Source organism: Trichosurus vulpecula, chromosome 5 (genome assembly GCF_011100635.1).
Source record: "Trichosurus vulpecula isolate mTriVul1 chromosome 5, mTriVul1.pri, whole genome shotgun sequence".
Classification (NCBI taxonomy): domain Eukaryota; kingdom Metazoa; phylum Chordata; class Mammalia; order Diprotodontia; family Phalangeridae; genus Trichosurus; species Trichosurus vulpecula.
In genome coordinates, this window is record NC_050577.1 from 56,761,425 (window position 1) to 57,018,473 (window position 257,049).

General features: G+C 39.3%; 2 protein-coding genes across 2 annotated transcripts; one reads left to right on the top strand and one right to left on the bottom strand.

Moving 5' to 3' along the window:
* Positions 1-34,885: 34,885 nt before the first annotated feature.
* On the bottom strand, positions 34,886-150,178 carry ST8SIA6 (ST8 alpha-N-acetyl-neuraminide alpha-2,8-sialyltransferase 6). Its single transcript, XM_036761210.1, has 8 exons — positions 149,952-150,178; positions 149,550-149,648; positions 97,318-97,410; positions 79,039-79,125; positions 49,782-49,923; positions 47,663-47,775; positions 38,842-38,934; positions 34,886-35,354 (listed from the first exon to the last, which is right to left on the bottom strand). Exons 1-8 carry the CDS (start codon positions 150,176-150,178, stop codon positions 34,886-34,888), a joined length of 1,323 nt encoding a protein of 440 aa, XP_036617105.1.
* Positions 150,179-252,146: 101,968 nt separating this feature from the next.
* On the top strand, positions 252,147-253,507 carry LOC118849637 (fructose-bisphosphate aldolase A-like). Its single transcript, XM_036758560.1, has one exon. It carries the CDS (start codon positions 252,212-252,214, stop codon positions 253,304-253,306), a length of 1,095 nt encoding a protein of 364 aa, XP_036614455.1. The 5' UTR covers positions 252,147-252,211; the 3' UTR covers positions 253,307-253,507.
* Positions 253,508-257,049: the final 3,542 nt, after the last annotated feature.

Sequence of the window (257,049 nt, forward strand, 5' to 3'; positions counted from 1 at the left end):
AGATGTGGTGATTGCACATATATAACCTATATACAATTGCTTACCATTTTACAAAATCTTGTAAAAATGAATTCTAAAAAGTGTCTTTACACATAATTGGGAACAAAATAAAATACTATTAAGAAAAAAAAAGAAAAGAGATGTGCAAGGTCACGGTTTGTGAAATGGGTGGAGAAAGTGTTCTCTGCTTCATGCTTATTTCTTGTTACTTACCCTGCATCCTATTTTAAGTAAATGTCCTTTGGCACAACTGGAGATGAAAGTTACATAATTATAAATATCAAGATGGTTCCCAAGAAGAGATATGAGGAGACACTCTCCCCACCACACACATACATACCCTTTGCAGAAGTGGGAGGGGGAGGGTGATCCATGGTTGTGGAATATTGTCTATATTATCTGATTTTTTTTCCTCTTCTCTCTCTTAATTTTTTTTCCTTTATAAGAACATTCTTTATTTTAATGGATTACTCTTTCGAAGGTGGGAAATCAGGAGGAATTATAGGTGATGGAAAAACAAAAGATATCAATAAAGGTCTTTGGTATTACTTAATGTCTTGTTAAAATGACCTTTGATATTACTATGATGTCTTATGATCAAATATGATTGACCCAGGAAGATTAAAAGAGGAAAAAATTGGGAGTCCTGTATAGTGGCTGAACAGATGGATTACTGTAACCATTTCTAAAAACCTTAAATGCATTTTACATTTCCCCACCTATACAACAGGGCAGGAGAGAAGGAGATAACAAGGTGTATTTATTTGTTTGGATACTTCATAGAATATAAATGAACATCTTGTGTAATACACATGATGAATCACGCTCAAATTATTGGTAATATAAAATATGAATCTCTAGAGTATTTTGTGAAATGTACCGTTAATATTCATAGCTATCATTGTATTGAGATGATAAACTAATTTGCATACTCAAGGCTAGCAATGTACATTCCGCTGCTATGCTTGTAACTTCCAAATATACAGTTTGGCCAGTGGTGGAATCCCACTAAGGTATTTCTCATCTCACCCTTCTTGATTGGCTAGGGTTCATCGCTTGGGGTTCACTCACATGATTGGCCAGTGTTAACATAATCAAGACACTCCACAAGCATGAACCATGTCAACAAAAGGACAGAGACCCAATATCTGGCAGGATCGATCAGGTGTTGCCATGGCCTTCACCAAGACTATAAGAACCCTATTCCACAATGACCTAGTAAAACAGTTCAACCGGAGGTCATTGGCGTTTATAGACATGGATTAATATAAAATTGACTTAGAGATGGGGAGAAGTGTGCAGGCATGGAAATCCCAGATTAGGTCTTTCTCAGGGACCATGATCCTGGACAAAGATTGTCCTACCTTACAACAACATAAGAGCATATATCCTTTCAAGACCATGAGAGCTTTGTAGCACTGCATGACATGTCTCTGTCTTTAAAGTAATATCTCAATGATGTTCTTATTTGCTCGAACAAATCTTTGGTAGCTTTGCAATATTTTTGATCCCCTAATAAATGCATTGAGGGTAAGTCCACTTACTACTTTCAGTATCAGAAACCTAAATATAAGTTAATTAACTAAGAAAATCCTCTAATGATAATAATAGCTAACATTTATATAGTGCCTACTATGTGCCAGGTAATATGCTAAACACTTCATAATTGTTATTCCCTAATGAACCAAGATGATAATTTTTATCCTTTCTTTGTGAGGCTGCCTGGTATGGTGGAAAGCTTGGATGCTAGAGGCAGCTGGCAGCACAATGGACAGAGCATTAGATGTGTGTCGTGAAGATCTGAATTCAAATTAGGCCTCAGATACTTACTAACTGTGTGAGCCCGTTTCCCCCACTGTAAAGAAGGAGACAATAACAGCAACTCCCTTGCAGGATTGTTGTCAGGATCAAATGAGATAATATTTGTAAAAAGCCCTTAGGACAGTGCCTGTCACATAGTAGGTTCTATATCAATGGTTATTCCACTTTCCTTACCTCTCCATCCCCTCCCTAGAGTCAGAAGATCTGGGTTCAAACCTTGGCTTTTCTACTTACCAGTTGGATAATGGTAGACTGGTCAGTTTCCTAATCTGTAAAATGGTCATGATATTTTTGCCTTCTTCCTCATAGGATTGCTATTCCCCTCAGTTTATGTTTATAGTTATGTACCTATGCTTTCAAAACCATTTATAAGGGACTCAAAAAATATTACAGGGCTAACAAGGACATGTCAAAATAAAACAGGATTATCATGCATATATCTTAGTTTATATCTGTCCCAACATAAGCTAAATTCAACTTTTTTCTGTCTATGTGCTTATGTTCAGACTGATTCTACCAACATCATGGTTAGACCAAGAGATCTCTGTTCTCAACTGTACCTCTCTTTCAATATAACTTCTGTGGTTCTATGATATTGAAATTTTTACCAAAATGTAACATTGTCAACTGGCAATGATGACTTGCCATGCTAAAATCCATTAGCTTCTTTCGGGAAGGACCAGTTTAAAATGTGGTTTCTTTGAACTGCATTGCAACGTATCAGAAGGTTCTCTTTCCATTTCCTTTTCATACCCTCAGATGGGGAGAAATTACTTAGGGCTAAACCTTAGCCCAAAGAAAGCTTTTGTCCTTGAATTTTTCCATTTCCCAATAAGTTTATTGAACCCTTACTAATTTCTTCATATAACAGGAGACACACTTCATGGGATGAAATATAAGCAAGGGTTCAGAGATATATTCTTGACATTCTAGAAGAAGATCCTCTAATCTAAAGATCAAAGAATTATAAGATTCAAAGTTGGAGAGACTCTTATCAATCTTTCAAGGAAAACTTGGAGAGATTCAGTGACTAGTCAAAAGTCACAAAATAAATAAGTGAGATGACCAGGATTTGAACTCAGGTCTTCCAAATCCAATTCAGTCTTCCTTCTACTATGCCATGCATAGGGGCCCCTCACAACCTGGCAGATATGATCCTGTGTAACTACCAAATGGTTTGAAAATTTTCTCCCTGACCATGGTGCATCCTATCCGGAATGGTCCTAGAATTCAAGTTCCCTGAAGACAGGGATATTTTGTTGCTGTAGTTGTATCTCAGTACATAGTATAGTTCCTGGCACATAATAAGTGCTTAATAAATGCAAAAATGAATGAATCCATGGTTATTTTCATATATAGATAATGGGAACCTCATTTCCTCTTGAAAGAAAAAAAAAGGAGAGTGAGTGGGAAGGGGAGAAAAGAAAGAAGGATGGAAGAAAGTGAAGTAGGGAGTAGGGACTACTAGGAAGTAGGGCTGTTGGCATTTTGGAGCCTAAAAAGCCCGAGTCGCCTCTAAATCCAATACCTTCAATAGATGGTGAGCTACAACTAACCCATGTCACCATTTGGTAACCTGGAAGGGTTGGTTTAACTCTGCGTGAAAATTATATCGTGGTGAGTGTCAGCGATGCTAATTTGTAGAATATACAGAATTTATAGTTTGTTAACAGTACTGGGAATACAATGGAAGAATCAGTTTATTGCAACAAATATATTAATATCTACTTTTTATTTATTCACAATGTGCTTTTGACAGAATACTGAATTTACCAGCTACTCTGCACCAAAAAAGAGATGATATGATATTAGGTTTTCACATCCAGTACTGAAATCCATTCCTTAATTCATAATGTAGGGAAAAGTACAAATTTGATTCAAGAACAGGGCAGGTGATTTGGAGATTCCTGTGATGATCAAACATATATGTCCCCCGATATTCACTTTCTTCAATAAACAGTCTTATAAGAAAATAAGACAGGTCTCCCTTCTTTCATTCACCAAATATTTATTTTCCAACTAGTGGATGAAATGAAATGACAAAGGAGGACAATCTATTGAAGGCAAGATTGAGCTGAAGACCTCAGTGGCCGCAAACATCATCTTTTCACCTCTGTTTCTCTGCTCTGATTGAAATGAGTTTTAGCCATTGCAATTCAGTCCCTAGAGGGCCCTAGAGGATAGTAAATCCATGTTTAAAAAAAATAACATTCACACACAAAAATCCCACTGCATATATGAGTCTGAGTTGATTTTCGATGACAGCTTGTCTCCATTTAGACAAGTTCAAGAATCAGTACCATAGATGCTAAATTACTTTTCTCCATCCTATAAAATGGAAAAAAAATGCAGCCATCTTCAAGCAGAATCCCTTCACCTTGCAATTTATTCACATTTTTTGTTGTTCCCCCTCCCAGAATCCTAAAGTCTTTCTTAGCTTCCATGATTTCAGCAGGCACTTCACCACTCACCTTTATTTGTCCTTGTAGAATTGTAATCACCCACAGGGCTATGCTTCTGGATAGCAGTTTTTGCTTTCTTTTGGGCTGGGAAAGTGAAATGTGACTAAAAGAGACAGTGGATTGAGTAGTGGTTCTGGAGATAAAGGACCTAAGTTCAAATCTCCTTTCTGGCAATCCTGGTTCGACCTTTGCTACATCATTTAATCTCCTTGGGGCTAAGGTCCCTACTCTATCAAATGATGGGAAAATGGGCTAGATGACCTCCAGCTCTAGCTGTATAATCTTCTGAAGAGTGACCTGCAATCGATGACCAAGCTTGGAAATTTAAGTGTCTAATCCATGTGTTTCAACTTCCTCCATGGATCAGATACTTCTGAAAAACTACTAGAATTGTTAAGAGAAAGAGACTAACCGAAGGCTTCTCAGAGCTTCTCTTGATGTCCACTTTCACATTTTGGGCTGGGAAATCCAAGTAGAGGACTTTGGGAGATTGGAGGGTGCTAAAAAAAATCCAAGTTCTAATGGGGTTTGGGGCAATGTCAGTGATATAAATAAAGCAAATGATTTAGAGCAAGGATTTATCGAAAATAAATCATTCTGCTAATCCTTGCCTCAGGTTAGAAAGGAAGCTGAGTAGGGCTCAGAGAGCCTCAGAGAAAGGCATTCCTCCTCATTTATGTTGATGTATTGAAATTATCCCTGAGACTCAAGATATGAAAGTCTCTGCGATCTGTATTTCTTAGGTGAGGAGGTAGTGTGGATAATGAAGCCCTACCCTCTTTTGGTGTGTATGTGTGTGTGTGTGTGTGTGTGTGTGTGTGTGTGTGTGTGTGTGTATTGGTGTGCACATTAGGTGAGTGAAGGATAACAAATGAGTTTGACATTCATGAAAGTTGGCTTATAATTATAATCACTACAGATGAATATCCAAATGTATGGGAGCAATCTATTTTGTTTTAACCCTGTAGATGTTATTCCTTTCATGCAATCAGCAGATAAAGCTTTTATTCCAGGGGTCATGATGTGTGTGTAGGTATCAGCATCTTAAGGCCTAGACAGAAAAGTGGCAAGTAAGATAGCTAGAAATTGTGTTCTTAGTTCCCTGTCCATTAAAAGCAAGAGGGCCCAGCAATGTTCTGCCTTCCTCAGAGAGCCAGAGCCAGAGAGGAAGAGTCAGATGAGACATGAGACCAATGAGGGTAAAGTATTTTGGAGACCTAAAAGTGTTCTGTCAATTTTGGCAGTTGCCATGATTACTGATGGGGGCAGTGACAGCCGCAATGGCAGGATTTCCTTCAGTCAAGGTAGAAGGAACACAGTGCCCAGCTCACAGGACAGGGCTTAATAAATGCTTTTTAAAATTCATTCACCAAGTCCAGTCTTCCTGAAATAGTCACACTTGCATTTATCTGTGACCTTGCAAAAGTCACAACCTCCAGGGACATTAGTTCTTCCTCTGTAAAATGATGTCTTTGGTACTAAATAAATGCTTATTGACACTGGTCTCCTGGTTATTCCACAACTAAAATACTTCATCTCTGGCTCCAGACATTCTCTCTGACTGCCTCACCCCAGCTCTTCCTTCTCCCCTTTGACTACTGACCTCTTGGGCTTCCTTTTAGTCTCAACTAAAATCCCATCTTCTACAGGAAGCCTTCCCCAACCTCTCTTAATTCTCTTTGTTAATTATTTCCTGTTCATCCTGTATATTGTTTACTTTGTATATATTTGTTTGTATATTGTCTCCTCTATTCGATTGTAAGCTCCTCGAGGTCCAAGACTGTCTTTTGTCTCTTTTTTGTATCCCCAGTGCTTCCCATAGTGCCTGGCACATAGTAGGTACTTAATAAATGCTTATCTATTAATTAACTGCTAGATGGCACTTGAAGTTCTTTCCAGCTCTAATTCTATAAGTTTATGATCCTGGATAGAATTCAAGATTTGCAAAACACTTTACATACATGATATCATTTGAGTTTCCCAACAATGTCATTAGAGAAGTGTGATCGTTATTCCTCTTCCTCCCCCTGCCCCGCTTTTTATTGGCCCTAGGGTTTTCATTATACAAAGTTCCTGGTGGGGAAATCCACTCTCCCCTGCAATGTTTAGTCTTAGAAGTCACCTGGAGCACTTGGAGGGTCAGTGACTTGCTCAGGGTCACACAGCCAGTATGTGACAAAGGCAGGACTTTGGTCCTGGCCTTTCCGATTCTTAGGCTGACTTTACTTCCACTGTGCCATGTTGCCCCTCCTGTTTTTAATAGATGAAGAAACTGAGATTCAAGTTAGGTGACTTGTCCAGGGTCACACAGCTAGGTAAGTGCCTAAGGTAGCATTTTAACTCAGGTCTCCTTGATCCCAAGTGCAGCACCCTATCCACTGAGCCATGTAATAACATATGATGTAGGTGCCAATTAATATGCCTAGTTTCAGTTTCTTAGCCCCTGAAAGTTTCACTTTGATTCTTAGGCTCCATTGCGCAAGATTCTTCAATCCTCTCCTTCTGCTTGGCAATGCTTATTCTGGGGCCAGCAGTGGGATTAGATTGCAAATCCTTCATCCCTGAGTTGACCATTAACAAAAACTTTTCTTTAAGTGGATTACCTACTGTCTTGGAATTTAAAAGTTTGGTTCTGGGAGTCTGAAGCAAATAATGGCCATTGTCAAGATCCTCAATTAAAAATCAGTGGTTGTTCCAATCACAGTTTGTTGTTGAGTCTGCTTCTTCTAGTCCCCATTTGGGGTTTTATTGCCAAAGATACTGGAGTGGTTTGTCATTTCCTTCTCCAGTTCATTTTATAGATGAAAAAACTGAGGCAAACAGGGTAAACTGTCTCACACAGCTAATAAGTATCTGAGGCTTGATCAGAACTCAAGTCTTCCTCACTTTAGGCCAGGTACTCTATCTGCTGTACCACCAAGCTGCCTTCTCCAATCACAGTTCTTAATTAAATATGTGTAATGGGGGTTTGTGCATGGGCCGGATCCCCATCACATGATGATAAAAGTTAGGTAATAGACAAAAATGGAAATATTCAAGAGAGAGCTAGTCCTATTTTCACTTTTAGATTGTGCTGTTGTTTGAATCTGGAACCCTGTAAGTGAATGAATGGTGGAGGACTTTGCCAATTACACAACCAAGGGTCTTTATTGAATCTGTGTGTTTGTATTCCTTTGAAGTTTGAAGAAGTCAACAGAGGTATGCTAATTTGGCCAATATATCTAAGCTCAAATTTCAACGTCTAAATAAGAAGCATAGATTTATTTCTAAGTAGACAACTAAACACAGAGATCTCTTGGACCCAAGGACTTCTACATAATGTATAGTTACTATGGTATTTTAACCACACAATTCCTACCTTGTTAATACCCAAAGGCAAATGGAAAATACACACAGGCAGGCACTCCTTCTGTCCATCCTAGATATAGTCAATAGAAATTTCTGCAATACAACCATAGTAGTGTATCTATGACAGCTGGCAAGATTAAATTTAACTTGGGAGGAATAAATGTGATTGAATTGAAGATTGCTACATTTTCCAGGGAATGGCTAATATACAGTCAATATTCGATGAGGAATAGCTGCTAAAATGATGTGGGATAATGCCTGTGTTTGAAATAAAAAGATTCAGAGATAACCAAAGCGGCGCATAAGGTGCAAGAGAGGGAAAAAAATATCTTTAAAAGATACATGTATCTTGATTAAAAATGGAATCAAGTGGGGCAGTGTCTACAAAAAAAGCCAGCTAGTCCCATCTGAAACTGCCACTTATTCATTATTTACATCATTACATTTTGTGTGTGATATGTATTTGTTCCACATTTCAGGAAAAAAAAGGAGAAACACAAAAGGGAATCATGGGTATGTGAGACACACATTCACATACATACAAGACAGACAGAGAGAGATTGATCGAAAATGAATAGATGTTTGCAAAGACATTTCTTATGCTGTATTGGGACCATCTAGTCCAACTATTTCTTAACAGATAAGAAAACTTGGAGCCGAAGAGTATGAGTTACTTCTTCAAGGTTATACTGATCGATCTAACCATGGTAGAATTGTACCTAGGTCCTCTGGGTACAGGGGTAGCTAGGTGGGGCAGTAGAAAGAGGGCTGGGTAGATGGGTCAGGAAGACTAATCTTTCTGAGTTCAAATTTGGCTTCAGACACTTACTAGCTATTTGACCTTAGGCATATCACTTAACCCTGTTTGTCTCAGTTTCCTCATCTGTAAAATGAGCTTGAGAAGGAAATGGCAAACCCTTCCAGTATTTTTGCCAAGAAAAGCCCAAAGGGGGTCACGAAGAGTGGGACATGACTAAAATGACTGAACAACCTCTGACTCCAAACCTATAATACTACGGGGCTCTTAATGACACTATGACCTCATGTCTCAGATGAGGGGAGACCGTAGCACAAACACTGGTTGGGCATGTGAATATTACTAATTAAGGTTTCATAAGGTGCTTTGCATGTAAGACAGTCCCAAAAGTCTAAGTTCAGCCTGAAGCTTTGGGAGCTTTAGTAGCACTACAATTTTTGAAATTTCCTGTATTATCTTGTTTGACTTCAACCACCCTCTGATGAGGAACCACAGGCATTACTGTCCTCATTTTATAGACCAAGAAACAGAATTAGAGAAGTTAAGTATGTTGCACATGTGACTTAAATTCATGTCTTTCCTGATTTTATAAATTGTTAATATGTCATTAGAGAGGACCATAGAGAAGGCAATCTAACAATGTAATAGCCTATCTTGACTCTTAGAGGACCCATGATGAGACATACTCCTTTCCTTGTGGTAAAGAGGGGATGCCCTATAAGTGGGATAAGAGAAGATATTAGAGAAGGTAAACACAGTTTGTTTTACATACATATGATGACGTTCAGTTGTGTCTTCATGAACCTATTTGGGTTTTCTTGGCAAAGATACTGGAGTAGTTTGCCATTTCCTTCTGCAGCTCATTTTACAGATGAATAAACTGAGGCAAACAGGGTTAAGTGACTTGGCCAGGGTCATACAACTACTAAGTGTCTGAGGCCAGATTTAACCTCAGGAATATAAAGTCTTCTTGACTCCAGACCCAGTATTCTATCCACTGCACTACCTAGCTGTCAATTTATTATACTTAACTACAATTCTTTGTTAAAATAAAAATTCTAGAGGTGGTAGAGTTATTGGGAAATGATGTTAGTGCAAAAAAATCCATAATAAAACTTCAAAGATCCTTTCCAGCTCTAAATCTATGATATTATGAATCTTTTTAATAAAATGAGAAAGAAATCCAAACTTTTAATCCATTTGGGAAACTATACTCTTTTAAACCCATTCATCTTCCAGACCACTAGGACTAGTGAGTCAGTTTTAAAGTTTGGGATGGTGAGCAATTAGTCTGTCTACTTAGCTGAAATACACCTGATTATTCCATTTGAGCTATCTGGCATAATTGATTGTAGGCACAAAAATGCCTGCCCAGAAAATTTGGCACGAGCTTTAGCTGAGAAAAAGTGTGAAGTGTTTTGTAGCCATCAGGCACCTGAAATGCCACTTAAGATTAGAAGTGTGGCTATCACTACTTGGACAGGCACAGTTCTTCCAATCAGAAGTCCTTTATTTGAGGAGATGCTTTAAGACTTCCCAAATGTGTGGCAGCTGCCCCATCTCCCTAGGACAGTTTCTTCAGTTGCCTAGGGCACTGGAAGTGTTAAGTGACTTGCCCAGCCAGGGTCACACAAGTGGTCTGTGTGAGGGGGACTTGGACCCTGGTCTTCCTGACTTGGAGTCCAGCTCACTATCCATTATGGAGAGGGAGGGAAAGAGGAGGGAGAAAGAAAAAGAGAGGGAGGGGGAGGGGGAAGGGAAGTGAGAGGGAGAGAGAGAACAAATTTAGTGGATGAATAAATAAGGAAGGAAGGAAGGGAGAGAAGCAAAGAAGGAATAGAGGGAGGAAGGAAGGAAAAGAGGGAAGGAAAGAAGGAAGGCAGGAAGGAAGGAAGGAAAAAAGGGAAGGAAGAAGGAAAGGAGGGAAGGAGGAAGGAAGGAAGGGAGAAAGGGAGAAAGGAAAGAAGGATGTGAGGGAGGAAGAAAGGAAGGGAAGAAGGAAGAAGCAAACATGTTCAAATCATCTGCAAAAGGAACTTCTAACTTTGAAAAATCTAGGAACTCCAATGGACAAAATGACCAACCACAGTTCCAGTGGACTCACTATGAAACAAGCTACCTACCTCCAGATGGAGAAGTGATGAATTCTGAGTGAAGACTGAACTATCTCGGTCTCTATCTCTTGATCTCTGTGTCTCTCTGTTTTTGTCTCTCTTCCTGTCTATTATATAGAGCATATAGTCAACGTGGAAATCTATTTTGTTTGATTATACATGTTTGTATTGGGTTTTATTTTTCTTACTTTCTCATATGGTGAGGTGGGGAGCAAGGGGAAGGTGGGAGGTAGAGAATTCAGATGTAAAAATAAAATAAAATTGAATTTAAAAAAAGGAAGTGCTAAGGTTTCTGTTTCCTTGCCTGGCTCTATTAAAACAGAAACTATGAAAGGCCATTAGCACCTACAGAACTGAAACAGCACCATGTGGTGCTAAGAGCTCCTTGAATTGCTAAAAAGGAGTCAGTCAAAACAGCAAGAAACTTGACTGTGCCCTGGACTGAGGCTCATGAGTATCAACTTGAAAGAGAAGGTAATACTATTCCACTGAGCATCTGATCAAGGAGAGAGCTAAAAGAGCCCTCACCTCATACAGGGCTTCTAGCTCTCGGATGCCTCCTGGCATTTGATCGAATGGCTGGAGATATGGGCCTGAGTAGGATAAGTTAGGCACTCAGATCCCTGGAGTCTATGAGCTCTCTGAAAGAAATGGGCACTAATCCTTTATTTCAATATGCATCCTGTGTTCTTTTAGTGTTTAATGAGTGTATAAAGATCATTTGGAGGTTCGATTGGTCCTTTAAAAAATTTGGCAAAGCTTCTCCTAAAAAATGCAGAGCCCAGAGGCTATGGTCTGACATGGTCTGACAAAGACTAAATGCTTCGTTAAGTGAGGAATGGTACTCCTAAACATGATTTCTTATTAAATTGGGGAGGGCTGGGGGAGGGTGCAGGGGCTACATTTGAATACTTCTCTGAAATTGTAATAAAAAGAAATGGAGAAAATATTTGGCGTACAAACATTCATTTTGCCTGCCATTTCTCAAGAACTTCACTAATGGGCAAAGATAGATCAACCTATATTGATGAAAATGACTCCCATTTATATACAGACTTCAAATATATTCAATAGAAAATGAATCCCTGTCTAGAGAACAGAAAATGAGGTGAAGGTAGCACTTTACCTGATTAATATAATGCTGTCAGCCCAAGAAGATATTTTGCAGGGGGGGGGTGAAAGGGACGAATTTTATCCATTAGGACTGTCTCGTTGATCAAATGACCAGAAAATGGTTCTTTCTTCATTTTTTAGTCAGTCAAAAAAATGCTTTTAAAGCACTTACTATGTGCCAGGCACTGAGCTGAGTAGAGGGACAGCTCCTACTACAGTCCCATTCTAATTGAGATAACATTCATGAGCTAGTTTTATATAAGATAGCTAGAGAGATGAATAGATAGAGGAAGAGAGAAAGAGAAAAGAAAGAAAGAAAGAAAGAAAGAAAGAAAGAAAAAATAAAGAAAAAGAGAGAAAGAGAGAAGGAAGGAAAGAAAGGAAGAAAGGAAGAAAGGAAGGAAGGAAGGAAGAAAGAAAGAAAGAAAGAAAGAAAGAAAGAAAGAAAGAAAGAAAGAAAGAAAGAGAAAGAAAAAGAAAAAGAGAGAGAAGGAAGGAAGGAAGAAAGAAAGAGAGAAAAAGAATAAAGGAAGGAAAGAAGACAAAGGAAGAAGAAGGAAGGAATGAAGGAAGAAGGAAAGAGCAGATTGACCCATTTATTAATTTATAGAAAAGATGTAAGAGAATCTCAAGGAGAGTGTGAAAAGCCTCCTGCCAAAGAGGGGGGTGGGGTGTAGCTGAGCCTTGAAGGAGATCAGGCAAACTAAGAGGCTGGAGTGAGGGTGAGGGAAGTGAGGGAGAGAATTCCAGGCATAGGGGACAGCAAGTGAAAAAGTATGGACATGAGAAGTGGAGTGTCATGTGTGAGGAACAGGGAAAAGTTCAGGGCAATTGGATTGTGGAATCTACATATGGCAGTAAAGTGTAAGAAGACTAGAAATTTCGAGGATGCCCATCAATTGGAGAATGGCTGAATAAGTTGTGATATGTGATCGCGATGGAATACTACTGTTCTATGAGAAATGATGAGCTCGATGATCTTAGAAAAACATGGATAGACTTGCATGAAATAATAAAGAGTGAAATGAGAAGAACCAAGAGAACATTGTATACAGTAACAGCAATATTGTTTTAAGAACAACCATGAGCCAATAAGTAATTTTGACTGTTAAATAAACTACGAAGGACATATGAAGGAAGACTCTATATCCAAAGAAAGAAGTGATAAATAGAAGTATGTATAGAATGAGCTTACACACACACACACATTCACACAGCATATATATGTATATACATACATACATACATACATACATACATACATACATATATATATATATATATAGAGAGAGAGAGAGAGAGAGAGAGAAATATACACAAATACATATTTTTATCTAATCTCTAGCCATCGGCGGCGGGGGGGGGGGGGGGGGGGAGATAAAAAAATGTACCTGATAACTGTTACGTATTTAAAAGGAATAGCAAGTTGTACATAATAGATTTACAGTTTCATGCATAATCATCTTTCTTTTGTTGGTGTATAACGTTATGGAAATGCTTGTTTTATTCCATAAATTAAAAATAAAAGAAATAAAATTTTTAAAAAGAGACTGGAAAGGTAGGAAGGGGCCAAATTATATATGGTGTCATGTGCCCCAGTAAGGGTTAATACATAAGAAAGGAACTCCTGAAGTTCAGATCTTGTATTCCTCATTTTTTGTCTGTTTTTGTTTTTTTTTTTGCAAGGAAGAGGACTTGGTAGCATCCGTTACTATGAAATCTCAGAAGCTGAATTGTGATTCTTCTGTGGCAAAAATAATGTTTTGATTTTAAAAAAAAGAGTAGTAGAAATAATTTATATTTTTCTCTCACTGCTCCTTTGAGCCAGTCCTGCTCTCATAGACTACCCATAACCAATTTTCAGCTACTCAATTATTATGCTTTGAAGAAAGCATTGGCTGCATCTAAATTCCAACTTGTTTTAAAACTGCCTTTTCCCTTGGTTTGCTACCTTTTTGGAATGAGGAAATAAACTTTGGAGATAGGGAAGAAAACTCCAGATCTTACCTGGGAAACCCTTTTGAATTCTGGCAGGTTATTTGTACCTGCCACGGAAGAAAGGAACTGGCTTTAATCAATGGTAGATGCAATGGAGGTGGAAGAAGTCAAAGGTTATGATAGGTGGAAGTGAAGAAGTAGCACAGAAATAAAAAAAGTCAAGTGGAACAAGATTTCTGCCACCTTGGGAGTCAGTCTGCTTTGATTTTTCTAAAGACACATAAAGTGTTAGTATCAGAAATGCAGTTACAATGATGGTTATTAATGAAAAATATTTTGTTGGCCAATGTAGCTTAGATGGATGGATCCTGTTTCTCAGTGTGTTGTATTATATATGTGCCTATAACTTTGTTATCTCCCAAGGGACTGAGTTAAAAACGTAAATTGCCTATTTTTTTTTCCATTTGCAGCCTATGGCAAGGATGAGAGTCCTAGAATATTAATTAGAAGCTATGTGGCTAGAAGGGGCAGCTAGGTGGCTCAGTGGATAGAGCATGGGGCCTGGAGTCAGGAAGACCTGAGTTCCAATCCAGCCTCAGAAACTTCCTAGCTATGTGACCCTGGGCAAGTCACTTAATACTGTTGGCCCCAGTTTCCTCATCTGTAAAAGTAATTGGAGAAGGAGATGGCAAAGTACTCCAATATCTTTGCCAAGAAAACCCCAAATGGGGTTACAAAGAGTCAGATAAATTGAACAACATAATGTGTCTATATGCAGCAAGAGAGACACCGTGAAACCATAATGGGAAGAATTCTTTGCATACAATATGAGAAGGAAAGCCCAGAAAATATGAAACAGAGGGGCCTGTTGATTTTCCCCCTCTAGAAATAGTTAGGAATGAAGTAGATGGTCTTCTTGGGAGGCTTCCTCTGTAGTCCTTTCTGAAACGATTAGGCTAATGGTAATTATAACTGGCATTTATTTATATTTTAAGATGTGCAAAGTGCCATATATATATATATATTACCTCATATAAATGAAGAAACTGAGTCTTGAAGAGGGAAAATAATTTACCCACAGTTATACAGTTCTGGTGAGTCCCAGAGAGATTTTGAACCCAAGGCTCTCCCATCTCCAACTACAGCATTCTTTCCACTCTGCTATCTACCCTTGGGATCTTTACCACCGATATATGAATCTGTAGTTGCAGGATTTAGGATTAAAATTCTTTAAGAGTTTTGTGAGTCTCCATTTCTTAGAATCAAAGTGTCTTCCTTCAAAGCCACTTCTTCATGATGCTTCCCTGACATCCCCTTTCCCCACTGCCCCGGCTAATACTGGCCCCCATTACCTTGATTTTGTATATATTTTGTATAAACTTGTATACATGCTGTCTCTCAAAGATAGAATATATACTTCTTGAGGGCAGGGAGAGTATTTTTTTAAGTCTCTAACATCTAGCATAGTACCTGGCACGTACATTAATAAGCATTAAACCAACGCTTATTATCGATTTGAATTGTTGGAAACCTATCTCTTGGCAACAGCTTCATGTCTGAATTGGAAAGGTTGGACTAGGTGGCCTCTGAGTCTCTTTCTAGCCCTAAATCTTATGATGAAGCCTTAAGTAATATCACTGATAGGTTCTATGAGACATATTTAACTTCTCCTATTCTGTAAGAAGAAATCAGAGACTTTGAAAGACACATTGATCCTGTCGTAATAAAAGTATAAAAATGACTCACTGAAGGAAACTTAAATGGAATCTTAGAAAAGGTAATTGACTCTGTCTCTGTCTGTCTGTCCTTTAACTGCCTGATTCTTCTAAAGTTCTTTATAGCTCTAAATCCTAAGATCAAGACTTAAGTACTATCACTGATGGGTTCTATGATTCCTATTAAACTTCTCCTAGGCTTTAAGGAAGAAATCACAGATCTTGAAAGGTGCATTGATCCTGTTCCCTCCTCCCACCACCATCTCTTTCTCTCTCCTCCTTTGTATTTCTCTATATCTATTCCTATCTTTGTCTCCATCTCTCTGTCTCTTCTCTGATTTAAATCTAGAAGGTAGTGTGGGTTCGTATAGCAAATGGCTCAAGGATGAATCACATGTGAGCAATAAACCTTCATGGACTGTCTCCTCAAAGTATATCCTAGGGAAATTTAAAGGTCAATTGGCTGACACAATGCAAAAATTTAGTTTAAAATGCCAAATTTCTTTTAAGAAAAGAATGTACAAGTCAACAATATATCTGAAAAAGTTAATGCTGGTCTAGAGTGAAATCCTAACCCAATGGTTTCTAGCTCAACTTACTCTCATATTCTGTTTTTGGACAGTTAGCAATGAATGAGCCACCCAGGTACCACCTTCTGTGACATTGGAATATTGCCTGTGCCTTTTTATTAAGCAGTGTCCGATGTTTGACAATATGAAATTCTTGGAAAAGCTGATTTCTGAAAGCTACTTTCAGAGGCAAATGCTGAGCTATCCTATTGGACAGACCCAAAATAAGCATCTCCAAGATAATTAACCTATGGATGCTTCTTAAATGAAATGGAATGATCTGAAAACTTGGCAACAACTAAACGCCTCAGAAAAAATTGCATAAATTGTTTAGCAGCTTTTTAAAAAGCAATCAGCAAAAGTCCAGAAACAAGAAGCAAAGATAACAACAGCTTTTTAGGCTTTAGGAGATGCATCCAAACTCTTAATACCAGGCTTTGACAGTAAGGCAGACAAGCTAGAGACAATGAAACCATTTAAAGTCATAAATGTGTCACCTAAGAGGGAGAAATATTTAAGCAACAGAGAAAACAAGCCTCAATGCCTCCTCCCGAGCAGACTGACACCCAGTATTATAATTAAGAGGAGCAACATTTTTCACCCAGCGAATTTTTTTTCTCCTGATCAGCATGAGGGCTATAATTACTCTAACAGCTTTGGTGTCTATCCTTTTATTCTAATAAGACATATTTTGACAGTTTTAAAATATTTAACACAAGAGATGGTTTGGTCTTTAAAACTCCTGGCAAATATGAGTCAATTAATCTGTACAGAATGTCTGTAGGGTAGGTAGTACGATCCCTTTTTCACGATGGGGGAAAAAAGGCAAAGTAATGAAACACATTTAAGGCCACATGAGGAAGCTTCCTAGAAAAGATCTGGGGAATTTCTGGTTTTCTGTTGGGTGCTTAGACTACATTTCCCTCTCCCAAATTATTCATTTTTTTTCTAGAGGATTGCATAGAGAGCAAAGAAAAAGCCGTTTAGAACACAGCCAGAAAACATTCATAACCCAGGGAATTCTCCCCGTGAAATTAGCATGGAAGCTGTGTACCACCATTTTCTAGGCCCTTAAAGGGGCAGATAAATTACAAACCTGACATTTAGAAGTCAAATTCTCGAGCTAACGTCTCCACCTTCTCTCCGCCCCACTTCTCCCTAGCTTGATTAAAACATTCTAATCTCAGGGGCTTGAGAGCAAACTTTCGAGAAGTTATTACCATAGTGATAAAAATTGGAAAGATGGCTTTTGCTTGGGGATGCTCATTTTAAGGGTACTAGGCTCCAAGCTGCAGGTAGTTTCTGCAGAAGAAACTCGGCATTACCAACCAGCTGTGTGTATATTGCTCCATTTTTAGAAAGGCAGACCTCCCGAGCACCTAACTAAAATGCCACAGTTCTGGGAGGTCCCCAGCCCCTTTGTTTTAGAGTGGAGGTTATTAAAAAGTGCCACCTATATTCACTCAAAGCTCAGTAGGTCCAGGATACCTACTGATAAAGCGAAAAGCCTTAAAAGCTATTTCTAAGCCTTCACACATGAGCAAACATTTCACTTCACTTCTTGATGGAAATTAATTTAGGCATTGTCCTGTAAGAAAAACAAATAGCACAGGTGCCTACCTATTACATTCTGATTTGACTGTGCAGTACCCAGCAAAGGAGGGGGGTGGGCGGGATGCGTGCCATTTCTGTTTCAATGGTTGTATCACCAAAGCTGTCACTAGCCAAAATTGCACCTGAGGCAAATTCATAAGATTATAGATCCAGATCTGGGAAGGACCTCAGAGGCTAACTAGTACAGCATGCCTCATTTTACAAACGAGGAAACTGAGACCGAGAGAGGCTGAGTGACTTGCCCGAGGTCACACAGGTAGTGTATTGGTGGGGGAGGTAGCAGAGAATGGCCCACTCCAGTGTGGTTGGTATGGGGGCAGGAGGCAGTCCGTCCCTCCAGGGAGTTCCCAGAAAGGCAGCTGAACGCTGACCTCCAGAGTGAGGTAAAGTGTGGAGATTGGTGCCTCCAAGGGAAAGGAGCATGGAAGTCCATCTCCTGTGAAGGAAGCATTCTTCTCTTGGCCCTGGATGTCAATCTACTGGGATGAAGTCTGATTTGCTCTTGTTAGCTATGGCTCTATTTACCATACTGTTATAACTCACAGCAAGGGCTGAACTTAGATAAAGCTTGATTCTGGAATTGTGAAAAAACTTCCTCTAATGACTAATTTTATTAGAGATTGTTATCACTTGATACTATAGACCGAAAGCAGTATTGGGGAAGTCTGGGGTCTAGTTCTTCTTTTTCACCATTGTTAACTATTGCTGTTCAAATCACTATTAATATTAGCTTTCAGTACTAGCTTTTGTTTGTCTTTCTCATTAAAATGGTATGTGTGGTGGTAAGTAGATTCCTTTTATTAAAAAGTCTATAAGAACCGAGGTAATGATTACCTATATGAAAACCTTTTCAATCCTCCCTACTATTAACATCCCTCCCCCAACACTTAGCTTTTAATTTGTACACATTTAAATGTGTACATAGTTTCCTGCTAATAGAATAGAGACAGTTGGATGGTACACTGGATGCAGCATTGGGCCTGAAATCAGGAAGATCTGAGTTCAAGTCAGGCTTCAGACTCACACTAACTGTGTGACTCTAGGTAAGTCACCAAACCTCTTTCAGCCTCAGTTTCTAGATAGCACCTATCTCACAGGGTTGTTGTAAGAATCAAATGAGATAATATTTGTAAAGCACCTGGCACATAGTAGGTGCTTAATAAATGCTTGTTCCTCAACCCTCACCTTCCCTAGCATGTAAGCTCTTTGAGGGCAAGGTCGGTTCACTTTTCTTTTCGTAACTCCAGTTAACAAGTACAAAGCCTAGCACATACTAAGGTTCTAATAAGAGCTTGTAGATGGATTGCTGCCACAAAGTCATTTAGTATGGCAGGAGACAAAGAATGGGAGAATGAGATATGGCTATTTTACTGTTTGTTGGATATCTCATATAAGTTTAAAGCAAATTAAACACAGAGTGCAGAAAATAAACCAATTTGTCCCCTTAAAATCAATTCATTAAAGGAGCTCCCAATAAAGACTACTGGTGATACTAACAAGGACTGATGGATCCCTGAAGTACTCTGTCACCTTGAAGACTTAGTAGGTCTTGAAAATCTCAGCTACAACTAGAGAGTAATAAGCTTGGCTGATAATGTCCCTTTATTGGGAAGAGTTCCGTTTCTGAACTCATCATGGCAAAGTTAGAGGATTAAACAGTACCAGTCTAAAATCCTCTAAGGGAAAGGTAGGGAATAAAACTTTTCCACAACTGAGAAGGCTAAGACTTTGCATAGAAAACCTTTTCTGCCATAGAAAGAAAGCCCCTTCTGAATGGGACCTTCATGCCCAATGTTGAGCTAATAAAATAGCAACACAATTTTGGAGACACAGAAAGCCAAAGGGGGAGCAACATGTAAGAAGCTTCCCACAGCTGATGGGAAAGTGGATTCAAAATGCAGGATGAACCAGTCAGAGGATGGATATATTCCTTTCCCCTCAATACTATTTTCACGAGATTGTTACTGTTTTTTAATTTTACTCTATACGCCTGAGGATTTTGTTTTCTTTCCTGGGCTTCTTTCTTCTAATGTTGCAACACTTCAGTCCTGAAATACTTTGAGGCCTTTTCAATAAGTTATCACTTTCATTTTTCTTGAACATCTCTAAACCCTCTCCAACAATATTTCTGGCCAAGAGAGAGAAGGGATTTATTTGGATGCTCCTTGGAACTTTCCGATGTATGTAGTTTTCCTTAAATTTAGACACAAGGGGTGGCACGCATCTAATTGTGATCATTTCCCTTTTCCTTTTCTCCTTTGCCCTCATTCCTCTTGTCCTTTATGATTTTTCTAATAACAAACAATAACCATTGCCGTCTTGAAGATGCTGTGGTTTTTGAAGCAGTAAGGCAAGACTGGGGTAGTGGGAAAAGCACCATCTTGGGGTCAGAAGGTCTGGATTTTGGTTGGCTTTTTTGTTCAGCTGCAGGTATGATTTTAGTTGACTTGTGAATACCCCCAGTTATTAACCCTCTATTCCTCTTGAAATTACTTTGCCTTTACTTGCTTGTGTATATGTTGTATCCTTCAAGTAGAATGTAATCTCCTTGGGGTCAGGGACTGATTTCTGTCTAGAACCAGGCCATCCTAGCACTTCCAAGTCATGTTGCCTGTACTCTGGTCATCTTCCTCCTCCTACCCAGAACCTCTCCCACCCCCCAATCCTTACCACTTGAGCTCCCTTTTTTTTTAAGGTATTATGTTTCCCTGTTAGGATGTGACCATCTTGCTTCCTTGCATTTTTATTTCCTGAACTTAGCACAGTACTTAATTAGTATTTTTTCATTCATTCATTCATTGTCTAACATAGTGTCTTGCATGTGAAAGAGATGCTTAAATAAATGTTTGTTGAATTGGATTGAATTGACTTCTCTGGACTTGTCTTTCCATCTGAAATATGAGGACACTGGTGTAGATGATCTGTGACTTGAAAATTAAACCTGTCTCTCTATGCACACCCCAGTAAGGGGTGTTATAAGGCTTAAATGAGATAACGGATGTAAAGCACTTTGCCAACCTTAAAGCTCTCTATAAATGCCATTTGTTATTAGCTCTCAATCACCAGGCCTCCAATCCAGTGATGACTTCATTCCCTGGGTCTTCTACCTCACGCTCCTGCTTGAGCTCAAGCAATGTTTATATGGGGGTGTACTGATAAATGTTTAACAACCAGGCTGTGGGATGGTGGGAGGTGTAGACATGTATACTTTTAATTTTAATATGCACCATTAAAATTTTCTCCATCATTTTCCTAAGTATAGACAGAAAACAAAACAATAAAATAGGACCTGATTTGTAATGATCACTTATTTCCAAGATGTAAATGCTCACACTGGAAATTTAAAGGAGGCTCTTGAAAAATGATTGCACATCCGGTGTAATACTGCCCAGCTCTAGGGTCAAGTCAGAAGAAATGGGGAGAAATCCAGATGGACCAGCATTGTGAGCATTATTAATTAGTCAGCGTATTCTCTGTGTAACTCACTCAGAATGGTCTGCTGAAGGTAAAGTTGTTTGGACTCCAAATTAAGACTTGTCACCAGGGCCTCAGATACCTGGCTGAGAATCCCTGATGAAGGCAGATAACATGTATAACATGAAAATCCCATTCCTGCCCCTAGAATGTACTACTTTTTAAAAAATCATTACACATCGCATCAGAGACAATTTGGCATTCTCGATTCTTATTATGGGCTTCATGAAAAAAGGATGGAAATTCCAGCACAGGAAATCTATGAGTTGACAATTAGTCAACAATATTTTTGGAGCGCCATTGAATGGCACAGGTGAAAGCAGTCCACAAGGCACAACGCTATGTCAGGCTTTGAAGTATATATGATATCACATCAATACTTCTCTGTTTCTGTTTTCAGCTAACCCAGAGTTAACAGGGTTGTTAGGCTACGACCAGTAGTGGAATATGTTTGAAAGCAGGTAAAAGAATAACCAAAAGTGTATGCAATGAATACTCCAAAAATGTCGAATTATTGGCTAACAAAGCTGCATCAAAATGCAACAAAGTGCATGCATTTTCATGTATGGGGTAAGTCCCTATGGTTTCATGAAAGCCATTTTAAAAAATGAAGACTGATTAAAGAGAGCTTCCTGTCGTCTTTCCCTTTATTTGGGAAAAAATACCATCAAGGTTGAGGAGTACTGTTTAATTATAAACTCTGTGTGAGAGAGAGAGATTGAGGGGTGAAGAGAAAGAGAGAAAGAGAGAGAGAGAGAGAGAGAGAGAGAGAGAGAGAGAGAGAGAGAGAGGGAGAGAGAAGAAGAGAGGGAGAGAGAGACAGAGAGAGGGAGAGACAGGGACAGAGAGAGGGAGAAAGAGAGACAGAAAGAGGGAGAAACAGAGACAGAGACACAGAGAGAGACAAACAAGAGAGAAGGGTAGGGAGACAGAGACACAGAGAGAGAGACAGACAGACAGAGACAGAGACACAGAGAGAAAGTCATTCAGACAAGGCTTCTGCTGGTTGCTTTGAGGGTAGAGAAGAGACAGTAATTTTCTGAAGACACTGGGAGTTATAGTTCATTCCGACTCAGGAGCAGACAAAGCTTTATTGTAAGATCAGATCTGGAGGGCAGAGTTTTCCATTGGCAGTGGGAGCTTTAAAAAAATGTCAGCCTACAGAGTCGGGGGAGCTGAAGAGGGAGTAGGAAAGTGTCCACCGTGGCAGGAGCATATGGAGCATGCTTTCCAGGGTGCTGACTTTAAGACTTGGAGCAGCTGCAGCTTCTTCCTTTCCCTGGCTCGTCACTCCATATATTAGGAGGATCCAGCCTGGAGTGACTGAGCTCTGCTTACTAAGAGAAAGCCGGAATAGTGGTGAAATGTCTCCGCTCTTCATGTTTCCCTTCTCTTTTATTGCCATATGCAACAGGCAGCTCCTACTGTGTTCCTTTGCTGTTTTAAATTTTGCTGCTGTATTTTTTATGATGATTTGCTAACTAAAGAGAAGGTAATTTTAATTAACCCTGAGTTGGTGTTTTTGCTACAAGGAATGTGATAGGGAAAGAAGGAGTGGTAAGTCAGCCTGTGGATATACACAGAGTATAACTGACCTGAACCTCTCTTTCCTAGCCTAGCAATCAGAAAACTGTCTGGCATGGATGGGAGTGTGTGTGTTTATGTGTGTGTGTGGGGGATGGGGGGGGGTCAGGTAGGATCTTTACACATTTTAATAATAATAGGTATTTTAAAGCTTTTTAAAATTTTTGAGGCAGTCAGGGTTAAGTGATTTGCCCAGGGTGACACAACTATTAAGTGTGTGAGGCAGGATTTGAACTCAGGTCCTCCTGATTCCAGGGCTGGTGCACTAGCTACTGTACCACCTAGCTGTCCCTAAGCTTTCTAACACTGAAGAGAAAAGAAGCCACCTAGAATCAGGACACTTGCCCTAGAGTAAAACCCCTCATGAGCAAATTTCTTCTCCCCTCAACTAAGAGGTCTCTCTGAACAAAGGGCCTATGGAGTTTTCTTCACCCTATATGATAGAGAGGGAGGGTGAGTAGAAGCTGAGACCTCAAGGGGAGGTCACACCCTGAACTGTCTCAAGCAAGCAGAAACAGAAGTGGTCAGATAAGAATGTAACTACTCCCCCAAGGGGAGAGAGAGGGCTTCATATCTCCTGGTAGATAAAGATATACCACATAAAATCTTGTGTGTGTGTATACATTTGTTGTTGTTCAGTCGTGTCCAACTCTTTGTGACCTCGTTTGGAGTTTTCTTGGCAAAGATGTTGGAGCGGTTTGCCATTTCCTTCTCCAGCTCATTTTACAGATGAAGAAACTGAGGCAGACAGGGTTAAGTGACTGGCCCAGGGTTACAAAGCCAGTAAGTATCTCAGGACTGATTTGATCTCATGAAGATGAGTCTTCCTGACTCCACCCTGGCACTCTATCTACTGAACCACTTAAGTGCCCTTGTATATACACATATATATGTGATTAGCATGACATTATCCAAGAAAAAAAATGTCCAGTGCAATTAATTCATCTTAGATCCCGGCATTAGATGAGGAAGTTCTATGCATACTGAACAAGGTTTTATGGATTGAGGATCCCACTAAAGACAACTAATGCCTTTACCAGGAAAGCTTACACACAACCTAAACTTTTTATTGGAAATACAGATGTTAGTTATCATGCAATTCTACAAGTTAGGTACATTAACTGATGATGAAAAGTAAATAGGTAGTGAACTGAACCAGGAAGATCAGAATATACATACAGGACAAATTGACAGACAGTGAGGTCCTAAGACAGGCTCACTGAAGCAATGCACATTAGTCACAACACAGCACCACTACACACGTGTAAGAAATGCGCCACAGCAGGATATATAAGCGTCTACCGTATAGTGCATGGAAATGTGCTCATCACAAGCAGAAAGCACATTTTAAAACAATCACTCAAAAATCAGCTTCGAACAATGGAGAGCTGCAGACCAATAAGAAGTCGTAATAGCAGATGGCCCGGCTTGGCACAAAGATTAAAAGAATGGAAATTTACCTCTTTGAGTGACACCTTTGAACCAAGCCTAAAATGAAGAGTTTACAAGCAAGTTCTTTGGATAGCAGCCACAGATGCTAAATAAGGGACAAGCTTCAGGTGGGCTAACATGGAATGTATTCTCTGTTTCTCCTAATGTTGCTTCCCCACACTAGCATTCCTCAAGTTGGGCTTGTGCTGACTTGTGGCATGTGAATCCCCAGCCACCCTCCTTCTATCACTCAAGTAACAGTGAAAATTCTGAAATCGATGAGAGAGCTAATGCAAAGACATTATGGAACCAAGTCCTAACTACTTCTACCCTAAAACTCTAAAAAGAATTTTCATAAATTAAAATTGTCACAGCAATCAAATGGGAAAAACTACAGCCAGCTTTAAAATATTCCAATATGGTATCATTTAAAAATAAACTTACATATGACATTCTCCATGTTCCTTAGAGAATGATTTACTCTAGTGTGCTTTCTTGCTTTCACTCTGTAATTATCACAATTTTTAGTATTCTAGTGAAGAAAAAGTGATGTTCCAGTTGGCTAGAAAACATCTTTTGGAAAATGCTTGACTAAATATACCATCTTGGGAAAAGGTGGTCTGAATACTTAGATCTATTCAATCTTCTGTCAGCAAAGTGGTCCAATCCATACAGATGCTAGCAGTTGATTTCAAAAAGCACCAACAAAACCAGCCAAAAGCTAAATGAAACAAGGCTGGGCCCTTATAAACGAACAGTCTCAGGCACCTCAAAGAGGCAATTAAAGAAAATGAGCTTGATGCAATATGAAGTCATTTTCCATTTTTTTTTGTAAAAGCTCATTACTTAAGTGAACTTTATTGGATCACCTCACAGGGCTAATGGAGGCTTCTCTTTTGTGCTATAAACGAAAACCCATTTATGTGTCAAAAATACATTAAAATGAAAATAATCAAAAGAAACCACACAGGCTATGAACCACACGAATATGACCAAACTGAGATTGTACTTAATCAAAATGAGCACATCAGAGCTTCTGGAAAAAGGACCTTTTAGGAAGCCATAATGGACTGGCTGAGCCCAGAATTTAAAGGTGATACGGATAATTTCAGCATGCTGACCCAGTCCTTTCTTTCCTCAACTATTTCCACTCTACCTGGTGACAGTATTATGACAAGGAGAAAATATGGAGTGTGGGGAGGTAGTTTTGTTTGCTTACTTTTTTTTGGATATGCTTACAATTTACATAAATAGGCATAATATATAGAAAGCAGAACATGAATCCAGCAATCAAACCAAAAGGCATTTAATGTCCCAATACAAACACTGGCCTTTTCTCTCTGTAGCTTCCAAGTTGGCCTAATTTCTGATACAACCATCCATCTTTTCTTCAAGGACATGAACTTTTACTATTCAAAAGAGATGATTTCATTTTAATAAAACATTCAAACATGAAAAATTCAACTTTATGCCACTTAGCATAGACAATAAACTGCCCAAGGGCATAGACTGCCTTGGACTTCTTAGTATCCCCAAGGTCTAGCAGAGTGCTGGATACAACATAGTACGTACTCAACTAATATTTGATGATAACAATGCTTTGCCCATGAGATAACACAGTTAACTCCTCAGGGAAGGGACTACTTTCTGTGTTTTGAAGAATGTTCAAACTCATTTGTGTAGCTAATCAAATGCAAAACATATCTTGGCGCAGGACAGCTTAGAGTTCACAAAAACGACATCAAATCAAACCACTAGTGTTGAAACATACAGAAAATCTTCCCATAGAAGTCACCACCTGAAATGGGAAAAAAAAAGTTAAACTTTAAAAAGCAGATTTTGCTTGGGTGTCTCCCCACATTGCCCATTTTTTTTGTTTGCACACTTGTAGAAAATGGAATCTCTCTGACATGTTGCTACTGCTCTTTTTGACATACAATGAGGACACATCATATCGGAGCCTCTTACCTAGCCGCAGCATTGGACCATGTTGTAAAATGAGAATTGCAGAATCACAAACTGGAGAGTTGACCTCAAGCCTAAAATTGTCCTCTTTGGAGCTTCCACCCATTTCTCCTGGTTCTGCCCTTTGGGACTAAAGAGAACAAATCTCATCTCTCCTCCACATGACAGTCCTTAAAATGTGGAAAGACAGATAGCATGCCCATCCTGACTCTTCTCTCCTCCAGGCTGAACATTTCCACCTCCTTCAAACAGTCTTCATATGCCATGGATTTAAAACCTTTCACCATCTCAGTTCCTCTCCTCTGGACATTGTCCAGCTTACCCATGTCCTTCAATTGTAGTGCTCAGAACAGGACACAAGACTCCACTCAATGTCTGATGACATGGGATTCTTATAGGTCTGATGAATCTTTATAGGAAATATTTCTCATGAGTAAACAAGTTCTCTTTGGCGGAGTCTATGGCCAGCATGCATCATCTGAGTGCTCCAGTGCTGAGAAGACATGGAGCTTTTAGAGGTTGGGGCTTATGTAAACTAGAGGTGGGAGTAATAGAATATATTTCCCTACAACACCAGAAAATTGCTATCCATTTACTATTTTAAAGATACTAACCTGTGAAAATGCCTAAAAAATAATTGCTACTAATATTGCATTTACAATGTCTTAAAATCTTTCCACCACCCCTTTAGAAACCAGGTGAATTCATAAATTAACTTCAGAGGCTAAAACTTTGGTTCTTTTAAAATAAAACTGAATACAAAATTGACACATTTAATTAATAATTAAATTAAAATTCATTAAAAGATAAAAGGATTACATAACAAAAAGCATCTCCAAAATAAAAAGAAAAGAGATTGTGACAAAAATGTGATGTAGATTTATTCAAAATTTAGATTTTAGATGAATGTTAATCTTCAATAGGGAAATGGTCAAGGGATAGGAATGAACAATTATTGAAGCAGAAAATAGAATTATTAATAAGCACATGAAAATCTTTTCTACTTTTTTAGATAATTGGAGAAATGCTAATCAAAATTACTGAGGTAGTATCCTGCACCACATAGATGAGCAAAAATTGCTAAAAATAAAATAACATGATACAATATAATATAATACATAAAATAATATAATACATAAAAATAAATTCAATGATGGTGGGACTGGGAAGAAAAAGGTCTCTATATATATGGTTGGTGAGACCTTAAATTACTATAAGCTTTTTGCAAAGCAATCTGGAAATAGACGACATCACAAAACTAATCATACTTTTAGATTTAGCTATCACATTTCTGAGATCATATCCTAAGAATACTATTAAAATAAAGAAGGACCTGTCTACATAAAAATATTCAAAACTCTTTGATTTTAAATAGCAAAACAACTGGGAACAACCTATATACCTAATAATTGGGGAATAGAGGAAAAAACTAAAGAATGTTCATGTAATAGAATGCTATTTGCTATAAAAAATATTTGAAGACTACAAAGAGATGTGGAAAGCTTCATATAAAGAAATGCAAAGTGAGGGAGAAATAGATATACAAATTAAGTACAACTGTATTTTAAAAATAAAAATAAACCTTTTAAGTACATAGAGGATAAGTTATGCTATAGTTCTAATTTTGTTTAGAATTATATTGTTTGTTTTAGTAAAATAAAATTTATTTATTCTATATAGATTTATATTTATTTTACTAGATTATTTATTTGTATTTCTTAAGAAATTAGTTTATAATTAATTATAAATTAGTTTATATTATGACTATATTATAATATAATTTTATAAGTATATTACAATGTAGTTATAATATAATTAGTTAAAAGACCAAGTAGTTTTAAAATTTGCACAACGGGACACTAATGCATTGTTGGTGGAGTTGTGAACGGATCTAACCATTCTGGAGAGCAATTTGGAACTTTGCCCAAAGGGCTATAAAACTGTGCATACCCTTTGATCTAGTAATACCATTGCTAGATTTATACCCCAAAGTCATCCAAAAAAGTGAAAAGGACCTATTTGTACAAAAATATTTATAGCAGCTCTTTTTGTGGTGGCTAAGAATTGGAAATCAAGGGGATAACTATTAATTGGGGAATGGCTAGGCAAGCTGTGGTATATGATTGTAATGCAATATTATTGTGCTATAAGAAATGACATGCAGGATGATTTCAGAAAAAACCTGGAAAGACTTACATGAACTGATGCAAAGTGCAGTGAACAGAACCAGGAGAATGTCATCCACAGTAATAGCAACATTGTTCAATGAAGAATTGTGAATGAGTTAGCTATTCTTAGCAATAAAGCGACTCAAGACAATCCCAAAGGACTAAAGATGAAGCATACTATCTGCCTCCAGAGAAAAAACTGATATTGTTTGAATACAGACTGAAGTGTGCTATTTTTCACTTTCTTTCTTTAATTTTTTTCTTTTATTAGATTCTTCTTGTGCAAAATGACTAATATGGAAATTTTCACATGATTGCATGTGTATTACCTATATCAGATTGCTTACTGTCTCAGGAAGAGGGAAGGCAGGGAGGAAGGTGGGGATAGAATTTGGAACTCAAAACTTTAAATAAAAATGTTTAAAAATTGAGAAAAATTGCCCAATATCAACTCAACTCCATCATGTGGGATCCCTGTTGGTCTACTGCACCATGATTAGTAAAATGGTCCAAAAAAAATTGGGCTACAAAAGAGATGCTGAGGATGTGTATGTGTGTGTGTGTGTGTGTGTGTGTGTGTGTGTGTGTGGTTTAGAGCTATCCTAAGGGATCATGTATAGAAAGTACTCTATTTATGTGTACAATATTTATGTGTGATTAAGTAAAAGAAATTAGTTGAGTAGATATAATACTATTCAGAACATAAAGATGACCAGAATTTGAAAAAGACATTTGTCACCAGCAACTACTTTTGGATATGGATCCAGCTGTCACTGAGCTTCTACTATATGTAAAACGTTATATTAGATGTTGAGCAGACTTAAAATTAGGGAAATTTAGAGCAAAGTCATCTGAGTATATGTGGGTGTTGAGGTAAAGTAGATAAGCAGTCAGTCAGCAGGCATTCATCAAGTATCAGGCACTGTGCTAAAGACTGGGACCAGACACACATGCCATGCCTTAGAGAATCGAGCCTGTATTCTTGTGAAGGTTGTGGGGAGATGATAGGCAGGTCTGGAGAAACACCAATGCAAGAGGTTCATTTTGACCAGGGGGATGTAGGAGGAACAGGTGGCCCATCTCTTCTCAGTCCTCCACTGGTGGCGTTCTGGAGAGTCCTTTCTCCAGATTGCTGTAGCCTGCTCTTGAAACACTATTTTAAGAAGAGAATTGCTCTCACTTCACAGAAAGACTGTGGAGGCCATGCCCACTCCAAATATCCAAGTAAACATCAGGAAATGTCCTTGGGGCCATATCCCCTCTGCTGATTCTCTTATCCATTAGAGGCAATCAATCCAGGATAGAAATATCAATAGCACCAAGGTAATAGATTAAGTTGGTGGTCTCAGCCAGATCTTGGGCCAGATCTTGGCCATGATATCATTTCCAAACATCTAGTTGGCTATCACCACCTGAGTCAACTGAAATATCCAAATTTTGTTCAAATTTATGTCCAAAAATAAAATCCTCATCCAGTTTCCCAAACCCATTCTTCCATCTAATCTTCCACCGTTTGTAGATGAGGCAACCAAGAAGAAGCCTGGGTAATTTATTTGATGACATCACTATTCTTCCAGTCATTGTTGTTGTTTGTCCTTTGTTTTCAAAGAGGCCCAATGACATCATGGGGTGATGACTAGCACATGAATTGGATTTGAGTGAGGCAGAGTTGCAGAAAGTCATCAGCCTCACTCTCTACAGAGTCAATTCCAGTGACAAGACAAAAGTCAGGACAACTGGTGATGGCCCAAGATGCAGTGGATGGCATCTTTGATGGCTGACCAGGCTCTAAGTGCTCCACAGCACCCGCTTCAGTTACCTTCATGGCCATTGGGACAAATTGTTCTCATCTGAATGCTTGGGGTAGAACATCCCCCTAATTCACCCATGGATCTGAGCCCATCGGTCACCCTCAATTTAGTTTAGCCCACCTGCTGAGAAGGTTTTGCTGGGGTGTGGCTGCTGCATATACTATAGCTACTCAGAGCCACAGGTGAGAGTTGAGTGAAGGTGTTCACCATTACTGAGGGTCACACAGCCAGATGACTCAAACCTGGGCCTATCCAGAGATCACATGTGCATATCTACTATTATCTGGTCTTATTTAGCAAAGTAATGAAAGAGTTTGATCATTAAAGGTTAGATGACTTTTTTCAAGACTGACAGCTTGGTCTAGAAGACCAAGGCATGCAATCTCATTCCCTCCTCTCTAACCCTCCACATGTAATCATCACCTAAATCCTGACCATGCTTTTCATATGGCAACCACCTTAATTTGGGCATTCATCACTTCTCCCTTAGGATATTGTCATACCTTCGTCATTGATCTTCCTGTTTCCAACCTCTCTCCTCTATGGTCCAATAAATCTTTCTAATGAACCATGTGGATTACTTTACTCTCCTGCTCAAAAACCCTTCACTGACTCCCCTACAGGGCTAGAGGCTAAAAAAATGAACCACTTAAAATGGCATTTAATTAAGGCTCTCCATCTTCTGGCACCTTATTTTTTTCAACCTTATCCCATACTTCTTTCTTTCAAGTACATATCATTCCAGTTGCACTGATCACATCCTGACCTCTCCTCTCTCCACACATTTACCCACATCATTCCCTATGCCTCGCCACATCTGCCCCCGTGAAGCCCCTTTCCTTCTTTCAAGGGTTAGATGAGGTAGATGCTCTGGGCTCTGTGAAGCCTTTTCTGATGCTTGTAGCTAACAGGGCTCCTTCCTCTCCGAATCTTTGCTTCTGCTCTTTTTACCTCTGCTAGGCCCTTGTCATATTCTAACTTCTGGTATAAAGCAATCAAGCAAGCAACAATTGAGTGCTTACTATATGCCAAACACTTAGTTCAAAGACCAAGACAAAACAGTCTTGAGATTATATTCTATTGGAAGAAAAGTAGGTACACACTTACAAGTGGGTGGGTATGCTGGAGAACAGCTGGGAATTTTCCCACTGGCACCTGTACTGCTGCTGCTGCAGGTGAACTCATAGAAGTTCAGTTAAAACTGTTCTGAAGGACCAATTCCTGGCTCAGAAGGTGAGGGGGACTTTGGGAGCTTCCATAGCAGAGGCAGGGCACAGCTGAGGAGGTGTGGGTGGCTATGGTTGTGTTGGAGGCAAGCCTTATGAGAGAAGGCATCATAATGTAGTGGACAGAGTACTGGACTTGGGAGTCAGGGTTCAAGGCCTACGTCTGGCAATTAATAACTAGTGACCCTGGGTAAGCCACTTCACTTCTCTAGCCATTTCCTCATCAGTAAAATGAGGGGCTTACACTCATTGACCATTAAGGTCCCTTCCAGCATGAATCTATGATTGGGAGGGTGGTCTTTCCATTCTCTGATTTACTGTTCCCATATCCCTTGGGGTCAATCCATGGCTCTCACTCTAGAGATCACTGCCCTAGAGAATGGACAGCTCCGCTGGAGCTCTATGTTAGTCTGTTTCACTGCGGGCAGCATATCAGAGCGGGGAGCCTGGTATGAATTGGTCAGACTGCTTAGACAGGCAGCCAAGGGTAAGGGTGTTGTCAGCCTAGGCTAATTAAGCCTGCATCTGAGAGTATGTTCCTGAGGCTCTACTCGTTCCTATTTCCCAGGGAAAACAAAGGCTGCCTAATAGCCAGATTTACCTACTGGCCTCAGGAGCAACACAGCTCAATTATTTAATAGAGAGACATCCAATGCTGACATGGACATCAGAGGTAGCCAGAATGGCTGCAAAGTCAGGGTCTGAAGTCAGTGCTTCTGCATTGATAATTCAAATCCCAGGAAGTTTTTCAAACCTTAGTTAATACTACTTATTCATCTAACCACTATTTAACAACAAGAACATTTCGTTCTACTTGTAATGAAAATGGCGAGCACCTATGAGTATGTGTGAGAATTAATTTTCGTCAGAAAATGAAAACTCATTTTTTATTATCTAGTCTCTTTAGTTTATTAAAATCTGAGAGAATTAGTGTGCCACAAAATTACAACACCAGAGAAAATTATTTTCATGCTCATTTTTTTGGCATGATATACTTGCACATACTTAATCCCCTGACCCCCCAGGGTACTGATAGTACTTGGCCCAAATAATGAAAGATGCCCAAAGAGATTATAAACATTGGACACCAGTCTTGGTTCAATTATATCTGTTCCAAATACTTTCCCAGAAAATGTCACATGGGTGGAATAAATCACTGGTTCATAACATGAAAAAAATTGGAGAATTCACTTATCAAAACACTTTGATCTTCTTGCTTTTACAAAGGCCAATCTCTTTTTCTGGCTTAGCTCTTGGGCTACATTAGCAATTTGTCAAATCTAGTCCCATAATCTGCCTCCAGGTTCTTCAGGAGTGTAATTTTCAGTTAAAGGACCAATGGTGCCCTCAGAATATCGTACTAACAAGAACTAACATCTGTATACTGGGTTTGCTGGGAGAATTTTTCTGTGGTTATAATCTATTAAAACTCCCATTTGTCTAGTGAACACATCAATATGAGTCTTGGTGTTCTTCTTCCTCCTCTTGATCATGCAGATCCCTTTACTGCATTCAAGAGTCAAGCACTACCTTCTATCTACACAAAGGCTTTCCTGGTTCTTCCAAATGCTAGTGCCCTCCCTTCCTAAACTACCTTAGAATTATTCTGTATACAGACATATTTCTGTACTTATATGAGAGGCAGGATGACATAGTAAGAACATAGGGTAATAATCTATAAGGATTGGGAAGACCTGGGTTGATGTCCTGTCTCTGGCATATACTGGTTATGGGATCCACTGTAAGTGACTTAGCCTTTCAGTTGTTCTAGGCAACTCCCTAAAACTCTAAGTTATAGAGAAAACACCAACCTGCATTAGGGGAGGGAGTTTCCTCCTTCATGAATTCCAGTGAAGCCACAGATTTCAGCCTCTATCTTCTATATGCTTATATATGTATATGCTGTCTTCCCAAATAGGACATAAGTTAATTCAGAACAGGGACTATCTCTTTTTTGTCTCTGTATCTCAAGCACCTAGGATGGTGCCTGGCACATAGTAGGAACTTAACAAATACTCATGGATTGATTGGCAAGATTAATGAAAAATAGAGATATTTCATTTAAAAAAATTCAGTTCAGCATCTTAGTCGATGGGTTCCTGATTAATATAGTAACAACAAAAGCAATAAATTCTAATGAAGACCTATTCTGACACCTCATGGTGATGTGGAGGTGACCCTGAATTCTCTAGGGTTATATGAATGGAGCATAAGCTTTCTGAAGTAGGAAATATTTTTAGTGTGGGTTTGGCAGTGGATTGTGTGTAATGTCATCCAAGGAGAGACTCATTAAGAGAAAGCTGTCCACAAGGTGATGAGGTTTTGGGGGCTGAATTAACCACCAAGGTGTTGAGAGAGTTTTATCTGCACGAGAGGGAAGAGTACTCATACTAATGAAATCAAGGATCTTTACATGTATTAATAAACTTCTATATGCATAGCTTTTAAGAATTCACTTTTTGATCAAACAGCTCATTTTGTTCTTATGGGTTGTTTCATGACATGAGACATGCCCTAGGAAGAGCAGGCATGGAAGGTCTGCCCAGACTGATAAGTTCAGACATCCATTCAAGTGTTTGAGTGATGTTCCTATGAGGAAGGTAAGACAAGCATTATTACAACCCTATTTCACAGATGAAGAAATGGGGCATAGAGAGGTCAGTCTGTAAACAACATTTATCAAGGATTTGCTGGAAGAGAAGCTCAAATACAAAATATTCAAGATTTAGCAAAAAATTTCCTAACAATGGAATATCCAAAAGGACAATGAATTGCCTTGTTGATATGTTCTAGTGAGGATTCCTTTTGGGGATGGATTGCACGAAATTGCTGCAGAGGTCCCTTCCAACTCCCTAATTTTGTGATTTAAGTTTTACTGTCCCCCTTGGCTAAAATCCCCCAAGGGGAAGAGAAGAAGAAAACAGGAGACAAAGACCAAAATGATGGAAGGAGCAAGTAGAAAGCCTAAACCAGGGGTGGGGAACCTGTGGCCTCAAGGCCATATGTGGCCCTCTAGGTCCTCATGTGTGGTTCTTTGACTGAATCCAAATTTCACAGAACAAATCCCCTTAATAAAAGGACTTGTTCTGTAAAACTTGGACTCAGTCAAAAGGCCGCACCCAAGGACCTAGAAGGCCACTTGAGGCCTTGGGCTCCCCATCCTTGGCACCATTTGACAATGGGGGCAACCATAAATTAACAAGATTAACTTAAGTGGGCACAAGACCTGACCCCTCCACCATGAGGCACCTTCATCTATCAGTCATGGGGTCTTACCTCAGTGCTCTCCTCTTTGTCAGACAGACAGACAGACATAGAGAATAAGCTCACAACAGGATAGCTAAAGGAGCCCCCAAACACAGGATACTCAATTGCTCTTTGCCTGGAGCAAAATTAAGGTGTGTGAATACAGGGTGAGGAGAGTTTAGAATTTAAAAGATAAACGTTCCTTTTCTCTTGTTATATACTTCCCACTTGTGTGGATGGGTGCTATTTGCTTACCGAGGGAAGAATGGATCTCATGAATACAGAGAATGCTCTCCTTTAAATATTAACTCCATTTCAAGCTCTTTTTATCTTAAATTCAGGGGGCAGCTGGGTGGTGCAGTGGATAGAGCATGGGCTTTGGAGTCAGAAGACCTGAATTCAAATCCAGCCTCACACACTTACTGGGTGTGACTGGGCAAGTCGCTTAATCCCAACTGCCTTAAACAAACAAACAAGCAAACAAGCCCACCAACCCTATCTTAAATTAAGACACTGTGACCTACCTTGTTCAAGCTGCTTCACATTTACTAAATTGTAACTTGAGGACACCTTTCCCATGAAGCTGAAGAATTTCTCTATATTCTATGGGCATTGCATGGAAACCAGGTTTCGGTAATTCATTGTCATAGTAGTGATGGCTGATGGGGGTGTCATTTGTGGTCTTGGAGAAAGGCCAAAATCCATACAACTTCACATTCTCACACAGTTCAATAGCAGCACTTGTGATCATTAAGCCAGAGGACAAACGAAACGCATTCACACCTTTAGTTCTCCAGAACTGGGCCAGGCTTTTCAGATACTTGGGATGAAAAAATATAGCCTTCTGTTTGGCTTTAAAACCACGGAGTGTGTGGTATACTTCAAAAGAGACATCGGTATTTCTTCTAAAAGAAAATGCCGGCAGGATAAGGAATGCCTCTCCATAGGTTGCGATGCTGTTCAGAAACGCTGATTTATTTACGTTTAATTCACCATACCTGACCAAACAAAATGAAACGAAACGTGACCACTAAAACCGGTCATTTTAGTAACACTTTGGACTTTTTTTCTTTGACTCAGACACTGAACATTTATAATAATGAATAACAAATGAGGCATATAATAGACTTAAAGAAAATTAATTAGAGTCCATTGCCTGCTCACTGTCAAAAGCAAGGACGTTCATCTGTCCGTGTCAGAATTCTTAGGGTTTTCATTCTATTTCCTCGCCTGACTTCTCAGACATCCTAGGGAAAAGCACTGTCCACCTCTTCCCCCTCCCAACTCTCTTACTGTTTCCTAGCTGAAGATCCTAAAAGATGATAGGTTAAGGACAGGGGCTGAACCTATAATTTCAGTAGGAGGCACTCCTACACTAGGTGTCAACAGTGGATAGAGCACTGGGTCTAGAATCAGGAAGATCTGAGTGCAAATCCAACCTCAAACACATCTTAGCTGTGTAACCCTAGGCAAGTCACTTTAACTTGTCTGCCTCAGTTTCCTCAGCTGTAAAATGGGGATAATAATAGCACCCACTTCACAGAGTTCTTGTGAGGATCAGGAGAGATAATACTTGTAAAGTACTCAGCACAAAGTAAGCAATCCCTTTTCTGCAATTTATAGTCCTGGAGAGTTGCCTAGAAGGTGGAGAGATTAGGTGATTTGCTCCAGGGACCACAGTCAGTACAGGGCGGAGGTGAGACCTGCCTTCAGGTGGAGGCTGTCTTTGAGGCAGACTCTCTATCCATTGTACCTTCCAGCTACTCTCCATGAGATGATCATACTTACATAATTTCTCAAATTCCAATTCCTTCATGAACGTTTCTTCAATATACCATTCAATAAGTCATTTATCTCACCCCCAACAATCGTGGGTGCTCTCCCCATGGATAGGCGAAAACATCACCTTAACATACCCTAAACTTAAGAAATGTAATCACTGATAGCTTCATCCTTGTAATGGCAAGCAAAGTGGGACTTTTTGCTGTTTTTTCTTTTGGAGTGCTTCTCAGCACTAAAGCAACCAAGTGCCTTTGATTGAGCCTTGCCTTTGGTTGAATCAAGAGTTGGTCGATGACCTGCTTAAGTCACAAGAAAGCCTAAGTCACATGAGTTTGAGTCACGTGGTTGACTCTGACCCTGAAGAAGTGTATATATACTCTGAAATTAACATTTTGCTTTGGGGGCTCACTCATTGGGAGAGTGGTCATGTGATTTGGCCAGATGAGACTCTGAGTACCCGTTAAGGAGCCCCCTGGCTTTGACAATCCAGATGTTGGTGCTTCTCTCTCTGGTAACTTTGTAGGTATTGGTATGGACTTTCTGTTGATTTGTATCATTTGCCCTGTTTATATAATCTCTGCTAGTAACTTCTGTTTGTGTTTTCTCTGAAGTTCAGGGTGCTGACTTTTTCCCCTGAACTAAGTGAATGATATATGTATGCTTAATTAAAGTGAGATTGTAAACCCCTTTAAGTTGCTTTCCTTCAGAAAAGCAGATCAAAGAACCTGTGCTAGCAGCCCTCCTGCATGGTGGTGTTGTTGGTCTTACACCTCCACAGCAGCTGTTAGTAACATTGGTGTTATAATCCCTTTTTCCTCTAGGGTTATACTATTTCTCTAAAAGATCTTGCTATCGAGAGGCTTTGCCTGTACTGATTTTTGCCTGTTTCAGAAATCAAGCTCTCAGAGAACAAATAGCAAAACCTCATTTGTTCCTTTATGTTCTTGTTCAAACAATTAACAAACAAGATTAGAGGATGAGAAGGATCTCCCAGAGGGCAATGAAGATGTGTACAATAGGCACTATAGGGCTGTAAAATATTACAAACCATGGATTATAAATGAGAAACCATGTGTAGGCTGCCACCTAAGAAGCTATTGTCTATAAATAGGAATGGCCAACTAGTGATAGTGAGAGATAACCAATGGAAAGGTTGTAGGCTCCACTGGTATCCTTATGATGTCAAGACAAGCTCATGAGGAAGGTCTTCATTATATTGAGTGGGCGTCTGTGGACAATTTATGGGAAGACAAGAATCACACATACACAATGTGGAGTCACATCTTTGGAAGTAATGCCCATACTGGTGATCCAATTATAGATCAAATTGAGTATTGAATATTGAGAGAATAAAAGAGAGAGTAAAAGTTTATTCTATAGAGCTTACTCTCTCCTTTGAATTTTAGTCAGTCAATCAAGAAAATTTTCTAGTAGTTAAACTCTATAGGGAAAGCATGGAAATTTGTTTTCAAGTACAAACAAATCAAAGAGGGAGTAGGGATTTGTTTTGCTTGATTCTTCCAAGGCTCACTCTCTGGCTGGAAGGTATTAATATGTTTAGCTGTGACAGCATCAGTGTGCAACACAGTCTCCTGATGGTCTAAAATCAGAGTTGGCACCATCTCTAAAGACTCCTAATTGATGAGCAATGAACAGAACTGCCTAGGCACTGGGAGAATTAGCCCGAGTAAGATGCTTGTGTAACTTTTGATGGATGACAGAGGGGAAAGAAAGGAAAAAAAAAGCTTTAAAACATGAACAAAAAATCTTTAGCTTTAATGGTATGATTTCTAAATATTGTGTCCCAGAACTAAACAAGGCTTTCAAATGAAGAGTTTTATGGATAGGAGCAACGTTAAAAGGTTTTATCATTTTTGTCAGCCTGCAGAGCTCCCATTGATGTCTTAATTGGTTTGTTGTATGGTTGAGACAAGACCTGAAAGAAATAAGGTTAAATGACTTGCCCAGGATCATACCATTCACGAATGTCAGTGGTAGGATTTGAATCCATGTTTTTCTGACACCAAATCCAGAACTGTACCATGTTGTCTCTAGAGAAAATGTTTACAAGATGAAAAGTTGCGCTAAAAGTATATATGAAATTGATGACATTATGCTATCATTACCAAAAAGAATGAACTCATTTTCATTTGTATGAGCAACATTTAATCATAGGATCACAAGTTTGAGAGTTGGAAGAGACCTCAGATGTTGCCTGGGCCAACTCCATAATTTTACAGATGAGGAAACTGAGGCCCAGAAAAAAATCAGGGACTTGCCAAATATCACACAAATAGCATGTGGGAGAGGCAGCTTTTGAACTCAGGTCCTTTGACTCCCAAATCAGCTCTCTCTCCCTTGCTGTGTGCTGCCTCCAGCCTATAAAGTCAGAATAAAAATAAAACCTTTATGAAAAAACAACCAATGAACCACATCAAAAAAATCCTACTTATGTTTGTCCATATTCATAAAGGGCCACTGGGGCATTCTTGCCATCATCAATCAGCCCCAAGTAAACTCTGGCCAAAAACTGATGTAACAGACTGTGAAAAAATGTTCTTGAAAAAATTATATGTCATGGGGGCTTTGGTTTTCCTTTTTTAATTAGGGGATGGTGGTGAGAGGGAGAGAAAATAAATGCTTATAAAAATGATAAAATATTTAAATTAAAAAAAAGGAAAAAAATTATGTAATGGTACTTACTTCCGTCCAATGATGCTGGGATTAACAGTGACCAGATTGGTTTTATTGCCAACATCTCTGCTAATATTTCCCGTGATTGGGGGGAGATTACATCTGAAATTTAGGGGAAAAATTATTTTTAAAACATTATAAAATAGGAAATCGATGATATCTTTACTTTTTCACAAAAGAGTACCTCTCCCTTCTGGGGTCCCATCAAACTTCACTTCAATTAGAAACTCTTTAAAGAGTAATTTTTCATTCGACTACAGAGTGACTTACAAAAGCTTTGGATTCTAGTGACTTGTATTTATATCAAAGTGTAAAGTGTAAGGGATGAGCAAAATTGAAAGACATAAGCATAAAGGGAGAAAAATGGGAACAGATAAAAAGAATGGGAATAACAATCACATGTTGACTATTTTTTGAAAGATTCCAAACACTTTTGGGGGGAAATGTCTCTTCCTGGAAGTACAGTGGCCACTCACAGTCTGACTCCCCTGCTGGTCATCATGGAAGCTTTGATCCATTCCATCTCTGACCTGGGCTGGTTGACCTCCTCTTAAGCAGCCTAATGACCTTGACCCATTTCCAGGGCCTCGCCATATTGGTGCCAGACTCATTGAGGACAATGAAATTGACTTTAGCCTTGCTTAGAACTCCTGAATTCAAACAATCCACCAGCCTCCAGTAAAAGGGACTATAGGTGTGGACTAACATGGCCTGTGGCTCTGAACACTTTAATCAGCAATCTCACTTGCTTTCATCAGACTCTTTTGCTTTTGTTTTCTTAGATGTGACTTTTTCCCCCTCCAAAAATCAATTCTAAGTCATAATGAACAGACATACTGGTGCTCTCATTCACATTTCAGTGTGAGCATAGACAGACCTACTCATTTTGTTACATTTAGTGAATTGTTCAAGAAGTGAAAAGGAAATGAGGCCGGTTGTTGGTTGAGAATGTGAAAGAATAGAGGGTCTGAATGTTCTTTTTGTACCCCTAAGGTACTAAATGAATCAGAAATACATTGGATAGATCCTCTATGGAGGCCATATGGGAAAACAAGAACAAGATTTGCACAATGGATGCATGAATTGTGGCCTCCATCAAATGGACACTTTGGATACCACAGAACCACCAAAATTAAAAAAAATTTAAACTTCCAGTTAATTTTATCTTTCCTACTGTCCATCTCATGTTTTAAGTTGGGTAAAGAACATTTAGCACCATTTATTGACTTTCAAGTATAACATATCTTGAAACCTTCACTTAATGAATACAGAAAGCAACTTAGAAGCCTTGGGAAACATTTGAGTTTTACATCTTTAACTGTACTATGTTTGAGACTATTATATCACCACCTTCCCATATTTATGAAATTGTAATACAAATTGGAACCAACCCTAACTTGCATTTTTCTTATAGCAAAATATGATGCCTTCCACCTGGAGTACTAGACTTGGAGTCAGGAACTTCTGGGTCATAGTTTAGATGTGTGACCCTAAGCAAATCATTCAATATTTCTGAGCTCCAATTTTCCCAACTGTACAAATAGAAATCATAATAATACCTAACTTCAAGGCTTGGCTTTGGTGTCACCTCCTACCTGAAGCCTTTTCTGATTCCCCTGGTTTTTACTGCTCTCCACTTCCCAGTCACTTTGTATTTATGTATCTGAGTAGATAGATAGATAGACAGCAGATATTTCCACGGAAGAATGTAGACTCTTTGATAGTTGGGACTACTTCATTTCTGTTTCTTAGCATAATACTAGGTACATAGTAGGTGCTTAATAAATGTCCACTGAACTCAATTGTAAAAGATATGGATTATAAAAATCATCAGCCTTTAAGACTTTGTTGTGCACAGCAATCGGTGCAGGAGGGGTGGACTGCTAGCAGCATTATCCAACCACATCTGTGACTCACTGCTCTCCATTTGTGATTTCAGCAGCTGGCCAGCACTTGGCAGGTCTGCCTGACAGCAGTATTTCTGGCAACCGTCAAAATGCCACGGCAATAAAATGGAACACCTTAGGGAAAGGGAAGTTTTACTAATGTATGGCAGCGACAGTAATGGATCTGGCTGGCATACCTCTCGAGGAAAATCGACTGTTCACTGCTGGTCCAAATTCTTGTAGAAAGATGAAGACAAGACCTATTTCCAACATGGTATCATGCCAGGATGTTCCAGAAAATCCCTGCTCTAATGATTCATCATGACATACAGGTGACCTTGGATTCTCGAAAGGCCTTTCATTCAGAGTGCAAGCTCTGGCTGGTCCTACAAAGCTGGGGAAGTTTAAAGTATGGACCTAGCAAAAGGAAGTATGTTTTGTTCAAACATCAGCCTGGATGAGTACAGAGAAACTTATTTCCAGGAGACTTGTTTGGTCAAAATTACGAAGGAAATTGATAAAAAAAAAATTTTTAAATTGATAAAAACACAAAACACTCAGTTCTGCTTTTGCTATAACAGTGGTAAAGTCACTGAAAGGGTAGCAGAGTGTACTAAGAACCACCAACTTCTTGGACTATCTACATGTATTAATTTAACTATTGGCAGCCTTACTGTGCAAGTTTGTACAAGGATAAACAAGTTGATATGCCACTCGGAGGAAGTGGTTGATATTCACTTTGGCATGCTTGCAATAAATGAATCCAGGAGACATAAATCCATTTCAGCTAGATGAAAGGAAGGCTCATAGGTTCTCTTAGGAGAGGCAAAGAAATGATTAATTTATGGAATTAGTTTCACCTTGGACCTAAAGACAAAAAAATAGCATTTCATCGGAGATTTAGTCATCTTGCCTTATACAAAGATGATATGCAAAAGCAATCTGGCTACCACAAACAATCCCAGGATGGTAGCTTATGCTCCAAAAGCTGTTGTAGAGGAGGAAGGAAAGGAAATCCATTAAAGACTATGGAAGATTATCTAAATAGAGGCAATATATACTCTGATACTTGGTGACTTCAAGGCAAAGGTGGGCACAGAAGATGATGACAAAAAATATACTAAAATAGCATGAGATAAAGAGAACTGTGGCTTTCAAACTACTCAGAAACTTCACTCCTGTAAAATGCGAAGATTATCTTTAAGAAGAAATGAACAAGGCAGTGGACACAGTAAGCAAGAAACATAAAAATATGGTTGAGTCATTCATTAGTTACAACAAATGCCCAAACCAACATTAAACTAGAAGACTAAAGAGAAGACACTGTAAGCAATTACAGTAATTCCAACCAAATCTATTTTTAAAAAACTGTTAACTCTTAAAAGTGATAGATGAACAAAAGCCATTGATTTTATCACTATTTCTTAAAGAAGTTTAAGTGGTGCAAAATAATTGCTCCACAACAAGGAGGCCAAATAAGCCCAGTAAATATCTTAGCCAGCAAATACCTGATTTCTTTGAGAAACAGAGAGACACGGCAGTCAGGGGGGCACACTGGTTCAAAATACAAATACATCTGTAAAAGATGGAAAAGTATGAGTGATGTTGCTTCAAAAAATGGTGAGAATTAGTTGAGGAAAAAATGAGCCTGCAGAGTTTTTGGTCTGAGACCCAGCCAGGCCAAATTACCTTTAGAACATTGGTATATTAATCTCTAGGGAGGCCACAAAGAGAGAGGAAATGGAATAGATTTGCTGACATTTCCATGACAATCTATTTTTATCAGTGATGACAGTGGAACCACCACACAGTGTCTGGAATATAGTAGGCACTTCATAAATATTTGGTGATTTGACTTGGATACCATCACCTCAGTGCCAATATCTTTAGTGAGGAAGTATCAATGGCACTTAAGAAGATGAAGTCGGGAAGACAGTCTGGACTAGATCAAATGCATAGAAAAGAAATCTATACTGCAAGGATCAGCTTTGAAGAAATGTGAGGAAAAATTTTTAAGATACATAAATAATGGGGATATTCCAAAAAAATAAAAAAATTATAGACAGTACTTTTAACAAAAGACAATTATAAAGACATCAGTAACTATTGGCACAGCTATCTACTTTCTCAGCTTTCTAAAATATTTGCAAGAATGGTCTATGAATGAATTAAGAATATCTTTGATGAAAATACTAGAAGAGAATAAACAGCCTTTGGCAGATGACTTTGTCTATAGGTTACATCTTCATAGTAATAGGATTGGTTAAGGAGTATCAAGTACACAAACTGTGACAATGTCTATTTGCTTTTGAATACAAGAATAGTTGACTCAGTAAAGCAAAATACAGCAAAAAGCACTCTTCTCACACAAGGGTTCATCCACACATATGATAGACAACACACAAAAATCCATGACAGATTCAACCATGTAAATTACTTCGGACAACAAGTTGCTGAGTATTAGGAACAAGTGACAAGTAAAGTAAGGAGTCACATGCTCACCAACTTGTTCTTCAATCTTGCACAAAGTCCAAATATGAAGAATTCCTCATTAATGAGTTTTCCAAATGCTAATATTCATAGGTGATAGATGAACAAAAGCCATTGATTTTATCACTATTTCTTAAAGTTCAAGTTAACTGTGAACAGTGCCTTACACGTTGTAGGCATTTAATAAGTGCCTGTTTAATTCAAGTTAATTGAATCCTAGAACACTGTAGGAAATACTCACTGAGACATCTGGGCTCTAAAAAGAGACCAGTTTATTAATTCACATTAGAAAAACAAAGTGGGAAAACAACGCATATAACCCAGATTATCACAAAATGTGAACAGATAGCTCATCTTGGACAGGTACTAGAGATAAACAATAATGCAGGTATTTAATTGAATGGAAGGATGAGACTGGACTGGATCCCATTTGGAAAATGATGTAAGACTTTCAATGACTGCAATTTGCTTGCCAACTTTTAAACACCGGTTTTCTCCCAGTCATGGAATAAGGCTATACATAGCTGAATACCATTTCCAGGAAGATTCAAAGGGCAGTGGATACTTGGTGGGTATAATTAGATCGCTGCATATTACAAATGATAACTTGAACTCAAGCAATAGTGGGAAGAAGACCAGCCTTGGCATCACAAAGACCTGGGTTCAAGTCCTGCCCATGACACACACTAACTGTATGGTCATGGATATATTCCTTCATCTTTCAGTGCCACTCTCTGGGACTCCAAGTTAGAGACAAATTGCTGATCTGCCTCAGTAAAGGGACTTTCCATAGGTAGGAACAAAAAAAGTCAGGAAGAAATTTGTGTGACTGGCTGGAAAAGGAGGTAGCTTGGTCATGTTGAGAGGGCAAGGGATAACAAGATGCTGTACTAAGGGGCTGCAATGGTTTTCCCAAATATCTAAAGAATCGCAGAGTGGCTTTCAGTATTGGGTAAATCCTTTATGAAGGCTATTCAGAAAGACAGAAAAAGTTAAACAAGATTAGCAGGCATGGATGGGGTATGACCTACACAATAACAAGATCACAGATCTACTGAATTACTTAAATAACAGTATCCCTGAGGTAACAGCAAGTAGGTTGATAAGAAAAAGAATAACATTCAGTGACTCTGATGGGCAACTAAAGGGCAGAGTTCACCATAACCTTAGCATCCATCTAACTAGTCCAACTTACTTATGTGATAGATGAGGAAACAGACTTGGAGAGGCTAAATGATTTGCCAAAGATCACTGGCCCTAAAGAGATTGGTTGGTAGTGTTGAATTACTTGTTCCCTAAACACCTACAATTTGAAGTAAAAAAAAAAGGAAAATAATTTTCAGACTGCTCTATACATTTATCCTGGGCCAAACTAGACCTTATATCTCTAAAAGCTCTGAACTTAAGAGATCTTTCAAAAGAAAAAAAGCTAACACAATTCCAGCAGCCCTCATTCTAGCTCTCATTATCACTCCATGGAGCTGTCCAGGGCTCAGAGCCATTGCTAACTTCAAAGGGAGCAGTGTGTATGTTCAGATTGATTTCAGAGGCAGCCTAAGTGGATTAAAGAAACTGACTCCTTTAGCTTTGATTTGTTTTTAAAAATTAAGAAATGATCATTACCTTTATACGAAAATGTCTTTATTTCCAAGGTTTAGTGTGAAATGAAATGAAAATTTAAAAAGAAATTTTCCTCAATTATGTCATGGGAATTATCAAAAAGTCTTCTGTAAGAGTAACTATTTTTCTTTATTATAGCTTTCTTTCATATGAAATATTTTGGGTTACTGGGGCAAAGCTGTGACCACTCCAACTGGAAGCTTGAGGTAGAGTCCTTGATTCATGTTGGAGCAGTGTCAAATTCTTTTAGACTTTCAGTTTCATTGATGTGTTTTGTTTTCGCATTGTGTTCACTTACAGGTTATTCCTCCTTAGTAAGAAGTCTCTTAGAACAAAGTAAAACAGTTAAAAAACAACAACTAAGAATAAAGTAAGCTCAACTGAAAGTTCATATAACACAGGTTCAAGTTCAAAGCCAGTTTTTGATGGAATGACCTGATAGTTTAAAAAAACTAACTAATAAAATACTGACCTCAACTGAAAGTTCATGCAACACAGGATCAAGTTCAAAGCCAGTTTTTGATGGAGTGACCTGACTAGGAAAGCAGGGAAATGAGAATAAGTTTACTGATCAGGGACATGCAGAAACTGTCACCAGAAAATACTAGTTGGAGTTCAAGGAATTGAGAGGTTAACAACATATGGCAGTGAGATGTGGAGCTGGCAATGGCCATTCATAGGGAATTAATCACTTGAATAACTGCCACCTGCAGGTTGTCCTTGTGCCTGGTAACTGCTTGTCATAGCTTATATTTCTATAAATTCCAATTAGATGCTATGGGAGCAGGACCTGGACACCTTCTACCACTAGTATTGTGCCATAGTCAGACCACATCTAGAGTACTATGTTCGATTTTGCCCATCGAATTTTATAAAGGAAACTGACAAACTAGACTGTGTCAAGAAGAAGGTGGACAGTCTGATAATAGGAAAGGAGACCAAGACCCATTGGTATTGGTTGCAAAAACTAGGGATGTTCAAGCCTGGAGAAAACTTAGAGGGGATGTGAGAGTAGGCTTCAAGAATTTTAAGAGCTATCAAGTGGAAAATATCTACCTATCAGTCTATCATTTGTTATCCATTCATCCATCAATCAATCTATCTATCAGTGTATCATTTGTCATCCACCTATCTATCTATCTATCTATCTATCTGTCATCTAATGAGCTGCCTTGGGAGGAAGTAGTGATTAAACTATCTATAGAATGCACAGAGCTTCACAAACCTTAAAAGTGCTATATAAATGTCAATTATTACTTATTATAATTACTAGATTCCTCCTCATTGGAAATCTTTAAACAGAGGCTGAATGAACATTTATTAGGCATGTTACAACGAGGACTTCTCAGGTAAAGACAGGTTGGATAACCTCTGAGGTCCCTTCCAATGCTAACATTCTATGACTTGTATTCCCATGAGGATCTGTGCAATGAAGCAGGGGTGCTGAAAGTTACTGAAAAGGGGGATCTAGGAATTGTCACCAAAGAAAATAAGCTGGATTTTAAATGACAGAGAGAATAATGCAATGGAACAGGATGTGTGGTTACTAGTGGCCAGTATGCAGTAATTATATGCTTATGGAAGCAGAAGCCTTTAGCAGCTCTTTGGCTGCTGCCTATGATCTCTCCATATTCTGTAAATGTACCACAAGTGTTGTGGTATAAGGTATTCTTATCCCAATGATTATGGGGGGATATCCCTTACTAAGAACCGAGGAGTGAGTTCAACTTGAAGAAATCAGATAAGCAGCTCTTAGACCAAATCTGCTAAGCTCCCCATTTTGACTTGTAATGTGTCTGAGCTCTTGAGAAGATCAAGGACATGGCTGTGGACCCACAGAAGCATTCGGGGAACACTCACCTCACACACTATTTGCCCTTTTAATTGCTTCAGATACACATACAACGAAGACATGAGAAGAAAGATCCCAGGAGGCCTAAATCACTACACCTAGGCAGGTGTACCATCCTGGTGCACCTCTGTTGGCCTTTGCTTCTAAACTCTTTGTCTCCATGATTCCAGATGGTTTGTTAGAGATATTGGTACTGTCCTTCATTGCTACTCTTACATAAATATTCTCTGCCATATAGGCTAGGTGCAGATAGAAGCAGGCAGGGTTCATCTTTGTGGCTAGGCCCCTAGCTATATTTGTCCACTCCCTTCTCCATCAGGCACTTCGAAATTATAACTACATCATTAATATACTGGTCATTAATCATATAAAACTCATTCAGTAATTGTAGAGTTGTCAGGTATATTGACAACACCTTTGGTCCCAGATTTATAAATAAGGTTTAAAATCACAGGGGACATGCTTATGGGAAAGCATCTAGTTTTCATTTGCTTGAAAGAGGTGGATCAAATTGATAAGCTTACAATAACTCTTGTAATATCTAAAAAATATTCGTTTAAAAAATGACATGATTGATAAGAAAATTGTGGCTTTCTCATTCTGAAAAAGGTTGATAATTTAGTCAAAATAAGGTCTCCCCAGACAGATGAGCCACCATCTCAACACATGTAGGAAACTGAAGTATTTTGTAGCATACCCTATCAAAATTATGAGCACATCTACTGGCTCATTTTGGGTTTTGCAGGAAAATTTCAAGTCCTATGGTTACAGAATCCTCATGTGCATTTATCAAGATTGACCTAGTCAGGGTAAGCAAAGGATAATGTCATGTGACTGCAAAGTGTCTGGATCTTTTTAGAACTGAAATTGGTACACACGCTGAACAAATTTCAGACTGTATCGTCTTGATGTTGCCCTCTGGAAAATACTCCACATTTAAACACATCTTTGGATTCAAAGATGGAAATACAGATGTTCTTACCTAAAAACAAAGTCAGACTTATCTATTTCAGCTCCACAGATAGAGTTCCTCAGGATTCCCCCATTTCCAACCACTGCACACTGATTAAAGGGACGCCCCACAAATGGTTGTGACTGTTAAAAGGAAGTTACAGAGGAGAACATTTTTTTTTCAGTTGTAGACTCACAAAAGTCATCAGTTCAGTGCTCGTGGCTTAACTCTGTAGGAGATTAATTGAATACAGTATGCAGAGTGAGCTAATGGTTGTGAGAAAATACCAACAACCAGCTTAGAGACTTAAGAAGAACCACAGCTTTGGATGGATGGATTTTTCCTGAGAGAAATAACATTTGGCATTATTTATTACTATGTAAATAGAACAGGAAGGGAGAAAACTTTTTTCCTAAGCTCCCAAAAAGGCTAAGATAGGGTGATAAATAAAACATATTAAACACTCTTCTACTTGTAGACATAAAATTGATTTTTATCTAGTAAAAGGTAGGTATGGTTCCTGAATGAGATCTTTAGGCTCAATTATGCCATCAGATATATAAATACCCATCTTGCAAAAAATTTCAAGGATTTAAAAAAAACTATGTGCTGAACTATTCCAAATTAATTTTCAAGGCCTAATATTGGTTTTATATAAACAACTTTCTCTTTTTTTCCTTCTTGGCTCCCTCATCAATTCACCTAGACTTGTTCCTCCTCTCATCCTGAACCCTACCAGAGTTAGAAAACAATTCTCTTGAAAAAGAGCAGTTCAACTGGTCAGTCTCCTTATAGTACTATATCTTCCTTTAGCAGTAATGAATACCATAGGTCCTCTGTTAATGAACCACTAACACTATCTGAAAATGGATATTTTATTTATTTGTGCGTTGAGTGGGACATAGCTGCAAGTTGTTCTGAATTCAGAACCAACTCACAGATAAAATACCTTGTCCTAACTGTTCAAGAGTGAAGTAAGTAGAACCAGTTATAGGAAGAAAGTTCTGACTCTGTCAACCCCTCCAAAGCTCTCTGTTTCTCTTCTGTTACTCCCTTCTCTCCATTTACCAGCATGTCATCTGGGATGGCTTGGGATTCATTCTAGCCTTTCCCTAACCCTGAGTTATTTCTGGTTCAGATATTTGTGATGATCTTTTTTTCTAAGGAGCAGCAGGTTCTGAGGAAGCTAGAACTTGGCTCGAGGTGGTTTTGAGGCTAGTAAACTGACTCTAACTTCCTTGGGCTGGCATATAGTAGCCTCAAACTTGGCTTGCCAAAGATTTGTAGTTTCTGGTGCTTGGAAGAAGTTAGATCAATCTCTAGAGTTGTAGAATGTGTGCACATGCCAGCATGTGTGTGTGTCTCTGTGGGTGCATGTATGTTTGTGCATGTGTATTCTCATACTATCTCTTCCAATAGCACATAAACTCTTTGAGGGCAGAAACAATTTTTTTTGTATCTAGCATAATACCTAGACTCATTAGAGCATACTAGCTGCCAGCTTGCTTGCTTGATTGTGTGTGCATGTGTGTGTATATGTGTCAGCAGTAAAAGAGGATGCTTTCTAAGACAAACTTCCTCACTGTTGAAAAGATAAGTTTGGATCTAAACTTGAATTTACAGTTTCTTACAACCTATTACCTGGAAGGGCAGTGTATTGAGAAAGTGGTAATCTGACAGTCATCCACTGGGAGCTGCCAAATTTTCCATCTTTACTTTCCAGAATAAAAGCAAGACAAAGAATATAAATCTACAGTTCTCTGGGCAAGGTATGATTTTGCTCCCAGCATAGGAAATAGGGAAAAGCCCATTTCAGATTTAAAAAGGCCACTTTCACAGCATAAGATAGTGACCCAAAGAACAATGAGCTGCGAGGGAAGTCCCAACTGACCCATCTTATTCAAGAGTGATGAGGCAGTAAGACTGGAGGATAGAGGAAACTTAGAATTATTTAAGCTACATAAAAGTGTTTCCAACATATCCACAGAGCATTAAAAAACTGCCTTTAAAAAATGGTCCACCTTAAATCTAGCAGGCAGTACTATTACTCATACAATAGTACTCATTTAGTTTAAGCTCTGACTTAATGTTTTAAAACATTTCATCTTTGTATCATGTTCCAAACAACCCACTAACCAACTTCACTTACCACTGGTAGCATTCGAAAAATGCCCTTTTCAATAGGGAAGCTGGCCCTCTCTGCTTCATAACTCATGTTACTCCCAAGTGGAGTGTTATTTTGAGAAATGACAAGGTTGTGCGTGGCATCACAGCAAGAAGCAAGTTTTGACCTGCAGAGGACGAGCAAAAGCAAACCAAGGCAAAGAATCAGGAAAACAACAGGAAATAATGGTCAGTCCAAAAAAGGGATGATTATCACAGTGACTTTCAGGAGGGCGATGTGGCCCTTTCCACCATTCCCTTTTGTCTCCATTGTTCCTAATGAGTACTTGAGGGAGAAACTGTGAGAAAATGGGACCAAAGGTAGTAACGAGATAAAGGGGGTCAGATAGGTCAGCTTGTTCACTGACATACTGAAGCAATTCCCACTTAAGTGCTAGCTGTAAGTGGAAGCTACTTTTTAATATTATTTTCATTGATAGCTTCTGTTTTTACATCACCTTTATTTCATCTGTTGAAGAACCTAGGGATGTTCAGCCGGTAGCCGAGAAGACTCTGGGGAGACATAGCTATCTTCAAGTATCTGTGACGGACTGTCATGTGGAAGGCAAATAGATTTCTGTTTGACCTCAGAGGACAGAACCAGGAGCAAGAGTTTACAGTTGCAAATTTAGACTCAACGTCAGGAAAAAGGTCCTAACTCTTGCAGTCATCCTAAAGATGGGGCTGCCTCAGGAGGCAGTGAGTTCTCCCTCCTTCGAGTTCTTCAAGCCAAGGTGGAGAGGCCACTTCTCAGGCAGATTATAGTAGGGATTCTTTGCATGTACAGATTGGGATAGCTAGTTAGCTAAAAATAATAATAGCTACCATTTATATAACACTTTAGAGTTTGCAAAACACTTCATATATGTGATCTCATTTGATCCCCATAACAGGAAGGTGCTATTACCCCCATTTTACAGTTGAGGAAACTGAATCTGAGAGAGGTGAAGTGACTTGCCCAGTGTCACACAGTTAATGAGTTCCCGAGGCAGGATTTGAATTCAAATCTTTCTGACTCCAATACTCTGTCTCCACTGTGTCATCTATTTGCCCAACTAAAGGTTGCCCAGCTAGATAGCTGCTGAGGTCCCTTCCCACTCTCAAATTCTTTGATTTTGTGATTCTTAATGTATCCTTCCCCCTCCCCAAATTACCAAGTGAGACTTCCTTAGTAATAAATATTTGAAGAGAAAGAGGAAAAAAAATCCCAGTTCAACAAAACCATTTCTTACAGTGCCATTATATTCCATTACATTAATGGACCACAATTTATTCTGTCATTTCCCAATCAATCGACATTTACTTTGTGCAATCTATGTTTTTATAATATTATTTTAACTTTAAGGGAAGAGAGAAAATGAGGTATTTCTCTCCTAATGCAGAAATGACATTTGAAATCAAATGAGCATAGTAAAAAAAATAGCCAAAATGATATTTAACTATTGAATGGCCCCCTGAAAATAGGCCATATTTAACACAGTATGGTTTGAAAAAGGCATTTTAAAATGAGCTATCTTGTATAACTTGACTAAAAATAGAATTTCAATAAAACTATTGGTATTTGGGAAAATGCAGTCAATTCAGTATTATACTGAGATCAATGGGTCCTGCCCCTTTATCTCTGACAGATGAGTATCTAAACCATCCAAGAGAGATATCTGCTGTTAAGGATCTGTAGGGCCAGAGATTCCATAATGATAATCCACACCAGTATTTTATCATCCTGGCAGGTGAGAAGTTTTTCCTTAGCTGGCCCTGAAAAGTCTCTTAATTTAGGTTGGCAGTTTTGTCTAGTTCCATCTTGTCTAGAATAGAGAATTGATCAGCATTCCCTTTTATAAAAAGCTCTTCTATACTCAAAGCCAGTGATTGAGTCATTCCTTTGTCTTCAAACAATTTTTCATCCCTCCAATCAACTTTGTTGCTTTCTCTTATTTCCACGTCCCTTAAAAGAGTATAGTAAGTAAAATGGCATGTAATAATCTCATGCTGATCAGAGTAGGAAAGAGTGAATGACATGCAGGATGATTTCCTGGCTCTTTTGTTCAAATCTGCCCTTTAATGTACTCTACTATCATGCTGACTTAAAAAACTCCAATTATACATTGCTGACTCAAAATAAGCCTGTGGTCAATGACCCTCAGGTGGATTTCTACATATACCTGCCTAGCCAGTCCCTCTGTGTCCATATAGAATCACAGATTAGTACAACTGTAAGGAACATTAGAAACTGAATTCACCTCTTCATTTTAGAGCCAAGGAAATCTCTATTTGTTGGGGAGAGGACTGTCCCTTAAACAGATAACTCTTGAACTCTTTCTTACTTAGTTTCATCTCATTTTAAGGGGCCATTTCTAATTTTCTAGGGCATTTTGAACTGTATTCCTCTCATAAAGTATCAGCAATTGTTATAGAATAAATAGGCTGCATTGTGGAGCTCTGGAAAGATATTATTTGAATGCAATGGCCAGTGTTTTGAACTTTGGATATGCTATGATAATGTCAATGTCATCCAGTGAATTATTATTTGAAGAAAAATTATTTTTGCTCATTGAAATATCATAATCTGCTTCATAACATCTTTTCAAATTTTTGAACCTAAAATTTCCAAAAGATGGTTTATGGAGAATAAAGCAAAGTACACTCCAATTGGCATATTACCTGGTCAAAAGTAATTGCTATAATACAGTTATAATTTTATAATTTTTTATAATATTTTATAATACTGTTATAATTTTAAAATTGCTATAATACAGTTTTAAAATTATAACTGTTAATTAAATTTAATTAGAATAGAGTTGTTAAAAAACATTTGACCCTGTTTACCACTCTCTCTCTCCTCCTTGATATTCTTTTCTCTCTAGGTTTTCAGGACACTATCCTTTCCTGGTTCTCCTCTTATCTGACTGTTCCTCCTCTGTCTCCTTTGCTAGATCCTCCTCCAGATCATGTGCTCTAATTGTGGGTGTTCCTCAGGATTCAGTCCTGGACCTTCTTCTCTTCTTTCTCTATACTATTTCAGCTACTATCTTGGTGATCTCATCAGCTCCCATGGATTTAATTATGCTTATGATCCTCAAATCCACCTTTCCTGCTCCAAATCTCTGCTGAGCTTGTCTTTCTGACATCTCAAACTTTATGTCCAGCAGACATCTAAAAGTCCCTTTGTCTAAAACAGAACTCATTATCTTTCTCCCTAAACCCTCTGTCCCCTCCCTTCCCTATGACTGCAGAGAACAACACCATCTTCCCAGTCCCTCAGGCTTATAACCCAGGAGTCATCCTAGACTTATCACTACCTCTCACACCGCCCCTCCCCATATGCAAGCTGTTGGCAAGGCCTGCTGATTTCACCTTTGCAACGTCTCTCAAATATGTCCTTTCTCTCATCAGATACTGCCCCACTCTCGTGCAGGCTCTCATCACCTACACCTTGGTTTTTGCAATAGTTTGTTAATGGGTCTGCCTATTTCAGATTCATTATCCATTCAGCCACTGGCCCCATCTATCTCCTACCTATAAAATAAACTTCATCGGCTTCCTATTGTCTCCAGGAGCAAATACAAAATGCTCTGTTTGGCATTCAAAGCTCTTAATAACCTGGCCCCTTCCTACCTTTCCATTCTTCTTTTACTTTACACCCTAACATGTGCTCTCCAGTGAGAATGGCCTCCTGGTTGTAGATAGATATAGATAGATGTAGATATACAAAAGCAAAAAATGCACATCACATTAGCTCCCAGGAACCAATTACCATGTACTTCTCCTGCCCTAACCTCTTTCTTAACCTTCAGATTCTCATCTCCAAATACCTATTAGATATCTTGAACTGAATGTCTTAAACCCAACACACACTAAATGGGTCTCATTCTCCTTCCCCTCAAGCCCTCCCCTGTTTCAAATGTTCCTATTATGGTGGAAAGCAGCCTCACCCTTTCAGTCCCCCAGGCTCACAGAATAGGCCTGAGTATCATCCTCAACTCCTCACTCCCATTCCCCATTTCTAACCTATTGCTAAATCTTGTCAATTTTACCTTTGTAATATTTCTCCCATGACACTGGTATGAGCCTTCATTGCCTCATATCATACTACAATGGCCTGTTGGTTAGTTCCCTTGCCTCTACTCATTCTAGTCCATCCTCTAGAAAGCTGTCAAAGTGATCTTCCTAAAATTCAGGTCTGACCTTATTATTCTACCCCTCTTCTCATAATTCCGTAAATTCCAGTGGTTCCCTATCACTTCCAGGATCAAATATAAAATCCTACTCTAGATATCTCCCATCTCCATGCATTTTCATTGACTTTTTCACATGGCCAGAATTCTCCCCCTTCTCATCTCAGTCTCCTGGCTTCATTGGCTTCCTTCATTTCTCAGATAAAATCTAGAAGTCTTTCCTGAACCCCTATAGTGATAATGCCTTCTCTTTCTTGATCATCTCTAATTTATCCTCTATGTATTCTGCTTTGTAAATAGTTGTTTGAATGTTGTCCCCCACATTAGATTTTGAGTTCCTTGAGAGCAGAGACTATCTTTTGCTTTTGTGTGCCTAGCATTAAGCACAGTGCCTGACACATAATGGGTGCTTAATAAATCCTTGTTCACTTGACTTGAAAGTATATAGAAAATAACAAAAAGTAATTTAAAGAGGGAGGGTATGGATGAAAATGGAATTAAACTTTCATCTTCCTTTGGGAGATACAATCACATATGTGTACACACATATGTAAGTACCATCATATATGTGTATGCACACATATATATATGCACATAAGTATTGTATATGTATTATACACAGACACACATATATGTTTATATATACACATATATATCATCAGAGAAACCCATGTAGCAGAAAATATAATTGCTTGTTCCCTTAAAAGATTACCACACAAAAAGATTTTTAGAAGCACCTAACTACATATAGCATTGTGCCAGGTGCTATTTAAAGAGAATTACAATAAAAGTAATTTCTGAAATCTAAAATTAATTCTCAGACTCATGGAACTTCTGCATTCTGGGGCAGACCTATGAATTTACATTAGGAAATGTAGGTAATATAAAAACAAAAGATATATAATAAGATTAACATAAGCAGAAATATTATTCAACTTTTCCCTCTCTATTTCTATGTGCTCCTCAAAGTGGATGTATTCTCTTCTCTATTATGATGCTAATCTAATGAGCTCAGTTTTAGATGTGTGGAGCTTGGGGTGGCAAAGGGCCATCTCAGTGGAGATGCCCATCAAGCAGCTAGACAGGAAGGAACTCAGTGAAAAGATGGGGAGTTGGATGTATTTATTTGATTGGGAATCATTGCATTGAGGTGCTAATTAAGGTCCTGGGGATATATGATGTCCTCACGGCAGAACAGGTAGAGAGAGAAGAGAAGACTTGCCAAGAAAAGAACCTTAAGACAACCAAGTAGATGGAGGAATGTAAAGAAGAGAAGGAGATGGAGAAGGACCGGACAGATTGGTTGGAGGAGAATGAGAGGAAATTAACATCAAGGAAGCTAAAGGAGAGCAAGGGTATCCAGAAGGGGGGGCAGTGTTCAAGTGTCAGGTGATATGGAAAGTCCAGTAAGATGATAACTGAGAAAAGGTCAAATCAGAAGTTACTGTTGACTTGGAGATGGTAGTTTCAGGAGTGGGGTGGGAATGGCCAATCAATAAGCATTTATTAAGGCTTATTATGTGGCCAGGTTACTGTGTTAAGTGTTGGGAATACGAATACAAGCAGAATAACAGTCCCTGACTGCAAAGAGCTCACATTCCAAAGGGAGGCAGGGAAGACAATACATAAAAGGAAAATGAAAAGCAGGAGGTGGAGGCCAGTGCAGGTGGGGTGGGTAGAAAGAGAAGAAGGTGGTAGAAAAAGTGCAGAGATTCTGAAGAGTAATGAAAGCCTGACTGCTGGCCTGAGTGTCAGCCTATCAGAGGCAGAAGATATTCCCAATGTGTAAAGTCCAATGGTGAAGTGCACTTTGAGGATGGATGCTTATAGGGTTTATAGATAGAGAAAATCCAGAGAAAGGTAGCAGGGACGGGACGCTGAGAAGTACATAAACACATAAATGGTGAAGAATGTGACTACTTACAGAACTTCAGTGATGGAGGGAAGAAGAGAGGACCACAGTGTGACAGGGTGACAAGATATACAGAAATGACCTTTAAATTTATACCTGGCAGTAAACAGGATGAATTTGCATATTTTCTTTATATTTGAATATAAAATACATTTTTATATTCAGGTTATTAATGTTCCAACAAAAATCTTTTAGTCAATTTAACAATATTATAACTGTAGGTACATTCCTTATCCCATTTGGCTAACAAGTTCCCATTAAGATATGATTTAATAAGGTTATGGAGTTCATTACAAAGCTCATCATACCAAAAAAGTGGAAAGAACATTTTCAAGATTTCCTGTCTTTTCGAGGTCATCCAACTTACAGCTTTTTTAAAAAAAATCTGAATTCAGAGAAATTTATCGAGGTTATTAAATTTGCTTTTTAAAAGCCCAGGTAATTCAGATAATGAACAGAGTTAGTTTTTGCCTTTTGTATGAGGTTCAACTCTCGAAGCATACCATTTCTTCCACAATTCTCTTATCTGAGAGGTAAAAACTTAGAAGTATTCCTTCTAAATTTTGATACAAGTGCAAATGCTCACATGTGATTTCTAGAGTTGATGGATCCTTCAAGTTCAAGAACTTCCATTTATCTTTGGGAACTTTCAATCTTAATGCTATCTATACATTTCTTATTATAATCCTTATTAATATGATACATTAATTTACCATCTGATGAAATACTAGGATTTCTGGGGCATTTTGATGGCTCATAGGAACAAAGAAATGGAATAAATGAAATTGACCCTGTTCTTAAAAATCCAGTATACTTGGACACTATCCCCCAGAGCCATTTAGGCTGGAGCTCAGCAACTCCATTCCTTTTCTTTCTTTATGTGATCAACAACACCACTTGAAGGGGACATATAAGCCATCAATTCATACTACCAATTGGAAAACATCATATTAGGGCACTTCTAGAGTTATAAGGATTGGTCTGTCACCAGGGCCCCAATATGTTGAATCAAAATTAACCAGACTCTCATCTAAAGTGATCTAGTCATAGAACCAGGAGAACGTTATACACAGTAACAGCAATATTGTAATGACAGTCAACCATTCAAGACTTAACTACTCTGATTACTACAATGATTCATGACAATTCCAAAGGGCTCATGATGAAAAAAATGCTGTCTACCTCCAGAGAGAGAACTTATGAACCCTGAGTAAAGACTGAAGCATATTTTCTTTCACTTTCGTTATTTTCTTGGTTTTTTTCTTTTGCAACATTCTAATGTTGAAATGTTTTGCATGACTTCATATGTATAATGGGTATCATTTCTTGCTTTCTCAAAGGGTGGGGGAGGGAGAGGTGGAGAATTTGGAATTGAACAATTAAAAATAAATAAAGTGATCTAATCAATCCCTGGGAATGAAGTCTTGACCACTGTCTCTGTGATATGTCTGCTGGGGCGGATAACATGATGAAAGGCCTTAAAATCAGCTTCTGGGCAAGCTGTCTCCCTCATCGACTTTTTCCACCTTGCCTACACCAAGCACACATATACCCAGTAAGGTCAATAATGTAGTGCTTCCACTGAATCCCTCTCTGTATCACAGAGGTAGCTAGGTATCAAAGTTGATAGAGTGCTAAATTTGAAATCAGAAAGACCCGAGTTTGAAATCTGCCTCAAACACGAATAAGTCACCTAAACTTTTTCTGTCTCCATGTTTCCTCATTTCTAAAATAGAGATGATAATAGCACCTGGGTCACAGGGTTATTGTGTAGATCAAACCAAAGGGGATAATAAAGTGCTATGTGAATATCAGTTTTTGTTTTTTCACCCTGTGTCTCCTTCTCCCCCATGGAAAATGAATAACTTTCCTCCTCCCCCAATCTTTCCACATAATAGAAATAAGGAGTAGATTCCCTCTTCAGGAAGATTGTCTAGTTTCTGGTGTACCTCACTGTATTTTTCATTTCTATCACTGTATTACCAGCATGTAGCAGAGTGTCCTGCAAATAGCAGGTGATTAATAAATGCTTAGACTCTTAGAATCCCTAGGGACTCCACCTCAGACTTTAGTTTCCTTGCCACATTCTTTGGGAACCTTTTCTTGGTCCCCATAGCTACTACAACTGTCCCCTCTAAGGTTAACTTCCATCTACCCTGGATGATTCTCTTCTATATCTATTTATTTACAAATTGTCTTCCTCATTAGAAAGTAAGTTTCTTGAGGGCAAAGAGTCATTGCTTTTCTTTGGATCCTCAGAACTTAGACACATGGTATATACTTAATAAATTCATGTTGATTGATTGTTAAATTCCAGGGTTCTGAAAGCTCTAATGTACTTTTCAAAGTGCTTGGTTTCATAATCCTTAGGGTCCCTGTCATGTAAATTTTAAAGAAGGAATGGATACAGTGCTGGATTTAGAGCCAAGATAGACCTGAGTTGTAATCAAACGCACCTGTGTGACCCTGGGCAAGTCACTTAACTTCCTCATCTCAATTTCCTCATCTGTAAAATGAGGATGATAATAATACCTTTCTCACGGACTAGTTATGAGGATCAAATGAGATAATGTATGCAAAGTACTATGTCGACTTTAAAGCATTAAATAAATGTTTGCTATCACCACCACCACCACCACCACCTTCATCATCAGTAGTAGTAGTCGCGCTGCTGCTGCTTCTAGTGGTGACAGTAGTAGTAGTAGTAGTAGTAGTGATATTCCTCCTAATCCTGGCACGATACTTTAGGTGGACACAGCGGGTTTTTAAATAAATGTTTAATGAACTAATGAATGCATAAATATCCAACTTTCACAGAGTGGTTATGTGTTAGGAAAATATAGTTCAAAACATTTTGCTTTATTTGATAAAAAGAGATGTGGAGAATCATATTATACCACCACAAACACTTAATTAGCACTCCTTTGAGAAACAAATATATTTTATTACATCTGGGGCAATTTCAAAAAGAAAATAAAACTATATATTTAAATTATAGCTGCTTGGTATTTCCTTTTGTTATGGCTATTCATTATAAGCCTCAAGTCAAAATTCTTCATTGGTCTTAATGGAATGCTTCCTAGATCTCCATGAAATGTTAATGACTGCTTCAGGTTTGCATTCTACAAGTAAGGGAAGGATGCTTAGAATGCTAACAACGTCCACATTTCGTCCTTCAGTTCATGGATAGCTCTTATGTATCATCAAGCTCTCCAGGATTTCTGAATGAGGTTTAGTGCAGCTAAGGGAAATATATAGGCAGCGGGAACTCTCCACAGGTATACTAGTTGGTCAGCTTATTTCCACCTCATAGCACAAGTGTTCTCACAAAATTTCAAGGAAAAAATAGTTTTCTATTTAAGGTTTTTACAGAGTATGCTTTAATTTGCTTTGCTCATAGGACCAAATGTTTTAGGGTGATTAGCACTGTTTTTCCTCAATATTAATTCTATGGCTACTGTTAGACCTGGATTCTAATTTTGTGTTGCAACAATCCGGCTAGCAGCTGCTGTGGGGGGTGTAAAATCAACAACAACCAGTTCACAGAACGCTGCCAAAGCCCGGGTTCTTTTGATCTGCTTTACTAAGGAAAGCAACGTTAAGGGGTTGACAAGCTCACTTTAATTCAGCATACAAATACCATTCACTTAGTTCAGGGGGAAAAGCCAGCACCCTGAACTTCAGAGCAAAATACAAACAAATTACAAACATCGACAGATAGGCCAAATACAATTCATAGTTACCAACATCTAAGTTCAGCCCAGGAGCTCATAACAAGGGCTGGCCCAGAGTCACGCACACCACCATGGCTGTGGGTCAGAGCCCCCAAAAAGAGAAAGCCAACCCCTGGTTTTATATCTTTTTCAGGGTCAAGGGTGAGTCACACCTGTGACTCACCCATGTGATCTAAAATCATCACAAAGAGGCGACTTAAACCCGGGTGGTCTAAAAGCCTCTGATATCACAAACAAGTCACTCAAACCCATGTAAACTAGGCTTTCCCTTGAGGCAAGGAGGTCATCAAGGACTCCTAATTTAATCAAGGAAATAAAGGCCAAACTCTTAAAGGGCACTTGCTTGAACTAAGTGCTAACAGCCCATTTTGATTGCAAACACATCTTGCCTCTGTTACTTACAGGCTGTGAGTATGAGCAAGGCACTTGCTTTCTTCCAGACTCAGTGCCCTCATTTGTAAAAGGGGGATAATAAAACACGTAGTATCTACCTCATAGAGGGAGTTGTTGGGGACAAATGATATAGTGCAGGGTGTCCTAAAAATCTTAATGCAGTTTTAGGCTATGTATTGCCAAACCTTAAGGTACTACATAAATGTCAGCTAACAAGAATAATACTAAGCATCTAGTGATGGGTCCTCCTATCAAATATATGTCCCTGATTCTCAGGTTAATCACAGCACAACTGTCACATGCTGAGAAAACCACAGTTCTGAATAATTATTGTGACAAGCCATACTCTTTCCTACCCCTAGGGATAACTTTGTTTTTACTGAGTCCTATGAGTGTGGACTACTGGCTCCTGGCTACTACTTGTTAAACTGAATGTCAGTACATTATCTCTGATCCTAAATTCTTTCATTCAGCTGTCACACAAGAAAGCTGCATGATACAGTAGTTGAGGCCAGAGGTGAGGTAGCTCTCCTAGGCTGGAGAAGCTACAGAAATCTACTCTGTGCATTATCTACATTCTGTGTTAGAGGCTTTTTGGTACTTGCTTCATATCCAGTGCTACATAGAGAGCCTTAGCTACAAAGACAAAACTACCCTCAAGGAGGCTATGGGGGATACAACATGTGAACAGATAAGTAAATACCAACATGACCTAAGTTGAAAAAGAAGAAGAGAGGAAAGACTTCTCTGAGGAAGTGTTCCCTGGGCTGAGGCTTGAAGAAAGCTAGGGTCTCATGGGTACCTAGTTACAATGTTTTCCATATAATGATGGCAGATCGAATTCTTGAATAGGAGAAATTCAGAGAAACATAGAAGGATGTGCACCAACTACTGCAAAATGAAATCAGCAGAACCTAGAACAGTATACACAACTGCAACAATGTGAATGAAACAAATGGAACTCTGAGTGACTAAAAAACCAACGAAAACCTCATAGAACAAATACTGAAACATACATGATCCTCTTTGCAGCATGGAGGGGTGAGAATAGTAGGACAAAAGACATACACATTGTCTGACATGGCCATTGCATCAATTACCTTTTTGCTTAATTGGTTTACTTTGTCATGATGAAGATTCAATCTGGAGGAAGGGTTTGAAATGCATCCGATAAGAAGATAAAAGCTATTAGTTAAACATACTTTAACAAACAGGCCACATTTTGGTCTAGAACAGAGAAGCTGCAGTGGTGTAGAGGACTCTCGCAATCCATGCAGACCAGCAAGTTGTTCTGCAGCTTGTAGCCCTAAGTTTCCTGGGGCTTAAGTAAACTTGTCTAGGCTCTCACAGCTAGTGGATGTCACAGGCAAGTCTTGAACCCAAGGTCTGATCCCAAGACCAGTTCTCTATTTGGTATATCCCACTACTTCTCCAACAGGGTACTTATATATGTCTGAAAGAATAGAAAACTTACCCATGGAGAGGGAGAAGAGTAAGTCAGTCAACAAGCATTTATTAAGCACTTACTATGTGTTAGGTAGGGCTAGGGCTACAAAACCATTCTGTGTCCCAAACAAAAAGAAATGGGATTCCTTGGCAGACAGGTGCAGGCCAGACATAATTCCTACTAAGCAGAGCAGTTAAACATAAAATGCTATCAAAAGAGGCCATAGAATCTCTTTCCCTAGAGTTATTTAAATAGAGGAGATAGACCCAATTGTCAGAGAAGCTTTGGATACAGTCTTGCGTGAATGCATAAGGATGATTTAGATGACCTCTCAAGGTCCCTTCCAGCTCTATGATAGTCTTCTGTAGTTTCGAAATTGCTAAGTTGAAGTCAATTCTGAATTACTTAAGTGTGAAAAAACAAGCTCTAAAAATACAAAATTCAACCATTAAAATGAATTTTTGAGATTTCTGAATATAGATTAGATTTTAGACAAAAAAAAATTTCAGGTCACTAGCTTTATTGTTGGTCAATGTATGAACAAACTGTGGAAGGCATTTCTCCCCTCTTTTGTGACTGAGTTGTTTGTACTTTTATTTAGTTAAATATTCAGTGGAAGGATAGTGAAGGTAGGAGGGGGAACAGGCAAGGAGGACCCAAAAGCCTTTCTTTGTAGAAACTGGCAGAATGTTTTGGAGCCTGAATTAACTATCTGAAGCTTCTGAAAAGGGATTTTTACAATTAAAGTGCTGAATCCATCTTATCTATAATTACAGCAGCTTATTGCCAAAGGAAGTGCTCCCTAGGATAAATGTTCCTGGTACAATTTCTGTTTATGCCATACTTTCTTTTGCAAGAGGTCTCATTATTTCTTAAACCTTCACTGGCAATACCAAACACTAATTGTGGACTTCATTCAAAAATAATGAACAGGGAATTTGTGTGTAAGCACAGTTATGGGGGCAATGTTGCTGGATGTTTCATAGAGGTGAAGGGACAGAGCTAATAATAGCTAACATTTATATAGTATTTACTGTGTGTCAGGCGCAGTGCTAAGCACTTTACATTATCATCTCACTTGATCCTCCCAACAATCCTGGGAGGTGAGTGCTATTTTAACTGACATTTACAAAAGAGGTTAAATGACTCGCCCAGGGTCGCACAGATAAGCGCCTGAGGCTGATTTGAACTCAGGTCTTCCTGACTCCAGGCCCAGTGCTCTATCTACTGTGTCACCTAGCTGTGCCAGACTGGCAATTCTACCTCTGGCTCCCGGTATCTGCTCCTTTGGGGGGAGCTCAGTAGGTCTGCTCTTTCCCCAACCTTTCTTTGAACAGCAAAGCCAACTTAAAGAGAGGAGAGACAAGCCATACACTCTGCTCATGAAGAGAGACAAGCTTTTCTACTGAATAAAGTACACTTGAGAGCAGTAACCTAAAAAGATGAAAAGTATATGACTTTCTGGCCCAAGCGGTCTATTTTCAATCATGAAAAGATCAAAGAGAGTGCAAATGGAGCACACTAAAAAGGACGGATGGTCCCTTCATAAATTCCATGTTACTCTAAGTCTGAAGAGAATCATGAGGCCAAGAGCAGGGATTATGAATGATTATAAACTCTCTCATGACATTGGACTGGAATCGAAAAATGACCATCTCATCACTCCCTCATAGCTGTACTTTATCTGTGATAATAGCTAGCCATTAACAGGGAAATGTTACAGAATTACAGGGTCTCAGGGCTGGGAGGGGCTGTAGAGGCCACCTAGACCAATCCATCTGGAGTCTTTTCTCTCCTATCCTAAGCAAGTAGGTACTCTGCCTCTGTTTAAGAACTCCAGGATAAGGTGACTCATGGCCCCTCAAGGAAGCCTACTCTATTTTTGGATAACTGAAATTATTAAGAAGTTTTTTTTCCTTTCATATGTATTAATGTCTCTTTATAATAAGAATTATTAACCTAGGGTCCATGAACGTTTGTTTTATTATTTTTTGGAGGCAACTGGGGTTAAGTGACTTGCCCAAGGTCACACAGCTAGTAAGTTGTGTTGGTAAGAAAAATGGGCTCTTAGCACTTAGTTCAACCAAGTGCCTTTGAAGAGTTTGGCTTTTGTTTCCTTTGAGTAATTCAGTGTATTTCATTGAACCTTACTAGGTGCTAAGCCCCAGGCCGAAACCCCTATTAGGGGTTTGGATGTGGATTGGTAACTAAGGTGGGGCCCAAGGTGGGGCTAACTCAGGGGAGGGCCTAGTTTACACATGAGTTAGAGTGACATGTCTGGGACAGCAGAGGCTTTTAGACCACGTGGGTTTAAGTAGCTTCTTTGTGACAATTCTAGGTCATGTGGGTAAGCCACATGTGTGACTCACCCCTGACCCTGAAAAAAAATATAAAACCAGGGGTTGACTTTCTCTTCTTTGGAGCTCTTACCCACAGCAGTGGTGGTGTGCATGACTCTGGGCTGGCTCTCATTATGAGCTCCTGGGCTGAACCTAGATGTTGGTAACTATGAATTTGTATTTGGTCTGTCTGTTGATGTTTGTACTTTGTATTTTGCTCTGAGGTTCAGGGTGCTGGCTTTTTCCCCTGAGTTAAGTGAATGATATTTGTATGCTGAATTAAAGTAAGCTTGTCAACCCCATAACGCTGCTTTCCTTAGTAAAGCAGATCAAAAGAACCTGTGCTTTTGCAGCGTGTTGGCAACTTTCTGGGTGCTGATTGTTGGTGGATCTTACACCCCCACCGAAGCTGCTAGCCAGATTGTTGAAACATAAGTGTCTGAGGCCAGATTTGAACTTGGGAAGATGAGTCTTCCTGATATTATGGCACCAAACTATTCAACTATCTCTAAGTAAGCAACACAAGCTATAGGCAAGTTAACCTAACACTGTCAGTTTCTGCATCTCTAAAATAAGGATAATAATGCTTGGACTTCTTATCCCAGACTGGTGGTAAGGATATTGCTTTGTCAGCCAAAGTATGTTACATAAAGGTGAGCTTGTGATATGACGATTATTATTGTATATGAAGAATATCTTGTTCTCATCATCACTTTGATTTCCCTATTTCCGCTGTCATTTCAACACAATTTCAGCAGAAGGTAAATCTTTATAACTATTGTTATAGAACTGCAAAGTTAAAATTCTACAGTGCTATGTGGCATATCAGTGATGGATTCAGGTGCAACCATTTCTCTACATTGCACATATTAAGTCTGTTATAGAAGAGAAATGAAGAGTAAGATCAAGGGGTATTCGGATAAACCACTATTTTATTTCATAGGCTAACATGTTATAAATTATTTTGTTGTTGTTCGTCCTTCATTTTTGAAAAGGACCAATGACATCACGAGGATGATGACTACTTGTGCATGAATTGGATTTAAGTGAGGCAGAAGTGCTCAAAGTCGTCATTCATACTCTTTCCTCCAGAGTCATCCAAGTCCAGTGGCAAGACAAAAGTCAAGACAAGCGCTGATGGCTTGGAATGCATGGATGACTTTGTTCTTTCTAAATTAAGGTCTTTCCCAGATTTCAGTTTGTCTGAGGCAACAATCATTCAATGACTAAGGGCTAGCTAAGAATGGAGACAAAAGATGGCCCAAAGGCAATCCGTGCTATTAAAAGAACAATGATCCAAGATTTCCAGTGGCATGCAGGGATTTCACTGGCATCAAAATATGCACTGTGTCAGAAAATGTCGGCTCTTTAGTCACCAGCTCCTCTTAAAAGGAGCTCGTCCAAAATCGAATAAAATAAATAAGATTGGACTAGCCTGGTGGAATGTAGGTTCCTTGAAGGGTTGATTCACTTTTGTCTTTGTAGTTTCGCCACCTAATATAGTAAATTGTATACAAATAGGTATTTAATAAAGGTTTACTGTTGTTAGAACATTGAAAGAAATTGTTTTGACCCTGAAGATACTAACCATTGTGGAATTATGTTCAACTGGAGGCCAAGGTAACATCTTTCTTTTGGTTATGCCTGCTTTATGTTAATTCCTGATTCTCTAATCTTTGTCAGGAGAGTGACTTCACATTTTCTGGCTCTCTGCAGGCATTTCAAACATCTGTATGAGTCCTTTACTACAGCTTTTTGTCCTGGTCCTGTGAATCACTGCTAGCACAACTGAATGGTCTGTATTTGAATGTGGTACCAGGACGAGTTCTGTGTATGTGTGTGTATATGAGACTCTTCAGGGATAAAATAATATTTCACCAGAAAAAGATGAGCAGCCCCCTCTAGAGTTCAGGTTGAGGGCAATAAGTAGGTTGGGAACCCAGGGAGGTGTGGGACTATGTCTACTTGGTCAGACTGGGTTTCCCAAAGGAAGTGGTGCATACCTGGCCCTTTAGAGAATAATACAAGTCTCACCTCAGAAAATGGCAGCTCCATAATCCTCTTTGTGGCTCCATTTTCCCATCATCAACACTGCCCATTTCCCTAGAGATCATGGAATGATAGAATTTCAAGCTGGAAGGAGCTCAGAGGTTGTCTAGTCCAACTCCTTCATTCTACAGATAAGGGAAATGAGGTCCACCAAAGTTGATGTGACTTACCCAAATTCATGTACATAAGAAATAACAGCACCAGGCTTGGGATCCAAGTTTTCTCAGTCCAAATCTACTTCTCTTGAAGGTCAACTGAGCTCTCTCTTCCCCTCACCCCAGTCTCAACTGGGATCCTAGGACCTCTTGGTTCACATCATACTTGGACTATTGCAATCGACTCTTCATTTTTCACTGACTCCAGTCTCTTCCCCATCTAGTCCATCTTATATTCCACCAATAGACTGATCTTCTTAAAGAATTGATTTTATTATGTTTATCACATCACCTCCAAACTGCCAATGGCTTCTTATTGACTACAGCAGTCATGTCAGACTCAAATAGAAATGGATTCCATGGTCTCATGTTGACTTTCTAAGACTACAAATTAACATTATCTATGTTGTATTGCATTTCTATTTATTTTGTTAAACATTTCCCAATTATTTCTTAATGTAGTTCAGGCTGCACTCAGCTGTGAGTTGGATACTTCTAGACAGGATAAAGTCCAAACTACTTGCATCCCCGACAATTTGACCACATCCTACTTCTGCAAAATCTCTCTGTTCTAACCAGATTGTCCCTGATATTATGGCACCAAACTATTCAATTATCTCTAAGTAAGCAACACAAGCTATAGGCAAGTTAACATAACACTGTCAGTTTCTTCATCTCTAAAATAAGGATAATAATGCTTGGACTTCTTATCCCAGACTGGTGGGATTACCATTTTTTCCACCTACGTCAATTCAACTCATCCTTCAAGGTTTAGTGGAACCGGTTTCATCTCTACCACCTCAGCCCACAGTGACCAATCCCTCCTCCAAACTACTAGAGCTCTTCAATTCAGTTAACAGACATTTATTAAATGCCTAACCAAAATGTGCAAAGCATATAGTAGGTGCCAGGAATAAAAAGACTTAAAAAGGAAGAGCCTTTGTCCTTAAAAGTTCATATCCTAGTCAAGAAATATAACATGTTCCCAGACATGCATATATACTACAAAATAATTTGAAAAGGGAGAAAACACTAGCAATGAGGATATTTAGGAAAACTGAATAGAAGAAATGAGGGCATCTGAGCTGACATTTCTGGGAGGCACTCATTCAATTCAATTCACTGATTATTATTAATCTCCACATTAGTACCTAGAGCAACCTGGTTCACAGCCTTCCAGTATCAGCTGACTTTTAAAATATAAATTTGTCTATATTGCCAATGTCTTGTAATTTTCAATATCTCCTGTGGTATCCAATAGGGCCTTGCACATAGTAGGAACCATGCAACTATTTGGTGATTCATTGATAATTGCTCATTGTTTATGGGCGCTCTTCAGTCAATAACAGTTCAGTCCAATAGACGTTTATCAGATGCCTATTACTGTATGTGCAAGGTGCCAGGCTGGGGATACAAAGCAAAACAATCTCTGCCCTCAGGAAAACACACACAGTTCAACTCAAATAAGTTCACCTCACTCTTAATTGGCAGCCTTAGACTAGAATTTTGGGGCCAGTGTTCTTTCCACTTAGATGTGAGTTTGTTACCAGACTCCAGATTTCTGCTGGCTCTTGTTTCCTTTTTCATCATTTTCCCCCTCAATAACCCTCTAAGCAGAGGTGTGCTGGAGTCAGCTTGATCAGAGACATCGTTAAATTTCCAGTGTGAACATTTATATCTTTGAAATCAGTAAACCTTACAAATTGGGGCTTGATTTAGTGTTTTCTTGATTGCCTACACTTAAGAAAACGGTGGGAAAAAATGAGGATTGATTTTTAAATTTTAATAGGGAGATGAAATTTGATTTCAGTGTCATGTTAATAATGCAGATAAAACTTAAAAGTGTGTCCTGAATGTATTTTTCCCCCAGAGAGCCAGTACCAGCACATTGCTGCCTCTAAACCTTATAGTCTTATAATACTCCTTCCTGGGTATACAATGTTATACCAGATACATACAAACACCCTTCCCCAACAAAAGAAAAAGGGATTATTTCTAGTGGCAAAATTGGGATATATGTATGTACATATATATCCATTGTTCTTAATTATAAAATAGCAATTTTGAATGCCTATTAAAATATGTTAGCATAGTTTTGTGTATTATGTTAATAGGCTAAGAGGATGGTGAAGAAGGGGGAGGGGTATGAAGGGCCAGCACAGGTGGAAAAAAGGAATATTATGTGGGAAGAGAAAGAAAGAATCTGACAAAGTGGAGAGAAGATGGATAGCACCAAAACTCTCAATGTTTAGTTCCCTAAGCTTTGAGGGGAAGGCATTAGGCCAAAACAGATTCAAAGTTGCTGTCATAGGCAGATTAAAAAGTGATCTTTAAGAGGTCATTTGGTCAGTGTCAGTAAGGCTCCCATACCCTCCAAATTTCCCCCCCAATTCCCCATGACATACTGTCTGAAATTCTACCATCAAATTCTCTTATTTGGGTTCAAGCAGTGACCACTCCAATCATCTTCTTTTTAAAATGGAGATGCCCTGTCAGCCCTCAGTAATCATGCTACCTTGGAATGAATCTGTTTATTAGGTCATTTTCCTACAGAACAGTTGGCTGAGGCCAAGAAGGAAAGTTTTGATGGAGAGAAAAAGGAGGGATAATTTTGTAGCATCAGGCATTGATTTTCCAAGGGAAGACTTGAGAAGGATGTTGCATCAGGGCTCCCTGTCCCTACAGGAGACAAATAGGGAGGTAAAAGGAGCAAAAAACCGCCTTATTACCTGAAATGGTAAAATGTTTAAGGAGTTTCCTTGACCCTGTTGCCCAATCTGGGCAGATATACTTTTCATTCCAAGAGGTGAGGAGTTCAGAATGAATGAGTGAATGAGCATTTATTAAGTGCTTAACTAGGCTTATTATGCCAAGACCTGAAGATACAAACAAAAAAAGTGAGACAGTCCCTTCCCTCAAGAAGTTCACACTAAATAGGGGGAGATAGCACATTAAAAAAAAAGTTCTGCTGCAGGGCAGATGGAGAGTTCCAGAATGACTAAGGGCAGAGGAACAGAATACTGGCAACAGCAAAAACAGATTTCTGCCCCAGCTCTAAGACTCACACATTTCTAGATTTCAAAAGTCACTGGAAAGATCAGCTCATACATAATCTAAGTAGATTATAAGCACCATAGCAAAAAGGGCTATGGAGGGGAATGCTGGGTGAGGAGTCTAGTGAAATGAGAAATAGAGAAGTGATGAATAGCCAATGTTGGAATGCTGGAGAAAGATGTAGGTCTTGGGATATCAGGAAAAAGAGAGCTTAAGTAACATAATATATCTATATAGAAACTGTGAGTGATAGAATGAGGAAATAACAATCTTAATAGAAAAGTATACTATGGAAAGGCTTATCTGACATGGAAGCCCAAAGCATTGTAATTAATATTTGAACATAACAATGTGGGAGATAAGTTTGGGAATAAAGCCTAGGAGACTGGTGAATCACAAGAGAGACAGAGAGCATTATATTCAGCGAGCACAATCTATAGTCTGGAAACCAGGGGGAGGAAACAATACCTAAAAGAAGAAAGGCCACTTTCTATTACTAAATGTGGCAGAAGTAATGACACGGTACTGGCTGCATCTCTTCAAAATGCATGGGCTCACTACATGGCAGGACAAACAGGAGATGGAACACAGGATATTAACGATGAAAAATGGTCCTTGGACAGAAGGCTCTTGGACAGGAAGCTTTTTCAACCTGACCACTGCCCCCAATGCTCATATCATAAATACACCTATCTCCTTAAATTAAAATAAAATGAAACATTTATAACCTAAGCCAGCCTCAGAGCCACCCTCTAGGAATGCCAAGCACCAAGGCACAGAGAGTGAATGAAGGGAGATAAAACAGTTAAGAGAAGAGGCAATAACAACAGTCCTCCTCCAAGGAGGAGCTGTTGTTTCTCTCCAAGATATACGTGGCTATAGAGAGGAAGAGGGGGATGAATGGTATTAGTAAAATGACAAATACTGGACCGGGAATTCTAAACATTTTTTTCTTTAAGATACGCATCAGAAAATACAAGAAAATTTTGGCAGCTAACTACATTTGGGTGTGCAGTTCTATGATCTCTTGGAAGTATCTTAAATTATTAATTATTCAGTGGCTTTGTAGTAATGTTATTAAGCTACAAAAATTTGCATAAGCGATAAGGTAAGCAAATCTGTTTGTTTGATTTTTCTCCTCCTAGAGTCCAGGACATATAAAAGTTAAGAAAGCAAAACCTAGTTTATTATTAAAAGAGGTAATAAATTTGCTTGTGCAATATTTGAATCTTTTTCAATGCTTCCAGTGTAGGAAAGAAGATAAGGGAATAACTTATAGTGAAATTTAACTTATGAAATTCTAAGGGATTATAGTATTGCCTAATTTGGCAATAAACTTCAATTGCTTCTATATACCAGTCATTGGAACAGATAATGCAGACACAGAAAAACAGCTGTTAGGCTAAGGTAGTTTGAAAGATATCTAGTTTCCTCCTTCTCTTAGAAAGCTCCTGTATTTATCTATGATGGCATCGTGTAACGGTGCCAAACATTCTTGGTGCTGCTTATCCACTAAATCTATGATTGATAAGGTGCAGGAACCATCCATCCTAACACATATCCATAAAACAGTGAGATTTCAAAAAGATGTGCAACAATATTAGAATGCCCAAAGGGCATTTCAAAGCAATCTGTTTCTGAAAAGAAACATACTCGTCAAGAGTGAGGAATATACTATTGGTCTTGGTCCTAGAAGTGATTGGTGCCTGTAATTTGTTGCCCAAATAACTACACCTCTTTTAAATTGGAGAACTACCCAAGAATGCTAATGTAATAATTAGTATGCAAGTAACCAAGGGAATCTGGTTAGACTAATTACTGAAGCTCATAGGTCTTCAGCTTGGCATAAAAGCCTACCCACCCCAAAACTTCTAGAGCTTCAGAAAAGAGCTTTCAAGTGTGAAGGAGAGAAAAAGCCAGTCTTTCAAGCATCTGAATTTAAATTGAACCATCTCTGGGTCATGCTCAAGGAAATAAGTATCATTCAGATTCTGAAAATGAGAGAAAGGAAATTTGAAGAGCTGTGGTTTTCCCCCCTGCATTCACCCCAGGTAAATTTGGAATAGGCTGTTACAGTAGCATTTGTCTTTACTGAGAAAACTGCAAAATGACAGAAGATCCTGGAAGGTTGATGCCCAAACATCAGAAAATGATGAAAAACCGAATTTTTCTGACTTCAGTCATTCTCTAGCTAAATGTGACTCTGAGAATACAAATGTTTCAATTTTACAAGAGGCCAGTTCCACAGAAGAGCTTCATAAATAGTACTTTGTCTCAAGAGGACAAGCAAAAAACCTGGTCCTAGTTAACATGTCCAGACTTGTGAAGGCCTATGCTACCTGGAAGAAGACCTCAGAGGTTGTTTAATCCAAACTCCCACCCAGCGATGTGTTAGTAATTGTTTAAAAACCAGATCTCTTGGGAAAAAAATGTTACAGAAAGATACAGTTTTAAGTTTAATCTGCATCAACATTGTCTCCGTCACTTTACTAAGTTTATATAATCAATAGAACAATAAATCAAGCCTTGACTTCCAAGATTTTTCACACTGAAAATTTAATAATCAGCCTTGAGGCTATTTGAGCATATTTGGCATATCCCTGCTCCCACTCATTTCAGAAATCTAGAGATTCATGGAGGGAATCATATCCCTCCTGCTCCATGTGTGCTGGCTGTCCCAAGCTGGCCCTGCAGTCTTAGAACGCTAGTGACTATAGCACACAGGGCCCAGCCTCTTGTCCTGCCTCATCCACTATTGACTCTAGCCTGTCTGTCCTAAATACCTGCCTTTTCCTATACTCCTACCAGGGGTTATTCTAGTGGAATTGGGCCTACATTTAGAGTAGATTATTGTTTTTCAGCCATTTCAGTTGTGTCCAACTCTTTTGTAACCCCATTTGGGGTTTTCTTGACAAAACACTGGAGTGGTTTGCCATTTCCTTCTCCAGATCATTTGAGGAAACTGAGGCAAACAGGGTGAAGTGACTTGCCCAGGATCACACAGCTAGTTAGCGTCTGAGGCCACATTTGAACTCATGTTTTCCTGACTCCAGGTTCTGTGTTCCATCCACTGTGCCACACAGCTGCCTAGATTCAGAAGATTTGAGTTCAAATCTCAGCTCTGTTACTTATTTCTGTGATCAAAGGCAAACAGTTTAATCTCTCTGCAACTCAGTTTCTTCATCTGTAAAGTGAGGGGGTTGGACTAGATGGCCTCTGAGGGCTATTCTAGATCCTTGAAGAGTTACAATCCTACAATCCTAGCTTGCCTGACTCAGTGCCTAGAATTGTGACTAGCTCATAGGAGCTTAATAAATGCTTATTGAATGAATGACCTAAATTCACAGAACCTTATAAAGGTGGAATTTTAGAATTAGAAGATATCTAATAAGTTTTGCTGAAGTTTTCCTCTTTCCTTCATCTTTTTCCCCACTTATTCTTTAAAAAGAAAATCCTTGGTTATAAACATTGGCTTTCTGAAATGGGACGGGCAGGGACAGAAGGGGGAAATCTATGTGTTATAAAAACAAAAAATATCAATAAAAACTACTTTTTTAAAAAAGAAGAGATCTTAAAGTTTATAGTCTGATCTCCCACCCCATACAGAAATCGTCTCTCCATCATCTCTGAAAGATGATCAGCTGACCTCTACATGACATTTGTGGTAACTGAATGCTCACTCAGGTAGGACTCATTCCACTGCTCAACAGTGTTAACTGTTAGAAAGCTCTTCCCTCTATTAAGTGAGACTTGTCTCCCTGTCACTTCCCCTTAGTGGTCCCAGCTCTTCAGCCTCACTGAATGAGGCTCATTCCTTTTCCACATGATAACTGCTCAGATATTTGAAGACAGCTATCATGTCGAACCTAAATGTTTTCTCTTTCAGGCCAAGCATCCACATTCCTTTCCATTGGTCTCCAGATCCTCACAAACCTGACTTCTCTTCTTTTAATGCACTCTGTCTCTCTTAAAATCTGGCTTGCAGAATTGAACACAAGACCACAGACGTGGTCTGATGAGGGCAGGGCACAGTGACCCACTAGCCACAATTTTAAAGCAATGTGGTCACAGTGTAGGCTCATAGAGTACTCGTGAACCAACTGAAACCTAGGTCCTTTTTTCCCCAGAAACTGATTTTTGAATCCAAATGTAGTTGCTTAAACCAATCCCAATTAAATGTAACCTCATGAGCCTGTCAAGCTACTTTTCAACCTCTATTCTGTCATCCACCGTATTACTAGCCTCTTGCTATGAGGCATTCTTTTGGGCCCAGGACTCTCATTCTCCCTGTTCCCAGGGCCTTAAGCTTTGATGTGCATACCACGCTGAACTTAGCTCACCCAGGACCTGAACCTAATTTGTCTGCTTTCCTTGAATGGTCTACTTCTTCTATCCTTCCCCAAGTATCAAGCTGTGCCTTTAAAGGTATCAACTAGAAAGTCTGATAAACCAACCCATGTACGTGTGTTAGAAGGCCAGAAGGTCTTTCAACCCTTCAACACTTACCTGATGATGATCAAACCCTTCTTCCAACAGGCTCACTTAATAGTAGCTTTCTCGAGACAATGACCCTGCCTTTCTTTATCTGTTATGTTAGGGGAATGACTTTAATGGTGAGAATTTCTTATCAACCGTGTAGTCATTCAGCTACAGGACCTTTCTATCTGGGTGTCCCATTGTCAGTTCAAACTCAGCTTGAGTCCAAAATGGAACCCATCATCTTTCTCCTCGAAAGAGTTTCCTTCCCAGGCTTCCCCATATCCACCAGTGTCACCATTATTATCCTAGTCACTCCAGGCTGGAAACCTCGGAGACATCTTTGACTTTTCCTTATCCTTCATTCCATACATCCAAGAATCACCAAGTCTCATTGACTCTTTCTTTGAAAGGTCTCTTTGGTTGATCTCTTTCCTCTCCTACCAATATCACTCCAGCTAGAATGATAACATCGATTCAGCACTAGTTCAAACCTCATTATCTCACTATTGGCTTCTTAAAAGAACCAAACTCCTTGCTTCTTGTCAGTCCCCTCACCAAGGGGAGTGGATTGAATATTGAACTTAAAATAAGGAAAATCTATGTTCAACTCCCACGTCAGACACTCTCTCACTACGTTACCACGGGAAAGTGTCTCTCTGGGCCTTCAGGTGTTAGATGAGGACCAGAGTTAACACCTGCTTCAAAGGGGTTGTTAGGTCAATCTGCAAGACAAGGTAAATAATAGCTCCTTCTTCACAAAATCAAACAAGATAATATATGCATACATATTGTAAACCCTAAATCAATATTAAATATAAATTGGTTTTGCTCTACCTTACACTAATGGAGGCAGCATATTCTTTGCAAAATTGTAATTCAGTCAAATCATTCCTCTGCTCAAAAAGCTGTAATGATTCCCTACCATCCTACATGATCAACTTCAAACTTCCTTTTCTGGAATAATCTTATCAATCTAATTTTATCTTAAACTTCTCATACCTGGTGAGGTCAAACTGATTTTGTTCCCTCTAAACACCCTGTATTGACTCCCAGTTCTTTGCTCTGGTAAATTCTTTCTTCACCTTAAAAGCCTCTAGACTAAGATCCTCCATGAGGTCAGGTCTCCTTGTGGCCACTCTAGCCCACGTTGTTCTGCTGTTTACTTGGGTAATTGTCATCTGTTCAGCCAGTTGGCACAGTGGATACAGCACTGAATCTGGAGTCAAGAAGACAAGTCAAAACCTGACTTAAGATATTTACTACTTGTGTGACCTCGGGCAAGTCACTTAACCACTATTTGCCTCAGTTTCCTCATCTGTAAAATGGGAGTTATAATAGCACCCACTCTGAAGGTTTATTGTGAGGATCAAATGAGATTATATTTGTAAAGCACTTAGAATGGTAGCTGGCATGCAGAACATGCTCTTTAAAGGCTAGCTATTAAGGTGATTATTTTGTCACAATCGTCTACTTAACTACTTAATGTGAATGTATCAAGTTTCTTCAACCAGATCCAAAGTTCCTGGAAATCAGGGAGGCCTTATCTTATATGTCCTCTGTAAATGCTCGATGGCATTTATCACAGTACTGTGTACATAGTAAGGAGATAATAAAACCTGCAAAATGGACTCAAGATTTGCAAATTTTGTCAGCATGCAGATTATCAAGAACAAATATATTTTTATATATCTCCATCAAACACATCAATAGGCCTTTCAAAATTTTCAAATGGGTCCCAAGAATGAGATTTTGGAATTTTCAATAACAGGAGTGAGATAAAATCAGTCTTTATCCACTTTCCAATACTGTACTATGAAACGATAACAGTTTCTTTAGAGGAGAACGGTTACATTAGACTAGGGGCAAAACCAATCATTTTTAAAGCTAATATTGAAAACACTTACCTGACGATGATCAGTATGAATTGCTTCCTCACCCCTAATGTCATGTCTTATCATACGCTGTATAAACTGTCACAATAATACCTTTTCACAGTTTCTTTAATCAGTTATTTTTGTTTTGTTTTTTTGCTATGGGGTCATGATGTAAATAGAAGTTGTATAGTTAAAATTCTCATTTTTAAAATGTTCTTTTTCATTTTTTTAGTGCAAAGTTTTTGATGATATGATAAATAGATGATTATACATTTAAATAATTTTTATTTTATATATAATTTTAAATTAAGACCATTTTTCCTAGCACATATACATACATGTACAATGACTCTAAAAGGGAGGGTAAGGTATAAGTTTCCATCTGTACAAAGTCATGCTCTATTTTGGGAAAGTAGTCAATCACACTTTGCTTCATGAGTCAAGGTATGGAAATGGTGGCATAAAGATTGATTTAGAAAATGGATACCTAGGGCGGAGCCAAGATGGCGGCTGGTAAGCAGGGACTAGAGTGAGCTCTGTACCGAGTCCCTCCAAAAACCTATAAAAATGGCAATTCTAGAACCAATTCTAGAATGGCAGAACCCACAGAACAGCAGAGGGAAGCAGGGCTCCAGTCCAGGACAGCCTGGATGATCTCTGGGTGAGGTCTATTCCACACGGAGCTGGGAGCTGGGAGCTGGGAGCTGGGAGCTGGGAACGGAGTGGAGCAGAGCCCAGCCTGAGCCGCGTGGAACAACCAAACTTGGAGTCGGGTGGATGGGGCCCCTAGCGCCCTGAATATGTGAGCTGCGGCAGTTACCAGACCCCTCAACCCACGAACACCAAAGACTGCGGAGAAGGTTAGTGGGAAAAGCTGCGGGAGTGGAAGGAGTTCTCTCAACTTCCAGCCCCAGGGGCAGCGGTGGTGGGGCAGCTACAGTTGCTGCTGCTTCTGGCCCCATGCCCACCTGGTGGGAGGAATTAAGTGGTGGATCAGAGCAGGAGTGCAACAGCCTGCTGAATATCTAAGCCCAGCCCGGGCTGGGGGTTCTTGGGGAAGGAGTAGTGTGGGTCTGACAGAGCTGGCACCACCCCCCCAAACGTGGAACATAGAACTCGTTAGTCTACAAGCAGTCATACCCCACTGAAAAACTCAAGGGTCAAGTTAGTTGGTTGGGAATATGGCCAGGCAGCGAAAGCACACCCAGATTCAGTCTCAGACTTTGGATTCTTTCTTTGGTGACAAAGAAGACCAAAACATACAGCCTAAAGAAGACAACAAAGTCATAAAGCCTACAACAAAAGCCTCCAAGAAAAACATGAACTGGCCCCAGGCCACAGAAGAACTCAAAAAGGAGTTGGAAAAGCAAGTTAGAGAAGCAGAGGAAAAATTGGGAAGAGAAATGAGAAGGATGCGAGAAAACCATGAAAAACAAGTCAATGACTTGCTAAAGGAGACCCAAAAAAATACTGAAAAATACGCTGAAGAAAACAACACCTTAAAAAACAGACTAACTCAAATGGCAAAAGAGCTCCAAAAAGCCAATGAGGAGAAGAATGCCTTGAAAGGCAGAATTAGCCAAATGGAAAAGGAGGTCCAAAAGACCACTGAAGAAAATACTACTTTAAAAATTAGATTGGAGTAAGTGGAAGCTAGTGACTTTATGAGAAATCAGGATATTATAAAACAGAACCAAAGGAATGAAAAAATGGAAGACAATGTGAAATATCTCCTTGGAAAAACCACTGACCTGGAAAATAGATCCAGGAGAGATAATTTAAAAATTATTGGACTACCTGAAAGCCATGATCAAAAAAAGAGCCTAGATATCATCTTTCAAGAAATTATCAAGGAGAACTGCCCTGATATTCTAGAGCCACAGGGCAAAATAGAAATTGAAAGAATCCATCGATTGCCTCCTCAAATAGATGCCAAAAAGAAATCTCCTAGGAATATTGTCACCAAATTCCAGACCTCCCAGATCAAGGAGAAAATACTGCAAGCACCCAGAAAGAAACAATTTGAGTATTGTGGAAACCCAATCAGAATAACCCAAGATCTAGCAGCTTCTACATTAAGAGATCGAAGGGCTTGGAATGCGATATTCCGGAGGTCAATGGAGCTAGGATTAAAACCTCGAATCACCTACCCAGCAAAACTGAGTATCATGTTCCAAGGCAAAATATGGATTTTCAATAAAATAGAGGACTTTCAAGCTTTCTCAGTGAAAATACCAGAACTGAATAGAAAATTTGACTTTCAAACACAAGAATCAAGAGAAGCATGAAAAGGTAATCAAGAAACGGAAATTGCAAGGGACTTACTAAAGTTGAACTGTTTTGTTTACATTCCTACATGGAAAGATGATGTGTATGATTCATGAGACCTCAGTATTAGGGTAGTTGAAGGGAATATGCATATATATATATATATATGTTTATGTGTATATATATATAAGTGAATGTGTATGTATGTATATATCTATGTGTATATGTATGTATGTGTATATATATATATGTGTTTATATGTATATATATATATATATATGTAAAAAAGAGAGAGCAGACACACGGTGAGTTGAAGATGAAGGGAAGATATCTAAAAGAAATAAAATGAAATTAAGGGATGAGAGAGCAACATACTGAGAGAGGGAGATAGGGAGAGATAGAATGGGGTGGATTATCTTGTATAAAGGTGGCAAGAGGAAGCAGTTCTGTGGGAGGAGGGGAGAGGGCAGGTGAGGGGGGAATGAGTGAACCTTGCTCTCATCAGATTTGGCCTGAGGGGGAATACCATACATACTCAGTTGGGTATCTTACCCCACAGGAAAGAAGAGGGAGGAAGATAAAAAAAAAATAAAAGGGGGGGGATGATGGAGGGGAGGGCAGATGGGGGTGGAGGCAATCAAAACAAACACTTTGGAAAGCGGACAGGGTCAAGGGAGAAAATTCAATAAAGCGGAATGGGTTGGGAAGGAGCAAAATGTAGTTAGCCTTTCACAACATGAGTATTGTGGAAGGGTTATACATAATGATACATGTGTGGCCTAGGTTGAATTGCTCGACTTCTTAGGGAGGGTGGGTGGGAAGGGAAGAGGGAAGGGAATTTGGAACTCAAAGTTTTAAAATCAGATGTTCAAAAAAAAAAGTTTTTGGCATGCAACTAAAAAATAAGATACACAGGCAATGGGGCGTAGAAATTTATCTTGCCCTACAAGAAAGGAAGGGAAAAGGGGATGAGAGGGGAGGGGGGTGATAGAGGGGAGGGCTGACTGGGGAACAGGGCAACCAGAATATAAGCCATCTTGGAGTGGGGGGGAGGGTAGAAATGGGAGAAAATTTGTAATTCAAACTGTTGTGAAAATCAATGCTGAAAACCAAATATGTTAAATAAATAAATTTAAATTAAAAAAAAAAAGAAAAAAAAAGAAAATGGTTACCTGTACAGATGAAAAAGGAAATATACAGGAAAAAGTGAAGAAAGAAAACTTCAAAGATGAGAATCTGTATTTATATTTTAAAATAACGTAATTTTTTAAGAAAGAAAAAAACCCTAATTGGTCTCAAAAGTTATTATCATACTGCCAAAGAAAGATAAAGAAGTTTGAGTTCTTTAATGATAAAGTTTTTACCTGAATTTCTTATATTCTTCAGGTTGTCGTTGCCATTTGCAGTTCTGTACATTTGTAATAATTTCAAGGTAATAATCTTCCGAATACCTAAAAGTGAGAAACGTAAAGGGAACTGAGTATGAAAATCTTAGTGTTCAAACACACAAGTACATAAGGACCATTACATTAAATTAATTGACTGCACAACTTAACTCCAAACCTGCTGATAGAAAGCAGAGTGTCCTTTAATGTAATTATGATATGCTTGGACAGCTGGATGGTGCAATGGATAGCACACTGGGCTTGGAATCAGGAAGACTCATCTTATGAATTCAAATACAGCCTCAGACACTTAATAGCTGTGGGACCTTGGGCAACTAACTTAACCCTGTTTGCCTCAGTTTCTTCATCTGTAAAATGAACTGGAGAAGGAAATGACAAACCACTCTAGTATCTTTGCCAAGAGAACTCCAAAATGGGGCCATGAAGAATCAGATATGACTGAACAACAACAATCATGATGTGGCTGAGTAGTCATGATTACGTGTCTTCTGATCTTTGCACATTATAAGACAAACATCTAAGAGCATTCTAAATAACTAAAACCATGTCTGCACACACAAGTATATGCATATCTCAAGGTTATTTGGCAATGCACCTTTCATTTTAATTCAGTGAGAAATAAATACAAATACTTAATAGACATTTACCAATAATAGACTGGTTAGTAACATCTCCTTTCACAGTTAGCATTTACATAGTCATTATTTTCAGACACATAAAATTTTTCAAATGCATAATACCAAATTGTTTAATTTTGATCCACAACATAAAAATCAAGAATATTTTTTAAATTTTGAATTGTCTTAGGGACAATTTAAACACACTCACACATCTCTTCCCCAAAACTGTCAATTCTTGAAAAACAAATCAGGCAACCTCTAACTCTCCTTTGTAACCAAGGAGTGGTAAGAGTGCTGAACTTGGAATCACAGGACCTGGTTTTGAATTATAGCTTTCCCAATTATTATTTATATGACATTGGACAAATCACCTGACAACACTGGGCCTCAGTTTCCCCTTCTGTAAAGTGAGCAGTTGGATTAGATGATCTCTAGGGTTCCCTCTAGCTCTACTTATGAACCTATCAGGATGGCTAAGCAAAACAGTTGGAAACACTGACCAAGCCTGACAGGTTATGCCTCGTGGCACAGCTATAGTCCACCACCTGTCTGAAGACTGTTTGTGCTAATATGCTTTTAAATAAACCTATGAACACATCTGATAAGCTTTCATCACATTTCCTTAGTCCTATGTTTAAATCTAAATCTAAAACGCTCTCTCAAGGAGCAAACTGTAAAATGCACAGTGCCTGGCACATAGTAAGCACTATATAAAAGTCAGCTATTATTATTTTAATTCCACCTGATACTTCTACTCCATAGACTTCTAATAATAGCCCACATGTATATAGTAGCACTTTAAAGTTTATTCAGGTTTTATAGATATTATCTCATTTGATCCTCACAACAACACTGAGAGGTCAATAGCATTATCCCCCTATTACAGTAGAAGAAACCAGGGCTAAAAGAGGTTGAGTGACTTGTTTAAAGTCACGCAGCTAGTAAGTGGCTGAGGCTGGATTTGAAATGAGTTGTTCCTAACTCTAGGTCCAGTATTCTCTCCACTAGCTAGCTGCCTCAAGTACGGACTCTACAAGTAGGTAGTGCAAAAACCACTGGATGAAGAAACTGAGGCATGGTGAGGTTAAATAACTTGCCCAGAGTCACAGAGCTACTAAGTGATGGGGCCAAGATTAGAATTTGAGGCTTTTAGTTTCCAGCTCCATTCTGATAAACCAGATCCAGAACTAATTACCTTAGGAAGTTAGAGACAATGACGTCAGTTAATTAGTTAGCTTTTGCATAAATGCTTTCACACCTACAGTAGTAGCATACTTACAGAATAGTACCATTTTCCCTTTAAAGCCCTGCTTGTCTCTTATAGCTGGTTTCATGAGTAGCCTCCAAATTATCATCCATCACCAACTGGAAACCCATTGTAGCTAGCTGTCTCTAGTTTAACAGGAACATTTAAGGCCGGAAGCCAATCATTTTGAGGCTGTCTAATTTGGCTCATTTGCAATTCACATAAAACAGCTTTTGAATATATTGTCATAGAGAAAAAGGAAGCAATCTAGTCACCACACAATGGGGCAGCCCACCCCACCACAAATGAAGAAGCTCTCCTGCCTAGTCCTCCTGAAGGGAGTTACTTCCCTGTGGCTGGTGGAATCAAAGCATCGGTTAGCTACCCTGAAAAAGAACCTTTGTCCTTTCACATTGGAGATAGCTACAATGAAGGAGATTAAAGAACAAGGTGCAAGAAGGGATTTTTTCCCCTGTTTTTGCCATTTTCTGTTGAAAACAGACCAGCAAATAGCTTCATTTGGGAAATTAAGACCACAATTACACTGTTGTTAAGCATGCAGTAAGGCTAGCCTCAGAGCAAAGTCACATATGGGGAGAGAGAATTGTTCACCCTGTAAATGGTATCATATGTGTTCCATCCATTTTTGTCCCTTCATGCTCTCAGTACTAGGGTCTTATAATAAAGTCAGACGTATTCTCCAAAAGAACCATTTTTAAGGCATGGGACAAGATACAAATTATATGTAAGAATATAGCAAACTTTTAAAAAATCATATATTTAAAGGAAATGCTAATAAATACCTTCAAAATAAACCATAGCATATAAATGCTATCTTTACTATTAACATTTGTTGAAAAAAGGTTGAAAGTTCTAAAAAAGGTTTTCAATGTCTCCAGGGAGATACAACTTATTTGATCAAGACATTTAACTTTTAAATGAGATAAAATGTGTAAAGTTATTTGCATACTATAAAGCATCTTACAAACTAATTTTACAGTTATTTTCCTACAGAAGAACTTAACCCAGGCCCAAGGCCACTCTGTTTTGGACATCTGTCCCCAAACTCTCCAAGGGCCAAAAATCTTGGGAAGAGAGAAAAGGTTGCAGATAAGGCCTGGAAGACACAATGTGGAGGGCCAATGATCAAACATTTCCCCCCAAAATAATGCCAGCAACAAAAAAATCCCCATAACATTCCATAATTATATGAAAAGATTTGAGAAGATGCACCTTTCTCTTTTCATTGTGGTGGGGATTAGAGATACAGAATGTTGCATATACTGTCAGACAGGGTCACTGGTTTGTTTACTTTTGTTACCTGGCTTGTTAAACTGCTTTTCTCCTCTAGCTTTTAAAATCTTTCTTACACATGTTGGCTCACAGGGTATCATGGAACAGAAGGGGGGATGCGTTTGGAAGCTGATATGATATAAAAAAGAAGAGGTTTCAACAAAACTAAAATTAGGTTAGAATTATATTACCTTTTGAAAAATAGTCTGACAGGAGCATGATTCTTTTATGTAATAATTATCAAATATATGTTTATTTTTAACTCCAGAAAAGATTTTGAAATGTCATGACTCTTGAAAGTCACTAGGCACATCATTTCATTTCTCTATTTCTCAGTTTCCCCCTATACGTATAAAATGTCAACTTTAGAGTAGTTGTGTTTTACTTGTGAACCTTGGACTTGGCCCACATAGTAAAAACTTAATAATTGTTTTTTCCCCTTCATCTTCAGGTCTCTTCTTTCTTAGGTTTTATGTATTATTCTTCACTCCCTTGAGTGAGAAGAACCACTTATTTATCTGAAGAGTAGAATGTCAGACACTATAATTTATTTATTTGGGATGGCGAGGTGGCCCAGCAGATAGAGTACTGGGACTTGGCCTAGAGTCAGGAAGACTTGAGCTCAAATCCGGCTTCAGACACTTACTAGTTGTGTGATCCTGGGCAAATCAACCTCTGTTTTGCCTCAGTTTCCTTGTCTGTAAAATGGGGAGAATAATGCCTTGCAGGGTTGTTGTGAGGATCACAGGAGATTATGATTGTAATGTGCTCATCAGAGGACCGGGCATGTAGTAAGTGCTGCATAAATGTTAGCTAGGAGGAGAAGGAGAAGTAGGGGGAGAAAAAAAGAGGAGAAGAAAGAGGAATTTCCTCATCAGTGGAAGACCAGCCATACTGAGTCTGTTGGGTTCTGAATGCAAGTTCTGAAGCTATATTCTAGCGTGACATAGAACAGCTATTTGTTGTTGTTCAGTTGTTTCAGTGTGTGACTCTTCGTGACCCCATTTGAGATTTTCTTGGCAGGGATTTGCCATTTCTTTCTCCAGTTCATTTTACAATTAAGGAAGCTGAGACAGACAGAGGATAATTGATTTCCTCAGAGTCCCACAGCTAGTAAGTGTCTGATGCTGGATTTGAGCTCAGGTCTTCCTAAATCCAGGCCTGGTGCTCTATAAGGGCACCACCCAGCTGCCCAGAACTGCTCTCCCCTAAGCTAAATTCCAGAAATGAAGACAATAAATATAACTTTTTCCCATTCAATGAGCTCAATAACCACTTGTGAGGGATGTAGGAGACAAGATTCATTCTTGGAATGGCGGTCAGGTTAGAGTTCCAGTTCTGCAGTTCTATGATTCCAAGTTTTTTGTCGTTCAATGCAATAGATATGTGTGTAAAGAATGCATCGATGAGAATAAAGGCAGTGTAGGTTGGTAAAAGGGTCCTGGATCTGGAGCCAGAGGACCTGGGCTCATGTTCTACTTATTACTTGCATGGCAAGTCAGCCTTGACCTCTCTTGGCCTCAGTTTTATCCTCTGTAAAATGAGAGAGGCTGAAATAGACTAGATGCCCCTAGCTGCTATAAATCTATGATCTGAGGGGAGCTAACCAAATGTAAGTGTGAGGGGGAGACAGGGAGTAGAATTAGGGTAAGTATGTGCAATGTAATTGAACACTTAATATCACCTCTTTTCTTGGCTGATAAAAGAAAGGGGATAGACAATGCATCTCCCAGATAGGGATGGGGATCTGATACCTCTATTTTATATACACCACCCAACTACTCTATTTTTTACGCCAAAGTCTGTCAGAGATAATTTATTAATATGCAAACATTCCTGCTTAGAGAAAGTTCCAAATGGGCAAAGGCAACTGCTTTCCATATACTATGTATACCCAAGTTATCTGAGTATAGCACATTGAAATAGCTCCAGGGATTCACTCATCAAGATAGTGATACAGATTCTATTCCACAGCTCTAATTGGAGCCAACAAAGTTTAATATTGCATTATCTGAGAAAGCTACACATTTATACGTAGCACTAGAACATTAACCCTTTCATTGCCTGAAAATTCACCACTGAAGGAGGTACCTGGGGCAAACGCAACAAAGTACGCTTTGGAAAAATGTCAGTTGACATGAAATGGTCCCTTAAGTGATGGTGCTGGGGTAGGGAGATATCAAAGAAGGTTTGCTGTTGGGGAGTATGGGAGGAACATGTTGGGACTGGGCTGGAGATTACATTAGAAGATGACCAAGTCACTTTTTATTTTAATTAATTATCATTGTTAACTTTGTAAAAATCTGTGCTATTTCTAGCTTTGGAAGAGCTAGAAGTTCTTTTGGGTTTTGGGGTTTTTTTGGTCTGATCATGTGATTTCATCATCTAAGGGAGCTCCCAGAGAAGAAATCCCCCATACCAAAGTAGATCTACATTTAGATTGTAAGCTACACGAGGATAGGGAGTGTCTTTTACCACTTCTTGCATCCCCAGCTCTTAGCACAGTGCCTGACACATAGTAGGTGCTTAATAAATGTTTATTGATTGGTTGATACACTCTGCAACTTAGAGCCTAATAGAGCTGTCTGGGATCAAAGTCATATAGCCAGTCTGTGATTGAGGCATGGTCTTCCTGACTTAGAGATAAGTTTTCCATCTGCTATATCATGGCTGCCCCTCACCATGGTACCCCCTGCAGTTCCATGCTGCCTAACTTTGATAGAGTCCTACCCAACTTATGGCCTAGCATGATGAAATCTATCAAACTGAAACTGAGCTAATGAACTGATATCACTGTCATTCTCACTAACTAATCAATCCCCGATATTTTGTCCTGAAAACCAATAAAAAGCAATATGTTGCTGGGATGAAAAAACTGAAATAACACCAAGAGGGGCCTGTTAGCCTAGATATGAGTCGAGAAATGTTGATGCCACCTTTTGGGCACATTTCTGAATATCTAAATGGGGCCATGTTTTTTTTTTCAATAATGAGAACTGTATTCTACCAGGAAGAAGATAATAGTTCATTGATCTTACACCATCCATTTTAGCTTTAGGACTCTCTTGGCTGTGAGAAGTCTAACAAAAAATAGCAGAGATGACATTATGTCCTCTTCCAAAGAAGAAACAGGTTGGTTGAAAGCCTCCTATGGTGGTAAATATCCAGGAGTTGACTGGAGTTATCCATCAGGTGATTGGTTGTCTGGATAGGTTCCTCCTCAACTCACCCAACAGGAATAATAATTACCATTGTCAGAAATACTAATTCACATATATTTGGCATATTTTAAAGTGAGGAGTTTAAAATGAAACAACTGAGTCTCAGAGAAGTTGTCACAAGGTAGACATTCTACTCAGAGTATATGGCAGTACTAGGGATCGTATCAAGGTCTTTTGACTTCAAGTCATGTACCCTGAATATTTCAAAGGCTTTTAATATCAAAACTATTTATGGGAATGAGGATATAAAAGCCACCTATGACAATAATGTCATGCTCCTACAAAAGGAATATGGAGATTCCTTAATTAATTTCTACTGTTGATTGCCCAGCTGTTCTTTTGGGAACTGTTGTACAACATAGTGCTGCCTCAGCAAACACTTTTTAAAGCAGCCTAATTAAAATGTATAAAGAAATAGGAAAAGTAGATTGTGTTTTAAGGCTGGGAGGCTTTTGAAAAGTTTCATGTCCTCAAAATCATGTCATTCTTTTTTATTATGTTTGTGGCTTATGAATCATGTTCTCATGAAAGCTAAGGGAATAGCAAATGAGTAGTAAATAAACTCTAACTTTATTAAGATGGCACAGTACAGTTTAAGCTTAACACAAAGAAAAGGGAGAAACTGTTTTTTATCTCAGCTATTTCGGAAATGAAGATGATTTCTAAATTTTTGTAAAGGATAAGAGGGGAAAAAATGTTTTACAAAAATGTAGTTTGGGTATATCAAATGAAGGAGGCTAAAAGCTGAGAGACTCTTCAGAAAACTCAACACATAGAGAATAATTTCTAAAAGAGGACACTCAAAAGACACTGAATGTCACAGGCACCAAATGATATCATAGAAAATGTAATCAACTATGACATAACAGAAAGGAAATGACTAATTATAAATGTGATCATCATTTTTAATGAGCTGTCTGTATACAATCAGGCCACTGACTAGTTAGAGGAAGAGGTCAAAGTAGACATCAATTTATAAAGCTAAAGGAATAGAAACTAAAGACAGCACTGAGTCTAGCTGCCTTAGTTCCAACCTTGACTTTTTAGAAAACATAGATGCAAATGCAAAACTGATTTGGAGGGCCTTCTAATTGACAAAATGTTTCTGAGGAGGAAGACAGAAGACAGGGCTGTCTTACAAAACCATGAGGAGAAAATGGATCTTCAGACAACATCACGTGATATTCACCTCTGCCAACAGTCTTGCCAACAGTATTTGCATGTCCTGGCCCAGAAAGACCAGGCCCCACTTGGGGTTTAGATCTTGTTGTTCAGTTGTTTCAGTCATGTCCAACTCTTTTTGATCCCATTTAGGGCAAAGATGCTAGAGTGGTTTGCCATTCTTTCTTTAGCTCATTTTTTTACAGATGAAGAAACTGAGGCAAACAGGTTAACTGACTTGCCCAGGGTCACAGAGCTAATAAGTATCTGAGGCTGGATTTGAACTCAGTTCTTCCTATCTCTAGGGCCAGCACACTATCCACTGCACCACCTAGCTGCCTGATCTAGTGGAGACCACATCTAAATAGGTACATGATGTTGATTGAATACTTTCCTGCCCTTTGCCTAGGCTTGGGGAATTAGGGTTGAAAAGTAGCTGGGGAGTTTCAAAACAGGTGGAAACTAAAAGTATAATGCAAAATCATAAAATCATGATCATAAAACATAATCAAAATTATAAAAAGAGAAACCATGTGAATAAGTCAATAACTTAGAAAGAGCCAGACTCATGAAGTGGTGTTAGAGAAAGAAGCACAAACAAAACCAAAAATTCACAAGGACCAGCAAGAGGAAAAGATCGGGATTTAAAGTGCAAGAATCCAGTGCCAGGTGAGAGATGAGGAACTGTGTTACACAAAGAGCATGGATTTGTTTTTTACACTCAAAAGCTCCATGAGGACACATGAGTCTGAAGTTAATACCATGTACTATTTGGCTCCATTCCCTTGATTTGACATCATAATTAACCTCCACAAAATTTATAAGGCAACAAATAGTATAGGTTACATGGAAAGGAAAGGACAACAAGTAGACATAAAATAGAACAGATCTGCTGGAATTTCTATACTGATATATCCTCATCGGCAATAATAGTGAAATTGTCACATTTGAACCCATCCATTTCAGTGTTGAGGAAGTGAGGTTAGTCCCTAAGAAGCTGAATTTGGGAAGAGAACTTGAGTGAATTCATATAGAAGAAATTGATGCTGCAAATATTACAATCTTGGCCACTGGCACTCGGGAATCAATTTTCAAGATAATTCAAAGAGAATATTCTTTTATCAAAATGAAAAAAGGAAGCTGTGTAGACATTAACAATTAATGAGCCATAAACCTGTTTTCTAATCTCTACAAAATCTTTATGAGAATGGACAATATTAAGAGTATCTATCCATGAAAATATGTGAAAAGAACAAGTAGGCTTTTGCCAATGACTTTTTACAGAGATCACACAACTGATGGAGTGTTATGGATGACATAAAATTGTGTTATGGCTATTGTTTGCTGATTATTAAAAAATGGCTCCAGAGAAAAAAATCCTTTTCTAAAGGCCTTCCTGAAGCATGGTATATTCATACCTATGCCAGACTGATGTAAGATTCTGTGACATGCAACTTTGGACCTGACTTTGTTCAATGATCTGAAGAAATTTTTTATCATCAAGTGATGTATAAAACAGTGAACATATTTTTACCCAAGATATTTGCCAAAATCATGGAGGATTTCCTTCATAGGAAGTATTTCCTATTGATGCTAAAGTTTTTCAAATATTCTATATATTATTAAATCACATAGCACTAATTGCATCAAGTCTTAGAATATTTAAAAATCCCTTCAGTAAAATCTATAATTCAAGAGATCAATTTAACCATCCACGCTACAAGAAGAAAGTGAATGAAAGATATTGATATCCAGACTATAACTTGCAAATATAGCACCGAACACCCTATTGAATTTATCTGTCTATTTATCATCGATCTATTGATCTATCATTGATCTATTGATCTATCTCTGTTGTATATCCATCATCTTTCTCTACTCTCTCTATTTCTCTATCTTTATCATCCATCATCCATCTTTATTCTACCTATCTATGAACTTGCATATGTATACATATATGGAGAACGAAAATGACCTATGCGTAGATAGATTGGTCTCAATAAAGATACAGGCCTTGGACATACACTGCAGAGAAACACTGGGTCGGGCCAAAAGTTGACTAGGAGAAAGAGATAAAACTGGATCCAATTTGGAAAACTGTCTAGAGCTTTTAGTGATCAAAAGCTACTCTTGGTAAGAGCATAATCAAAGGAAAAATAAAAGAAAGAGAAGAGAGTCAGGAAAGCATTTTTAAACGAACAGAAGAGAAGGAATGCCAGAAGGAACTGCAGAGAAGCAAGACAGCTTTGAAAGTTACATGTTGTATACTGATCATATTGCTTAACTTCTCAATGGGTTGGGGAGGAGCTGGAAAGAGGGAGAAAATTTGGAAAGCAATAATTTTTTACAAAGAAAGGTAAGATAAAGTGTAATTATAAAAGGGGCAGCTAGGTGATACAGTGGTTAGAGTGCTGGGCCTGGAGTCAGGATGGTGTCAGAGACTTACTGGCTGTGTGACTGTGGGCAAGTCACTTAACCCTGTTTGCCTCTGTTTCCTCATCTGTAAAAATGAGCAGGAGAAGGAAATGGCAAATCACTCCTGTATCTTTGCCAAGAAAACTCCAAGTGGGGTCAAGAAGAGTTAGACACAACTGAAAAACGATTGAACAACAATAATTATAAAAAAGTAAGTTACATGTTGAATTTATTATATATGTTAAAGGAAAAATAAGTGTAGTAGACATCCATGATTCTATGTATAATCATTTTTTTGTTCATCTTCATCTGGAAATGGTATTTTTATTTAGGGTTTGTTAAGTTCAGAATAAAAATATATCCATTTTTCAGAAATGAAGCTAGACAATCCTTGTGCTGCACTGATACTCTTGGGACAGGAAAAGTACCCATGAAAGGCTTCTACTACATTGGGTGGCCCTTCTATGGAGACAAAACAAAAGGTCATAGATGGGAAGCCCACAAGAGGAGAATATACAGACATTCTAGTCTATAGCAGTGGAGGCACAGTCCACACTGGTGAGATCATGGATCCATCAGAGTAGATTCCTATTTTACCAACTAAGTTTTTCTTTTTCTTAGTTTTGCTGTCTGATAAGGAATAACTACAAATGATAATTGAATAGGAAGTTATCAGAGTAAGTATTCTAACATGAAGAAGCCTTAAGATTGAATACTGTAACTACAGGAAATAAGTATTAGCCAATACTAAATTCCATTTCTATTAATAGACAGTTCTATTTAAGTGATGATCCACTTCAGTCTTTAGCACTGCAGTCATGATGAACAGAAGAACTCCAACCCTCATCCCTGAAACATTGCTATCTGCCCTGCTGCTGAAGCTCCCTCTTTAGGGGTGGGAGGTGGGGGGATATGCCCTATTGTCCTACTAGGTGAGGAACTGCAAATGTGCCCAGACCATGCTTCATACACCATTTAGCCATCTCCTCCAGATAATTCTGTCATCCTCTCTGCCCCACTCTTTCTGTATATCCTTTCTCCACCCCATCTATGTTTTCCAACTCTTGTTTGAGGAATTGTAATTAAATCAATATAATAGCTAGCATTTCTGTAGTGCTTTAAGGTTTGCAAAGTACTTTACAATTATTATCTCATTTCACCCTTAAAATAATTTGGGGAGGGAGGTACTGCTATTATCCCCATTTTACAGATGAGGAAACTGAGACAGAAAGGGGTTATAAGTGGCCAGCCATTGTTCCTAGAAAGGGTATGACAGTTAATTGCTGTAAGGTTCCACTCACCATCCTAGAGACTCCTAAGTCCAAAACTCCTTTCCTTGGCCGCCACTCTGTTATCTATGTTACCTACTAATATTAGAATATAAGATCCTTGAAGACAGGGACTGTCTCATTTTTCTTTTTGATTCCCCAGCACCTAACACCAGTGCCTAGCCTATCGATCAATCAGTAAACATTTATTAAGTACTGACTATGTGCTAGGCACTGTGCTAAACACTGATGATACAAAAAGAGGTGAAAGCTTCTCAAGGAGTTTAAAATCTAACAGGGGAGATGGCAACGCAAACAAATATGTACAAAACAAACCATATATAGGATAAATAGGAAATAATTTACAGAGTGAAGACACTAGAATTAAGAAGAGTTGGGGAAGGCTTCCTGTAGAAGGTGGGATTTCAGCTGGGACTTAAAGGAAGTTGGGGAGGTCAGTGGTCAGAAGAGAGGAGGGAGAGCATTCCAAATATAGAAGATAGCCAGACAGAATGTGAAGACCAAGAGATGGCTTGTGGACCAGCCATAGGCTAATGTCACTGGATCAAAGAATACATGTAGGGGAGTAAGGTGTAAGAAGACTAGAAAGGTAGGAGAGGGACACATTATGAAAGGCTTTGAATGCCATACAGTAGGGGTTTAATAAATGTTTTTTCATTCATTCATCCATTCAGTACAATAGGAATTGGAAGTTTCTTTAGAGTACAGATGATCAGTTAGCAAAAAGCAAATAGCATTTTTGTCTTTTGAGAACCGACTACACCTTTGCCACATTATGAGCAGTTTCCAGACTCATCTCCTTCTCCCAACAGGTACTTCATTTTTCTAGGATAGCCATTTGAATTTTGAAAAAGAAAGCAACCGCAAATCATCATGTCTTATAGTCACAAAAAAGCTACAGTTGCTGATGAAGACATGGTGTTTCTTCATCACCTCCATCATGACTGCCAGAGTAGCGAGAGCTCTAGTCCTATGAATGGCTAGGAGAATATAATTATTTACATAATTCACCAAACAGAACCTTAGTTCTTTGATCTGTAAAATGAAGAATTGGACTCCATGCTGGCCCAAGTTCCTTCTAGTTTGGAAATATTTTGTGTTCTTGAACCAGCATGAATCAAGACGGTTAAATCATTGCTCAGCAGAGTTTGGGTTACCTTTGTTCTATATAAAATAAAGGAAAAAAAATTCAAGAATTTGTATCATGATCTCTAGATCAGCTTCTCTGATCCATCCTGAGCTTTTCAGAGCAGAAATCAGACTGGTAAAGCTGCCTGGAGAAGCTTGCCATGCATGGTCTTAAGAGTATTATATGGTTGCCACCACTAGTGATAACTTGTTGGCTTCAGTTTTTTCTGACTTGTTTACTGGTCATTACCAGTAAAATGGAGAACTGCATAATGAACCAAATTGTGGGAATTTGTCAAATGAAACCATGCTAAGGATGCCATGAGAAATCATGAAATTGGTGTTAGGATAAAGTAGCAGTCTTTCATTGAGAAATACTTTATCCTTAAAAGTTGGCCCCAGAGGGCAGCTATCAGCTCTTATTGAAGAAGAGATTAAAGGAAAAAAGGCACATGCACATGCATTGAGGAGCCATTAGGCTACCACAGAGGTACACAAGGGAGGGAAGCCAAAGCTATATATTACTGTGTGCCAGAGAAATCCTACAGATGATCAAAAGTCTTCCTTGTTCACAGACAATGAAAATTGAGGAATTCTTGCTTTCTCTGCAGGCTGTCAAGTGATATACAAGCTTTTTAGTTTTGGGGGGAGGGGAAGTTTCAGCCACTATAATTTATGCCTCCTCTCTTCAAATAGTATTTCAGGCTGTGCTGCATTCTTCTGGGCTCTGAAAAATTGTGAAGAACATTTAAAGGCTACTCTTCAATGTACACTGTAGTCAACTGGGAATGATGCTTCTTTTCTGATGCAATTCAATTTAATTCAACACACTTTTATTTAAGACCCACTGGGTGCATAGCAGTGTGCTCAGCCCTGGGGAAAAGAAGATGAAGTATGATCTAGTCCCTTGCCTCAGGAAAATCCCAATCTAATGGGATTATCCAATATACATGCAAAAAAGAATGACACCCAGGCAGAAAGTGATAAGGGCAAAGAAGGGATCCAGACAAAGCATTCCAGGAGAACTTGAGGAGAGTGTGATCATTTTCAGCTGGAGGGCTCAGGGAATGCTTCAGGGAGGAAGTGATGCCTGTGCTGGGCTTTGAAGGAAGAGAAGAATTTTACAAAGTGGAAGATCTATTAAACATTAGCAATGAGAATAACCAGAATCTTTACAGCTGGATCCTTAAGAAGATATCAACTGGCAGCAAGCCTTTATTAAGTACTTCATATGTGCCAGGGACTGAGCTAAGCACTGGAGATACAAAGAAAAAGGGGAAAAGAAACAGTTCCCGCTTTTAAGAAATATTCTAATGAGAGAGAATTGTTCAATAGAAAAAGCAGTGACTGTGGAGTGAGAAGACCTGGGTTCAATTTAATACCCTGTTTGACCTTGGGCAAGACACTTAACTGAAACAAGTGCTTCAGCTTCTTCACATGTAAAATAAAGGGGTTAGAGTAAGAGTTCTCTGAAATCTCTTCCAGCACATATACAGAAACAGGAACAGAAAGGATATGTGCAAAATAGAAGGTTGTGTGTTCTGACCATTTTCAATGCCTCTCGACAGAACACCTTCCCCAAAAGCTTGCCACAAAACTGGCACCCAAAAGAGCGGCAGTCACTGGCATGGCCAAGAGGGTCAGTCTAATTATACATGCAAACGGTGGGAGCGGGGGAGATATAAAAAATTCATCCTCCTGAGACCCAAGTTCTGCTGTGTAAATTGAAAAAGAGAAAGGAAACAATAGGTCAAGGTAGAAAAAGAGAGAAATGAGAGAAAAGCTGCCAAGTAGAAGAAAAAGAACTTATCACTAGAGGGTCAGCCCTTCTGTGCCATCAGCCTTGAGAGAAGCTAATTCATTTGTCTAGAACAATGAGAGTCAAGGGGGACAGCTGAAGTACCCAGTGTAATTTTAAAAGAAGAGAGAAAAGAATTACATTTTGAGAGTTGGAAAAGGATAAAAATAAAATAAAGAAAATGACTTGATGTTATGTTTCACTTAATAAGTATCAAGAGTTGGGATACAGAATACCACTGTTGATGTTCAGTTGCTTTTCAGTTACGTCTGACTCTTTGTGACCCCGTTTGGGGTTTTCTTGGCAGAGATACTGGAGTGGTTTGCCGTTTCCTTCTCCAGTTCATTTTACAGATGAGGAAACCGAGGCAAAAAGTGTGAAATAACTTGCCCAGGGTCACACAGCTAGTAAATGTCTGAAGCCAGATTTGAAGTCAGAAAGATGACTCTTTCTGATTCCAGGCCTGGAAGTCTATCCAGTGTACCACCTAGCTGTCCAAGAATAATACTGGGGGTAGGGGCAGGGCCGTGTTAGGAAAAATACTAAGAAAACTAAAGAAGTCTAAGAAGAGAAAGAAAAGTTAATAGTAGAACAAACATAATAGGCTTATAAAGTTTATAATAATGATGTTTATGAAGTGTTTTCCTTATAGCAATTCTGTAAACATCATTGGCCTCATTTTTAAAGATAAGGAAGCTGAGGATCACAGACACTGTGCTACCTGCCAGTGATCATGAGTCCTTGTCTGCCAATGCTAGTTCTAGAATTCCAGCACTGAATGAAACAAGAGGACGCTTGAGTGTTCATTGGTGACATTAATAAAACCACCCCTACTCAGGACTTTAGAGGTAGGATGAAAAGCACCTCAATACCTGAGAAATACCTACCCAAAAAGAGGATGTAGATTACTGGGTTTGGGGGGACAGCTAGGTGGCACCATAGTGGATAGAGTGCCAGGCCTGGAGTCAGGAAGACTCAACTTCCTGAGTTCAAATCTTGCCTCAGACACTTACTAGCTGTGTGACCTTGGGCAAGTCACTTAACCCTGTTTGCCACAGTTTCATCATCTGTAAAATGAGCTGGAGAAGTAAATAGCAAACTACTCCATTATCTCTGCCAAGAAAACCCCAAATGGGTTACAAAGAGTTGGACATGACTGAAATGACTGAACAAAATAATAATAATAATACTGGATTTGAACTCAGAGGACCTGGGTTCTGAAGCTCATTGCCTTCATGATACTGGACAAATCATTTGACCTCCATGGGGTCAGTTTCTCATTTGTGTAACCCCACTTCTGCCTAAACCTGGAAAGGCTTTACTGGAGGAATACCCCATATACACCACGTATGTGGAGGAAAACATGACTCCTGACTGGTTGAAAGGCGTCCCTGAGCTGGGGCACTATATAAGGTAAGAGATGCACTTTGGAGGAGGAGGTTGAGAAAGGCAGTCAAGAAAGGCAAACTGTGACTTCTGAATGGTGGACAGGATCTTCTCTGAGCCACAGACCTCACAGTGGGAAAACTGGTCCCCACGATGTCCTTTGATTCTCAGTGCCTAGAACCCCAGAGACCCGTACAGACGAATTCCCCTCGGTGAAATCATGACATCCTCCTTGCACCCAGAAGAAGAATTCACTTATTCCTGTGTATCCCTTGGACTATTCTAATCTTGTGACTTCCCTGATTTCTGCCTACTGCTTGCTCTGATGAAGTTTACCATCTGACAGTAATGGTCTTTTGTGTAAACAAAGTTTAGTGAAAGGGAGCTAAGTAAGCAACAGTAAGCGAGTGTTACTTTCCCTCTGAGGGCAGTCAGGGAAAGTGTCTTTTCTTCTGAGCCCTTTGTAGGAGAATCACCCAGTCTCACTGGTCTGGGATCCTGCTTGCACCTCCCTCACTAAGTTGCTGGTGGGCTTGGCACGGCACTCAAGTAGATATTATAGTTTCCCTTGGAGCCAGGATGGGCCAGAGGCTCAAGATGATATCTAGCCATACAACATGTGGTCCATCTTATACGGTATGGCCCAACCACACAGACTCTACATCTATAAACAGAGGGAAATCTCTCAGGTGGAATCGGAGACTCCTTCCAGGTCTCACTGGATGATCCTATGAGTGGCATTCCCTTTCTCCAACCCTTTTCTCTTATTGCCAACTGTTTTCACTTTAGTTTTTCCTGGAGAAAAAAGAGCCCCAGTATCCCCACTGTACATGTTTCTAGTGGTCAAACTTGCTATTATAACTTTGGGGAGGCAAAGAAAACATAGTTTCAGTTTTGGTAAACGTAGAAAAAAAACTGTGTTGCCTCATAGAAAGGGACGTGTTGATATGAGAAAGAGAAAATGCAGAAACTTTAAAAGAGTACGACAAAAATGGATAAATTATTATTTTTAAGAAAATAAAATGATTCCTTATCAGTATACAAAAGAAGGGCCTCCACTGCTGGGCTCTACAACCTCTAGCCTTGGTCACAGCATGCATAATTTCTGACAACAGAAAATGAAACTGAAAAATTAGTCTCTTGTGTGCCAAATAACACTTTCATAGCAATCAGCAATTCATGGGAGCTCCGCATAGACCTTTGCTAAGCAGACGACCAGCAAAGGCTAATTATACAAGCTATTTGAAAATCAGGACTGTAATGGAAAGGCATCCCCCCAAAGACTAGCTGGGGAAAGGTTTTCTCATCAAACATATCACAATAGAAGAAAAAACAGCAAGGGAAAGTGAAGAGAGAACATGAGAGACTATGCACATACACTCTAATCATCTCATTGATGTTAAGCATTTTTGTTCAAGATGGGAATTTAAAAAAATTGTAAAATCCCTGCCTTTAATATTGTTTTTTCTAGTATTAGCTTTTCTTCCTCACATATTCAGGTCTGACTTAAAGCCATTTGATCTGTACAAAAGTTCATTGTTCTGATCCTGGGACCATGGGTCATCTTTGGGATATGACACAATAGAAATGTCAATGAGAGTGAGGGATGATAACAATATCCACTAATATTTATATTCACACCCATATACACTATACAATATATCATATATGTATACATATATATTTATGTACAATCTTATTTGCAAATATGGGAGCAACCCTATGGTATTGTTGTCATTTCAATTGTGTCTGAGTCTTTGGGACCCCATTTGGGGTTTTTCTTGGCAAAAATACTGGAGTGGTTTGCCATTTCCTTCTCCAGCTCATTTTACAGATGATGAAACTGTGGCAAACAGGGTGAAGTGACTTGCCCAGAGTCACACAGCTAGTACGTGTCTGACGCCACATTAGCACTCAGGTTCTCCTGACTCCAGGTCCAGCCCTCTATCCACTGCAAGCTGCTCTTAACCCTAACAGATAAGTGTTAATATTCCCATTTAATAGATCAGCAAACTGAGGTTAAAAAGAGCCCAAGTTGCCTTGCTCAGTGTCACAGGGCTAAGTAGCATCTGATTCAAGGTAAGAAACCTCACTTTCCTGACTCCAAGTCTAGTGCTCCAGCCACAATGCCATCTAACTACAGCCTCACATCCCAGTGTCCAGTCATGTTCCAGAGAAATGTTTTAATAAGGATTTTTAAAAATTTTAAACAATGTTTTAATAGGGACTTTTAAAGGATTTTTAAAATTTTAATGTGAATTCCTGGTAAAATTCTAGATTAGATGATTTTAAAAGCTAATTTGTGAGCACTTAGTAAGTCAAGATATGAAATACAAAATAAATCATTTACATTTAAAAGCACATTCATTGTTGGTGGAGTTGTGAATTACTCTAGAAAAATTTGGTATAATACAGAATACCACTAAGTTGTACATACCTTAATCCACAGTTGTACATATCTTTGATTCCCTATTATCACTACTATGCATACAACCCAAGGGAGGTCCAAAATGAAGGGAAGGAGGTGGCGCTCAACTCATATATGAACAGTGCCATATACTTTATACAGACATATGATAGATTCTCTAGCCATACATTCATATGCTTGTACTAATCTGCACATTATATACCTATATACATTTCAATACATGATAATAAAAGATGGAAAGTGGAAACTTACCTTTTCTTTTTCATAAACGAAGACCAAAGTGTTTCTTGTAGGTTTTTGCATTCTGGTGGCAGGTGGAGAGGCTTTTTTATACCCAGATTTGTGCTGTTTCATAGAAGAAATAAATGGGAAGGGGAAAAGGGTGGAAAACAACAGAATTAAACATTAGAAAGCTTTTTCTTAATGCTACATTCTTTGTTAATAAAACAGGATTTAATTTTTGGAAGCATGACCAAATGAAGCCTCTTTTCACTTCCATGATTAGGCTCTCCATAAAAAAAAGGGATAGTGATACAGTCACCTGTGGCAGTCTTGACTTTAAGATAAATTCAGTTCACATTATGAGCTAAATTATACAGACATGTAAATTAGAAAAGCAATTTATAAAAGAAAGAGGCTTTGAAATATTGGATTTGCTAAAAAATATATTTACATATTTTGATAAGGAACAAATTTTTTTTATTTGCAAGTAAAAAAAGTAATTTAACACATTATATATTATACTGTTCCTTTGTGCGTGGACAATGAGCTGGGCCCAGAAGAAAATGGGAGGAGGAGGGCAAAACAGATTGTCTTTGGGAAATTGTACAGTGCTTTTTAATGATCCCAAAAGAAAAGTCCATCTTTTTAACCACCAAATTCCTCCTATGACTCGGGACAGCTTTGAGTCACGAATTCCAATGTCTCTGAAGAGTTAATACCAAGGATTATCTGAGGGCAATGGTTCTGCACGAGATAGGTTTTATCACCAAAGGGTAGACCACTAGGTGATGGATTTTTTTCCAGCCACAACAACTCATAAAAATGGTCCATCAGAGTTGTTATCAGCATGGGTGAGGAATTCATGAGCCCTTCCTAAGATAGTTTTGTCCTTTGCTTTGAAAGATGATGCTATGGACTATAAGCTATGAACACCTATGCAGGTGAGGCTGAAGAGACTAAGTCTTTTCTATATCTCTTTTTTAAAAAACAACCCAAAAACTAGATCTATGATTTCATTGGTATAGCGAACTCCCAATGAAGAAATTCCCTTTATCAATGAAGATGGATTTCTGCTCTGCAACTTACAGATATCTGGGGCCCTAAGACCTGACTAGAGTCACACAGTCGACATGTCAGAGAAAGGATCTGAATCTGGTGAGGATGTGAATGCCTGTGAGGCTAGCCCTCTAACCATTAAATCATGCTGCCCTCTCTATATTTAGCATAAATAAATTCTGTCCTTTGCCTAGTTAAAATCTGAAGGATTTGTTTGTTATTTGCAGCATGGTCTCCTAAATTCTGTGGCTGGTAATTATAGCTCACATTTATATACACATATACTCATTTATAAACAAATATATATGATTTGTGTTTATGTAGTGCTTCAAAGTTTTCCAAGTACTTTTCTTACAGCCTTCCTGGGAGGTAAATAGTAGAAAACATTATGAGTTCTATTTGATCAAGGAAGAAACTGAAGTCTACAGGAATGACATGACTTGCTCAGGGTAATGGCGAGAAATCAAATGCCCTCTGTTCTATATTACATTGCCCCTTCTATGCAAAATGAACAAATACCTTCATTCCTATCTTTTTATTTCAATAACACAACAATGATTTCCACGATATCAACACCAGAAAATATATTTTAAAAAAAACAGAAATTGGAGCCAACAACCTATCCCTGGTAATGAGCCGCTAAGTGGTACCATTGTTAGAGTTCTGAAGCTGTAGTCCAGAAGACTAATCTCCCTGAGTTCACATCTGGCCTCAGACACTTACTAACTCTGTGATCCTGGCCAAGTCACTTCACCCTGTTTGCCTCAGTTTCCTCATCTGTAAAATGAGCCGGAGAAGGAAAAGGCAAAACACTCCAGTATCTTTGCCAAGAAAACCCCAAATGGAGTCATGAAGAGCCAGACATGACTGAAAACTACTGCAGAACAATTCCCAATAATGCAATGCATTTCATGTTGCCTCCTAAGATCCTCTCAACCCATTCTTTCTCTGTCTTCTGGAGACCTAGAGAGAAGGGCTTGGTATCTCCCTTTCTAGACATGAATAACTCCATCTTAGGGCTATCCTCCAGGTCAGGCAAAAAATTAGCAGCTACATCCATTTCTTGAAATTTGAGCCTACTCCGTCCCATACCAGTGTGGAAGCATATTTAAAACCTTTTTTATTCAACTAAAAATATTTTAATAAAATAAATATATAATATGAAGAATACATTGCAATATCAATATTTACAATATATAAAATAATCACGGTCATAATATTAATATGATTTTTGTTCAGTCACATCCAACTCTTTGTGACCCAATCTGGGATTCCTTTGGCAAAGACACTGGAGTGGTTTGCTACCTCCTTCTCCAGTCATATTTTATCAACTAAAAATATTAAGAAATAATATTTTCTCCTATTTAAAAACTTTCCATACTTTCCCCTTTAAGGAAGTGTATAACAGGTCAAGAATAAAGGCTAAGGTAGAAGAATAAACATCTCTTTGCTTTTAAGAGTATTGCCATCTTTGTCCCCTGAAGCGATAGGCTGCAATGACCTCCCCCTTCTCCATTGAGGAAGGCCTATGATGGTGATCAAAAAAGAGAAATTCTTTAAATCTCTGAGGGGCTGAGTCAAGGAAAGAATTGAGTGGTTTTACTTATTATCCTTGTTCTGCAGTGTTAATCCCAAGCTGTATTTTTAAACACATTTTGACCTTTTTCTTTTTCAAGATTCATTTAAATGTTATCTCAAATTGTCTCATGCCAGAGAGACGTCCAAGGACATGGGGGGAGTCTTCCAGTTGAATATTTCCCCTCCAATCTAGAAGTACTCAGATTTAGATTACTGTTAAATTAAACAGAATTGTTTCTGGAAGACTTATGCCTAAAACACTGGGGAGAGTATAATTATTTTTTTCTTTGACACCAGAGGAAACCAGTATAGGGCATTCTGCTCAGCTCACAAAGCCAACACTTTGCCCAATTCCTCTTGAAAGACCAACCACAGATTGAAACTGGTCACCATCTTCCATTTGCAAGGTTAACCAAGACAAAAACAATAAAAGTGTTCTCAGGTTGGAGGGAATTGCTCCATCTGAATTCTCTAGGTGCTTTGTTTTCATGAATAAAACTTCTGACCTGCACTTGTAGGCTGTAGCTTCCCCTGCTTCCCCGCAATCTTTACTCTCTTCCTCTCCTTCTCTCTGCTCCCTTCACAGATCTGACTGCCTGTCATATACTGCCCCCACCAACCCCCCTGAGTCCTGTAATTACTTTCATAAAGTTTTTAGGGATTTCATCTTTCTAACATACTGCGTCTTTCAAACAGCACCAAAAACCCAATGTTTTAATAACCAACCAGCAATAGAATTGAGTTCTTTTTTTGTATTATTTATGAAACTTACATACAGACACTAACAATACCTAGCATCATCTCACCCTGCTCTGAAGTCAGACAATAACCTGGGAAATGGATAATACTCTATGCAAACCTGCCTCACCAAAGTCCCCTAAAATGGAAAGTAGGCCTTTCACTGGCTGCAGACAGGAAGTGTTTCCTCCACCTATATCTCACTCTTCAAGTTCTTCCCTTCTCTCAGACCCAAGGTCTATGGGGAAAAAGTAGGAACACCCCCCCAAAACTCCTAAAGCTTAGCAGTGGCAGGGGCTAGCTCCTTCCTCTCACCCGGAACTGTGAGTTGTGATAGTAATGAATAGCAGTAGGAAGGGAAATCTCTTTTACTCCCTATTCCTTCTGAATGACCCATTTCCCTATCCCAACTGCCTTCTCCCATCCCTTTCCCCCTCACTCCAACGGATCTCTCTGGGGCCCATTCCCCTTGATATGACTACAGAATTACACAACTTTAAACTATGTGAAGACCTAATAATAAAAACCCCCAAACCAAGACATTTAAATCCATTAAATCCACAGAACACTGGATGATGATTTCTTTCCTTTGAAAGTCCTATTCGATGCCTCCCCATGGTGTGGAGGTAGCCCTATCATGTTGGCAAGGCTTTGGGCCTGTAGAATCATCATCAAGAGGTTGTATCTGTTTTCTGAGGACCGGCCTAAGTACAGAGAAGCACCTTAGGTAGGATGGCCACCTGTCTTTGGCCATGAAGACCAATGAAACAAAGTAGTGCATAGTTAAGAAGTACTACTGATGCTTGTAACAAGCAAACAAACAAATAAAAAGAACTCAAAAGAGGTAATGCAAGCATCATTATTCCCATTTCATCTGAGAGGAACTGCGGACTCACCCAGCTAGTAAGAGCAAGGCCTCAAACTCCATCATTTTCCCTGTGCCCCGCTGGAAAGAGGCTAAGTGAATATGCAAACATCTGGAGATAGATTACTGCCTGCTATTAACTTCCCATTGTACAAGACTTTAATCTACTCTAATCTCCTTATTTATGGCATTTGGTAAGTAAATGTGTTAGCAATATCAGAGAAAGCAAGGATGTTCACCTGGCTTTCAGGCCTAAGGGGGTATAATTAACAGGCTTATTTACAGGAAAGCAGAGCAGAGAGGAATTACTGGTGTTTCTGAAATTAGTCCCATCATTCTACAAACCTAGGGTGAAAAACCAAGCAGGAGCAAGAACAGGAAGGGCAGCAAGGTCCTTTGGGCTCCTTTCCCTCTGCCTGTTTCTGCTTCCAGCACTGCCCAGCCAGGAGAAGTGTCCAGGAGACTCTCTTCAGTGTGTACCCTATGACAAGTCACATCTGTTTATGACCCTAAAAGCAAGCAGCTTGAGGACTCAAGACTCCTAAATGTTGTCAGTTTTGAGTCATTTCTGTCGTGTCTGACTCTCCATGACCACATTTGGGGTTTTCTTGGCAAAGGTACTGGAGTGGTTCACCATTTCCTTCTCCAGCTTCTTTCACAGATAAGGAACTGAGGAAAACAGGGTGAAATTACTTACCTAGGGTCACACAGCTGGTACGAGTCTGAGGCCAGATTTGAACTCAGGAAAACTCCTCTTCCTGACTCCAGGCCTGGCACTCTGATCACTGTGCCACCCACCTGACCCCAGACTCCTGAATTCCCAGAGAAAATTCGACAATAATGATTTCAAAGTCATAGATTTAGAGCTGGAAGATCATCTAAACCAATCCTCTCATTTTTTCAGATAAGGAAACTGAGGCCCAGAGAATCATCTGCCCAAGAACACACAAGTTGTTAAGTGTCAGAACTGGGATTCAAATTTAGGTCTGATTCCATGGCCAATAGTTCTGAGATTAAGTTTTAGGGAAGATTCAAAAAAAAACAAAAAATGAAAGAAGGATTAACGGGAAATTCCCTCTTTCTTCTTATGGTCAGATTTCTAAACTCTGAGATATGTTAGAAATTTACCTTTTGAGACGGTGTGCAAGCTCCATAATGGGTTTTTTGACAGTTTTTGTATATTTGTGTTTTTTGTAATTGTAGTCTTTCTTTGGATGATTCAACCAACTGCAAGACCCAAGGCAAACAATGCAATTAAAATAGTAATCCATATTTACACACACCTTTTTAAAGTATACAAAGTACTTTCCCCACAAAACTTTGATGAGTTATAAATCCTTTAATCAAACTAAAAACAATCACTCTCAATTCTTTTGGGGGGGGATGGGGTGAAGGAAATCTATTCTACAGAAGAAATGCAAGGCAAAGGTTGCCATCTCCATCCTATCACCTGTTGAGTTCCTCCTTGAAATCTATGGAATATTCAAAATAAGGTGAATTGCCTCAGAGGCATGAAAAGAGTTAATAGAAATTAACTTACTCTAATATGGGTGTATAAGGGGAGTGTTGGGGGCGGGGCTTCTTTTGGTGACCTTTGGTGGGCCAGTTAGATGTGACTGTGGACCTAACCAACCTCTAGGTATATTGGCCTGTGCAATCATGAATGGCAATGTTTCTTTTGGGACACCCTGTTTCCCCACCAGGTGATAGTTCCAGCAGATGTCACTTGCTTAGTGGAAAAGCAACAAGGAGCAGTTTTGGAAGCAGAGGAATGAGGGTTGTGGAGGCAGAGTAGAGGAGCAGTTGGGTACAATTTTTGTTACCAGGAGATACAGCTATAAGACTCCTTCCAACCATGACTCTAAACAAGAAGTATGACTTGTCCAGAGAATGTTCCATTTCCTGCCAACATAGCAGTCTGCAAAAGATTGTATTCCTTTGTGTAAGCAGTGGAGAATGAATCTATTACTTTGTTTACCCTTATTTGATGTACTCTTCTGACCCATTCTGTGGCTATCTTTCCCCTCCCAACTCTGCATCTGACTTTCCAGACTTTTGACATTTTACCCTGGAACCTCCCTGATCACCTGGGGTCTGCTCACCCTGGAACATCCATCATCCATTGTAGCCTTCTCCCCCTGGAACATTCTCAGACATTCTGGCTCCATTCTCTGATTGGTGAGTTCCTCCCAGGACCTCCATTTTCGGGGACAAGTCTAGGCAGTAAACCTTTCTTTCCTCTCCCATATCTGATTCTGGTTTTCTAGAATTGGTCTGTCATGCCCCCATGCAGGTATCCTCCCCCCTCCTCTTTTCCCTTGTGGGGTATTGTCTTCCCCCATTAGAAGGTAAGCTCCTTGGGGGCAGGGACTGTCTTATATTTATATCCTCAGCACAGCACTTGTCACATTCGTTACTGCTGTTCAGTCGTTTTTCAGTCATGTCCAACTCTTGGTGTTTTCTTGGCAAAGATACTAGGGTGGTTTGCCATTGCCTCCTCACTCTCCACTGCCCATGGGCAGCTTGTCACACGGTAAACACTAAATAAAGCTTGTTGCCTTGCTTTGCCTTGGGATGGCAAGGGATCCCAGACTTGAGTTCAATGCTTGATACTGTCCAACTATAATCTCTATGGATGATCACTTTAAAAAATATTTTCATTTGTTATCCTAACATTGAAAAGACCATTTACATCAGGTTTGAAAATCTGTCTTTGGTTAGCACAATAGATTAATCATAGTTAAGAATAAAGTGATTAATATTTAATGACTAGGGCCTAGTCACTGGTAGGGCTAGAAAACACCTCCTGTTAGTAACAGGAAGTCATATTTCTATTGTGTTATTGGCTATGGAGAAAGACTGACCAAAAATTTGATATGTGATGTCTATAATTCCAAGTCCAATATCTCCCCTAAAGAGGAGAGTGGTTGTCCAACCAAGGTGGAACTCTAGTCTCCTTGAAACATGGGGTGGGGCATTAAACATCTATTTATACCTTATCTATAAATCTCTGTTTTATTCTGGCTTCTTGGGTCTTTGTTACCCTGTCCCATATTACACAGGCTAATGTTAAGCAAGGGTAGCTAGGTGGTGCGGTGTGTCAGGCCTGGAGTCAGGAGGATCTAAATTCAAATTTGGCCTCAGACATTTTCTGACTGTGTAACCCTAGGCAAGTCACTTTACCCTGTTTTCCTCAGTTTCCTCATGTGTAAAAATGAGCTGGAAAAGGAAATGGCAAATCATTCCAGTATCTTTGCCAAGAAAACCCCAAATAGAGTCATGAAAAGTCAGACAAGGCTAAAACGACTTAACGACAACAACAAATGTTACACAAACTGTCTCTATGAGCCTCAGTTTCCTATCTGTAAATTGATATCAGTGTAAAACAAAACTGAAGCCTGTGCAAAGTGCATCATAGCTGATTCATTTCCCATGTGGAAGAGGATGAGGAGCCTGCTTCTGGGAGAGTCATGATGATGCTTAATGCAGGTGTCCTGGAAGACCTTTGGAAGATCTGTAGACATTGTAAATGATTCTGGTATGCTAACCACATGGTAGACAGCAGCCTTTTATCAGTTGCAGGTGTGGAGCCAGAACTGGAGACACCTTTGAAAGGCCTTCACCAGTCTTGGCCCACCCTGCTTTTGGCTTGACTCCTTTGTTTATTGTATCTGGTGAGAGACAATGCTGAAAGGGGAGAGATTCTTGAGCCCTCTCCCTCTGGGGTCAGCCTGCAGCACCATCAAAATGAACCTTTTCTTGGTGCGTGTTTGTTTTTTCATTTAAGATGGAGGAACTAAAAGCTATGACTTTGGGAATTTTGAAAGGCCAGGAGAGTCTGGGTGTCCAGACAGTGAACTCTAAGAGTGAAGTCCATGCCAGTTTTTGCAGCCAGCCGAGTATCAATAGCCCCAAGAATACAGGACCCACCTTCAGAACTTTCCCAGCTGTAGCTAATAGAGGCCTTATCTGGCAGAATGACTGAGTTAGGGTAGGGGAGAGTGTGGCCCTCAGGTGTTGGGGGAAATTTTTGTACTTTTGTCATTGATATATATTTGAAACTAAGATCTCTTTATAAAAGCTGGCTGATGTAAAATGTTTGAATGGAGTTGGGGCACAAGTCACCATTGGCTGATAGTGTGGGGAATACACCCAGTTGGAATTCTAATGCCAGTCCCCTCAAAGCTACCCCAAGGGCCCTGAAGGTAAAATATAGCTGACCCTCCTTTGGGAGAGTGAGGCCAGAGAGTATTTGCTGCACGAGTATCATACTACCTACCTCAAACATTGCCAGTAAAGTGGTATGTTAACCTTAAAGCTCTACATAAATATTATTAGCCACAGATATTAAATGCCTCTCTTTTCACTATTACATCCCATAATGTCATCCCTAATTGTCATTATCCATAGAAACTCCCTCCCAGGGACAGACTGTCACCAACTAGATTTCCAGAGAGTTTCCTAAATTGAATGAAAATATTCAAGCTCCCGGCCAATAAATAATAAATGGTTTGTCTGTTAAACATTATCCCAAAGACCGTGAAGTCTCATGGATCAAGTATTTCTGCCTTATCCAGCCATGATAGTTATTTCATGTTGTCAGCCTGGAGTTATGCTTCAAAGGCAATAAGGCTGTGGCAGTCTTGGAGACCAAAGCATCACTGGAAAAAGCAAGGAAGCAATTTGCAAAATTAATCAGAGGAGGAAAAACAGCAGCACCCAGACCAGATGGCATTCACCTGAGAACTCCTTCAGACCACCAACGAAATCAGTAGAATTTCTAGCAAATGTTTCAAAAAGAACTTTTAGGATGAAAAGTTCATTTAGGTAAATAACATGAGTCTGCCCACCTGCAAATATATTAGAAATAATAACATCATTGGTGAGGGTGGGGGGCAGATTAACTCCTTGTTCATCTCGGCTATTAGCTTTCACTCTTTTCTTACTTACATTAATGCTGTATTCCACCACTCCATTGAATGTGAGTTCCTTGAAGTCAGGGGCCATTTTGTTTTTGTCTTTCTATCTCCTGTGCCTTTTACCGTACTTAATAAATAATGACTTGAACTTTCAGAATTTGGTGTTGGGTAGTTGTTGGTTGGACGGTTGCATCCAACTGTTTGTGACTCTATGGACCACAGTACACCAATATTGTCCATGAGGTCTTCTTGGCAGAGATACTGGAGTGGTTTGCCATTTCCTTCTTCAGTGGATTAAGGCAAACAGAGGTTGCCCAAGGTCACACAGCTAGTAAATGTCTGCAGCTGGATTTTAACTCAGGTCTTCCTGACTAGAGCCCAGGGCTCTATCCACTGAGGCACCTAGCTGGGGAGTAGTAACATTGAATATTTTGTGGAATGGGATGGTAGCTGTCATCCATGATGTCTTCCTCAGAATCTCAGGTTGAACACCTAAGTAACTCCTCTGTACCTATGGAAGTGTCTCAGGTAGGTAGGTAGCGTGTGAAATGATTGATATCTGAAATGAACAGGTACAAGCCCAACCTTCATAATGGAATGTGTATGCCTGTTATCTGAGGAATAGTCTAGCTAAATTCTGAAAAATGAAGAATTTTTTGGTTCAATCTGTATCAGTGGAGAGATTGTGTACACAAAGAGGTACAGATGCTTGAAGTATTAAAGAAATTCAAAGGGTCGTGACCTCTTCTGATAAATCTAATAAATGATAAACATTATTATTCTTTCAGAAAAGGTCAACTGACAATCTATTTTAAGGATGTCTATATGGATCTATGAAACCACAAAGCTCTCAGACTCTTGACTATTAAGGTTTATTTCAACATCATAACATCATGGAGAAGGTAGAATTTTATCTGGAACTTGAAGAAGTCAGGGAAACAAGAAGACAGAGTTAAAGAGAGAGTTTCATATTCAGGAGATGGAGTATCACGTGTGAGAAACAGCAAGGATTCCAGGATGACTGGATTGATGACTGAACAGTTTCTGGATGGGAGTAGGGTATAGAAAGAATGGAAGATAGGCAGGAGCCATTGTTATTAAGGGTTTTACAAGCCAAACAGAGAATTTTATATTTGGTCCTGGAGCTAATGGGGAACCATGGGAGTTTACTAAATAGTAGAGCCAGAACTGCACTTTAGGAATATTGCTTTAGCAGCTGAGTGGGGGGTGGACTAAAGTGAGAAGTGAGACCAACCAGAAGGCTATCTCAATAGACCAGGTGAGAGACAATAAAGACATGCACGAGAGTACTAGCAGAATGTAAACTCCTTGATTTCAGGGACTCTTATTTTGTCTTTGCACCTCTGTTGTTTTGCATAGTACCATTTACCTGGTAAGTGTTAAGTAAATGTTAAACTTGAATTTATTTAGGTTAAATATAGCTTAGAAAACAGGGAGGTAGACACATAGGAAGAATGAAAGAACAGATTAACAATCCAAGTCTTGTGCTGGTAAAACTAAGAACAATAGGAAGGTCGCCAACATGTTGGGTAGATCCTTCATGAAGGATCTACAGGAAAACACAAGCAGGAATTATGTGAACTGAGATGTTATAGAGGAATTGGGATCTACATGAGTGGAAACGGGATCTATACCAACCAGATCACATAGCCATCAAAGCATCAGTGAATTCCAGATCTAAACTCTAGAGGTGGAAGTTTCTCAGGGACTGTCTGGTCAAACCTCTTCATTTGCCAGACTAGGAAACTGATGACCAGGGAGGTTGTGACTGGCTCAATGTCACAAAAATAATAAGTGAGAGAGGAAAACTTGAACCCAGGTCTTCTGACTCCCAACACAGTATTCTCTCCCCTGTATCAGGTTGCCCCTTGGGTGCCTCAGACTGCTTACTACTTAGACAAATATCTGGAAGTATAGACTATGAATTCTTAGAAGACTTTCATATTGGTATATTCTTACTAAAGTGAAACAGCCTTGGGCTAAGAATATTTTTAAGTCTGTTAAGGTTCAGATCAGGTATATCTCTGTTTAACTTACCAAAATGTGCTTCGGATTTATGTTTTGTAATAAAGTTCTCATTACCATGATAAGAAGCAATGGGCAAAATATTTTGGAAATTATGCCTACCATTTCAAGACATTTCAAATGTGGACTAAAATAGTAAATGCAGCAAGTGATAAAATAAAAGTGGTGAGTGTGTAGTCAGAACCTTCAGGCCTTGGCAGTTTCTGACTATACACTCACCATTTTTCTTCTCTCTTAACTTTATTGCATTTTACCACTTGAACTCAATTTACAAATGTGAGATGAAACAAAAGGCCCTCTCATAGGATAAAGATGAAATTCAAACAATTGAGATTAGGGAAAACTACTTCAAGAAAGACTCAATTCAATGGACCCCTATTAATCAGAATCACCCATGAACTATTTTTTTAAGCAATCAATTTTTAGAAATCACTTTAAAAAGCAAGTAAAGCACCAAAATATTGGGGGCTTATTTTAGAGATAATTTTCCATAGTGTCTTCCTGGAGACATTTATAGATTCAGTATAATCTCCTAAACTTTCCACGTCTATTTTTACTGAAAAACGATCACAGATGACGTCACTGGTGACCCCATAGATGACACTGGAAAATCCTAAATAATAAAATTATTGTTTTGAAGTTATGAACCCTACTAGACAGGAGAAGGGACAACAACAGTTTGAGGGGAAAAGTTTTCAGATCAATTCAGTTAACTATAAAATTTAATTAACCAGAAGGTTTTATTCTCTGAGGATTCCACTTAATTGAGCAATGATATATTTGAAATATTCTTACTAATCTTGAAAGAAATCTTAAGAAAATATATGGGTGCACACAAACTATATTTAGTTTGATTGGAACAATGAAGGGTTATGAGAGAGTCCATAAAAACCTAACAATTAAATAACTGAGCATGATAATTACTGATGAAATTCAACAAAAGAAAGATGGAAAGCAATACACCTTGAAAAGAACGAGTAAAACTAGTGAGATGTGATATTGGGTTCTGCTAACTGCATCTTATCAAGAGAATACTATCCTCACAAATGACTGAAAGGCTAGACTTCTTTAACAGAACCAAATTCTTGATTATAACCTTATTCAGATTATATATGTTTATTCAAAATCTGCCATCTGATGAGCTATCCCTCTGGTATTTTTTTTAGAGAGAGAATCTGAAACTGATTAATTCAAATTTTTTCCTCCTCTCTTGGTGTCTGGCAATGAAGTTGATAGGATGATAGTAAGTCCTAACCAAAACAGTGAATTGGAAAATTCAATTGAACAAATGTTTATTAAGTTCCTACTGCTTATACAGCCCTGTTTTAAGCACTTTAGAATAAGAAATTTGTTTCTGGCAGCTTCCTCTTTCAATTGGGCTTTCTCTAATTTACTTTTGATTCTTTTTCCTTCCACAATTTTTCCTTCCACCCCCACCCCCAATTACTATCCAACACTAAGGTGCTGCTTCATACTTTGGATTTTTCCCATCATCCTCTCTCCCATCAAAATTGAACTCTTCTGCATTCCCATTTCCAGTTAATCTGGAAAATGGATGCCAATGGGTTTTTAACATATCACTGTTCTGATGTAATATATTTCTACTTCATTGAATTAAGTGACATATTTTCATTCCAGTGAGTTAAATGATTTTCCCAGTGTCTCAGAACCAGTAAGTATCGGAGCCAGCCAAGACTTGAACCTAGGTCCCTTGATTCCAAATTTAGTGTTCTCTTCATTATACCATAAAACTACAAAGTAAATATAATGTTAGGAATATGAAAGATCATGGCAGGACAAAGAGAAAGATAATTTTGGTCAGGCAGGCTTAGGCTAGGACCCCTCAGGTCAGAGTACATAAGCAGCCTGCCACGTTCAAGATTTTAGTGACCTACGAAAGTGAATGTTGAGTTTAAAAATTAATTCATTTTAGGAACTGAATGAAAAAATACCAAGTCTCCTAATAAAGATTTTTAATGACATTTCATTTTATTCTATTTTTCCTGCCCTATATAATTTCAGGAAAAGGAATTGAAAATTAGTGATGTAATGTCAGGTTCCCCTGTGAAGACCATTGGGAAGTGGAATATCCCTGGCTGTCAATACAACTGGGAAAGAAGCATCAAGGTATACAGTTACACACATGGTTTTAACAAGAATCACTATGTTTGTACATGTGTCTAAGTCCCATGGCTTGATCACAGATTTGCAGCTGAAACAGACTTCACAGTTCATCTAGTCAGACCCTCTCAATTCACAGATGAGGAAACTAAGGCTCAGAGAGTAATGTGATTTGCCCAGAATCCTGCAGGTTGTCAGTGACAAAGCCATCTTTGAGTCAGCATGCAGCACCATGACTCACACATAGTAGGGATAGTTTGTTGAGCTGAATACAGTTTGTTGTTTATTGAGTGAATAAAATGGAATCTACTTCTGGGTTTCATAGCCATTCATTTTTTCACTCATTCCTTGCAGTTCAACCCTTTACCACTAACCAAATAAACAACCATCCATTAGCACCAGCCTGTTAAACTACAGAGTTCTTTCCAAAAAGCAAGAAATATGCCTAGGCTGTTAATTGTGCAGCAGCATTTACTTTCCTTCTGAACTGACCTTACCAATATCAGCAACCATTTATTAAGCACCTACTGTGTGTAGGACACTGAGCTTGCCACTGGGAAAAATGCAGAATTTTCTCTAGTACAAAGATGACCACCACATAGTCATGATAGATAATATTAAATTATAATTGCATTAGACAACTGCAAAACAAAATGAGCAAAGACTTAGGGTGGCAAGGGAGACTTGCTGGAGGGGATGATGATGAATTTGACTTTAAAAGGCTCTACCCACTTTCATTAGGGCGAGAGGCACTAAAGACAGATTGTCTCTGCCATCAGTAGTGATGTATTCTGATCAGACCTGCCCAACTCCTGTGTGAGTGGGAAAGTGAACAGGAGGTATGGTTCCTTCCTCCCGTGCAATCATGGTGACCTGGGATTTCTTTAAATGCCTCTGCTCTTTCTTATATATCAGGATCACCATGTTTTATTATGTTGTCAGAAATTATTACCCCACAGGGGATAGCAATCAGATCTTACACCTATTCTTCTAAGTAGAGACAAGATTCTTAACTAATAGCCAAGAGCTCATGAAGAAAAATTGATAATAGAGTCCATTAGAAAATCTTCTCTGGGCTCTCTAAGAGGGACAATACACTTTTACAATAATAATGAAAAGTGATTGAACTTCTCACATTATCTTAATTTTGAACAAAAAAATCCACATTAATATTGGTCTCCTAGAGGGTGAATTTCAATAAATAACCAACCTTCTTGATGTTCCTCACAAACCACACGCCATTTCCCAATTGACTGTCCCCCATTCCTGGAATGTTCTGCCTCTTCACCTCTGCCTTCTGGCTTCCCTGAAGACTCAGATCAAATACCACTTTCTGCAAGAGGCCTTTCCTTCCTACCCCTCCCCCACTATCTTTCCTCTGAGATTACCTAGCTTTTACACTCTATGTACCTTGTACGTGCACGGCTGTTTTCCTCAATAGAATGAGAACTCCTTGAGGGCAGAGACCACTTTTGTCACCTTTGTATTCTCCACTGCTTAGCACAGTGCCTGGTATATGACAAGTATTTAAAAAATACTTGTAGACTGTCCAGTTTGTCATCAATGGTCATTATTGTCACTTAAATATCCCATTCAATTCTTGCCTCAGACACTTAATAGCTGGGTCACCCTGGTCAAGTCATCTAGCCTCTGCTTGTCTCAGTTCCCCAATTTGTAAAATGAGGAAAATAATAGCACCTACTCCAAAAGGGTTGTTATGAAAATTATATATATATATACATGTACATATGTATATATATATATAAATGTATGTATGTATAGTGCTTTACAAACCTTAAAGTGCTATGTAAATGCTAGCTATTATTATTACTGTTGTTATTATTACTATTATATCATCATCATCATTGAAACTCTAGATCCAGTTGGGACCTTGGTCCACTCCATCCTACAACTGGGATAAAGAAAGAAGGACTTTCTTAGGACTGCATCATACAACAAATCTCATTTTTTTCTCCCTCATTGGAGCTGTTTCTTCAGGATTTTATTCTTGAGCATCTACCGTCTTTCCTGGGCTGACTTTCCCTGAAGCATTTTATTCCATGGAAACCTACCTATCTTTCCTATGAACCCTTTGAAATCTGCTCTTACAAAATTTAGTGTAAGTCAGGCTATACCCATATATATAGGATATATATAGGATAGGGTATGTATACTGTGCATATCTTGTTCAGTTGTTTTTCAGTTCTGTCCAAATCTTTGTGACCCCTTTTGGTGTTTTCTTGGCAAATGTATTGGAGTGGTTTGCCATTTCTTTCTCCAGCTCATTTGACAGAGGAGAAAATTGAGGCAAACAGGGTTAAGTGACTTGCCCGGGGTCACACAGCTAGTAAGCGTCTAAGGTCAGATTTGAACTCAGGTTCTCCTGACTCCAGGCCTAGCACTCTATCCACTTAGCTGCCTTTGATGACTTAGATCAATGACTTGGATAAAGGCAAAGATGCTTTTCATCAAATATAAAAATGATATCAAGCTAGGAGAGATATTAGATGACAGTCAGGATCCAAAAGGATCTTAACAAGCTAAACTGAATGAGATTGAATCTGAGAAGATGAAATTCAGTAGGGATAAATGTAAAGTCCTTCACATGGGTACCTAAAAAAAATCAACTTCACAAGTATAAACTGGAAAAGGTATGGATAGGTAACACAGATCTGGAAAAAGATCCAAGGGTTTAGTAGACAGTGTAAGCTCAATGTGAGATAATAGAGTGATGTGGCAACAAGAAACAAGCACACTCAAGGACAGACATGGCTACAAAGAGTCAGTCACCTGAGGAACGGGGCACTGTCAGCAAACATGACCCCTTGAGTCCAAGTGGAGTGGACCCAAGAAAGGAACAAACCTTGGCAGCCCAACTGAGGTCTTGCCCAGGTTAGACATTGCACCTAAGGGGAGTTGAATAAGGCCTCTATGAAGAAAGAAAGGTCTTTTTGATCTTGCAGCAGTTGTGAGTTACCATTTGCCACATGTGTGACTCACTACCACTATTCTCAGCTTGAATCTATTCCTTACACGGATGTTGTGTGTATTTGTGGGAGAGTATGCTCAGGTTTTTGAAGGAAATGTTTTGTACCAACCACTCTTACTGTATCATCTTGATAAAGCTAATTAAGTCTACTTGCTGACTGCTAATGAGAAGTACAGGGGTAGACGTTCTTGAGCTATTGTAAGCTAACCACTTACAGGGCTACTGTCCTAGGATGTGAGGCAACAACTCCGAAGTCTGTGTGTGAGTTGAAGAAACAGCAGTAGAAGGGGCTGCTATCCTAGCAATGTGTTCTGCTTCTGTTGTGCATGAAAAAATCATATAAACTGAGTTTCCAATTAATGAACTTTTCCAGCAAGGTTTGCGTGAAAGTACTAAGGATCAGGAAGAGGAATTTACACCTGAAAACAGAGGCAGAATGTTTTGATTGAAGTGCATTTTATTTAAACATGAACTCTCTGGTACAAAATTTTTCCATGCTAACATATCCCCCAAATTAAAATGGGAACAAATGGGAAAATAAAAATTTCCATGTGAATTCCAGTTTGTACAGAGTTTTTTTCAGATGTGATGCACTTGAATATGAAATTTGTCATCTCACAAAGGACCCCAGATATGCATACAAATCATTTCTATCTCAAATTGATTTAAATGGAACACTGTCAACTAAGCTACTACTTTCTTAATTTCTTTTACCCAAATGATCGAGTAACTTTAGCACAACAGAATATTCCCAGAGCTAATATGCAATAAGAAATCTCATATCTTAAACACAAAACCCAATGAGGGAAAACCTCATTTAAGAGAGGAAAAAAATGAGAGACATTTAATAAGAAATAATTTTTGTCTCTAACTTACCAGTACCCACCATGGGTCAGCTTTTTTGTTAATGCAACTCCCTAAAAGTCATGGAGATCGATTTCTTGGGCAAAATTTGTTTCTAAGTGTTTGCCCTTCTGTCAGACTCATTGCAATTGATTTAATCAACATATTGATTAAGTACTTACTATATACCAAGCACCATGCTAGGTTCTGGTGATACAACAAAAAATAAACAATGCCTGCCCTCAAGGAGTTTGTTGTTAATGCAATTTTTTATGAATCAGAGGAAAGTGTATGTATTCTTCTCTGTCTTCCCACAACGTTTTCCATAACACAGATATACTTCTTACCAGAGCTTCCTTGTTAGCAACTAATGATAAATCAATTTCTCCATGATAAACACAGCCCTGCACCTCTTCTGGTGTGTTAGAAGCATTTAACAGTAAAAATACATTGATGCTATGGTTGACGACACCTTGATTAATCAGGTAATATGCACTCCTCATAGTTGGTGAAATGGACTATATAACAACCACCATTTTATTGAATCTCAGTGGCCACGATTTATCTCCTACATTAATGACAATATAATGTCTGTGTCTTTACACCCAATGACCCTTTGACATTATTTCTAGCCCCCATATTTCATTGGCTCAATAGTATATTTAACTCAGCTAATGTGGTTTGAGAATTTGAAACTTAAACAGTAAATAACAGATAATATTTGGTATTCCATAGACCAGAGAAGAGGATTATAACAAAATGAAAATACTGAAATAGTATAACAATATCTATGAGACAGGATGATGGACAGCAGTAATTTCACTCTGAATAAGGCAGATTGGAAGAGCCTGAAAAATTCCCTTCAACACAACTGAAAACAAATGTGCCTGGCATCATTTCTTAATAGAATGCCATATTTATTCATTCATTCAGCACTAGCAGCCCAATCCAGACACACTCAGAGGGTGTGCTGTAAATATATGCCTGGTACATCATGCAGCAAAACAGGCAAGTAATTAGAAAAAAAAATATTAAGAGAGCACCAGAATTAGCAGACTTCCCACATAGGCTAATCAATGTAAAGGGAATCATGCTAATGAAATAGCTGGGAAGCTAAGAGGAGTTTGCCGTTTCTGGAGAACAAGTTCACTCATTTCTTTCCATTTCGAGAATAAAAAATTGGGCCTATATATCATAACCTGGTACCACTGTAATTTCCTTGACTACTGTAATTTCCTTCATCCTCCAGGTCACCCTCTCCAGCATTTTATTTTGCTTCCATTGGAAAAAAAATCAAATATCTTTTCTTATCAATGTAATCATATTACTCCCCTTCAATCAATCTGCTTATTGGGTTTCTAAGTTTGCTCTTTTCTAATAATCTCCTTGACACCAAGCCCACGGCTTCCTTTTTCTCTGGATGCTACCTGCATTGGTCTTGCCTCCCTCTTTTCTCCTTTTCTGAATCTCCTCTGATAAACCAACAATGAGCCCAGAATGACTTGCCGTTTACAGGGAGGGAAAACCTTCTATTCCTTCTGTATTGCCTTTCACTACAATAGTCCCCTTACACAAAATGGCATCACTAAATGACCCTAAATCAGTCAAAGGACCATCTTAGAGAGTGTCTTACAGCTTGACCTGAAGGGCTCTTCCTAATTCTACATTTAGAATCTTCTTAGATCATCTACACATAAGAAAACTAAAGCATAGAGAAAGAAAATGGCATTCATTTATTCATTCAGGAAACATTTTAAGAACCTACTGTGTAGAGAGCCTGGTATGAAGTGCTGTGGAAGGAATCTCCAAAAGGAAGACATAGAAAAGTCCAAGAATGGAGCCCAGGGCAACCCCACCCCCACCTTGAGTTAGTTGAGGAGGGGACAAAGAGATAGAGGAATTTTAGGGAATTTTGAAGAGGTGGAAAGGAGGACCAAGAGAGTGTGGTGGCTCTGAAACCAAGAGAAGAGAGAGTATTCAGTGGGAGGAACAGGTTAGTTGTGTCAAGAGTATCAGAGAGGTCACAGAGAGTGAGAACTTTAAACAAAAAGCTATTGGATTTGGTGATGATAAAGTCATTGGCAACCTTTCAAAGGGCAGACTTCAAGAAGTCAAGGTGACACTGGGTAGCAAGGAAGTAGAGACATCAGGAAGAAATTTTTTTCAAGAGGTTTACAATTAAGGGTAAAAGAAAGAAGAGATAGTAGCTGGATGTGCTTGGAGCATTGACTTGGAGTCAGGAAGACCTGAGTTTACAACCTGTCCTAGGGGCAGCTAGGTGGTGCAGAGAGTAGAGCACCAGCCCTGGAGTCAGGAGGACCTGAGTTGAAATCCGGCCTCAGACACTTGACATATTTACTAGCTGTGTGACCTTGGGCAAGTCACTTAACCCCAATTGCCCTGCCTTCCCCCTCAAAACAAACAAAAAAAAACCTGTCCTAGACACTTACTGGCTCTTTGATCCTGGCCAACTCACTTAACTTCTCTCAATCTGTTAAATGGACATAATAATATTACCTACTTCACAGGGTTGCTGTGGATCAAATGTGACAATATACATAAAATGTTTTGCAAACCTTAATGTGTTATGCAAATGCTAGTTATTATTATTAGAATTTGAAGATGCATAAGAGAGATGAGATGACTGCCAGAACAAGGTCATAGAGGAGGAAGGAGGGAATCAAGGCTTCAAGAATTAGCTTTATTGGAGTGGATTTGGCTCTTTTGTGACTGGAAAAGAGAGTGAATGATAACACAGACAAGTCTTAAGGAGTGGAAGAGAGGGTTCACCTTAGGTAGCCTCAGTCTTCTCAGTGAAGTAGGTTTCATTTACAATGGAGACTATGGGGAGTGAGATAGCTGAATTTATATAACATAAATCTGTACTGGATGAGATCAGCTCAGCTTTGACTACCATGTTATTTATCGTGTATGGCACTGGAAGGTCTCAGGTTACCTTCTAGTAGGAATCACACATTCATTTCTAGATTTGAACCACTTCCTACATGGCAGCCTAGTGCTTTGCATTCACCAACATTCACACCTCGAGTAAACAAAACACCTTTTAATAACAATGATTCTAACATGGTTCTTTGTGCTGACTTGTAGAAACCGACTTTGCTCCTAACTTCTTTCAGAGGAGCTCCCCAAGTCCCTCCCAGTACAGACAGAGATACTGCTTCACCCAACTCTTCTGCCATCTAGGCCCCACCTGCTTCCTTGCCTCCTTTAGAATGGCATGCTCCTTGGAACCCATGGGAACCCACTCCAGCTCTGCCATCTGTTATCCAACATGCTTTCAAGGATCACGCACACAGATGGACTATTTAAAGCCCTATAAGGCTGCCTTAGAAAGGTGCCTCACAATTATATTACCCTCCAAGTTACACCTAAAACCACCTGGGGTTACAATTCTAACATGTATCTATCTAATTTAGAATGGAAGTTCATCCCATTTCTAGCCTCTCTTCATGTGTACCCAGGGCTTTATAAATAAATCTGTATCATCTGAGAGCTGGTTCATCTCAAGATTTTACCCCTGTGGTCAGTCACAGAAAAAAGGGATGGACAACAGGAAGCTTTAGATGATATCAGGCATTTCTACAGGCTGGAGTGGAAGTTTTCTTACTCCATTAAGTCACATATTCCTCTATAGTCTTCCACTTATCACTAAGTAAATTTTCCACACACATCTTTTTTTAAATTCATATTTGGAAAAAAGTCTGTGAAATCACTGGTTATTTTAGACTCCAAACTGAAATAACAGGAATGCCGATAAAAATGAAAATGTATTTGATACTCTGACCTTTATCTACCACATTTTATCTATTCTAGTATTTGTGTATTCAGCATATAGGCTTCTTAATGAGCAGGAGAGAAGTTGGCTTGTAGCAAAATATGGATGAGCATATGATAAATGAAAAAGAAATAGCTCATTATATCAAAATCTCCTTGCTTCCCCCCACCCCATTTCTTCCTTTCTCTATCAGAATAGACATAAGCATGTGCTCTCCCTCTCTGTCTCTGACTCTCAAATTATTTATAAAAAACTATGCTTTGGCACAACAGTCAAACCTTATCTGCTTAGCCCTCAGCCATTTATATCTTGAGATTATTTGATCCCTTTTGAACAGGGAAGATGCAGAAGTGAAATTTCCTTAGCTATATAGTTTCTTCCCCTGGTGCTGCTCCCCTCCTTTGCTCCTTGGCCCACCCTGCATTCATTTTTTTTTCCTTTGGAGGCAATTGGGGTTAAGTGACTTGCCCTAAAGTTATGCAGCTAATAAGTGTCTCAAATTGGATTTGAACTCATGTCCTCCTGACTTCAGGGCAGGTGCTCTATCCCCTGTGCTACCTAGCTGGCCCCCACCCTGAATTCTTAACTCATCCTCAGTGGCTTCTAGGGATCTAGCACCAATTCCAAGTTTTCTTGCAGCCTTCTTCCTCTGCCCTGAAATTGCCTCCTAATTCTCCATCCTATTCATTCCTGGCCTCAAACAATTGGCTCCATATTCCCTGAATTTAATTAGCACAAAACTATTCCAAGGTCCCTTCCAATTCTAAAATATTATAATTCTTCCATGTTCTCCCCTACCATATTGTGTGCTTCTTACTCTGTCTCAAACTGCTCTCCTATACTATTCTTAGGCTGTTTCCCAACCCTTCCTTTCAATGACCCATTTCCCAGCCCAACATGGGCTCAGTAAAGGAAGACAACCAGAGTTGACTATTTAGAGTAGGCCTTTTAGAGTCAAGGGGAACTAGAGTCAAGGTCCAGCAAAATCAAGGATGTTTGGGAAAAGACAGTGGGCTAGACTGGGAACATTCCAGAAAATCCTGATTTATATTCACTTTGACAACAAAAGGGTTCCCAGATGTCTACAACCTACCCTTTTAGCCCAATCTATTGTTATTCCACTTTTCATATTCTGTGTTCTGGCAAAACTGGACTTCTGAACTCAGCACCCTTCTCTCAGCAGTCTGTGTTCTCCCAGGGTACCTCCCACTTTGCCTCTTCTCCACATCTCAGAATCCTTATCGCACCTCTCAGAATCTTCATTTTCACCACTCCAAGTCCTTGTTCCTTCATGGCCCTCATCAATTGTCACTTCCTTCATGAAGCCTTCAATGATGCCTCCACTTCTCATTCTCTCTCTCCTCCTCTCCCCTCTTCTCTTTTTCCTTCTCTCTCTCTCCCCTCCTTTCTCCTTCTCCTTTTCCTCTCTTTCTCCTTCTTTTTTTCTCTCTCTCTATCTCTCCTCTTCCCCCCACAAAGATCTCTATACTTTTATAAGGAGATAATCTCCTGGATGACTTTGCTTTTGTCTTGGTATCCCCAGTGCCCAACGCAGGGTTTAGCACAGAGGTGCTTAAATGAAAGCTTGTTGATTATTTAGGAATGGAATTTATCTGGTTTTTAAATCTTGCATGTACTTATTATGTATATATGGTAAGTTCCTTGAAAGCAGGGACTATTTTTGCTTTCTCTTTGCAGCCCAGCACTTAGCACAGTAACCAAGCACTAAACAAATGCCTATTGATTGAAAATTGCTTTAAAGAATGAAATTAAATTAAATCGAAATTACCCTGTAGGAATTTGCTCTGTAAGACGGTAGATATGAGCAAACATAAAGAAAACATATGAATATTATTTTCAAATCCTCCTGCATAATAGCTATTATACTGAAGAAATGTTATGTTGAAGAGTAAAGCCTAAAAATATCCATAGCAGTGAATAAAAATAAATAATTTCATTAATTAGAGTCCTGTTAATTCTATTAAAAAGGCTACTCAACTGCTCATTTTACATAACATGGTTCAACAGTCTCCCTGATCATATACTTTATGGTTTCTCTAGAGCTATTAGGCCTTGGTGAAGAGTTGTAGCTGTAATTCACCTTTCCAGTGTCCTTTGGATGAACTTCCTATTTAATTTTTCAGAGGCTGAGACTCTAAGTAATTTGCCTAGGGTCATAGTTAGTAAATATCTGGGGCAGGATTTGAACTCAGGTTTTCCTGACTTCAAATCTAGTGCTGTATCCACTATGCCCCTTAGCTGGTAGGTAGAGATCATAGATGGACTGGTTCAAGGGAGATAGTTTGGGCATGTGAAGGTGGCTTGGATAGTTACGCATGTGAAGATAGGAGAACAGGAATCTAGGACAAAGAGGAAGAATTAAGGAAAGTTTCTTGGAAAAGTAGGAACTATAGGGAATGAAGTTGTTTACAAAGAAAATAATATTTAGAAATGGAGTCAAAGTTAAGACTATCCCAGGAGACAACTGGTATATGTCTGACAGAGCTTTTTACTTTATTTTGTTTGATTTTGTTTTGGGAGGGATACGGGAGAAAGAACTAGCAGTGGCCTGTCGTCCTTGGAAACTGTCAGATCACCTGACATCGTGGGAATTCACTGACTTCATTTGGTGAAGAGACAAACATGAACTGAATCTTATCTTTCTTGATTCTTTGAACTCAAGCTATTAGTAGACAGATTAATCTTTATTGAAGAAAGAAGCAAAAGTTCATCATTACAGTTTCAGTTGAGTTGGTGATGGGGCATTCACTTTCATTACCATGTGCAAAGTCACTGTTTACAGATACAGGGGTTAAGAAAAAAATTTCTTCTACAGCTACTGAATAAATTATTTGCCTCCAAGCATGACCTCAGAGCCTGTGCATAGGATTTAGCCTCACCAGGGCTCCAGGGTCTAGTTTCTGAAACCATTCATGCATGGAGGGCTTACTTTATTACTTTATGCAGGAATAATTTTTCAGGGCCTACTGTGTGTAACAGTGTGCTAGGTAAGCATTGTGCATGCAGCTGAAGAATATTTAAGGTGATTAAGGGCCACTCTGACCACAGGTTATTCCTACTAGTCAGAGAAAGAATATGCTAGAGCAAGGGTTTCTAAGCTGGGATCCATCACTTCCCAAGAGGTCTGTGGAGAGATCTTAGGGCAGGCCTGCACAACCTGTGGCCTGCCAAAGGATTTCCTCTACATGTAAAGGATGTTCTCCTTTACATTTTTTGCTGGCAGCCCCAGGGGCCACAGGTTGTGCAGGCCCATCTTAGGGGATCCATGGAAAGCTCTTAGGGAAGGAACTTGGATGAAAAAAAAATAAATATTTTTACTTTCAATAACCTCTAACTTAAATTTAGAATTTCATTCAATTATGAATTTTTAAAAAGACCATTATTATGAGTCCTTAGACTTCACCAGACTGTCAAAGAAGTCTATAATTTAAAAAAGAAAAAACAAGTTAAGAGCCCCTGCACTAGAGGAACATCAAGGAATGATTGGCTGATGAATATGTATGATTTGCACCTAAACAATCTCCAACAACAACAACAATACCAAGAAGATATTCTCAGCATCTTGCTATGGTTCTGTGGCCCACACTGAAAGTCTTACCTAGGACTCTGAGCCAAACAGAAAGAAAGGCTTTCTTGGCAAACATGATGAGCCTCTGCTTGTCCTGAGGCTTTGGAATTGCATGTAGGTGACAGAGTAGTTCTGGGAGCGCGTGACAGGTGAAGAGATTCATATTTGGGGTACCCATATCTTGCCTACAATATGGTATCTCTACAAAAGAGATCTGTATATTGTATCAGTTTGTGATAAGAATGGAGAAATGTAGATTCAGTGCATTACAGCAGAGAGTATACTGGAAGTGTGTTCAAGACCTAGATATCATTGACTACCTCTGTGACTTGAAGTATGTTACTTAACTACCTTATTAGGCCTTAGTTTAACTCTAAACTGAGAGGGTGGGGTTAGAGAGCTTCAAGCTCCCTGCCATATCTAAAACTATGATTGTACAATCTTCAGTTGTCATTTTTGTGAATAAGAAAAAAATTCAATATTTATTTTAAAAATTGGTCTAATGGAGCTGAGAAAACATAAGTAGAACCTTTTAATACAGTTTTCTTTATTTGAAATATGCTTATGCAGAATTACCAGTGAATTCTTGAAACAAGAAAATATTCCCTAGAAGGAAAATATAACAATCAAAAACTGATTGTGAATTGTGGGCTTACAGATGGTGATAAAATATTTTTTTCACAGTATTCTCCTTTGTTGGACCAGATTACAGGAAAAGTAAAAGATCTTGAAATGGATAGTAGATTAAGGGTATGTTTATCAGCATTGAGAAAAAGTTGGAAAAACTTATTTGTTCTCTAGGTGCTCCAGAGGATTAGCCATAGAATGGAAAGGCCTAACCAACCCTGTAGTCTTTGTCCCTCAAATCAGACTTTCTGGATCACTTCTAAACCTAACGAAAATCAGCTGTTTTCCTCCATGAGACAATTGTATCGAGGCTTTGAGAGAGGAATTAATTTTCTAAAGTTTCTTAGATGGGTCTCTCCAAAGCTAAGGGGACCAAAAGAAGAACAGGTATGGATAGAGGTAAAGGAAATAGCCAATCACTTTTTAATGCTACAAAATAAAGATTCACACATTACTGGGGTCAGTAAAAGTCAAGTCTGTTTTCAGTTTCTTGCCACCACAAAAAGAGCTGCTCTAAATATTTTTTTATATAAAGGACCTTTTTGTCTTTCTTTAATCTAAAGAAACTAAGGGGATGCCCATCAATTGAGGAAAGAACTGTGGTATATCAATGTGATGGAATACTCTTATGCTATAAGAAATGAAGAAAAAAAGATTTCAAAAAGACAACAAAAGACTTATATTAACAGATGTAGTGGAGTCACCAGATTAAGAACATTTTATACCATAACATCAATGATACAAAAATGGACAATTTTGAGGAATTTTATAAACTGACAAGAAAGGAAATGAGCAGAACCAGGAGAATAATTTATACAATAATAACAACACTGTAAAAACAAACAACTTTGAAAGCTGTAAGAACTATGATCAATATATATTGACCATTCATGAATACAGAGAATCAATGACAAAACATGTTATCCATTACAGTGACTGATGGATTTAGAGAGCAGTGTGAGGCATATTTTTTAAATATAGACATAGAAGCAATTTGTTTTGCTTGACTATGCATATTTGTTATAAGAAATTTGTTTTTCTTTTCTTTTTTTAATAGGGTAGTGCTGGAATGAGGAGAAAACAGATTTTTATTCATTTTTTTGCCATTACAAAGAGAGATGGGGTACCACAGATGTGAAATGTTATTACCTTTAATTAACTATTTTACTTTGTTACAAGAGATTTCTCAAGAAAGAGTAATAATCTGTAAATTGATGTAAAGTAAAAACAAAATATATCAATAAAACTTAAAATAAAATAAAAATCAGGCTTGTTGAAGTAGATTTGACCCTACAGAGCTAAATCAAAAACCCACCATGAAGCAGTGTCCACTTTTCTAATTTTAAAAATGTGTTTTTATATGTTTGTGAATAAAATACAGTGCTGGGCTGGAGGGGGAAGGATGAATTAAACATGGAGATATTAAAGAAACTATCTATAGACCTTCCCTGTAAAACCCTATATAGCCCAGGGAATAAACAGATCCCAGGAGAATTTCCAGGAGGCCTTTAAGTAATGGAGAAGGGCAGGGTGGGCTGCTAAATTTAAAAAAGAGACTTGAGTTGGAATGGGAAGAAAAACACTAACGTAATGGTGACCAAGTGTGTGGTAGTTCTCTCCTCTTCCCACCCATCACACTCAAATATATCACACACGCACACACACACAGACACACACAGACACACACACACACACGTATATACATATATAATATATATTTGTAAATGAATCACTAAATCACTAAGCTGAGCAGGAAACAAAAACTTCTTCCATTTAGAAACGCTCAACAATGTTTCTGCTGGGACACCCTGTAGAATCCTGCATGTTTTTTGTCTATACATCTACACCAGAAGAGTAACCCTAAGTTTCTACAGAGTTCTAAACCAACAGCGTGCTAACCTTATGAATCCAGCTTTGCTAGAAGCCAAGATGCTTATGAATCGATACTGAGCCTTCTGTGATTCAAGCCTCGGCACAGATGATGGTAGCAAGGGCACTGGTGTCACAGATACCAGCCCAGAAAGAGTTTCTGCCTTTTGGAGGGGTTGGGTTCATGGAATGAAGAAAAGGTATGGTTAATGTCTTTATTATATTTATTACTTTTTTCCCTCTGATCAAATTAAATTCTCTTTGAAAGTAATGATGTTGATAGAAGTAGGGGAGTGATTAGTAGGTGAAGAATGAGTTCCCATAGGAAAGTTGTTGATGGGAAACAGATACAAATCCCTGTGCATGGAATTTTGAAAAAAAAAGTAATTACTGAGGGTGCACATGTGAAGTTGTACAGTATATTAGGACATGTGTATATGCAGGTTGTTAAATTAATTAATTTTCATGAAATGCAAAATGGATAATTTTTATTATATTAAATTGAAAAGGTTTGGTATAAACAAAGCGCAATGCAATGAAGATTAGGAGGGAAGTAGAAAATTGGGAAAACATTTTTATAACCAGGGTCTCTGATAAAGGCTTCATTTCTAAAACATACAGAGAACTGAGTCAAATTTACAAGAATACAAGTCATTCCCCAATTGATAAATGGTCAAAGGATATAAACAGGCAGTTTTCAAAGGAAGAAATTAAAGCTATCTATAGTCATATGAAAAATGCTCTAAATCACTACTGATTAGAGAAATGCAAATCAAAATAAAGCTCAGGTACCACATCTCTCTTATCAGGCTGGCTAACATGACAAAACAGGAAAACTATAAGTGCTGAAGAAGATGTGGGAAAATTGGAATACTAATGCATTGCTGGTGAAGTTGTAAACTGATCCAACTATTCCGGGGAGTGATTTGGAACTATGCCCAATAAAAATGTGCATACTCTTTGACCCAGCAATACCACTTCTAGGGCTGTATCCCAAAGAGACATACGAGTGGGAAAAGGACCCATATGTACAAAAATATTTATACCAGCTCTTTTTGTGGTGGCAAAGAATTGGAAATAAAGGGGATGCCCATCAATTGGTGAATGGCTAAACAAGTTGTGGTATATGAATGTAATGGAATACTATTCTGCTATAAGAAATGAGGAACAGATGGACTTCATAAGAACCTGGAAAGACTTACATGAACTGATGATGAGTGAGGGGAGCAGAACCAAGAGAACATTTGTACACAATTACAAACACATTGTATCTGTGTTGACCAACTCTGATAGACTTGGCTCTTCTCAGCAAGGTGAAGTTCTTTTTTTTTTTTTAAATTTAAATTTATTTATTTAATTAACATATTTGGTTTTCAGCATTGATTTTCACAACAGTTTGAATTACAAATTTTCTCCCCATTTCTACCCTCCCCCCCCACTCCAAGATGGCTTATATTCTGGTTGCCCTGTTCCCCAGTCAGCCCTCCCCTCTATCACCCCACTCCCCTCTCATCCCCTTTTCCCTTCCTTTCTTGTAGGGCAAGATAAATTTCTACGCCCCATTGCCTGTGTATCTTATTTTTTAGTTGCATGCAAAAACTTTTTTTGTTTTTGAACATCTGATTTTAAAACTTTGAGTTCCAAATTCTCTCCCCTCTTCCCTTCCCACCCACCCTCCATAAGAAGTCGAGCAATTCAACCTAGGCCACACATGTATCATTATGTATAACCCTTCCACAATACTCATGTTGTGAAAGGCTAACTACATTTTGCTCCTTCCCAACCCATCCGCTTTATTGAATTTTCTCCCTTGACCCTGTCCCCTTTCCAAAGTGTTTGTTTTTATTACCTCCACCCCAATCTGCCCTCCCCTCCATCATTCCCCCCCTTTTTTTTTTTTATCTTCCTCCCTCTTCTTTCCTGTGGGGTAAGATACACAACTGAGTATGTATGGTATTCCCCCTCAGGCCAAATCTGATGAGAGCAAGGTTCACTCATTCCCCCCTCACCTGCCCTCTCCCCTCCTCCCACAGAACTGCTTCCTCTTGCCACCTTTATGCGAGATAATCCACCCCATTCTATCTCTCCCTATCTCCCTCTCTCAGTATGTTGCTCTCTCATCCCTTAATTTCATTTTATTTCTTTTAGATATCTTCCCTTCATCTTCAACTCACCCTGTGTCTGCTCTCTCTCTTTTACATGTATATATATATATATATATATATTTATATATATAAAAACACACATATATATACACATACATACATATACACATAGATATATACATACATACACATTCACTTATATATATACATAAACATATATATATGCATATTCCCTTCAACTACCCTAATACTGAGGTCTCATGAATCATACACATCATCTTTCCATGTAGGAATGTAAACAAAACAGTTCAACTTTAGTAAGTCCCTTGCAATTTCCGTTTCTTGATTACCTTTTCATGCTTCTCTTGATTCTTGTGTTTGAAACTCAAATTTTCTATTCAGTTCTGGTCTTTTCACTGAGAAAGCTGGAAAGTCCTCTATTTTATTGAAAATCCATATTTTGCCTTGGAACATGATACTCAGTTTTGCTGGGTAGGTGATTCTAGGTTTTAATCCTAGCTCCATTGACCTCTGGAATATTGCATTCCAAGCCCTTCGATCTCTTAATGTAGAAGCTGCCAGATCTTGGATTATTCTGATTGGGTTTCCACAATACTCAAATTGTTTCTTTCTGGCTGCTTGCAGTATTTTCTCCTTGATCTGGGAGCTCTGGAATTTGGCGACAATATTCCTAGGAGATTTCTTTTTGGGATCTATTTGAAGAGGCGATCGATGGATTCTTTCAATTTCTATTTTGCCCTGTGGCTCTAGAATATCATGGCAGTTCTCCTTGATAATTTCTTGAAAGATGGTATCTAGGCTCTTTTTTTGATCATGGCTTTCAGGTAGTCCAAGAATTTTTAAATTATCTCTCCTGGATCTATTTTCCAGGTCAGTGGTTTTTCCAAGGAGATATTTCACATTGCCTTCCATTTTTTCATTCCTTTGGTTCTGTTTTATAATATCCTGATTTCTCATAAAGTCACTAGCTTCCACTTGCTCCAATCTAATTTTCAAAGTAGTATTTTCTTCAGTGGTCTTTTGGACCTCCTTTTCCATTTGGCTAATTCTGCCTTTCAAGGCATTCTTCTCCTCATTGGCTTTTTGGAGCTCTTTTGCCATTTGAGTTAGTCTGTTTTTTAAGGTGTTGTTTTCTTCAGTGTATTTTTCAGTATTTTTTTGGGTCTCCTTTAGCAAGTCATTGACTTGTTTTTCATGGTTTTCTCGCATCCTTCTCATTTCTCTTCCCAATTTTTCCTCTACTTCTCTAACTTGCTTTTCCAACTCCTTTTTGAGTTCTTCTATGGCCTGGGGCCAGTTCATGTTTTTCTTGGAGGCTTTTGTTGTAGGCTCTATGACTTTGTTGTCTTCTTTAGGCTGTATGTTTTGGTCTTCTTTGTCACCAAATAAAGAATCCAAAGTCTGAGACTGAATCTGAGCGCGTTTTCGCTGCCTGGCCATATTCCCAACCAACTAACTTGACCCTTGAGTTTTTCAATGGGGTATGACTGCTTGTAGACTAACGAGTTCTATGTTCCACGTTTGGGGGGGAGGTGCCAGCTCTGTCAGACCCGCACTACTCCTTCCCCAAGAACCCCCAGTCCAGACTGGGCTTAGATCTTCAGCAGGCTATTGCACTCCTGCTCTGATCCACCACTTAATTCCTCCCACCAGGTGGGCCTGGAGTCGGAAGTAACAACAGCTGTAGCTGCCCCACTTCCGCTGCCCCTGGGGCTGGAAGCTGAACTGCGAACTCCTTCCACTCCCGCAGCTTTTCCCACTAACCTTCTCCGCAGTCTTTGGTGTTTGTGGGTTGAGAAGTCTCGTAACTGCCGCAGCTCACTGAATCAGGGCGCTAGGGCCCCCTCCGCCCGGCTTGTGGTCTGGATGGTCCACGCCGCTCAGGCTGGGCTCTGCTCCACTCCGTTCCCAGCTCCCAGCTCCCAGCTCCGAGCTCCGTGTGGGATAGACCTCACCTAGAGACCATCCAGGCTGTCCTGGGCTAGAGCCCTGCTTCCCTCTGCTGTTCTGTGGGTTCTGCCGTTCTAGAATTGGTTCAGAGCCAATTTTTATAGGTTTTTGGAGGGACTCGGCTACGGAGCTCACTCTAGTCCCTGCTTACCAGCCACCATCTTGGCTCCGCCCCAGCAAGGCGAAGTTCTAAGACAACTCCAAAAGACTCATGATGGAAAAAGCGATCCACATCCATAGAAAGAATTACGGAGTCCGAATGCAGATTGAAGCAAACTATTTGCTCTTTCTTTCTGTTTTTTTTTTTTGTTTCTGTTTTGTTTGTTCTTTCTTATGGTTCATTCCATGTTATAATTCTACTTTACAACTTGACTATTGTGAAAATATGTTTAGTGTAAAGGCATACGTAGAACATATATCGGATTCCACGCCATCTTGGGTGGAGAGAGGGGAGGAGAGGGAGGTGGAGACAATTTGGAACTCAAAAACTTGTGGAACTGAGCATTGTAAACTAAAAATAAATAAATTTAAAAAGAAAAAATTAATGTTTACATTCGGTTCCATGTTCTTTCCCTCTCTCCTCCCTCCCCTATCCACTGAGAAGGCAAGAAATATAATACCCATTACACATATGAAGTCATGCAAAACATATTTCCATATTTGTCCTGTTGTGGGGGGAGGGGAGGAGAGAGCATAAAAAATGAAGTGGAAAAAATTACATTCAAATTTTAAAATAGAGCAATTGTGTGGTGTAGTCACAGAATCCGGTCATTTTTAAAGAATAATTAGGTGGTACAGTAGATAGAGCATTGAGCCTAGAGTAAGGAAGATCTGAGTTCAAATCCAGTCTCAGATACTTCCTAGCTGTGCAACCTTGGGTATGTCATTTAACCTGTTTGTCTCAGTTTCCTCAACTGTAGAATGGGGATAACAACAGCTCATACAGTGGTTATTTATAAAGCTGCTTAATACATAGTAGATGCTTAATAAATGCTTATTTCCTTCATTAGTTCCTATAAGAAAATATGTAAGTCCTCTTGGGGAAGTTATTTAATGATGTGATAACATCTTGAGCTAATTAAACCCCAATAAAACTGTTCAGGTTGTTATGCACACAGGCCAAAAATACAAAGAAAAATTCTTTACCACAATTCAGATTCTCTAACTTTTTTCATATTTTACAAGCAATTGTCCCATTACAGTCATAATCATAAGTCTAAAATCATTATTCTGCAGGTTTTGTTTGAGAGAGAGAGAGCGGGAGGGAGGGAGATGTGAAAAGGCAGAAGGCTGTTCCTTACAGATAGTGAATAAATTGCTCAAATTATAAAGACACAAATACACAGATATGTATATAATTTAACTAGCTCCACATTATCCCCACACGCCACTGCACGTACCATGAGAGCTGACAGCCACTCTCAGAAATAACCCTCTGTAAGCCTTCCATACACTTATTTATGGAGCCAGCTTTGTCTTTGTCTCACCATCACAGGACAGGGGTTAACACCCCCACTCACAGTGGCTAGATTTGAATTCTGAAGACTGCATCTTGTAACTGACCTACTGTAACCCCGCTGAGAACCTGAGACTCTTTCTTGTGGCCACCACCTCCAGAAGGTGGGTGTCACATTAAAAACATAACTGCCAAACATAACAAGTCAAGGCCTTAAAGGTACAGCAAAACCTCATTGTTAGATGTCAAGAAATTAGAATGAGTTCAGACAGTCCTCCTCTCACCAATTTTGTTGTTCCCTGATGTTCTGCTCTGACCCTTACAAACTGCAAATGTCCACCCTCTTCAGCTTAATGACTCATGTTCCCTTCTCTCTCTTCCCCACCACATCAAAACTTGTCAGCTTGCAAGGTTCTTTTTTACTGTAGTTTATTGTCCAATGAATGTTTATAAACTACATTTGACATTCAATTCGTTAGCATCAAATACCCTAAGAAAAGCTTCAACTGAGGAAGTGCAAGCAGAGTTTGGCCCCAAGGCACCAAAATTTAGAGGGTGGCCAAAAAAAACCCCTATATCTCAATGCCCACATTCAAAATCAGCTTCCCCTCCAACTCTGCTCCAAGTATGGTCATATTGTAATAAAAATTTATCGTACATGCCAGTTATTACTTTTTTGATATATCTTTTTTTTGCGAATATAGCTATGACATTTATTGTTTTTCCATGGATTACAGAATTATTATTTAAAATTTCTACAATACCTTTCTCTGAGGACTTTATCATTAGCATAATATTTCTACAACAGCATCACAGTACAATCAAATAGTCTGAGAGTATAGAATGAAAATATGAATTGGGTGTTTTTAATTTTTTTTCTTTTTTAAGGTTTTTATTTAGCATTTTATTTTCCCCAGTTACATGTAAAAATAATTTTCAATATTCATTTTTAAAAAACTTTGAGTCCCAAATTTTCTCCTTTCCTCTGTCCCCACCCTGTACCCATTGAAAGGCAAGCAAATCCATATAAGTTATACATGTGTAGTCATGCAAAACATATTCGTAATAGTCATATTGTAAAAGAAAACACAAACAAGAAAAAAACACAATAAAGAAAGCTAGAAAAAATGCTTCAATCTGTATTCAGACACCAACAGTTCATTCTCTGGGGATGGACAGCATTTTTCATAAATCCTTCAGAGATGTCTTGGATCATTGTATTGCTGAGAATAGGTAAGTCATTTATGGCTGATCATGTTACAAAGTAACAGCAATATTCTAAGATAATCAGCCAATATTTCACTTTGCATCAGTCCATGCAAGTCTTTCCAGGTTTTTCTGAGAGCATTCTGCTCAGCATTTCTTATAGTACAATAGTATTCCATCATGATCACATATCATGTCTTGCTCAGGTATTCACTCAACTTTTAATTCTTTACACCCAGAAAAGAGCTGCTATAAATATTTTTGTACATATAAGTCCTCTTCCTTTTTGTTTTTTATCTCTTTTGGGATACAGACCTACTAGTGGTATTGCATGGGCATGCAAGGGCATGCATGATTTTATAGCCCTTTGGGAATAGTTTCAAATTGCTCTACAGAATGGTTGAATCAGTTCATAACTCCACCAACAGTGCATTGATATATTTTTTCAAAAGGAAAACTGGCTTCGATAAATGGATTTGGATATAATTCTTTAGGTAAAAACTTCCTTTTCTTAGGAAAATTGATACGAATGTAGTTAATATATTTGTTCACTGGACTAACTGTAAACTATAGGGAAAACCTTGCAAAGGTGGACAAATTGGGGTGGGGAGAAGGATATACCCACCCCATTGATTCAAGAAATAGAACTGCTGAGAGAAGGACTGAGTGATTTCATTCTAATTTGTTGGAGTTGAGTTACAAGGTATTAGGGGCGGCTAGGTGGTGTAGTGGATAGAGTACTGTCCCTGGAGCCAGGAAAACCAGAGTTCAAATCTGGCTTCAGACATTTACTAGCTGTATGACCCTGGGCAAATCACTTAACCTGTTTGCCTCAGTTTCCTCAATTGTCAAATGAGCAGGAGAAAGAAATGGCAATCTACTCCACTATCTTTGCTATGAAAACCCCTAATAGGGGCATGAAGAGTTGGACATGACTAACTGACAAAAAAGAAACCCCAAAAAACAAAACCCAAGGTTTTACCATCCTTTCAGTGGCTTGAGTTGGCAGTTTTGTTTTTAATGTGAGAGTGCTTCTTTCCAGAGGTACTGGCTACAAGAAAGATCTTTAAGCCTGAGATGGTAGCTGAAGACTCTCCCAAGACATTCAGAATTCTGATTTACCCACAGTGAGGAGGAATGCTAAGTTTTCTGCTGTGGTATTTTGAGATAAGAACAAAGCTTGCTGGCTCCGTAAGTGCATGGAAGGCTTGCAGAGGGTTATTTCTGAGAGTGACTGTGTGCTCTCATGGTGAGGGCAGTGGAGTGTGAGGATTATTATGAGGCAGTTAAATTATACACATATCTATGTACTTGTGTCTGTATCATTTGAGCAATTTATTCTTCATCTCCGAGGAATAGCACTGCTCCTTTTCAGCTCTTATGAAAAACAAAAACAAACTATGCTCTTAAAATTAGGATTGTGGCATGGCTGTATTTTAATAATTGTTTAGAAAGAAATTTTTTAACAGGTTTAGAGATCTAGATTTTCCTGAAGAATTTTCCTTGTGTGTGTTGTGTGTTTTTGTTGTTGTTGATTTGTTTGTTTTTGCTCATTGCGTCTCCAGAACAACCTGAACTGTTTCTACTGGGAATTCATTATCTCAGCTTGTTGCCACATCATTAAACAAGTCCCCTAAGAGAAATTTCACATTTTGTTGCCCTTTAGAAATGTCTGAATCAATTCAAGTTAACACTTATTAAGCATCTACTGTATGCAAGACACTGTATATTCCAATCATAAAGTTTTATATATACAGATCAGAACCCTCTTTTTCAGAAGATACTCACATATGCATATACACACTTAAAGTTTTTCATAATATGTTCATACTAACATATACATGCAAAGGTTTTTTTATTTGAAAACTTAACATACACATAGTTTCAACACTACTTTTCAAAGTGTGTTTTTTTTAATTAAAGCAGTGTGGTATAATGGATAGAGAGCCAGTGTCCAAACCTAGAAGAACTGGGTTCAAGTTTCACCCCTGAAACATACTGACTGTGTGACCTTAGGCAAGTCACTTAACTTTTCTGCATCCTAGATTAAAAGTGGGGAACCTGCAGCCTTAAGACCACCTTAAGGCTGCAGGTTCCCCACCCCTGTCCTAGACAATTCTCTATGACTCTGAGTTGCAGAAGAATTGCTCGCACACATTTGTAGAGAGTTTCCTCCCCAGGAATTAGTTTCCTATAACCAGTGGAATCATTGGTCCAGTGAAAAAGAAAAAGTAACCTTCAACATAACCACATAAAAGAACCAACTTTTTGGAAGACTCACCTTTGAAATACTCTCAAAAGCTGCCCAGAATCACACAATTACAAAACACTTCTCACACAAATAAAGTTAGATCTAAATAAATGGAAAAACATCAGTTGCTCGTGGTTAGGTTGAGCTAATATAATAACAATGACAATTTTACCTAAATTAATTTACTTATTTAGTGCCATACCAATCAAACTACCAAAAATTATTTTATAGCACTGGATAAAATAATAACAAAATTCATCTGGAAGAACAAAAGATCCAGAATATCAAGGGAATTGATGAAAAGAAATGCTGGGGAAGGAGGCCTAGCCATACCAGAGATTAAACTATATTATAAAGCAACAATCATCAAAACTACTTGGTACCGGCTAAGAAACAGAGTGGTGGATCAGTGGAATAGGTTAGGTACATAAGATGCAGTAGTCAATGAATATAGTAATCTACTCTTTGATAAACCCAAAGAGTCCAGCTTCTGGGATAAGAACTCACTATTTCACAAAAACTGCTGGGAAAACAGGAAAATAGTATGGCAGAAACTGGGGATAGACTAATATCTTAGTTCATATACCAAAATAAAGTCAAAATGGGTTCATGAAGGCTGATACCATAAGCAATTTGGGAGAGAAGAGAGTAGTTTACCCGTCACACTTATGGAGAAGGGAAGAATTTATGACTAAACAAGAGATAAAATGCAAAATGGATAATTTTGATTACATTAAATTGAAAAGTTTTTGTACAAACAAAGCCAATACAACCAAGATTAGGAGGGAAGCAGAAAATTGGGAAAGAATTTTTACAACCAGTGTCTCTGACAAAGGCCTCATCTCTAAAATAAACAGGAAACTGACTGAGTCAAATTTATAAGAACAGAAGTCGTTCCCCAATTGATAAATGGTCAAAGGATATGAACAGGCAATTTTCAGATGAAGAAATTAAAGATATCCATAGTCATTATGAAAAAAATGCTCTAAATTATTGATTAGAGAAATGCAAATCAAAACAACTGTCAGGTACCACATCTCTCCTGTCAGATTGGCTAACATGTCAAAACAGGAAAATGATAAATTCTGGAGGAGATGTGTGAAAATTGGAACACTATTGCATTGTTAGTAGAGTTGCAAACTGAGCCAACCATTCTGGAAAGCAATTTGGAACTATGTCCAAAGGGCCATAAAAATGTGCATACACTTTGACCCAGCAATACCACTTCTAATGCTGTATCCCAAAGAGATTATACAAGGGGGGAAAGGACCTGTACATACAAAAATATTTATAGCAGTTTTTTTTGTGGTAGCAAAGAATTGGAAATCAAGGGCATGACCATCAATTATGGAATGGCTAAACAAATTGTGGCATATGAATGTAATGGAATACTATTGTGTTTAAGAAATGAGGAGCAGATGGACTTCATATGAACCTGGAAAGACTTATATGAAGTGATGATGAGTGAAGGGAGCAGAACCAGGAGAACATTGTACACAACCACAGACACATTGCTTCTGTGATGACTAACTTTGATAGACTTGGTTCTTCTCAACAATGCAAGGTTTTAAGACAGCTCCAAAAAACCCATGATGGAAAAGGCTATCCACATCCAGAGAAAGAATTACAGAATCTGAATGCAGATTGAAGCAAACTATTTGCTCTCTCTTTGTTTCTTTGTTATTTTATTTTATTTTTGGTTTTGTTACATCTTTCTCATGGTTCATTTCATTGGTTATAATTCTTCTTTACAACTTGATTATTGGGAAAATAAATTCAATGTGAAGTATATGTAGAACCTATATCAGATTATATGCTGTCTTGGGCGAGAGGGGGGGAGAGAAAGGAGGAGAAAATTTGGAACTCAAAAACTTGTGGAACTGAGTGTTGTAAACTAAAATAATTAATTAATTATTTTATAAAAAATTGCTGCCCAGAATCAATCTCAGAGCTGTGAGGGTGTTCTCTGTCTTGGAGCTCTACTAGACCAACATGTAACAGGCCCAATCAGTGGTCGTCAAGCTTCTATCTGAAGACCTACAGTTATGGAAAGCTCACAGCCTCTCACATTATCCCACTGTATTGCTAGGTAGCCACTCTTTACCATACTAAGGAATGCAACATTAAATTCTTACACTTTTTAATTTTTTTCAACATAAAGGGGGTATTCCCTATATCTATTGAGAAAATCAAATGATTTTATTGTTTGTAATACTAAAATGGTTGATAATGTTTATGGTTATCCTAATGCTGAATCAACACCCCCATTTTACTTCTGAATGGCTCTCATTTGTCCAGTTGGTTTTCCTTGTAGGCAGTCTGAATCTACTTCGCCACTTCTAATCATCCATCCTACTCCTGCCCTTCTGAGATAAGAAAAACAGTAATTCCTCCATAATGCAGACATTCGAGTACTTTAAAAGGCAACATTCTCTACTTCTTTTCTCCAAATAAAAAGATCTTGGTTTGGCATGATCCCAAATCCCCCAATGATTCTACACATCTTTCTCTGGCCTGATTTCAAATTTGTCGATGTCCTTCATATATTGTGATAGTTGGAATCAAATGCAACAGCTCCAGATTTGATCTGATCAGGACAGATTACAATGAGACTACCAACTGCCCCATCCTAGATAGTATAATTCATTAGTACCTCCCTCGGCTGTTACTGTTTTCCAAATAAGGATGAGGCAAAATATACTTTTTAAATTTAATACATTGCTTTCCTGCCAAGATGCTATTCCCTTAGAGAGTTAGCTGGATCCACTGAGAAGTTAAGTGATTGACCAGGGTCACAGAGTCAGGAATATCAGAGGCAGGCAACACTCAACAAACATTTAAATGCTTAATTACTCCATGACTGGCCCTGTGCTAAGTGTTAGAAATACAAAGGGAGGCAGAAGACACTCTCATTCTAATGCTAATAATTAGGCACATAGAAGACTAATACAGACTGAATTTGAACCCAGGACTTTCTAACTCCACTTCTCTACCCACCATGTAAAAAATTTAAAAGCACTCAAGGTTCATTGTAAGAGTTTGCTTTGAATTTTTAACATGGAGTTTTTGTTTTTAAAAAAAAAACAATTCTTTATGGATATCTTCCGAAATTACATTGCCTATATCTCTCCCTTCCTCCCAGAGAACTATCCTGTGTGACAAAGAATTTTTTAAAAAATAAAAAGAGAAAAAAATCAGTAAAAGTAATCAATATGTAGAAAAAACCCTGAAAAATATATGCCATGTTTCATACTCAAGGGCTTCCAAGTGATGCAAGAAGTAGGGAAAGGTATTTTCTCAAATCTCTTCTTTGAGGACATACTTGTTTTACATTTAGTTTTAAGATATGAGTTTTACTTTCTATTTTAAATTCATCTTTCCCTAACTAAACAGTGAGCTATATTTTATTAAATTATACATGGACATACATTTTAAAACATGGACTCATACATTATTTTAAATGATTTTACTATACTGAGTAAAATCCACCACAACAATTAACTGACCATATTCTCAAACATCACCAAGAATTGAACCTCTGCAAAGGATGCTAGATGCTACATTTGAGGTAAGAATGTCCTGGATGCATCAATGATGCCAAATCAGAAAATGGAAAGATTTAAATTTGAGCCCCTAAATCATAAAATGGGGTCCTTTGGTATACCCCAATAAAGGTGATTGGGTAGCAGGGGTAGCCCTAAATATAAAATTCAGAAGTGCTTGGGTGAACCTCTAAACATAAAATGTTGAGACATGTGCACAATGTAAAGAGTATAGACCAGACAGGAGAGCACAAAAAGTGAGGTGTATAGAGCATCTCCTGAATAATCAAAGACAAAGTAAAGATGCGAACCCTAAAATAGTGACTGTAGGAAATGAAGGTATAAAAAGAGTTAACAAATGTAGGGGTATACAGTAGATATCCAAAAGAATAAATAAATTATAGAAATCAAAAATACAAAATGTAGACTAAGTAAATGTAACATCAAATGAAAAAAAATGTAGGGGTTCTGGGTATACTTTGAAATTAGGAGGTCCCAGATGTACTCTGGATCCAGAAAGTGGCTTCAAAGAAAACGGTACCATGGATATCAACTTCAGCAGCCAAGATGGTGGAGTAAGCAGTAAATCACTGTAACTCTCCCACAACTCCTCCAAACAACCATTAAAACGAGCCCCCAAACAAATCCTGGAACAGCAGGAGCAGCAAAAAAGACTTTTAGCCCATGAAACTTGGAGGATTGGCAAGAAAGGTCTGTCTCACTCCAGTGAAAGGGGATCACAGTCCAGGACTGGAAGTATCCTAGCAAGCCAGAAGCAAGTTCTACCTCAGGAAATCAGCAGGACATCCTGAGCTCCAGTGTGGTGGAAGAGGCAAATGCCAACATCAGGGCGAGGTGCAGCCAGGAGAACAGGCATACTCTGGCTCCGAGAACCACTATGTGCTTTAGCACAGCCCCCAGGGGGCAGGCATCCTCCAGCAGCCAGACCTCCAAGTGCTGCAATACAGCCCCCAGGAAACAGGTAGCAGCCAACTCTATGGGTGCCTAAATAAACATGCAGCCACTAGCCAGCACCAGCCCTGAACCCAGGGCAAACAGGCAGCCTCCAGAGGGCAGACCGCCACATGCTTCAGTGTAGCCACTGGGAAGCACAGAAACACCCCACTGGGCCTCAGCACATGCCAGACACCACCACTAGGACCCCAGCTCAGCACCAGGCAAGCTGCCAGACTCCTACAGCCTCCAGCAGCACCAGCCACCTCCCACCCCATCCATTCAGTGCGCACCAGACATGAGGGTCCCCCATGGGCCTCAGAGCAACATCAGCACAGCACCAGGTAAACATCCAGGGCCTGCAGCCACTAGGAAAGGAGAGTCCCTTCCATCCTGGGAGGAAAGATCAAACTTAAAAGGAAAAAGTACTCCTCCACTCAAAAAAAGAACAAAAAACAACAAAAAAAGTAATTTGACCATAGAGAGTTAACGTGGTGAAGGGAAGACAAGATACAACCTCAGAAAAGGACAACAATGTTAAAATATCTATGGCCCAAATCCTCCCTGCCCCGCAAAGGGGAAGTGTCTCAAGCCCAGAAAGAACTCATAGAAGAGTTCAAAAAGGGGCTTAAAAATCATATAAGAGAGGTAGAAGGAAAAATGGGAAAAGAAATGAGAGTGGTGCAAGAGAATTATGAAAAAAATCAATAGCTTGGAAAATTACTTAAAAAGTAGAACTGGCCAAATGGAAAAGAAGATACAAAAATGCACTGAAGAAAACAGCTCCTTAAAGAGTACAATTGGCCAAATGGAAAAGAAAATACAAAAGCTAATTAAGGAAAACAAAACCTTAAAAGTTAAAATTGGGCAAGTGGAAGCTAATGACTCTATATGACAACATGATTCAATCAAATTCTAAAGAATGAAAAAATTGAAGAAATTATAAAGTACTCATAGGAAAAACAACTGACCTGGAAAATAGATCCAGGAGAGATCACTGGACTATCTAAAAGCCATAATCAAAAGGAAAAGCTGGACAGCATCTTTCAAGAAATTACCAAGGAAAACTGCCCTGATGTCCTGGAACCAGAGAGCAAAATGGGCATTGAAAGAATCCATGGATCACCTCAGGAAAGAGATCCTGGAATAAAAACCCCAAGGAACATTATAGCCAAATTTCAGAACTATCAGGTTAAGGAAAAAATACTACAAGTGGCCAGAAAGAAACAATTCATATATCAGGAAACCATAATCAGGATTACACAAGACTTAGCAGCTTCAACAGTAAAGGATCTGAGGTCATGGAATATGATATTCCAGAGGGTAGAGCTAGGACATGTTATGTTAATGAAAATGGGAAGATCTTTCCCATCCATTAAGAGGCTCAGGTGATCTGCCTGAGTCACATGGAAGCCTGAGTCACAAGAGCCTGTGGTGGGAGGAGCTTGCTGAATGGGTAGAGCAGGAAGGGGTGGAACAGGAAACTGGAGTGAGTCAGAGCTGAGAGAGAGATGGTGGGAGATGCATCTTGGAGAGAGAGGAGGCAGGCAGAGAAAACAGCAGCTAGCATGAGTTAGAGAGGGAGTGATTTTGCTTAAGGGAGTCTGTTTTGTGGGTAGGCCCTGATGAAGGGAAGGCTTGGGGAAGGTGATGCCCCCTGCATTGATAATGTGTATGGATTTCTTTTTTGCTGTGATGGATCTGGCTTTCTGGTGTTTGAATAAATATTTTGGTTTCTCCTTCAATTAAGAGAATCTGTTATATTTTATGATTCAGAACCATACTGGCATATTCATAGCAGCTACAGCCACTGTGGGCATTGCATTGGCACTACAGGACAACAACCAAGAATCATTTACCTGACAAAATTAGGCATAATACATCAAGGGAATAAGTGGTCATTCAATGAAATAGAAGGATTTCAAGCCTTCATAAGGAGAAGAACAAAACTAAATCAAAAATTTGACCTCCAACCTCAAGACCCAAGAGAAGCATAAACAAGCAAAAAGGGACAAGAAAACATAAGGGATTCAATAGAGCTAAACTGTTTACATCCCTACACAAGAAGATGATACTTATGATTCTTAATAACTGTATCCTTAACAGTACAGATAGAAGGAATATACATAGAGGATATGGGGATAAGATGAATTTGAGGGAATGACATAAAAAATTAAGGGATGAGAAAGAGGAGTACAATGAGTGCAGAAGGAAGGGAGAGGTAGAATGGGGTAAATTATTTCACATGAAGAGGTGAGAAAGACCTATTACATTGGAGGGGAAGATGGGGGAGGGGGCAACGGGCATCGCTTGAACCTTACTCTCAGTATTGGCTCAAAGAGGGAATAATATACACAATCAGTTGAATATAGAAATCTATCTTACCTGATAGGGAAGTAGGAGGGGAGGAGATTAAGTAAAGGGGAGGGGGGACTGACAGAAGGGAAGGCAGATCTGGGAAGGTGGTAGACAGAAGCAAAACACTGGTGAAGTGGGAAAGAGTGAAAGGAGAGAGAGGACAAACAGGAGGAAGAATAAGATGGAGGGGAATACAATTAACAGGTAGTAATCATAACTGTAAATGTGAATGGGATGGATGCTCCCATAAAACGGAAGCCGATAGCTGAGTGGACCAAAAACCAGAATCCTACAATATGTTGCTTACAAGAAACACACTTGAAGCAGAGAGACACACATAGGGTAAAGGGAAGAAGCTGTAGCAGAATCTATTATGCTTCAGCTGAAATAAAGAAAAAACACGCATATCTATGCTGATCTTAGACAAAGTAAAAGCAAAAAAAGACCTAATTAAAAGATAAGGAAGGAAACTATATCTTGTTACAAGGTGCCATAGACAAGGAAGCAATCAAATTGGAAGAGCAAGGAAACAGTCTACCTGTCAGATCTATAGGGAGGGGAAGAATTCATTACCAAACCAGAGATAGAGAGCATTATGAAATGTAGAATGGATAATTTTGATCATATTAAATTGAAAAGATTTTGTACAAACAAAACCAATACAACCAAGATTAGAAGGAAAGCAGAAATCTGGAAAACAATCTTTACAGCAAGTGTCTCTGATAAAGGCCTCATTTCTCAAATATATGGAGAACTGAGTCAAATTTATGAGAATACAAGCCATTCCCCAATTGATAAATGGTCAAAGGATATGAACAGACAGTTTTCAGATGAAGAAATTAAAGATATGTATAGGCATATAAAGAAGTGCTATAAAAAATTTCTGATTAGAGAAATGCAAATTAAAACAATTCTGAGGTACCATGGCTATTGGATTAGCTAATATGACAAAAACAGAAAATGACAAATGTTGGAGAGGTTGTGGGAAAATTGGGACACTAATGCATTCTTAGTGGAGTTGTGAAGTGATCCAACCATTCTGGAGAGCAATTTGGAACTGTGCCCAAAGGGCAACCAAAGTGTGCACAACTTTTGATCCAGCAATACCACTACTAGGTCTGTATCTCAAAGAGATCATTAAAAAAAAAAAAGGAAAAGGACCTATGTGTGCAAAAATATTTATAGCAGCCCTATTTGTGGTAGCAAAATATTAAAAAGTAAGGGGATGCCCATCAACTGGGGAATGGTTAAACAAGCTATGGTTTATGAATGCAATGGAATACTATTGTGCAATAAGAAATGATGAATAGGCAGATTTCAGAAAAACCTGGAAAGACTTGTACAAACTGACATGAGTGAAATGAGCAGAACCAGGAAAGCATTGTACACAGTAACAGCAACATTGTGCGATGATAAACTATGCTTGACTCAGCTCTTCTCAGCAGCACAATGATCCAAGACAGGCACAAAGGGCTTACAAAGGAAAATGCTATCCACATCCAGATAAAGAACTGATAAACTCTGAATGCAGATCAAAGCATATTTTTTCACTTGCTTTATTCTTTTTTGTGTTTTTTTCCTTTTGATCTGTGTCTTCTTCTACAACTGTGATAAATATGGAAATATGCTTTACATGATAGCACATGTATAAACTATATCAAACTGCCTACCATTTTCAGAAGAGAAGAGGGGAAGGAGGGAGAAAAATATGGAACTCAAAATCTTGTATAAATGAAAGCTAAAAATGTTCTTGATATGTAATTGGGTAAAAAAATACTATTTAAAGCAAAAAAAAGATTAGTAAAATAATAAAGTATGTGTGCTACTTGCCACGGAAGAAGAAAGGAAGGAAGGAAGGAAGGAAGGAAGGAAGGAAGGAAGGAAGGACAGAAGGAAGGAAGCAAGGAAGGAGAGAAAAAAAGGAAAAGGTACTATTTACAGGGGCAGAAATGTTGCTCTACCACCCCTTGGTGGAGCAAAAGAGAAGTGGCAACTCCATCCTAGAATCTGTGATAGAGAGGTGAAAATCTGGGCATAGTCAGAAATGCAGCCTAGATTTTGGGGTAGCAAACTTCAAATGATTCACAGGAAGGATCTGGGAAGAAAAACTTAGGAAAGGTAGTTTAATTGTCATTCTGGAGAAACTGTTAATGGTCATGTCCAGAGAGAGACTAAGTACAAAGATAAAGGACTAAGAGAACTTCTTTCCTGAGAGATGGAGTAAGTTAGCTGTATTTCATTAAAGAACTAAATTTAACTCTTATGTGGAGAAGATGTCTTAAAGAGAATTCATGAGAGTCTTTGGCTGCCATTCTGAGAGAACTGAAAGATGGGACTGTACTTCCACAGTTAAAAAAAAGTCAAGAGTTACAGTTCCTGGTTAGAGGTGACTGTGCCTGTGATCTCCCTCATTGTCATATATTTTTAAACTATCTAAATATGTACTTGTATTGTTTATTACATTGTTAATAAATATAAAGCCAATAATACTAATGTTTACTTAAGCCTATAAGATGAAATGTTTATATTGAGAGATAGCAAAACCTTATAGAAAAAGATATCTCTCCAATTTATTTCATAAACTGGGGTAGGAGATTAGAGCTAGTTAATTAATGAGAAATATTATGCACTTCTCTTAATTTATTAGTAATTATAAGAATATGGCCCTTTGATTTTCTTAGATTTCAATATAACAATATGGTGAGAAGTCAAATGGCAGGCTGTGGGATAGGGATCTGGTCTGATGGAAAACTAATATAGTTCATCACATAACCCACCTAGGCTATGGGAAGGGGTTCCCTAAACCCAGCTGGATACTTAAGCCTCAACCCAAGTATCATTCCCAATAATTAGACCTATCCTGATCCTCCAGTTGCCAGTGCCCATCCCTCCCCATCCTCCACAATCAACTTGTATCAATTTGGCATATACTGAATGTATATCAGTATATTGTTTCCTCTGATATAATATAAGCTCACTGAAGGCAAAGACTTTTTTTTAACTTTTGTTTCCCCAGTGCTTAGCACTCCCAGCTGCTTACTAAATGGTTGTTGATTGATTGGTTTATCTGCAGGATCTCATGGACTAAAGGTCCACAGGGGAAAGTACCAGGAGGGACATTAAATTCTCAAGAATGAAATTCTGAAGACATAAAAGAAAGCAATTCCAGCGGGACAGAAAATTGGGAGTCATTACCAATATGGATGCACAGAGAACTTACCAATCAACTTAGATTCTTTAAAGATATATATATATATATAGAATATGGAAGGCAGAGAATACAAGGTGAATAACAACAAACAACAAAAAGCACAGCATGCTCCTGTAACAACAATTTCAGGACCACAATTGGTCCTAGAGAAGAGATAAGAAAATTAACCCCTCCTCCCCCTTCTCTGGAGGGGCTTAAGCCCATAAGTGTATACACGGAAGTTTAGTGGATGTTTTGATTAGTTTTGCTTAACTGCCTTTCCCTTTTCTCCCCACTCTTTCTTCTTTCAAAAGAAAGCTGAGTAGAGAGAGGAAGAGAGGGAATGTATTCAGAAATGAAGTTGACATAAGAATATTCATAAAATTATTTTTTAAAATAATAATGGAAGGAGAGCTAATGCCTTTGAAGAATGTTAAGGATGACAAAAAGAGTTTGTAGTTTTTTAGATTTTTTGAGGAAAACAGGAAGACCAAAGTAGGGCTAGGAGTGCTGTGGAGGGCAGATGGGATGATGATAACTGGCAGGAGAAAGAGGGCTATTTCATACTTATTCTGTTTCTGTTTTTTCTGCTAAAGAGAATGAATGACCTTTAGACTATAAAGAGCAAAATGGCTAGTGGGTGGTGGTAGTGGTGGTGGTGGTTGTTATTGAATATAAATAAATAAATAGGTTTGTTTTTTTTTTTAATAGCACTACTGAATTCAACTCACCCAGCCTACTACATTTTCTTTTTTTATTTATTTAATATATTTAGCTTTCAGCATTGATTTTACAAGAGTTTGAATTACAAATTTTCTCCCCATTTCTACCCTCCCCCCCCACTCCAAGATGGCATATATTCTGGTTGCCCTTTTCCCCAGTCAGCCCTCCCTTCTGTCACCCCACTCCCCTCCCATCCCCCTTTCCCTTTCTTTCTTGTAGGGCAAAATAAATTTCTACGCCCCATTGCCTGTGTATCTTATTTTCTAGTTTCATGCAAAAGCTTTTTTTTTTTGTTTTTGAACATCTGTTTTTAAAACTTTGAGTTCCAAATTCTTTCTCCTCTTCCCTTCCCACCCACCCTCCATAAGAAATCAAGCAATTCAACATAGACCACATGTGTATCATTATGTATAACCCTTCCATAATACTTATGTTGTGAAAGACTAACTATATTTTGCTCCTTCCCAACCCATGCCCCTTTATTGAATTTTCTCCCTTGACCCTGTCCCCTTTCGAAAGTGTTTGTTTTTGATTACCTCCACTCCCATCTGTCCTCCCCTCCATCATCCCCCCCCCCTTTTTTTATCTTCTTCCCTCTTCTTTCCTGTGGGGTAAGATACCCAATTGAGTATGTATAGTATTCCCTCCTCAGGCCAAATCTGATGAGAGCAAGATTCACTCATTCCCCCTCACCTACCCTCTCCCCTCCTCCCACAGAACTACTTCCTCTTTCCACCTTTCCACCTTTATGCGAGATAATCCACCCCATTCTATCTTTCCCTATCTCCCTCTCTCAGTATATTCCTCTCTGATCCCTTAATTTGATTTTATTTCTTTTAGATATCTTCCCTTCATCTTCAACTCACTGTGTCTGCTCTTTCTCTCTTTCTCTCTCTCTCTCTCTCTCTCTCTCTATATATATATATATATGTATATATATATATATACATATATATATATACATATATATATATACATATATATATATACACACACATACATGCACATTCACTTATATATATATACATAAACATATATATATATATATGCATATTCCCTTCAGCAACCCTGATACTGAGGTCTCATGAATCATACACATCATCTTTCCATGTAGGAATGTAAACAAAACAGTTCAATTTTAGTAAGTCCCTTGCAATTTCTTTTTCTTGTTCTTTTTCTTGATTACCTTTTCATGCTTCTCTTGATTCTTGTGTTTGAAAGTCAAATTTTCTATTCAGCTCTGGTCTTTTTGCTGAGAAAGCTCACTACATTTTCAGGTACTGAAAGAATTATCAGTTCTGATTACTGGGCCCCAATCAATCATATTTTGGGGGCCAGCTAGGTGGTGCAGTGGCTAAAGCATGGGACCTAGGGTCAGGAAGGCTTTAGTTCAAATCCAGCCTCAAGACACTTACTAAGCTGTGTGACCCTGGGCAAGTCACTTAACTCATTTTACTTCAGTTTCCTCAATCTTTCAAATGAGCTACAGAATGAAATGGAAAACCACTCCAGTATCTCTGCCAAGAAAATCCCAAATGGGATCATGAAGAGTTGGACAAGACTGAAATGACCCAACTACAATGGTAGCCATATTTAAAAGATCTTGGGGGATGGATTTAGCACTACACTACTGGAGAAGGTCAAATGTACCAATTTTCAAAAAAGGGGGAAGAGAACAAAGACACTAAACTTGAGGCCAAGTGAGTTCGACTTTTATTCCTGGCCAAAATTCTAGAAGGAATCATTAAAGATGAAGAGCCAACAAAGCTTGCTCACAAAGAGTCAACATGGCTTCATAAATAACAAATAATAATAAACTGACCCTATCCCCACCTTTTTTGGAAGAGTTACTAAGTTAGCAAATTAGGGTACAGTTTACCTAGATTTTAGCTATGTGTTTGATAAAGTATCACGTGCTATTCTTGTGGATAAGATGAAAAAAAAGGGACCAAACGACCATGAAACTGGATGAGGCCAGAACTAGTTGAATGTGCAGATTCAGAATAGCCACTGATGATCAACTTAGCAGGAGGTCTCCAGTGGAGTGCCTCAGGGATTTGGACTTGGTTAGCAATGTGATGTTTAACATGTTTATCAATGGCTTAGAGAAAGGCACAGATGGCATATTTATCAGATTTGAAGATGACACAAAGGTAGCAGGGATGGTAACCCATTCGTTGACAGAATCAGAATCCAAAAACATCTGACAGGCTAGAATATTGGGCTGAATCTATTTAGTTGAGATTTGAAAGATATAAATGTAAAGTCTTATAATTGGGCTCAAAAAATCACAAATACAGGATGAGAGGGGAATTTTTTAGGCAGGAGTTTGGGTGAAAAGATCTTAAGTTTTTAATGAATGACACAGTCAATATGAACAACCATATGAGAGGGAGGAAAGGGATTGTTTCATTTTCTTTTTGTATCCCTGACACTTAACACTACCTGGCAAGCCCTCAATAAGTGCTTTTTGATTCATTGATTGATTGACTCATGTGGCAGCCAAAAAAAGCTAATGGGATCTTGGCTGCATTAAGAGAGATGTAGCTTCCAAGAGCAATGATGTGATAGTCATATCATATTCTGCCCTGGGGTCAAGGATAAGTTTTATAGGAGTTTCTGGGCACCACATATAGCAAGGACATAGATAAATTGAAGATTGCCCCAAGGAAGGCAACCAGAATTGTAAGGAGCCTATGCCATATGAGGATTGTTTGAAGGAACTCAGGATTGTTAACTCATAGAGGAAAAGACTTGGCCAGGGGATGGGGCATGGGAGTAAACAAACATACATACATACATAGCAGTATGTAAGTATCTGAAAGGCTTCATATAGAAGAGATTGGTCTTAGCCTATTCAGCCCCCAAGAGACAGAAACAGGAGTAATGAGTACAAATTGCAAAGTCAGAAATTTAGGCTTTATGCCAGGAAAAACCTAATGCTTAGATCCTAGGGTCAAGACCTTAGGGGTGTGCTGGGGCCAGCTCTAACTAGCTGGTAGCATATTATTAAGTTTTCAGTGTGAGCACTTGCACTTCAGAAATAGGCAAATTCTATGACTCAGGCCTAGGTTTGTTTTCTTTTTAATTGTTTAGATAAGAAAGTGATTAGAAACTGTTAATAATAATGGAGATCAAACTTTGGGGGGGTTCTTTTCGAGAGATGATTGTTAAACATTTACCAGTCCACCCTTGTAACTACACAGAAGTTGAATGGGTTGCTCTTCTCCCTCAATGGGGATGTCTTCAAGAGACTGACTGATCACCTGTCAGGTATGTGATAGTGGGCTCTTACTCTTTATCCAGAGAGGTTGAACTAGACGGCTGCTGAGGTTCCTTCTAAGAAACTCTAAAATTCTGTGATTTTGGAAGACCAAATAGATAGAGTAATAACATAAATATGCAGAGGCAAATGTACTTTAAAACATACTACTGATGGTGGGAGGCTTGAGGCATTTTTCCTAAAGTTTATCTAAACCATCCAGTGACTTCTTTAAAATTCCCTCCTTCTTGCCCTCAACTGAGACATCTATATAATCTTTGAACCCTTGTATTACATAGCAACTAAACTCTCCTAACTCTGAAAAGAAATGTTGCATCTGGCAATTCAAGAGATAGATTTATCTCCTTCCTTTTCTCCTCTCCATATCCCATCTGCTCCATGTCCTAGCCTCTTTGCCTCATTATTCCTCTTTGTACTGTCCCTTATCTTTGAATGTTTTCTGCTGCCAAATAAACCCTGAGACAATTTCCTCCTTCCCACCCACCAGGCAGTCATCCTTTCTTCCTTCATATCCCTCCACATTCAGAGAAACCATTAATGGAGAGTGCAGCACACAAGATATAAGCCCAGACAACCCCCAAATAACCTTGATTCTCAAGGATTTAGCCATCTTCATTCACATCTGCTGCTCTTATGAACTGTATTGTCTGCTTAACATACATTTCAAGTAAAAAAAATAGAGAGAGAGAGCGAGAGAGATAGTGGCCTCTCTGTATAAAGGAAAGCGCTGTGCCAACTTCAGAAATCATTATCGGTATTATATGAGTGTTAAAGGAAACACAGCTCCCTCTTCGACCTCAGTTACAGCAGATGGACAATAGGGGCAGGATTTCTTCATAGACTCCTTCTTCCCTTTTCCTGTTCACCCCAAAATTCCAAGGGAACAGATACAGTTCTTTTTCCTCTGTCCCGCCCCCTGTCCCCCCTCCCCCCACAGAGTTCATCTCTGCTTTTCTGTTCAATTGTAAATATGCTGATAGCAGATTGGAGCTGACTTTACAGCCCCACTCTCTGAAGTGTTCTGTGCCAACACTTCTAGTCAATTTTTTTTCTGCAGCTTTCCCACAGATCATAGTAGCTAGACAAACATATCATGGGAGAGCATGGAGAAGAAAGATGAAAATCACAAACCTGAGACAAACAGTAATGAAAGGGCCCAGAACGCTGTCCTGAACAGGGCAAGCAATAAAGCAAACTGGCTAAGGGGGACTGGGGGAGGAGGGGCACACAGAGAGGGGCTGGCAAAATACATAATGGGCAAAGATTAAGGAGCCTCAGGAAGAAGAGGAAGGATTGAAAGAACCCAGAGAAAGATAGACAAGAATTTAAGTGTAATTTCAGATGATTCTAGCAACCAGGCTTTCAAGGTGCCTTTAAAGTGTTCTGAACACAGAAAAAATGGGATTTCTGTGATCTTATTAGTTCTACATGGATAATGAAAGCAGAAAAGCAAATATTCAAAAAGTTATACAGGTTACATTCCTTTAAAAAAAAAAAAGGTTGACGATCATCTTTTTTTCTGTGTGTCTGTGTGTGAGGGAAAAGGGGACCACAGCACCAACACCATCCAACTGTAGCTGGATTTTCACATCTAGCCAGACACTCATTTTAAAAAGCAGAAGACCACACTCACCTTGAGCTATTCTGAAGCTTGGAGCTACATGATGCCAATGTGAACATTTATAATACTAACAATAATAAAAAGAATCGTAACACTGCATGGTTGGATACTCACACAAAAAAATGACAGAGGGCATTTTAAAAACCTAATTTCTACTTTGTCAGAGGACAAACGTTATATACAAATTAATTTTCACTCCACCATTACATCTATGCCCAAAGCAACCACATCTTTAATTATGGAAGACAAAGAATAAAAAATAAACAAAATCCATCGAGAGATAGTAAAGTGGCTTTTTTCCCCCCACGATCATCGATACTATCACTGATTTCAGGGATTCAGGGCATTCAGGGCGGTCCAGGCTGTGTTTTACTCCTTCCCTGGACGAGATGAGCCGCTGACCGAGGGGAGAGCGTGGTCCTGATCGGTCCCAGGGTAGAAGGGATCCCCCAGACACACGGACCTCGGTCGGGACACCCCGAAGTGCACCCTCCGGATAGTGGACGAGAGCCCGTGCCCCAGGAGCCCCCACCCTCCCGCAGCCTCCCCTCCTCTGCTGCCGGTACCTGTTTGCGGGGAGGGCGGCCGGTGCCGAGGGGAAACTGAGCCTCCTGGGCATTTCGGGGCTAAAGTTGACGGCTTTCTTGGCTTCGCCTTTCCAGTCCCTGGGGAAGGGAAGGAAACTAAGTTGTCAAACACGGGCAGGAGGAGCTCGGCTCCGGCTCGGCAGCTCCTCCGAAGCATCGGCGGACGCTGCCCTCGGATCCAGCCTGGACCGGGGGGCCCGAACCCGGTGCGGAGTTGGGGGGCTGGAGGGGCCCCTCCGCCCCCGAACCCCCCAGTCCCCCCGGACCAGCTGGCGTCCGCCCCTCCCCAGGTGTCAGCCGTCCCCTGGGCTCCCCCGACTCCGTCGCCTCGGGCTCCCGGGTGCCCCGAGCACGGGAGCAGGGGGACGCGCGCCCCTCTACCTGGAGCTCAGGGGCCCGTCGGCTGTGAGCCACAGCAGGTACAGGAAGAGGAGCAGGCTGGCGAGCATGGTGAGCAGAGCGACGGCAGCCCTCATCCTGAGCAGCAGCCGCCGCCGCTGCCGCCAGCGCCGAGAAGCCGGAGCCCTGCCCAGCCCGCCGCCGCCGCCGCTGCCGCCGCCGCACCAGCGGCGACGCCAAGCCCGAGCATTTAAAGGCGGCGGCGACATCGAGGGGCGGCGACAGCGGCGGCAGCGACGGCTCCCGAGCGCCCCGAGAGCGAGCCAGAGAGCGAGCGCCGCCGCCCCCCGGGCCGGCCCCTAGGGGGCGCCCGCGCGCCCGCCCGCTCTCCAGGGTGCTGGGCCCGCTAGAGCGCCCCGGACCCGGCCCGAGCGGCGCCTGGCTCTCACGACTCCGGAGCCGCGGGCGTCTGGGCCCCTCGCCAGCCCGATTGTAGCAGGGGACTGCGAAGAGAGGGGGCTATGTCCCTCCAGAACTTCTCCTGAGTGGTCACCGCCTCCATGCAGCTCCCCCCAGCCCTGTTCTTGAATTCGGTTTTCAAGAAGGTCCGAGGTTCGAGTCCAACCGAGAAGCACGGTCTGAAACGCTCGTACATTGCTAAGCGCTGGCGCAAGCAGAAGTCCCTTCCCACAAGAAGTTGACCTTCTAATAGGACAAGCCAACCCTTAAAAGAGACCGGGAAAGGCGGGGGCGAGGGGAGAACGGACTCACGGTGGGGAAAGTCAAGGCATGCGGTCCGGAGGAGGATGAACAACATGAAGGCTCTGAGAACAGCCATCGCGCTCAGAGGAGGCGGCCGAAGCGGAGGGTTCTGCTAAGCTAAGAAGTAGGCCCGGCTGGGAGGCCACGTGTCGCCCGAAGAGGGAACTGCGAAGCGAGGGTGACCGGCTAAGAAAGTCACAATGAACTTCCGGGGGGTGGCCACTGCTGACTTATTGTTGTTCGCCCTTCATTCTGGAAGAGGACTGAGACATCAGGGAGAGGATACCATGCATGTGAATTGGGTCTAAGCGAGGCTCGCTCTCTCCTCCTGAGCCATCTGGGTCCAGTGGACAGATGTCCATTGGGAGGACTGCACGTGGGCCCCAGAGCTGCTAACTACCCCAGTGGAGATGGCCCGTAGGGCAGAAAGAGCGCCCCCTCTGGAGGTTGGCGGATTGGCTTCAAAACCCACCGGGGCCACTGCCTGGGGCACCTGGAGTAAGTTACCAAACCTTCCTAGGCTTGTTTTAACTCATTTGTAAACATTATGTGAAGGCAGCTGAGCTAGATCTAGAGTCAGGAAGGCTCCTTTCTTGGAGTTCAGTTCTAGCCTCAGACACTTACTAGCAGTATGACCCCGGGCAAGTCACTTAACCCTGTTTGCCTCTGTTTCCTCATCTGAAAAATGAGCTGGGGAAGGAAAAGGCACAAATCACTCCAGGATCTCTGCCAAGAAAACCCCAAATGGGATCAGGAAAAGGGTCTTGGACAGGACTGAGCAACAACAATGTGCCAGGTAGTATGCTAAGGGCCGAGGAAATAAAGAAAGGCAAAAACCAGTCCCTTCTCTCAAGGAGTTCACTGTCTAGTTTAAGGAATAACTTTAATGGGGGAATATACTCTCTGCACTTGGGGGCAGATGGCCCTGGGAACCACTAAATGTCACATCTGTCTTGGAAGCTGTTCCCAGTTTAATTGAAAATTAAGAAAATAGATATATAATAACAGAATCATTAGACCACATATAACCCCATTCTCTTTCTCTTGATCCTACATTCATTCATTTAGGGATGTTTGGCCGAAAGATATGTCAAAAGTGATTCTGTACTTAAAAGAAAGAACCCCACCTCCAAAGAGCAGAAAACATTAAATACTTAAAAAGTAACATATTGATGTATTTAACCATACACACACTATGCAGTAATCAGTCAAGGAATCAATGCTATTTTTGTGTAAGGTTCACATATTTAGCTATCCAGATGGGGATAGTGCTGGAAGGGACCTTTGAGGTCATCTCATCTGATACCCTCATTTTGTTCTTCAGTCACAAGGCAGTCTTTGTGACCTCATTTGGAGTTTTATTGGCAAAGTTACTGGAGTGATTCACCATATCCTTCTCCAGGTCATTTTACAGATAAGGAAACTGAGGCAAACAGGGCTAAATGACTTGCCCAGCGTCACACAACTGACAAGTATCTGAAGCCAGATTTGAACTCAGGAAGTTGAGTCATCCTGACTCCAGGCCTGGTGCTCTATCCACTGCACCACCTAGCTCCCGTACTCTCATTTTACCAACAAACACGTTAGATGACTTGTCCCAGGTCGCACAGTTGCAGATTCAAATCCAGGTCTTCATTCAGTATTCTCATACCACCAGGTAGTTTTGGAATTCTTCTAAGCAAACATACCCAATCCAATTTCTCTCACATATTCGAAAGGTTATGTTCTCTGTTATGTCACATATAGCACTGTTATCTGTGCCATGGAAAGGCAGGCTGAATTAGGGGTATATTTTGGCAGTTTTATTTCTGCTATGAGCAGAATTGCTTAGACATTTCATGCCAAAGACGGTTGCAACCAAAAAAACAAGGTGTTATTGTCCAAGACAGGAGGCTTCAATTTTAGCTGATTTACTAAAGTTTACACTCTTGGCCCTGCTAGATGCAAGACGAGAGCAGACTTTGCCAGAAATGAATGGCTAACAATGGCTAACAGCAGAAGACTTTTAGAAACCCATCTTAATTGAAAAGTTGATTATAAACATTCAATGGGAATTCTGAACTCACTGTTAAAATTTGCCCTTGAGCCTTAGCCTTTAAAGAATCAGTGATTTAAAATATCAGGAATTGTTTCACATGCTCCTGATGGACACAAGTCCCTGACACCTCAATACGGTTCTTTAAATATTCACTGTCATTCATCTTCCATTGTAGTCACAAACTGAGATACCAAATGGTGTATGTAGGAATATGCTATCTGATGACCATTGGGTTAATGGGAAAAACAATCCTTTTCTATATATAGACAGCATCCTCATCTCCCCAAGAAGAAAAGATGATCTCTGGTGATGTCTAAGTTATTTGGTTTGGTATAAGAATCTGCAGTATCAGACATCTTTAGCTGGCAGGAGAATTGTACATTCACAATGCTAAATCACTCAGTTGTGGAGGAGAGGGCAGGTTTAAAAAAGGAGAGTTAGGGAGACAGCCTAACATTGTGGAAAGAGCAACCTTTCAAGTCTGAGGATCTAGAGGAAAACCCCACCTCTGAAGGTTATTTACCTGTGTAACCATGGGCAAGTCATTCAACCTCCCCAAACCTCAGTTTCCCCATGTGTAAAATGAATGGGCTGGATTAGGTGGCTTCAGAGGTGCTATGTCTGTAATCCTGTGATCTTTGAATTTATGAAGACAATGAAACCAAGATAGCTGTACTTAAGGGATATTGCACATAAGGAATGCTGCAATTTTAGGAAGCCAACAATGCTATGTTGGAAAATGTCATCATAGTCTGTGTCAAGGAGGTTTCAGTTTTGACTTTTTTCTTTTCCTTCATTGTTAATTGAACATGCCACCTTGGAGAACAGTCTGGTGTAATACAATGAGGGCTAAGCTGGGAGACGGGGTTCTGGTTCCAGCTCTGTCACTCATTAGCAGTGTGACCTTAGATGTACTAAAATTTAATTTAATTTTTTTCCAATTAAAAAATTTTCTCTCCCTTCTACCACCCCCATTAAAAAAATAAAGAAAAACTTTTGTGAGAAATATACATAGTCGAGCTAAACAAATTCCCAAATTGGCCACATCCAAAAAATAGATGTCACATTTTCACCCTGAGTCTATCACCTCTCAGTCAAGAGGTGAACAGCATGTGTCAAAATAGGTCTTCTGGAATTGTGGTTGCCTATTGCATTGATGAGAGTTCTTAAGTCTTTCAAAGTTGTTTCTCTTTAAAATGATGAAGTTACCATAGAAATGGTTCTCCTGATTCTTCTCACTTCACTCTGCATCAGTTCATACAAGTCTACTCAGGTTTCTCTAAAAATGTCCTTTTCACCATTTCTTACTACACAATAATATTCCATTACATGCACATGCCAGAATTTGTTCAGCCATTCCCCAAGTGCAGGGACCCCCTTAGTTTCTAGTCCTTTGGTACCACAAAAAAGACCTGCTATAAATATTGTTATACAGATGGGTCCTTTCCTCTTTCTTGATCTCCTTAGGCTATAGGAATAGTAGTTGTATTGTGGGGCCATAGGGTACACACAGTTCAATAACTTTGGGAGTAAGAATATTTGCAAAATTAAGGGTTTGGATTAAAAGATCTTCCTGAGTTCAAATTTGGCCTCAGACATTTACTAGCTGTGTGACCCTGGGCAAGTCACTTAACCCTGCTGAGTTGGAGAAGAAAATGACAAACCATTCCAGAATCTTTGCCAAGAAAACCCCAAGTGGGGTCATGAAGAGTCAGACATGACTGAAATGACTCAACAACTCCAGAGTATTTTGAATGATTTTGATTTAAATATTCCTGCCTAGAAGAATTGAGTGTCTGCTTTGAATTGAAATAAGAATTTGAAATACATACAGCAATAAACAGGTTTAGGACTTTCTCTGTTTCCTACAGTTACATCTCACTTGTGGGGAATTTTCTAAAATCTAAATTACAAAATAAATCAATTTAGAGTATTAGTTTAAGAGGTATTGTGGTAGAGTACTTAAATAGCTAGCCTTTAATTTAGGAAAACCTAGGTTCAAGTCCTGACTCTGGTTGTGTGACCGGAGGCAAGTAACTTAACCTCTCACTTCCCCAGCCAGGCAGATTATATAAATAGCAGAATGGTGGTTGTTCTATATTAAAAGACAGAGTGCTCCCACTGGGAGCTCCTAAAACCAATGAAATAACACATCCAGACTCCCCCAAAATGATTTGGTAAAAGTTTTTTTTTTCACTTTGCAAAATGATTCCTTGTAGGTTTTCTTTAAATGGGCATCTTCTCTGCCATATTCAAAGTGTGATTTCATCTGCATGGATCTCTTTAGAAACAAATCTACTGCATAAACATTTGACATACATGCAGTTATTCAGGAATTCAAATATTGCATAAAAAGAAATGAATGAAAGGTTTCTAGAGCTCGTCCCAGCCCTGGCTTCCCTGGTTTCCTCCAAGACCTCACTCAAAGCCTCCTTTCTCCAGAGGTCTTTCTTGGTCACTCTTCATCTCTCCCTTTCCCCTAGTGCCTTCTCTATGATATTACCTTCCATTGACACAGTCTACACCTTGGATGTACAAGGCTCTTTTCTGTGGCCTACCCCTTTAGAATGTGACCCTATTAAGGGCAGAAACTGGGCTTTTGCTTTTCTTTGTGGCCTGTGCACTTAACGTGGCACCTGGCACATAGTAAGGGCTTAATAAATGCTGCTTGTTGATTGACAGTTGAAACGGACCATCTGCTATAATCTCATCCCCTTCTTTGACAGAATAAACAATTGAAATTGAGGGGGAGTTAAATAATTTGCCCATAGTTATACAGTGGCAGGTCTATACTAGTGGCATGTCCTTTGGAAAGGGGCCAGAGTACAAGTCCATCCCCACATGCACTTCATGGGATAGCCCCTCTACTCTCCATGCTAGTACTCCTGTGTCCTAGTCAATTAATCAGTAAACAAGCACTTATTAGGCCCTTACTGTATGCAAAATACTGTCCTAACTCCTGGAGATGCAAAGACAAAGCAAAAACTGACCCTGCCCTTAAGGAGCTTACATTCTCAAGGTAGAGACAACAGACATGAATCAGAACATGCACAATAAATCAGAATCAGTGGATGGTAATCTTTGAGGGGATGACTCTAGCAGCTGAGGGTGTAGAGTCTTCTTTCTGTTAAACTGAACTGCCTCCATTACCCCTGCTGAACTCCAAATTTCTCACTGGTTTAAAAAAGTTAAATTTTAAAAATTGTTTTTAAAACTTTTGCTGTAAAATAACTTTTACAGGTGTTATTGTTGTTCAGTCATTTTAGTCATGTCTTCTTGACCCCATTTGGAGTTTTCTTGGTAGAGATATTGGAGTGGTTTGCCATTTCCTTCCTTCTCCAGCTCATTTTTACAGATAAGGAAACTGAGGCAAACAGAGTTAAACGACTTGCTCAGGATCACACTGCTAGTAAGTGTTTGAAGCCAGATTCGAACTCAGAAAGATGACTCTTCCTGACTCCTGGTCCATTGCTCTATCCACTGCGTCGCCCAGCCGCCAGGTGTGACATATAACCAGTTTTTTTTTCCTAGAAAACTAAAGAATGAGAAAATAACAATATAGTGGGGAAATATATACTCTTAAAGGAATTTATTGGCCTATTAAATAAATTAATAAATGTACAGTCAAGAAGACCAGAGTTTGAATCTTACCTGAGATATTTATTAGCCTCATGACTGGGCAAGTCAATCTTAGTCTCAGTTTCCTCTTCTATTAAATGGGTACCTAATAAGTCTCTGTTTTACAGGATTATTGTGAAGCTCAAATTAAATTATGTATGTAAAATGCTTTCTAAATCTTAAAGTTTCATATGTATTAGCTTTGGTTAAAAAAACAAGAGTTGTCCAAAATATCTTAACTGGCTGAATTGTAGATACATTTGGGCTCATATACACATATGTGCACATACAGGGTGTCCCACAATCATAGTGTAATTTTCTGTTATTAAAAGCTTGAAATTTCACTAAGATTTCTGGGCCAATGTTTGTATGGGTTATATATGTATGTGTTTGTATGTGTGCATGTATAGATATAGACATGTAAATTTATATAAATATCTACACACACATATGTATACATATGCATATATAAAAGTCTACAATAAAGATTCTCCATTTTGAGACCTTATAATCAATAGAATGAATCACTTGAAATATAAATCTAAAGTTAGACATCTATATCTAAGTATGTCATAAAACAGCTTCAAAAGTCACCAGAACTAGAGACAATGTTATGAACTATTCTTGTTGTTGCGGCTGTATCTGACTCTTTGTGACCCCGTTTGGGGTGTTCTTCCTAAAAATACTGGAGTGGTTTGCCATTTCCTTCTCCAGTTCATTTTACAGATGAGAAAACTAAGGCAAACAGGCTTAAGTGACTTGCCCAGGGTCACACAGTTAATAAGTGTCTGAGGCCAAATCCTAACTCAGGAAGATGAGTCTTCCTGACTCCAGGCCTAGTACTCTATCTACTGCACCACCTAGGTGCCCTTGTTATAAAAATCTGGAACTCCTGACCCCATGGTCAAAGAGCTTGAAACATTTTATAAACATTTCAACTTACTCTTACCATCAAATGAGAGATTCTAACTACCCTGAGTTTAGAAGAGTAGTAACCATGGCAGTGAAAGCCTATGAGACATTCCCTAGGTCACATAGAAATCTCAGCCATAGCCCGCAGGATAATCCTAGGTCTGCAATTCTAGACTCATTAGGCAGTGTGGGTCTGTTAATAAACTACGTGGTTCTGCAACTCAGTATAAAAATAGATTTCCAAAAATGACCAAACTGTGAACCAGAGTGGAAAAATATCAAAATACTTAAAACTTCCAGCTACAGTTTATGGACTGGTTATAATTAGCAGTCGAGTTCCTCCATATCCTGAATTTTTACGGCTCAACATTAGTATTCTATTATAGCTGAAAAGAACAGGGAGAGTCAGATTTTATAGCTTAAAGCAATGAAACTCAGCTAAAATACTATTCTTTCCTACTCACTCATATGTCCACCAAGATGGGTATGATTCAGAATTAGTGGCAGCCTTGAGTCTATACTGGCTTAACAAAAACAGTATTCAAGGCAAAATATCTTCTCTATCAATTCAATTCAGAATTAATGTGATCACAGGACAACAGAGCTGAAAGGAACTTTAGAAATGACCTAACATATGTCCTGATCTTACAAATGAAGAGGAGTAGTTCATAAATGTCTGATCCAGGAGTCTAACCAAAGTTGGCTGATTCAAAGTTCAAAACTTTTCCCATTATGTATCTTAGCCTCAGTTTCCTTATTGGTAAAATGGGGCTAATGATAGCATCTACTTCAAAGTTTACTATGAGGATTAGATGAAATAAAATATATAAAGCATTATGTAAATACGTTTGTTGTTGTTCAGTCATGTCTGACTCTCTGTGACCCCATCTGGGGTTTTCTTGGCAGAGATACTAGAGTAGTTTGCTATGACCTTCTCTAGCTCATTTTACAGATGAAGAAACTGAGGCAACCAAGGTTAAGTGACTTGCCCAGGGTCACACACCTGGTAAGTGCCTGAGGCCACATTTGAACTCAGGTCCTCCTGACTCCAGGTCCAGTGTTCTATCTACTGAGCTACCTAGCTGCCCACGTAAATACTAGCTGTTATACTACATTGCTTTTAAACAAAAAGTACATTCCTCCTGCTGGTAACTCTATGCTGTGATCTTATACTCCAAGGTTAAGGAAAATCACTTAAAAGATCTTTTGCCAACTATATGCACAAATTGTATTCTCCATACTGCTCACACATTAACTGGGGGGTGGAAATGAGGGACAAGAGGAACCAGGAAGCTACAGGCTATTGGCAGCTCTGCCCTTAAGTTATGTCATGCACCTTCTTGACCTGTAAGCCAGCTTGAAAGGGAGGGCACTAGTACCTGGGAGGATCAGGAAAGATCACTTATTAAGGGGTGCTTGAGCTGGGTCTTAAAAGAATAGAGGGATTTGGTTGAACAGAGATAAGGAGAGAGTGCATTCCAGGCATGGAGATGGGAGATGGAGTATGGAGTTTGGTCTATGGAAGCTAGAAATACGGGTTGGGATCAGGCTGTGAATGGCCTTAAAAGCTAAACAGAGAAGTTTGTATTTGATCCTAGAGATAATAGACTCAGTGAGTAATCTCCATAGTTTCCTATTCAGAGCTCTCATTCATCATCTACTGTTACTTTTAATGGAAAGAGTTAATGTAAGTAATGACCTGTAGGAAAAGCATAAATTGCCATTCAAAATTTCTGATGATCTATTATTAATCTATAAACTACAGTCACTTAAAAATTGCTTTGCTTTTTGACATTTAAGTGTCCAGAAATGTTTTGCCATTTATCTATTTGATTATATTTGGTCATGTGAAAACATTCATGCTTTAATAAGGATCCAAGCAACACAGATTTAACAAGCGTTCATTTCTGCCCAAAGAATGCACCTAGAACATGCATTGCAATGCCTTTTAAATGAATATTAAATAAAAGGGGATGATAGTAAGTGAGAGAAGTGCAGAGCTACAACCACATTCTGGCAGAGGAAAATACCTGGCACCCATCTGGAAGTACTATTCTTTCTCCTTCCCCATACTACTTACATTTTTATAGGTGCTGATAACTATTTCTGAGGGGTCAACAGAACAACATTCTTGCATGTGGTCCTAACCAGAGGCTCCCAAGGGAGGTGAAAGGTAGCAAAAACAAAATCCTTCTATTTTGAAGTGTTTTTGCCTGGGGCACCTCTGTTCCATGAAATCAGTTGCTCTCTTTGGGGGGAAATGGCATCTTATAGCCTTTCTAGAATATTCCTAGACCTGTTGTCCTTTTTTTCCAGGAGAGAGTGAGGGACATGGTGTGAGGTTAGGAAAAGGTTGCTATAGACCATTTTCTCCCCCAATGTATTTAAAATCAAGATTCATTTTGTTAATAAACTCCTTTTAAAAAATACAAATGATCCTGGGAAAGTTAAATCCATCAGTTCCTCAGAATCAGATCATCATAATTCTGATAATCAGATTTCCTAATGTCTAGCTAAGTTCAAGGGGCAGCTAGGTGACACAGTAAATAGAGTGCTGGGCCTGGAATCAAGAAGACTTATCTTCCTGGGTTCAAATCTGGCCTCAGATACTTACTAACTGTATGATCCTGGGCAAATCATTTAACCCTGTTTTCCTCAGTTTCTTCATCTATAAAATCTGAGTGGGAAAAGGAGATAGCAAACTACTCCATTATGGGGTCATGAAGAGTCAGACACAACTGAAATGACTGAACAACAACATGGAGGGAAATCTCTAGTGGAGTGCTCCATGGTTCTATAGTTGGACCTGTGCTTTTTAACATTTTTATCAATAGAAGAATAAATGGCATGCTTAACAACTGGCAAATAACACAAAATTGGGAAGGACAGAAAACACGAAGAATAACAGAATCAGGGTCTAAAAAGATCTTGACTGGTTAGAACAATAGATTAATTCTAATAAGACAAATTTTAATAGTAATAAGTACAAAGCCCCAAATTTGAATGAAACAAATTCACGAGTATTTGATGGAGATAAAGGTGAGTGGCTAGACAATCATCACGAAAAATGGCAGGGGATTTTGGCTTACTCCAAATTCAGAATGAGTCAGTGGTGTAGCATGGCAGGGCATAGTGCTAATGCAGTCTTTGTTTGCATTCCAAGAGACCTGGTATCCAGGATGAGGGAAAGGATTATCCCATTCTACTGTGCCCTAGTCAGGCTACATCTATAGTATAAATGTCCAGTTCAGAGCACCACATTTTAGAAATGACACTGATATACTAGAGTACATCCAGAGAAAGAAAATTAAGATGGTGAGAATATTGATAACTATGCCATGTAAGAATAGACTGAAGTTGGGGCAGCTAGGTGTTTCAGTGAGTAAAGCGCCAGCCCTAGAGTCAGGAGGACCTGAATTCAAATCCAGCCTCAGACACTTGGCACACTTACTAGCTGTGTGACCTTGGGCAAGTCACTTAACCCCAATTGCCCTGCCTTCCCACCTGCAAAAAAGAAAGAATAGACAGAAGGAACTGGGAACGTTCACCTTGAAGAAGGAGAGAAGAATTAGGTTGGACACGAAAGCTAGTTCCCAACGTTTGAAGGGCTTTCAGGTGGAAGAGAAATTAACGTGATGCTTTTGAAGGCAATGTGTCTTCTCTTTTTCTTGTCTTCAAACAAAGGCTGGAGGACCAATAACTGGAGTTGCTGTAGACATGATTTGTGCTTAGATACAGGTTGTTTGTCTACCTCATCTCTTAAGTCCCTTTTATTTTTGAATTTCTGTGATTCTATGATAAGAAGAAGGACAAGCTTGGGAAAAGTGGTGAGAAGGCGCCCAGAACAACTTTATCTATAGCCTTGATGTCCCCAACAGCAGCATTCTGATTCAAAAAATACTTTTGTTGATTGATTCTATGCTCAGCATTCACCCTAGTCCATCATGTGCCATATATGTCATGTAAGTAGAAATGTTGGTCACACTGTACAAAACGTGTATATGTGACTTGCCACAAATTGAACTGGCATAATTATATCTGACTTTATCTGCAATAGCTATTCCATCCTTCAAGAAGAAAGAGCTTTTAGTAGAGATGCAGATTCTTGATCATAGCGTATGATCACGTCTGTTTCATTTTTAATGGGTGGGAAGAAGTCAAAGCAAACAGTGAAATCACTCAGAAGTGTTCAATTATGGGCACACTGAGATGCCAGTTCAAGCTTCTCTAATCTCTACCTGTGGCAGTTTCTTTATCCCATTTTCCATGACCCACTGGCAGTCAGTAATGTAATCCTCCACACTTATTCCTGAGAGGCTAATTTATAAACCCAGTCTCCAAATCAGTTCCAGGACATTGGTCCACCTGCCCTTTCTCAAGGAAGAACTCATAATGTAGTAGAAGGCATTAGATTGCAATTAGTTGTTTAAAGATGCTTTAAACTAGAATAAAATGTACACAAGGATACAACAAGAAAATGACAAATTTGAAGGCCATGGAAGCTTGCGAACACCATTCATATTCCAAGCCATGGAGGTACATGTTGAGATCTGGGTCACCAGAGGGAACACCTACCCAGTGAAATCAGAGATCCTTGAAATATTCAAGTGTAATATATACGTGTGTGTGGGTCGATGGATAGATGGTTAGATAGATAGATAGATAGATAGATAGATATTCCAATGGCCCAACCATCTATCAAGTATTTATTGTACTCTTCTAAATATAGGTATGTATTATTTACTCTACAGGGCATGAAATATTTACTTAGTTTTTTTCCTTAAAAAGACATTGTAAATTATTCAGCGTCCACTCTATTTCACTGGTTTCCTGACATAGGTGAAAAAAGAAATAGGCTCCTTGGATCTTTAACAAAGCTTCAAGAACATAGCTCTGAGGTTCCACCAAAACACACTTCAGAGTAACCAAATATTCCCATGAGGATCCCAATTATGTCTGAAGCCAACCAAGGGAAAATAAGACACAGGCTGGAAACATAGAAAGTAACTACTTCAGGGGTAAGAAGTTGAACCCCAATGGAAGAGAAGGATACAAAAAGTAGATTTTCAACTCACTGTAACATCCTGGGGGACTAATAGGAAAACAGAAGGCTGCCAGCTCTCCAAACTTTTGCAGAGCTTTGAGACCAGAGACTTAAAGATTTTCATTCAGATCAGGACTCTAAGAATAAATTCAACTGTCAGATGAACATCGAAAGTTCATTTATTGTCTATATTGGTTCTGATAATAAGGGGAAAAAATCCTTGGTGACTAATAAGGCACTTAATATTAGGCCCCTTATCTATTTGCAAGCTTCCCCCCCCCCATTTCTTATTATAAGAGCATATAAATAATACTTTCTCTGGAGAGCCATTGAGAATTGAATATTTAGGATTTTAGCTCTGATTCCACATACTTTAAGAGGGCATTTATAAGTGTTACCTCTACTAACCTACTTAGCAGGGCACCTTAGCAAACTCATTGATCAAAGCGATGTTCCAATTTGCTTATACCAGTAGCAAGACAGTTATAATTCTCTCCATGTCTACGTGATATGCAAAGAGTGATTTCTCTTTTACACCATGAGATAACCACATGTTTACATATCTTAATTAGTTTTTTCTAGGATACACAGTTTGATGAATGAGGATTGGCTCTATTGAATGATGCTCCTATTCCACCTGTATTCAATAGCAACTGATTCTATTGAACCGAAAATTCAGCTTAGAGCAAGTATGCTATTTAACATCTTATGATATTCTGCATGAACTGATGCCAAGTAAAGAAAGCAGCCCCAAGAAAACGATATGCACAATAACTTTGGTTGTTCAGTCGGTTTTCAGTCAGTTCCATCTCTTTGGAACCAACCCTGTATGGGTTTTTCTTGGAAGAGATACTGGAGTGCTTTACCATTTCCTTCTCCAGCTCATTTTACAGGTGAGGAAACTGAGACAACCAGGGTGAAGTGACTTGCCCAGGGTCACACAGCTAGTAAGAATCTGAGGCCACTTTTGAATTCCAGTCTTCTGGACTTCAAGCCCAGCACTCTATCCACTGTGCCACCTAGCTGCCCCTGTACAATAACTACAACTGTGTAAATAGAAAGAACAACCACGTATGTGCGCGCGCGCGCGCACACACACACACACACAAATCAAAAGTGAATGTAACATAGTCATAAAGATCAAGCAGAATTCAAATGAAAAGATATGAGGAGACACCCCAATGAACCCTTTCATGGGGGTGGGAGGTTCACAGGTGTTACATACTTCATGTTTTAGGACTTTTTCAGTATATTGATCAGCTGTGCTTCCCCCCCCCCCCCCTTTTTAAAATATTATTTGTTTTATGTGTTGGTTCTCTGAGAGGGAGAGGGACATGAGGTAACTATGATGGTGTAAGAAATGGAAGGTACTATTTAAACTTATTTATTTAAAAATTAAATGAAAGCTTATTTAAACAAACAACATATGCTGTTTGGTAGTATTTAGCACAAAGAAAATTGTCACTAAATTTTTTAAGTCCATTTTTACCCATAATTATCCTTATGGTTTCTATGAGAGCATCACCTCATCTGTTATTTCCCACTCTGAACCTTTGTGATTCCATTTTGGGCAGGGAAGAATGACCTCTTGTTCATTCTTTGTTCATGTATTATTTCTCTGTTTCTAACCTGCATTCTAGAGGGGTCATCACCCCCCCAACCAGGATGAGCCAAGAAATGATAGATAAAGGATCCCGGGGCTTCTCAATGTAATAGCGAAAATGCTGGATTTGCTGTCAGGGAGACCTGATTCTGAATCCTTTCTGAGACACTTATTAGGAATGTGATACTGGGCAAGTCATTTAACATCTTAGCCTCAGTTTCCTCTATAAAAAAGGGAAATAACAGCATCTCTTTCATAAGGTGATTGTGATGATAAAATGAGAGGCCTGAAAAGTACTTTGCAAACCTTAAAGTGCTCTATCTACATTTGAGCTATTATTATGATCTTAATTCTGCCAATGAACTGTGACCTAGAACCAGAAACCTAGCAAAAAGTCCAACAGGAGGCAAGGGTTTTAAGACACGAGAGTCAAATCTACAGAGATCAGCATGGGAGACTCAGGTTGAAGGATAATAGCAACCTAGGAACTCCATGGTTACTCTTCCGAGACCAGTCCAGGGCAAGAGTGTAGAAGCCAAACCTCTCCTAAAGGACAGCATCAGATGTAATAAATGGCTAATGAATTTACTTCATGAAAACAACTACAGGAGAGAAGAATATATAGCAAGTGAATTATAACTTCTAAGACCAGAGCTGGTGAAACCTTGAGTCAGGATTCAGGACATGGCTGTTCTTTGGGGAAGCCATAGCATGGTGGGCATCAGGTCCTGGCCCAGGAGCAGAGCATCATGGAGAAAGGGCACACATTTCTCTGAAATAAAAAGCCTAAAGCTTCCAGGAAGCAGCTTTTCCCTTGGTTTCTCTGATTTTGGGCTCTCCGAACTCTAGCAGAGTCTTTCGACTTTGGACTCTGATTAAATACCAGTTAAACCTTCTGATTTCCTGCATATTGGGGTCCAGCACTTTCTCAACCAGTTCTTTGTAACTCTCTTTCTGCTGTTTGTTTGTTTGTTGTTGTTGTTTCTCCTGGAAGGGAAAAGCACTTTGTAGGATAAGGAGCAACAGACTTGGAGTCCAAAGAGCTGAGTTTGAGATCCAGCTCCTCCTGACATTTACTAGCTATGTAATCTAGGGTACCTAATTTCACTTTTCAGGAGTTCAGTTTCCTTTTATGAGAGTCTTGGACTAGTTATTCTTTAAGGTCCCAGCTTCAATCTCCTGTAATTCTGTAATTACTCTGATAATTCAAGCCAAAAATCATGGAAGTTGACTGGAATTTCTGGAATAACTCAGGCAGAGCCAGAGTTTTCTGTCTGTCTTATCCAAACAACTCCTTAATTATCTCCTACTCTCTAGCTGTGAGGTCTTGGCCAGTGGGAGGTGAAAGGATTTTTCCATGGTCCCGAAGTAGGTTATTAGCAGTTGAGGACCCAGGAATCTTGACTGTCTCCATAGGAACCCATCAAACACTTCCCCATGGTTTCCACAGAGTCGGCCAAAGAGGTTATTTTTCCCCCCTTTCTCTCCCTAAAAACAGCTGCATGCTGTTGCTGACACCAAATGATTATTACCTTCTGCCTAGGAGTTGCTGCATTTCCTACTATATAATTTGTAGAAGGCATGGGGGGAGGGAGTTTGTTGCATGAAAGCATTTAAATAAGCATATTAATATTATAGGTACTATCAGGGTTCACATTTTCAATTAATTTCCCATTTTCAATTCAATTCAAATAACACTTATCAAGTATATGCCAGGTGCAGGGGCCATAAACAGTTTTTTGATTGTGAATTTGGAGCATTTTCTTTTCCCTTCCCAAATGAGTAAATTTGGAACCATGAGAGAGGAATAGGTCTTGCTTAAGAGAAAAAATTTTTAGACATTTGACTAATAGCAGGGATGTTCTGAAGACTGAAATTTAATATTATTACGAAGTCTAAAGTTATAGTCAGAAAATGAGTTGCCATTTTAAGAAAGAACCTTTTTTTTTTATCAAGCCAACCATCAAATCTAATTAAGCAGATCTAAAATGGAAAGAATATTATCAGACACAGCTAAAGAAGACTCCTCCAGCATGAAACAGAACACAGTACTTGATAGCAACCTAGAGAAGAGAAATTCTTTGTGCTGTTTTAGTTAGCTTTTTTTAAAGTAAGAATTCATTTTTAGAGGAGATGTAAAGTATCTACAGGATTAGGAAGGTTGTATTTAAACAACAGCCTCACTGAATAGTACACAATTTAGAAGAACGGCCTTTGGCTTGAATTTTATCCAGAAGGTTTTGGTTATTGGGAGTAACCATATGGCCATTCTATTCAACATTGCCTTACTTGGACTATATTATTTCCCTAGAGGCAATACCTCCTTCTCCCTGGAGAAGGAAGTGGCAATCCACTTAGTATCTTTGCCAACATAGCCGCCCACGGAGACAGTGATCTATATCCTCTTCTAATCATCTTGACCTGACTATGGACTTAGACTTCCTTTTAATGCTTCTTGCTGAGACCTGCCCTGGTGGATCCATCTCATACGTGGGTCTCCTCCATCTCAGATATGTTCTATCCACAGCTGACAGCCCTATTCTAATCATCGGAATGTACTATCTGGGAGATAATGATTGGGAGATGCCTAAACCGGGCAGGAAGGCAAGGATACTGAGGCTCCGAGGGGTCGCCTGACTTGCCCAAGAGTATGCAGGTGGGAAGTGGCAGAAGCGAGATTCAGGCCCCCAAACGGGGATTATCTGCCCTTTGCCCTGACAGTAAACTGCCTTTCAGGTATGAGTGAATAAAACCTAGCAGGTTCATGATGCTTCTCGTACCAAAGCAGGTTTCTTTAGGGCTTGTAATGGCAACAGAGGGCAGTACAATAAAGTATAACAGCAACAATAATAATAGCTAGCATTTCTTTGAGGTTAGCTGGACACTTGACATGTTATCTTATTGGATCTTCACAAGCAACCTGGGAAATAAGTGCTATTGTCATTGTCCCTATTTTACAGATGAAGAAACTGAGGCTCGAAAAAATTAAGCGAATTGCTCAGTTAGTGTCTGAGCAGGATTTGAACTCAGGTCTTCCTGACTGCACATCCACCACTTTACCCACTGTACCACCTAGCTGCTTCTGGAGCTACAAGACTTGAGCTAGAACCCCACCTTTCCTTACTGCCTGGGTAATCATGCCTCTCTGGGTCTTGGTTTGCTGATATATAAAATGAAATGGGGCAGATAGGTGATACAGTGGATAGAGCACTGGGCCTGGAGTCAGGGAGATCTGAGTTCAAATCTAACCTCAAACATTTACTAATTATATCATCCTGGGCAAGTCATTTAACTCTTATTTGCCTCAGTTCCTCATCTGCAAAATGGGGATGCACTGGAGAAGGAAGTGGCTAACCACTTTAGCACGCTTTCCAAGAAAACCCCCTGGACAAAGTCATGGGGTCACACAGAGTCAGATTTATGTCTACACTCCAAATGTTCAAATGGACTATTTGTGCCCAGTCTGTGGTAGAGCCTTCCAAGCTCGTACTGGACTGATTAGCCACAGTCAAACACACTATACCTTGACCACAACATTGTGATATCATTGGTCCTCTTTGAGTACATAGGATAAACAACGACAGAGCTGCCTTGTAATGAATATATTAAACCACATATTTGGAAATATTTTCCAAGCTTCTTTAGAAGGTACCTTATGCTGCCAAGATGTTAAATTGGCCTTTCTTGCTGCAACCATGCTGAAAAGGACTTTTATTAAGACACTTTTATTTCATTTATTTTCAATAAACACTCTGAGTTCATACATATTCCCTGTAGCAAATCTATAACCAAGGACATAATTTTATAAAGAAAGCAAGTGGACCCTGCCAAAACACAGCTGCTTTGTCTAAAGTATGGCCCTTTTAAGTTAAATGTATTTAACTATTTTCAGGAATATTAAACTATAAAATGCTTCCATGGGAAAAATAAATACAGTGTAACACTAGTCAATCAATAAACATTTACTACTTATCTACTGCTTATGAACTACTTTACATACAAAATTTAGATAAGTCCTTGCCTTCATTAAGCTTATAGTCTTTTAGGAGAATAGTATGCAAGTACAGATAACTACAATGCACAATATTGTGTAATATATGCATTAGAGAGTTAAAATAAAGTGGTAGGTTAAGTCTGAGGGGGAAGGCCATTACTGAGTAGGAAGGCCAGTCAAGGAGAGCTATGGCTATATGTAATAGCCACAAGCAACATTTAATGTAAGGTGGAGACACAGCTGGCCTTAGAACCAGGATGACCTGAGTTCAAAGTCTGTCTCTGACACATACTGATTTTGTGACCCTGGGCAAGTCACTTAACCTTAAGTCACTTAATCTTTTGGTGCTTGAGGCAATAAATTTAAAAGAAGGTGCATTTGTGAAGGGAATGTTCTTGCTTGGAAGTTCCAGTGGCCAGTGAGATCACAGGCATAGTCCTTGTCCTGTGTTCATTGCTGGTTTGAAAGTATTTCACCGAATCTTTTCCTCCTCTGTTTTCTTCCTCCAACTGTACCTTGATGCATTTGTTTCACTATTCAAGAAGTTGGCCTCTTATGGAGACAAATTAAAATGGTGGGCAATTTCAGGTGTAGCCAATTAATTGTAGAGGCAGAAACCCCACAGAAAGAGGCAAAGCTGAACTTTCCCACCATGCATTCTAATTTAGGCACTTCAGTTTTGAGAGAAAACTCCCTGTCTTTGTTCCTTTGTTTTTTCTTATAAAAAAAAAAAAGACTATACCTGTGAGATGCAGAAAGCAGCTTACCTTCAATGCTCTGTCCTGGGTCTTCTGCATTTTTTTATGCGATTCTCTATTGTAGTTCCCCTTCCCCTGACCTGACTGTCACCCCGTCTCTTTTTCCCAGCCCCCAATCCCCTGAGCTTCCCTAGTCAGTGTCTCACTCACTGGAAATGAGCCATCCTATATCCTCTGCTAAAGAACAGGCTCTCTGTGATTTCCAAAGTGACAGCTAGCCTGATAAAATAACCCACAATAGTGTTCTAATTTAAAAAGGCCTACCTTTCAATTCGGTTCAACTAAATTCAACAAATGTCTATTAAACGTCTATTAGATACAAGGCATTGGGGGATGCAGAGATAGAAAAGACAAGGAGCTTGTGTCTGTTCTCACGGAGTTTACAATCTAATAAGCGTTTTGAAAGTTATATACACAAATGACTATAACATAAGAGTGGGTCAGAGGAGAGCAAAGGAGTTGTCCAGGCTGAGTTGTATGAGAAATTGAAGGAGGGCGAGGAAGAGGGACTTCAACAGAAATTGGAGAAAGGGAGCTGTCCATCCTTCTCCTGGTTAAGATGTGATTTGGCATTGGTCTTCTGGAAACCAAACGTTTCACCTTTGTTTAACTCTAACTAAAGGTTCTAATGGTCAGAGTTTCAGGGGATATAGAAAGGAAGGTATTTAATGCAGGTGGGACCTTGTTATACCACCATATCTGCCATACTTCAGTCTGACTTGATGGGACAAGGTCTAAAAGAAATCACATTCCATCTGCACCGATCTTCTCAAATATGGTAGACTCATATTTTGGCATCCCCCGGGGAGTAACATAACCAAGCATCACCTTTTCCTGAGGTGTTAAGAAGACCAACAGTCTTGTTCTAATAAAATCTCATAAAAAGTTATAGGGGACATAAAAATGTAAGTGACTGGGTTGGGGGAATCCTGGTTTTAGTTGGAGCCTGTTTCCCTAAGTGAGCAACAGCTATGCATGTCCCAATATAATTATGCCTCTAATATTCTTGTCATTTGGATTAGTTCTGTTTGGTGAGACCATTCATAGGGGATTAAAAAACAGTTGCATCACGTGGGTTTGCCCAGTATTTTGACTGAGCCCCAGGGCCATTTGAAAAATCTCATTCTCTACACATAACTCCAGTGCCCAAAGGAAAACCAACTAGGTGAATGGTAAATCTTATGTGGAAAGAGAATATAAGCTTAAATCCTTGAGAAATTTGATGAGCTTATTTAAATTTAGGCTTCTGCCTTCTCTAAAATTGACCTTTGTGGGGGAGCAGGAGAATGTAGGGAGGTCTATCTTGAGGCAGCTAAGTGGCACAGTGGATAGAATGTTGGAATTGAAAAGACCGGAGTTCAAATCATATCTCCACCTCTAATTAGCGCTATGATCCTTAACAAGTCACTTAACCTCCTTTAGCCTCAGTTTCCAGGCTTGTTGTAAGGATCAAATGAGATGATTTATGTAAAGCACTTTGAAAACCTTAGAGTTAGCTAGCTCGCTTGGTGGTGGCGGTGGTGGTAGTAGTGATAGCAGTAGTAGTAGTGATAATAGTAATAGTGATAGTAATATTATTAGTAGTAATAGTAGTAGTAGAAGAAGAAGTACTCTGTAGTAGTAGTATCAAACCTGAAGCCCAAACTAGAGAGCAGACACCATAGACCCCCAAATACCGAGCCAATCTGCACGTTAGCTACTCCAGCTAGGAACTATCCTTCATTCACAACCTTTATGATCCATCTCTAAGACCCAAATCTGAACCATACCAGCTACTCATCTGGCTGGTGTGGCCCATCAGTATTAATTAAGAATGAATGTTAATGTAAAGGGGAACTTAGAACTTCCTTTGCCTGGCAGTTGTGTTCTAAGTCAAAGACGATGAATAGCCTGGGCCACTACTTGTGAATTATAATCCACTCCTCCAAATTTGCGTCAGCTTTTTCAATTATCTTTTTGGGACCTTGCCAAACAAACTTCGTTCCCCATCTTTACCTCACCCCAACCATAGAAGGGAGAATATATTGGTAGAAATGTATGAAATGTATTTGTTTTAATATTTTAAAATTAGAAACATAAGACCAAAAGTGTTGAATTGCAGTGAAAGATATTTTCACCAAGAATGCTTGCTTGAGTCACATTTAAATTTAGTCACCTTTAACATTTCTGTGCTCCCCCTCCCACTCTCTAGGTCCACAATTCACTCTATTTCTACCAGTATAAGACTGGTCTGCCTCTACAGGATCTTATTCAATGTCTCATCGGGTCATGGCCCTGTGTTCTCAAAGAGCAGTAGAAGACACACTTTCAGATTCTATCATGTTGGAAAGGCTTTCAGATTATCTAGAACAGACTGAGTCTGCTGTCTGAGGATCAAACCAGGTAATTATGGAAAGAGTTCTCATCAGTAGGTTGGCCACTAGGTGGTAAATTCTTTGCCCATGGTAAGCCATGAAGCAAAGAAAAATAAAATATGGTTTTTAAATATTCTGTTTCCTCAGCAATAGCAGCATGGAAGTGGAAAGGGAGAATAGAGGTGCTAAGAATCACAGTTTTTAGACAATCTGCGTACATTGATTTAATAGTTGGCACTCTAACTGAAAAGCCTTTGTCCAGTGACCAGTGAATCAACATACTATTGGGAGAAGGCAGAAAGGCAGGCAACAAGCATTTATTAAGCACTTACTGTGTGCCAGGGACTGTGCTAAGCACTCCAAATACAGGCATAAAGTCTCTGCCCTAGAGGAGCTTATAGTCTAATGGGGGAAGACTGCATAAAAGAGAACTGAAAAGGATGGGAAAGGGGAAACTGTTTCCATGCTAAGGTATGGAATAGTGGGTATAAGGCTTGATTTGGAGTTAACAGACCTAGGCTTGAATCTAAGCTTCCTATTTACTATCTGTATGACCTTGAAAAAGTCCCATAACCTCTCTGGGCCTCATCTGGGCTATCTAGTCTCTGAGGTTGCTTCCAGCTCCAAGTCTATGATCCCATGGTACTAAGAACTAGTCAATATCAGTATCAGTGGGCTGGGATACATGCAATCAGAATACAAAATGAGGTTGCTGCCAAATAAAAGGAGGGCACTGAGTTTCTCAACAGAAAGGAAAACAAAGAAATTGGCAAAGCCCTTGGTATTGTTGTGTGTCCAAGGGCAATGCCTCACTTCCTGGGACACTTGGTCATCTCATCTTGCCATGTTCATGATGACTATTAGCAGGAAGCATAATAATAGCATTTTATAGACCAAGATCTGCTACGGGGGAGGCAAAAACATAGAGAAATTCTAAAAATTGACAAGATCTTCCAAACCAAATCAAGACATACTTTAACAACTGTTTATTTAGTGCAAAGGTGGTCACAGGGGAGGGTGGTGAAAAGTATGGTGGAAATACAGCAGTGGCCAGACCCCCAACTCTTGAGAAGATACCAGGTATCTCAGTGAGGCCTTCTCCCAAAGCATTTTATTTGGATTCTTTGTCCTCCCACAGTGTAGCCCTGCTGGATGATACCAGAAATCACAGCAAAAACGAAATGACAACAGCAACAAAACACCAAGAAGATCCTCCCCTCTCCCTCCGATCACGCCTTGACTGTTTGAGAGATGGAGTCTACCAGACACTGGTCATCACACAGCAACTGCCTTTGGTCATGCTATTCAGCCCTTAGTCTCTGTTAGTCTTGCCTTCCTACTCCTGAATGACTCCATCTCTAGACATTTTACCAGGTTTCCCAACTGAAGGCTGTACCATTAGCACATAGCTGTGTGTACCATTCCTGGCTCCCTGTGGATATGAGAGCTAAGGACACGATTGCTACCCTTCCATGTCTTCTTTTTAGTTATCCTAATCCCTCACGTTTAGCTCATGTCAGCCCCATGAAACTCTGTCTTCCCTTTAAATTCCATGAGCTGCAAATGCACCTACCTAAGTAGAGGCAGCTAGGTGGTGCAGTGGATAGAGCACTGAGCCTGGAGTCAGGATGACCCATCTTCCTGAGTTCACATCTGTCCTCAGACACTTACTAGCTGTGTGACCCTGGGCAAGTCACTTACCCCTATTTGCCTCAGTTCCCTCATCTATAAAATGCACTGGAGAAGGAAATGGCAAACCACTCCAGTGTATCTGATAAGAAAACCCCAAACAGGGTCACAAAGAGTTAGATGTGATTGAAACAACTCAACAACCACAAATGGGGTGAAACGCATGCACAATCTAATGGAAGATGTTGTCCAAAGAGAACATGAGGTCCAAACAGGGACATACTTCCTACTTAGAAGGAATATGATTCAGATTTCTGAAAGAAAGAAGTCAGGAGCTTACAGACTACTCAGAAATCTGGACTATATATCTTGAGACCCTTTTTGTCAAGAAGAGAGTCAGAAGTTGAAGGGCATAGTGAACATTAACTTGCATCACACACACCAAAAAATGAAACTGAGTATACCTTAACTGATTTAAAAAAAAAAACTAGCAACTGATGTGTGAGCCCTCAGAGATAGCTAGCTTTATGCAATCAAATCACTGCTTCTTTAAAGCAAAGGCCAGGACTGACATCAAATTAGAAGGAATAATGATGAGAAGATGCTGCATACAAATGTAAACGATGCAATCTGTCAATGCCCAAAATTGGGAAATGGAAGAAGGCAAAGATGTGGACCGCGGTAATCAATAATCCTAAAGTGTAATTTATGTAAAGCAGTTGTCACAGCAAGGAGACCACAAGAAACCCAGAAACCACCTTAACCAACACATTTGAAGAGAGGCAGGATTTTGTAGTGAATAAAGTGCTTAGCTTAGAATCAGGAAAACCTGGATTGAGGCTCTGTCTCCAACATACTAGGTATACAACCACAGTCAAGTCACCTCAACTCGGTGCCACCAAACAATTAAGGCCAGTAGCCAGTTTTCACTGGTTGAAGTATTTTCCACCCTGAAGACTTCTCCACACTAATGAAACTGTGGTTCCAATCCAAAAATTAATTCCATTAAGTTTCAATTATAATTACTACAATTATAATTACTACTACTGCTGCACTACAATTACTACTTCAATTATAATTACCCAAGATCGCTAGCATAGCATCTCGCAGCAGTCAGTTACACAACAGTAGTAGGGGACAGGTGATAGATAAGCCCTACTGACCTAGTATTTTCTGGGAGTCAATTAATTGGGAGATTCTTTTTGTTGGCTAAATAGCTCAGATTGATGTCACTTGAAGGGTTAAATGGGCTATTATAAGTCCATAAACTGCAACTTGGACATCTAGGTCAAACTGAAAATAAAAGAAACAAAAAATTTCCCTAGAAAGTGATAATCATAGTGAAATTTGATTAACAATTGTTAAATATGGTTTTATTCAAGTTTTTAAGGAGGGTATGTCTTGTTTTCAGTCATTTTCAGTCCTGTCCAACTCTTTGACCTCCTTTGGGGTTTTCTTGGCAAAGATACTGGAGTAGTTTGCCATTTCCTTCTCCAGCTCATTTTACAGATGAGGAAACTGAGGCAAACAGGGTTAAGCAACTTGCCCAGGGTCACACAGCTAATAGGTGTCTGAGGCCAGATCTGAACTCAGGTCCTCCTGTCTCCAGGCCTAGTATTCTATCCAATGCATAGTTCTAAAGGCAGCATGGTATACTAGACAGAGCACTAGACTTGGACTCAGGAAGACTTGAGTTTGAATCCCACCATTGTTACTTACTAGCTGTGTGACCATGAGCAACTCTGAGCTTCAGTTTTCCCATCTCTAAAATGGGAATAATAATAACCATAGCACATACCTCACAGAGCTATGGTGAGGATCAAATTACTTAATGTATGTAACTCACTTTGTAAAAATGTCAGTTATTACTGTTAGAGCCAATTCTAAAGGATCTTATGATGATTTTCTATTTGAAATGATTGTATGTGGTCTACCTTTGTTAGCATTTATACAGCACTTTAATATCCACAAAGAGTTTTATGTATGTTAATTCACTTGATCTTCTCAACAACCCTGGGAGGTAGGTGCTGCCATTATCCCCATTTTATAGATGATGAAACTGGTTCCCTTTGGTCAGCTGAAGTTAAGTGACTTGTCCAGGGCCACAAAACTAGAAAGTATATTTGAACTCAGGTCTAACATTCTCTCCACAGAACCACTAAGCTGCTACTGTTACGTAGAGAATTAGATGATCTCTTTCATTAATACAGACATAGAGTAGTCTGTGATATAATAGGAAAGGAAAACTTTATAAGTACTAAAAAGCAAACATTTTAAGACATTGCCACTGGGTAACTATTTATAGAGGACACAGATCTCACCAATTTAGCTTCTCTCAAGATTTAAACTTTCCCTAAGAGCTTTTCGTATAAGATGAGGAAAAAATACACATAGAAAACAGCAATAAAATTGTGATTAAAGATACTATCATTCTAATACATTTGCAAAGGTGGGGGAAATACTGATTTCTCAATCACTTTAAGGAAAAATCTGCTGATCTAGTCATTAGAGAGTAGCAAATTATTCAGTAACGGGAGACACAACTTGGAGGTGAGATTGACTTTGAAAATTTGCAAGTTCTGTTCATATTAAATTCTGTTAGGAGAAGCTAAATGTTTGATTTCTGAAAGCTTCCATATGGAAAAACCCAAGACAGAAGGTCTCATAGGCATCAAAATATTTTCAGCAGCACTTTTTATAGCAGTAAAAACCAGAAGCAAAGGGGGAGGAATGGTTGAACACATTGAGGTATATGAAGTTAATGAAATATTATCACACCACAGGAAAAGACAAACATGAGGAGTTCAGAAGACTTCCATGAACGGCAATGAGAGAAAGCAAGCCCAATCAAGAGAATAACAGACACAATGCTACAGCACAAACAAAAATAACACTGAAAGGAAACTGAACTCAGAGTATTTATAATGATTAATCTTGGTCTGGAAGAACAAATCAATCAGTAGGTATTTATTAAGGGCCTACTCTATGCCAAGCACTGTTTCGGTGCTGAATGAAATGTTTCCTTCTGCTTGGTAGAGAGAAAGTCCAGAGCCTAATTTGCCTATGTAAAGCACCTAGTATATGCCAGTCACTGTGCTAAGCACTAGGGATACAAAAGAAGCAAAAGAAAGTCCCTGCCTTCAAGGAGCTCACACTCTAAGGGGAGATAACCAGCAAACAAATATGTACAAAGGAGCAGTAATCAAGATTAATAAGAAGTAGAAATGAGAGGGAAGGCACTATAATTAAGAGGACTTGAGAAAGGCTTCCTGTAGAAAATGGAATTTTAGGTGGGACTTAAAGGAAGCCAATAGGCGCAGGTGAGGAGGGAGAGCATTCCAGGCATGGAAAACAGCCAGAAAAAAATGCCTGGGGCCAAGAGAGGGAGTTTCACTTTCATGGAACTTCAGTCAGTGGATTAAAGTGTACATGATAAACAGTAAGGTATGAGAAGATTTGGAATGGGGGGGGGAGGGGTTTAAGGGCTTTGAATAGATGACTCAGTATTTAATCATGGGGCAATAAGGAGCCATTGGAGTTCAGTGCCTGGGAGTGTGGGGGGGGATGGCGAGGTGGGGCGTGACACTTTAGAGTTGGGTGGGGGAGGTTTGCACTTTAGGAAAATGCCTTTAGTCGCTGAATATAGGATATATTGGAGTGGGAAAGACGCAGCAGGTAAACTCACTAGCAAGATACGGCAGTAACCCGGGTAAGGTGACCAAGCCTGTACCAGAATGGTGCGTTGTTGTGTCTGAGGGAGATGCTACAAAGGTGAAATTGTCAGACCTTGGCAGTAGACTAGATAAGGCGGAATGGGAGATAGTGAGGAGTTGAGGATGACTCCTAGGTGCAACCTGAGAGACTAGAGTTACTTCATAGGTTGGTTTTGTTAACTGTTTTCCTTGTAATAAGGATTCAGTGTATGGAGGGTGGAATATGTTATGAAATTGCTGATATATAGGCAAAGAACTGGAAACTGAGGAGATGGCTATCAAATAGGAAATGACTGAGCAAATGATGGTTGGCAAATTTCATGAAATGCAGTTATCCCTTCCACATTGCAGGGCTAGGGACATGGTGCCCTGTGATCTGGAAAATCCACATAAAATTTTTGGTCCTCCCTTCATACCAGAGAAGAAGTTTGATTTTTTTCTTTTTCTTTTGTGGAGTATATACAATACATTATTGTCAAATTTGGGTTATTTGGTCACAGGCTCTGGGTCATCTGCTGGCCTTTGCATGTCATCTGTGGCTTCCACAGAACTCCTCCCAAATTCCCATTTGATTTTTTTTATGCCAACCTGCAACTATCAAAACTGCGATGGGTAAAGTTGTGATGTGGAGGGGATAGCTGTATATTGTTGTGCAGTAAAAAGTGATGAAAGGGACAGTTTCTGAGAGACCAGGGAAAACTGAGAGACCAGTATGAGCTGATGCAGAGTGAAGTGAGCAGAATCACAATAATTTCTACAATAACAACAACGTTGGAAAGACAGAGAACTTCAAAAGACTTAAGTATTCTTACTAACACAATGACCAATAATGATTTATAGAACCCAAGAAGAAACATAGTAACTGCCTCCTGACATAGAAGTGAAGGATTCATGGTTAAGATTAAGACATATTTTTTGATTAAGATCAATTTGGACATGTGTTTTGCTTAACTACATATTTGTTGCAATATTTTTCTTTCCCCAATGAATGGGTGGATGGGAGAGAAAATAGATTTTTGCTTATGGAAAGTAATAAAATAAAATTTTAAAAATTACTGATATATAAAAAATAAAGGCAGCAGTAATTTTTTTCAAAAGAAAAGAAAAATACTTTTCAGCATTGGCTTGGTTCATAGAAGATATGTGGGTATATTTTCTCTTTCTGGAATCTCACCAATAAAGGCATTTAGGCTTCCTCCAAAGATTCTTGTTATTTTCCATTTCCTATTTGGTGATATTTCATGTTTTTTTTTTAAGCTGCCTTCCTTTATACCATCAGATATGTTGGGTGAAAATGCCCAAGTGCCATAAAAATGCACCAGCTACGTATACTATATGATTTTTAAAAATCACCTCATTTTCCATTTTGTTTAATTAGATCCAAGAAGCATTTATTAGGTATCTGCAATGTGATGGGTACTGGGATATAAAGATGAAAACAGCCTCATTTCTTCAAGGACTTTGCATGCTATTTGGGAACACAAGATATAAACAGTTAAGCAAATACAAGATAATCTGACGGGAATAGCATTCTAACCAACCTGAGGATCAAATAACTAGTTTTCTGTAGTTCGGAGAAATAAATTCACAATATTAAGCTTGGTTTAAATTCCTAAATAGTTCACTTGTTTCCCGCCTTACATTAGTCAGTTCACGCAGCTACAATGAGCATATTTGATCAATTTCCCGGGTTAGTAGTTCAGATTAGTTAAAGAACAAATCATAAATTTGGCAGTCTCCCCTCTTGTGGTACATCATTTGTCAATGAATCCCAATAAACACTAGGTGGCATAGAGATTGCTTTCACTGAAGAGGCAAAAGAGATAATGGATTGTACCACTCTCTGGTGACATGAATACTATGATCTATCTCTGCTGTATGGCATTGGAATATCATTTTCCAAAAAATACTGTTTCTCAGCAGATGAACATTGCCATTTTTTTTATTTGAAAATTGCCATTATGTCCCAGAAGACACAGTGTTCATCCAGGGAAGATTTATTAATGCCATTATTTACATTTTAATTTTTATTCTTGTTTTCCCATCACTTTGGTTTAGTTTGTTTTCGAAAGGATGGCACTCTCCTGGGAGGAAACAGAAATGGAACTTCCAAAGATTCTTTGAGGAACGATTGTTGCCTTTTCATGTGGGATTATATCATCCTATTTTCAGTGAAAAGTTGCCCATATGGGTGCTACAAACACACACGACATAATCTAAGGTCCCTTCTTGGACAACAGCGTATTGTTTCTAACTTTTCTTGACTGTCTGACATAGCAGCAGATCTTTTTTTGGCCATCACAATGGCACAGGGAACTACTTTTCTTTTCAAGTTACTGCTGATTTGATTTTTTTTAAATTGTCCTCTCTCTCTCTCTCTCTCTCTCTCTCTCCTCTCCTCTCCTCTCCTCCTCTCTCTCTCTCCTCTCTCTCCTCTCTCTCTCTCTCTCCCTTCTCTCTCTCCTGTCTCTCTCTCTCTCTCTGGCTCTCCCTCTTTCTCTCCTCTCCTTCTCTCCTCTCTCCTCTCCTCTTCTCTCTCTCTCTCCTCTCTCTCTCTCTCTCTCTCTCTCTCTCTCTCTCTCTCTCTCTCTTTGGTAGTGCACAGTTTTGGAAAACATTGATTAAAGTTTTCAGCTTCCAAATCCATTATTTTTGACATGGAACAATAATTTAACCTTTCTTTATGAAGTAAAAACTAAAAGGCTACTGATGTCTTTTACTTGCCACACTTTTAAACTTTGTTTCAAAGTGCTTTCACATACATAATCTTATCCCTACACTACCATGAAGGCAGGAATTATGTTATCCCCATGAGACAATGGAAAGGTCATGAGGCTGAGATAAGGTTAACCTGGTTAGTAGCATAGTTGCTTAGAATACCTAGTTTCCCTCAAAGCTCAGTTCAAGTGCTGCTTTCTACATGAGGTCTTTCTTGGTCCTAATCCCAGTTCCTGGTGCTTCCCTTAAAAATTATCTTATATTTATTTTGTGTGTATATATACACATACACACATATATGCCATCCATCTACATGCTAAGCCTTCTTTTCAGAGTTTGCAAAGTGATAGATGTCTTATCAGTTAGTGATCTATTAGAATGGCCAACAACTACATGTATGTACTTTATGTCTGTATACACATGAACATATAATACAAATGTGTGTGCACACATATACATATACATGCACATGCATCTATATTTACATACATGCATTTACATACAAAGGAGACCATGTGTCCACTGGTGACTGACTCATACTATGCTCTGGTCAAACTCCCTCTGGAACCTTCTTTTCAGTTCTTTGTGCCAAATTTTGGGGAGGATGATTACATACACATACATACATACGGACACATACATACATATATATGCATACATATGTGTATATGTATTACTTTCTCTGATTGAGTGTAAGCTTTTTGAGACATTGGGTGGCTGTCTTTTTGTCTTTGTATCCCAAGTGCTTAACACAGTAAGTGTTTACTAAATACTTAGTAAACTGGAACCCTGCTCTTCCTACTTCCTGGTGTTTATTAAATACTTTGTATCCCAAGTGTTTAACATAGTAAGTGCTTACTAAATACTTAGTACATTTCTGGAAGCCAGGTCTTCCTACTTCAGTAGTGGGGTTAGAGGATCATGGTTTTAGAAGCGGAGGGGACCTTAGAGGTCACATAGACCTTCCTCCTCACTTTAGAGAGCTGGCGCAGAGTAGTCATGTGCTTTCCCTATTTTCCTTTGAACAAGGAAGGATTTATCTTCATGGGTTGCTTGAAGGTGGATTGGGGATTTCTACAAAAATGCTTCTTTTTACAGCTTGGTGTATGTATGTGTGGGGGGGGGGGCGGGGTGTTAGGCTATATTTTTTTTTCTTCATTCAAATAGATCAGCTTTTTACTGAAGCCATTTATCTACATACTAAGCCTTCTGTTCAGAGTTTCTGAGGTTATGGATGTCCTGTCAGTCACTGACCTATTAGAAGAAATGGCCAGTAAATGTTTTTAATCATTTTTATGCGCACCTTTGTCGCCTCTCTGTCATTCTTTCATTACCCTGGATTTGTTGAGCTCGAGCTCTCTTCACAAGCTATTTTTCAAGAAATCAGTAAAGCTTTCACTAGAAATTACCTCAAACAAATGAAATTCCTCAAACATAGTCACACTGCCCAAACCCTTGTGCTTATCTTCTCTCATAAATGAAAAAAAAAAAAGAGGCAAGGTCATGCTTTGTCAACTTTTTTACTTAGAGATGACCAAGGGAAAGCTAGTGTGTACTTAAAATGGCAATATATATTCAGAAATTCCTCCTCTAGGTCAGCCTAAATTTATACCTGCTATGTGCCTCACACATGCATTTTTGTGAGTAGAATTGCATTGACTGGTTACTCTGAGTCATTATTCTAAGAGTGTTATGATTCTGACCTTGCCATTTCTCTAAGGTCATAGTTATCATCAGCCTGTGAACTTGGGTTCAAGAAATCAACTCCGTAATTATAAAATTTAAGAGAGGTGAGATCAGATACTAGTTCATATGAAAAATACGTAGGGGGTAAACGTAGACTTCAAAATCATCATGGGTCAACAGTGCAACGTGGAAGCCAAAAAGCATCACATGTCCACTAGTGACAGATCCACTGTACTCTGCTCTGATCAAGCAATATCTGGAGCCTTCTTTTCAGTTCTTTGTGCCAGATGTTATGGAGCACAATTATAATCTAGAGAATGTCTAAAGAAGTGCAGCAAGGATGGTGAAGGGCCTTGACACCAGGCCATGTAAGGATGTGCTGAAGGAAACCTGAGGAAGAAAATATAAGGGATTAGACTTATTTTACTCAACCTAAGGTGGCAGAGCTAAGAACAAAAAATGGTAATTTCAGAGAAACCATGCAGACTTAATGAAGGGGAAAGACTTCATCCTAACAATTAGAACTGTTTGAAATGCAACGGGTTGCCTCAGAGTATGGTAGAATCTCTCTCACTGGAGATCTCAGATGAAGTCTGAAAGACTTCTTACTGTGTGATATAGAGGGATTCTTATTCCAGTATGGGCTGGACCAGGTGGCCTTGGAGGTTTTTCACATCTGAGGGATTGGCTGGCTCTTGGTAGTTTGTAGGCTGAAAGAAAACTGGAGAGGATGTATGAGTTTCTTGGGGAGGCTTCTTGTCAGCACAGGGAGAAAACAGAAAAGTTAGGGTAGGAAGTTCACTGAATGACTTTATTACTGGAAATTTACCAACTACATCTGGAGAGCAATGAGGTGGGGAACCTGCAGCCTCCAGGCCACACGTTGCTCTCTAGGTCCTCAAGCGTGGCTCTTTGGCTGAATGCAAACTTCACAGAACAAATCCCCTTAATAAAATGATTTGTTCTGTAAAACTGGGACTCAGTCAGAAGGCTGCACCCAAGGGCCTAGAAGGTCACATGTGGCCTCATGGCTGCAGGTTCCCATCCCTGGACTAGATTTTTTTCCTCTGAAAAATTGAGGACTCTTGTTTTAAAGAAAAAGTCCCATAAAATTAGTATTTTCTCTAAGTCTAGAGAAGTATTTCACAAAATAGAAATATCAACAGGAGTATTCTGGCCTAATTCTGGGAAAATTGTGTCCCAGCTATTTTTTGTTGATTAAGAAAAACCTTTCAATCAGTAGAACAAACAGCCATTGATCACATAACTCTCCCTGTGGTAGGCTTTGCTTAAAGTTAATAATTAAAGGGTCATTGAACAGAGTTTTGTTTATGGATGCATTTGTCAGGGAATCTTTCATGATCTTAAAAATTCATTTGAAATTCCTCATTGGAATTTCATTGGAATAGATTTTTGAATAGATAAAGTCTTATTTTCAGCCCTAATAATTGCATGGCATTGTTATGCCAACTATACCATTTCTCAGTGGATAAACATCCCTCTTCACCACATTCCACATTCTCTTTTCATTTAAAAATTACTATTCTATTAGGAAGTCATATTGGTCACCTGAGGAAGATTTATTAAAGCTTTCATTTACATTTTAATGCTTTCTACCTTTAATTCCAAAGATAATAATGGTAGAGGAGTAAAGTGGGTTGGTTATATAAATTTTAAAAGTCATTTTTAAAATGCTAACCAACATGGAACTATTGGAATTACATTAAACAAGTAATTAGATAGCAAAACTATTTTTAGAAAGAACATAAGAATGTCAAAATACCCATACAATGTTAGACTAATGAACATGAATCAGGCAGTCTTTCTGATGAAACAAGGGACATTTTTGTTGAGAATGTAACATCTTCTCTAGAAGAGGGAAGGATGGACTGCACTTGGGATTTGGAGTTTTTTCTGCTCATCTCCTGAGGCAAAAAAAAAAAATATTCCCTGGTTTGAGATTGGAGGAGATTGGAGGAGATTGGGGGAGATCCCACAGAAACTTCAAATTCCCAAAGTCTATGCAGGTCAAGGTCATTCTTCCCCCACCAAAAATGCCCATAATGAGAAAGGAGAAAATCCAGTGAGACTTACTGATCTGGGTTCATATTACCTCTCTAGACAGTGAAAAAATGATGGTTCTCCAAAGGTTTCACTGCAGAGGGAAGAATGTCCTAGAAACTGAGGCAGAGAAATTCCAATCACATGTTCTTGGAACTATATGATCTCACTTGTGTGAATTTTCAGGGTTGAGGGAGGAGGTTGGTTGCAAGAATCATTCCCAGCTCTTCTGATCTAGAGCTGGCCTTGTTGTGTTTGTCCTTCGTTCTCAAAGAGGACCATGACATCAGGGAAATGATGACATGACTTGCAGTTGATTTTGATTTGAGTAAGGGAAGGCTGTGAGAGGTCACCAACCTCACTTTCTCTTCCAGAACCATCTGGGTCCAGTGGCCAGATGTTCACTAGGACAACTAAAGATGGCCCAGGATGCATTGTGAGGCCCTGGCCCTTTCAGGCTAAGGTCTTTCCAGGTTCTCACTTTGAGTGAGGTAACATCCATTCAGTGAATAGGCCTCTTTTAAGAAGTTAATCAAGGGATGGCCCCTTTAATGAACACTCCAAAAAAAAATCAAACTGGAGGGGAAGACCCTCAGGGTTCCTGGCAAAAGAGAAATAGTTACTATTTAGTATTTACATTCTCTCTGTGCTAGGAGGACAGGGACCTATTATCCAATCTATGAATTGGGTTTAAGGCTTGGTTTTTTGAAGAAGAAATCTAGCCAGTAAACCCAAAGTTAAAGAGGCAGCCTTCAGCCATGGAGATTGAGCACAGAGAGGAGGCAGAGGCAGAGGCAGAGGCTTCGTTCTCAGTGAGGACCATGACATCAGGGAGATGATAACATGACTTACAATTGAATTTGATTCGAGGGAGGGAGGGCTGTGCAAGGTCACCAGACTCACTTTCTCCTCCAGAGCCATCTGGGTCCAAGACCTGGCATTAGAAATGAATGAAAACCACCGCATGGAAGAAAGTTTCCTCATCTATCTTTCAGACCTCTGTTATAGCTTTTACAACTAACAAGGAGTTTCCTAAAAGGAGAAAGGGAGAAAAACCTTTCCCCTTCTAGTCCAGGCAGAAACACTGTGCCCTGCCAATCCCAAAGGGAAAAATCAGCACTTAGCACTGTGCTTGGCTCATAGTAAACATTTAATAAATGTTCATGGTGTGCCTGAATGATTCTTACTTCTGTGATTGTATCATAGGAAGTTTCGAATGGTAATGGGATCCTCTTCAGAGGTCTCAAATGTAGGCTGAATTACCACAAACTGGACATTGTAGAGAGGATTCCTACTCAGGTATGGACTGAACCAGATGGCCCTTGAGATTCTTACCATCTCGGATTCTGTGATTGCATGACTCATCTGTTTTGTAAGCTGATACAGAAATCATGGACAGGACGGATGCATTTCTGGGGAGAAGCTTCTAGCTAGCATAGGAAGAAAAGAGAAAAGTTAGGGTATGATGTTCACTGAATGACTTTATTATTGGAAATCCAGCAGTTATATTGAGAGAGCACTGAAAAGACTCCAGCTTCACTTCCTCTTTCATTTGCCATGAAAGAGTTTTTAGTTTCTTCTAAGGTATACAGCCACACATAGAATGAAAGAATGGAATCAAGTGCCCAAGATTAGAGAGAGTTAAGCCTAGCTAAAAAATTGGCAAGGCTTGATATCTGTAATCTGGCAGAAGATTACTTTTAAATCTTACATCCATTCTCCCTCCTAACTCCTTTTCTGTATCACCAACTGCCTATTAGACATTTCAGATCTGATGTTTTCAGTACTTAGAATATTCCCTGGCACATAGTGGGCCCTTAACCTATGTTAACATTGCTTCTTGACTACAATTGATTTGATGTACCAAAGACATCTCACACTCAATGTGTCCAAAACAACTCATTGTCTTTCACATCTAAATCTACCAATTTCTTTCCTTCATCCTACTTATCCACTCATTTGCCATATCTTCCCATTTCTGCCTCCACATCTCTCACATACATCTGACATCATTACTCACACAGTCACCACTTTTAGTTCAGGCAAAAGGCTCTATATGGAACACTACAAGTTTTGTTTGGAATAATCAAAAAGCAGCAATAATTACTAATTAAGCTTTCAGTCAATAAAATATTTACTAATTATGGCCTATAAGCTTGATACTTTTGCCATAACCTTGCTGATGTAATCAGACATAGATTAATATCTCAATTTATCCAACCTCTTCAAGTGATCAGATTTTCCACATAAATGCATTTCCCAGGTGATAAAAAATTTTCCCTTAAGTTCCAGAATATTTTTATTTTATTTCAAATGCTTAATATGGAAATGTTTCTCTTCCTTTTCTTAAACATATAATTACAGGATTTAGAGCTGAACCTAAGAGATTATCTAGCCCAATCCCCCCATTTTATACGTAACACTTCTTCTGGTACCACTCTACCAATTTATACTTTCATTGGCAGGTTGGGGACCCAGATGGTAGCTACTATTCTAACTTAGGGTTGTGGAGGTAATGTTAAAGGCTGAGATTATTAGAATTGTTACTCAGAAGCTCCCACTAGTGTATACCCTATTAAGTCAGCCAATAGATTCAATTAGCTTTTTTTAAAAGTCATTTACTAAGAAGGTAGAAGAACAGTTATGGGTATAACCTCTCCTTATACACATAAAGGGAGGATGGACTCAAATTTAAAATATAGGGGTAGTGAGGCACACATGTAGAGACCACATATGGTAATGGGGCTCCTCCTAAATTCTCTATTCTTAGGAGTTTACATTCAATTTGGCAGAGACAACACATTAACAGAGTTCAACTGTAGACTGAATGGAAGGGGCTGGTGTTCCTAAGTGTGCTATTACAGGGCTGATGGGAAGACCTAAGGATCCTTGGAGTTCATTAGCAGGTCAGATGGCCAGGCCTGGAGGTCTGAGGATATAGTGGCAGGGTAGAAAGTAAGGCCCAGTGGTGTGGAGGGTGTGGTGCTAGGTCAAATAGTAAGGCCAAGTGAACTTGAGGGCATAATAACAGAGAAGGCAGCAAGGGCTAGTGGTCTCCATCTTACCAAAAGGATTATAGTTATGGCTCCCTGCTCATCTAAGTGGTGTGAGTGGCCATGTCCTCCCAATAATGGGGAAGCTTCCTGAAGGAGCTTGGCCTACCACTGTTATGGAGTGGGTCTAAAGTTTCTAGAGGTGAGCTCCAGATTCCTTCTCTCAGGGATGAAGATGGGAATCAGGTCTTGCCAGGAGGTAGGGAAGAGAAGTGAGAACTGATGGAAGGGCTTCCTGCGGTTCCTGTTTCCTACTAGACCTGCAAGATGGGATCAACTCAATTCACTTAATGGGGGGTGAGTCCTAAAGGAAAGTCAGCACAGAAAATAAGAATATACATGGCCCATGCCCTTTAGAATAAGCTAGAGATGCTAGCCTTGAAGTCAAAAGGCCCGGGTTTGACACCCCCACTCTGCCATTGTATGGCCTTCAGCAAGTTACTTAATACCTCTGAGCTTCAGTTTACTCATCTATAAATTGGAGATAATAGAACTAACCCTTAACTATTTCCCAGAGTAGTTATAAGAATCAAATGAAATAATGTATGTGACAGTGTTTTGCTTGAGTTATGTAGTGTTATACTAATCTAAGGCATTATTATCGAATATAAACAGGAAATATCCCTTTATGCTCCAAAGACAGTTTATATTAGAAAGATAAGCCATTATATAAAATTTTTTTTCAAATACCATAATTGAGTCTCAGCAGTCTTCCTTTGAGAAAAAAAAATGGGCAAAAGAAGAGGTGAGCTGTGGTGACCCAGCAGATTTCAAATTATGGATTTCAGACTTTCAAGCTTTTAATACAAACTCTGAATTTAAGCTTCTATTCACATCAAATTGCTCTCTCAACACAGAGACAGAGTGAATAAGGATTCCTTAGTTGTATGCTACCTCGTTCAGTTATTCTTATGGAGGATGGAGGATCTACAGCTATCCAGGGCCTCAGGATACTGCATATGGCATCATAGTTATCACTCAGGGCAGGGCAGCCAAAGGTCAGCTTTGAAAGTCCGCCTTCCTGAAAATTATCCTTATCCATTGGCTTTGAATATCTGCATTTTAGAAATAAACCTTTTTTGGTTTGGTGTGTGTGTGTGTGTGTGTGTGTGTGTGTTTCTTAAAGGGAGAGGGAACTGAGTGTTGAAAAGATGTCAGGCTGACATCTAACCATAGAATTGATAAGTATGATGCAGCCACTGATGTTGTGGGTCTCCTGACTCTTCCATCTGTCTAAGTCTTTAGCCACTAGCAAGGCCAAATGTAAAACTGGGTCATCATCATTCATCAGGCATATATTAAAAGGCTGCTTGACTGCTTGTTCTGGGTTGCATGCTAATCAATTAGAGACCTGACTTTTGTTCTCTAGGAAATCATGATCTAATTATAGACCTAACAAAAGATTGAAAGGGAAAAATACTGGTCTTGGGGCACAGATTAATTTAAATAATTAAATATAAGTCATTAAAATAAATAATTAAAAGCTGCTCCTATAATACATAGCAAGGCAAGCTCTTACTGACATTCATCTACCTATCCTCCTCACTCAAATCCAGAGGCCCCTGGAGGTAAAAGTTTGTCAATACAGTGCAAGAGTCAATACATGACTTTTCACAGGTTTTGTGGTTCTAATCAATTATTTAACAGTATGAGTACTGGCCAATAATAGCTGGAAATCAAAGTTCTATATATTCAGTTGGTCAGTCAATAAACATTTGTTAAGTACCTACTATGTACCAGGCATTGTGCTAAGCACTAAGAATACAAATATGAAAAAGGAATGCCCTCAAGAAGCTTACAATCTAATGAAGGAAGACATCATTAAAAATTCATAATATAGATGGCTATATATGTATGTATATCTGTAACATATGTATTTCTTTTTGTAACCTTAATGCCTAGCACAGTGCCTTATACACTGTAGGCAGTTAATAGTGGGTTTTGCATTCAATTGGCATCTTCCACAAAATTCCTACTCTGATGCCTCATTTAAGAATAGAGGTAACCCTGAGTTCTCAAAGGCTATGCCATTGAAACATAAACTATGGCAGGTTACCTTAGGTGAAGAGTTCTTAAACTTTTTTGTGTCTCATATTTTTGGATAGTCTGGTGAAGCCTATGAACCGCTTCTCAGAATAATATTTTAGAATGCATAAAATTAAATGTTATTGTTGTTTGGTTGTGTCCAGCTCTTTGTGACACCATTTGAGGTTTTCTCGGCAAAGATACCGGAGTAGTTTGCCATTTCCTTTTCCAGCTTATTTTATAAATGAGGAAACTGAGGCAAATGGAGTTAAGTGACTAGCCCAGGGTCACATAGCTAGTAAGTGTCTGAGGCCAAATTTGAACTCAGTCTTCCTGGGACTCCAGGCCGAGCACTCTATCCACTGCGCCACCTAGCTGCCCCATATAAAACAAAAAGATAGAATTATAAACGAAACCAAATATATTGTAATACAGCTATCAAATTTTTTTAAAGTTCATAGACCCCTGGCAAAGAACCCGTTACTATGATGAGATGACTTCAAATAGGATCCTGTTGTCAAATTATATCTGCTTTTTGAGGACTAGCCCAGTTAAGTGTAACACTGATGGTATCCAGAATTCATCTTTCCTAGGTTCACAGTACTTTATGGGTCTACATCCATTCAAAATAATAGCTCATGAGCCCCCACAGACATGCTTACTTTTTTTCTAGTCAGCCAGAAGATACAATAAGTTCAAAGCAAAGGCATTTGATGAATTGTCATAGTGAAAAGATTTGCAATAGAAGTCTTTCCCCATAAACCTAGTGCATCTCCCCTTCCCCTCTCTGCAAATAGACATACCATTAGTGAGGAGAGTGAGCATGTACAGGGATCATGCATGATGGACCCACATGAGGGGTATATGGGTAGAAGCACAAGTCATAGCTCCAGTGCTATAGGGCCCCTGCTGTCTTCTGGTGATACCATCACATTGCCCTCACTGGACTTACTTGTTGCTGTGTGTGGCATCTCCCCTGGGCAAGTAATCTCTGCTGAGCTTTGCTCTCTACTACTATCTTCTGGATTCATATCTTTAGGGCCAGACAAGACATCTTGGCTTTAGTGTGGCTAGAACCTTTTTCTTATATGGGCAGGCTGACTGCTCTTCTTTCTCAGCTGCCACACCAGATAAAAAAAAAAAGTCAGGCAAAGTGTCCTCAAATTTGACTCCTATGTCTGGAGGAGATCAAAGCTTTTTGCTACAGATAACCATGTACCTTAAACTAAGTACTGACTCTCATATACTCCCAGGATTCTCTCTGATTTAGCTGTAAATGAATTTCAACCCAAACAAATCAGAGTAAGGAGATAAGGTCAATGTTTTTCACCCACCTATCCCACATACCTTGCCTTGACTGTGAATAGCTGTCAACAGCAAATCCCTATTCTTTTGGTGCTGTATTTTGGTCAGCAAATGAAAAAAAAAACCTGCCTCCCTATGAAAAATGTGGAGAGGCTTATCATCAACTGGTGGTCCATGATCTGATCTTTTTTCTTCCCTACCAATAGCCCATAAAACAAACAAAAGCCCCCACCAAAATGGTTCATAGTCCCATGCTACTTGCTACCTTCAGCTTTTGCAATGACTGTGGCAGGCTCTCAGTAATCTAGGACAATCCAACCCAGCACTTATTAAAAGCCTGTTATTTTGATTTTTGGCACCAGGTGCTGAGCTTCCAAAGGCAAAGCAAAAAACATACATTCCTTCTATCATCGGGTTGTTGTTTTTACTGGACCTGTAATTTCACAGTAGTAGAGAACTCCAGGTGGGGAAAGCCCCTCTACCAGGGCATCCTGATACCCACTCTGCAATGTCTTAGAGAAATACCTGAGGCATTGAAAGGAGCACATAGTCAGTAAGTGTCATAGGTAGGAATTGAACCTAGGTGTTCCTTACTTTGATGCATCCATAACTCCATGCTGCCTCTCACTTGGGGGGAAATAGCATGAAATGAGATAAGTATATAGATCATAGTTTGAAGCAGAATAATATGCCAACAATTAGGGTAATCAGGAAAAGCTCCCCTTAGGAGATGGCACATGAGCTGTTCCTTGAAGGAAGCAGGAAAGTGTATGTATGTGTAGGAGAAGGAGGGTAGATAATACCCCCCAAAATTACATAGTTTTTAGATTATCTAAAAATGTTAATTTTACTGTTAGTAGTCTTAATGTATGTTATTTGTCTGGCAATCAGTGAGTTGTACACTACTAGAGAAAATGAACCACATCCATTTTAGATATTTGTACTAAAATAAAATTTAAAATGACAAAGAAGTGACTTTAAATGAGAAACACTTCACAGGTTCTCTGGTTCTACTCACAGAGGCAAAAGAATTTCATTTCACCTTGATCTCAAAGGCAATGTTTCAAGGGAAAGTTGGTCATATTGCCTTGCAGTGCTTACAATGAACAAAAGCAAACAGATTACCATGAAGATAATTATAGCTTGTTCATCAGCATCAGCATCATCTGTTGCAGAGAAAGAATTAGAGAAAATCCATGAATAACTTTATAAACCCCTCTAAACTTAAGCCAAAATAAACCTTGGTATTCAGGTATTTCAATTCAGAAAGTAGACAGAAGCTTTGAAATACATTGGAAAACATGATTCTGGATCAAAAAAAAATGAAAGGGAGCAAAGATTTATACATATTATCACTAATATTTTCTTTGAGATGGAAATTGGAAGTTGCCATGTGTAGGAATCACTGAACATCATAGAAACTGAAATGAACCATATTTTAACAGATGGGAATTGACAAAACATGGAAGCCAAGGGCAACACCAATTTAGAGTACAAGCTTCTTTGTAAAATATTATGGAGAAAGGCAATAAATGAATACAAATAGTTTTGCCTCACAAAATGATAAAAGACAGTTTTGCAGAAAACAAGCCTTCAAAGAGCTTGGCATGAGACCCAGATGAACCAGGGCATCTCAAGAACATTTTTACAATGGAGAAACATTCAATAAGAACAGTGGAAGGAGGACAACAAAGAGGTGTGAAATTAAGCAGATACTCTGACATTTCCATGGTTATCTTGCTCATTAGTAACAATAGTTGAAACACTGTATTTGGAATCTGCACTTCAGTACCCAACATATTATGTATATATGAGAAAGTGGCAATGACGCTTTGGAAGATGAAGTCACAAAGAGCAGCTGTACATATACCAAAGAAATTCATGCTGGTCACAACATAATTTTAAGGGCATGTAAGGATAGATTTTTGAAGAATCTTAAAGAATGGAAATTTCCTGAAGAATATAAAAGATCACAACCTTTTAAAAAGATAAATAACTTCACACAAAGAATATAACAAGGAATCATATCTCACTGAAGTTGGTGACTATCATCATGGTGGATATAATTTATAAAATCTAAATCAAATACAGAATCCTTATCAATGGAGAGGTTATTTAGATGCTCTTATTTCATATGTTATTGTGCCAATTGCATCAAGCTCTGGAAGGCCACAAGGCATCTTTAGAATAAAAAAATTCTTATATTAACATGGTCCTTTAAAGTTTGCAAAGCACTTTGTAGATATCTCATTTAGCCTCATAATAATCCAGTCAAATAGATATTAGAACTACTATTGTCTCTATTATATAGATATGAAAATTGAGACTCAGACACTTAAGTGACTTACCTACACTGTTTGGAAGTATCAAAAGTGGGATTTTAACCTAGGTCCTACTCCTTCCTAATTCCAAATCCAGCACTCTATCCATTTTACCAGATTGCCTCAGAGGGTGGGGGAGTGGGGGTAGACAGTAGATGAAAGAAACATCCACATGTAAAAATGAAATGGATGAAAAGCGCATCATTATTGAGATAATGGCATGCAATTAGATAGACTACTCATGTATTTAGTTCATCAGCATGTATATCTTGGACAGTTGCTTCTAGTGAACCTATGCCAGAATTGAAGAGGAAAAGATCAGGCTCAATTGTCTTTTAAAACTGCACTGTGATATCAATGATTTCAAGCTACTTGTGATCACAAAAGCCAATTGGTTTTAATCACAGACAATCTCTTGGCGATATATTCCTTCAAATCAGAGATGCCACCACTGATCCTCAATTGAATGAAAATTGCAACTGACCCAAAGGGAAATAAAAAGACATACCACAGATGAAAGTAGGGTAGAACACCTACATTTCTTTATACTTGTTGCTGGTGAGTCACAGCCCAAGTATGATCTAGAACACGTTTCCCTCCATTAGAAACAGCTATCAATGTGATGGAATACTGTTGTGCTATTAAAATAAATGATGAAGGGGATGGTTTCACGAAAGTATGGGAAGATCTATATGAACTGATGAAAAATGAAGTGAGCAGAACCAGGAAAACAATCTGCACAGTAATGGCAACATTACAAAGATAATTAACTGGAAAGACATATGAACTCTGATCAGGATAATGACCACATGCAATTCCAAAGGACTTATGATGAAAATATTGCCCACCTCCAGATAAAGAAATGATGGACCCAGAATGCAGAATGAAGCATCTCTCTCTCTCTCTCTCTCTCTCTCTTCTCTCTCTCTCTCTCCTCTCTCTCTCTCTCTCTTTCTTTCTCACTTTTTCTTTCTTTCTTTCTTTCTTTCTTTCTTCTTTCTTTTTCTTTCTTTCTTTTTCTTTCTTTCTTTCTTCCTTCCTTCCTCCTTCCTACCTTCTCTTCATTCCTTTCTTTCCTTTCTTTTCTTTCTTTCTTCCTTTCTTTCTTCTTTTTTTTTTTCTTCTTTTCTTCTTTTCTCTTTCTTTCTCTTTCTTTCTCTTCTTTCTTCTTTCTTCTTTTCTTCCTTTCCTTTTTCTTTTCTTTTCTTCTTTCTTCTTTCTTTCTTCTTTCTTTTTCTTTCTTTCTTTTTCTCTTTTTTTCTTTTTCTTTCTTTCTTTTTCTTTCTTTCTTCTCCTTCCTTTCCTTCCTTCCTTCCTTCCTCCTTCCTTCCTTCCTTCCTTCTTTTCTCGCATGGCTAGTGAGGAAATTTGTTTTGCATGACTATACATATTTGTGATAGTTTTGTTTTTCTTACCTTCTCATTGGTGAGGGGAGAGAGAATTTGGAACTAAAAAAAAAGAATAAAGAATTCTGTGATTTAAAAAATTTTTTTAAAAGAAAAGGAACAAGATATCTACTTTTAAGCTAGATACTCTGTGAAACCAAGCCCTCCCACCCCCACAATCTGCCCATTGATTTGTTTTTTTATTGAACTCCATTTACCAACCTTTTAAGTAACACTATACGCAGTGCATTGTCTTAGGTAGGATCAGTAAAAGCTTTGGGTAGGGGGCAGCACCTGAGTTGACCATGAAGGAATTAAAGATTCTCAGAGGTGCAGGCTAGGAAAAGGAAGTACATTTCAGTCCTGGGGTGGGGGTGGGAGAGATAGGGAGGGCTACCTCTACAAAGGTACAGAGGTGGGAAAGTGGGAGATGCTGAGATTAGGAAACAGCTAAGAGGCCAATTTGTTTGGATTGTAGTGAATGTAAGTAACATAAAAAAAATCTTTAAAGGAGCCATATTGAAGAAGGTTCCATACTGGGCTGAGGAGTTTGAATATTATATAGAAAGCAATAGGTCTTATGATTAGAGCACCTACATTTCTCACCTTCCTTAAGTTTCCTACCATTTCCTAACCTGTATTCTTTTAAGGGACCAGACCTTTAGGAACATTTTTAACATAAGAAATATTAAAAGTGCAAAATAAAAAAGCTCCTCCTCTATCTTCCTCCCAAGACACATTACATTTCAGAGTCCCACTCAGGCTCTGTCTCTTGCAGCCCACTTTGATTTCTCCCTTCTTTGAATTCCTAGAGCACTTATTGTCTGAATCATAAAATTAAATATGGCACTATTTGTTTCTTTGCATTGTTCTCTAGTTGTTTCTGTTCATAAATCTGGTGTACCTAACTAATTTTAAGGAACACTGTCTTCTACTTGGTGTTTCCCATGATACTTGGCCCAGTTTTAGGGCACATAGTAAATGCCTAATAAAAATTTGGGCTTGTCTCAATACGAGTAATGAATGCAGGCATGCAAATTGTGCAGAAATACCAATATCACTTGCCATGATTCAGTGTTCAGACTTTTCACAACTTACTTGTATCACCATTTTAGGGAACCTCCCCATCGTGTTCTAGTCACTGATCCTAAAGAACACCTGTGAAAAAGCCTGTATTATATTTGTTCCAGGCTTTCCAAAAGCTAAAGCTTAATCCAGCCTTCTTAGTTCTAGTTATTCTTGACTTGTAGGACCACACTTACAGATCTGGAAGGGACCTCAGAGGCCATCTAGTTCAATTCCTTCATTTTACTGATGAAACTGAGGCTCAGAGAGGCCCAGGATCCCAGCTGGGAAGTGAGTGAATGGCAAACCTGGAGGTTTTCCTGACTCCAGTTTCAGCACTCTATCCACTATGTTGTGGTGATCCTCTCACTCCACACCCTGTCATTTTCCCCTCGTACAATGATGCCTCTCTTAGGGTCACCAGGTGACTGCATTTGGAGTGGCATGGCCTAAGCAGGCATAAGGTTCACAATGTTTTTTTATTTGTTTCTCAAGTCCCTTTCAACAACAACAACACAACAGAAATGTGCTGTGAACCTAGGGGTGAGGAGGAGGTGTATTTTATACATACAAAATACATTATTAGCGTAATATAATGGGCAATTTTTTTTTGCTTATGACATCATTCATTAGGAATTTTTAGCCTGACCTCTTGTACCACTCACTTGAGTCTCTGACTTCTGAACTACTAAATGGGAACCGCTAGCCTAGCATATGAGTTGAAGTTTGGATGGCTTGTTCAATTTAGGGGCAGAAAACCAGGTTTGAATTCTGGCTCTGATACTCTCTGTGTGACCCTGGTGAAGTTGTCCAAGCCTCAGTTTCTTCTCCTGTAAAATGAAGTAGCAGATGATCTCTGAGGTCTCTTGCAACAAAGACAGCAATGCTTGGCACCTGGGCCAGTCTTAGGTAGACCTGTAGAATGGCTCTCCATCTTTCTCCTTTTCATCAGCCTGCACAGACCTATACCCAGTCACCCATGTCTTGCCCTTTTGGATCATGGCGCCACCTAGGTGTGGTAGTGGTTAGCACATTGGACTTGACATCAAAATAGATCTGAGTACAGATTCAGCTAGCCCCATGATCATGGACAAGTCACTTAACCTCTGTCGATCTCAGTTTTGTCATCTGTAAAATGGAGATATCGGCACCTCCTTCCTAAGGTTTTTTGAGGCTAAAATGAAATGCCGTTTGTGCAGATCTTGAAGCACAACATAAATGCTGGCTGTCGTTGTTGTTCCTGTTCCTATCCTTCGTTGGATCATAGAGCTGAAAGCTAGAGAGGCTTTAGAGATACCTAGTCCAGCCTGTTCATTTTGGAGGAGGAAAAAAGCAAGGCCAAGAAAGGTCAAACAACTTGCCAAGTGTGAGATAAAATATGAATTAATATTATCATCCTGAAGGAGGAAGGAGGGGAAGCCAAGTCCCTTTCAGATAGTTCATTTTTCAGACCTTAAGTGGCAGCATTTGCATATGGAAAGGCCAGGAAATCATTGAACAGTTAGCAAAGATAATGACTTTGCCTCCAGAGCATAGAATTGCCTTGATACCTTTTTTTCCATCTCATTCATTTACATGGACAACTAAGAGAAATTTGGAAGCAAAAATTAGGAAAATCTTAACTATCGGAGCAGTCGTGTGGTTATTGGGAAAATAGCCATCACCCGGGGTATGGCCTGGCTAGCAGAGATTCAAGCAGTCACCCTGAGGTAGTGAGATCTCTGATCAAAGCGCCCAGTCCTGTAGTTGAAAGGGGCCGGATGAAGCAAAGCCTGAGAATGTTAAGTTTGCTGGGATGACTTAGCTCTTTATTCTGAAGGGCTCACTCAGCCTGGGCGTGGGCATCTCCAGACCAAGATTCTCAAGAGCCTTGTTTTTTTCTTACAGTCATTTTCAGTCATGTTCTTCTCTTCATGATCCCGTCTAGAGTTTTCTCGGCTTGGTTTTTAATTGGAGTGGTTTGCCATGTCCTTCTCAGTTCATTTTACAGATGAGGAAAATGAAGCAAACAGGGCTAAGTGACTTGCCCAGGATCACACGCTAGGAGTGTAGGAGGCCAGTTTTGAAGGCAGGCATCTTCCTGACACCATGCCTGGCACTCTATCCACTGCACCACCTAACTACCCTCACAGAACAATATAAATAATGTTAATTTTTGTGGTTTCGTAAGTCAATATTCTGCTAGCAAAGATCCATTTCTATTTGAGTTTCACACACCAACTCAAATAGAAATAAGGTCACTGAACCTACATAAGGATCCCTGCAGGCCAAAAGGATCTTTTTCTATTGACTTAGAAAACCGTGTATTTACATTATATATGTTTTGTTCTATTTTTATTTATTTTGCTAGACATTTCCCAATTAACTTTAATCTGGTTCTATGCACTCAGGAGAGTTATGGGTCACAGGCAACCCAGAGGCCAAGTGTCTGCCATTTCTGCCCCAGATGATCTTCCCTACTGTCCTTTCTAGAACAGACCCTGTGCTTACCACATTCCTTACTTGGGTCACATTGCTCTTTTACCTTGGCCCCACCACTGGGCTTCACTTGTCAGGATCCCATGAATTCTTGAAGACCTTGCTCCAATGCCCTATGTCCCCACCAAACTGTGTTACTTACCATTCCTAAACTACTTACTATGTCCATACTTTCCCAGTTGCAGAGGAGCAGAGGCTAAGAAATTTTTTCTTTGCTGAGGAAAGAGCTAAGACACTGCAAATAATTTCATTTCATTTAATGATAGCTTTTTTATTGATATATTATTTCAACATAGGACATAAATTTCAACTAGCTCACAATTTACTTAATAAAGTTGTAGAAAATGCTTTTTTCAAATCTATTTTTTTTAAAGAATTCTAATATGGCCTCTTAGCCCCAGGGGCAATCTTTTAATGGAAAAAAGAGGGGCTTAGCATGGTAATAAAAGAAAAACCTTTTTAAGAACCAGAGACAAACCCTTTGTTTATTTTTAATTCAGGAAGTGATCCTTCTGAAGGGAAAGGAGAAGGAAAAGGGTGAAAAGATCCTCAGCCTTATTCCAATAGCAGAGACTGTAAAAATGAGATTAGCAAAACTTCACAGAGCTTCCCAACCCTATGACTACCAGGACCCTCTAACCTTTGGTGCATACCTAAGCGAATAGGGAATCCTCAGGCCATGTGGTCAAGGACTCAACACAGATTCACCCCGTTCTAAACCCTTCAGCATTCTGGGCTCCCAAGAAATGGGTAAACTCAAGAGCCTGGCCCAGCATACTAGCGTTCCCGGAAATGAATTCCACTCTAGGAACAGAAACACAGACACGTTGGGGAAGGCAACCCACGCTACCAGACCCCGTAGGGCCAAACTGCATCATCACATCTTCTGTCCTGCCAGTGTACAGTGATATAAGAAATGCTGCCTTAGGAATCAGAGGACCTGAGTTCAAATGTGGACTCACTCCCTGACTTGGGTGACCTTACGCAAATCATTTAGCCTCTTCATGCTTACATTTTCTCATTTGTATAAGGGAGGGTTGGATCATGACCTTCAAGGCCCCTTCCAGCTCGAAATCTGATTCTGTGTCCTTTTTCAGGAGGTCAGCCTATGACAATCAGGAGACAAGTCCTATTTCTCCTAGGTTTCATGTGCTGACTGCAGAGAGCCCTAGCATGGAGGGTTCTATAGTCCTAAGGACCACTGCCCATAGCAGCTTCCCTACATTGCCAGCCCCCCACCCTCCCTCCACCACAGCTGCTCTGGTCTCCTTACTGTGGTAACATACTGAAGTAAGGTGACATTATAACTCTGAAAATCTAGTTATAATTTTCTGTAGGTTTTTTGTTTTCATGGGGCATCTAGGTGGCACAGTGGTTAGAGCCCTGGACCTGGAGTCAGGAAGACCTGAGTTCAAATCCAGCCTCAGACACTAGCTACATGACTCTGGTCAAGTCACTTAACCCAGTTTGTCTCCACATGTGTAAAATGAACTGGAGAAGTAGATGGCAGTACACTCCAGTGTCTCTGCTGACTCTAAGAGTTAGACATGATTGAACAAAAGCTCACTAAGATTTTATAGAAAAGGAGTTAAAGTCTTAGCAGCCAACCTCCAAATGCACCAAATGTAGTATATAGAGCAAGCTGACCTTGGCTTCAAGTCAACAGTCAGTCAGCCAATAAAGACTGCAATGCCAGGAACTATGCTAAGTACTGGGGGTGGAGGGAGGGGGAAGTGGAAAAAAACATTCTCTGCCTTTAAAGAACTCACATTCAAATGGGGAAGATGATATGCAAACAATTTGTACATACAAGATATATGCAGTGTAAATGGAAGGTTAGGTCAAGAGGGTAGGCTGGGGGGTGGGGGTGGGCTGGGGCAGGGAGCAGAAGAGACCTACTTTGGTAGAAAGACATTCCTCACCTGAGAATCCATGGACCCCCTTTGGCAGTCTGGTGAAGTCTGTGGATCTTTTCTTAGAAGAATGTTTTTAAATACATAAAATAAAATACGTAAGATTAGAAAGGAAGCTGATCACATAAAAATGCAGTTTTAAAAATACATTTTTAAAAAGTTCATAGGCCTCAGGTAAGGACTCCCTACCCTATACCAATGAAATCACAGATTCAATTCCTAGCTCCTATCTTATAGAATAACAAGTAGATTATCTGGTAGGATTTAATTCACCCTTATAGAGATTTGGTGGGGAGGGGAGGTTTGTTATGGAGGACAATTGCCTCTTAATTTGCATGGTCTAGCAACCTGTCTTTGTGGTTGTTAGAAGTTAATTGTATTTTTAGCATCAGATAAACTTTTGAGAAATAACTGCTCCACTGAGTGCTTTGTTACCCTGGGTGAGTTCTGGGCTGCTCCCAGTTGCTTTGCTGTTCCCCATGTAACCCACAAGCATTCTCAGTGAAGCAGAAATGATAAGGAGAGATGCCCCCCTCAACCGTGTCAGGAGAGAGATGATGAGCTGCCTGATCCCAGGGAGGAAGGTGAAGAGTCGCCTTCTTTTACAGAGATCAGTTTACACAGAGCTAAAATAGGGGTGGTAGGTAAAAATCAAAGTCTAAACTCAAATGCAGACTCTTGGTGGTTTTGACATGAACATTGAAGAGTTTTGTTCTCCCTATTGCTAAAGGCATAGGCTTACGATAGATATGCCAGGATGTATAAGAAAATAAAGTACAGAAGCTATAACCAGGCAAACAAAATCCTTGAAAAATCATAACTCGCAACTTCTGGCTGCTTCTTTAATCCACCATTTTGAGAGACAAAGAGTCTGGTGCTCCTAGCGCAGAATTTTAATAGCTTTATAGATCACATATCTTAGAGCTGATGTGAGATCTCAGAAATGATCTGATTCAGCGTCTTCCTTTCAGGGAATCAAGGTGCTAAGGTGTAATTATTCCCATTTTAAAGAGGAGGTAACTGAGGGTTCCAGAAGTTAGATGATTTACCTAAGTACCTAGATCATAAATTATGGAGAAAGGTATATTGGGTAGATCTCCATGGTGGTGGAAGGGTCAGGCTGTGGGAGTCTAGAATTCATGGAGGGCGGCTAGGTGGTCCAGTCAATAGAGCACTGGCCTTGGAATCGGGAGGACCTGAGTTCACATCTGGCCTCAGACACTTGACACTTACTAGCTCTGTGACCTTGGGCAAGTCACTTAACCCCAATTGCCTTGCCTTCCCCCCCAACCCCCCAAAAAAGTAGAGTTAATGGACAACTGTTCTGGGATGCTGATATTTGTGTCCTTGGGTGTTGTGTGAATCTGGAGAAGTATCGTGTGCTAGGCTGGTAAGCCTCACAAGGAGAGGGGGGTTTGAAGTGTTGCAGCTGGGACTTTTTTCATCTGAGACAAAAACAACTGAAGACTTGAGGGGGAACTGATACAGAAGATAGTCAGAATGTGTGTGAAGCGATGCTGTGAGACTGTTCCCTAGAACATTCAGCCAGCTTTGTTTCAGGGGATTGGGGAGAATGGGGTTCCTGTAAAACACAAAAAATGGTGAAGGGATGCTAGGGTTAGCAGCCTGAGGCTTGACAAGGGAATAGTATCACGTCACACAGCAAAACCCAATGGAGATGTGGGAGGTACAAAGTAGAGCAGCTGTGTGGCAGTGGATAGCATGGGGCTTGAAATCAGGAAGATTCATCTTTATGAGCTCAATCTGGCCTCAGACACTTAGCTGTGCGACCCTGGGCAAGTCACTTAACCCTGTTTGCTTCAGTTTCCTCATCTGTAGAATGAGCTGGAGAGGGAAATGGTAAACCCACTCTAGTATCTCTGCCAAGAAAACCCCAAATGGGGTCATGGAAAGTTGGACACACTTCAACTACTCAAACACAACAACCACTGAGGTACAAAGTACAGCACTAGCTTCCACACTGCTGTTAGAGGAGACTCTGAATGTCCACATCTTGGGTTAAATTCCCATCACCGGGGGCGAGCCAAGATGGCAGCTGGAAGTAGGGACTTTGCGTGAACTCCCACCCAGGTCCCTCGAACACCTGTAAAAATGGCTCTGAACAAATTCTAGAACTACAGAACCCACAAATAGCAGAGGGAAGCAGGGCTAGAAATCAGGACAGTCTGGATGGTCATGAAGTAAGGTCTATTGCATGGACCTGGGAACACAGAGGAGCGGAGCCCAGCATGGGCCGCAGGGACCACCAAACCGGGAGCCAGGGTGGAACAGATCCTAGTGCCCTGAGTCAGTGAGCTGTGGCAGTTACCAGACTTCTTACCACAAATGCCAAAGACAACAGAGAAGGCTAGTGGGAAAAACTGCAGGGGTCAGAATTAAAGGAGTTTTGCAGATTGGCCACCTCCCCAGGGACAGTGGAGGTGGTGCGCTACAGAACCACAGCTGCAGTTGCTTCCAGCCCAAGGCCCATCTGGTGGGGGAAATTAAGTGGCAGAACTGAGCAGGAGTGCAGAGCCAGCTGAGATCTGAGTCCAGTGGGGGGGGCGGAGGGGCGGTTCTTGGGAAGCAGGAGCACTGGTGTGGTAGAGCTGGCTGTGGTAGCTCTGAAAACAACAGCACAGCCCCTCAAGCTTGGGACAAAGTACTCTCTACTCTACAAGCAGTCTACCTTTACAAAAGCACAATGGTCAAGTAAGTTGGCTGGGAACATGGCCAAGAAGCGAAAAAAGGACGCAGACTCAGACTCAGACTTTGAATCTTTCTTTGGTGACAAAGAAGACCAAAACATACAGCCAGAAGAAGTCAACAAAGTCAAAGGGCCTACATCAAAGCCTCCAAGAAAAACATGAACTGGTCTCAGGCCATGGAAGAGCTCAAAAAGGATTTGGAAAAAGCAAGTTAGAGAAGTAGAGGAAAAATTGGGAAGAGAATGAGAGGTGATACAAGAAAACCATGAAAAAACAAGTCAATGACTGGCTAAAGAAGACCCCCCCAAAAAAAATACTGAAGAAAATACACCTTAAAAAATAGACGAACTCAATGGCAAGAGAGCTCCAAAAAGCCAATGAGGAGAAGAATGCCTTGAAAGCAGAATTAGCCAAATGGAAAAGGAGGTCCAATAGACCACTGAAGAAAATACTACATTAAAAAATTAGATTGGAGCAAGTAGAAGCTAGTGACTTTATGAGAAATCAAGATATTATGAAACAGAACCAAGGAATGAAAAATGGAAGACAATGTGAAATACCTCATTGGAAAAACCACTGACCTGGAAAATAGATCCAGGAGAGAGAATTTAAAAATTATTGGACTACCTGAAAGCCATGATCAAAAAAGAGCCTAGATATCATCTTTCAAGAAATTATCAAGGAAAACTGCCCTGATATTCTAGAGCCAGAGGGTAAAATAGAAATTGAAAGAATCCACCTACTCAAAAAGATCCCAAAAAGAAAACTCCCAGGAACATTGTTGCCAAATTTGAGAACTCCCAGATCAACGAGAAAGTACTGCAAGCAGCCAGAAAGAAACAATTTGAGTATTGTGGAAACACAATCAGGATAACACAAGATCTAGCAGCTTCTACATTAAGGGATCAAAGGGCTTGGAATATGATATTCCAGAGGTCAATGGAGCTAGGATTAAAACCAAGAATCACCTATCCAGCAAAACTGAGTATCATGGTCCAAGGTAAAATATGGATTTTAATAAAATAGAGGACTTTCAAGCTTTCTCAGTGAAAAGACCAGAGCTGAATAGAAAATTTGACTTTCAAACACAAGAATCAAGAGAAGCATGGAAAGGTAAACAAGAAAGAGAAATCTTAAGAGACTTACTAAAGTTGAACTGTTCTGTTTACATTTCTACATGGAAAGAGGATGTGTATAATTCATAAGACCTCAGTATTAGGGTAGCTGAAAGGAATATACATATATAGAGAGACAGAGGGCACAGGGTGAGTTGAATATGAAGGGATGATATCTAAAAAGTAAAATCAAATTAAGGGATGAGAGAGGAATATATTGAGAGAGGGAGAAAAGGAGAGATAGAATGGGGTAATTATCTTACATAAAAGTGGCAAGAAAAAGCAATTCTGTTGGAAGGGAAGAGGGGGCAGGTGAGGGGGAATGAGTGAATCTTGCTCTCATTGGATTTGACTTGAGGAGGGAATAACATACACACACTGAATTGGGTATCTTACCCCACAGGAAAGAAGGAGGAAGGAGATAAAAAAGGAGGGGATGATAGGAGGGAGGACAGATAGGGGGAGGAGGTAATCAAAAACAAACACTTTTGAAAAGGGACAGGGTCAAGGAGAAAATTGAATAAGGGGGATAGGATAGGAAGGAGCAAAATATATTTAGTCTTTCACAACTGAGTATTGTGGAAGGGTTTTACATAATGATATGCTTGTGGCCTATGTGGAATTGCTTGCCTTCTTAGGGAGGGTGGGTGGGGAGGGAAGAGGGGACAGAATTTGGAACTCAAAGTTTTAAAAACACATGTTCAAAAAAAAAGTTTTTGCATGCAACGGGGAAATAAGATATACAGGCAATGGGACATAGAAATCTACCTTGCCCTACAAGAAAGTAAGGGAAAAGGGGATGGGGGGGAGTAGGGTGACAGAAGGGAGGGCTGACTGGGGGACTGGGCAACCAGAATATACACCATCTTGGAGTGGGGGGCAGTGTAGAAATGGGGAGAAAATTTGTAATTCAAACTCTTGTGAAAATCAATGCTGAAAACTGAAAATATTAAATAAATAAATAAATAAATAAATTGTCGTCCCCCCTCCCCCACCAAAAAAAATTCCCCATCACCCACCCTAGTTATGACTCTGAGTCCTTCATAATTTGTGCAATGTTTTGTATCATGCTCTGTATCACCAATAGCTCCCTGACCATGCTAGGATACTCAAGCTATATTGGAAACTAATAAAAAGAATACCAATCTCAACATGAAAATTGTATTTGAACTATATTTGAATTATGTACTTTTTTGTGAACAAGTTTCAACTTGTTTATAATCACAACATAGTAGATGGCTGCAATTTGATTAGCCTGGAGATGGTGACTATGACACTTTAAATTTGACTGTTAAGGGAAAATGTCTATAGGATTTTAATGCTTTTGCTCTTGCTCTGTGCAATGAGGAGAACAGAATCTGGTTAACATTGCATTATTGATCTTTACCTATGCAAGCAAACTGGGAAACAGATAATGCAGACCAGGGGCAGTGTTAATTTTTTTAAACAGTCAACTCCCAAATATGTGTTCTGTGATTTAGCTACAAAAGACCTAGATTTACATCTCCCACCATCTGGTATGATTTCAGTACTGGATTCTCTATGTCCAAAAATCCCCCTATATGCTGAGACAACTAAGACTAATTTTAATGTTAATGTTATATATGTACATATATATTACATATATTCTCAAGTATGTGAATGAATGAAGTGCAAGTATAAAGTAATCAGTTTCATTTGCTCCAGGGTGTACATACCCATTTCTTCAATCAATGGCTTCTTGTCACCTCACTGTCTTCATCACTGTTCTTTTTGCTAATGTCCTTTCTAAGATGGAACACATGTACACAGTACACCAAATATGATATGCCCCATTTGATCAAATCAATCAACAAACTTGTATTAAGAACCTGCTTGTATAGCCTGGCTAAGTGGTGCAGTAGTGTGTTCTGTGACTTTTGCTAAGAATCAATGTAAAGCTCACTGGCCTAAAGCTTGAAGAATGTACTTTCTTTCTCCTTTTGGAAGATCAAATATTTCCCTCTTTCCGGTATCATGGCACTTCTCTCATGGCCCACAGTTTTTTAGAGATCATCTACAGTAAATAATTCAGCAGTCACACCTACAAGTTTTTTTCACTGTCTTGTAGTTGGCCTGGGCTTGGTACCTTGTATGCATTGAAAGTGGCTAGCTTCTCTCCTTTCATCTCCTCACTTATCTTGAGTTTCAGTCTGTCTTTAAGAAGGATTTTAGTTCTGATAGAATACTATTGTGCTATAAGAAATGACAAGCAGGATGCTCTCAGAAAAACCTGGGAAGACTTACATGAACTGATGCAAAGGGAAATGAGCAGAACCCGGAGAACACTGTATATATTAACTGCAATATTGTATGATGATCAGCTGTGAATAACTTAACTATTTGGAGAAATAAAATGATCCAAGACAATTCTGAAAGATTGTGATGAAAAATGTTATCCTTCTCCAGAGAAAGAACTGATGGAGTCTCAATGTAGATCGAAGCATACTTTTTGTTTACTTTATTTTTCTTGGGGTTTTTTGTCTGTATTTTCTTTCACACATCACTTATATGGAAACATGTTTTGCATGACTGCATACATATAACCTGCATCAAATTGATTGCTTTCTCAATAGGAGAAAGGGTGAAAATTTGGAACTCGAAATTTGAAAAAAATGTTAAAATTGTTTTACATGTATTTGGGGAAAAATAAAATATTAAATAAAAAGAAATGTACAGAAGTTTAAAAAAAAAGAATTATAAGGTCCTACGTTTAGGTCCAGAAGGACACTTAGGAGCCATCAAGTCCAATCCACCTCATTGAATGCATATTGAATAGGTCTGCTTTCCCCTTTACTACAAACCATCATCTACACAGCTATCAAAGTGATTTTGTTAAAGCACAGATATGACTATGTCACTCCTCTGCTCTATAAATTCCCTATTGCATCTAGGTTCAATTATAGGCTTCTCTGTTTAGCTTTTTTTCTTTTTTTAAAAAATTATTATTAGTATTTATTTAATATTTCTAGTTGCCAGCATTGATTTCCACAAGATTTTGAATTACAAATTTTCTCCCCATTTCTACCCTCCCCCCCATTCCAAGATGGCATATATTCCAATTGCCCCATTCCCTAGTCAGCCCTCCCTTCTGTCACCCTATTCCCCCCCCCCCAATCGCTTTTTTCCTTACTTTCTTGTAGGGCAAGATAAATTTCTATGCCCCATTGCCTGTGTATCTTATTTCCCCATTGCATGCAAAAACAACTTCTTTTTTGAACATCTGCTTTAAAACTTTGACTTCCAAATTCTCTCCCCTCTTGCCTCCCCACCCACCCTCCCTAAGAAGGCAAGCAATTCTACATAGGCCACAAGTATATCATTATGTAAAATCCTTCCACAATACTCATGTTGTGAAAAACTAACTATATTTTGCTCCCTCCAATCCTGTCCCCCTTTACTCAATTTTCTCCCTTGACCCTGTCCCTTTTCAAAAGTGTTTGCTTTTGATTACCTCCTCCCCCTATTTGCCCTCCCTTCTATCATCCCCCCCCTTTTTATCCTCTTCCTCCTTCTTTCCTGTGGGGTAAGATACCCAACTGAGTGTGTATGGTATTCCCTCCTCAAGTCAAATCCAATGAGAGCAACATTCACTCATTCCCCCTCGCCTGCCCCTTCTTCCCTTCCAACAGAATTGCTTTTTCTTGCCACTTTTATGTGAGATAATTTACCCCATTCTATCTCTCCCTTTCTCCCTCTCTCAATGTATTCCTCTCTCATCTCTTAATTTGATTTTATTTTTTTAGATATCATCCCTTCATATTCAACTCACCCTGTGACCTCTGTCTACATACACACACACACACACAGACCTCACACTCACACACACAGACACACACACACACACATATATATATATATATATATATATATATATATATATATATATGTAATGTATATTGCCTTCAGCCACACTTATACTGAAGTCTCATGAATTATACACATCATCTTTCCATGTAGGAATGTAAACAAAACTGTTCAACTTTAGTAAGTCCCTTATGATTTCTCTTTCTTGTTTACCTTTTCATGCTTCTCTTGATTCTTGTGTTTGAAAGTCAAATTTTCTATTCAGCTCTGGTCTTTTCGCTGAGAAAGCTTGAAAGTCCTCTATTAGCATTATGCTCAGTTTTGCTGGATAGGTGATCCTTGGTTTTAATCCTAGCTCCATTGACCTCCGGAATATCATATTCCAAGCCCTTTGATCCCTTAATGTAGAAGTTGCTAGATCTTGTATTATCCTGATTGTGTTTCCACAATACTCAAATTGTTTCTTTCTGGCTGCTTGCAGTATTTTCTCCTTGATCTGGGAGCTCTGGAATTTGGCGACAATATTCCTAGGAGATTTCTTTTTGGGATCTATTTGAGGAGGTGATTGGTGGATTCTTTCAATTTCTATTTTACCCTCTGGCTCTAGAATATCAGGGCAGTTTTCCTTGATAATTTCTTGAAAGATGATATCTAGGCTCTTTTTTGATCATGGCTTTCAGGTAGTCCAATAATTTTTAAATTCTCTCTCCTGGATCTATTTTCCAGGTCAGTGGTTTTTCCAATGAGGTATTTCACATTGTCTTCCATTTTTTCATTCCTTTGGTTCTGTTTCATAATATCTTGATTTCTCATAAAGTCACTAGCTTCTACTTGCTCCAATCTAATTTTTAATGTAGTATTTTCTTTGGTGGTCTTTTGGACCTCCTTTTCCATTTGGCTAATTCTGCCTTTCAAGGCATTCTTCTCCTCATTGGCTTTTTGGAGCTCTCTTGCCATTTGAGTTCGTCTATTTTTTAAGGTGTTATTTTCTTCAGTATTTTTTTTTGGGTCTCCTTTAGCCAGTCATTGACTTGTTTTTCATGGTTTTCTTGCATCACTCTCATATCTCTTCCCAATTTTTCCTCTACTTCTCTAACTTGCTTTTCCAAATCCTTTTTGAGCTCTTCCATGGCCTGAGACCAGTTCATGTTTTTCTTGGAAGCTTTTGATGTAGGCCCTTTGACTTTGTTGACTTCTTCTGGCTGTATGTTTTGGTCTTCTTTGTCACCAAAGAAAGATTCTAAAGTATGAGTCTGAATCTGAGAGCATTTTCACTGCCTGTTCATGTTCCCAGCCAACTATTTGACCCTTGAGCTTTTTGTCAGGGTATGACTGCTTGTAGAGTAGAGAGTACTTTGTCCCAAGCTTGAGGGGCTGCACTGCTGTTTTCAGAGCTATTTTTACACAGCAAGCTCTGCCACACCAGCGCTCCTTCTCCCCCAACAACTGCCAACCAGGATTGCAGCCCAGATCCAGGCAGGGCAAAGCAGGCTTTGCACTCCCACTCTAATCCACCATTTAATTCCTCCTACCAGGTGGGCCTGGGCCCAGAGGCAACTGCAGCTGTAGTTCTGGAAGCAGCCTCAGAGCTGTACCACCTCCACCGCCCCCAGGGCAGTGGCCAACCTTGAACTCCTTTCACTCTGTCCCAGAAACTTTTCCCACTAACCTTCTCTGTTGTCTTTGGCATTTGTGGGTTGAGAAGTCTGGTGACTGTCACAGCTCACTGATTCAGGGTGCTATGCCTGTTCCACCCAGCTCCTGGTCTTGGCATGGCCCATTCTGTGCTATGCTGTGCTCCGCTCCCAGCTCTGTGCAATAGACCCTTCCCCACGACCATCCAGGCTGTCCTGGGCTGGAGCCCTGTTTCCGTTTGCTATTTCATGGGTTCTGCAGTTCTAGAATTTGTTCAGAGCCATTTTTCCAGGTGTTTGGAGGGACCTGGGTGGGGGGTGGTGGAGCTTAAGCAAGTCCCTGTTTTCCAGCTGCCATCTTCGCTTGGCCCTCTGTTTAGCTTTTAAAGTCCTTCAGAACCTGGCCCCAACTTACTTTTCCACATGTTACTTCCCTTCATTCTTCCTTTGTGCTATCTGTCTTGGGCTACGTTTTTGAAATCTGATTTCACCATTTAGTTATTTTTACACAACTCTCACTATCTCAAACATAAGGACAAGGAAATGCATGAAGGTAGGGAATTGCAAGGAATCGTTTCTGGGGAAAAAATGGAGAGTAAATGAAGGGGATTTATGCGAAATAAGATTTTAATTGCAATCTGAAGCCAGATTTGGAAGGGATTTGAATTTGGCATTTGGTGGGCTTTAGAGAGTCATTGAAGGATTTTGAACAGGTGGGCTTAAATGATCAGTCCTGTATACTAGGAAGATTACTTGGTTAGCCAAGTGTAGGGTAAACTGAAGATGAGAGAGAGGGTCTGAAGATAAAAAGCCCCATCTAGAAAGATATTGAAATACTATATTTCCCCATGTGTAAGACACCCTTTTTTGAAAAATTTGGGGTCTAAAAACTCGGTGTGCTTTATACAGTAGTTGTAGTTTTTTTACTTGCATTTCCCGCTTTTTCACACTTGTTGTCTTTGGGCTCATTGTTTCGCATTTGTTACTGGTATGTTAGGTTATGTTTTGCCATGTTCTGCCCAGAAATGGCTCAGAAAAGATTTTCGTACAATGCTGAATTCAAGTTAAAAGTGATCTAGTTTGCAAAAGTGAATGGAAATCGTGCCGCTGAACGTAAATTTGGTCCTCCTCCAAATGAGAAAACAATCCAAGACGGGCTACAGGAAGAAGAAACCGTACTGAAAACGCCATGGTAGAAGAAGGCCATGAGAGGCAAGTCAGCAAAATGGCCTGATTTAGAGAGGGAATTGAAGATATGGATTGAAGAGCAAAGGGCAATTGGAATTCCCGTGTCCACAAAGATGGTTCATCATGAGGCAAGAAGAATTGCTGATGAAAAAGAATTTACTGATTTCAAAGGAGGACACAATTGGTGCCTCAGGTTCATGAAACGGAATGGACTAGCATGTGTACATGCACCAGACTTGCCCAAAAGATGCCTGAAAGCTATGAGCAGACAAATAAAACTTGAGTTCAATAACTTTATGAAATACATTTTTTTTTTCAAATTTCTGGCCCCAAAATTAAGGTGCGTCTTATACATGGGGAAATACGGTAATTCTGATGAGATTATTGTTGTTGGGTTGTTTTCAGTCATGTCCAATTCTTTGTGATCCCATCTGGGGCTTTCTTGGTACAGATATTGTAGCGGTTTGCTATTTCCTTCTCCTGCTCATTGTATATGGAGCAAAAAGGTTAAGTGACTTGCCTAGGGCCACACGGTTAGTAAGTATCTGAGGCAAGATGAATCTTCCTGACCCCAGGCCCAGTGCTTTATCTACTGTACCATTTAGCTGTCCCTATATCTCTCTGATGAGACTGAGTTAAATTAAGGGTAGTAGTTGGGGGCAGCTAGGTAGCACAGTGAGTAGAGCACTGGCCCTGGAGTCAGGAGGACCTGAGTTCAAATATGACCTCAGACGCTTGACATACTTACTAGCTGTGTGACCTTGAGCAAGTCACTTAACCCCCATTGCCCAGCCTTCCCCCCTCCAAAAACAAAGAAACAAAAATAAGGTAAGGGTAGTAATAGAAAGGATAAGTGTGGGAGAAAAAGAAAAAGAAAACAAGGATTTATTAAGCACTTATTATGTTCCAGGCGCCATACCAAGCACTTAGGATGCAAACATACAAGAGAAAAGATAGCCCTTGCCTTCAAGGAGCTTACATTTTAACATGGGAAGACAATCTACAAAAGGGACTGAAAAATCAGTAGTGGAGAGAGTACTCTGAACAGGTGACAGAGTTCTCAAGTCCAAAAAGTAAGGAACAGAACCAGGAAGAGAATGAATGTCACCCAGCCTGGGCCTTTCCATAGGATAAAGGTACCAAAAGGAACTCTCCAATGGCAGTAGCAGGATAGGTCTTATGGAGGAATATTCCAAGGTTAGCAGGCCTCAGGAATAGTAGGTTATTCTAGACAGAGCGAAGAAGCTCCCGGTGCTGAGGGTGGTCCCAGGATGAGTCAGCAGTAGAAAAAACATAGTTTTGAAGTCCATGAAGTCAGAAACAGGACAGGAAGGAGAGTTTATCACAGAGGTGGAATTGACATGAGTTGAGCCCAGATTGGATAGGGGGGCAAGGGGGAAAAAAATAAATCAAAGATGACTTTAAAATGAACTACCCTGTAGTTCCTTTCCAATACTGAATTGGGATGTGATTATTCTGGCTTTGGAACCATACACATTTGATCACACATGCTTCCTCTACCCTGGGCCAAAAACCATTATCCAAACAGTCCAGCTGTGAGTAGCCAGCATCCAGCTAGGTGAGGATGAGGAAGAAACCTTCAGATGCTCTAGTTTAATGAATGGAATGGATTCATTGAGATCCTGCTGTGCTTCTAACATGAAGCTAAGCTTACAAGCAACAAGATACTGGCCTGAATATCCAAGTCAGACCCTTGGGAGTTCCTGATGCATTGTTCAATATTGTTGCTTGTCCATTATCTCTTTGCGATAGAGTTGAATGGGAAGTTGGGATAGTCCAGAGTCACTTTGGAGGAGGGTTTGGCACCAGAGTCTTCTCCTTCACCTCTCTCCATTACAAAGATGCTTTTCTTTTCCTCCTCTCATAGCCTAACTGAATGTATACCTGTGGTTACCCTGGCCCACAATGCCTGAAGGCCAGACATTGTGCGTATAACCCCTCCCTCAGGGTTTCCCAGTACCCTTAAGGGGGCTTGGGGTGCATCAATCTCTCTGCCATAGGCTCCAGGCCCCATCAAAATTGTTTCCCCAGTTGTAAGAATCCCCTGAAGCCCTGTTCCATTTAACCACTTTACCTTTTACAACAGAATGTTTACTTTAAAGGAACAGACAAACAAATATACAACCATCTCCCCAAAACCTGGGGACATAGTACACACCTGCTTTGCCACCTCAGTCTTTGCAGAGAGGAAGGGAATGAGGTTGACAATTTAGCTCAGTTGCTAAATAGCACAGTCCCAATAAATTCAAAGTCCAAAGCCTTCCTCGAGCTGGAGTCCCAAGTATCCTGACTTCTCAAGGTTTCCTTGCTGGCCTGGCACCAATATCTATCCTAGAATTCTGGCTCCCAGGCCACCATGGCTCAAGCTCCAGGTTTCAGTGGGGACTTCACTGCCTGCACCTACAACTGAAAAAGACAAATGAAACGGGTCATATCAAAACCCTAAACCCATTTCTTGGGGCCATAGGGCCTAAAAGGACCAGTCAGTTCATGGCACCCAAGCTGAAGGTGAGTCAGACCTTGACTGACTTGTTCTCCGTAGTCTCATAATTTTAACCACCCAACCTGTTCTGTCTATGCAGCCAATAGAAAGAGGCTATTGCCACCCATGTGGTAGACAGATCCAACATGTCTTCTCCCCAAAGTGCCTCCATGTTAGGTGATTGGACATGTAAAAGTCCTATCAGATATGCAGATCCACAAAGTCTTTTCTATGAGATGTCATGCAAAACTTCAAGATATCCTGGGAGAAGCCATAATAGCATACTCTCTTGGATTCTCCGTAGAGATTCTTACCTTGTTGAAAACTTACTTCCCTGGCTTCTGGAGTAACCTGTTTTGACTGAATGTAATTGGAGGTGATGAAGACAGTATTTCATTAACCAAGATATTTTGCAGTTGTCAGGGGTTCAATTCAATAAACATTTATGAAGCACCTACTCAGTGCCAGGCACTGCTACTAAGTGCTACTAAGAACTGCTCTCCATCTCCCTGGGCTGTGAAGACTTATAGCAAGGTGAGATTTTCAGTTAATGCCAAATAATTGAAGCAATTATTCAGATCACCCTGGAAAGAAAACTTTTAAAAAATTCTCATGATATCCTATTTCTTTTTTCAAATTCTCACCCATAATATGGATTTTGCTACTGGCTATTGCAGTAACCCTTATGAGGCAGGCAGCACAGTAGTCCAGACCTTTCCAGAGTCTGTGAGTAAATATACTTTGCTTGCAGCTGCCCCTGGAGACTATTCAGATGTCAGCTGGTCCAGGATGCAACTGTATCTCGTCCTCATTGGCTCCCAGAAGCATGAACAACCGTGTTACAGTCTGCACTGGCTCCCCATTTGCTTCTGAGCGCAATTCATGGTAATCACTTTGATCTACAAAGACATTTTGGGCCTTGGTTAACTGAAGTCATTTGGATCTAAATGTTCCCTTCTAATGGTTTCTAATTTTACTCATAAAATTTTTCCATCACAAAATCCACATTTGTAGTACCAAATTGGGAGCTCTGTCAGCAAATGACTTGATCTGCCCTCATTAAGGTGGGTTTTACAAGCACAAGATCAGGGAATATTGCTTTAAAATATGGCCTTATGTCCATGCCAGAGGACAAGCTAACCATTTGTTCAGGATACTGTTAATGTTCCACTTTTGCCTAAAAACATTGCAACTTACTGTAATAGTCATGTCTTTTTTTTTGCAGGTTTGTATAATTTGAGAAACCTTTTAAAACGAGAGAAATGAATTGGGAATGAGTGTCTGCGTGTTTTCATTAAATAAACCCTAGGAAATCTAAGCCAGTTCACGCTAGACCTATAATAACCTTTACTATCCTGCCTTCTAACACAAATGCATTAGACAGAAGCTAATATGGAGCTACCAGCTGGAAGAATTAGCCTGAAAACTAAAAGAAGTTAGTCTAAAATGAAGCAAAGACGTATTAATCAATTTTCAAATATCCATGGAGAAGAATGTAGGTGTTTTAATGCTAACTAACGGTAGAGACCTTTTCTTTACAAACTGCAGTCTGTGGTGTGGATGATTGTCTCAGAATCATTGAATTTGGGTCTATGGCACCATTATAGGCAAGCACATTTCTGTGGTAGATCCCCACTTAATTGATTTAATCTGTGGGAAAAGAACAAGGTGCCACAGCTATGTAAGATCCTGACCCTAGAAGAAAAAAAAACCACCTGAGCTTTGTGAGCATAACTCCTGACTTAAAAAAAAATTACTGAAATACTTAAAAACTCATTGTTTCCTCCTATTATAACAATTACTGTCATTTATTTATTCCTAACCCAGAAGAGATCAGAGATAGATTTCAAAATGTCTATGAACTGTATGGGAAATAAAGTTCTGCTTTAATTTTTATTTATCTCTAAATGAAATTGAACTATTCCTTCAATTATGATTTTTAAAAAATATATTATTGCATCATCAGACTGTTAAAGGGACCCTTGACACCAAAAAGGTAAAAAAAAACATGTAATTCAGTTTTTTTTAGAATTTTCAAATGGCTTTATGTATTTGATCTCATTTGAACTTCACAATGACCTACTGCTCCTACTGGTGTTGTTTAGTCAATTAGGCGCATCTGACTCTGTAATCCCAGTTGGGGTTTTCTCAGCAAAGATACTGGAGTGTGAGAGAAATTATTATTTTACTATTATATTAATAACCAATTATTAAATTGGGATCCAGTTTTTTCTCCTCAGTTTCCTCACTAAGGCCTAACTCCTGTAAAATCTCAGTCTCTGAAGGACATGACTGATTGAGATCACCCCTAGCCTCAGGAAACATGCTCTTCAGTCTTGGGCAGGACCCCTCCACCCCCAACTAGGACACCTACCTTCTGTTTAGAATATAAACAAAATCCAGTCTAGGAGAATTCTTACCCTGGGAAAAGAAGCCTCTGTTCTTGTACCCCTCCATTAGAGTTTAGTGTGACCCAGCTGATGAAGAAGAAAACCAACCAGAGTGGTCTGGATGGAGATGAATTCCTGTGTCCAGATTGCTGGAGGCAGCTGAGTCTCATGATCAAGCCACATCCTTGGTGGGAGGACCTGAAAACTTCTAGGACTGATCCTCATTAAACATGCACCTATCAAGGTTGACTTTCATTTGTCAGGAGCATTCCCTATAAGAAAAAAAGTACATAAAGCTTTCAGGCTCTCCTTGGGTTGTCTTTGGTTAGAGAAAAACCACTGATCACCAATTTATTGATTGTTAGCTAGCCTAATTAATAAATTGATTAATTATCCAGAAACTCTGTCTCTTGGGGTTTTTCATTTTTGACAATTGGTTTATCATTTCCTTTTCCAGCTTATTTTATAGATGAGGAAACTGAGGCAAACAGAGTTAAGTGACTTGCCCAGGGTCACACAGCTAGCAAGTGTCTGATACCAGATTTGAACTCAAGTCCTCTGACTCTAAGCCTGATGCTCTATCCACTGCATACCTAGTTGCCCTTACATGGCATAGTGGGCTTTCTATAGCCCAGAGTTTCTACCACTTTAATCCCTCTAACATCTGGTACCTCTAAGGTAGGAAGAAGTACCCAAGAAACCCTTCAGGAGTATGAGGATGTGGGGGAAGATAGAGCTGGGGAGATGGAGCTACAAGGAAAGAAGAAAAATAACTTCAGCCCTGGATCGTAAAGGGACCAAATTGAGAATCGTATCAGTCAAAGGTAAATGAATTATTGCTGTTTGGGGATAAAGTTGAATGACTTTATTAAAGTATGTGGTAGTGATGATTATGACAAAACAATAACATAACATAAAACGTAACAATAGGGATAGGGAAAGGAGCTGTGATTTCACTGGTGTAGGGAACTCCAGGAGTTCCCTCTACCAATCACCTTCTTTGTAACTTAGAGTCTTAGAATGTTGCACAAATCACTAAGAAGTGGCTTGCCCAGGGTCACACAAACCATGTGTGTCAGAAATGAGACTCGAACCCAGGTCTTTCTGGTTTCAAGGACCACTATCTATTCATTTGGCACACTGGATGTCTCTCTTCAATGAGGCATTTATTGTTCAGTCATTTTCAGTCATGTCTGACTCTTCCTGACCCCTTTTGGGGTTTTCTTGGCAAAGGTATTGGAATGGTTTGCCATGTCCTTCTCCAGCTCATTTTACAGATGAGGAAACTGAGGCAAACAGCGTTACAGTGACTTGCCCAGGGTCAACATGGCTGATACGTATCTGAAGACAGATTTGAACTTAGAAAGATTCAACTTCCTGACTCCAGGCCCAGCACTCTATCCACTGCACCACCTAGTTGCCCTCAAGGAGGCATATACCAAATAAAACCAATAACAACGATGTTGATTATTAAAAGAAGAAAATTGTTATAAGACTTTTAAAAAAATGAAAAAAAGTCATTTGGATATGGAAAAGTCACAATAATAGCTGATATTCATGCAATACTTTATGGTTTTCTAGAGTGCTTTCTGTACAGTAGAGTGGATATTATCATTACCATTTTATGGAAGAAGAAGCTAGACTTAGAGAGTTTAGACATACAGGGAGTTAGCAGGGATTGCTGAGCCTTGACTCCATGTCTTCTGACTCAAACTCAAAGTTCTTTCCCCTCTAGCATGACTTCGGCAAATTACTCTGATATATAGGAGTTCCTTACCATTTAAAGATTAATTACCGTGCAACAAAACAACAATTATCCATATCATTAAATATGCATCACATTAACTTTGTTGTAAGTTCCATTTGATTATAACAGTAAACTATATGTATTTACGCTCAGCCTTTAACGGTCTGTTGCTCACCCAGCATTGTGATCTGTTCATCACTAAAACAGAATGGGAAAACTGGTCTCTATATAGTTCCTGTAATGGAGCCTGAATGCTATTTGACTCAGGGTTTTCTCTGGTAAGTAACTTTTTCACTCTCCTTTGGAGGTCATGAAAAGCCTATTCCATCACTGTTGTGGTTTCACCATTCAGAACTCAGTGTAACTTTGTTGGGCGAGAGAATGTAAACCTTTCTGTGGATTGGTAGGGGCAACATATGGTGACTAGCCAATAGATTAAGGAGGGCAGCCTTCCCTTTCAGAAGTATTCCCTATTTATATTCCCCTCTAGCACATTCCTCCCTGAAATCTGAGGTCATGTCTTGGTAGCCATGGTTTCCTCCATAGTGTTGGCTACACTCACTTGGTTAACTCCAGTAGACAGGTAGGTATTTTCCTGGTGACTTTTGGGGTAATGTGCAATTTTTGTCCCTTTTTCAAGGTGGAAAACCAGTTAGCACTGACCTGCCTCTTCCTAGTGACTTTGACCTCATGTCATGGAAATTGGCCACGTTAAGTCAGTAGGTGGTTCAACCCTCATGAAAACCCTCAATTTTAGGAACATTTAAATAGATATTTCAAGATCTGTAATTTCATCCACTCTAGCTTTCATAAATGGAGATCACAACTCTTCTCTTGGACATTTCGGGCACTTAGCATAGTGCCTGACGAATTATAAAGTGCTTAATCAGGCAACTTGGCATAGTGATTAGGGCACTGGACTTGGTATTAAGGAAGACCTGTGTTTGATTCCTGACCCAGAAAAGTTAGGCTAGGAGCTCCTTGAGAGCAGATTTTTTTGTGTGTTTCTTTGTGTCTCCATCAATTAGCACAGTACTTGGCACTTGGTAGGTGCTTGGTGAATGAATGCTAAGTTGTCTGGTTAACTGACTGACTGGCTCTGGGCAAATCACTTAACCTCACTCAACCTCAGTTTCCTCATCTGAAAAATGGGAATAATAATAGCACCTCACTCTCAAGATTGTCTCGAAGGTCACGTGAGATAGTATAAGGAAAGAGCTTTGCAAACCTTCAAATGCCATATACATGTTGGCTAGTGTTATTATTTGTCTGGCCTTTAACTTAGCCATTCATTCATAGTCTTTCAAGAGTTGCTACTAAGTCTGATTTTCACAATGATTAGGGAAAAAGGAAAAGAGCCTATATGTTCTAAAACCCTTATAGCAGCTCTCTTTGTGGTGGCAAACAATTGGAAACTGCAGGGATGCCCATCAGTTAGGGAATGGCTGGACAAGTTGTGGTGTATGTGATGGAATACTACTGTGCTGTAAGAGATGATGAGGTCGACGATCCTAGAAAAACATGGATAGACTTGCATGAAATGATGAAAAGTAAGATGAGCAGAACCAAGAGAACATTTTGTACAGTAAGAACAATATTGTTTTAAGAATGACTTTGAGTGACTAAGGCATTTTGACTATTATAAATACCCAAATTAACTACAAAGGACATATGAAGGACTATGCTATCTGTACCCAGAGGGAAAAAAACCTGATAAATAGAAATATGTGTAGGATAGTTTTACACATATGTGTATGTATATATACCTAGATATACATTCATATATCCTTTTTTTGTCTAATGGTAGCCATCTCTAGGGCAGGGGTGGGGAGGGAAGAGAAAAAAGTAAAAAAGAATGTTATGTGATAACTTTATTATATATTTAAAAGGAATGGCAAGTTGTATGTAACAGATTTGCAGTTTCATATACTATCAATTTTTTTCTATTTTACTGTGTTATGGAAATGCTTGTTTCATTTCTTATGTTCAGAAAAAAGTAAATAACTTTTTTTTTAAAAAAGAGTTGCTCTGGTGGAAAAATTCATTACTCTGTGGGCCAACCTGGTGAAGAGGTTCTCCAGACTAAGGCTGATTCTCAGACAAGAGTTGCAGATTTCCTCATCAGGTCCAAACTTGGAGCCTCTCCAGTTTGGTAAGATCAGGTTTTCAAAATATGGGTTTCCAGAACCTAGAATCACCTCTCCACTGTGATGAGGTTTCCAAGGACTTTAATTCCCAAGTGCCCAGTGAAAAGAAGATGACCTTATAATCGACAAAATACCATACCTATTACTTCGTCTCAAAAAAATACTTTTTTGTAATATATTTCTTCCTCTTCTCCTCTGTTTTGCTGAAATTATATGAGGACAACAAAACCAACCAGCAGAGACATAACTTGAATTTTTTGTGCCCAAGGCAAGCAGTGCAATATGTCTCCTTCGAGTCTGTCTCTCATTCTCTCTCTGTGTCTCTGTCTCTCTCTCTCTCTCTCTCTCTCTCTCTCTCTCTCTCTCTCTCTTTCTCTCTCTCCCCCCCCTCAAGATAAATCCCGTTGAGGGTGCTGCTGGTGGCTTTCTTTTTAGCTAATTATTCTTGCTAATTAGGTGCTAAGCACAGTTGTTCCTTTACTGCTCAAGGATTTTGGTACTCTAGATGCCCTTTATGTGTTAGTGCCCTGGGGCAAAACTTTGATAATTCTACCCTAGGTAAGGGTCTGCTAACCACTTTGGCCTAGTACAGGGCAGAGAAGTATTTCAATATCATTCTCCTGTATAGATTCGTCAAGTGAAAATAAGATATTCTTGCACACCATTGGAAGTAATTATAACAAAAGGAAATGCTGAAAGATAATTCTAGAAATAGTATAAGCATTAATCCCTGAGAAATCCTATATGCATACAGTTTCAGTGAAATTGTGTTCTCCATTTTAAAATATAAAGAATTCCACCCTCTATGTCTGCTTTTGCAAGATTATAAAAATGCCTTCTAATTTAGTGAATGGAGGGTTTTCTTTTCCTCTTCCATTAACTCTCCCCAGCAGGACATTTATCTGCATCTTATTCTTTGTTGTTTAAAGTTCAATGTTGCCATTTTAAAATTATTGAACATCCTGCCTTTCAAAGACAAATATTACCTTAACACCGAGTATATAATGAATATTCCTTTCTATGGAATACTTGCTCTTTATATAAAGAAAAAAAAATCTCACAGAGCAGCCTTTGTTGGGTTTTCTTTGTCTAGGGCCACACCAAAAGCAAATTTTTCGAATTAATTCACTTATCTATTGTCTCTGACTTAGACAACTTGGAACAATGGTCGTGTCGTGTACCTTCAGGTATTCCCTACTGTTCATGCCTGTCGAAATCCCAAACAATTATAGATGAACTCCGTGCTCTCTCTATTAAGGTCTGCTTATTTCTCTCCTGCTGTCAGGACTGCCTGCTGTGTTTTTCAAACATGGAAATCTTTTCAATAGCAATATCCTTAATTGTGCAAGTGATAATCTTTGCCTGGGTTGTCTCAGAATTTTAATAACCTGGAAATTTACAGTAAAGGAAAGAACATCAACCAAATGACTCATCCTGGAGTAGACCTGGTTGCCTTTCCTGATATTTGCTTGTTCTTCTGCCTACCTGCATAGATTGATTGTCGCAACTCCTTTTTCCTTAACTGACTCTCTTATTTTTTAGATCTGCCTCTTTGAACCTTCCACCCATTGTTCCTTGTTCTACTCTCTGGGACTAAGCAGAAAGAGTCTGATCCCTCTTCCCCATGACAGTCCTTCAAATGTTTAATGAAACCTATCATGGCTTCATTCCCTCCTCCAAGTCTTTTCTTTTTTTAAGTATTTACTAATGTATTTATTTTTTAGTTTTCAACATTCATTTCCACAAGATTTTGAGTTTCAAATTTTCTCCCTTTTCTCCCCTACCCCCCACCCCAAGATGACATCTCTTTTCTTTTCCAGGCTAAATATTCCTTAAATATTTCTTCAGCTAATCCTTCTCAGGCATGATCTCAATGCCTTTCACCATCATAGTTATCTTCTCCAAGATGTTTGTTCTCTAATTCATCAATATGACCTCTTGAACTGAACAGCATAGTCTAGTTGTGGTCTAACCAAGAGAGAGTGCCACATGATTATCACCTTCTTCATTCTCTTTATCATTATCCTTTTCTTATTGTAGTTTAAAATTATATTAGCTTATTTGTGGGGGTAAGGTCACACTGTTGAATCGTATTGAGCTTACAGTCCCCCAATAATCAAAGATCTTTTTCATAGCAACTACTATTTAACCACTCTTTTCCTACCTTGTACTCATGTAGTTGATTATTTGAACCCAAATGTAAGACTTTACATTTATCCTCTTGATCATCATTTTGTATGGTGCTCAGTTTTCTTACCTATTCTTCTTTTGAAATAAGTCAACATAGTTGTGTGATTTTTTTAATGGTATAAGCTTAACATCCTCTAGTCTTGATGTCACCGAAATTTGTGTGACCAAATTTTTTAACTTGTCACACATATCCTGATTTCACAATACTATAAATTCCTTAAGGAATAAAAAAGGAAATTGATATTGAAGAAAGGAAAGAAGCATTTTATTAAGCACCAACTATGAACTAGGTGCTATGGGAACCACTTTACAAATAGCCTCTCATATGATCCTTACAAAAACCTTGGGAGGTAGGTGCTATTACTATCCCCATTTTACAGTTAAGGAAACTGAGGTGGACAAAGGTTTGCCCAGGGTTACCCAGCTACTAAGTGTCTGAGGCTGCATTTGACCTAATGTCTCCCTGACTACAGGCCCAGTGCTTTATCCATGTGTTACCCAGCTGCTTTCAGCTAGGAAGAATCTCTGGGGACTTTCCCCCCTTAACTAAATGATCCTCTCTCACAAAAGAAATTTAACTTCTTCCTATTTTGACTTCTTGTATGATTAGAAAATATTCATCCTGCTAAAGTCTTGTGCTTGAGCCATCATTATTGAAGACTTCAGATGCATACTGTTTATTCAAGATAGAAGCCTCAGAAGGTCTAGAGAGCTAGTCCCACTGTCATCTTTAGATGAGTCCTGCTGCTAATTGAAAAGGTTTGGGAATTCCATCATGAATTTCTAAATATAGAGAACTAAAGAGTGGAAAAAAACATGAAAAATGATTGAGGAGACATAACACAAAACTTTATTGCTCATTTATTTTGTCAAGTGTGATTTATGGCATTGTAATGTGTTGTAGATAAACTATGCAAGATTTTCATTTTTATGAAGTCTTAATAATCTACGTGGCAGCATTACTTTTGGTCTTGCAATTGTCCTCATAAATTAGCTGGAAATTTTTAGTCATTTATTAGTTTGGGGCCAGAAAAATACATTGATGAAAGAAACTATCTTCCAACTCAACTCCTCTGGCTCTACTTTTGATTTCCATTGAATGCTTGACCTGGAGTTAAGGAGACAGGAATAGAAATCTTGCCTCAGAGATTCTGGGCAAATCACTTCACTTGTCTCAGCCTCAGCTATAAAATGGAGTTAAGAATAGCACCCACCTCCCAGAGAAGAGCAAATGAAATAACATAGAGAAAGCACTTTGTAAACCTTAAAATGCTAGACATTATTCCTATTGCTCATAAGTTCATATTAAAAGCAGTTTTAGATATGATCATAGGACCCTAATTAATATATATATATATATATATATACAAAATTAAGACTTTTTCAAGGCATGCCTAAAAGAATTGTATGAACTAATGCAAAGCAAAAGCTATAGAATCATAATGACCACAATGATATGGGCAGCTAGGTTGTAGAGTGGGTAGAGTACCAGGCTGTAATGGTAATCAGGGAGGGACTTTTTTTTAATTGTTTTTTCTTTGGGAATACTGAGATAATCAAGTACCTTTGATGAATCTTGCCTTTCAAATGTAATGGCAAGCAAAGTGGGACTTTCTGCTGCTTTTTGTTTGAGTACTTCTCAGCACTGAGTTAATCAAGTACCTTTGATGAATCTTGCCTTTGTTTCAATCAGGGGTCTTTGATTAAATCAAGAGTCTTTTATGACCTGCTTAAGAAACAAGAAAGCCCCAGGCTCCAGGCCCTATACCCTTTTGCTAAGTAGGTACTAAGCTCCAGGGCCCTGAGAAGGGTATGTATGATCTGAGGCTGGTGTTTTTGTTTTGGGGCTCTCACTCACTGGAAGAGTGCCATGTGACTTGACCAGACGCGATTCTGGGTAGCCATCACAGAGCCCCCCAGGTTTGAAAACCCAGATTTTTATACTTCTCTTTCTGGTAACTGTATGTATTGCTATAGTTAGTTGTTTAGAAGCTTGTCTATTGGTTTGTGTTTATTTGCTCTGTTTATATAATGTATGCTTGTAATTTGTACATTCCCTGAAGTTCAGGGTGCTGGCTTGCCCCCTGAACTCAGTGAATGACATATGTATGTTTAATTAAAGTTAGATTGTAAACCCCTTAAAGTTGCTTTCCTTAGAAAAGCATATCAAAGAACCTGTGCTAGCAGCCCTCCTGTGTGCTGGTGTTATTCAGCCTTATGCCCCCACAGCAGGTGCTAGTAACATTGTTGTTATATAGGACTGGAGTCAGAAAGACCTGAGTTCAAATTGGGCCTCAGACATTTACTACACATATGGGCCTAGGCAAGCCACTTAAACTCTGTTTGCCTCAGTTTCTTCATCTGCAAAATGGGGATAAAAACAGCACTTATCCCCCAGGATTGTTTAAAAATCAAATGTGCTAATAATTGTAATGCACTTCTACTTGGCGCATAGTAGGCACTATATAAAAGTGACATATTGTCATCTTGATCATTATTGATATCAATTAGTATTATTGGTATAAAATTATTATATCAATAGTGTCACTTTTATTATATTGTTAACATTATTATTGTTGATATTATTGTTGATGTAAGAAGTCATACTAAAAGACAAAAAATTCAGATTAAGTGCAAAAAACAATATGATTCCAAAGGATACTTCTCTCAGTCAAGTAGCAGAGGACTATGGGTCTGAAATGCCATGTATGCAGCACCAAGTGTGGTCGTTGTATACATTGGTTTTAGCTTAATCATGATTCTTGTAAGGGAGGGTTCAGTGGGGCTGGGGGAAGTTATTACAAAACCTACTGGAGTAAAACAAGAAGCATCAATAAATCATTTTTTAAAAACATGAAAGGCATGCTTGTACCTGCCTGAGGATGAAGTGAGAAAAGCTGGGAGTTCCTGCTAAAGACTGGACTAGATTTAAGGAAATAGGTCTGAGGTAAAGACCTCAGAAGAGAAAGCAAAATACAGGAAGCAGACCACTAGCTCAGACAATGGTATTAGACCAACTCTATGGGCTAATTGTACAGCCGCCCATCACAGAATTAGGCATTTAGGCCTTGTTTGTTCTTGTGTAGATAGTGAGGTCAAACTTTTGAGTATTCATGGCCCTCATTTAGAAGGTTTTGCAGTTTTCAGGGCTTGGTGCCATCTGGACAATTCCAGCCACAACTGGGAGAAGGGAAATGGAAGAAATATTTCTATAGCACCTACTATGTGCCAGGCCTTGTGCAATTATTATCTTATTTGATCCTCACAACAACCCTGTGGGGGAGGTGCAATTATAACCCCCATTTTATGGTTGAAGAAACTGAGGCAAAATGAGGTCAAGTGACTTGCTCAGAGACACATAACTAGGACGTGTCTGAAATTGGATTTGAAGTCATGTTTTCCAGACTCCAGGACCAGAGTTCTATCCTCTGCAACATCAGCCTACATCTGTAGGACCTCAAGTCTTCCTTTTGGCCCCCATTCTGGACATTCTTTGTGACAGTGACAAACAGCTTTGGTGAACACAATATCCATTTTATAATTTGCTTGATATTAATAATGAAAGACTCATTGAACAAAATTAACTCTGTCACATTTTTCTAGTAAGCATGGATGACTTTGACATATGTATGAGACTCACCTTGTAGGAAGAGTGCCTTTAAGGTAGGTTTTTCCAATGAGATATTTTACATTATCTTCCATTTTTTCATTCCTTTGGTTCTGTTTTATAATATCTTGATTTCTCATCAAGTCACTAGCTTCCACTTGCTCCAACCCAATTCTTAAGGTGGTATTTTCTTCAGTGGTCTTTTGGACCTCCTTTTCCATTTGGCTAATCCTGCCTTTCAAGGCATTCTTCTCCTCATTGGTTTTTTGGATCTCCTTTGCCATTTGAGTTAGTCTATTTTTCAAGGTGTTGTTTTCTTCAGTATTTTTTGGGTCTCCTTTAGCTAGTCATTGACTTGTTTTTCATGGTTTTCTTGCATCACTTTCATTTCTCTTCCCAATTTTTCTTCTACTTCTCTAACTTGCTTTACCAAATCCTTTTTGAGCTCTTCCATGGCCTGAGACCAGTTCATGTTTTTCTTGGAGGCTTTTGATGAAGGCTCTTTGACTTTGTTGTCTTCTTCTGGCTGTATGTTTTGATCTTCTTTGTCACCAAAAAAGATTCTAGAGTCTGAGTCTAAGTCTGAGTCTGCATCCTTTTTCTTTGCCTGGCCATGTTCCCAGCCAACTATTTGACCTTTGAGCTTTTTGTCAGGGTATGACTGCTTGTAGAGTAAAGAGTGCTTTGTCCCAAGCTTTAGGGGCTGTGCTGCTATTTTCAGAGGTACTTCTTCACAGCAAGCTCTGCCACACCAGCGCTCCTCCTCGCTCAGGAACCACCAACCAGGACTGTGACCCAGATCCAAGCAGGGCAAAGCAGGCTCTGCATTCCCACTCTGATCCACCACTTAATTCCTCCCACTGGTGGGCTTGGGGCCAATAGCAACCACAGCTGGAGCTCTGGAAGCAGCTGCAACACTGCACCACCTCTGCTGCCCCTGGGGCTGGGACCACCTGCACACTCCTCTCACTCAGGTCCAGCAGTTTTTCCACTAACCTGCTCTGTTGTCTTTGGCGTTTGTGGGTTGAGAAGTCTGGTAACTGCCATAGCTCAATGATTCAGGGCCCTGTGGCCTGTTCTGCCCAGCTCCTGGTCTGGTTGGTCCTGGCACCCTACACTGGGCTGCGCTCTACTCCCAACACAGTGTAATAGACCCTTCCCAGCAACCAGCCAGGCTATCCTGGGCTGGAGCCCTGCTTCCCTCTGCTATTTCATGGGTTCTGCAGCTCTAGAATTTGTTCAGAGCCATTTTGAAGAGACCTGGGGGAGAACTTAAGTGAGTCCCTGCTTTCCAGCTGCCACCTTGACCCCACCCCCTTCCATTCTTAATATTGTACAGCTAGGTTGTGCTATTATAACAGTCTAAATGCTATAATAGTGACAGCCAACATTTATATAGATAGAAACTTTCAGGTTTCCAACATGCTTTGCAAATATAAACTCATTGGATCATCAAAACAACCTTGTAAGGTAGGTACAATATATTATTACTCCTGTTTTACAGATGTGACTGTGGCTGACTAGCTTTATGTCACCTAACTGCCATGGTGTAGCAAGGCATCATGGTATGTGAGGGTGAAATTCACATCTTTTTATACTTTCAAATCTTTGATATAAAGATCTTTAAAGAGCATTTAGATGTTTTGTCTGTAGTTCTTGTACTGATTTCATCCTTAATTGTTCTTGTGTTGATTTTGATTAAAAGTGCTCACAAAGTTTTCATAAAACTTGTTTTCCTCTCTAGTGTTTCTTGCTATTGTATGACGCAATGCTGCTCACAACCTTCTAGCTCCTCCATACAAATTTCAAACAAGTTAATAGTCCAAATGCATATAGCCTTCAGCTGTTATGTCTCCATGTAACAAAGAAATCAAGTGTTTTCTGGTTAAGGCAGTTTGTAGGCCCTTTAGATCCCCTCATTATGACAGTTAATTTACATTAGTTAGCTTTATTTAGGAAATGTTTATAGGGGGGCCAGAGCCAAGATGGAGACTGAAAAGCAGGGACTAGTGTGACCTCCCCACCAAGTCCCTCCAAAAAACAAAAAAAAATGGCTCTGAACCAATTCTAGAGCTGCAGAATCCACAAAAGAGCAGAGGGAAGCAGGGCTCTAGCCCAGGACAGCCTGGATGGTCTCTGGGTGAGGTCTATCCCACACAGAGCTGGGAGTGGAACAGAGCAGAGTGGAGCAGAGCCCAGCATGGGCGATGTGGACCAACAAGACCAGAAGCCAGGCGGAGCATGCCCTAGTGCCCTGAATCAGTGAGCTGCAGCAGTTACCAGACTTCTCAACCCACAAACACCAAAGACAACAGAGAAGGTTAGTGGGAAAAGCTGCGGAAGTGGAAGGAGTTCCCGGTTTGGCTACCGCCCCAGGGGCAGGGGAGGTGGGGCAGCTACAGAACTACAGCTGCAGTTGATTCCAGCCCCAAGCCCACCTGGTGGGAGGAATTAAGTGGCAGATCAGAGCAGGAGTGTACAGCCTGCTGAAGATCTACGTCCAGTCTGGGTTGGGGGGTTCTTGGGGAAGGAGGAGTGCTGGTGTGGCAGAGCTGGCATGTCCCCCCAGGCATGGAACATAATTCTCTAAACTCTACAAGCAGTCATACCCCGCTGAAACACTCAAGGGTCAAGTTAGTTGGTTGGGAATATGGCCAGGCAGCGAAAACACACTCAGATTCAGTCTCAGACTTTGGAATCTTACTTTGGTGACAAAGAAGACCAAAACATACAGACAGAAGAAGTCAACAAAGTCAAAGAGCCTTCATCAAAAGCCTCCAAGAAAAACATGAACTGGTCTCAGGCCACGGAAGAGCTCAAAAAGGATTTGGTAAAGCAAGTTAGAGAAGTAGAAGAAAAATTGGGAAGAGAAATGAAAGTGATGCAAGAAAACCATGAAAAACAAGTCAATGACTTGCTAAAGGAGACCCAAAAAATACTGAAGAAAACAACACCTTGAGAAATAGACTAACTCAAATGGCAAAGGAGCTCCAAAAAGCCAATGAGGAGAAGAATGCCTTGAAAGGCAGAATTAGCCAAATGGAAAAGGAGGTCCAAAAGACCACTGAAGAAAATACTACCTTAAAAATGAGATTGGAGCAAGTGGAAGCTAGTGACTTGATGAGAAATCAAGATATTATGAAACAGAACCAAAGGAATGAAAAAATGGAAGACAATGTAAAATATCTCATTGGAAAAACCACTGACCTGGAAAATAGATCCAGGAGAGATAATATAAAAATTATTGGACTACCTGAAAGCCATGATCAAAAAAAGAGCCTAGATATCATCTTTCAAGAAATCATCAAGGAGAACTGCCCTGATATTCTAGAGCCACAGGGCAAAATAGAAATTGAAAGAATCCACCGATCACTTCTTCAAATAGATGCCAAAAAGAAATCTCCTAGGAATATTGTCACCAAATTCCAGAGCTCCCAGATCAAGGAGAAAATACTGCAAGCAGCCAGAAAGAAACAATTTGAGTATTGTGGAAACACAATCAGAATAAACCAAGATCTAGCATCTTCTACATTAAGAGATCGAAGGGTTTGGAATACAATATTCCGGAGGTCAATGGAGCTAGGATTAAAACCAAGAATCACCTACCCAGCAAAACTGAGTATCATGCTCCAAGGCAAAATATGGATTTTTCAATAAAATAGAGGACTTTCAAGCTTTCTCAGTGAAAAGACCAGAGCTGAATAGAAAATTCAACTTTCAAACACAAGAATCAAGAGAAGCATGAAAAGGTAATCAAGCAAAAGAAATTGCAAGGGACTTACTAAAGTTGAACTGCTTTGTTTACATTCCTACATGGAAAGATGATGTGTATGATTCATGAGACCTCAGTATTAGGGTAGCTGAAGGGAATATTCACGTATATATAGATAGATAGATAGATATAGATAGATAGATATAGATATAGATATGTATGTATGTATATACATACACACACATATATATGTTTGTGTACATATATGTATATGTGAGTGTGTATGTATATATATATGTATGTATGTGTATATATATATATATATATATATATATAAAGAGAGAGAGAGAGAGAGAGAGAGGGCACAGGGTGAGTTGAAGATGAAGGGAAGATATCTAAAAGAAATAAAATCAAATTAAGGGATGAGAGAGGAATATATTGACAGAGGGAGATAGGGAGAGATAGAATGGGGTAAATTATCTCGCATAAAAGTGGCAAGAAAAAGCAGTTCTGTAGGAAGGGAAGAGAAGGCAGGTGAGGGGGAATGAGTGAATCTTGCTTTCATCAGATTTGACCTGAGGAGGGAATACCATACATATTCAATTGGGTAACTTACCCCACAGGAAAAAAGGAGGAAGATGAAGATAAAAAAAAGGGGGAGGGGATGATAGAAGGGAGGGCAGATGGGGGTGGAGGTAATCAAAAACAAACACTTTAGAAAGGGGACAGGGTCAAGGGAGAAAATTCAATAAAGGGGGATAGGTTAGGAAGGAGCAAGATATAGTGAGTCTTTCACAACATGAGTATTGTGGAATGTTTATACATAATGATATACATGTGGTCTATGTTGAATTGCTTGACTTCTTAGGGAGGGTGGGTGGGAAGGGAAGAGGGGAGAGAATTTGGAACTCAAAGTTTTAAAAACAGATGTTCAAAAACAAAAAAAAAGTTTTTGCATACAGCTAGAAAATAAGATACACAGGCAATGGGGCGTAGAAATTTATCTTGCCCTACAAGAAAGAAAGGGAAAAGGGGATGGGAGGGGAGTGGGGTGACAGAAGGGAGGGCTGACTGGGGAACAGGGCAACCAGAATATATGCCATCTTGGAGTAGGGGGGAGGGTAGAAATGGGGAGAAAATTTGTAATTCAAACTCTTGTAAAAATCAATGCTGAAAACTAAATATATTAAATTTAAAAATGTGGAAAAAAAAGAAACACTAAGGAGCTTAGAAATAAATGGAGTTTTCATTAAAAAAAGGAAATGTTTATAATCTCTTTCAAAGCCCATTCCTCCATTCATTTTCCATTTTGGGAATATCAACTTGTTGTGAAGATCAAATGATATAGTATCTATAAAAAGCACTTAGCACAGTGCCTGGCATATAGTAGTTTATTCCCTTTCCTTTTTTGAAATAAGCCATATCTTTTTCTTCTTTTAGTTTTAAATTAATTTTTATCTTTGTTTTAACAAGTTCATGGCCTGATTGTACATGAATAGCTGATTTGGAAATGTCTTCTGTGTTAGTAACATTTATCATCTGTTAAAATATAATCAATTTCAATTTTTGTGATGTTCTAAGGATCATAGATTTAGAAGCTGGAAAGGACTATGGAGAACACTGTACAGATGAGGAAAATGAAACCCAGAGAGGTTAGGTGACTTGCCCTGGGTCACACAGACAGTATGTGACTGAGGTGAGATTTGAGCCCAAGCTCTTAGGCTCCAAATCTGTTGTGCTTTCCTTCATACTATACCACCTCTCCCTGTTTTTAGGTGGACACATAGAAAAAGTGAAGGATAACTAATGAGCAGCCCATGTAGTTGAGTACCATCTATGCAAAGTCAGGACATCTAGAGGAAGCCCATCAGAACATTGGGTGAACCCTCTGCTAAATTTAGAGGAAGATATAGAAAGGAGACACACAGGATGGATGAGTTGCAGTCTCTGCCATAGGAACAATTGATGTGATCATCAATCCATCAAGATATTGGGTGTTTTTCATTTCTACAACCTCCTAACTCTTTTCTTCAAGGAATCATTCAAGATTTACAGATGTGGAGCTCATGCAAGGTCTATAAACTGTTGGCTTCTCTCATTTTTAAACTCTGAACCATATTATCTAAACTTTTTTGCCATCCTTACCATGCCACCTTTTGCTCTGAATTTGCCAAGTTATCAAAGAACATGTCTACTTATTGATTGACAAGAAATAAACATAGTCAAACAAAATCAATCTGCATATTAGCCATGCCTGGAAATGCATGTGCTATTCTGCATCTCTAGTTCATCACTTCTCTGCTAAGAAATAGAAATTATGTTTCGTCATCATTTTCTGGAGGTGTGATTAATAGTTACACTGGTCATAGTTCTTAAGTTTTTTATGGTTCTTTTCTTTAAAATGTTGTAGTCATTGTTTGAATTGTTGTCCTGGTTCTGCTCACTTTGTTCTGTACCAGTTCATACAAGCCCTTACAGATATTTCTGAATCCATCCTTTTCTTCATTTCTTATGGTACACTACAATTATTTATATGCCACATTTATTCAACTATTCTCCAAGATAGTCATCTTCTTTGATTCCATTTCTCTGCTATAACAAAAAATGCTGCTATAAATATTTTTTCTGCATATAGGATCTTTCCCTTGTTTCTTTGATCGCTAGCATAGATACCTAATAGTGGTATAGCGGTTTAGTGATTTTCATATTCCCAAATTGCTTGCCAAAATGCTTGGAGCAATTCGTAGCTTCACCTGCAATTATATTATTATGGTTATCCTCTAATAGTTCTTCCAACATTATCCTTTCTTCCCTTTTTCTCATCTTTGTCAACTTAATGGGGGATGAGATGAAACCTCAGAGTTGTTTTAATTTATACTTCTCTTATTATTAGTTATTTGGAGTATTTCTTCATATGGTTGTTGATAGGTTGCCTTTCTTCTTTTCATAGTCCATAGCCTTTGACTATTGTATATGTTGAATCTGGAGGGTTCTATTGAGTTCTTCATTGAACTGCAGTGGATGTTGGCACATAATCTACAATTGTTTTCATGTTGACATTCTTGTAGATGTTTATTATTAGCACCACAATACCATATGTCTCATAAAATGAGGTTTCAAGAAACCAAGATGTCCAACAAAACCAGCTCTAAAGAGAACCTGTGAGTCACCCTTCCACGTAGCTACAGCTTCCTTTTGTCTCCTGGTTTCATTCATAACAACAATGCCAAGTCAATATGATTCACTTCCTCTTGCAGGAAGTCCTAGTGTTAGTATTAGACAGAGATCTCACATTGAGAGAAGAGCAGTCTAAAAACAGTTTAAACACCCTGTGATTCTTTTATACTCTCTTGGGCTCTTGCAGACCACTCCTCCACCACCAACATAAAGAAGTAGGTTGCAGCCACTGAGGACTGATGGTCATTTGGACTTTTTCTTTTTGAAATGAGTTGCTTTGTCCATAGAATTCTTTACCAAGTTGCCTGACTACTAGTGATAAGCATCTCGTCATTAGCTAGGCTGGTCCTCAGAGGGCAGACTCTGTTGTTGGGGCCATTCTCAAAGCCTTTCCATCATAGTGCAGTTTACCAGATTTATGTGCTCTAAAGATGTACCTCTCCGAAACTCAGGGACACCTGGATGCCATGATGAGGCATTGGAATAGGAGATCATGGAGGATAGTTGACGAAAGTTACAAAATTTTCTGTTGCAAATTTGCTATATGATTTTAACATTAACTAAACCATTCTTACGAATCTAAATCTGGTTGCCAAAATGATGAATGAGGATGAATACACTTTAGGCATATCATTACCAATATTGTTGTAGAATAAGGTTGGGGAAGTTTAATTCCTTGAGGAAGGAATGAACTGAGAAACCTAATATACAAGACCAATTGCATACTAATGATTTTAATTTACATAATCCCCTCGGGATAGTCTCTGAAAATGCCTGGAAACAAGGAAGATTCACTAGACTGACTGAAGAAGCTTCATTCATTTAAGCAAATCTCTAGTTTAGAGAATAGAGCTCTAGCTTTGACTCTACCAGGAGCTAGGCACTAGGTGAATTATTTCTGTTTTCTGTGCATTCATTTTCTGAATTGCAAAATAGGATATTTTATATATTGTTAGTAACCTATTTCACAAATTCATTGGGAAGATCAATTAAATATGCATGATAAGCATAAAGCACTCTCTGATTAATAAGAAAATAAGGAGAGGCAACATGTTGTAGTAGAAGGGGAACTGAACTTAGAGTAAGAAAGACTTGGGTTCCAATCCAGCCTCACTAGCTGTGTGACTCAGTTTTCTCATCTGTAAACTGCAGGGGGTTAGACTCAGCCTCTAAGGTCCCTTTTAGGTTTAAATCTTTAATCCTATTATTATAGGAATCATAGGATTACAGATTTATAACTGAAAGAGAATGTCCATTTCCCATTTCTGTGCCCTGCTTGGAATGTTCCCCACTAATTCCTGGAAGCGATAGCTCTCTTCAAGGCTCAGCTTAAGTACTGCCTCTTCCAGGAGCCTTTCCTGTTTCCTTCACTTGTTAGTTCTCCACCTCCTCCTACCCCATCCCATCTCCAGCCCTGATCACTTTGTCCATATCCCCTATATTTACATGTCAGCTAATATGAGGTGGAATGGTTTGGTTGAAAGAATACCAGATTCGGAGTCTGAAGACCAGGGTTCAAAATCACAGCTCTGTGCAACTTTGGGGAAAATCACATCTCCCTGATTCCCTGTTTCTTCATTTATAAAATGAGAGGGTTGAACTAAATGGCCTCTAAGGTTCATTCTGTATCCAAAATTACAATTTTATGTTGCATCTCTCCAGTAGAATGCAAGGTCCTTGAAGGCAAGCAGTGTGAGGGAGGTAGGATGGTGCCTCAGAATGCCTTCTTAGTCATATGCTGCTTGTGTGATTTGGGGCAAATGGCTTACCACCTCTGAGCCCCCATTTCCTTATCTGTAAAATAAAAGCACTGGACCAGATGACTTCTGAGTCTCTTACAGCTTTCGATCTTATAATCACACCTTTTTATTTGTGTCCCCAGTGCCTGAACACTGTGAGAACTTAACAAATGCTTATTGATTGATTGATCTCAGAGGTCTCTGTCTCCAACCACCTTGTTTTATGGATGAGGAAATTGAAGCCCAGAGACATTAAGTGGTTTGGCTCAGTAGAAAGGCAATGGATGTACGAGTGGAGAGATGACGGGGAGCATACACCCCCAAAGGCCTACTTGCTAATGTCTTTATGGAGTCATGCAAATGCATGGCAGGGTGTATGAACTGTCTATGGATCATTCTGGGATCATGAATGTGTGCTTGAAGGATAATAGGAATATATAAGAAGCTATGCACAGCAGATAGATAGACATACTTGAAATCAGAACACTTGAGATTAAATTCTGCCCCAGACACTTACTAGCTGCGGGACCCTTGCAAATCATTTAAACTCTATCAGCCTCGGTGTCCTCACCTGTAAAACAAGGACAACAATAGCACTGACTTCACAGGGTTGCTGTGAGATAACAAATGAAAAGCACTTTGCTAATCTGAAAGTGCTATGTGACAGAAAATTGTTAATACCAATTGCAATGTTACCCGCTACTCCCTAAATGACCCTAGCCATGTCAGAAGGTCAGTAGCATTACCAGCAAGATAGTATTGATGAGGTTGAGCTCAGTCACACCTTAAGTCCCATCCTGACATCTCACTTTGTGGGGGAACCTGGCTCAAGCTACTTCTTGGCCTTTGATGTCCTTGCCCCCTCCCATTGGAATTCATGGCATGAAGGGCAAAACAGCCAAAATGAAGTGATTCTCCTTGCTCAGATTGCCAGGGCAGCTGGGATCTCTGCCTCCCCCCTTCCCTCCTAAGGGTATAAAAGACTTTTCCATGGGCCTCTATTTTGGGAAATCTGCTGGACATGCCCCAGAGTGGCAGGTTTGCTACCCTGTCATCTCAATTAAAGATGCTTTATTCCTCAACCCATGGCTTTGATTTATTTCAGGACTTGACATATATAAAGGCTAGCTATTATCATTATTATTACCCCGACTATGTATCCTCGAATCCTGCTATATGCTTTGGAGAAAAAAAAAGTGAGTCAGTGTATTGAACTGTCCCAGTGTTCATTGTACTGGATTTGCCAAAATTTGCCATTTTATGGACAAGGAAGCTGAGGGCCAGAGAATTTCATTGGCTTGTTCAAGATCACAGCTTAGTTAAGTCGTGGGGCCAAAATTTGATCCCAGGTCCTTTAACCCCAAATCTATGGCTTTTAGTACTTAACCATTCAGCAGCAACTTTAAGATGAATAATTTATTTTATACTGAAGGCTGAAACAAAACCCAAAACTATTATTCAGGAATCTGGCAGTGGCTTCAAAACATGACAGTGTAACTGAAATATGTGAAGTTTCAAAGCCCACATTTTTAAGAACAGGAACCTGCCAGCATCGACACAAAATAAATCTTTACTTTGCCCTCTCAATGACACAGCAGCCATTGGAATTTTGACCCGATGTGACAGCTTGGTCTATGTCAGCCTGAGCTCCAGCAAAGCCAAGGACAGTTTACCATAAGACCCAGCTGTCTGTTCATACAGCTTCCAACTTTAGGAACTATCCCTGAAGTCAAGAAAAAGCAGAGTGATCCTCTAAAGTAGCAAGGAAAGAAATGAAGTCAGTCTGGGCCAATGAGTTGGCTTCCCAGAAAGGACTTGGCAGGGACACAGGCCAGTTGTGAACTGTAATAACTGGATAAAGGTTTATTTGCATCACAACTCAATAATGCTTCAGCATATGAAAGAACCTTCCCAGATTCTGGACTTTGACCAGATTCCTTCCTCCTCCAATAATTTCACTACAAGAATATCCTGAATTACCAGGGAATATGAGCATATCGGAATGATGACAGCTTTGAGCATATTGAATCTACATTATGTTGTTTCTTGATTCCCTTCATTGCAAACTAAAATAAGCCTCAGGCAACCATTTTGCTACTACCCAATGCATTTTTATAACTCAATGGTAAACCACCTTTTCCTATCCGCAAATTAATTCCTTTTTCTGTCTTTCAGTGCAGGAGATGTAAATTTTTCACAATCACTGCCTTTAAAAACTGCTAAGCACTGTTTATTCAAAAAGCCATTTTCTTCTATGCTATCCTGGAACAAACAGAATGATTGTACTAAATGTCATAAAGCTGCCTACTTGATAGCATTTTTAATATGTCCTTAATTTTAATACATCTCTAGGCTATATATTTTATTAGTTGGAGGAAAAGTAAGGGACTCTGCATTCAATTCTGAGGGAATTAGAACAGCAAGTGGTAGCGGAAATTGGGTAAAATACACTGACACCATCTTATGATTCAATTCTGGATCTAACTCAGTTCCCTTTCTAGTCAATTATGGGTCTAGTCGAATTTCTGTCTTGTGGGAAAACTTTATTCAATTGTGGGAATTGGGAGAAAACTTTGTTGCATTGTTTCAACCTAGCCCCATGTGGCTGGGAAGTTGGACCACCTCTACCTAATGTTGATAGACCCTTAACTGAGGACCTAGGTTATGGTGACCTGGTAAGATCCAAAGATTGATGCAAGGAGTTTTCTCACAATTATATATCTCAAGCAACCCATATGTCTAATCTGAAAACTGGCCCCATGCTGACCAATCAGTTATTGTTTCCATGTACCTTTGATTGAATACAGATACTTGGTGAAATTGGGATACTTTTCTGATTTCAGGGATTGTACCTGTTTGCTCTCCCTCTTGGAAAGTCCCTAATCTTTCCTCCCATTAGAAATCTGATTTCCTAATTTAGTATCTTGGTTAATTGTTTTCTTTTAATTAATTGGTCTTATTTGATTAATTGTTTTTAATGTATATAAAAGTTTGTCTCCCCCTGGGTTCAGAGTCCAGCCCTAAGCTGAGGAAGTCTGGTCCCAATTTGTTATGCAATTGGCATGCATTGCATAATAAATTGATATGCTTGGAAGCTCAAACCTTTGTTTCCTCAATCATTTCATTTTTCACCCACTACAGTTCCTAAACCTTACTGAATTACTGTGTAACCTTCCTTAAATCAATTAGTCTTCTGCCTTCATTTTCATAATTAGATAAAAATTTTACTGCATAATGCCCAATAAGATGTTCTAAAGTTTAAGGTTTAAATGGTGCTTGGAATCCCTGAAATCAAAGGTAAGTGCTATGAAAGGAGTTATTCTTATACATAGTACTTGAGGACAGGTACATACAAACACATACACACACACACAATCCTCCTACTGTACAGGGTGTCCCTAAAGTCTTTGTGTAGTTTTAAAGTAATAAAGCTTAAAAATGTACAGAGACTTTTGGGACACACTGTATTTCCAAGTTTACCTTTTCTTTAAGATGTCAGGTGTATTCAGGAGGGAATGGAGCCAAGATGGTAAATTAGAGGCAACCCAACAGTATTCTTCCAACATTCCTTGCCAAAAAACTTTAAAATAATGCCTCATTCAAGTTTTGGAGTGGAAAAAACAGCAAAAAGTCAGGGTGAGACAATTTTCCAGCCTAAGAAAATTTATGAGATCAGCAAGAGACATCTTTGACACCAGAGTGGAAGCCTGTCCATAACCCATACACACAGCAGCAGCCACAGCAGCAGCAGCTTTGAGAGCTATCAGCCCAGGGATGATAAGGGGTTTGGATAACTGGTGAGAAGGAGATTACAGACAACCCTTTGCTGGTACTGGGTACAGCTGGCACTTACTGGCAACTCTATTGCCCATGAAGAGCATTGAGTGTCAGTCACAAGGGAGCAGGGGCCCTGGTCACAGTGCCTGATCAGAGGCAAAGAGAGTTCTAGTGCTTATGGTTTCAGGGGACCAGGATCCCTTCCTGGGTAAAGACCAGAGTGCAGGCTAGGAGACAAGTAATCATACCTCTCCCAGGATCACACCATATTGAAAGCATCAAAAACTTGCAAACACCCAGAGCTAGCTCTGAAAACAGCCGCACAAAAGAAAAAAAAAACCTAAAGCTTGGGACAGGGCCTCCCCACTTCCAGATGAGCAGAGCCCAACTTTAATGTAAAGCTCAAAGTCAAGAAACAGGATGGGAAAATGAGCAAACAACAACAAAAAAAGAATTTGACCATAAAAAGCTACTACAGTGGCAGGGAAGACCAAGACATAAAATTCAGAAGAAGACAACAGTATGAAAACAGACAAAGCCTCAAAGAAAAATTCTAATTGGATCCAAGCCCAATAAGAATTTCTGTAAGAGTTAAAGAGATAAGAATGGTAGAGGAAAAGTTGGGAAAAGAATGAGAGTGATGCAAGAGAACTGGGAAGAGAATTAACTGCTTGGTAAAAGAGGCACATAAATTTACTGAAGAAAAGAACTCCTTATTTATAACAGAATAGGTCAAATGGTAAAAGACGTACAAAAATTCCCTGAAGAAAAGAACTCCTTAAAAAAATAACAGAGTTGGCTAAATGGAAAAAGAGGTCCAAAATCTCAGTGGAGACAGTAGTCCCTTAAAAATTCGAATTGGGCAAGTGGAAGCTAATTGCTCCACAAGACACCAAGAAACAATAAAGTTAAATTAAACGAAAAAATAGGAGAAAATGTGAAATATCTCACTGGAAAAAAAACTGACCTGGAAAATAGATTGAGGAGAGATAATTTAAGAATTATTGGACTACCTGAAAGCCATGACCAAAGAAAGACCCTAGACACCATATTTCAAGAAGTTATCAAGGCAAACTGCTTCAATATCTTAGATGCAGAAGGTAAAATAGAAATTGAAAGAATCCATTAATCACCTCCTGAAAGAGATTCCAAAATGAAAACATGCAGGCATATTATAGCTAAATTCTGCAGCTCCCAGGTCAAAGAGAAAATACTTCAAGCAGCCAAGAAGAAACAAGTCAAGTTTGTAGAGCCACATTCAGGATTACAAAATACTTAGCAGTTTCTACATCAAAGGAATGGTGGGTTTAGAATATAATCTTTTAGAAGGCAAAGGAGATAGAATTGCATCCAAGAATCACCTACCCAGAAAAAATGAGTATACTCTTTTGGGTGGAAAAGGATATTTAATGAAATAGATGTCTTTCAAGCATTCCTGATAAAAAGATCAAAGCTGAATAGAAAATTTGACATTCAAACACAAGACTCAAGAGAAGCATAAAAAGGTAAATTACGATGCATACCCTTTGACCCAGCAATACCAGTTCTAGGGCTGTATCCCAAAGAGATCATACAAGTGGGCAAGGAACCTGTATGTACAAAAATATTTATAGCAGATCTTTTTGTGGTGGCAAAGAATGGGAAATCCAGGGGATGCCCATCAATTGGGGAATGGCTAAATAAGTTGTGGTATATGCATGTAATGGAATACTATTGTGCTATAAGAAATGGGGAAGATACAGATTTCATAATAACCTGGAAAGACTTACATGATCTGATGCTGAGTGAGGGGAGCAGAACCAGGAGAACATTGAGAGGCATATAGCTTCTGTGAGGACTAACTTTGATAGACTTGGCTGTTCTTAGCAATACAAGGTTCAAAGAGAGCTCCAAAGGACTCATGATGGAAAAAGCTGTCTATATCCAGAGAAAGAATTATGGAGTCTGAACACAGATGGAGGCAAACTATTTGCTCTCTTTTTTTTTCTCTTTTTTTTAGTTTTGTTTCTTCTTTCTCATGATTCATTCCATTGGTCATAATTCTTCTTTACAACTTGACTATTGTGTAAATAAGTTTAATGCAAAGTTATATGTAGAACATATATCAGATTCCATACCATCTTGGGGGGGAGAAGGGAGGGGAAGAAAATTTGGAACTCAAAAACTTGTGGAACTGAGTGCCGTAAAGTAAAAATAAAAAATCTAATTAAAAAAGGTAAACATGAAAGAAGTCATAAGGGTCTAAATAAAGTTAAACTTATTTACATTCCTATATAGAAAGTTGATACATGTTACTCCTAAGAGTTTTGTCATTACTGGTGCAGTTAAAACTTCACATAGATGGAAGGCATGGATGTGAGTCATTTAAGATGGAATCATCTCCAAAACGATGTAGGGGAGAGAAAGAGGGGTGTACTGGGAGAAAGGAGAAGGGAGAAGGGAGCGGTAGAATGGGGAAAATTTTTTTACCCAAAAGAGGCATACAAAGAAGAATTTTTACAGTGGAAGGGAAAATGGGAGGGTGGTGGGCAATGTTTGAACCTCATTCTCATTGGAATTGGTTCAAAGTGGGAAGTGGGTGTGTTTGTATGTGTGTGTGTGTGTGTGTGTGTGTGTGTGTGCACTCAGTTGTATATAGAAATGTAACTTATCCAATAGGGAAATAAGAGTAGAAAGTGATAAGAGAAAGGGAGGGAGTGATAAAAGAAAGGACAGGTTAAGGGAGGTAATGTTTAGAAGCGAAATAGATTTTTTAGGAGGGATGTGATAAAAAGAGAGAGAGAAGAAAAAGCAAAAGAAAATGGTATAGAGGGAAATACACAGTGATCATAACTGTGAATGTGAATGGGATGAGCTCACCCATAAAACAGAAACAGATAGCAGAATGGATTAGAAACCAGAATCCAACAATGTGTTGTTTATGAGAGACACACATAGGGAGAAACGGAAAGACACACACAGAGCTAAAATAAAGAGCTGGAACTGAATCTCATATACTTCAGCTGAACTAAAAAAGGCAGGGATAGCAATCATGATCTCAGACAAAGCAAAAGTAAAAATGAACCTAATTAAAAGGAATGATCAGGGAAACTACATTTTTCTAAAAGGTACCACAGACACTTTTACAGAACTTTATCTAATAGAGGCCTCATTTCTCAAATTCATATTGAGTACAGACGGTTGTCCCTTTATATAAGTGGACTCTTCCAAAGACCTCTATGTAGAGTGATTTTTTTGCAAAATGCAATTTGCCAGTGGACACAGGGGAAGGAAGGCATAGAGGAAGAGAATGGGCCCTGTGTCTGGGGGCACAGTTCAAGGACTCATGGGGACCAGGGAGAAGGGAGTGAGAACAGGAGGAAGAACTTGATGCAGGGGCAAGCCACCTGGTAGCCTGACCTGAACTAAAAAGAAGAGGGAGTAGGCAGACAGGAGAGAACAGGCCAAGGACAGACATGCAGACTTTAGCACAAATGAATGGAAGACAGACATAGGAGAGCTGGATACTCAGACAGGTAAGCCAAATAGGGCAAAAGACTTTCTCAGCACTGGAGGTCTCAAGTCAAGCCCCCAGTGCTCTCCGCATGTCCATTCTTCTGCTTTCCTTTGGAGGTTGTTTTGTTTCGTTTTTAGTGGGGGGTGGTGGGGGTGGTGGAAGGCCTTAGAGCACCAAGGGGGGGGTGGGAGAGGGAGAGAGGAGAGAGGGGGAGAGAGAGAGAGCAGCACTGTAATTACAAGTGTTATTTTGGAATACAGATTTCTTTCAGAATTCTTTGGACAACAAATTTGTATAAAGCAGATTCATATAAAACAAGACTTCTGTATAAAACTGAATCAAATTTATAAAAATAAGAGCCATTCCCCAATTGATAAAAGGTCAATAGATATTGACAGGCACTTTTCAGAAGAAATCAAAGCTATCTATAGTCATATAAAAATGCTCTAAAAAGGAAAATGAGATATGTGGGAAAATGAGACATTAATGCACTATTGGTGGAGTTGTGAACTGATTTAACCATTCTGTAGAGCAATTTGGAACTATGCCCAAAGGGCTATAAAGCCATGCACACCCTTTGATTTAGCAATACCACCACTAGGTCTGTATCCCAAAAGAGATAAAAAACAAAAAGGAAAAAGGACCTATATGTACAAAAATATCTATAGCGGCTCTTTTCTAGTGGCAAAGAATTGGATATTGAGGGGATGCCCATCAATTGGGGAATGGCTGAACAAACTGTGGTATGTAATGATGCTGGAATACTATTGAGCTGATGCAAAGTGAATTGTACTGTGTACAAAGTAATATCAATATTGTAAATTGTGAATGACTTAGCTCTTCCCAGCAATACAATGATCCAAGACAACTCTGAAGGACTTATAATGAAAATGGCTTTCTATCCCCAGAGAAAGAACTGATGGTGTCTGAATACAGATTGAAGTATACTTTTTTAAAACTTAATTTTTCTTGAGGTTTCTTTCTTTCTTTTTTGGTCTACATTTTCTTTCACAACATGACTATTATGGAAATGTTTTACATGGCTACACATCTATAACCTATATGGAATTGCTTGCCTTCTCAATGACAGAGGGGTGGGAGGGGGGGAAAAGGGAAGGAATTTGGAACTCAAAGTTTCTAAAAACAAATGCTAAAAATTGTTTTTATGTGTAACTGGGGAAAAATAAAATAGTAAATAGATTAAAAAGAGAAAAATGTTCTAAATCACCATTGATTACAGAAAGGAAAATTAAATAACTCACACTTATCAGAAATGACAAATGCTGGAGGGGATAAGGGAAAATAGGTACACTAGCAAATTATTTCTGGAGTAGTGAACTGGTTCAACTATTCTGGAGCAATTTGGAGCCATGACCAAAGAGCTATAAAACTGTGCTTACCATTTGACCCAGCAAAAATCTACTCAGTCTGTATCCCCAGGGATTTAGGAAAGAGGAAAAGGATCTATATGGACAAAAAGTATTTATAGCAGCTCTTTTCATGGTGGGAAAGAATTGGATAACAAAAGGATGCTCATCAATTGGGGAATGGCTAAACAAGTTGTGGCATATGATTATGATAGAGTACTACTGTGCTATAGGAAATAACAAGGGTATTGGTTTCAGAAAAACATGGCAAGACTTATATGAACTGATGCAAGGTGAAATGAGAAAAACCCCAGGAGATCATTGTGCACAGTAACAGCAATGTTGAAATGATGATCAACTGTGAAAGACTTGGATACAATACAATGATCCAAGACAATTCCAAAGGACTCACGAAGAAAAAAATGCTGTCCACTTCCAGAGAGAGAAATGTTGATCTCTGAGTGCAAATTGAATTATGATTTTCTTACTTTATTTTTCTTGCTTTTTTTGGAAATATGGCTAATATGAAAGCTTTTGCATGATTTCACATGTATAATTGATACATTTCTTGCCCTCTCAGTAGGTGGGAGAGGGAGTGGAAGGAAGGGAGAGAATTTGGAATTCAAAATTAAAAAAAAAGAATGTTAAAAACAAATATTTTTAAATAAAAAGTCACACTCATTCAACATAATCTTTGTCCACCGATAAAAAAGAAGTTCAGAGCAATTAGCAGCTATGTAGCTCAGACCCTAGGAAGAAAGCAAGATTGTATTTCCAGCTTCTAGCCTAGTCTGAAGCCCGCAGAGGAATAATCCATTCAAGAATCACAGACGAAGGGGAAGCCGACAGTTCTATCACCCTGAAGCAGCAGTTTCCCAACTGACTGATAATAGCTGAATCAAGAATCAGTCTACTCTCCTTAGACCCAAACCCAAGCCAGGCACTTGCAGAGCTCAGAACAGGGTGGTGAGCAATCAAACTTTGCCATTGATCAGACCACCCTAAAGCATGAAAAGCTTACAGATCTGCAGTCTATCCCTAAGATGTTGAAATAACACAACGCTCTGCCCCAAGAATGCTGCAGTAGGATCTACCCAGACCTTCCTTCTGAAAATGCTGCAAAGTCCAACCCTAACATCAAATCTGAAATCAGAAGGTAGTTTGGAAGAATGAGAAACAAGAAAATGAATCTATCATGAAGAGCTATTGTGGTGACAGAGAAGTTCAAGACACAGTCTTTGAAGAAGAGAAAGACTCCAAAACATCTACAGACAAAACCCCAGAGAAAAATGTAATTTGGACACAAACTCAACTAGGTCTGGAAGAGATGGAACAAGAATTTTAAAATTATTTTCATAAATGGAATGAGACCACTTGAGGAAAATAATCGAAAAGGAACAAGAGTATAGTAAAAAGAATTGGAAAGGAAATTAATAGCTTTGTAAGAGGTACAAAACCTTATCCAAGCAACAAACTCCATGAAAATTAGCATGAACCAAATAGAAGCCAATGACTCCATGAGGCAACAATATTAAAACAAAGCCAAAAAACTAAAAGAAAAGAAAATCTAATATATGCCATAGCAAAATCTACTGACCTAGAAAACAGATGGAGGAGAAAACAATTAAGAATAATTGAACTGTCTGACTGCTCTGACCCACCCCCTGAAAAAAGAGTTTCCACATCCTACTTTTCAAGAATTCTTAAAACAAAACAGCTAGAACTCTAAAACCAGAAAGCAAAATGAAAATAGAAAGATTCCATCAGTTACTTTCTGAAAGAAACCCCCAAATGAAAACTCTCAGGAATATCATGGTCAAAATCCAGAATTTCCAGGTCAAAGAAAAAACTACTACAAGCAGTCAGAAAGAAAGAATTCAAGTACTGAAGATCACACATGACTTAGCATCCACCACTGAAGTGGAAGGAAGAAGAATTTGGAATACAATATTCCAGAAGGCAAAGGTTATTTGGCTTATAGGTAAGAATAACATCTGGGGAAAAAAAACCTGACTATAATGCTATGGGGAATTGGGAGTGGGAATGGATCTTTAATGAAATAGAGGACTTCCAAGCATTCATGATGAAAAGATCAGAGTGGCATAGAAACTTTGAAATTCAGGGCAGCTAGGTGGCACAGTGAGTAGAGTACCAGCCCTGGAATCAAGAGGACCTGAGTTCAAATGTGGCCTCAGACACTTGACACATTTATTAGCTGTGTGACCTTGGGCAAGTCACTTAACCCCACTTGCCTTGCCTTCCCCCCTCCAAAAAAAAAAAAGAAACTTGGAAGTTAAATACAAGAGTGAGGAGAAACGTTGAAAGGTAAACATGAATGAACAATGATAAAGAGCTAAACAAGAATAAACTGCCTACATTCAAATATGGGGAGATTATGTATGCATATATATATATATATATATGTCCCTTCTGAATCCTAATCAGGAGTCATAGAGGAAGGCCAATTAGACAAGGCCTGGGAGTGATTCTGTTATGTCTAAATCAGGGATGTAGAACTTGCAGCCTCCCTTGGGTGTAGCCTTTTGACTGAGTCCAAGTTTTACAGAACAAATCCTTTTATTAAGGGGATTTGTTCTGTGAAGTTTGGATTCAGTCAAAGGGCCACGCTTGAGGATCTAGAGGGCCACATATGGCCTGGAGGCTGCAGGTTCCCCACTCCTGGTTTAGATGATTTTAAGAAAAGAATGAAAAGAGAGGAAGAGGAATATCCTGGTTTGGGAGGAGGCGGTGAGAGGAAGTTTGGGGAAATTATCTCACATAATCAAGGTGCACAAGTAGATGTCTGTACCAAAAAAAAGGAGGAAGGGGTGAGAGGAAGTGGCTGACACTTGAACCTCACTCTTTCAGTCAAAAACCTACTATTTGTCAGGTATTTTACTAAATGCTGAGGATATAAATACAAATAAAAAAGACGGTTCTTGAGAAGCTTACAATAGAATGGGTAAAGACAACACACAACAGGAAGCTAGAAAACAGCGAAGAAGGAAAAGAAGATACCCAGCATAGCAGCCCAATAGAGAAGTCCAGAGGAATCCAAAGGCAGTGCAGCGGGTGAGAAACGAGACGGCTGTCCTGAGCCCTCTCCTTAAATGGAAGTTTGGGATCTCGTTGCTTTCCCCTCTAATCAGAGGAGCAGAGGGTGCTGATGAGATGTGAGTCCCAAGGCTAATTCAGTTTTGCAAGATGATACAATTTCCTAATGATAAGATTACTGGGGCATGATGGCAAATTCCAACAGCAGAGCAGCTTTCATCTCAAGTAGTCAAAAGAAGGAAGAATACACACACACACACACACACACACGGGGGGAGAGAGAGAGAGAGAGAGAGAGAGAGAGAGAGAGAGAGAGAGAGAGAGAGAGAGAGAGAGAGAAAGAGAGAGAGAGAGAGAGAGAGAGAGTTGTTGGGCTTAAGAGTTCATCTAACAATAGTTTAGGGGGAAAGGGAAGAGGGAAGATGGGGAATTAGAGGAAGAGTAGATTACAGGAGGAATTAGTCCTAAGGGGAAAAACTCTAAGGCTATACAAAGATATTTATAGCTCTTTTTGAGATGGCAAAGAATGGGAGTATGAGAAGGTGCCTATAGATTGGGAAATCTATGAATAAGTTGTGATATATAAATGCAATGAAATACTATCATGTTGAAATCTTATCCATGTAATGGCACATCATAATTTCCAAGAGTTAATTATATAGCACGCTACCCATTTCTTGACAGAAAGGTGAAGGACTAAAAATACAGAATGAGACTTTTTTTGACACAACCATGTGAAAAGTTTTTGATTGACTATACATGTTTGTAATGGATTTTGTTTTTCTTGTTTTTTTTCATTTGGGAGGAGGATTTGGGTGAAGAAGGCAGATTTTGGCTGATTAAAATAAAATTTTTTTAAGGAAGAGTTATGAGCCAATGACACTCAGCAGGAATCAGGATTGTAGCCTCAGTAATGCCTACAACATATCACAGAATCACAAAATCAGAACGGCCCTCAGATCATCCAGTCCAACCCATATATGCATGAGAATCTCACCCTAGCATGTTACCAATGAGGGCTTCTCTGGGTTTTGTTTGAAGACCTGCATTTGGAGATAAACCACAACTTTCCAAGGCAGCCTGTTCCATTTTTTAAATAGACTTACTTGTTAGTAAGTGCCTTCTTATGTCAGTTCTTCATAACTTCCCTACATTGTTCCTAGTTCTGCTTTCTCGGGCCAAGCAGGACTAGCATGATCCTCTCCTTCATATGATGGCTTCTCAGATATTTGAAGACAATGAACATTTCTGTCTCTCCTAAGTCTCTTCTTTCTCTGTTAATGATCCCCAGTTCCTTTAGCAAATCCTCACAATCTTCAAACCTTTCACTAAGTTGGTCAGTTTCACATGAACCTTCCAGTTTATCAAAGTGGTCCTTAAAATACAGCATCCAGAGCTGAATACAGCACTCTAGTTGTCTGACTAGGTCAGAGTACAGTACAACATTCGTCATCAGCTCAGTCCTAAGTGCTCTGCCTCTCTTAATGCAGCCTGAGAGTATATTTGATTTTTTTGACTGCTATATATCACTGTTTACTCATATTTAGTTTATAATGGAATGGAACCAGGATGGCAGAGCAGCAAGAAGTAAAGTGAAGAGCTTTCCCCCACCCCCAACTCCTGCAAACTGATCTAGAAAATGCAGTGGGCTAAATCCTGATGGGGAAATCCAAGGTTATATAATCCACTAAAACAGCCTGAAGAATGGTGAACTAAGCCTCCCACCTTTCCTAGATTGTATTTGTTTTTTATTATAATTTAAATTTTTTTTATTTTTTATTTTTATTTATTTATTTATTTGCAATTGACAAAAAATTTATTTTCTCTCCCTCCTACCTTCTTTCCCAATTTAAAACAAAAGATAAAGTAAATCCTCTATCTTGAACTTAGGAAGTATATTTTAAACTCAAGTGCAAGACTTTACATTTATCCCTATTAAACTATACCATTTAATTTGGCCCCATGTTCTACTCCATCAAGGCCTTGTTAGTTCCTGACTGTAACCTAGTATGTTAGCTATTCCTCCTAGCTTTGTGTCATCTGCAAATTTGTTAAGTATGTCTTTTTGGCTTTTATCCAAGTCATCGATAAAGGCTGTTTAGCAACAAAGAGCCAAGCATAAAATCCCAGGGCACTACACTCCAGACCTTCTATCATTATGACACCAAACCATTCACAGTTGTTCTTTGAATCTATCCACCCAATCCACCTAACTTTATTATTGTCTAGCTGAAATCTTTCCACATATATGTGTATGTACATATATATGTTAGCGAAATGATGAGAGACTTTGGCACATGGAGCAGCTTATGCTGTTCTAATTGGCACAAGAGAGCTGATTGTTAAATTTTCAACATGGCATTTATACCTCAGAAATTGCTACAAATCACAGATGAATTTTATTGTGTTGTTGATTATCTAAAGGAAAATGTTAGTAACATAAATTGAACTTAAAAGTGTGTCCTGCCATGAATTTGTCAGGGAGCTGGTTGTTAAACATTTACTTGTACACTCTTGTTTTTATCTATCCTTTACTAAGGGATAGGCTCTAGATTTGTGATTTCATTGGTATCAGAAACTATTGAGTGAGGAAATCACTCTATCAATGCAAGCCCACACTTTCCCTGAAACTTTGAGTCTCAGGTGCTTAGGTGACAGGGAGGTTAAGAAATTTGACAGGGTCACATAACCATTATGCATCAATGGTGGGACTTGAATCCAGATCTTCATGGCTTCCAGGCCAGTTTTATTTACTATACCATGCTGCCTCTTCCTTTACTACAATCTAGGCATACAATCTCCAGTCTGAAGAGGTAGGGAGAAAGGGCTCTACCAGCATGGAATGTTGTCTATACTAAAAGATAAGGTCACTTTATTGGTCAATTCCACTTAAATATTTTTCTTTGTTACGATTGGAGGAAGGTTGGAGTTATATATCAGGAAATCATTGTTGTTTTTAAAAATACAGCAATAAAATAAGAGCAATAAAATAAAATCTAGGTTACTACATCTATGGTATTCCCCAGATCTGTCAATCTTCAATAAAGGAAAAGAAGTCAGTCTGGTGTGGCCTTTTCTGCAAGAAATCATGGTGGCTCTTTGTAAACAAAGCTTCCTTTTTTAGATATTCAATAACCATTGCTTTAATCGACATTATAGATTTTTTTCCCCAGGAACCAAAAGTCAACCTTGCTAAACTAGAGTTTGCAGACTCCTTGATTCTTTGTTTTTTAAATACCAGGACCACAGTTGCCTTCCCTAATCCTTTAATATTGTTCCCCTCCAGGGTCTTGCAAAGATCACTGGCAGTGGCTCAGCAATCATATCTGCCAATTCTTTCAGGACCTGAGGGTGTCGTTCATCTAGGACTGGTGACATTAACTCATCAAGGACATCTAGGTACTCTCTTACTATCTCACTATTCCTTTGATGTCTAAGCTTCCTATTAGCCATTTTTCCAGGCCAAAGATTATTGTCTTTGATAGAGAAAATAAAAGTCAAATAAGCTCTCGCCTTGGTGATAAGTTATCATTGTCCTATCTACCCTAAGCAGGAGTTCTATCCTTCTTTTGAGCTTCTTCTCTTTCTAAACATAGCTTTATAAAAGAAGCATCCTAGCCCTATTCCAGCATCCTTATATTTGCTTCTGGGTTCATTTGCCCTTTTGCTTCCCAGGATTTACAACATCTGGGAACAGCAGAAGTAAGATGCTGATTCTACATACAGGCTCATAGAGCTGGAAGACAAAGATAGAGACTTAGAGGAAATTCTGGCCAAAGAGATAGCACATCCATTGGTCCTTCTTCTGCTGGGTTCAGTGGCATTGGTCCTAGGATCTTTTAAGTAATTCCCCTTTCCGGTAAAAGAGACACTTCAAGGATGGACAGACAAATGAACAGAGTAGCCATAGACCCTAGAGCAATACTCAGGGACCTGCTGCCCTCCTTACTCATACAACTATGACCCTGCCGATCACTGGCAATTTCCACAATATTCTCCAAGCCTAGTGTAAACAACCTGTTGTCAGTTAAATGCCTGCATCCCACTCCACTTTAGTGGAAGATAGGTGGTTTACTATAGGACACAATTTCTGGTTTTGCTCTCTCCTGTCCTGATGCTGTATTTCAGAAGCTGAAGGATCAGGAGCCAGACTCCAATACCAGAAGGCTTTATTTGTTTGTTTGCCTTGGGAGTTGGAACTTAGAAGAAATGGAGTGTGGCACTTTGTGCCACCAAACCATAAAGCCATAGTAAGTTGGAAATCCATAGACAGACCTATCAAATTATCTAGTCTCATAAAACCATTTGCTCAAATCTGATCTTGAATGGAAGTGACCAGCTGATACAGTATGCTGAATCAGGAAGAGAAGAAATGTGTGGTTGATAGGTGGAGGCAGAATTGTATCATACATTATGATTGACAGTTATTTGGGGGCCAGAGCTACGATTTCATTGACTTAGGGAACTCCTAGTGAGGAAAGTCTGTCTACCAATTGAGATCAGCAACTAGTTTGTAAGTTATAGTCTTGAGGAGATTTATGGGCTATTGAGAGCTTCAGTAAATTGATCACAGCATCAATCTTTGTCAGAGATAGAACTTAAATATAGCCCTTTCTAACACTGCACTTGGTTCTCTATACGCACTACACAACACTGCCAGCTAAGTTATATGTATTCCTAGAGAAAGAGCCCAAGATGTACCAGCGTGGAAGACAGGGCTGGGTCACTGTCAGCCACCTGCCCATGGCCCTGTCTGTTCATGGGATCCAGATGATAACACTAGGACAGCTTAAAAAAACACTTTTGGGTGGCAGCTAGGTGGCACAGTGAGTGAGTCAGAAGGATCTGAGTTCAAATCCAGCTTCAGACATGTGACACACTTACTAGCTGTGTGACCTTGGGCAAGTTGCTTAACCCCAATTGCCATGCCTTCCCCCCTCAAAAAAAAAGGAAAAGAAAAAACCCTACCTTTTTGTTTTCCTCGGCTTTTTCATCATCCTTGGCTCATTCTTAATTTTAGCATGTCTTACCCCATTCTTTGCCACATGTTGATGTTTCCTATCTGTTTTCTGCCCTTGATTATATCTTTTCTATGTGTCTGTTAAAAATCTAACTTGGTTGATGAACATCTTGATCATCAGAATCTGCTTATTGGACAACTTTCAATTTTGCTGTGCACTGAAATTGTTTCCCTTCACGTTTTTGCTTTATCCCTCCCTGTCTTCCTCTATAGAATTCTAGCCCATGTGGAGTCTTACCTAACAATTCTGATGCCTGAGACATGACCAGCAAAATACAACCTAGAGAAAAGATCTTGAAAGGTATCCTTAAATCAACTTTTTAAGACAAATTTAGTTAAAGGAAAGAAAGATCTTAAACTTGAAATGCAGGGCCCCATGGTGGGAGACCCTAGAATTCACACAAAGCCACTGTTCAAGGAGCAATCACAGCAATACCATGCTGAGGAGGAGCTCCCTTGAGATGCGGCCTCTGAGAGGAGGAAATGGACCATTAGGGAACAACAGGGAAAGGGAAAGGAAGGTTAGATAATGTGTCTCTAAGTTGAAATTTAATCAATCATACAATAAGAAAAAAGCTTGGTGTCAAAATTCTTTTGCAGTTCAAAAAACATTAAAGTTATTTTTTTAAAGGCATCAAAGCAAGGGTTCAAAGAATGCCTAATATTCACAATCATTTGCAATCCTATTTCTTTTGATTTTTAATATGTTATATTCAAGCTCTTTCTGGTATCCTCATTTTGTTCAGAAAATTCTATGCAATGAAAACAAATGTTCTTTTATATCTGAGGTTTTTCTTCTTGGCTGCATGGAAAATAATTTCTTTATCATTGTAGTCTTAGAGTTCAACAATAATATGTTTGGATCACTTGAATGTAAGGCTCATCCTGTTTAAACTTGTGGAGTTTGTCAATTTGTTTGCGGTCCCCTGGTTTCAATATATCTGGCAAACTCTACTGTCCGATTTTCTGAAATAGAAGAGGATTCTTCATTTTTTTTGAGAATCCAGAGCCTTTCAGGTTATTTTCTTGAGCTTTGTTCTTCAGATCCATCACCTCTGTTTCTAAGCATTCTATGCATGTTGTTTTTCACTATTATTTTCTTTTTGCTAATTTTGCTATTCCATAAAACTATATGCTTTTTTCTCAGTGAATTCATTGTTTTAATTATATTCTCAAAAATTTTTCAGTTTGTTGAGTTTTTCATCAACTTGCTGTGTTCTTTGTTTTTTCTTAATTTAATAACCGTGTTCTAATACCTCATATATTTCTTGTATAACAGAAGGAAGTTTTAGGGATCATGGTGTTGTATTTATTTATTTTTTCATTCCAGCAACTTAATTTGTATGTCTTTATGTCCATAATATGTTGTCTATCCTATCTGAAGCAGGAAATGCCTTCTGTTATATGTATTATATATGAATAGGTATATGTATATGGGTCTATGTGTATCTGTATGTGTATAGCAGATAGTAATCCATCATCTGCTTAAATGCTCTCAATAGTAGGGAGCTCAGTACTTTATAGACTAACTCATTCCATTTTGTACAGTTCTAATTATTTTAAAAGTTTTGGTTATATTGAACCAAAAGTTGCTTCTCCTCAATTTTCACCAATTGGTTCTTGTTCTGCCCTCTGGACAATTGGTAACTATTTTCAGTTGGATCTCTAAGATTTCATCTAGCTTTCCCACTCAACTCTGCAAGTCGATGAATTTGAGCTGATTTCCAAATAACATCAATATTACTCATCAGTATAGCAGTTCTTCTCACAGGGCTAAATACTGTTTCCTGCTTTGTTAATCTTTAAAACAGAACATATAGGACAATACGGGTTACTCACAGTGCTTTTCAGTCAGACCATTGACTAGTCAGGACAAAGGCTGATTCTTGTTCTGTCCTCTGGAATGATGACATCAGCATCAAACTAGAAGAAAAAGTCGAGATGAGAAGCAGATATTGTGTAACTATAATGGCTTAAATTTGACTTATTTAAACTATTCTAACTTATTAAACTAGTTGTGGAAAATCGGAGATGGACGAACATGAAGAAACGGACTCTGTCACCATTTCTCAGAGAAGTTCAACTGAAACAGTCATTACAAAAAGGTAGCCAAAGAAACCCAGAAACCACCTCAACCATCAAATACTTGATCTCCTTGGCACATGGAAAAGAATGTCAGCTAAGGACATCTATTAAGAGCACAAGCTCATCTGTGAAATCTTATGTAAAAGGATAAAGATAATTACAAACTGAATCATCTAATAAAAGGACAAAAAGAAGTGGAGAGGCAAACAAATACATAGAAAATTTAACATGAAACTTAATGCAGATAACCTCAAGACCATTTTTAGATGAACCTGGGAGAGAAGACACCTAGGATCTCTATATTTGGAAAGAATAGTAGAGGTCATTCAGTTCAATGCCTTCATTTTTTTATATATATGAGGAACCGAGTTCTAAGAGTTTAAAGGACTGTCCAAGTTTACACAGATAGTAAGCAACAAAAACTGAGATCCAACCCAGTAGTGCTATAAATAACATTTTGGCAATGATAGCTTCTTCCAATAGAAGAAGTCTTGCTGTAGTCAGGATGAGATATGAATGACAGGATAATTTAGTATATATTCCTGAAAATTACTTTTCTGTTGACTGAGTTCTTTTAATGGGTCTTTGGGGAACAGAAAAATACTGAATTCCTTTATTAATTTTCTATTCATGTTAAGGCTGATTTTGGGTGACTAAACTGCTTTGCAATAAAGTATACTTTTCTGATTTGGGCTCTAAATTATCTGATAATTATTTTATAATGGATAGGATAAATAGGTGGCAGTAGAAAAAGTAACCAATAGCTGTTGCAATTAATAACTTCTCAACATTTAAACAAGAGTAGAAGAATTGTTGGCCCCTAACAGACAAACAGGCATCGTGTTCTTAAGATCAAGATAAGAAAATTCTCAAAAAGCACATGGTATATCTATCTATCTATCTATCTATGTACTCAAGACACACTAAACAGAACATTAGAATAACACTCATAATAAAAGAATCTTGATACATAAATTGAAGAATCACTGTAAAATAAATTGGATGTTTTATTTCTTTGAGGTCAAGGATATTTTTCTCTCTTGTACATGCAAAGGAAAACTGTGATGAAAATTAAAATAAAATAAAACATCTCAATAGGCCAATTGCTCACCTACCAAATACAACCAATTGTCTAAGTCTCTAATGGAACTGATTCTATAGAAAAACTTGAGTCATCTTCCATAATTTAGGGAAATTAACTAATTGCAAGAATATAAAGAGAGAAGACAGGTTTAAACCACAGGAATCACATCTGTGAACTACATGAAAAAGAATGTTAAAATGTTATGTATAGGAGACGTTCGGATTCGGAAAGCGCAGAAGTTCGGTTCTCGACCATAAGCGGTCTGCTTTCCGCCGGAAACTACCAGCACAGCCAAGGAAAACATGCCTTACCAACACCCAGCGTTGACACCGGAGCAAAAGAAAGAACTGTCTGATATAGCTCACCGAATTGTTGCTCCGGGCAAGGGAATCTTGGCAGCAGATGAGTCCACCGGTAGCATTGCAAAGCGGCTGCAGTCCATTGGAACTGAGAACACAGAGGAAAATCGACGCCTCTATAGGCAGTTGCTTCTGACAGCAGACGATCGAGTGAACAACTGTATTGGAGGTGTTATCCTTTTCCATGAGACACTCTACCAGAAAGCCGATGATGGCCGTCCTTTCCCCAAAGTCATAAAGGCAAAGGGTGGCATTGTGGGCATCAAGGTGGACAAAGGTGTAGTGCCCCTGGCAGGGACCAATGGCGAGACTACCACCCAAGGTCTGGATGGGCTGAGTGAGCGCTGTGCCCAGTATAAGAAGGATGGAGCTGACTTTGCCAAGTGGCGTTGTGTACTGAAGATTGGGGATAATACGCCTTCTCCACTTGCCATCATGGAGAATGCCAATGTGCTGGCCCGATATGCCAGCATTTGCCAGCAGAATGGCATCGTCCCCATCGTGGAGCCAGAAATTCTCCCTGATGGAGAACATGATCTGAAGCGTTGTCAGTATGTCACTGAGAAGGTCCTGGCTGCTGTCTACAAAGCCCTGAGTGACCACCATATCTATCTGGAAGGGACCTTGCTGAAGCCTAACATGGTCACCCCTGGCCATGCCTGTACCCAGAAGTATTCACATGAGGAGATCGCAATGGCAACTGTGACTGCCCTTCGCCGGACTGTGCCTCCTGCAGTCACCGGTATCACCTTTCTTTCTGGGGGTCAGAGTGAAGAAGATGCCTCCATCAATCTGAATGCCATCAATACCTGCCCCTTGCATAAGCCATGGGCCCTGACCTTTTCTTATGGTCGAGCCCTGCAGGCATCTGCCCTTAAGACCTGGGGTGGAAAGAAAGAAAATGTCAAGGCTGCCCAAGAGGAATATATTAAGCGGGCCTCGGCTAACAGCCAAGCTGCTCAAGGCAAGTATACTCCAAGTGGAAAGTCAGGAGCTGCAGCCAGTGAGTCTCTCTTTGTCTCTAACCATGCCTACTAACTTAAGTCAAGGCCTTCCACCTGGGTATGCCCTAACACTCCAGGCCATCCCTCACAGTCCAGGACGAGGCTGAGATCCCAGAGCTTTGTGCTGACGTCCCATCACTCCTAACTTGTGTGGTATTGTTGCTCTCTGGTGAATCTAGTGACCCCTCCTCAGCCCACTTTTTCCAATAAACAACTATTTAACAAGGAAAAAAAATGTTATGTATAAAAGATCAAGACCAAAATTATTTCTTTTACATTTTTTTAAAAAATCCTTATAAACTGGGAAAAATTTATAAGATGAACACTCCAATTACATTTCTGTTTCCTATACATACCACAGAAAGCAGGGACAAAATTGGCAAGTAAATTTGGTTCTCCCAGCCACTGTTGTCTGTGTCCTTTCGTGCTATCATCTTTGGGGCCAGCTTTACACACTTTGGGAACTCAGTGTTCCTACTCTTTCCCAGTCTTTCAAACAACCACAGCAGCCACAGCATTTGAGGCAGTATGGTAAATGTCAATTAGTGTGACTTCTCTTGGGAATTTCAAGCCATTCTTTTTATTCTATAATAAAAAGTTTTGTCCACAGTTAAAAGTATTTCAGGGGACTGGTGAAGGGTGGGCAATGTATTTTAGGAATGGGAAGTCCTTCTGACAGCCCTGAAATCACATCATCAGCATCATTATCATAACCATCAGCATCAGCATCTTCAGACTAGAGCTGGAAGGTACTTCGGAGGTTATGGAGTCTAATCTCATCATTTTACAAATGAAGAAACTATGATTAAGTGACTTGCCCATGCACGCACAGGTAATAAATGTCTGAGGTGGGGGCTATTATCCCTACTTTATAGATGAGGAAGCTAAGGCATACCAAAGGGAAGTATGCTGCCCAATATCACCCAGCTAAGAGCCTCCAGGCCAGCTCCCCATCCACTGCACTACCTAATTGCCTCACAAGGAATGTGAGGCCTAATGTGGTAGAATGGAAGAAACATTGACTTTGCAAGGAGAGGACCCAGGTTCAAATCTCACCTCTTCTACTTAACAACTGCTTTGGGCAAATGACATAGCCTCTCTGGCCCTCAGTTTCTTCCTCTGCATACTGAGAGAGCTGGACTCAGTGATGCCTTCTAGCTCTAAATACTCACCCCCAAGTCACACAGAGCAGACCATAAGTGTCAGAAGCCCTGGTTTGAACCCTGGTTTGAGCCCAGATGGTCCACTTCCACTGTCCTTTTCATGTGTCATGCAGCCTCCAAAATGACTCTGCCTACATGTGAGGCCAGGAAGACAATGATAATTTCAATTCCACAGACAATCCCCAAAATCCATTTCCCTCATATCAATTTCCTCCCCCTGCCAAACACAATTTTCTAAGGTTTACGAGTAGCAAAGTAGATTTATGAATGTATGTGCTGACAGCTAGCAGCAGTCCAAGGTCCAAACCCATTAAGTCAAAAGGAATGACTGTTTAGGTCCTGTAATCTATTCATGCTTGCAATAGCCACATTCCCCTTTCTGGAAGCTGTGAATAATTAGTCCCAGCGCTAGGCTGAGGGCAGGACAGTGCTTTGAGGGTTACAGTAAGCTAAGCATTACCATCAGTGAAGGTTCTGCAGAGCACAAGCCTACCTGGCTCCTTGGACCAGCCACTCTCCTGACTTACAGGGAGGGATTTTTCAAAAGGTCAATTCCCCCTTTCTCATCCATCCCTATCTGGTGAGGTGACCTTTAAAATTCTCATGTGAGGATATGTTTGTCCTGTTCTACTTAGGGCCCAGTGCATCTTATGTGCCTTTTGGGAAAGGAGATCTTATATCTGAATCTGCTCAGCCATGGCTGGGAGGTAAAGAATGCCTTGCAAAAGGAAAATGAAGGACAATTTTGGTAGGAGCAACAAAACTCTGTTATGCAGGTTGAGAGCTATGGCAGGAAAACTAGAGGTTCCCTGACACACAAGCTAGTGTACCCCAAAAAGGCAATGAAATCATCCTTAAAACTTAATCGGTTCAGGGGCAGCTAGGTGGTACAATGAATAGAGCACCAGCCCTGGAGTCAGGAGGACGTGAGTTCAAACCTGCCCTCAGACACTTGACCCTTACTAGCTGTGTGACCCTGGGCAAGTCACTTAATCCCAATTGCCCTGCCTTCCTGCCTCCAAAAATAAAAAAAACAAACAAGAACAAAAACTTTATCAGTTCAGCTCATGTGGTTTCCTAAGGCATCAATGCCTCCTCAGGCTTATGGACTTCCCATTGCTATGCGAGTCAACATAGCCTTCTGATTGAGTATATCATCATGGCAAAGACACAAGAAGAACTGAACCCAAGAAAACCAACACTATCTTTGCTTAATATTACCCAGTCTATGCATAGCTCATTTCATTCCACTTCCCAGTCTGAACCATGGACTGGCCTGAATCAGAACTGGACTGACTTCCTAAAGGTGTGAGAGCTCCATCTTCTGTAATTATGACACATCAACTCTAGAACCCCACCCCAATACTTGTCCCCAAGTATGTGTGTGTATGTATGTACATATATATATATATATACACACACACATATATATATACATGCATGTACATTATATGTATATTATGATTTTCTCAAAATACTAATTGTTAAGTTTTTTTCTCTCACATCTCACCTCTATTTCAATCACATCCATATACACATGTACATATTAATATCTGCATATGTGTCTGTATGGACGTATATAGACGTATTCATAGTTCAAATAACTATAATTAGACTTGGATAGAAATTTTACATTTCTACAAAAATACCTCATCCATGTAGAGCTCACTTATTTAACAATCCCAGCTCTTTTGAAGATAGCTGAGCATCTGGATGGGAAATCTAGGATATGACCATAGTATAAATAACAAAATCCATGCACCAAAGCTAATGAACTATAATTTTACAATTTCATATTGAATGAATGTGGTCCTTTATTTTTCCAAAGCAACTTGGGCTCTTGATCGCCTCTCTTATTTCTTCCATTGCTTACCTTTTAAAAATCCCTGAACCACCTACATCTTTCACAGGAATAAATAAATGAAGGAAAAAGCATTTATTAAAAATTTACTATGTGCTTAGCATTGTGTGAACCAGTAGGAGGACAAACACACAAATCAAAGATAGATCTTGCCCTTAAGAAGCTTGGATTTTTCATTGGGGAAGATAGCACAAAAATGGGAGTGGTGGCCAAGAGGGTCATTACTTTGATGCCAGAAAGTTACAGGAAGTTACAAATGGTGAGCAAGGGGGCTATAGGGATGTATATTGACACATCCTGTTCAGGAACAATGACAAAATTGATTTCATCATGGTTCATGGTTCCAGATTTGGCAAAGTGGCTAGTAAGACAATAGAAGAGATGGTTAGAGTATCTGGAATGACTCTCCAGATATCTGATGATGAGTTTAGCATCAGAAAACTATAAAAAAATAAACAGCAGGACACAAAAATCACAGCAGCCTGGGGTCAGATATTTTAGAGGTGAACTTTAAAATGGCACTGGATATAAATTATGAGAGAGGAAAAATAGCATACTGGATCAAGACCTGGCTTCAGAGTTAAAAACACCAGGGCTCTAGTCTCCCCTCTGAAATAGTGATTGGCTCTGAGCAGATCCCTTAACCTCTTAATGCCCCCAGGCAACTTTCTCAGACACAAGTCTCAGAGAAGGTATTGATCTAAATTGATAGGAGGTCCCTTAATTCCTTAAAACAATGAAATTATGTTGTTC

Coding starts and splice junctions, on each gene's coding strand:
- ST8SIA6 (XM_036761210.1), bottom strand. CDS start 150,178: ATGTCGCCGCCGCCTTTAAATGCTCGGGCTTGGCGTCGCCGCTGGTGC. Junction 97,411..149,549: donor GCCGCCCTCCCCGCAAACAG/GTACCGGCAGCA, acceptor TCTATGAAACAG/CACAAATCTGGGTATAAAAA. Junction 35,355..38,841: donor CCCAGCATCATTGGACGGAA/GTAAGTACCATT, acceptor TTGTTTGGTCAG/GTATGGTGAATTAAACGTAA.
- LOC118849637 (XM_036758560.1), top strand. CDS start 252,212: ATGCCTTACCAACACCCAGCGTTGACACCGGAGCAAAAGAAAGAACTG.